The sequence below is a fragment of the Aythya marila genome (genome assembly GCF_965140915.1).
Source record: "Aythya marila genome assembly, chromosome: 7".
NCBI classification, from domain to species: Eukaryota; Metazoa; Chordata; class Aves; order Anseriformes; family Anatidae; genus Aythya; species Aythya marila.
Window position 1 is genome coordinate 8358179 of NC_139048.1, and position 245225 is coordinate 8603403.

The window sequence follows — 245225 nt, forward strand, 5'->3', positions numbered from 1 at the left end:
AGAGTACGCTGATTCACTCTGAGCCCTGCACAGTACAGCACAGTGCAGGAAATGGGTTTATTCCAGAAGATGCTGCAGTGACAAACAAAATGAACTTAGCAAAAAAAAAAAAAAAAAAAGATTTCAAGATGAAAGGCACGATATAAAATATGACACCATGAAGATTCAATGTTTTCTGTCTTGAGGTCTTCTAACAAAACCCATTATGGATTCTGTAATAATAGAAGCAGTGGCTTCATTGAAATTCATTTATTTGGAGAATATCCCTTTTAATCCTGCATGCATTTTTTAGCACAAAAAGTTGGATTTTCTTGCAACCTCCTTTGTAAAATTTAGTATTGTATGTCTGCTCATCTGGCTGTTTCAGCATTCCTCACCAGAAATCCCACACCTGTGAAACTTTGGCAACACTATCAGTAAGTGACCTACACAAAGTTTAATAGAAAAATTTTACTGAATATCCTCTGTTTAATGTAAACAAGGCAGGAGGCAAAACAAGGAACGTTTATTTTATATAGTTACACTATTTTACAGGGCACAGAAACTACAGAGGATCACGGTTTGAAAACCCTGTAGGATACGCCGTAACGGATATGGATTTTTCATGTAGCACTAAGTCTGCTACATAATCCTTAGATTTTACCTAGCACTTCGGTTTAGTACTGGGACAGTAAGTAATAATAAAATGTCACCTGTGGATTCACACAGCAGGTTAAGGTAGAAATTACCATGCATTTACAAAGCCATTCCATGATTACTTGTGCCCTGTAAAATCACGTGCAACGATCTTTACACTAATCATAGTGTAAGCAAGCTTGGAATTCTGGTTCTCATATATATATATATCTATGTATATATATACATAGGTGATATACAACCAGACTCAAGCTGTGTCAAATCACAGCTTTTATATTGCACAGACAAATACATAGTAAGAACATTACACAGACGAGATCTGAATACCAGGAATATTACAGTCATATGAGAAGACAACTAAGGACAAACTTGTTCTACGGGAGCTTAGCACATGGCTTGTTACAAAATTTGCTATATCAGAGTCTAAATCAAATACATACTTTAAATGGAAAAAACATAAAAACGTGTCTATTTACACACGTGCATCAAGGGTTAAAAAGTAGTTTGCATCTGCTTTTTGAAATCAAAAGTTATTCTAGTACTCCTCTCAAGCATTTCAATCTAATACTAGTGGCCATATTTTCAAAGGTGATAAGCACTTGTATTTTCCACAGACATGTGGAGGACCTCCATATGTTGTGAACTTCAGGCCATACATTTTCTCAGGTGTCCATCTCTGGGTAATAAATACACAAACACAAACAGAGGAACAAGATGGGCACCTCAATGACATGCATAGATTGGAAAGGTGAAAACATGGACCTGAACTAACTTCTAACCTAAGAAGGTTCTTAAAAAAAAAGTGCATGAAAGTATCACAAAACAAAATTAAATGAGTTCCATCTCTTAAGGAAGATTAAATCACTTATACAAAATAAAGGTCATTGTCATCGTGTATTGTAATTAAGGGTTTGTAGGTGGCACTCACAAAATCAGTTCAGGCTAATGCAACTTCAAACATTGCTTCACTTCTTACCAAGATGGATCCATGTCTTACAAATTTATCAGCTGAGTAAGATTTGGTTTGCAAGAACATCTCCAATGCTGCTGAAGACTGAAGAATTTTATCCTGAATTTAAGAGTATTCAGTTATATCTACTTTTTTTTTTTTTTTTTCTTTCCCCATGTACAAGAGTTAAGGAATTGTGTTTGCAGCTTGGTAAACTGTTTTGCATTAAAATGCCACAGACATTGCAGCAGTCCTTCCAGAAACTGACTGATACAATTCCGTACAACACAATGAGCTCAGGTATCAGTAAAAACAACAATACCAGAGGTGATGTTAATGGTTTCATTTAAGATCAGACGTCTCCCGCATGGCTTTACAAATCATTATATAGCTTGGAAAGCTCTTGCAAGTTTTGCTTAGCATTTCTCTCCCTTTCATTCATAGCAGTATTATCACTTCCAGTTTCCACTGAAATTAGGACATCAGAAGTATTCTGGAACATACACTTAAAAAAATAAATAATGAAATATAATTTTTAAAGAAAAAGTAATTAAGCTCAAGAAAAAACAATAAAGACACAAATTCAATGAAGCATCAGCATTTGTGCTCAACAGCTTACTTTATCCACGCAAGAGACTGTGATTTAGGAAAACTACTGAAATTAACCTTATGTTTAACTGTTTTGCTGAATTGTGACCTTAATTATAACAAACATATGTATTAAACATCACTGCATAAACATATGCTCTAAATTATATGTCAAGTAATTAATGAAGCTTCTAATATGGGCTGACTGCAATACATACCACTAAAATTATTTGCTACTTTCAAGGTATATTTCTAAAGAACAAAAATGAGAAAAGTGTTATTATTTAAGCTTTATCCTACTATGCCACTTTGATCTGAAAACACTTCAGGGCTAAATTCAGGGGGAAAAAAGGAAGGTTGGGAAGTAAAATACATTTGCTTTTTTTTTTTTTTTTCCAGATAAATCCAAGAAACAGTACAGATGCCTCCCAGTATAAGGAGCCACTGAATTTGGTTTTACCTGCCAAAGTATTTCCCTGGTTCCAGAACTGCTTTGTTAGCCTTCCTCCCCAGCTGAACCTGTACAGGAAGCCTTTACAGCAAGACCACCTTCACTGTTGTGACAAGAATAAATTTAGCCCGTTATCTGTGACACTTCTAATTAACCTGCTAACTTGAATGACCTCTCAACACGCAGATTCCATAAACATATTAAAAAAAATATCAAAGGCATGGATTCAGAGCAGAATCTGATTCTAGGTATAGTCACGCAAATCCAGGACAATTCCAGTGACTGAGTAAATGAGCCCATATTTGCATTTAAGCAATCACATCCAGAACAGGCATTAGCTGTGCAAATAGGATACTAGGAAAGACAAAGAAAGACAATGTAAACACAAGGAACTAAACTGCGCCTTGCCCGCCTATACTGTTAGGTCTGTAGCAGGGGAAGAGGTACTGTGCACCTGTGCAGCGTGCAGGACAGGTCTCTCACCCAAATCACTGCGTGTGGCTTGAAGGTCAAAGCACAGCCTCCTGGCCCTGCTGGTGCAGGGGTGGCAGTGAGCTGCAAGCCCTGTCTGAAGGGCTCGCTGCCATCACTGTCGAGAAAGAGCAGCAAAGTCCAAGCAGTGAGAACGACTGCCCTGGCTGGCAGCATTCATACTGACAGGCTCACTGAGATACCCTTCCGTACCCCAGCACTATGCAAAGCAGGTACACATTTTGGTCCTACGTAACGCATCAACACTTCACTGAATTGGCATCAGGCAATCTTCTGCTGGGCGCCACTGCTAGGGTTAGATAAACAATAAAAATGCTTCTAAAAATGACAGAACATTTATGCTGCCAATTTTCAAGGCACAGAGGATTGTTAAATAAATTCAAGCTAAATATCAATTTAGAAATTAAAAAAGAAATTAGAAATACTGTTTCAGCAACAACTACTAATGACCTATAATTCATTTCCCTATAAAGGTGAAATGCCAAGCAACTGGAGTTCACATGCAAAAAACTGAAGTAAATCTAGTTACACAGATGACCTGAAGAGCAATCACTTGGAAAGACAGAGACAAATGTGCTATAAACACGTACATTTCTGATATACTTGTTATGGACGTGATCCTGAATCAGGGTTAATTCACTAGTATTGGTTTTATACTAATAAATCTCCTGAAGTAATCCGTTGGGGAATCAAGCTCAGAGTTGTTTTTAAGAGTCACAAAACTAAAAAAAAAAAAAAAAAAAAAAAAAAAAAAAATCTCATGAATATATTCCACTGTATACGAATTAGTGGATTTTTTGAACCTCTCTTCATTTCTAACAACATTAATTTCAACTCTAGTTGTAATTTCTTTTCACATGAGAAGAAACGAATTAGGACATAAAAATGTTATAAAATTAATTTGCTACTTAAAAGTAATATGGTCACAAAAAGCGAACTGGAGCACGTGAGCTCCAAAGCATGAAAGACCTAGCTCCCTGAACATCGTCGTTAGAACAGAACAATAACCAAGGTCTGATGTCTGTGGTTCTTCATGCAGCTTCTGCAGATCTTTGCACAGTGGCTAGAAATGCTATGTATTGGTTTCTCCCAAAATGCCTTTAATCACATTCTAGGTCCGTTTGCATCCATCTACCTCGCAACGTGGTGAATCCAACGACTGGTGAAAGTAACCCGTCCTCCAGTCCTGCCAAATGTCAACAGACACTGTGCCAGGAGGTGTCACCTCTTCTAGCTGGGTGTTGTTGGTAGTCCTTCTGACTAAAACAGGCCGGGTGATTTTACAGCCTGGCCACTCGTCAAGGCTGCTTAGGGTGTAGATGAGGCATGATACTTCACAAATGCAATTGCTGCCAGCTCTTTGCAGAATTCTTCCAGCACAATCACACCCTCTAGTAACGTCATGTGGTCAATGCTGAGAGAAGAAAAATAAAAATCAACAGAGAATCAGGACTGGCATGCACGAAAACAGTGAGTTTTAGAAAATATGCAATGAATTTACTCACATGGGCCCTTCAGGCTCCAAGCCCAGCAGGCGTTTTCTGACCAGCAGAAGTTTGGGAGTGAAATCTGGGATGCGCTGGATTCTAACCATGAGGTCCCCAACAACCTGCAAAGCACAGCGCCGTCAGCACACACGCTCACACCTTTGCAGAGTGGCTGGCAGCAAGGACAGATGACAGCCTTCAGTGCCTGGGACACAGAGCCACTTCAAAATCGTCACAGACTCACCAAACAATATGCAGAGCAGCTGCTCTGTGCCAAAAAAGGGTGAGTGGTCATAAGCACTAAAGATATGAGCAGGGCCAAGGGTGTGAGTGAAGAAAGCGAAGAGATAAAACAGGACAGGAGCACTGAAGCCTTCCTAGCTATTGCCATATATTAAATTACTCATTTATTTTAATTACACCAGTGATTAATTCATCCTAGTAAATGTTGACGCAGGCAATTGACCAGTAAATTCACGGGTTTAGGGAAAGCACAAAGGGAGAGAGTGAAGATTATATTTGAAATGGGGAGGGCTGCTGGGAAAAAGGGAGCTAAGCCCTCTGTTAGCACTGGGTAAGCACCATTAATAGGCTCCTGACCAGCTTAATAACAGCTGGTGCGTGGGGTAGCCGAGGGATCTCTGACTGAGACGACTGCGCTGTGACAGGCATCCAGCCAGCACTTGTAGGATGAAGGTCTGGCAGGAAGAGATGAAATCAGAGAGGGAAAGGAAAGGGACTTCCAATAAATCTAGCACTTCATTGCTGACCGGAATCCAGAGAAGGGTCACAGGCTGGACTGTAAAAAACAGCTTTTATCAGAAAAATAAAAAGAAAAAAAGGATGAGCAGAGATATTCACCCAGGCACAGGTATTCAGAAGTGTCCTTTGCTGGAGTGTAGATTAAAGCCCTCTTTTTCCCATCCAGGTGCAAACCTGTACTTTTTCTGTTCTTACTGCATTACCTGATGTTGCCTGCAAGTGACAACAATGTCACCTAGTCCAATTTAAAGCAACATCACTGCCAGAAGCGATATTTTACATCTATGCTATGAAACTAAACAAACAACTTTGAAGACATGCAGAATCAGAATAAACGCTGGAGAATACATTTTCCTATATTTTGGGTAGAAAATCAGTAATTCTGATTTTTAAATCAAGAGCTAAGTATCTATTTTCAGTGAGGAGCCATTTGCCAACTTAAAGTACCCAGCTTTAAATATTCATTACGAAGTTACTAAATATATCACTGCTCTATAGCCATATGTAAATATTAACCATGTGTTTACTCACCCTGACAATAACAGAGAAGAGAGACCTGCAGCCAGACGCTAGGTTCACGTAAGGATCCAAAAGGTATTCATGTATATGAGGATGGGGAAACAAGGAGAGTTTGGACAACACTGACGTAACTTGTAAATTTACATCATAGGGCTGCAAAAAAACAAACAAACAAGGAAAATGTAGTGCTTTGTTATTTTCACATTGAGTTCTTTTTATCCAGCAAGTGTTTACTCAACGACTACGACCTCACAGAGAGGCTTATAAATATGTAAAGATAAAAAGCTAGATTAGAAGACAGGCCCCAAACCTGTCCCACAGCAGGATTAAAGAGAATACAACAGTTAGGCATCAGATATCATTATCTATGTAACTGCTACAACCACAGGGCACTTCTGCACACTTCCTGTTTATTGTAGGATAAGAAGTCCTCTTCCTATAAAACCGTTCTTCAGCTCACTAGCTAAACAAATAGCACAGAATCAGCCTAGATTAATCATCTGCCTAGATGCAACATCTTCCTGCTTCTCCTGGATAACTGCAAACTATATGAGCTTAGGAAATTGACAGTGATAAATCCATGTTTAAAGCTAATAATGCATTTCTCTTCTTTTATTTTTTCCTGGAAAGAACCACTGCGAAAAGCCAGGTTGTCTTGTGGCAGCATGCTACTGGAGATGAGGCAATCCTGGGCTGGGAATGCGGCATGAAATTCTGAGCTTCTTCTGTGCTGCCTTTCCCCAAATCAACCACATGGAAGAGGCAACACTGTCAGAAGCTGCAAGACGCTGATCAGCCATAAGGGTTTTCTAGGAACAAAACAGTACCTAGCTTAAAGGTTTTTACCAGCCCACAAAGAAACTCATTTCCATAAAAGAGAGTACTTTCATCACACCGTCTTCATGTTCCAAGAACTTTTTTTTTTTTTGTCTTCAATTTCCTCGTTGCAAGGAAAACAATCTGATGTTTTAATGCAGGCCAAAATTTCTAAACTAGTGGAATTTCCTTCCCTTTACTGAGTGGTGGAACAGACAATGATGGCAAGAGTTGGACAGACGTTCCCTTGTTACACGCCTGTGCCAGTCTGAAGATGTTACCAATGCACAGATGGTTTCACTTAATCTGCCTGATTCCACCTGAAATGGATTACTGGGCCCTCATTCAATCCCTTTGCCTGCCAGAAGCACGTTGGCAGCAACATCTTCATGGCATAATCACACCTAGGAGACCATGTGTACTCATGGGCTCAAATTATCACCTTGATGCTCTCAAGTTAGCATCTTACTGAAGAACAGGAGAACAGATTCTTCCCTTTTCCAGAGTAAGATTCAGAAGACTTCAGCTTCAGATTTAGATATATTTAGGTGTGCCTCCATGTCTAAGCTCTCATTAGCCTACTCAACAGAGATTTGACACTTGATACAATTGCTTATAAACATCTCATGCTGCCTCAGATGCTCCAAGTATCCTGATTGTCTCTTGACAGTTCCACAGAGGGTGGATCCTGCAAGATCTGTGTGGTAACTGCCAGCTTGTGGGAACGTCTCGTGCATCACAAAAACAGCAACAGTTACCTCAGTTCAGGCAACTGAGTCGACCTGACAGGCATTACAGTCAAGGAAGCTGAGATGGTGATTCATTAGGTTTAAAAGACACCTACTGGTTTCTCAGTCTAACAGCTCCCGAGACTACAGGGGCTGTTCTGACAAAATTTCCAGTGACTGGATGTGGACACCCAACTAACATTTAGGTATCGTAATCCTGAGATCGTTACTAGTCACCATGGCATGCCAGAGGGAGTTGTCTCACAGTTCTTGTGAAGTGAAGGCACTTATTTCTCCCAGTCAGAGGCAGTTATTTCTGTACTTGATATATTCTAGCGAGAGATTCATCCCAATCTTCTAACAAATGAATGAAGCTTTCAGATTCTGGGCCAGAGATGTTATAGGTGACAGGGATTACTACCTTTTGAGTTAGTGTGGAAGAGAAAAGTTACTGTGCAGACAGAGACACAAATTCCTCCCATAAATCTATTCCACTGTCTGTCTAACTGAACCACTGGAGAAGGGCTTTAGAGTTGTGTGAGTCAGTCAATTCATTAGGAGGCTTTGAAGCCATGAGATTTATCTGGTGTGCACAAGAAGGGAAGGAAACAAAGTAGTAACACGTGCTGCATTGTTCAGACAGATTGCTGTTGTGATTTGAACTCATTGAGAGCACTAAGGAAAGCTGAGCTTTTATTTATGTCCATATGTTCTCTCGTTTGAGAAAACCAGTGAAACTTGGAGTTTAGAAAGTTCTTAGGAAACAGTTATTTCCATAGAAATTTAATGGGTAATATTAACAGCAGGAAGGAGGTACGGTCTAATAATTAAGGTACTAGATCTGAACAGCCTTGAAACAAGTTACTTCACTTCTGTGCCTCAGCTGTCTTCTGTCAGAAACTAGGTGAATGATACTGACCAGCTCTGTGAAGTTTTCTGATATCCACTGATGAAAACTGATAAATACACATGAAATACCTAAGACAAAGCAAAAACGACACTGAACACAATCCATAAGTAGTACCGTAGCCTTACTACAGGCTTTTCTGATTTTATTTTTTATTTTTTTACTTTATCTGGACATCAGCATATATTGTGTCAAATGTGCCCTTGGTCGGACTTTGGTTTTTCTATGCATTTCACCATGAGTGTTGTTTGCGTGTTTCACCATGTTGTTTGTATGTTTCACCATGAATAACCCCTAGCAATTTCTATTTTTAATTATTTTCTTTTATTTTTTAAGGCAGGCCTTAGGTACGATATAGTATGGATTTACCCCTGCTGTTTGATTTGGGCAGTTTATTTTAATTTCGGAGTCAAGTATTTTTGACACCACAGATTGTAACACCTTGCTTGACTAACTCAAATGTGTGTCATGCCGACCGGTAGTATGTCAATATGGGCACTGTGCTGCCATGCCAGATGCTATTTTTGCTGTAATCATATGTATCTGATACTTAGGTGTTTCTCGGGGGATGTAATTTGGTTTCTTTTTATAATTTGTGTGTCATTGCTCAGACAAGGTTTTCATATCCACAAGGATTGTTTTTCCTAAAAAAAGAAAACCAGGTTTCCTTGTAACTCCAATCTGTACTCATTTAAACTAGGGAAGAGCGCAGTACATGTTTACTGGAACCAAAACACTGAAAACACACAATACAGCAGCAGACGTATTTGGCTTTCTTTTCCAGCTTCTGAATTATAAAAGTCAGTAATCTCAAACATCCTCCTCCTCTAAACACTCACAGAGCTGACCTAGAAACAACTGCTGGTTTCCTGTCATGTTGCCTGTGCATTTGTATGTCCAAATGACTCTTGTCCCGTTTACAAGCAGGAAGTCTGGCACTACCACAGCTAACTAATCATTCTGTAGATATCTGCACATCTAAAACTGAACAGAATTGTGGAAACTTCTGAAAAACTAGCAATGCTGCATCTGTAGCAACTCCAGCTGGTGTTATAGGGAGTGTAATCTAGACTTTCAGCACTCGTTTTTACCAAGAAGGAAAGGTATCTTCCTCATCAAAAATAGCACCATTGACTTGACTAACTTAAGTCCAGAATTTCAAAAGGACAAAGAAACAAGAAATTTTTGTACAGGGTGACCTCCTTTTCATCTCCCTGAGCCTTCATGTTGCTTCTCCTCAGAAAGACGAGGTCATGTGGACAGGCTAGATACAGAAAGAAACACAGAGCAGGAAAAATCACTTTCTTTTAACTCCTTTATACTAATCTGAGTCTGACATGTCCTTTTCAGGACAAGGAGCCTGTCAGATCATATCTCACTTGTTTGCCCTTGGCAGCTATACTTTCATTATTTGAATATAATGAAATGGGAAAAAAGAAAAACACCTTTACATTGCAGATGGGAAAGGATACCTTCTAGAAATTTTCTCTGCAATCTAGTTTTCTTTCTAACTGTGAAAAAACATGGGGAGAATGTTACCAGCGATACAATAAGTTCTTCTCATCTCACGATGGTGTAAACTGTGTCCTAAACAAGACTCCAGATTGAAATTCAGAGAAATGTGGCAGAAAGGAAATGTAAAGAACTTTATTTACTGACAAATGTACATGCTTTCTAAGTGTAAATGCTAGAAAATGAAAACAGAACCAGTGATGCTAGTCCCAAAGAGTACTTAAGAATACTATCTTACACTCATCCTTTACCACATGGATATTCTTGTATTACTCATCAATTTAAATGACATTTCAATCACAACAATGGTCAAGAAATAATTCTGTACACAGAAAGATGGCTAACCAAGAATATAACATGCTTAATGTACATGAAGGTTTTGTTCTGTTTTTGTTGAGAGAATACCAATCACTGTAACATCCTGCCATCTACAGAGACCTGCAACAAGGACTTGGGATTTTACACAATAACATGATGCTGTAACAGACATCTGAATGATGGAATCCACAAGGCCTGATGGACACTAGCCACTTAGTAGTGATGAAAGCATTAGAAATTGAATTTATAACTTGCTTTTTCTTACCTGATCAAGAATCCTGCCCATTCTTTCAAAGAGGACTTTCAAGAAGTGTCCTTCAAAAAATGACGCTTCTAAATTGCACTTTTCCAAAGACCTAGGAGATCCAGGCCACTCCCACCGTAAGCAGATGACACAATAATCACGGAACTAGAAAAAAAGTAGTGAGGAAAACATATTCAAACCTCCATGGAAATCATTTTGTTTCCTGTTAATAGTGTCTAGGCCTTAAAAGCACAATCTGTAGCTATATGAGAAATCTAAGTCCCAAAAGAACAGCCATTCTACAATAAACATAACCAGTTTCTATACAGGCACTTCATTTTCTTCTCAACGTTCATGCTACTAAGGTAGTTTTAGAAACACAACACATGGAGAACTGAGCTACCCAAAACTGGCAGACACCAAAACAAAAAGCAAAGCTAACAATACACATCTGGATCTAGGTTCTTCTAAAGCAGAAGTTACATTCATATACATTACTCTTGTCAGTAAATTACCACCCTGTCACTGCATCATGGGCAGCTTATCCCAACATCCAACCCATATTGCTCCCATATTCCCCAGGGAGGGAAGGCATGGGTATGTGCAGGTGATAGAAACAAAATGAACTTCAGGGTTTTCTCTTCCCTCTCTCTGTTTCCTATCTTCCACAGCAGTCTTCCTTAACACCCCATCATCTTGTGCCTCTGATTTGCTGCGGGCTGCCTGCTGTCTCACTTTCAAGGAATCGTACCTTGAAAGGAGCACCAATAATACACATGAAAATAACGAATGCAGGAATAAACAGTAGCAAAAGTGAGACAAAACAGATTCGGGAATCATTCAGTGCATGTAGCTTACCTACTGGTACAAGCTTCCAGGAATAGAAATAGGGTAGCAGAACAGCTATTTGGTTGTAATAACAGCAATACGCAGTGCTATTCTTAGGGGGGAAATATTTTAAGAGTAGCCGTATCATTGTCAGGAAGTGACAGAAACCAATTCTGTTCTCTAATAACTCCCAGAATACTCTTTTTCCCAAGGCATGAAAGAAATACAAAGATGATATGTATTTTCTAGCATCCAAGAATAGAACATGGGGGCATTTTACGTCTACCTTTATTTTCTTATTCACTATTTTCTATTCCTTTTCTTTTCAGAAGACTGTAGATAAAACAATACAATAAATACAGAAATCCAAGCTTCTCACCCTAAATTGCTGCTGTCATAACTCAGAGATCATGGAATTTTTGAAGTACCTACTAAATATAGCTCTCTTGGTTACATCTTTGCATAATTGTTTCTATAATAGAAGACTCACAGGGCTTCAATAAGAAAGCCACAAATAAATAGTGATTGTCCTCTGACCAAGGAGACTTTAGATTACATGTGTAAAAACAAAAGCTGCATTTATTTCAAAATAGTAAATCATAAAGGTTTCCCTTCCTACCAGAACCCTCTACTTCAAACCTGAACGCCTTAGGCTATGCATTCCCTGTGATGAGCCTTTATTTTTGAAGTCCCAGATTGCATAACTCCTATGCAGCATTTTAATTTCCCTTTAGTCCTTTCAAACAGCTTGGCAGGCAATTCTCCAAGAGAATGCAGATAAATGCAAAAGCAAATTAAGAACCTATCAGCAGTTCAGATTTCCTCTCAGTGTATTTGTTATATGAATATTAATGCATTTAATGTCATCGATTATTCCCATTAGAGTAATACAAGGTGGATTCATCACCAAAAAAAAATCTCCTAAGCTAAGTTTTCATTAGAAAATAAAAATTTAATTTTCCCATCTTCCATTACTAAAAGATGCATACATTAGGACTATTTATAGAAGCATTTGTATATCCGCATAATCACTGCAAATTCTCCAGGAATAACGAAGACTTCACTGACTTACTTGTCTGTGGGCATCTCTGAGGTAAGTGTCATAACCTGTACCCTCCACGTGGTATGACGACTTGGCTTCATCAGGTACAAGGCAGAGAAAACTACAGAGATAAAAGTGTGTTAATGAATACCCATAATCCATAGAGCAGCAGATCGATACTTTTGCATTATCTGCAATAACGTTCACAATACTGAATTGTCTGTGCATTCTAACTATTGCTTGTAAAAAGACTTACACTTCAGAACTGTTCTATCTAGCACCGGAGGCAAAAACCTCAGTGGAAGGCTAGCACTTTCTGAAAATGAGCAGACAGAATGGAGATAAAAAGGAATAGTCAAAACCAGCTCAAGTGTTTGCTAAAGGTCAGACTCCATCTTACCAGAGCACATGGAAAATTCACTGGGGAATAAATGAGCCAAAAGAGAATTACAGTCAAAATTCTTCTTAACCTACTGCACAGGCAGTTTTATTTCCCAGTTTGTTGAGGTAATAAATATCTAATATCTAGTTCAGGAATATCTGCATACAAATGCCCTTGCCAGGTATGTAGTGCATACACGTTATGTGCTTATTACTTCACCAATATCTGGCCTAAATAACATCAGAGAATTCTGAATCTTATCAGAGAGGGAATTTCATTAAAAAATTATTTTAAAAGACGATTAAAATTTCTGGACAGCAAAATAAAACTGCTTTTGGACCCTTTTCCCAAAGTTTAGCTTTCTCCACACTGAACTCCTGAAGGCTCCTCAAAGATCTGTATGTAGAAATACGTAGTAGATGAGTTTTCATATGGAGTTCATCTTATCTGAAAAAATAAATCTGCAAAACACTGCAAATCCTGAAAACATTTCTAGTCAATGATGGAGATTACACAGGGTGAATTTAGGAGATCGTTCTTTTTATCTTTCCTCCAAACCATGCCCACTGTAAACTATATATAGTAGTACTGGGGGAAAGAAGGCAAGAAGCCGCTCCAATCTGTGCTGACTGTCCTTGGGCTGTTTGCTGCCTTTGGCTAACACCTTTGATTATCTCTGGATAAGCAAATAGGGCAGCATTGAAATACCAGTGCTGCTTTGCTAAAGTGTATTAACAGAGCAAACAGCATTTGTCCTAATATTAGTTGCTAATAGAATTACCATCACTAAGACGCTTAGAGCAGAACCTGTCCTCTTCATGATATCCTATTTGCAGTATGTCTAGCACACAGAAAGGTATGCTGCAGGTGACAGAGATAACCTTCTGTTCCCTGAAAACCAAGACGTGTCTCTGGTTTGGCAATTATTTCCTTCTACGTAAGTGTTTAAGGAATTTCGTGAAGGTGGAGGTTGTTTTGTTTTTTTTTTTAATTACTTTTTTGGAAAAAAGAAAGTTTTATACTAATGAGGCTTTCATTCAGAATTGTGAGTATTTGGCTGGATTGTTAGCTGTAGTTTATTGAGTCTTTTGGTCTATGCCGAATTATTTTTACTTATAGAAAGCTCTAATCTTTCAGGAGTAGCTTTCTGATAAAATGCCACATAATTTTCTTCTGTGGATTCATTTTACCAGCTGGCACAGAATAACATCCATTACAGAGTACATTTGGTTTGCAACAGCGTGCACAGACACCCACACATTCAGAGATTTCTTTAAGTGTTTATTTCAACTTACCTATTTACAATTTTATGAACTTCAGTCTTCCCATCATTTTTTGGATGTTCTGGACTGACAGGTGGAGAAGCACTGAGCCACTCCTGAGCTGACAATGTGTTATCTGGAGACAGATCAGTAAATAGAGGATCTTCCTCCAGGTCTCTGTGAGATTATATTAGACAAAGTCATTCACAGAATGTTACGGAAGGCAGGAAACTGGATCAAAAGGCATGTTTTCTGTTTTTCTTCTCTGAACAACTAAGATGTTTTCCAGAATGCTACCATATGTACAGCTTTTTACCAAATTAATAAGCAGAAATGCCAACCTCTCCACATAACCAGCAAAACTTCTTGTCTTTTAAAGAACAATCATAACCTGCTGATCTGAATAACAGAGCCAAAATTTTTGACGGGTACAAAATCACTGCATTACATCACATAAATCCTTTAGACACATTTTTCACAAGAGATATACTCTGGGAAATCACCAGGTTATTTTAGATGACTCAGACACCTTATTTTAGATAATTTCTAAAATAGCTGGTGTGATTAGTCCTTCCTCCTCTCCATCAGTTAAAAAAAAAAAAAAAAAAAAAAAAAGTTACAGTAGTTACATAGGTATTTCAAAGAATTTTATGTGAAGTGACCCAGAAAAGTTTTTCCACCAAAAAATGATTAAAGAACATAAATGTAAACAAGACACCTAAGTGACTGACTTCAGGAACAATCTCACTGAATACAGTACAAATGTGCATGGGTTTAAGCTAGGTCGACATGTAAGTACAATGCTAAATGACAATCTTTGAGTGCCCAGCATTCAGAAAAGAGGCTTTTGAGAATTTCAGCTTTTCTGTTACTGATCCAACAACTGGTAATGTAATAATTTGTGCATCGCTTTCGATATGCTTATTATGGATACAGCTTAATACGCAGAGCACTATGTGCTATCTGTGCTCACTTGTCCTTCGATTACTAAAACACCCTGATTTTAAAAATAAATATTCAAGTTAGCTGTTGTGAAAATTTTCCTTAAAAAAGAAACTTACATTGCACCTGCAATCTGTCCATTCTCTACCACATCTTTATCTTCTTGACACAGTGGCTTATATTCTATATAATTCCTTTCTTCTAAATTTCTCAGAACCAAATTATAAAGAATGTGCTCGTTGGGTTTTTGCAAAAGGTGCTCAAACATTCGTAGAGTCATTATGCTGATCTGCAACATAAAAAGCAAAAATTACATGAACAATGTACCATTGCCTTATGCTGCTTATCTTACATCTGAATTTCCATATCTTAGAACACCGCAATTACTTGTTTACATCATGGAAGGAAGCAAAAATCCCAAGAAAAATTAGTAAATTATTACACTGAATTATTATATGGTATAAAAAACGGACAGAGAGTCTACAAATATCTGAAAACTATTATGTGCATGTATTTATTCCTATAAAACAAAAACTCTCCTAAAACCTGCCAAAATAATGATACAAACAACATCAGAAAGAACTTACAACTTTGTTTTCTATGTATTACAATCAGTTCCATGCTGGAAGATAGATATCAGTGTTCAAGTGAGACACAGAACAGGACTGACTTAAAGACAGTAACAAATATCCAGAATAAAACAAAATAATATTGGGATATTGAGGCTAGAATTACAGACTAAGATTTTTACATGAAGATATGCAGGCTTTTAAAAGGAGACTGACTTTAAGCAATAAAGAAACGGTTTTTAGAGACAGCTTTAGAGTGCTTCATTTTGCAAAAGCTAGATAACCAATTTTGACAAGGTGAGCAGGTGAGCATACTGAAAAAAATGGGTATGTGAAGGCATAGGTCAGTCTTTCAATCAAACTTGTGTTAGGTGTTTTTTGTTATTGTTTTTGTTTTTTAAAGTAGAGGGTGGAGAACGGAAAAATGAAACAAGCAGGTCCTGAGGGAGGATTTTTCTGAAGTGAAGTATTCTAATGATGTTTGCTGTCTGTGAAGTACTTAAAGTTATTACATCGTATTTTCATTGTCATTGTGTATATTCTCTGACCACATGTAATTTGTATTAAAAAAATATACATTTTTTTTTTTTTTACTATATCTTATGTGATAACATGACAGAATCTACACAATGTGGAAAATAACAGTGATGCAACATATAACAAACCACAAATTAAAATGCAATTACAGAAACTGATTTTGCCCAATCTTACAGATAAGCAAGCCCAAACTGATACACATACGGGGCAAGCAAATTTAGCAAATAATCTTTATTAATTGCTGCAATGTGCTAGCTAGAAAAAACAGATTGAGTTTCACTTTCTAAAGGGAGTTTGTAGAGCTGGCAGTCAGAACTGTTTTCCTTGGCAAAAAGCAGTGAGCTGACAGAAATATGAAAAAATCTCACGATGACATCTCTAGAAGTTCTATGCAAGACAAAACTGGCCAGCAGACATTATTACGTGATTAGCACTTCTCACCTCATCAGAGATGTGATCACAGTGTTCAATTAACCTGTGTCGCAATGGATGTCTGTTGATGTCTGTCGAAGTTTCTGGCTCTCTGTGTTCTCCTAGTATAAAATAAACTACTTCCTGCAGCAGGACATCCGAAGTTACTTGACGAACAATGCGGTGCAATAGTGCAGTTGATGTGAGGATTCCGATCTCTGAGCTGAACAGTAAAATTAATGTCAGATATGTACTGGATTTGAAAAGAAAACTCAGCTTGATTCAGACTTTGCTCTGCTGTGTTTTATAGGATGCTACTCACGTTTGCATCAGCTGGGGTTCCATAACATCAACGAAAAATCGTTCCCGCACAGCTTTTGCCATAGCAACAGCAGCAGTCTGAAACAAAAATACAGGATGGTGTGCCTCAAACTCAAAAGCTAAGAAACAACTAGAAGTCTTTATTTGCTGAATATATTTGTATCATCTGTAAACATTTCAAACCTTTTGTGCTTCTTTGATGAGTTGATCACAGTAGTCAAACCATGAAAGAAATGAAATCAACGCTCTTTTCCCTGGAAAAGCAGATGCATCTTCTTTGTGGCTATAGGAATCCAAGCTAGAGAATGCATGGAAAAATACTTATTTAGTCTACGAGTACTTGAAGAACATTGAGCTCTATTCTTATTGAACTTAACAGCATAATTAATGATCTACTGACAACAAAGTGAACATTAGAACAGTTCTTCTGCCTGTCTCTACCAATCTGGAAATGCTATCATTACATAGAAAGGTTTTCAATGGCATGCTAAAGGATATATGGTATGTCCAGCAGAAGAACTCTGAGTGGAAATACTGAGGTTAAGTATTTCTTAAGTCAGAAAGCAATACAGATCACCTAGTCTGTTCTCCCAGGAAACACAGGCCGCAGAAACTGCATCTGCAACTCCTGTAGTCAGAGACCATAAAATGAAGGCAATGATCTCTGCTCTGTAAGCAACCTCAATCAAGCCCACCAAAACTACACAGTGTATACCTGAACTAGATGGTATCCTTCAGAAGAAAAAACATGTATCTCAATTTAAAGGCTCCATGGAATAACAAATGCACCATGTTCTTTGGTAAAGCAGTCCAAAAATGATTTATTCCACTATTCTGTTGCCTTTTTTTTCTTGTAACTTCAAACTCCATCCACCAGACGCTAAAATATTCTTTTGCAAATAGCTTTGTTTTGTGTGTGTACTAGCAGATCAAGATCAATTCATAAGAAAAAAGGCAGAGTGGGAAGGAGCACTTAAATGTATTGAGAATATGACAAACAAGCAGTTAGGATAACAGGCACGTATCTTTTGCTTCATGCTGTTATGCAGTAACTCTTTCCTTCTTCATTTTTACTGCAAAAATTTTGCAACAACAGCCTGCTGTCAGATACACTCTTCCTGCCCTCTGCAGCACCTTGTGGGGCTTACTGTGTACAGTGAAAAGTTTGTGACTATGCTTCTTAAATCCTTGACACCCGAACAGGAAAATAATCTACACATGATGCTACAGCTGCAACACCATAAATTGCTGATGTAATTCAGTGGAAAACCTCACCCCCTGAGGAACCTCTGCAATGGACTAGCAGTCAAACCTGGCCCTGTGGCAGAAATAAGCAGTACGTTGTACAACTCAAGTCTGACCTCTATACTGCAGACGGTAACTAAACTCTGCCCTTGAGATGAGCATGGGGGGTGTAAATGTTTCTGTACGTCTCATCTAACTACAGAAAACGAGTGTCAGGGAGGGATGTGAAGTCACCACAGGTATTAAACACAAAGATAAAATTCTTACCCCCAGTTAATTGCCTCCACTGTTTCAATGTCTAAGGGATCCAGCGACTGAGGCAGGGCTTTGTAGAGGGTGGCCAGCCTGTCTGTCAACAGTTCACATAAAGAAGTGCTTTGAGTCAGGCACTTGGCAGCTGCTGGTTCTGGCAAACTCACCAAAAGCATGAGCCCTTCACAGGCCTTCACGGCTATCCGGCCATCCTGGCAGAAAGACATGGAAGAATTAATCAGAGGGTGAACGAAGCTCACTTGAAATCAAGAAGCAAACATCTCCCAGACAATACCTCTCCATTCCCTCACAGTGAACGAATCCATTTCTTTTTGTTTCTTTTTCAGTCACTGAGATTTATTTCTAGTGAATTTGGATGGTGCAAAATAACCTCAGTTGAATCCAGGTCAAATACTAAGAACACAACTGCAACCTTATGGTTGACAAAGAGAGTGCTGTAGGTCAGACTAAGACCAAGATACTAGACAATATGAACTATGATTTAACAATAATGAGCTACATAGACAGATACGGGACTTTGAGCAAGCTGGTCAAGTGGAAGGTGTCCCTGCCCATGGTGGGAGGTTGGAACTGGGCTATAAAGGTCCCTTCCAACTCAAACCCTTCAGGGATCCATGATACACTTTCCTGTTCTCATCACTACTGGCCCAATTACAGACTTATCCAACCCTACTCTACGTTTTCAGAAAGAATCCTTCTAAGGATGAATTCCAGGATATACTGGGTAAGACATATGTCAACTTTTTTTTAAAAGAAACCAAACCCCTAAACATAGTCTAGCGCCTTTGCAAGAAAAATGGGTTTGGTTAACTCAAAATAATCAGAAGTTGTTTATTTGTTTGTTTGTTTTTGTTTTTTAAATCCTCATGATATATTTAATTTAATGATTATCCTACATAGCTGGTGTTTGAGCAATTTGTAAAGGACACTGCTCAAAACTTACATTACCATCAACAAACTTAATATACATTTTCTAAAATATTTTTATTTTAGAAAAATCTAAATTTGCAAAGTAAATAAGCATTTGACAAAAAACACACAAAAAACTTCAGTTTACTTTTAAAATATAAAGTACAAGCTGTAAAGACATGTGTTCACTCCCTCTGCCTAATCCACACTGCATCCAAACTAATCCTTCATTTTATCACATCAAACAAAACATAAAGCAAAAAAGCAAATAATCAAACAAAAAAACCCACATACCGGACTTTTAGTGAGATTTAGTAGAGAATTCACTAAATTATAGTCTTGATTTGGACCGACAGTGGAGGACTCGGGTGATGATGCGACATTTAGTTCATCCAGACTGAAAGACAGATCATCTCCCTGGTGGGGGAGGTCATCTTCCTTCTCCATTTGCTCTGCTCCAGCAGCACCAGGTATTTCTTCAGGCTGAATGGGCTGTCCTGTGTCTGTCGCCAAAGACTCTTGGCCTTTTAGCATGTCTTCTGTGATTATGTTTGTTGATTCTTTGGAAGCCATTGCTTTTAACTTATTCTGCAAAGCATTTGGTTGCAATTACAAAGCTGAAATTGCTGTTCATTCTAAATCACAAATCTACTAAAAAGGAAATTTGTACACCTGCATTTGAAGCAGTTCTCTACAAGGCTAGACACAGTAACCATGTAGATTGTAATGGGTTGCAAGAATATGTGAGTTTTTTAATCCAGCACATTTTTTAATTTGCTTAAATTTGTTTTAAGACCCATAAGGTTGAATCCTGTATGGTTTCAAGGTTGAACCTGCCTTTTAGGAGATAGCATCTTTTTCCTTCCACCAATGCAGGCACACATTCATTTGATTTGCTCCCTATTTGAAGTGTTTCATTTACCTCACAAGGGCACCTTTTGACCTTAGTACACACTATAAAACGTCCTTTTCTAGGTCAAGGCCTCAAATTCATTTAATGTCTGAAATACTATTTCCAGTTAGAGTCATACAAAATGGAACTCACTCTAAACTTCTTGAGAGTTTATCTTCAGTGAGATAGGTTTAAAAAGAAGTGCACACATTTACAATAGTAGAATACCTTTGAGTTGAAGAAAAAGTTCAATAGATTCAATGGACAGAAGATACTCTAAGTTAGCATTGGGCACCAGGTACTATAACAGATCACAGAGAACCTTCTCAGATGCTACACAGCACCTCTACTTATGAAAGAAAGCAACCCATCTCTCTTTCTATAAATCCGTCTCCAGCACTTAAAGAGGCATTTAAATCTATGCTCTGAGGGACCAGGAAGAAACTCACACAGTGGCAAAAATTCTGTGTTCTTCTGGCATAAGCACAGGTGAATAATATTTTAGTAGAACCATAAATTAGACTTCAGCACAGGACAGTCAGTCTTTCAAAGCAGTAGCAAGATTATTAATCTAAACAGTTTATCTGCACTATAATAATGGCTAAATTATTACAAATGTATCTTAAACATTAACAATTTAAAAGATTAACCATATTAATGACATTAATGGTGTTTAGTGCATAGAAACCAGCAGGGACAGGCAGCAAACAACAGAACTGTCGTGAACATTTGCTTGCTTGGCGTGCATTCTATGTGGGGAATTTGTTCTGGATGATACCATACACTCATATCTGTCCCTGGAGAGGCAACCCAGTGGTAAAAGCACCATACTGCATGCTGTAACAGAAGTAGGATTTTTGACTACCGTAGAAAAATGACTCTAGATCTTCTAAACTCCTCCTGACATCCTTATAAGTTATCAATACATGGGAATAACTGGTTTAGAACTATGACCCTTGCACAGAAAGCACAGCAGGAGCCCAGAACTGCATTTTCCATCTTGGATTAAGCACTGCTGCTGGCACTACTCAAGTAGCCTCAAGCAGGGCTGTTAAAGAGAAAAGCTACTTTTTTCCAAAGATTTGATAATGCTTTCGTAAAACATTTATTTTTTCTTACCTATTATCTCATGCCTGGACTCTTTTATCACTTGAAAGGCTGTAGTTTACTCTTTAGCCAAGGCATTGATGAGACCTAACATACATAGAAGCATAAATGCCCCTGGAAATTTCTTCATAGCTCGTTATTTTAACATAGGCAGGTAACACAAAGCAGTCTGTACATCCAACAACACACAAGCAGAGCTTATGGATGTATTTAAGCTTCCTGTTGTCTAATCATGCAATTGTGCAGCTTAGCTGCTCACCTGCCTCCTGTAAAGGTGCAAAACAGGATCCTGAATGACCTAATAGGAAAGGTTACATAAAACATATTCAGTGTTTTCTAGATAAAGAACTCCTCCAAGTGAACTCAGTATCAGCAAAGAGCAGACAATATAAAAATACAGTTCTGTATTTGCATAAGATTCAAAATCTGTGGTGGGTAATAAATACCATGTTGTTTTTCTAGTTCAGAGAGATTTAAAAAGAATTCTGTGAAAAATCAAATATCATAGCTAATACAAATGCCTATGTTGAAAAATATAAATCTGGCAATTTGTACGAATGAAAGAAGTCAACAGTGAAACTATTTTTCATTTTATAAAATGAATGTACAACTTTTTAATACATACTATATTAGAACTTGTTTAAAGTCTCATTTGAACATGGAGATGCAAGTATCCCTTTGCACGGAACAATCAGTTGCAAGTTAACACCTCTCAGGAGATGAGATAGGCCAACTAAGGTGGAAACGGATAAGGAAATAGCATAAAATAATGATTAAGACAGAGGTGATAAACATCCCTATATATGTTCTTTCTCTCTACACAAGAACGAAGAAAATTCAGTTCAAAGAATGGAATACAGAAAAGCCAAAATAAAATTAGCATATGGATTTTAAAGGCTTTATAAGAAGAACGCAGTTCTAATTTCCACAACAGAAGTAACTTTTCCAAGAGATAGTTATGATGCCAGATAGTCTTATCAGTTAAGTAATATAGGAAAGATCATACTAAAATATAAACAGCTTTCCAATAACAAAATATTTGATATGGAATCATAAAAGGGAATTCCAGTGTTTGTAGATACTCATTCTGTTAAGTTCATGAAATACTGTGGAAGCTCATCAGGAAAATTCAAAGAAGGATTGCAAAACTTACTGACAGACAAGCAGACTGCTTTGGAGAGATGTATCTGCATTTCAGTTTAAAAGTGTTAGAGATTTAAGAGTTAAATGCCATACAAAATTCTGTAACTTTCCCCCTTTCATGAATTTGAAGGTCAGAAACAGTATCAAGTCACAATAGCACCTCTAAGAGGCACAGATGTGAACAACCAGAATATTCTGTTCTAACAGGGGACTATTCTGCACCCCAAATATCAGTTTGCCTGGCAGGAACTATCAGAACTTGTAAAGATATCTGCCTTAGGCTACAACATTTAGAATAACATTGTGAAGGAAACAGGATTGACAAGGAATGCCCTTCAGCTTGCCTGAACTTTATAGCCAGGATTTTGTGAAACTAGAGCATCTCTCTGAAATTTGGAATCATCTCTTTTTCCATGTCTGATTTCTAATATTGTAAACTTGCTATATTCAAAAAGAACACTAACGAATGTCTTGCGAAATACTTGTGCTTCTTGTGATGGGGACTCTCAGGGTTGACTTTATTATTTGAGTATAGGACTTATTCAGAGGGTCGTATTTATTCTTTTTGACTATACAATTACCCAAATCACATTAAAAATTATCCTCGTTTGGACTTCTACTACATTCTGCACATAATATATCTAGTAGCTTGCTTCTGAATACCTCTAATATTTAAACACAAACTCTTCAATCGTTATATCACTTCTATCATTTCTACAACCACACTGGATACAATGGCAATCAGGGCAGTGTTTAATTAAGGTAAAAATAAACTCAAGATGGATTCTTTACTAACTGACTTATAAGTGAGGTATTCACATACTCAGTGGAAAAGAACATATCTTTGCTGCTTATCAGCCTGTACCATTACAGATAGTTATTTGGGGAAACCTTGGAAAATATTCCTGAAGTACTACAGATCTACATATTTTCAGCTATGTATCACACACTTCATAGTTACTGTGCCATGATAGGAAACACTTAAGTGGGTACAGGAAGAATTTCTAAATGGACTTTTATAAATTAAACTTTTATATGTTCCTTCTAAATGGGAATAGAAAGTCAGCCTAGGAATTCTTTGTACTCCCACTCTGGTTTCATCAATGCCACATGTAAGTTCCAAGAAGGGAGTAAAGATATTTGGCTTTCTTACAGATAGAAAATAATGCCATATTGTAGATTGGGAGTTGGCACTGCAGCTAGACCATATGCGCCACTACCAAATAAGGGCCCAAGCCCACAGAAAACTTAGCATTTTGCAAGGTTTCAGTGCCCCGTGCAATCTGTCCCTTAGTCTTCATCGGGCTGAAGACAAAATAACAAGAAAGCCCAACATCTCACTCACACAATGTTCTACTTTACAATCCCTACTCTTTCCCTGGGCTGAAAAAAAAATTATTTTCTAACTTGGAGAGTGCCCTCTAAAGGTTAAAAGGGTAAGTACCTTAAGAAGGTGTATTTGTGTGCCCCGAATGAAAAGTGAGTAACATTTATCAGATGTATAAAGTCTCTAGAAGTAAAATACTTCATATTGCAGGGAAAAAAATCACATAGTGAATGAAAACTAAACTATGAAGCACAATGTGCTATCTCCAGTTCTCTATTAGATTTCGTCTGTGACACAGTGCTTTAAAAATACACATGGAAAAACGCAGATTTGATTTACTCACCTCAAGGAAAAAGTTGACCAGGTATGGATCCTGTTTCAGCTTTGCACATACTATACAGAGAAACTGAATTTCTTCATTTTCTGTTGGTGTTGCCAGAACTTCGCCACACAGCCTGATTAATTTCTGTCACACACAGAAAAATACACAATTAAGGCAGGAAGGAAGTTATTGCTTTACCTAGGAAAGGCGGGCTGAAAGATGGCAGCTCAAGGATCTAATTGGCAATACACTAAAACCAATATTTTTCTTACACTGCCTCAAAAATAGAAAAATTAAAATATACCATTAGCTGCAGCAGAGTAAGAAAAACTTGTCATACAAAAGTATAGTTTAGTTAAAAATTTGAACAGTACCTGCACTGGCCTATGCACATTTATGTGGGGAAGAAGAGGTTGTTGTATTCTTCCAAGCAGTTTTGTATAAAAAGCCAAAACTTGCTGTTTCATTCCTGGAGGACACTGAAACAAAAACAGATGAACACTAAAGAAAATGTAACAAACGTGGAGAGAAACATAGAAACAAACTTGTCATTCAAAATGGCTATAATTAAACAGAAATAATTTATCCAAAACTATTTTTAAAAATTGCATCATCTGTTAACACACTTTTTATTAACAGAGATCAACAAAAAATGTTGCATCTCGTTATCCATTTTCTTTTTCAAATTATCCATACCTTCAATTAATTGTTTTATAGAGACTTCCACCATCTTTCCAGGAGATATTCCCTAATACAGAGGGAAATTAACTCTGAATGAATTGGCTACAGGTCAGCAGCCTTGTAGGATACTGTACCACAAAATGCAGCAAATTAGTGTGATTTTAGTACATACAAATATAAGACAATCATAGAATCATTTAGGTTGGAAAAAAACTAGAAACTATAAGCATCTGAAATAAACAAACAAACAAAAATTTTTGTAGATGTTTGTTTTTTTAAATTAATGAGCCATTAGCCTCAGGCAGATAAAGCGTTTATAAAAGCACAGACGTTCCAGGACAAGAGAAAGCTGTTGTTATCCCTGAGATTCAGCAGAATATAAATTGCAAATGCCTATGGAACACCCGGGCCCATGTTCTACTGTCTCTCATGCATTTATCACATGAAAATACTTTCCTACCTCCATGAGATCTAATGGCATGTGGTCCTGTACATACCTCTGCTTCTGGCTAAATCCCCCCAACCCTAACGTGACCTAACATGTTAAAATATAATAAAAGCTGTTACTCCACGGGTCAATTTTACCCCACGCTATTTCCCAGATCCAGTTCACTGCACACCTTTAACAACAGTTCTACTAACAAAAATAAGTGAATGGACCATGGGAGGCAACAGTCAGGAATCACAACTGCCTAACCTGCCTCTCCTGCCAAGGTAATTACCCTCAGATTATTAATCCCTAATTATCACTCCGTTGTCAAGTGAACTGCGACAATGAATGACAGAACTTGAACCATCAGGGTACAACAACAATAAGTGTAAGTGACTGCTGTGAATGGATATTACCTTTTTTTTGCAACAGATCTTTGAAACATCTTGCAAGCACCAAACTGTGTGTTTGCTTCAGATGTATCAACGCACAAGTGGTGAAGTATAAAGACAGGCTGTACAAGAATTGCTTGTACAGGCGTATTTGCCTGAGTGCAAAATGACTCCTCTCAACTCTTAGAAACATGCTACTAATTACTTGCTTCACATATGTCTCCATTTCATCTTGGTTTCTTGACAAGAACTAAAATATTTCTCAACAAGTATTTTCAACACATCTGTATTAGGTATCCTTGACTGATTATAGGTGGTACAGTAACAGTAACTGCAGAGCTCTGGTCCTTCCAGAGCAAGGAACGTCCTAGGCTCAGACAGCTAGTACCCAACATTGTCTATGTGTCAAATCAAGCAGATTAAAAACTACTGACTACATGTAAAAGGTTCACTGAAAAGGAAATCCTGGAGAGCCCCATTTATCCTTAGAACAGGGCACACCATACTTTTCTAACTGCACCTGCACCATGATACAAAAAGCTCTAGAATTAAGGCTGCCAAGTTAATTCACATCATGTTCCGTCCAATCCCAACTATTTCAGTTGATTAATCTGCCAAGAAAGATATCAATGAGAATGCACGAAGACCATGAAGTTAATTTCACATGCCACAAAGCAGATGGGAGAAGAACCAGACAACACTGCCTTGGGCTGGATTCATATTAAAGTCTTAGATGTAAAAGCTGTCTCGGAATCAGCTTAAGTAAATGTTTTCTATCATGGAGTCTTTATGAGCAGTACTTCCTCATATTAAGAAAAACAAAATAAAATTTGTATTTAATACAGCACTTTTCACCCAAGAATCTCCCAACACTTACTAAGCAGCAAGAGGGATAATACTGTCTTGTGGATGCCATAAAACCTTTAGACTGAACAAAAGTTCTTCCTACTTCCAGCCTCACAGTCAGCACCAGAGTGCTGAGTAACAAATCACAGTGTTCTGCTTACTCAGCACCTCACTGCTTGTCTCACTTTGATCACAATTATTTAAGATTATTATTAATGATATGCTGGTAAGATAAGCAAACAGCTATTGCTTTGTCCCTCAGTGTCCCACACTAACACCTACTTCCCTATTACAATTAGGAACCCATCCAAAATCTAATCTGCTCTGCAGTGAAGTACGTACATCAGCTTTTCCCAATGTGTAGAGTGTCTCCAGAATCTTGTGATGTAGCAAATACTCCATACACGGCCCCGTTTCACCCGATTCCCTCTCATTTTCTTCTTGAACTAGAATATCCAACATCTGATCCAGATGAGAAGGAATGTTGGTATCAGTCACAGGAGCTTTGTCATCTAAATAGAAGAGATATACAATTAAGAATGACTAAAGTATCATCTTTAATTAAGTCGAGTCCCAAATTTAAAATTTAAACACAAGACCACTCATTTAAAGTGGTCATACAAAAGTCACAAAATAACCATTAGGAAGCTATCAGACAGTTAATATACACATACATATACATATAGAATCTGAAAGATTATCTATATCTTTAAAATATATGTGAATATATAGTGGCCCCAATTTTGAAAAGATAGAGGTTTTAGATGTTCAGTTTTAAGACACCTTTCCTAACTAGCCAAAATTGCAGAGTCCTGAAAAGCAAGTCAGAAAGGAAAACTCTTGCAGCCAGAAGCCAAATTTAATGACAGAAAGGCTCAAGCCTCAATCTTTTGGTTAGCATCCATCCCATCTCAATAAGCTGCCTCATATTCTGAAATCTATAAACAGCCTCTAAGATTAAATCAATTCACAGCTGATCAGTTCCTTTATCAACTAGATAAGTAAAATGGCTTTTCTAACAATGACAACAACAAAGCAAACTCAGACTCTATGCTGTTTATGAGATTTTAGGTTTGGCTTTTATACATTCTGCATTAAGATAGCACTCTCTCAAATTTTTTGAACGAAAGGGTTAAACACTGATCTATGACTGAAGTCATGAAACTGTTTTGGATTTATGTCACTGGCAGCGGGAGCTGGCATTAACATCTTGTAAAGCATGTCTGCACGTGAAGAGATTTTGCTTTTTTTTTTTTAAAAAAAATCTCTTCAGCTGTATTCTTGAACAAATATCCCTCTAGGGAAATAGCTACTACTTTTTATGTGATGCTCTAAAAATAGCTGTCACTTGCATGCAAATGGCAACAAGGAAAACTGTCGTATCAGAGTGATTTTGGTCTCTACCACAACCTCTAATTATCGTAGAGCATTTTGGTGGAGTTTCTTAGGCATAGTTCTGCTTCCACTGAAGAGGGCAGAAATCTATCCACTGAGTGAAAACATATTTTTTATGCAACTTTTGAAAGTCTGGGGGATAGGTCAGATTTTATTCTGTTCCACATAATCACAGGTATCAGTTTTCCACTACCACCCTGTCATTTCCACCTTAGGAAACATCACATAGTGTTCCCGAAGATGAGTAGAACAAGGCGTCAAGTTTCAGCTTTTGAGTGTAAATATTGATATAAACAAGATCACCAGTCCCAGACAGAAACACAGATTGAATAGCTACTCTAACAAAAATGCAGAATTAATAAACTTGTGGTAAGCATGGTAACATTCTCTTTTAAAACTATTAAACTAGAACCACAAATTGAAAAGATATGTGCTGCATAACTGCTGTAGGAAACCAGGAAAATGATTAAGAACAAGCAAATATAGCCAAAATTTCATCAGAATATCTATTTTTTACTATTTTCTACAGGTATCTATTCTGATGAAATATATTTCTATTGTTTTCTACCTATTTTACTTTGGCAAAGGATTTTGTTGAAATCTTGGAAGGAAAAAGAAAATCCTTCATGCAAAACAATAAAAAGGTTAACAGCAGGTACCACATCTCTGTAGCTGTCTGTTTACATCAAACAGAATACATCAAGACAGAAATTGGATCAGACATGAAAAGGGGCACTTCTCCACATGGCAGTCAGCAAACAAGACCTTCTATTTTTGTTCATGACACAATTTTGGGGATGAATGTACACTATTTTTTTTTTTTTTTTTTTAATTAATTATTACTCATGTTAGTATTTTGGTAAAAGACATGACTCATTTTAGTATTTCTTCATCTTCACTTTTTAACAAAACTGAAACCAGGAATTTGAGATTTCACAACCAAGAGACCAGAACAGAGCATTTCTTTCTTTTACCTGACGTCTCTATGTAGTAATGGGTGATTGCCTTCCAGTGGTAAACAAAATCTTCTTGTAATGGAAGGGATGGTGCAAGCTATGGGGGAAATAAAAGAAAAAAAAAGTTAGTAATAAGTAAACTTATTTCCTCAGAGATTAAAGTGAATTTTGGGAATAAGCTGCCAGTAGACCAATGCTACAATTTTTACACTGTGCTTTTACCTTTAACAAGGACTCCTCCATACATTATTTGTGGAAGGAGCCCCACATCACACTGACTAGATGAGAACACCACCAGCAATCTCAGTGATGTCTTTAAGACCAGACAATCTACTTGACACAACAAAAGCAATCGCTCATAGAGCAAAGCACAACAAGAAACGTGGGTTTGAATTGTTTAGATATCAGATAATCAGAGTTTTATCCTTTAGGAAAAAAATCACATTCTTTTACATCTGCTTTTGATGACATCTATCTCTTTCTATAAGCTCTGTTTTCCCCCCTCTGCTCCCTTAAAAACACTGATTTGCCATAACCTCTAAAAAAATTTCTTTTTTTTTTTTCCACATCAGACCCATCCCTAGAGTTTGACAGGTTGCTCTTTCTTTTAGCAAAACACATTTATTTCATTTCTGAAATGCAAAGTTCCTTTTTTTTTTTTTTTTCTGAAGGCATTTGGGATGGCCCGTTGAGTGTGGCTGGCGTGCAGGAATAAATAACATGCTGCAAGAATGAAACGCAGCCTCCCTCGTGCTCGGTCAGCTACCAGCACTGCTCCTTCCTTGCCAACTGCGAGAGCTTGGTGGCCAGCCTCTGGGGCCCCTTACACCACAGGCACAAACAACTTTTTTACCCCACAGGCCATGTGTGGAGAAAGAGATGACCACAACCACTTCACCACTCGGCTCTCCAAAGAGCCTTATAAAAGTTGAGGCAAATAGTGAATTTGTGACCAGAGCACAAAATGGTCAGAGTTGGTAAAATCAGGAATCTTACAGTAAAAACTGATACAACCCCACTGATCAAACTGACCTGCTGTTACTGAGGCAGGCCTAATCCTATGTTGGATGCTTTTCTGGATGAATCAAATCCCCATGTCATTCTTTTATACACAATCCTGCATAGACAAACTTGACACGACAGTAGCAATGTGAACTCAGGGCATCTCCACTCCAGAAGCTACGGAGAGCGCATTAAGATTAATAAACCTGAATTCCTCTCATGTCTCCTCCTAGGGCCTAAAAACTGCTAAGTTAGTTCAGGTCCTGGACAAACAGAAGCACAGGGCTGTACACTCTTCATTGCGTAGGGTTGGTCTCTTTGAAAAGGCCTTTTAAGTTTGCTGTGTCAGTCTTTTCCTTGAATTTAACGGCATTTAAATTTATGGTGGTGAAGACATGAAGCTGAGTCTATGAGCAGCATGCCACGTGTTGATAAAGAAGGGAAATGCCAATTGTTACTGGCCCTTTGCACACAGGACTTTGAAATTCAAGACTTTAAAAAAAGTAATGGTGCTTGGTAACTATCTACACCTGTACCTTGTGTCGAAACGTGTCCTCACAAATGGCAGCCAGGCGATCAAACTTACATTGCTTATCCATTCCCTGATAGTCTGTGGCCTGATTAAGCCTTCTGTATTGCCATGGCTGGGCACTGAGAGCAGCACTTCAGCACACCAGCTAGCTTGAGGAGACCTCAGAGTGCACAAAACTAGTTAGTTCCACTGTGAAGTCTACTAGGTTATTGAAATTCAGAAGGGTGACTGAGCAAACTGAAGCCTGAGCACAAGGTATTTTGTCTCATGCTCCGTATGTCACGCTTGCTGTGGAGCTGTGTATTTCAGGCAATGCAATGATTGTTTTGTGTAACAAAACTATACTGAAAACTCAGCTCAGGCTGACAAATGGCACAGAGACCACTTTTGAGGAATATCAGGCTTTTCCAACCATGCTATTATCAAAGTAACACACAATAGATAACATTAAAAATTTATCCTTGACCGATGTGATTTTCCTCTCCACTTCTTCCAGCCTCATCTGTTTTGAGATGAACGTAGTGCCTCTGAGCAATGCCAGGAACAGGATTTCGCTTCTCAACACTGTCAATAATTTATCCACAGAGAGAGCTGTGGGTACCGACATCCTCCCTCCCTCCCAACAAACGCCTCAAGGGACTGCTCTCAGAGATGAAGAGGTAATTCGGGGACAGGTCCTGCCCTTTTTAATTGAAATATCTGGTGATTTCACAGTCTTGTCAGACCAAGGTGTGTGTGCACACGCCAACCACTGCACAGACTGCATGTGCAGCACCAGCTAATGGAGGGACCCCCTTTGCACACACACATACATTAGCTACTAACGAGTTTCCACTCTGATCAGCCAAGGAAGGGAACAGAATCAGGTCATTTGCACTGCTTGTGTTTGCATAAGTCTCGCATCACTGTCTGTCTGTGTGGCCAGCCATCTATACATGCGTTGTGTATGTCTGTATGCGTACCTGTTGGGAATATAGAAATCAACCTTGCCGCCAACTGGACCTAGGGATGCAGAGCTATGGCATCCTCGCCTGCACTGGGCTACTTGACTCAGCAACCCCTAACAATAAATAAATAATTTTAAAAAATATTTACTTGTTTGGTTAAAGTATTTTAACCCTCCTACCCCCAAATTGGTCTTCCCACTGAAGATGGACCTAGTATAAACATGCTTATTTCTGCACAGCTGCTCCAGGGAACATTTAAGAGAGATGTTACTCCAGCAATGCTACATATTATTCTGAGGTAAGTGTTTTACTGCCAAAAAAAGAAAAAAAAAATCTTATCTCAGTTATTCAGACACAAAACCAAGGTAACAACAAAAACTAAGATCTCAACTTACACACAGACAAAGCCCAACACTGGGAAGCACTGCAAAACTGTAAGCTCCCTAACACTTGGTTGGCATGCTTTACCCTTACTAAGTCAGGTAATTCCAGTATGAAGTTGTAGTTTCTGCTCCAGGAGGAATTATTCGCTACCAGCCGAGATGGAATATGTTACAGTTGCTAATCTGAGTAATCCTAAAAGTATGCTTATTTGTATGCCAGTTTCTGAAGCAAAACAAAATTGATTATGAAGGCCTCCGATTACCACTATTTGTCTAATTTGAAAGAATTACTTTAAAAGTGCAGTTCCTTCTTGCAGTTATATTAGTTCACTTTGATGTAGATACTGATGTCCTCACTAATTATGAGCTCTTGATTCCTTTCCTAATCTCAATTTAAAGCCCTCCTCCTCTGTGGAAGAAACTTCTTAAAGACTGCAGTGTGGGTGTTGGTATATCAAAATCGCCAAAACTCACTGAACACCACTAAAAAGCAGCCCATTAGAGCAGACAGCGATTAGCTGTTCCATCTGGTCCCCAGCTCCAGCAGTCGAGCTTCCTGGGAGTGAGTGAGTGAGTGTTCTCATTTAGCAGCTAAACTTAGCACAGGCTGCCCTATCGTTCTGGTGACACTACATTAGTAAAGATCAAACCCCACTCTTTCCAGAGAAAGTGCTGCTCCCAGAAGATCTATAGATCTTTGACCAGAGCTTCAGTCTTGCAGTTATAAAATCTGTCCAAAGCACAACTCCACGTAGCTTTCAAAACTATACAGAATTAGTGTCTAGGCAGGAAAAAAAAAATACATATATAAAAAAATAAAATCAAGAACAATTAAACCTATAAATATTCAGTTTTAATAGCAACTCCTTTGGGCATTTAAAAATCATTGCCATATTTGCATGTATGCTTTTCAAAAGTGTAATTCAATAATGAAAGGGTGGGAAGAAGTGAAGTTGGTGATATCCCTCAATATTTTTTTGGACAAGTCCACCCAGCAAAGCAAACAGTGTATAAAAGAGCAGCAGCTTCTGGCTGGTCAGATGGGAGGGTAAAGGGAAAGCGGAAGCTGGGTCAAAGAGAAGCGAAGGGGAAATGCGTACAAGTGCATGCACACTCCCCTGACTGAAACACGGAAAAGTACAGCAGCCACTCGATGTTTTTCTTCAATCTCACTAATCTGAATGCTTGCCCTTAGGGAAAGTCCAAAAAAAAAAGATTAACGCTTGAAGGTTTACTTTATTTTCTCAGCTGATGAAAGCCCAGAGTTTATAATGGCTGCTGCTTTCAAGTTCAAAATTAAGACTGCACATGCCTGCAAGTGCATTAATTTTTGTCATTATAATTTGTTACCAGCAGCACAATGTTAAAACAATCAGTAATTTGAGCTCATTATATCAAATAAAGTGGGTTCAAGAAGAATAAAGAAGAATAAATTTTGTTCTGAGTAGCTGGACAGCTAATGATTTTGGAGTAATCTGTAGCAAGTGACCAACAGAGTGAAACAAACAATGTTGTTTGACAGAAAGATGCGAAATTCAAAACAGCCCAAATCATAGTTTTCCTGCTCAAGATACAGAGCTCAAACACATCCTTTCAAGTTCACTATTAAGACAAAACATCTCATGAAAGACCAAATCCAACACAAACAAAAGTCCTTTGAAAACCGAGTGACCCCTTTACAGACAAGCTGTTTGCTCTACGGAAACAAAAGTGAAGAACACGAGATAAGAGGAAAAAAAAAAAAAAGAAGAAGAAGCCTAACTTGCAGCTTTATTTACACTGTATTTTGTTTCTTACTGAGAATTTAAAACTCCTGGAATACTTTGGGGATAGAAGCGTACCAGTAATAAACAGCAAAAAAGAAAACATCTCGCTGAGAAGGCATAGAGAAACCGTCACAGATTCATTAATAGTAGCCCCACTAAGTAGCAACACTTCTATTCTGCCCTGATGAAAGGTAGCAGAACAGAGACCTCAGTGCCCTCCACCGTTCTTACCAACCCACCTATCCCAATTTATTGTCAGGACAATACCACAATGGTGCTTACTCATCCAGATGCTGCACAGAAGTCCAAAAAAAGGAAAAATACCTAAGATAGTGTCAGGACTGAGATGTGATAAAAGGTGGCAACAATTAGGATTCAGCAGTGATGAAAAACAGGAATAAAGAACTACCCCACACTTGGACAATTCAGGGAGAAAAGACTGAAAGTTTTGAGATAAAAAAGTCTTAATAAAAAGCAACCGCTCCCTGACTTATGCCTCATCAACAGTCCTGTCACAAAGGGAGTCAATTAAAGAGCAGAACACTCACAAGCAAAAAGTTAATGCTCGATGCACATTACACTGCCAACCTTCAGAATGCCTTGTCATAGTGTGGAGAGACAGATAACAATTATTATCTAATAAAAATCAACTCTTACTCAACTCTTAAATACGTGTCTAACAGTAGGCCTCTAGACCCTGAGTGAGGCAGGAGAGCAGCAGTGAGTGATTTGCAGGAGGAATGACTGTTAGCTTCTTAGTTCACAGTTTTGTTGCTGATATTCAGAGCTGAAGCAGAGTCAGCCCCAACACTGGTTAAAGTTTCTATTTCTTTGCCCTGTGTTTGAATTGCTGGGTCAAACTTCCTAACTAAAGCAAAAAAGCATTCTTACTGTCTTCTTGCTTTTGTGGTCCCATCTTTCATTCGTAACACACGGTGCTCGATATTTGTCACAACCCCACTAACACAATTCAGCACGGTGTCTGCTATTAGGAGGTCCACCACAGTGGTGTGAGCAGGGTGATCCAGTTCTAAAAGGGACAACACCATTGAGCAACGACACGCAGAAAGTTGCTTCACAGAGGCCACTCACAAAGTGACGTTTACCAGCCTGTGTGTTTTCTTCCGTAAATTAGAAAAGACAGTCTAGTCCCTACTATTTTTCCATTCAGCTCCCTGATTTTTCCTAGTATTGCATGGATCTCATATAAACGCAGTTCTCTTTGTTTATTTTGATGTTATTTTGGTGCACCACCAATGATGTAAAGATTCTTCTAGGAATAACTTTGATGAGTTGAATCATTACGCCTGAAAAAATAACTTTTCCTCCAGTCTAGCCTCACTTAGTCACCCTTTCCTATTCAAAAAGCGGCACAGCTCACCATAACAGGATTTCTTTAGTTAGGCAACCACTAATTTCTGTATGCCTTCCAATGAAAGCACTGTCTGTTGAAGGTGACCATTATGTGATCATACAGAGTTTTCAAGTAAGTACTTTCATCATTACCTTTCTTTCCAGCTGCCCTCCGCCACCAACAGGGCAAACTAGGATGGAGACCCTATTAATCAATGCAATTAATGCAGTATTTGCAGCATGAAAAATGCATTCACGCACAAAGGTGCTCCCCACACGAGACACAATTTCCCATGGCGGCTCTTCTTTCCCCAACCACTCTGAATTCCCCTTCGGCACTTTCTGCGTTTGCCCCAGCAGCATTTCACCTCCAGCGTTTGACACCTGACCCAAGACGCCTCTCTTCAAACCCAGCCTTGCAGACACCTTGGCCCGCTGCAGAAGCCGGTGCTGATCGCCAAAGGCAGCCGAACGTGGCCTACCCCGGCAGCAGCCCCACCAAGGGACTCTCTCCTCCCCAGCCCAGGACATTTTGGGCTCCACGATGAGGTTTAACCAAGCGCACCCCAATGCCGGGCACCTCACCCTGCTCCCCCGTCCTACCCCGTTAATAAACCCACCAGCGACGAGCAGCCGCTTTCCCGGAGCAACTACACAGCACAAAAGCACCGGAGCTGGTTCACAGGCCACAACACCACCACCACCAATAACACAATCCCGAGGAGTTTCCTGAATTTTCCTCCTTTTATTTTGCTCCGTTAAAAAACACGATTACAACCCAGGGCCTGCCTGGTTATCACCGGGACACAAGGGCCCGGCAGGACGCACCCCGATGCCCCCCAAAGACCCCCCGGGGACCCCCCGGGAACCCTCCGGGAACCCCCCGGGGCTCCGAGCCTTGGGCAGGGGCCGGCTCTGCCCCGCCGTGCCCGGGCAGCTCGGCCTCCGCTTCCCTTCCCTGCGGCAGGGGCGAGCCGGGAGCAGCGGGGCCACGGCAGGGAAGGAGGGAGGGAGCCCAGCCGGGCTGAGCCGGGCTGGGCTGAACCGAGCCCGGTTGAACCGAGCCGGGTCCCCCCGCCCCGGCCGTCCCCGTCTCGGCCCAGCCGGCCGCTAGGCCCCGCTCGGATCCCCGGCGTTGCGTGGCAGGGCTCGCCGGCGGCCTTACCGCCTCCACGGCGTGCTGCAGGATGGAGGTGAACTTGGAGAACATCCTGTCCCGCGACTGCAGCAGCCGCTGCCGGGACGCCCGCGACAGCTCCTCGATCCGCCGCCGCCGCTCCAGGGTGAGGGCTGCATGCGGCGGCCCGGCCGCGGGGACGGGGCCAGGCTCCTCGCTGCCTTCCTCGCTCGGCGGCCGCCGACACCGTGGCACTGACACCGCCGGGGCTCCGACTCCGCCGCCGCCTGCAGGGGCCGCCACCCGCTCCGCCGCCCTCCCTGCCCGCGGGCCCCAAAAGCTGCCACTGGGTTGTGGTGGTTGCAGGGGTGCTTGGGGGCCGGCACCTGAAATACGCTGCAGCAGAGAAAGGCAGAGAGGGTGAGAGGCTGGGCTGGGCTGGGCTGGGCTGGCGGTGTGGTCTTAGCCAGCTGGGGTGCTTGTAGAGCTAATATGAAAGCGCTTAAGGCACCGTGTATCTTACCTGTTTCACTGCTGATTTTTTTCCCCAGAATACCGATGGTACGCATCCCTCTCCCTTTGAACAAGACCAAGGGGGGTTTACTTCACTTCCAAGCCCAATACTTTGAGAAAAAAGACCACTCTTCCCATTTTCCCTTGCTGCAGGAAAAGCAGAGGTAAGGTAGACGGGCAGAGGTTACAGGAGCAGCTGGTGGGCAGTGTGATGGTTTGGGAACAGCTACAGCTCACAGCATAGTGTTTGGGCACTGGGCAAATGGCAGTGGGGGAACAGCACTGATTTGGCACTGGGGGAGCAGAATGAAATGTTGGGAAGGTGACAGGGCTGGCACCTGTCATTCAAATGGGGCAAAACTTTCCCGTTAATTGCTGGAGGCTAATGAACACCAATTTTCATATGCCAGGAATAAGTAAAGAGAGGTGAATCAAAAGACAACACAAAGCTACTATGTAACTGCTGCATTTTATATTGTGTCATTTGTGAAATTTGTCTATGACTGATTGTGTGATGAAGTTTTACTAATGATTCTGCTGGACTAATTGTTGTTACTACTTTGCAGGCCCGGAGAGATGCAGTCCGAGTACTGTATAAATAGCAGTTGTACAGTTGTACATGGACACCTTTGCTGAAGTGGCTAAGGACCAGAGCTAGCTGTTTCCTTCTCAAAACCTATATATATCACATAGTGTAATTTTAGAAGGTAATTATGTTTTTTAAACAATTTTGCTTATTGTGGGCTTGTCAAGTTATATTCTGTAGATACTCTTAGGAAATGAAAGTTTTTCTATGTGAGTAGTCATATGATGAAACGTCTGTCCTCTCTCTGTGTTTAGGTAATTAGCAAATAGATGGGTATTGCATTTAGAAGGTTTTTATACTGTACGATATAAAAAAAAAATTTAAGATTTTTTAAGAATACTGTAGGAGGCAAAGCTAGATGCATTCAGATGCATTTAAGTGGTATTTGCTATGGTTTTGCAATACACACAGATTACGCCTAATATTATTATTAATTTGATTATATATATATATATTAGCATTTTAATCCTGTAACTACAGTTCAGAGGATACATCCACCCTGCTTATGTGGTTTATATTGCGGGATTAAGCTCTGCTTTCATTAAAGCAAATAAAATAAATGATAAGTTGTAGGTTTGAATGCAAATATGTTGTCAGAAAGTGGACTGAGTAGTGGTATAGCTGTTCTTCCGCATATGTGGGGATGTTTACCATGTTAATGAGGACCCTCCTGTTCTCTCATTATAGATTCCCTATTTGGAGCCTGCATAGTTTGTGAAGAAAATGTGGATTTAAGGCACGTATGCTTGATTAAGATGTCTAAGAGAACATGGTAATTTCAAATGCTCTTTGCAATCCATTTGTTTTTGCAAAAATGTTTTTTGGGTGTGTCTGGGCAGCAAAATGAATAAAGAAACAGTAAAGTATCATGAAGATATAAAAGCTGACAGTTTTATAACTGAGAGCATTGCTAAGTGTAGTTCACAATTTATGAAATCACAAGTCACCTCTTCGCAGATGGTGAGGCAATGGTTTTTTAATGCTTGAGGGCCTCTTATTATTCTAAGAGTGCCAGATGTACATAAAAACAGGGTTGGGTTTTTGTTTGTTTTGCTTTAAACAAAACATTTCAGTGTGCTTGGCATTCAGTTTTTGGTTGTAAAGGTGACTTCTTATTAGGACTCCTCAATATAAAATGCCTTGCAGTAAGGAAAACAAAGAAAACACCACAATTGCATGATTATCCCAAGGCCTATTAAACATAAATTGAATCACTGCAAATAACCCTGCATTTACTTTACTAATATATTGAGCTTCAATTTATAGTGCAGAATCCAGTCAATGGTGCATATATATGTTGCAAATTGTAAGTATGATGGGGTTTTTTATGCTTTTCTCACAACCTCACCTGCTTATGCCTGATGCTGTTTCCACTGAAATAAACACAAGTATTACTACCTATTTTAATACTCCTTAAGTGTAGAGCTCTGCTGTTGTTTGTTTATTTTTAAAGTAGGATTTGTTTTGTGGGTGCCGCATGCAGTAGGTTAGTGTTTTGCTTGAATGTCAGTTAATACGCTTCTTGGAAGTGAGGCTATTTTAACTGATGAAGCTTTTGGGAACTAACTTCTCCCTCTTGCAAATTAATGAAATTGTCAAGATTAAATCAATTTAAGTGGAGTGAGACAGCGAGATAATGTGCTAGCCTTTCTATCTGGAAATCTCTGTGCCCTTTAGATTGATGGCATCAGGCAGCCTCTAATGGATATATTTGTCTACGTTACAAAAGAACTTCCTGCAGTCTGGACTTCTGCGTCAGAGAGGTTCAGGATTTGGAAGTTTTGCAGCCCAGAATGAAAACATACTGGTAGAGCAGTGCAGAATATGTTTGCATTCTATTGTGTTTATAATAACCAGAGTGACATCTGTGTTTTCATGTACTGCTTGAATGAAATAAAGAATGAAAAGGTGGAGGCTTGGTATGATCTCTGCTGCTGGGGAAGGCTAAAGAGAAATTTGAATCATCTCTGTACCCTTTTGATATCAGGCTTTATGATAGAAAACAAGCATTTTTTTGTGTGTTGGATACCAAACAGCATGCACTGGGATTGAAGTCCAAACCATGTTTCTTCCAAGTTTAATCTGTTTTGTATATGTAGTACTGTACACGCTCCCATTAATTGTCATTTTCCATCATGAATTTTCTGGTTGTTGATGCTTCAAGATGCATGTAACACCTCCCTCCTTGCTGCTTCACTAATAGCACCATGTAATCAGCTCACGCACTGTTTCTTCAAATCCCATTTCAGATATTCCCTGGCCTGCACATCCTGTTGCAGTTCTGCACATCTGTTTCTCCTGTAGAGGCATCCACTTGTCTTCTGATGGGCTACAAACCTCCTAGTCATTAGTCTATTGTCTTATCAATTACCAGTCACATCTGCTAGTCTCTTTACGCCATCCCTCATTGCAGCTGTTGAAGACAGGATACTGGGCTGGATGGACAAATATGCATGCCCAGCAGGGTATTTCTTATGTTTGTGCCTCAGTTACACTGTTTATACAACACAGCTCTAGCTTGCATAACGGGTTATAAAGGAGACCACAGGGAGGTCAGAAGTACACATTGCTGATGAAATGAGACATGAATTTTCCAAACACATCATGTTTTCCTCAAATAAGTTTCTATTCCACTGCAAACCTCTTTATAATCTGAGTTTTCCCCTATAAGTAAATGTATGAATGTTCTGCCATATGGTGTCTGCAAGCATTAGCATGTAATAAATTACTGAAACCAGATAAAATGCTCTAAAATGTGATCAGTTAGAGTTTAGCCAATTTCACTGAATTCTACAGGTTAACAGGACCGAGAGTTTACTTGTTCATATGGTACTGGAAGCTGGAGCAGAGGGATTAAAAATAAATTTCCAGATTTGTTCTGTATTGCAACTGTAATGACTGCAAGAGTCTGAATGTGATAGAAACAAAATGAAAGTGGAATTTGCCCCAAAATATTGGGAAGAAAAAAAAAATAATTGAGTGGCCCAGCTGCAATATGTTGGCTCTCTCAATCATTTGCCTGTGTACTTGCAGAAAGGAAAGTCTAGACACTAGAATCTGCATGTACTTCAGGGGACAATTTAGGTGCTTAGTCCTGGCTTGGCTAAGAGGTTTCGTAGTAGTTTTTAGATCAGCTCTGACTGCATGTGTTTGTTTTCTAATGCATAATAAGATTTCACTGTTAGTTATATCTTTGGATTTAGGGTTATAATCTGTTAATCCGTAAAATTTTATCAAGATAATCTGTTTGATCGTATGCAAAAGCTCATCTAGGTAGTAAATAGGAGCTATGCAAAATAGTTCAGGCACACTACTATGCATATTCATAAACTTTCAACAGATCTCTCTTTTACATTAGTCTACAATTAAGAGTTAAGTTTTTGTTGGAGTATCAGTTCAGATATCTTTGTCCTGAGGCATAACTGAAATCTTCCACGGAGTTTGATATTAAATGTTGGCATTGTAAAATGTCTTAATTTTGAAGCAACTGTCTAGCATTTATTATGTGAGGCACTCTCTAGTGGCTTCATAATTAGTTTTAAATCATTATTGATAGAACAATTATCTAGAAAGACCCAATTATTTGTGTCACAAAGCTCTCTAGTGTTCGCTATCCATGGAGAAAATCCCTGGACATTTGTCACTTACCTATTTTGTTACAGCCAGGGAAATGGCCAGTAACTCCCATGGGTTTATTTCATGACTTGATAGGAAGCTGTGTCCAGTAGCAGAGGGCACGAGTGACCTGGTTTTATCTGTTTTGCACGTTTCTGTCAGAAACATAGCAACAAGGTTTAGAGAGAATCTTTGTATATTTTTTGAGAAAAAATATCCCTGTGTACCCTCTGTAGAATGAATTAATACAGCAACCAGAAACATTATTTCTGGGCTTAGCTACTTTACTTTCCTTTACTTGGATTTTAGCAGTTCATTTGTCCAGTTTGGTTCTCAAATAATGTTTGAAGCTACAGGACTAGTCTGAGTTTACTCAGACATTGATTTATCCCTGCAGCCATCACATCCCACATGATCTTTGCACTTCTCCATCAACTAAACCCCAATGAATTTGGGGAGAGGCCTGTGTTAAAAGACAGGCCCTTCCTGAGAACCCCAGCTGGATTCTTGCAGCGTTCCTGTGTAACTCCCAAGAGTTGACTGTGTACATCACCATTGCGTTATTTTATTTGTAGGTGAGAGTAGATAAATTCATCTGAACACTTACAGTTAGAATTTCATGCTCAGAAGCTGTCCTCTGTGCCAAACTACATTTCCAGAGCAAGCACGTTCAGCTTGATTGTTTGTAATTCTTTCTGAGTCATTAGCCCTGTAGGAATGAGCATCTGCACTTGGATGAGGCCTTTAAGGAACTGAGCTGGAGGCACTACTGACAACAAGCAAAGAAAATGAAGTCTGTAGTAGACCTAAGGTCATTCAGAAATGTTTCGGTTGCTCATCCACCTTCGTTTGCCTCAGGCTGTTTGGATTAGTTTGACATTCAGTCCTCAAGCTGCGAAATGCTGAAGTAAGCAGACCTGTGTCTGTAATGTGCCTGATATAAAGGAACCTGCTCCTGATTAGATCCTTGAGCACTGCCGGAGCACTTGATTCCTGCCTGGCAGCTCCTGTGTCAAGAGAAGCATTTCCATCCATTTCGTTTCTCTGGTTCTGTGTTCAGAAGCTGTTATCTCCAGTCTCTGGGTCCCCTGGAAATTTGCGGTTGGTGTCCAACTGAGCTAATACTTCTACCTGGGGTGCTTGGCTGCTGCCATCAGACCAGTGCTGTCTACATTTCCTTCTGCCTCTCCAGCAGTTACAGCCAGCAACAGGAAGCCAATTGCTATTACATTCACCACCGCATCTACAGCATACGTGGAAATTCTCTGGTCAGACATAAAAATCTTCTGTAGCATTAACCAATTCCGTGAGCTGTTTCAGAGCAATTCATCCTGCTGCTGGATCACTGCCTGCAGAGGGCAGCCTGACCCAGGATTTCACTCCAGCAATGTGCTCAGGTGGAGAATTCCATCATCTGCTGGCGTCTCTGTCCATCAGCATCACTGTCTGTGGAATAAACAAGTGAGAGCTGCGGAGGATTACCATCAGCCCGAAATTCAAACGGACTCAAAAGTGGGGAACACCCTCCCACACACATGCTTGACTGAATTAAACCTTGTTTGTTTGTTTGTTTAAAAGCACCCCAAAAGAATACAGTAACATCAGAAAACTCAACTAGGCCTGAGATCATATCTCACAGGTCAACCAGATACATTTATTGGTAGATATCAAGGGGTAAGAGAAAGAAAATATACAGAATACATGCACCAGGGTGCACTGGCCGATGCTAACAGTAGAAAAGTGTTTTTCTTTTATTCCAAATCTCTTCAGGAAGACTGTGAGATTCATTCAAGCTCCTGTTAAGATGAGCGAGACTGTGCCTTTGGCTGATTTTGCTCTGTGTTCTCTCTCAAGTGTGTCCCGAGTCCCTGTGAAACAGCCGTCACAATTTCAGTGACACTTTGTCAAAGAGCATGTGTCTACACACAGGTATGTGCTTTTGCTGTAGGACTGATCAGTGCCAGGTTTGAGACTAGGGGTTGCTATCTTGATATAGATTGACAAGGGACAAGGCATTCAGTTCCTGAAAAAGAGTCAGTACTTTGTGTGTCTCAAATCAAATTGTGTCCAACAGCTGATTAAGGAATGATCTTGATGTGTGCTGAAGGGAGTCCTGTCTGCTTCTATACTCCTCAGCCAGAGGGCCCTGCTACACAGTGGTCAGAGTAGAAAGTGAGGATAAAGAAAATAGCATTTCAGGAATCAAGAGAGCATCAGCAATGTCTGAATTCCAGGAGCACAGGAAGAAACCTGTGTGTCTTATGGTCAGTTATCACATTACTCACTGATGTACTTTCACATTGATTTAGATAATGAATTTATTTGAGTACAGACTTTCTGTCCCACATAAACCGGGCTGTTCACAGCAGAATGTATACACTTCTCAGAGTCTGGCTCATTGTCATTGCAATTATCAGTGAATTTTTGCTGACGATTCCTAAAATTTTGTGTAGAGGAGTGCCAAGAAATTTTGATTCTGGTTTATTCGTAATATTCTTTCCTATTCTTGCTATGTTACTCATCTTCGCTAATGTGAACTTTGGCCAAGGAAATATCTGTCACAATTTACATTGATAGCATAATGTAAAAGATGCTCTATGTAAAAATGCTTACACATTTAATCAGCTCTGATTGCGTAATCTAATTCTGTTTGGCCACAGCAAATTCTTTAGGATAAAGGGCAAAGTAGGGCACACACTGAGATAACACCCTTGCTTGACACATATCTAAAAACTCTCATTTATAATTAATAACAAAGGCAGTTTATGTAATTGTCTCTCTATCTCCTGAAGGCATACACTGAATACAAAATCAGAAGAAAAATGATTTAGGAGTCAAGATTCACAGCTGTTATTTGTGGTTCATACCTCGTATGTGAGCCCGTGAGAACCTGATGAAAGCTGAGTAAGTTTTTGACTTCGAGCTCTTTGCGGGGATCTTTCCAATAAGGATGCACACATAGGTGATACTGAAATTCTTCTGCAGTAAATCCTAGTCAACGTTTATCTGATCTTTCCAAACCTGATCCTCAGAAATGAATTTCTCATTCTGGCCCATGTGCACTAGGTTCCTCCAGGGTACTTAGCCATTTTGGTGCAAAGGCAATATAGATTAGCTATTAATGGGATTATTTAGAGCCTTTTTTTTAGCTGCCAAGATCTCCAATACTCTAGGTTATATCAGTAAAAGTGATTAATGTTTTCACAATTCAGATGTATAAATCCAGCCTTTGCTGTCTTAGCTGGACATCATCATTCTTTTAAGAGTTTTCTGTTTGTCTAAAACCTTTTTACTTAATGGATAGAAAAACAGAATCTTTTATGTATTCACACAGGTGAATATATTCACAAGTGACAGCAAGGTATGTTGTACAGAGAATACAGTCCAATATTTAGAGGGCTTTTCTGGAAAGATGCAGGTTCTGTTCTTTACTCTGACATAATTTTCTCTGTGACCTTAAACAACATAGCTCTTCAAGGGCATTTAAGCATCTGAATATACCAATAGGGGATTTGAAAACACCTGGCTGCTAAAATTGGTCGGTGAAGTACTTTGAAAAAATCTCTAAAAAATCCCCAGATGCCTGTTTGCATATCTGAAAGCCCAAATACCTTTAAAAAACACTGGCATTAGTGTGTGTGTGTTTGTGTTTGTTTGTTTTTTCTGTCTAATTTGAGTTAGAAGCTTAAGCTGTCTGTATAGTCAATACAAAAAAGTAGCAGGTAGGATCCTGCTTCTCAGCTGGCTAATTCAGAAACCTCAGGTAGGTGCCTGAAATAAAGCGATGTCAATCACTGCTCCTAATGGACTTCTTAAGTGATCAGGAAATGGCTCAGTCAACTGAACAGCTCAACAGCTTGCTGCTGCTCAAAAAGACAATCTCTTTTCCCTCTAATGCTCACCTGTTCTTCTTTACCTCTTGCTGGCCATGCAGTTCCGCACTTGTCTTCTGTAAGCTCCAGCGTTTACCTGAGCCTTAGGTTTTTGGTTTTGTCTATCTTTCTGTTTCCTTTTCCTGGCAGAAAACTCACCAGCACAAGGAAGTGAGCAATTCCTTGGTGATTAATGAGCTGAAGTGGTTTGATAGGGGTGAGACCAGCAATGGCAACAGGAGCACATGTGTTGGGGTGAGTAGGAAAAAGGCAGTGCACAGGAGAGTACGTGACAACAGCTTGCAGAAGCAGCAGCAGCAAACTCTTGGATTGGCTTGCCCATCTTGTCTGGATCAATAGCTCTTATTTGAGGTCTCCCTTCCTCTCTGTACCGCCCTTTCCCACCCTTTCCTTTCTCTTCAGCTCCCTTCCACATTCCCTAAATATTGGCAGGACAGGAGACAGCCAGTGCAGAAGCTGATTCAGCTGCACACATGCAGATTGCCTGGCTGGTACTTGTGGCTAATGAAGGCATGGCTTCCAGAACTGATAACTCTTGAGTTCCCACTGCAGCTTTTCTTCATTTTAATTTCTCTTTGCAAGTCCTAATTACTACAAAACTTGTAAGGTTGTTGAACTCTTTCTGAGTTCTACCTTTTAGTCAGCTTTAATAGAAATTTTCCATATCCGGGTCTTGAAGTTCTTGAAGGGGATTTGCTGGACAGACAGAAAAATGAAACTCTATCACCCTCAATTACTTAGGAAACCCAACTAAATAGCTAATTTTAATAGATGGATTCTGTATCTGATCCATTCTAACTTTCTCTGATCAACATGTCTGTTGAACTGCTCAGCCTTAGAGGTGCTGCACACTAAGTGGAATAAATTCTTTGTGTTCTATAGAAAGCCAAGGTACAAATGCCTTTCTCCTTTTACTTCCTAGCAGCATAAAGAAAGGAAATTCTTCATTAAAAAGCTAATTTCTGCATGTTCCTGAACCTTTTTTTTTTTTTTTTTAAAGCCATCTATTAAGCATCACACAGGAGAACCCTTGATAATGCTAGTCAGAAACTCGTTGAAGGAAGTGCATAGGAAATGACTCAATTAAAACCACAAAATGCTGTTATATTACTGAGGAAAACCTTGGCTCTTTTGGTACAAGAAAGAAAACCTGAGTTGTTTCCAAGTGGAAAACATTACTCATTTCAGAAAAGAAGATGGGGAAGGGAACTTTTTTTGAGTGAACGTTCGCTGAGCAACTACAGGAGCTGGGAAAGAGGCGAACCTGCGATTTATTTCATTGCTGCCGCAGGATTCAGAAACAAGGGGCAAGAAGACAGAACGACCTGATGAGCATGAGCTGCGGGTGACAGTGGGGCGATGCATGGCAAACAGAGGTGTGTATGACCATGGGTCATTGCTGGCTGAGCGCGATATGGGAGGAACAGCTGTGCCGGCTCATTGTCTGCGCCTACATCACCTGATGAGAGGACGCGTGTGTGCTCGCCCTTGTGCTGCTGCTCTGCTCCCTCACACATACGTGTACACACACACATTTACATGCACATATATACATCGCTGCCCGGCTGGCAGCGGGGCGAGCACAGCAGGGCTCTGCCAAGCAGCCACCAGCCGGCTGCGCCCCGGCACTGCGGTGGGGACCGCGCCACGCAGCCGCGGGCAGGGATGCGAGCACCGCCACCTCTCCTGGATCTCCGGCTGCATTTCTTTCGTAGGAAAACCGTGTGGGCTTGCTGCTGGGAGGCAGCTGCGCTGCGTGTGGCACAGCAGAGCAGGAGGAGCGTGACTCAGCCCCCGTGCCACCGCCGTGCCGGCTGCCGCAGCACCCCGGGTCCTGCTTGCTGGCCGTGCCGACCCTGAGCGGAGCCACCTCTCGCGGCTCAATTCGGCCGCAGCCCTGCGGTTCCCGTCGCCTGCCCTTCCCCGCAGCCTCCCGGTGCGCTGAGGTCGGGTTGGCCGTGTCGGGGAGCTCCCGGTCCCCGCCGGGGGGGCGCCCGCTGCCCCTCCGGGCCCGCAGCGCTGCGCCCGCCCCGCTCCGCCCCGCAGCCGCCGCCCTGCCCTCGGCAGCCCGATCCCAGGCGATCCCACTCGATCCAATCCGATCCAAGGCGAGCCGAGCCCAGCCGAGCCGCACAGGCGCACGCAGCGCGGAGAGCGCCGCGGCCCCGCCCGGCTCGGCACGGCCCGGCACGGCCCGGCCATGTCCGCCAGAGGTGGGTCTGCGGGGGGCGAGGGGGGACCGGGGGGTTTGGGGGGCCACCGAGGAGCCCTGCGGCGAAGGGGCTCGGGGAGGGGGCGCTGAGTGCCGGGGTGGGGGGCCCGAGGGTGCCGAGCCCCCCTGCGGGCGCTGGGGCTGGGACCGGGGCTGCAGGTGCGGGGCGCGGGGCGCTGCCTTCGGAGGAACCGGAGGCGTAAAGTTAAACATGTTCTGAACGCTGTCATAACAAAGCTGAAATACCGGTAAGCATCTCTCTCTTTTTTATATATTTTTTTTTAATTTTTTCCCCTTAAAGAAAATTATCTGCGCGGTAATAACCAGTAAAACCACTCCCCGCTTGTCTCTGCATTGAAAAAAACACTTTGTGAAAATTACATATCGCGTGTGAACAAGCCCCTGGATGCAGGGATACGCCCTGCTTGTGCATCCCCTTATTTCTCTGCGTCTTCACGCACTACACACCGCCCGGCGTGCAACAGCGCTTTGGTTTGCCTGGATTCCTCCCGCTGTCCGAATGAGCATCGCGCACATGGACGGCAGCGTGCGACTGCTGTAGGGTTGTCAGCGCAATGTGCCCGGCTCCATGTTCCCACAGCGTCGCACCCATCCCAGGTATAAATAATAAATGGTGGTGGGTCAGCGCAATTCCTTGTGGCACTGTGGAGTTCTTGCTGTAGGAAGCCATGGTCTGCATCTGTCTCTGAAGGATCCATTTCTGGAAGAGTGCTAATTGTGTTAGCATCAGTGCTGTGCTAAGGCTGCTTTAGTACCTGGGGGGGAAAGCCCTGGTCTCAGCAAAGCTTTATGACATGCGTTAGATTGCCGTCTTCACAGGGCTACCTGGAGTTGAGGAAGGGATGGAAATACCTTGCAATTTCAGCTCTGTAGATGTTTTGCTCCACCAAACCTGAAACGTACAGAAAGGGTAGCCAGGGAACATTTCCACTGGCCCTATTCCCATTTTCTCCCCCCGCCATCCCTCTTTCATATTTTATCGGCACGGCACGGATGTTTGATGCCTGCCTGGTTCTGCTGGAGAGCTGCCTGGAGATGAAGGGGGAATTCTTTCTCAGCCTTTCCCATGCCATCCAGGTTTTTTCAGAGCAATTAATTGGAGGGACAGGGACCTCACAGGAGTTTAGAGATGCAACAAATAATATTCATAAAAGAGATTAAGACATTAATTTCTATCGATTTCTGCTTTTCATTGTTAACAGATGGACTTAGTTGGAAAATAAACATGTCTGTAGGAGTATGTAGTAGAGTTGCTTGGTGCTGACCAAAGGCTGTTTGTGTGTGAGGCGGTACAGAACATTTTTATTGTCAACTGTTCTAAACGCTACTACTGATAAAATGTTATGTATGAGCTTACTTTTAGACACTTAGCGTGGCATGATGGATCTTAATGAGGTTACTCCTGAGCATGTAGCTCAGATAAGAAATATGTCCTTATGGGATCAGGGCTTTGTTTGAGTGTTGGATCAGGACCCTTTGCTTCATGCTGGCAGATTACCTCATGCATAAGGAGTCTCATTAAAACCTCGGTATCATTAGGGTCTGCGTGTTCAGCGAATGTTGACTGTTAATATTTTATGTAGTGTTAGCTGTCCAAAAGGTGATCATTATCATTCTGAATGCATCAGGTCTGGAGCTGTCTACTTGCTGTTTGTACACCAGGCATACCAAGAATAGCCAAAGAGGTAAAGATTTACCTGTGCCATTTTTATTACTAAACTGCAGAAGATACTCAAGGCATAGTAAAACACATCACAATATCATCAGTGTTCAATTTGTGCAGCTCTCTTTATTCGTCTCTTTTGCTCCAGGAGGCAGCATGGTCTAGTGAACTGACTGCAACAGATGACGGAAGAAACTCCTGAAATCCATCAGGACCTCTGTGTTTTGAACCATCCCTTTGAACTCTTCTGCTCTAGTTCCTTGTTGTTATTTAAGCAGAAGTACTGTATAGCCTGATAGTAGATTGTGAATCAATACATAAAGTATAGCAAATAATACAAAATAATGTAATTTTGCTGTAAATGGAACTCTGGGTGAAGAGTTTTATACTTCCCTACTTGTACAATGGAAATAATGGGAGATATTTTTTTCAGGGGGATTGTTGTGAGGACTAATGGCTGACCTGTGCTTTACGATGAATTTTCTGAAATTCTCTTTTATTTTCTACCAACCCTTACAGACTATGTTGTTGATGTTCTTTGCAATGTCCCTCACCTCTCCCAGTTACCAAAGCATAAGGTCTCTAAACTTCCTTTGCAGCTTTCCTCATAGTACAGCTCTAGCTGACGTTCTGACCAAATGCCAGATGAAGTAGCATAGATGAGTATTCCCAGAAGCGTGAACGAATAATCATTTTGGAAATCTGGCGATTGAACTGGGAGCTAAACTAAAGCGAACTTTGAAAATCCTTTTCCATGTCCCTGTCAAGTTGGAGCCCTTCCCAGGGCACTCTCATGACCTGTTCTGCAGCCTGTTGGGATCACTGCCGTTGACGTCAGTCATGCTTTCTATTGTGCAGTTTGCAAAGGTCTTCATATTATACTTTCAGCTGTTGTTAAGTAGCTGCTATTAGGGTTCATACATGACTGAATTTGGGTGTTGGAGTAAGCCTTATAGGTTGTTGCTTACCTAAGGGCTTGTTTGTAAAGAGCTGTAAATTCGCTGGATGAAAGACATTTTTCTAAAGCCAAGTATAACTGTGACCTACTTGTGCATGTTATCTCAAACTGCTTAAAAACTGTCAAAACTACTTGTTATCATGAAGGTCTAAGTTAATGGAAAATGGCTATTTTTAACTTTAGTAATCTGCAGTTACACTGAAGCAAGCAGGCACAAATGGTAGTGTTTGGTGTGGACAAATAATATCTTTGCTGTTTGTTTATTTGTTTCTAAATATTGAAAGAATTAGCACGAGCTATATTTAGTCTAGCAGGCAAATTCAGGCAAAATGAAGGCACATAAAATAGGTTTATCAATAGTGGTGTCTTTCCTGCCTTTTTTTATGCCATAACAAAAATCACTACGTTTTGACAGAAGCCAGAGTTAAAGAAATATTATTGCTGTCTAGTATTAACAGGTTGTGCCGTGCCGCTCTGATACTGTAAGTGTGGGAGTTGTAGAGAAAGTACTTCCATTTTTTAGCCTACTCAACAGTCAGCGTAGTAGGGTTGTTTGGAATTTATTTCATACTACAATCCTTGTCTTTCCAGAATTGATTTTGCAACAAATGTAGATCAAACAGACAGATCCATCACCGACACACTGGTGTTAGGGAGGTTTTGTCCTTGTTTTACAGGTGAGGCAACTGAGGTGATGTTTTTCTCTGCACTTAGTCTCAGATCCAGGGTCAGGAGGGGAATTCCAACCTCCAGGTCCTGTTCTCAGACTACTAGTTTGTACTTACACCAGCTGGCAATAGATTTTGATGGGAAGAGGACAAACTTCACCTCATTACGTTTTGCTCTGGTAACTTCTTTCCTCATACACACTGTGCAGATCACTTGGTTGATGTCTCACAGGTTTGTCAGTGAGAAATTAACATAATAAATATTGAGCTCCTATATATTCCACTAGTACCTTTTATTTTTCTTTCCCTAATCTTCTAATGCTCCTTAAATAGCTGTAGCCATGGCTGCTGTTGCTGGCAGTGGTGGTTTTGATCGAGGTCCATGCTGACAGGGTTAAAAACTAGCTGCTGTGAGCTGCAAATCAGCCATTTATTGTGGTCTGTGATGAGCACAGCAATATTGCTCCATCTAAAGGCACCAGCCTTTTAAGAGGTGGCAACGTTGTCTGCCGTGTCCTTGTTGAAATCTATTGCTCTGTTCTAATGCTTGTTGTCACAGGCGTTTCTTTCAGGCACGTGCCGACCATCCTGGCTGCTCTTTGCAACCTGCCGGCTGCATGTCCGCCTGAGAGGCCTGGAGAGCGGGGCGGTGTAAACCGGCTGAGCGTTTCCTTAATTGCAGAAATAGCGAAGTTTAGCGTGTTGAGCAGTTAATTATAGCAGCAGTGGACACTCCCAGTCATAGTGATTTCCAGCATGTTCCTTGGTGCGATGCTCCAGAGCCTGCAGGAGCGCTCTTGGCAGGGCTGGGTGCGCTGCAGCGGTGCCTGAGGCATGGAGTCCTGCCTGCCAGGCCTCTGCTCTGCAGGCTGCCAGCCTGCAGCCAAGGCTGCTTCTCTCCCCAGCTTTCATCCTGAATTCCTTTTGTACCCATTTCATACCGTTATTTAATCCTATCTATACATTTACTTTATTTCTTCCAAATTCGTCTAATGACTTACGTGTTGTTTTTTTTCTCTAGGTACTCATTTCAGGGCTTGAACCTCAATGTAGTGGCTTAAAGAGGTCAGGATCAGCACCTGGAATGTCGCTGTAAGCTATACTTTGTGGATGACAATCACTATCTGCAGCCTAATCTTTAGACCTAGTAGAAGTTTTGTTTTGATGGGGAAGAAGAGCGTTTTAATGAGGTATCTGTCTGAAAGGATAGCATTTCTTTCGAGCTGGTCCTTACTAAGCTTCTCCTCTTCTTCCCATCTTTCTTTTCCCCTCAACAAAGATTAGCCTGTGCTGTTTAACTTCTGAGATTAATGAAAATTAGTCCTGAATACATGGAAAAAGTTACATAGACTAATGGCAACAACAAAAGGAAACTGGGACAATGAGGTAGAATCTATTTTAGATGCACAGCTTTGAAAGGAATTGCACACAAGGAAAATGAACATCAGCTTATGGATGGAAAAGCCAGCAAAATTGCTTTTAGTGAAGAACAGCGGAACCTCATGTGCTTTGCAGTTTCTGAAAATAATCTTTTGGAGATTCTTTTTCCTTCTTTTTAATATAATGGGTTTGAATTGAATATTTTGAATTATTTTTAACCTAATCTGTAAGTAATTGGAAATGAAACCACATGTGGTTAGTTCATGTGCTTGATGTAGTTTTTCTTAGTTCTGCAGTGTAAAGGGGGAAACATAGTGCAAAGCAGACACAGTGCAAAACAGTCTGTAAGTTCTGAGACCAGCAAGTAGCCCCTCATTTTTTTATTGCATATTGTTTAGGCTATGATGTCTTTATAAGTAAGTGGTCTCAGTTACAACCCAAAGAAAACTCTTAGGTATTATATAGTAATAGCAGAAAAAAACTTCGGAGACTCTTCTTTTAAATCCTCAGCCCTTATTGTTGCATGTTTTCAGAAAGAAGTTCATTTTTAGAAAATCCAGCCCCAGTCACAGTCTCAGTCCTGTAAACATTACTGAGCATTGCATTCAGTGTGTTTACCAGCCCCATACGTAATGTAAGGAAATCCTTAATTTGTAAACAAGGCTGGACCAGATGGGCTTTAGTAAGGTACGCCCATAGCGGAGGAGCCTTAGGTTCTCCTTTCCCCATTTGTAAGCTAGAATTAGTGCTTCGGTGAGTCAGTGTGTTTCGTGTGAATCACAAACCGTGGCCACATCCAGTGCAGCGCCTGCTGTTTCTGCGCCCACGTCTGAGCTGGGCTCACACTCAGAGCGGTGCTGATCTCCTGGCTGTGCCCAGGCTCTGCAGCCCGTGCCGATTCCTCTGCTGTTGGTTGTGGTTGTTGTGGTTGTGGCTATGGTGTAATTATGTGGCCTTGCAGTTTCTGCCTCATGGCTAGAAAAGTTTGTGTGTGCTTCACATCTGAAGAAGATGAACATGTTCATGTAAGCTCTGTATTTTGAAGTGCAAAGAGGATCTGTGTTTGTCTCGGTAAAAAAGGCTGATGTCCAAAAAGGTATGATACGCCAGCATGTGTTGTGGCCCTGGGATGCTCTCTGCCTTCAGAGGGGAGACACTGGAGCTTTGCTGGTATCACTGGGAGGTGCTGGGGAGACACAGGCTCTGTGCCGCTGTGGCTGGGAGGTGCTGTGGAGGGAAGCATGGAACAGGAACATCCAGGAGACGGCATGCTCAAAGGTAGGGCAAAGGGTACTTTTTTCTCCTTGTGGTATATCTGCAGTTTCAACTTAAGGGGGTTGGAGGAAAACCAGACCAGGCTGGTCAGCAGACTGTGAGGTTCTGCCTCCCTGAAGCCCTAGGGCCAGTGCTTAGGTCTTTTTGGAGCATGCTGAGAAATGGTGCTCTTCATTGACCATATCAGTGGCTTTGTCGTGCTTAGATGTGATCCTTCTGGAAATACACCTGAGAAGCGAGTGGCCTTATCACATTGCACATTTGGAGGATAACATAAGTTTTGGTTCACTGCTTCCTTACGAATAAAGATGCTTTATGCTGCTTGTGGAACTGCAGACAGGCCATGTATTGTCATATTTTATTCCAAAGTACCAAACTGAAACAGTTTCTGTAACTTTTTAATACTTGTCATTCCCTTTGCTATATCTGGGACCCTAACTTAGTCATTTTTAATGTGCTCTCATTTTAACTACAGTTTCCTCCAGTGTAAATCTTGTACAAAGGACTGTGGGATTTCACTCAATGAAAGGATCCTGCTCTAATTATTGTTATTATAGAGCTGATTCCGTTTCTATTGCACCAGGCTTGTGTGAGGCATCTTTGATCAACAGAGCAGTCAGCAAAAACACTTTTCAAATTACAGTTTCCTTTTAACTAGTGATAAAAGGTTTCAGTTTGGTTTTGGCATTAGGAACTTCGGGAGAAGACAAGGTTAGATAAGAACTGAAAATTAGTTAACAGTAAAGTATCAGAGTTAAGGTAATACAGTCCTGAGAGGGGTGTTTCAGCTCTAACTCAGAGCCTGCACAAGTGGTAGATGAGAAGTCCTGGCTCTCTCCCCTGTCCTGGGTTTGTGGTTTTGTGAGTCAGCATTTGTGGGAGAGCAAGCTCCAATAAATGCTATGTAAGGTGCATGAACTTGATAGAATTAGGGTGTAAAAGAGATGGATTTGGGATTTGTTGTTTTTCTGAAGATGCAGGAATGTAGGTGGGCTTGTGGTCAGTAGGCAAGGTGGAAATTAACATTTTTCTCAGAATGAAAACAGAAAGAAGGAAAAACTTTTTTTTTTTTTTTTTTTTTTTGAGTGAAAACACATCTTAGTGACCTTAGCACAAATCTAAGCACCACCCATGTCACCTTTAAAATTAGATTTCATTGCAAAAGGAATTGTGCTGAGTATTACCTGTGAAGTAGTATTTTATGCCTATTTATGAAAGTAGTAACGAAAGTATGCTATTTTTTGCCAAGGACTTTCTGTATTCCAGTGCTATGGGTGTGTGCATGCATGAGCAGGCTGTGCCGAGGTGTGGGTGAGTGTCTGTGTTCCCCAGCAGGAAACCTGCACATGTCTTGAGGGGTTTAAAATGAGCAGAGCTGTAAAACCGATTGGCTTTCACTGGAGTTGTGCCCAGTTTTGTGTTTTAATCTTAGTCTCACCCGTGCTTGTAAATATTATCTCCCTACAAATGCAGACACTCAGGACAGGATTTAATGTTTCTACAGCCTTTGCTACTGTTTTATGGTTTTGCTACTGTTGTATGGTTTTCTCTTGTCATAGTAAAACAAAAGATAATCAGACAATTCATTTATAAACCTGTGGAATAAAACTCCCTGCAAGAAGACAGTATTGTTATATAATAATGTGGTTATCCAGGACTGTTTATTCTGCTTTATGAGCTGGAGATAATCCCAAAATGCTGGACTTTGATCTAAGGAAGAATAATAAAACTTTGATCATCCTTGAATTGACAGCTGCTATAAAAAGCCTATGTCTTATTTCTCTTTTAGTAACACTGGCTAAATCCAGAGCAACTGATAAAAGAATTTGATGATTGCGGCTTAGGGATTCTTTCTGACTTGACCTGAAGTGATCTCTGTCCAAAAATGTCTATAAATATTTTTGCTATTTTCTGTTGACAGATGTTTTGATATTTGAGATGAATGGTAAAAATGTTTTGTGTACTTAGATGTGCCATGCACATTTGCTGGAGTCTAGTGTTTCAGAGAGGCAGGCTCTGGTGTTAACTCTTTATGTTTATGCAAAATAAAAGGTTGATTTATAATAAAATTCTTGTGCCATGATTGAGATGCTGTTATCTTGCTTTCCATATTTCTGAGAATATCATTTAAAATTTAAAAAATTGTAAATGGCTAATATCTAGGAATATATTTCAATTACCGCAGTGGTACCATATTTCTTTATGTGCTTGAGACATGGTAAATATTTTCCTACACAACTTTGTAGTCCACTTGTGTTGTCCTTCCTTCAGAGTTGCAGCTGGACAGTGGCAATTTCTTCTAGGTTTAGTATTTTAAAGCTTACAAGAGAATGTGGAGGAAAGAAATCTAACTTTTTATTCATCATAAAATGAGTTTTTTGAATATTCCAGAATTGTATGGGTCAGCAAAGCTCACAGACTTGGAAAGTTTCTTTGGTACTTTAGAAGTTCTCCCTGTGTGGGGCTCCTGTAGTGGGGTTTCAAGAGTGAAGTGCCATAAGAGGGCCAGGGACTGTTCCTCCTTCCATCTGGCTGGTGCTGTGCTTTGTGATTTGCTCCTTTTGCCATGCATTGTGGTTCATCAGTGAAGCAGGGCAAGATGCTAGAATCATTAAGGTTGGAAAAGAGCTTCGGGATCACCTTCCGATCATCCCCCAACCACCAATATCATCCAATAAACCATGACCCTAAAGATGCAGCTTTCCCCTTGTGCTTTGGGTTTTCCTCCTGTGTGGCTCACTGCTTGGTGCACAGCTGAGGTTTTCTTAAGTAATACCAGTCTTGTGTTTTTGGACACTACATCCTCATAATTTAAATGTGTTCTAAAACTCAGTTTGGGAGATTTTGAGGCTTTTCACAATCGCAATTTCCCCCTTTTTCTCTTGCTCCCTGGTGCCAGCTTCAGCAGATAGTGGAAGTTGTCATTTTTCCTTTCTGCAAGGCAAACAGGCCAAGCAGACCGGTGCAGTAAGATGCACTTTATTCTGTGTACATAATTGCCACTCTGTATTTATCAAAAGCAAAGAGACTGTGTGCCTCCGGGGGGATTGCGAATTCTACCATCTTGCTATTTATGATGCTCAGGAGGTATTTTTAGTGCAGGTCGTTGGCGGTGGTGCCAAAGGGCATGGCTGGGGCTGGCTGGTGCAGGAGGGATCTGCAGGCGGGCGGCTGAAGCTAGCAAGCGCTGGGGGGAACGGTGGGGAGTGGGAGCCCCAGCAAAGCACCCTTGGGTGTGTGCCAGCGTGCTCCTGTGCACGCTGGTGTGTTTTGGGCCTGTGCAGCGACACCCACCGAGGAAGCTGAAAGCACCTGTGCTCACTGAGGCCACTTGGAAGAGGGGAGGGGATCCATTTGTGCCCCCATCCACGCAATTCCTGTTGCTGAATGACTGTCAGAGTTGCATAGGATGGTTTTACAGCATATTTAGTTTTTATACCTGAACCCTCCCACCCGAAGCAGAGGTCCAGCAGCGTCTGCTAATGCAGGCTGTGACTCAGTTTTCTCCGGAAGGCAAGGTCCAGCCTGAGCCTTGCTCTCCCCTGTTAAATGAGCTGCCTGCACTTTTCTTCCACAGGCTGAGAAGGAATGAGAGCAGTGGGTAAAGGAGATGGTGAGTGAGAGCCAGAGAGGGCGGAAGGGGAGTGGAAGGCGCCTAGGAATGGTGAGCAAGAGAAATCTGTAAAGTGGAGCAAGGCGGGAGAGTGTGCGTGGAAATGCTCCTTGGAGCTGGGAGAGGCCCAGCTGGCACAGCCCAGAACTGGCCTTGAGTATAAGAATGAGGTGGGAACAGAGGATGTTTGGAGAGTTACAGATAGCTCTCTGGTGGAAGGACTTGGAAGTGCCCTGATGCCAGAAAGCTTGTTTTTCTTGCTTTGGTTTTTGGACACCCCAGGCAGCATAGCAGCCAGCCTAGGCGAGCGCCTTCTGCAGTGACTCTCCTCAGAACTGCTGACAATATTTCTGTGATTTTTCAGGAGAGAGCAGAAGGACTACTGGTTTATAATTGTCTGAGGAAAAAATCACAGCTTCCTGAAACCTCTGAGTGCTTCTCTCTGCTGGCTTCTGTATTTAAGCAGTCAGGTTTCTTTCAGACCCAGCGGAAGCGAGACCTCTCCTGCCATCCCGCACAGGAGCAGGGCCTGGAGGGGGTCTGTGTGCAAACAGGTGGCTTCTGAGGGGAAACATCAAAACCCAAGTTTGGTGCCGTGTTTGTGTTTGCATAGCAAAGAGCTGATCTTTTGCGGGGCTGAGCAGCCCCAGCGCCAGTGCGTATCTCTCCTGCTGAGGTACGCCGTCCGTGGTGCTGCTTAAAAGTAAAATCTGCTGGTTTCCTTGAATAAATAGTTAATTCCTCGCTACCCACATTTTCTTTGCACTGCAAGTTGAAGTTTCAAACAGATTTATTAAGTGATTTCCTAGGGCAATTAGGAAACAACATCTGTTGGCACGTGTAAAGTAACTGGGAAGCTTGATGCCAGCGGAGGTCCTGTCTTAACTCCCTGTTAAATCTCCCATCGACTGGTAGGCCACCCAGGACGTCTTTGTGACTTGTGGCGTGTCTAAAGAGCCCAGAGATGCAGCCAGAACTGGGCAAAGCTGTTCTTATAAACACAACAAGCAGTTTTCTATTTGTAAAATGAAATGAAATGAAACGGAGATGACAGAAGGTACAATTGGAAGAGAAGCTGAAGCCCACAGGAATTGCAGTTTTGCCTAAACACAAGTAATGCTATTAACAGTTCCCAGCTTAACAGCTTTTGTCAAAATATATTTTCCTTCCTTCCAGAAGGACAGCTCAGTTTACTTATTGTACTTTTTTGATTTCCAGTAATCAATGTTACATCAGTAGCATGGCCAATGGGCCGTGTGAGAGCTAGTGTGAGATTATTCCAAGTTCTAGGACTGAAAGTGATGCCTTGACACAAGGGTGGGAGGTGGTTGGTGCATTCAAAGTGTGTGCTAGTGTGTCTGCTCAGAATTTCTATCAAGTGCAGATATTCTTACTGAAGAATTCATTGATGTTTTCCACGGCCTGTATTCCAGAAACAACATACATCACGGACTGATATAGTTCTTGGCTTCTAGAATCTATTTTAATTTTCTACCTCCCTGCTTGATCTCTGCAGTGCAAGAGTTTTCCCAATTGGAAAACTTGAATTCAGCTTTGACTCTGTCCAGCATTAGTTACTACTAATATTTATGGTTTCCATAAGCATGTTACTCTTGATTCTCAGCGTTGGTACTCCCATGATGAAGTATGAGGACATTTCAGATATTTTCCTGTTTCATATGTGTTGAAAATGTCAGACAATACTGTTGGTAACACTTGAGCACAGTATTCTGCAGTATCAGAAGGTGAAACAGATACAGCAATTTGATCTTTCCTTTCCTAAGCGCTTCAAAAATAATTAGCATGCCTTTTATTTCTGATCTATTTCTTGCTTGAATGACTGTTTAGAAACTGCAGTGCTTATTTTATGCATTGCACTTTGAATATATTGACAAAAAGTCTTTCTTCAGAGCTCTTTGAAGACGAGCTATATACTCTATTGTGTTCTGCAAATCTGGAATTACTGTGGAGGCTGGCAGAGTAATTCCAGATTTGTGCTAGTCAGAGAAATGAATTGGTCAGATTTTTTTTTTCAGTAACATTTGACACAGTGGAAGACATTGAGCAGGGGAATGTTTTAGGAACAGTTCATCCTACTGTAAGCGAGGAGGGGGCATACAAGATTTTTGAGTCCCTTTCACCATTAGTATTTTAGAATTTCTAGGGTTCTGTGCTATGGGATGAAAGGGCTTATCCACCTGTATTTGGTCTGAACTCATATTTTGGAAACTTTCTTGATAGAAAAGTTATTTTTGCACGTTCATTAGTGTGTGAGAGCAGCACAGGGAGCATCAACAGTATGTTGTTTTTTAGAAGTTTAGTTGATAATGAGGATAGAGTTACACTTTGGAGTGTTAAAACAAATGTTAATTGTATATGGTTGATTTTTAGAAAGTATTCCCCTGATCAGAAGGTGCAAAAGTGGGCATTGTGATCTTTGGAGAACCATTCCTTCTACCGGTTACAATATTCTAGGTAAAAATCTGTATTTCATCCTCAATCTGCTTTATCTGATCTAGGACATGCTAGATAAGATGTTATTCTAGAAGAAAGGTGTGAAAATTACTTTTAGCTGTTCCTGAAGCATTATGACTGATGTCAGATGTAGGTTAGTGCAGGGAAGAGAAGTTGTGTAAAGTGATCCTACTCTTAAGGAGCCCCAGTTCTGTATGTTAATCAAGATATTTCTGTCCCTTCCTCCTCCTCTTCCTCTCTTCTTCTGGTCTAAACCCTGCTCTGAACTGAGTAGTTTTTCTTTTGCCATCCCAGCAGCCATGTTGGTAAACTGCTGGAAACATCAACTCTACAAATCACACGTGCATTTATGCTTTTATTCAGTTTTTGTGTGGTTGATCAGCTACTGCCAATTGTGATTTTTGACTTAGCTGAACCATAGGCAAGTACCCTCCCCCCCATTTTTTTTTTTATTTTTTGCCATAGTTTGCTTTCTAGTTATGCTTCAATCTTTTCTAAAGAATCTGCAGTATGTGGATGTTGTTGTTATTTATTTTTAATACCTCTTTGGAATAGCTTGTGTGCCAATAGTGGTGTTGAGGATTTACTCCTAATCCAGAGCATGGTGGCTTTCTGTCTTGGAGGACATAAATGCTGTCAGCAGGATGAAGATAGCTGCGAGGCTGTTCAGTAGCTAGGGGCAGAGCTTTATTGCATGTTTTCATTACCTTTACATCTTTTCATTACCTTGTACGAGGTAGATATCTTGTAAAAGGGACCTGCAAAAGGAAAGTCAGCATGTTGCATTATGTTTTCTAATGCTGAATTCACATTCCCTCTTTGATTTCTTCTGTATTTTTTTTTTAAGCAGAGATTTGGCAGTGGCTGTTTTTTAATTTATTTGACATTTGGCCATCTGGAGCTGAGCTGAGCTCTAGTCACACACGTTAGCTGTGTTAAGTGGAGCGATGCAGGGTCTAGGGGCCAGTGTAAGCACAGTGGAATGAGCAAAGTTCTGACAGGGTTGGACTGGGCCTTTCAGGGGTCATTTGTTGGGCAGATCGCTGAGAAATTTCATCTTGTTTTCTCAGCTCTGACGGAACTTGGTGTAAAGATGCTTGGGATAAATTGATGGAGAAATAAATGGAAAACAGGATATCATTTCCACTACTTTGTTTCTGAGTTATAAGCAGTTCTTTCTGGGTAGTGCTCTGTAGGGCACCTGGGACCTGCTAATGGCCCAGAGCAAATGCTTACAGAGCCTATTAAATATATATATATATATATATATATATGTACGTTTATACTGCATGCAGGGTGTATCTCATTCCCTAGATATCTCCCTGAGCCCTGTGTTGCAGTAGCTCTCTACCCAAGGTTTTCCAGAAGGGATGGCTCTGAATGCAGAAGAGAGTGAATACGGCCTTAAGGAGTGCTTGAGAGATTTACTGATGGTTTTGCACTGATTTTAATTATGTGCTGGGTACATGGGATGGTGTTGTGTTCAGTGGACAAGCTCCCTTATATAATGGTATCTCTGCTTCCTTGAAAATGATGCTGTCAACAGCCTTCTGGGCGAAGGGCGTTGACAGCAATTCCACAAACAACATTGGTGTCGTTTCCTCTTTCCATAATTGTGATGTCCAGCTTCTTTCTGGGTCACATTAGCAGCCCATAACTGACTTCTGTATCTCCCCAAGCCAGTGATGGGCCTATGTCTCCAGTTCGCTGACTTGGAAGACCCTTGAAGTTATGAACCTAAATCCTTTGATACCAATTGTATCTCCATGTGGGGCACGATATTTATTGTGTTCATGACATTTTCCCTCTACTTACCAGTTGGCTTCCTGAGTGATTTGTTAGGACCAGAGATTGTAATGGCTTCCTTTACATAGATATTTAGGGTAGGTAAGGGTGGCTATGTCTGCTCTCATTTAGAAGAAGAATAGCCTTATTCTGCTATAAGTTAATTTCTCTGAGTTTAGTATGTAGCTTCAGATGCTGCCTTTATTTTGTCAACAGGCACTCTGTGTAACACCTACTGATTTCCTTTCCCCTTGGACTTTGGTTTCCCTGCCGAAGACAGCTGCTCACAAACAGCTGTGTTTGTCCATTTTACAAAGCTTCGAGGATTAATGATTTTAATGCACACTGCAGTAGAGAGACTTTGTTAGATCAATGCTCCCTCGTTTGGTGACCAAGCTCTTTAATACTTAAAGCGATTGCCCACGGTGGTTTTCTGCCTTTCCTGATGTCCAGAAGAGCAGTTCTGGACGTGGCACAAGTGCTCCTGTTGCTGTGTGGATGAGCTGAGGGCCAAGCCAGCTGCCGTGCTGTGGGGTGAGGAGCTGCAGCACAGCTTCCCTGAGAAGCTTTGAGATCTGCAAAATCACCTCACCTCTATTTACAGCATTTTCAGATTTGGTAGAAGAGTAGTGGCAGGAAGTGCAAATTATGGAAGATGAAGCATCGCTTAGCCCACATAAAGAATCACACAGTGAGAAAACACGCTTACACTTGTGCTCGTGTGAGAGAAGTGCACTGTGAAGTATCCAGCAGCAGGCGTGTCCTGAGAGCTGCATGCTCCTTCTTAAATGTTATATCTGGAAGTCAGTCTGGGTTATCACATATGCCTTAAAATCAGTGAATAGTGGAATGAAAATATTTTGAGGCAGCAGTCACAGAACACGTTTTGAGCTTGGCTTTTCACCGTCATGGCTATTGGTTGCCACCTGTGAGTTGTCTTTTTCTTTGAGTACAAAGATTGGCAGTGGTGGGCAGAGCTGCCTGCTGGGGACATGGGACAAATGAGGGGACACAAGGCCTCGTCCAACAGCATTTTCTTGTGGTTCTTGCTCAGACTGGAGTTTGGGGCAAAATAGCCTGCATCCCTAGATTTTGGGGGGTTATTTCAGAAGCGTTTATTACTGGGCTCTGTTCCCTTCCCAAGTGAGCCTGGAGATGTGACTTCCTGAGCAAGGCTGTGGTTTAACATAGCTGGGGCTTTATGGCAAGCTGTTGTTAGTGTGTTTAACAAGACTGGGAACACTGCAATTAGGAAGTAGGTGCCTGTAAGTGTCACCACTGATGTTACACAGGGCCGGTCCCAGCTCTGCGATGCTCCACTGCTGAGTACAGACCAACTCAGTGCTGTGGCTTTCCCCGCTGTGTTTTCATGCACTGGGTGTCAGCAGTTAGCATGATCTGTGCTGGCAGGTGCAGGATGTGATATAGGATAGTATATATAAGATGAAGCTGTTATATCCAAGGGGGCTAGAGAGCACATATGATAGCATAACCTAGTAATGCTGTGTTGTTCCTTCCCTGTCATCTAGCCCAGCATGCTGAGCGTGTCTCCCGTTACCTAATCCATGGCGGTGCTGTCTCATTTGTGCCAGAAGCACGTTAATGATATTTGGAATAGGCTTAAGTAGGATTGAAGTGTCATGCAGATGTGGGCTAATCCTTCGCATGGGGTAGTAGTCAGCCTCTATGCAAACCTGTAGTTAGCCTTTTTGCTCAAATGTGGATGGGTACAAAAATTAACAGCTTTGAATTACAAATACAAGTTCTTTTAAATGTACTGGATAGTCAGCAGAGTGTCACAGTATCTCCAACATGCACACTGTCCTGAACAGGTGAAACAGACATTTACCAGGGCATTTCACAGTGGGAATTGATTTCTAGTTAAGTGTCGTGTGATCATAGGGAAAAAGAAAGAAGGTTTTTTTCTTTGTAACAGAGTAAGTTAAAAGATAAAATCAAGTTTTCCAGCTTTACTGCTTTAAAAGAAAGCACCATTAGGAACATCTGTATGCACGTTAGGAACATTTTTTGCTTTTTCCCGCCCAGTCATAAATTGATAGACCAGATGATGAACTTAGAGGAAAAAAAGTACGGGATAGCTTACAACCAGAGGCTTGTACTGAGGCTACGTTAGGGAACAAAATAGAGCGGGTTTAAAGCTGTGTTTGGATGACCTTCAAATCCCATCTGTGGAATTCTTTTTAGCTTCAAGTTTCAAATGTCAGCTGCAAGTAGATCATTGCACCAGAAGCACTTAAGCAATAAAAGATCAAGGATGTCCTCCTCTCTTTGCATTTGTTTTAGAGAGAGAGCCGTGTTGCCTCATTAGGAACTGCTGCCCCTGGGTAGGCTGATGGCCCTGAGAGGGATCAGGAAACCTTGTGCAAAGGGTTGATGCATTAATCAAGGGTGAGAACGGCAATGTCTCCACTAGGTGAAACAAAAACATTAAAAAATCCACTCTGATAACATATTGTTCCCGTCTGGTGTTTGGGTTTTCTGCCACGAGGCACAAAACCCCATGTGCGTGACACATGGTTAAGAGCTATAAAGAGTTTGGGAGTGTGGATGTTGGGAGAAGAAAACCGAAACAAAACTAGAGTATAGTTAAGTATATGTAGCCAGCACTGGGATCTCTGGCCTTCTTGAACTACACAACATACAAAAAATCCCAAAGGATGACTGAAGGGAGAAATCTCTCCCCCCACGCACTGTTTTGGTTGTGGACTTCCCTCTTGCGCTTCCATTGCTTACATGAAAGAAACAGAAACATGCAAAAGGGAAAGTAGATGTAAGCACTCTTATTTTAGAAGCAAAACCTTAGGCCAGAGGTTTCTGGATGATCCCTGAGTCCGGTAAAACTATACGGAGCCTTAGCTGCCTCTCAGAGGCATTTGGCAGGACTGAGAGAACGAGGAGTGTTCGGAGGGCTAACAAGGCTGCTCCGAAGTGCTGTGAGAGCGTCGGGAGCTTTAATTGTTACCGCCGATGTCATTCAAGCCTGATTCCCACTGGAAGTTCCTCTCTGTTAATTATGGTCCCGAGGATGACAACTTGGCAAACGCAGCTGCAGCAATGATGGTGTATCAGTTAATTAATCATCTGGGCCAGACTGGAGGGAAGATGTTTCTTTACTCCCATTATAAACAGCTGTAGAGAGATGGAAAGGTTTTGAGGACAAAAAGTCCATTTTCAACTTGTACAGTGTGAGGGCTGTGGGATCCTGATACTGCTGTGCAGTTTTCATATGTTCTGTGTTTGTGTTTTTGAAGGCATGGTGGTGCTTTTTCACACAAAAGTCTACAAAAGCAGTCAATTTGTGGCTACTCAGTACAGCTCTTAAAAAACAAAAACAAACAAACAAAAAACTTCATGGCTGAATTTAATAATAACTTTTTTATAGTTTCACAGGTGAAGGAGAGAGATCATATTAAGACTAAATTAGAGGTACCCAGAGTGGTTTTCTTAGACAGATGTAGAGTAAGCATTTCTGAGATGGCTTTGGGAATAGCTTGTTCTGGTGATGTTGATTTCACTGTAGGATTTTCAGGGTCTTTTTAGTGCTGCTTGAAGCAATGCAAACACCTGAAGTATATAGCTTGTAGGATTCCGGAGCAAAGCCTCAGCTGTAGGAATGTGGCTTTTTAAGCGACCTCTGCCAGTTCACCCCACAACGATCTGACCTTCTCTTTATCTGTTCCTGTTACTTGTAAGGAATATTTAATGTGATTTATTGTCCGAAGTGCAAGCTGTAGCATCTGAACATTATTTCAGCTAAACTTTGGAGCTAGAGAGATGAAATGTATTTACGTTGCTGAACTGGGTCACTCTTTTTCATTGTGAAATCTGATTCTGAACCTGCTCAGGAGCAGAGGTAATGCTTTTCTAAAACCATTATTTTGTTGTTAAGGCAGACAAAAGCCTCAAGCTGCTTTCTGTAATGTACCTCACAGATCCTCAGGTTGTCTTTTTCTATGGCAAAAATAACAGAAATGTCAGTAGAGGTGAGAAGTCATTATTTTAGAGCTAGTCAATTAAACTAACTGCAATGAAAACATGTTCTTTGTATGTGATGACAGAAAACAGTGATAAATGTGATGACGTGTTCATGCTGGTAAAGATATCCTACAATCTGTAATTATGTTCTTCCTAGCTTATTAATTAACTGATTTCCATGGTGTTTTTATGGGGAGGGAAGGGCTGTGTTTATTAGTAGGGCATTGCAGAATTTGGGTTGTGTCCAGTGATTTTCAGGACAGGCTTGTGGCTAAAACAATGATCTACATTGTCTGTCCTTAGGAGCACACCTGAGACTGACTCCTGATATTACCAGGGAAAACTTCCTTGCTGTGCCTTTCGCTTGGCATATTCCCCAAGGTGTACTTTATCATGCTACAGGTGACCTGCCTTTGTGGCAGCAAATTAGAACTGAAAATGATCACAGGGTGCTGAGGTAGCTGCTAGCAGAGCCTGGTATCTGCTGTTACAAACACCAGTAAGATTTGTAGGAGGTTTGTATCAACTTCAGGCTTCCAAAAAGATTCCATGGACAGCTGGTGTTGTATTTTGGAAGCCCTTTGAAATCCAGAGCTAACATGGGAATAATCTTTTTTTTGCAGCTGTATTGTTTTAGACGTGCCTTTCCTTGGAAACACTAAGCGTAATTTCAGTGTTTTAAGATGGACATAATCAAGGTCAAGGTATTAAAAATAAATACTGATTTCCAAACCATTGTCTCTCCCTTGATGCTAATCAGATCAGATCTATGAAGGCTGTGGTTTCCTCGGTGCCATCTAGTTTTGTTGTTGTTTGCATCTAATTTAGGTCACATGCAGTGAAATTGTTCTCTGACTGAAGTAAACCTGCCTGCTCTTGGCTGCAGTTTTTGGGGTCAGAGGGATTTTGTCTGTGATATGTGAGAGAACTTCCCCAGCAGATGAAGAGGCTGAAGATACAGCGTGCAGTTGCTGCACAGATTTGCTTTCTTTGGGGTGCTGAGGGCACCTCAGGGGCCTGTGGCTGGGATCCTCTGTGCTGGTCCTTTGCCAGAGCCTGTTTGGAGCCATTGGTCCAAAGTGTTGCTGCTGATTGTGTCTTTATTCCTGCAGTTGTTTTTATTTTCACATTCCTTTCTTCCCTTTGCTTTCCTTTCCTTCTCTCCTCTCTTCTCTCTTATTTTTCCTTTCATTTTTTTTTTCCTCTTTTCCTTCTTACATTCTTTCACTCTTTTTTTTCTTTCACTTTTTTTTTTGTTTCTTTCACTTTTTTTTTTTCTTTCACTTTCTCTCTTTCTTTCTTTCCTCCCTCCCTCCCTCCCTTCCTCCCTTCCTCCCTTCCTCCCTTCCTCCCTTCCTTCCTTCCTTCCTTCCCTGTTTGTAGTAAACATTGACTATATAATCTTTTCCTTTTACTCCTGAGCCTTCTGTCTTAAAGTGTTTGTTTTTCCATTTCACTGTAGGCTATTTTACGGTGTGGTGTGTTCCCCTGCATTAAAAATGAAGTCTGAAAATGTCTGTTGTTGAATGGACAAATATATCTAGTCATGAAATTAAAAATTAATGTTTTTCTTTTAAAGATTCTGATTTTTAGTATCAGAAATATGAATAGTTTGCTTCATGCATTTAAGAATTCTTTACAAAAAGAAATGCTGAGGAACAATATCACTTTGCCAGTGTCATAAGGTTTTATTTTTGAGGAGGAACAAACTTTTTGGGAACATGATGTAAGTCTGTTACAATTATTTTTTTTTCCCTGTTTTTAAAACCGTGGAGATTTTCTTGGAATACTAGTTGTGCTGACTTGACCTGTCTAAGGGAAGCATTTCATCTGTGGCCTGCTCTTTTTCCTTGAGGAAAGTGACACTAATAAACAAGGTAGCATTTACTGTGTCTAGTCTGAACGGTTGCTAAAGAATAAAAAGTAGCATTTGTCTTGAAACATGTAAGACAGGGTGATAAATTACCCTTTATATGTACTTTTTAATGTTGACTGTAGAGATGACTTTCGTGATTTGGCATGGAGGAGATGCTTATCTTTTGGACAACTACAGATAGATCAGGTGAATCCTGCTCTAAAATGCTTTGTATTACTGGCATTAGATTAGCAGTGGGAAGCCCAGCAAGGCTGGGGTAGGCGATGGGCATTGAGCCAAGCCGCGTTTACACTTCATGAAAGACCAGTGCCTGAGGACTTTCTAATCTAAATGGACAGCAGAAACAGAGAAACAGTTTATAACCTGAATTTATTTATTTATTAATAAAGAAAGCTATTTCCAGTTATTTAAAATGATTTTGACTCTGATAAGTTACTGTAAAGGAGCTAAACTGGCATGCAAATTGCAGAGTCCATCAAAAAAGCACAAATAAACACAGTTCATCAAACGGATTAACCATGACATGTATATATAGGTGCATGTAAGATGTTGATAAATGAGTGACAGAGCCTGAATCAAGTTAATAAAATTCACTTTGCATGGCAGAGTCACGGATCCTTTCCTCTAGATGAGGGGAGACGTGTCGTTGTTCAGGGAGTGCTTTTAACCAGAGGTAGGTGCCGGCATTTCCCTCTTTTGTGAGGATGGTGAAACAGAGGTCGATAAACATCCGACACCTCGTCAACTTCGCTCATTACAGTCTGGTACACAGAGAATCCGTGTAAGATCTCTCTGCAGGGCCCAGCACGGGCTGTTTGGGGCGGATGGGAGAAACCCCGGGCTGAGGGCCCGCAGGAGGCCGCGGACACCGGCGGCGCCTGGAGGGGCTGAGGCGGCGCGGCGGGGCCCCCTGGCGGCGGGAGGCGGGAGGCTGTGGGGCCGCCGCTGTGGGGCCGGGTCAGGGTGCCCTGTACCACGCTTCTCCTTCTGCCCCTGTACTCGGTTCCGTAATCACCTGCCATTTTCCCCCTTCTCCGGCTGCACTCAGCATCCCCACTGTAGCAGTGGGTTAAATGCTGTCGCTGAACCACGTGTCCTCGCCTAAAAGTCATCCTGAAAAAAAGGGGTTGGAACACAGCGTGGTTTTGATGAATTTTCATCAAAAAGACTATATATTTAAATCAGAAAGACAGATTTACCATCATTGGGATCACCTTTTTGTTTCTTTACAACAGCTATGATATTTGTTCATGAATATTCTCACAATATCCCTCTGATTTAGCAGAATCACAGAACTGTCTAGGTTGGAAGAGACCTCAAGATCATCGAGTCCAACCTCTGACCTAACACTATCAAGTCCTCCACTAAACCATATCACTAAGTTCAACATCTAAACGTCTTTTAAAATTGGACTTAGCTAAATAGTTGTAGTCCTATAGCTGTATTTCCACTGAATTTAATCACCTTGCTTTCATACTGTTGTTGTGTGCAGTCAGCTTACCCCTTGGGGCCAACGAACACCTTTGCTGGTGGTTTGTCTGTCGGTACTGATGTGATTGCCATTAGCCATCCCAGAACTCCTGAGAGACAAAGCTTTGCTTTTCTAGCTATAAAGTGGGTTTCAATGAGAGAAAGGTGAAATGACTTTTAGCCACTGTTACACATTCTCGTGTCCAAAGGAAATTGCTTCCTGAAATTTGGCTTCTGACGCCTTTTGTAGTTGCATCAGTAGCACTTTAAACAGTGGCCTAGCCCTGGAGCAGGTAAGCTTTGGTCTTTTTTGGGCTTCAGATATCACAGAGTTGTAATTGCACTGTGTGGCCTCCCTGGAGCACCTTCATCCTTCCAGGCGATGGCTCTGGAATTACAGGTTTCACCCACAGACGAGTCAGTTCTTCAGGAACAGGCTGATTTAATTTCACAGCGTAGTAGGTATGTGAAACTTAAGGCTCTGCAGGTCTTTGCATAGGGCCTTACAAGTTCAATTTGGTCACACAGTGAGGAGTCCCCATCCCAGATATTTTTGCCAGAGGCACGCTCTTCACTTAATCTCCCAGCTCCTTTAATCACTTTTCATTTCCCTTGGCAAAAGGGTCAGCGTCCAGTCATTTTCTACAGTATCTCTGTTTCTTCCCGGTGAGCACTGAAGTGTCAGGAGCGTCCAGTCTGCCTGTCCAGGCTAGGCTGGTGTCCTTAACCTTTTCCTCAGTGGTGAAATTGCACATGCTTCCAGGGGAGAGAGTAAGGAAATTGCAGTGAACCTGAAATGAAACACCAACATACTTTTCTGTCTGCACCAACCACCCTCAAGGCAGCCATACAGATGTGTGTATGAGGGACCTCTGCTTTCTCTGTCTCATCTGTGCTTTTTATTAAAGGTATCCATCATACTGAACTGCAGTGTTTCCATGTTTCCCCATCATTGGGGAGGATGTAGATCTTGGTAAGTGGAGTACATATATTACGCTAGTAGGAGGTGAAAATCTGTGTATTTTTTAGTATGGTGAATTATGTTAGCTTTGGCACATTCTGTTATACTATAAACTTACTGAGTCTTGAGTAAAGGAAATGAAAGTCAAACAGCTGCCTTTCTTCTGCCCTTGTGAAGCCTGGCTGCTTATTAGCAGGGCAGCTTTGCAGCTTTTTTCCACCCTGAGTCACCATGTGCTATAGTTGATCAGCGTGGCCTGCGGTTTGTCAGCCACTCATCCCCTGTGTGTGGGGTCCCAGAGCAGCAGCTAGGCTGTGGAGGTGGCTTATCCATTCTCCTCCACTCACTGAATATCCCCCTCCTTTACCTCTTGAATTGGGCTTTCATGCGCAGAAATGGATTGACATGCCAGATAATGTCATGCTGAAACAAAAGGTGGGGCAGGAATAAAGGTACCTGCATCTCTGTTGCTGTAGTGGGGTTATTTTTTCCTTGTTATTTCCTTTTTCCTGTTACTATTCTTAGGAGTAATAAAAGCTGCTGGTCGCCAAGCAGAAGAGAAAAATTCACAGAATTTTAATGATGTACAACAATTACCGATTCTGTCTGGCTCTATGTACATCCTTCCTCTACTGCCTGTGGTGGAGAATAGTGTGAGAGGGACTGTTAAAATCACTTATACTAACCACAAAAAAAGCACCATAAGCTGGAGGCCTGCTGGCATCCTTTCTGCTTCTGCACCCTCAGCTCTGCATTATGGGAGAGAAGTAAGCAGTATCCTGTTGGATCCCTCATTAAGTCCAAACACTCTCGACAGTCTCTCTTCCCCCTGTCTTGCAGCCACTGAACAGGAACTTGTTCTTCCATTCCTCTCAGCAGTGCAGTCTGGAGATCTCCAACCATTTTGTTCTGTTTTCCTGCCAGTGTGCAACCGCAGTGGCAGTAAGGGAGCAGGTCCCTCGCTGTTTTGGGTAGGGGAACTTAAACTGCAAGACGGTTTCACAGCAATCTGTTACATAATACTGCGCAAAGCGAACAGTAATTAACGTGGAGGTGGAAAAGATACCCTTACTACTCAGTGCAAAGCCGGCTTGTCTTTCTGACAGAGATAGTTACCTCCTACCTCTTCATTTCCATGAGAGGCTCTCTCAGAATCCTAAAGATGAGAGAAAATAATTGGAAAATTGTCTTTAATCTTTCACAGAATCTGGCAATACAATCAAAAGGTAGAGGCAATGTTATTCTGTCTTCTCAACTGCTTAATATTTGGAAACGGTGAGCAAAGAAACAAGCAAGTGGAAAACGACCCCATGTCCGCTCCCCCAGGCTGCAGAATTCTACATTTTTCATCAGACCAGCCAGACTCTCATTTTGTGCTGCACTGGTGAAAAAACGAAGTAACCTCGTGAAAGAAATGTATTTTCCCTGCACATCTGAAATCACAGTGTTGTGCTGTGTGGAACTTAGGAGACTTAGGAACCCTTTGGACTGCCTAGCTCCAGTTACTGGAGAGTTACTGCTATTATTGCAGAATGTAATGAGATGAAACTCCCCTGAAGATATTCCCTGCCCAGGAATTGATGGGACTGCTCATTTTGCTTTGTTACACCCTTTTTTAAATGGCTCTTCATAAAGATTTGTTTTGCAGCAGTTTCAAGTTACATGAGAGTATGATAACAAGAACAGTCTGGCTAAACCTCCTAGCTGATGCTCATCTGACTTAGACAATGTATAATCATAGATAAAAATACCCTGAGCTTGGTTACATCCTAAAAATACTCTTCAAAATTCTTAGCAGCTGTTACTAGAAATAGTTTACTATTGGCTAGGAGGTACAGCAGAAGCTGAAAAAAAACAAACTAGGTGTATATTTTTTTCTCTCATATACTTATCTTGACTTAAATCCTCCACATTCAGATTAAAATATTTCAAGCACTTGCTCATCTTAGGCTGCTTATAAGGACTGAAGGGGGCAATTGGATTATTTTCTTAGGTTCCTTTCTTCTTACCCTTTCTGTTTTATTATCAGTAGCTGAAATTATAAATGGTATAGGAGAGGTAGATCAGGACCATATATTTTCTTATTACAAAAATATCGGGGCACTTGGTGAAATACAAGTGATCAAAAACCTATGGGAGAAAAATGAGTGTTTGACTAGACTTTGAAACTTATGGCAACAGGCTTTTGTTGGAATCAAGAAATTAATGAAATGAAGAAAGAAATCGAGCCACTGAAACTATCCAAATGGCTGGTTGTACTGAAATGAGGAAATTATTGGTTCTGAAGTCCTGGGATTAAGGTGAGGGAGTTAGACTTACCCACCATCCTAAGAGCATTGTAGGACTGAAGAAAGTAAGGAAAAGACCCATAGCTGTATTTGGTTATGCGTTTATTTCTTTTTCAGTCAAGAACATGTGCTAGCAATCGATTTTTAGTTGCCCAGGTGGTGACCAGCCTAGGCATGGCACCTGTGCTTCTGGGACTGTCCAAGCCTAAGCTGCTTTTCTGAAATAAATCCCCTGAGATGCCATTGTGCAGGCCAGTACTTTTCTGCAGAGTGCCAGCCCAGCTTGTTCCCTTCAATAGTCTTTGTATTAGCTTTCTTCGGGGGACCCTAAAAACTGCCTGCATCACAAGAAACGCAGTCACAGGAGTGTGTTTATTTGCAGAAACATTTTCTGTGTCCTTTCAAAAATCCAAAGAATTGTCACTAGAGTATTACTGTCAGTGTGGTATTTTTTGCTTGAAAAATTCTGAACATCCTTTGATTTTCTTTAAGTTTGAGGTTTTGCTTTTCACTGTAAGAACTAACTTTAAAATCCACAAAAGCTATAGATCATATATTTAAATCTTATTTACTGCTTTTGAAATAATTTGTTATTGTTTCCCCCAAGACCACATTACTGTATATGTTTTGGAAGTGTCACTCTTACACAAATGTTGCCTTATGACACCTTTTAAAATGTGGTATGTGCTTAACACGCGTGTGTGTTCTGAATGTGAACCCAGTTCACTGGTAAACTTCCTATAATCCTCTCCATTGTCAACCCCCTACAATCACTGAAGTAGACTGTGTGTTTTGTGGAAGTCTTGGCAGAAAGTGCCTTTTGTATGCAGTGAAAGCAGACGATGGCAGGCGTGCTAATCACCTTACCTTCGGGGTCTTCTGAAGCCATAGCAGCATTAATCGTGTTACCAGCTGCACACTGAGCTCTGACCTTCTGCCTGTGGAAAAGATGCTTCTGTTTGCAGAGCACAGACATGGTGTGGACATGAGTGTGACATACATTGCATCATGATCTAAGTGCCTGAATCTTGTTGCTGGATGCTGCTCAGTGGCTGCTGTACAGCACCCTACAGGCAGGTGCATCTGCCCACTGGTTCCTTTTTGTGCAGGAGCTGTAAGAATGATGGCACTGCGTGGAAACGGGATGTACAGGAGCTTAGAGCTTATCAGCTGAGGGTTTGGATGCTGCTTGGCACCTGCTGACACTCTGAAGTGCATCTTTTTGGTAAATTCCTTGTCCCCTCCGATGTCTCTGTTTTTCAGTGCAGATGGGAAGGTGGACTCCAAGCCATGTGAGACCTTCAACTTGGATGTCCTAGGTTGGCAAGCCCTCTTTGGATAATTGCTAGTAAACAGATGCTACTGAAACAGATGTTGTGGGAAGACTGGAAGAATAGGCATTTTCCTGCATTAGTGCTGCTTCTGATTCCAGAACTAATCTGGAAAGCACAGAAGACAAGACACTTTTTTTTTTTTTTAATTAAAAAAAATAAATGAAAACTAATGGAACCATTCATGTTTTTAATCCTTTCTCTAAAACATTCCTTATCCTTAGATATTTTTCTCTAAATTATTCTGTGTCTTTTTATAGAAGAAAAATACACTTCAGAAAATAAATTCTATTGGCCTTTGTGTTGTGTGCTGCCTGAACAGCAGGTACTTCAATGAAAATCAGCATCTCAATGCCTTCAATCAGTTCAGTAGCATTTAAGAGTTTCCATGTAGGGACTGTAAACTTCTGCAGGCCATCAAGTGCAAACCAACTGTGAGCTTAGAAAAATAAAATACAGAGTCTATTTCAGTGGGTATATATTCTTCTAGAGGATAAATATCGATGGAATTTTGTTGTGTGAATCTTAGGTGGTGTTTTCTTTTTTTTTCCTTTAGTTGCCCACCTGTGCACATGAAGTAGCGTGCATCCTATGTCAAAGAATTGATGTTGCTACAGGTGAAACAAACAGTCCTGGAAATGTAGACTTACCTTTTAGAAGTAGTGTTTATGAATCTTAGGGGCCTAGTATTACAGACTAGTCAGACACGGCTAGCAAAATATTTGCAAGATTTGGGTCATTGTTCAAATAATTAGGTAAGTTTGTAATGCTCTCTGGGATTAATTTGACTGAAAAAAAGTATAAACATTGCATCTTCTGTTTGTGTCTATTTTCATTGCACTTTATTTTGAACTTTGCAGCAGAGCAGAAGCTTCATGAGTGCTGGTACTGTGGAGGACACCTAACTACAAGTAGCTGCAGTATCAAACTGGATGTCCAGAACAGTTGTTATATAATCTACATGTATATTACATTAGATAATCAGTAATGTCTTATCTGTTCCTATTTTTAAGGTATTGAGATTCTTTTTTTTTTTTTTTCCATACTATTGTGTTTTATTTTGTATTCAAATGAGAATGAGATTTCTTTCTTTATTTTCGCAGCTGCATGTAAATTAATAGCATTTCCTTTACCAATTATAAAAGGGATTTGGTGAAAGGCAGATTGTACAGTAGCTGCCTGCTTAGCTGACAGGTGAAACATTTATTATGGGGCTGTATTGTGTTTGTTTGTTTATTATTAAAAATCCCTCGTATCACATGTTCGCTTCTATATTTTTGGCTTCTGAGTAATGAAAGTCATAAATGAAACAGGTGTAAACTTTCCTGGTCTCTTTACAGTGTAGACGCTATACCTGTAGGAAACTTATGACAAAATAAATAAATAAATCTCTTTTAATATTCTCCCAGTATTTTTTTTACTGTAACTGCAATATTTTTTTCCGTTTTGTAAAGTCAAAAGCATGAGAGCTGTTAAAATTGTGGAGTTAGTAATTGTCTTTTTGTTTTGATAGCTGTACAGTGTTACTGCAGAGTAAAAATCAAGCAGAACAGTCAGCAATGTTAATATACAGTTAAATTTTAAAACGTCACGGGAGAAGACAAGGGGAGACCTTACAATTCATATCAGAGAAGCAGGCAAATAGGTGGGGTCTGTTAAGGAACTGAAAAACCGGAAAGACTTACGAATATTCCCCGGCCCCTTGGCTGTCTGGTTAAATTAGGTGAATATTGCTTATGTGGCTTTGTGTCTGTAATGCCTAATGCTATTTTATCTTGTCTAGAAAAATCACCTGATGGGTGAAGATGTATAGGTTTAATGCCAGATTTATGAGACTTCTCTCTCTGACGTTACAATTCCCTTGCTGTAGCCCCACGTTCCCAGAATGCCTGTAACAGGGAGGGGGATTAGGCAGCTGTCAGCATCGCTTCCCGTCATTTCAGAAGAACTGACTTGCCATTGTGGATGACTCTGACTTCTCCCTCTCATTTTAAAAATTTAAATAATTGGTGGCTTTTAATTAAAAGACTTGCTTTAATCCATTGCTAGCGAAGCAGAGAGCTGCTCTCAAGTGTCTAGCACTAATGTACGTATAATAATGTAGCATGGGGTCTAGAGAATATTTATGAGCGGCTGTGCATTTTCTCAGAAGATTCTACGGCATTTTGCAGGATTTAGACTTTAATATTCAAAGCTGCTGTGAACAAATTTGGGTACCCCGGTTGTTGGATACCGCAGTGACAATGCTGTATGAAGTTGTTAAGGGAGTAGGGAAGGAAGCATTTTACAATGAAAAAGCTGTACTGCTAAAGAGTTTAAGTCACTACATGCAAATAAATTTCTGTCCGTTTTTTGACTTGAATTTTGACTTAACTGAAATGGAGTGGTGGAGATGGATCTTCTCTGTCCCGTAAAAATAAATAAATAACCTTAGAAAAAGGTTACTTACTAATTTTAATAAAAATTATGGTCTATGTTTCTGGAACTGTTAACCTTTTTTCTTTTTCTTTTTGTTTCTGAATAAACACTTACTATTTGGCTGAAACTGTCTCTCAGAAACATCCTAAGATGAATCTGTACCTGTGGGCAGGGTTGCTTGCCAGCTTTGCCTGAAGACTTGCTGAATAAGGTAGAAGGAAGAACATCACATATGTTTTCCTTATGCAGATACACCTGACACAGTTTCTGTTTTTGCCTGTGAAGGTGTAAGTACAAATGTCAGCAATGCTTAGAATAGTTTTTAGAACTTGAGACTTATTAGCAAGTTACTGATGCAACGGAGTAGAGAAAATAAAATCTACCATTCCTCCTGAGGCCTCATCATGACAAATAATTTCCCCAGGCTTGCTTCTTTCCTTCCTTGTTTAATCTTTTCAAGAGCAGAAAGGTACTACAGAGCACTAGAGTACCAAAGGCAGTCAGCCTGTCTGGGAGCAGTACTCTTAACAAGTGTTTGCTGCCCATTGACAAGGCTGGAAATACAATAGAATAATAAACAGACGTGTGATGGGGAAGGAAGACATAAAATTCACTCCACTCCACAGGACACATTACTTGGGCTTTTTGTTTCTAACTTTCACCAAGAAACTGCTGTAAGGAACGTGGCAGATGTTTGGCCTAGTAATGATATCAATGTTGGGTATTTTGGGGGTAAATTATACTTCAAAAATCTTAAAGATGTTTGTCTTCTGTTCTCTGTGGATCTCTGCTATCATGCCTCTCATCACCACATAGCTTCTTAGGCAATGTTTGTAATTTAAAGTAGTGTCAGGCTTGACTCATCCTCGAGTGAGCTTGGGCAAAGGAGACAGGGGATGGCTGCCCGCACTTGTGCGGGGCTGTGGTCATCTGCCTGTGTTGGGGCTGAGCTGGCATTGTGGCACAGCGCTGGGCTCCCTGCGAAGGTGCTGCTGGATACCTTGTGAAATGTGACTGTGCTGAGGCTCCTGAAACCGTATCATCAAGAAACAAAAATGAATTCCAGATCCAAGTCACCTGAGGTAGTTATAGTTTGTTTCCCTAATCCGTGTGTAACTGCTTGATGTATTTTTAGATGCATCACTCAGTAGCTCTCCTTAAAGATATGATAGGTTCCAGTTACTTGATTATAGTACTTTTCGCTTCTTGTCTCAGTGTGGCATAAAATTGTTGCAGTCCACGTAAGAGAGAGCTTCTAGTCTTAAGCATTATAGTTTGATTATACAGCTAATACCCACTCCAGTTAGTCTCCTGATGTTTTGGTAAAGTCATCCCCCGCAAGGCTCTCTTCCTTGAGTATATCTTCTTTAAGCTGTGTATTTGAATGCATGCAGGCAGAATACTCAGCTAAGTAACAGGTCACCTTTGCTCTTACCTCTTTCCATCTCTGTTTTGTCTTAAAGGGAGTAGGGCAACCTGTGTGTATCTGAGAATTCAGATTTGACCATTTTTCACTCTATGCAAAATAACGGCAGTGAAACAAAGACCATCGAGCAGTTCAGTAGCAAAGAGAAAAACTTGTTCATGGCTGAAAGTAATCCTTCCAGTTTCAATACCAGGAAATTCTCAGGCTTAAGACAATCTGCAGTGCTCTGGGTGTATAGATTTACCCTGAAACAGTACTCTCCTGCTGCTGTGCTCGGCATCAGTTTGCAAATGTTATTCTCTGAATGTGAAACTCCTACCTGCTTACTGCAGTGGGACTTGTGCTTGTCAGCGCTTTTATCAGCCTGCTTCATAGTCCAGTAAGGGCTGTAAAGTTCCCTGGAGTCTCTGGGACAAGTGGTGCTACCTATGTAATGTAGAGCACAGTGGGGATAGCTGGCACACGTTCTGTAATGCAGCACAAAGTTTGGTCTGTTCCTACTCCCTCTTCTGGGTGAGGGTTACATAAGAGCTTGCAGGAAACATACAATTTAAAGAAGCCAAAGCACTCTTCAGGATTTACAGGTTTTTGCCAGTATCACTGTTAGACCTACGACAAGTATAAACAACCTTTGTTTTCTCTTGTACATTCATTTTAACCCGTGAGAGAGAAGTGATGTGTCCAAGATTCCTCAGAAAGTCTGTGGTGAAGGTAAGGCTTAACCTCAGACATCCTGGGTGCCACTGCAGGCTGTTAGTTACCCTTCTTCATGCTCTTTTGTGCTCCACTCTTTCCCCTCAGAGCTATGTAGTGATAGTACAGACACTTCCACAATGAGGCGTAGTGAAATAATGCTAGAGAGAGAATCACCATCACCCTGTCATGCCTAAATAAGCGTGCACTCAGGCATGCAGGCACACTTGCAATCCCATAGCCATTTAAATAGGTGACAGCATAAGGACAAATTCTCCTGCGTTTATACCATTTCAAGTTCCCTTGAGTGTACAGCTCGGTCTCTGGAGCTGCAAAGGTTTGCACTCATCTGAATTTCAAAGTAGCTGCTGAAGCCTTCAGTTACGTGTGACCGCTGTGTTGGTTTTCTCTAGGAAGTCGGTATCACGCCGGTCTGATCAGTGGAATGCTGCTCGACTTCTCCAGAGCTCGCTGCTTTGCAGATATGTAGGGCATAAACACAGCTTAACTCTCACCCTGCGCCAGCTTGGCACGAACAAGAAAGCTGCTCTCCCAGTTAGCTACAGGCAAAAAGCTTGTCTGGCTAATGCTGGTCTTTTAGGAACGCTGTACGAGAGTGGAAGGTGACTTAAAAGTTGTAATCCTTGGGAAGATGTGGTGTTGGACAAAGCAGGGAGTGCTGCCTGCAGCTTTTTGTGGAAAATATCGGGAAGATGCTTTGGCAAGCAGAGGGAGTTGCTCCTCGGCTTGTGTTGCCTCCCATGTGCCTGCTTGACTTTGTTCCTCTCCGCAAGTGTAACTTCCTTGCATTGTCGACTGCTGCAAGGGTGTTGTTTGAAGGAAATGGGTCATAAAAACTTCGTTAAAGGCTTAGTGGGAAATGGTAAGAGCAATAAATCTATCAGAACAGGTTATTCCTGTCCCCAAGTGAGTCAGCAGCCAACCCTGGTTGTAAGGAAAGTCTCGGTGTTCAGTGACTTCTGCCTGAACCTTTGGCCTACATCCAGCTCAGAAGACTTCTGTAAAATTCAGGCGGTTTTGGTTCCTTTGCTGTTCTTTCTGTAGTCTCTGCGTAAAGTCTGTGGTTGAGGAGAAGCTGAAGGCTGTCAAGTACAGCTCAAGTGACAGCTGGCATCATCTGTGGCATTCAGCTGCCATCGTCTTTGGAGCAGAGCCTGACAGGGGCATCGTGTGCTGTTCCTGCGGTCTGTGACAGGATGGCAGGGACCTGTCACTGCTGCCACCCCCTGCTGGTTGTCCCTCACTGACCTTCAGCTGGAACCCAACTTCTTGTTGAGGGAACTCAAGGTGGGGGAAAGGCTGCACCCCGCTGTTACTGGGGTTGCTCTTCCAGAGTACACGAGGCTTTTTCTGCCAGGTATTCAAGGAAAATGCTAAAAAATCCCCCTGCTTTGGTTACTTGGGTATCAGAAACAAAGAAGTAATGGCCTTGTGGAAGAGCACCTTGAGTTACAGGTGTCTCACACTGCCATCACCAGGAAGATGATGCAGGGGTGTTTGTTTCTGTTTGCTCTCCAGCCTTCTGTGGCAGCTGACACAGTCCAATGGAGGGACATAGGAACGATTCCTCCAGATTAAACAAGGATGCGAATTCAGACTGGAAGGTGCTCTGATTGATCTTAATTTATTCTTGTAATGAGCTAACTGAAATTAAGGTCACTCTTAGTTATGAACAAGAGTGTCCACAAAAAGCTTTAAAGTACTTTATGTAATTCATTTCAGAAGTTAATTTGAATTAATTTTCTGAAATGTCTGCAGGCAGAAAACCCATTATAGTCCGTCTTTGAAGACTGCAAGCTCTCCAAAGTAATTCTGCCTGCGCCATAACAAGTAATTATAACAGAGCAACACGGCAGTGTCCCAGTGGGCTGCAGGCAGCCCTGTGTCACACCACCTTGCCATGTCCCCCGTGCCCAGGTCTCCTCCGTGCACAGCTATTGCCTCAAGCCCGCACCAGGGACTAAGGGCTCCTGCTGAGCAGGATGCTTTTTACCTACCTCCTGCTCGTAATTTCCATTTGCTTTCCCCTGGCTCTGATGTATGACACCTTCACCCACAGCTGAGCGAGTGAGTCTTTAGACACGTTTTCCAGCGTTTCAGCCAGAATTTCTGCAGGGGTCCAGCTGCTGGGAGTGAGGAATGGCAGGCTCCTCAGGGAACATGGCTCCTGGCCTGGCTCCGTGCCCTGAAGGCTTCCTGTGTGCCACGTCCCGCCAGTTAGTCCCAGCCTGCAACTTTGGTGGCTGCTGTTCTCACTGGTGACTCAGACAAATGTGTTTTGAAAAAGCTGAATCCCGCTTGTACATTCAGGAAGGCTGGGAGACTGGAGGAAAGACTGGGTGCATGGGGACTGCTCTGAGCTGTGATTCCAGCTGGATGGCACTGCTGCTGTGCCTGTGCCACTCTGCCACATGGAAAAATTGTGCTTGAGAGTGTTCTGACAGACGCCTTCTTCTGCTCAAGAAACCGTCTCTGTTTGAGCTTCTCTTCTGGTTCAGGTCCTCTCTTATGCTACTATATTAAAGGATTGTGCTGGTCCCAGGCACTAATTCAGCAGCCCAGGAGATCCCTTTCATACTCAGAGCTGCTCAGAAAAGGCCTCCACTTTTATGGAGTAATTCTAAGGGATATGCAGAGGGGTTTATTATATTATTATGATGATGATTTTTTATCATCTAGCCCCTCAAATGCCAAGTGCATTGACTTCCCAAGAGCTGCAGTCCCTTGCTACAGAATCGGTTGTTTCCACGGTAGTGCTGCTGAGGCATATGGCAGTAATGAGATGCTGCACTGGGACCACAACCGAAGAGCCGGTCCCCACTGTGATGGACACTACCCAGTCAGAAAACACTCTGCTACCTTAAAGCCTTGCTTGTGAAGCTGTAGCTACACTGGGCTAAAGACAGGCAGCGGGCTGTGTGTGGAAATCATCCAGGAGCTGAAGTCAGCGCAGACCGTGGCTGCCCGCTAATGAAGTTGTTTTTGTTGCTGCAGTTCGGGCCGGGTGCTGGCAGCCTGTCAGCAGCTGCTGCTGCCAGCCGTGCTCCATCCAGGCTGCTGGATGCCTCCTAGCGTGCTCCCAGCGCCTGTGTAGGTGATGCTCGTGCTATTCTGGGGACAGCCAAACCTTATCTCACATATTTCGAGGGTGGAGGCGTTGGCCCTCGCTTCTGGAATAAATACTGTCATCTCAGAGCACAGGGATATATTCCTGGCCCTTTGGTGGGGCAACCAAGGACATAACTTGGTGGTCACTTGGGCTGGCAACAACGTCAGCTTGTTTGTCCAGCCTTGCTTCGGAGGCTGTGAGCTTGCAGGGCCCTTACCTCTCCCATGCCTAATGGGGCTTACACAGGGAATAAAGTTTACGTGGGAATGCCTTTAAGGAAAGATTTGGAACTGTTTTCTCCAAGAATAGTTTTTCCTTAAATAGAAATTTGTTTTTCCTGAGCCGTAAACAAGAGTTGTCACTACAGGCAGGTCTGGAACATGTATTTCACCAACTTTTAAATAAGCGTTTGTATTATTTAGTGCTAGCAGCGACTGGTTTGTCACCTCTCCAAGGCACTGGAGCCGTTAAAATATTTCCAAGGTATTTCTAACCCACCTCCTGTCAGATTGCCTTATGATAGCTTTACTCACAATGTGCATTGAAATTTATTTGCGAATTCCTTTAGATTTGGGTGTGTTTGTGTTTTGTTGGAAAGGAGTGAATTTGAGTAGGAAGCAGTGCCTTTAGAGAAGCCAGGATTTTTCATCTGCTTTAGCTATACTATAAGCTAGCAAGTTTTTTTATTTCTTAAGCTGCCTCCACGAGATAGAAAAGCTCTTAGTTTTTCTCTGTTTTTAATGTGGTTTTATGCGGAAGGAGTGCTATTGGCACAGAAGAGCAATGCTTTGATTTCTGACTGTGTGAGTAATACGCATATCAGGACATAGGTGTCATTAATTATTCCCAGGATTAGATTTTTGTTTTTATTTTTTTCATGTGGTTATAATTGAAGAACAATAGGCATGGCTATGATGGCCCAGCTCATTTGTTTAGTTTGGAAGCTGCTTTGTACACTTGGATTTGCTGAAACTGACTTTTGGAAAATGGGACTCTTGTTGCAGAGGTCCTGAAACGACAGCTTTGCAAATTAATTGGCGGTAATAGTGAAAGGGTATGACCAAGTCTGCTGAGACAGATGACTCGGAGGTGAGGGAAGGATTGGCACGGTCAGGCCAGCTAGAGATTTTAGAAGACAGTTGTTAGAAGTACTCTGGTGCCTCTGGGAATAGGGTATAGGTAGCAGGGAGATGAGACGAATCAAGTCTAAAATCTTTTGACAGAAACTGATTTGTTTTGAATTTGAAGTCTAAACTCGATACAGTATTTAAGAATTTTTAAAAATTGATGGGTAACACCATGCTTTATTATTATTTTAGTATTTTAGATTGATAAAAGAACGATCATTGTGAATTTAATCTAGAGATCATTGGTAGAATTTTCTTGGCATTGCAAAAGTATGAGAAGAATCCAAAATGAATCTTGAAGTACACAATGAATTTAAGCCTAGCAATGAGACAGAATTTAAGATTAAAAATAGCATTTAGTCTATAGCTGGAAATAGTTCTGAGATTGAAAAATTAGTGACACAACAATAAAGCTATCTGGAAACTGAGCTTCCAAGAATATGTGATCCCTGTAAAGGTGTCTGTGCGAAATGGACAAACGCTCACAGAGGATGGAACAAAGGATTTGTATTTCCAGTGTAGGTGTCTGTAAGGTATGTGCTATCCAGCCTTACAAATCTGGGATCAGAGACACACTCTGGGTGGAATTTGTTTTGAACCGCCTTCTTTGGCAACGCAGTTGACCTTGAGCTAGGCTTTTGATTCCCTTTAGCATACATAAACAGCCTGCTAAAAGGCCAAACAATTTGTTGGCTCTTTTCTTTTTTCTTTTTTTTTTTTTTTTTTTTTTTTTTTTTAATAAACTCTTAATTTGTCATGGAACAACTGTGACACTCATGATAGAAATTAGTAGAATAAGTGTGTAGGTGTCATCAGTGTGCACAGACTGCTGACTAAGTGTTCAGTCAAATGCCAGCTAAATCTCACTGGCTTGCATTAATTTTTGCCCATTAAATTGTTCCATGTGCTCTCAGATGCTGAAGGGTGTGGAATTATTTTCTGGTTGATCTGAGATGGATGGGTAACTATGACAGCTCGTTCTTTAAATAGAAGAAACAGACCACATCTTAGCTGCTTTCTGTTCATTGCAGGAGGGCAGGTTAATTAATAAGAAGAGAATGAGGTGTTAAAATGCCTTGCTAGTTTCCCTTCTGTGAATGTAATAGGAAGAAAATGGACAGAAGAGAAAGCTGTTGCGAGTAATACAGGTGAAAGGGAGGAATTCTCAGGTGGTGACCAAAGTGTTGTCTGTTTCCATATGGGATGCGTGCCTATGAACATCTTTGGCTTCTGAAATGGCACAACAGCTCTTTGTAGTGCTATCTGCCAAGTTTCACTCGGGGTGGTCATCCTTCAACCCATTTTGTCCAGGCTTTGGTGTGTAGTAGTGGTGCAGCTTTGCACTGAGTGTGCTTGCTGTTCTTCAAGCCGACACAACATCTGCTAGAGACTATCTGCAGTCAGACTGGGGGTCGTGGACTCACTGGGTAGGCTAGATTTTTGGAGAACTGGCTAGATCATTAGGCTGAAGGAGCATCTAGCAGCCTGTCCCAAGCAGGGTACCTCGGGGGTTGATACTGGAGTTACTGCTGTTCAACATCTTCCTCAGTGACCCAAATGGAGGGGCAGAATGCCCTGTTAGAAAGTTCACGGGTGGCATCGAACTGGGAGAGCGGCCAGTAGCTGGAGGGAGAACAGGGTTCCCACTCAGAGGCACGTGAGCCACCTGGAAGGATGGGCCAGTGGGGGACTTGGGGTGTTCTGCAAGGACCAATGGAGTCTGGCACGTCGGATGAAAGAACCAGGCAGGCTGGGAGCATCCACGAGCAGAGAAGGACTAGTGGGACCTGATGGACAGGTAAAATGAGAGTCAGCACTGTGCCCAGACAAGCCTGCTTGTGACACTGAGAGCTCACTCTGCAGTGGAATAAAATTTACAAGATTTTCAAGAATGTAGCTTTCAGATCAAGGGGAGTGATGGCTCCCCTCTGTTCAGCACTGAGAGCTTCCTCTGGAACAGCATCACAGTACTCAGTTCTACACACACCTCCTGCTTGTAGAGGTGCCAGCCATCAGATAGCAGCTGACCCTGTAGGAGTTCCAGAATTCACACAACCAGGGATCTCCTTCTCCATCCCCTGTGCATTCATTGCTCTTGCTTGAAAGGGCTCTTCCTTTTAAACCTTTTCAAATGACCTGCTGAATGTTGGCCAATAGGAGTTTCTGTATTTTTGGTCTCTTGTCCCACATACAAGTCCTGGACAGAGTTCACTTACCTTAGCAGAAAATTTGGGGCAGAAAGAAGAAAGGACTTGCTCCCTGTGCATGGGGTGCTGAGTGATAGAAGCAGCAATGCTGAGCTACCGGTTAGGGGTGGCAGGTAGCGCTGAGCCTGGTTCTTGGCTTCTGCCCTTGAACCACAGATAATAAATAAATAACAGAACCGCTGATTCTGCAAGGCAGCCCCGATGCATTTGAAATAACTAGAAGCAAATGTCATTGCCCTACTTCTAAATACAACTCTCAGGTATAAAAGCATGGGAATGTGAGTTAAAAGAAGAATAAATCTCCCTATCTTCCTCTCTTTTGACCTAACAATTTTTGTAAATTTTAATCCTGTATTTCTCTATTGAGCTTTTTTTTTTTTTTTTTTTTTTTTTTTACTGCTCATTTGTTAGATAAACAGAGTGCATATAATCCTGAGGTCTGTTATGCTACCACTTTCAGTTTTCCCTGCTTAACATAACAAAAAAACAACAACAAAACCTTATTTATTCAGATTCACTAGTGCTTGACATCCTGAAATTCGCTGTGTGGCTATTGACTAGACAGGTGTTGAAAACAGAAGTTAAAAAACAAACAAACAAACAAAAACCCCTCTTACTTAGGTTTCCGAATTACCTTGCTTTAATCACTGTGGTAAGAAAATTTTCTTGGTCTGAAGTCACATCTCATACTTAGTATTGTCAGTGGTAATAAAATTTTAATGAAAGGATTTTTAATATAATTCAGTAGGCTGTGATAAAAATTGCCTTGAAGCAAAAAAGAGCTATAAGGCATCATTTGAATTCTCCCAGTATTTTTCCTTATCAACTGTGCTTTATACTTAAAGCACACGAAGTGCTGTAAAAGCCATTAACTGCTTCAGGTTTTCCCTTTCTAGCAAATTTTGGAGCCTTGGTCCTCAGATACTGGTGATTGGTCTAAGCAACAGTTAACAAAAAGAGAGAGACAGCTGATTTTTCAGTTATATAAAATTGCTCATGTGTTGTCATTTTTACTACTCCTATTGGCTGTGTCAGTACTTGCACATGAAAACAGAACTGAAAAGCTGTCTTGTGGGGTCCTGCCTGGAGTGGTGTAACACCTAGCTTCTTGCTCTGGCTTTGCCCCTGATCTGTGGCATGCAAAGTTAGACTTAGGCGTTCCTTTCTCTTTATATTTTAATTTGCCCCCATCTGGTGGCTATCCCACCTGATCAGGTTTGAATTGATGCAGGAATGTTGCTACCTCCAGTGGTGTCTCAGTGTTACTGAAGTACGAATGGCTGAACTTCTCATTAACCCCCGAAACAATGCTCTGGTTATTCTGAAAATGTAGAGCAGGTCAGCTGAACTGAAGACTCATTTGAGCAGTCTTAATGACAGAACTTAACCATTGTTGCTGATTTTTATCTCTGGGGTACAGAATTCCTTTGACCTGATTTGAGCCAGCTCAGCAGCCTGCTGCAAGAGTGTCTGAGGAGGAGTCTTTTTTCACATACTCATGTAAAACATGACAGATGAAATATGGACACATTTGTAAACTTCAATATTTGTTTTTGAGAAATTACTGATTAAGGTGGAAGAGATTATGGGTCATACAGATGGAAAACATAGGTGTCTGCTAACCAAGTGTACTGATGGCAAATTTGGGTGGCATATTCAGTGCCAAGTAGGGATTAGCATGTTGTAGGAGTTGGGGCAAATCATAGAAACAGGTTAAAATTAAGTTTTAGTAAGTAAGTGATATTTGTGTAGTTGGGGACTAAGGACTTTTGCTGCCCATTAGGAATTAACCATTGGGGGAATGACTGTCGAGAATGCTCACCCCTTGTTGGATGGCAGGCTGATGGTGGGTGGGTAAACCCCAGCTTTTCTAAACTGGTGTGTGTTGGTGGAGCCTAACAGAACAGATGCTGAGAGAACATGTACCTGTCAGGGCACGCATCCAGGAGTACGTGGCAATAGTGAAGGAAAAGGAGCTGTTTTAATTGATGGATGAAGCTGTCACAGGAAAAAAAGTTCATAAACATCCTGTTAACAAATTTAGTATAGGAGACAGAAGGAACTGAATCCTGACACCTGGCTTCCCGTGGGACTTGTAGATGTTTATTTTTTAGGTTGGAACTTGGTCAGGTTAGGTGAAGAGTTGTGTGATGTTACAGCCTGTAATTGCTGACCGCTGAACTTGATACACTGGGAAGTGTATCACAGAGACTGGTAAATTAAACTTCTGTTTTAAAGATTCACACCAGGTGATGTGTGAAGCCTGATGCCAAGGACAGGTGTGCTCTCAGGGTCCTGTGATGCTGAGTCTGGTTCACTCCCTTACATCATGCCTCACACTGAGGAATTTCTGTGCTGACAGTCAGCCTTGGTGTATTATATTAAAACTCCTGACACAGATAAAGCCACGTGTGTTCGGGTTGAAGGAGAACATCAGCACAACTGATGCCTGCCTGTCACTTTTTTGCTTTTGGAAATCTGATTTTGTATCTTTACAGCTGTTACTCATTATGAATTAATTCTTCAACCAGGCTTTTCGTTTGGGTATTAGCTGACTTTGAGGGTTGTGTTTTTCTTGAGAAAAGCGAGGATGTAAGTTTTCTTGTCACGGACAGAGTGAAATATTTTTCTTTTCCTTGAGAGTTGTTCAGCAAGCAGATCACAATTGCAACCAAATTGTGTCAAAATTAAAAAGAAAAAAAAAAAAAAGAAAAAAAAAAGGTTATTTGTAAGCAAAAAACAGAGCAAGAGCAACCATAACCAGCTGAGGATCTCACTCAAAGTTATTTATTGTGAAGATTTGGTAAATGCCAGCCTCTGGTGGGAATAAAAGTCACTCCTTCTGCTAATACATTTTCGCTCTGAAAGAAAAAGCATTTACTTAATGAACAAGATGCCAATAAAAACAGGAACATAGAAAAGTTCATTAATGAGATGATTTTAATAGGTCCTCTTTTGTTTCTTGGCAACAGAAAGCATATGACAGTCAAGTGTTTGCCAAACATTTTATCTTCATGCTATCCCTTTGTGATCCATTGCTTGGCGCCTGCATTAAGAGCCAAGTCAGGGGAACGCAATCAGTATCAGCAAGTTCCCAAGCTACAATTCGGGGTGGAAAAGCACAGAGGGAGGTTGCACATTGTTGTAGCTCAGCAAATGCTTAGCATAAAAAAAGACAAAATTGTTCAGTAAATCTTTATTTAAAGTGTAATGGGAGACTGCCATTTTAGTCTGAGAAGCTATTTAAAGCTCAGTGTATCACAAGTGATACACTCACATTTCTTGCAAGCATACGCTGAAATCCCAATACTGCTGACTCAGCATCCATCCTTCCTGCCTGTGTATGTTGGGGAGCATGCAATTTAGAATCAGAGAATCAATTTACTCCCTCTTCTTGCCTTCTAGTAATGACTGTAAGGACAAGGACGCCTGGGCTCTTTCATCAGGGCTGTCACTACCTCAGCGTGTGAACTCAGAAAGTGACTTGTCTATATGGGTGGAAATTTTAAACACAATACTTAAAATTAGACACATATAAACAGCTTGTATTCATGCAGGTGTAAGGTCTTGTAGGAAACAAGAAAAAAAAAAAAAAAAAAAAAAGGCTTCTGTGCTTGTTTACCTGTAAAACCGAGTGGTGTTGAAAGAGGATAAAAATTTCTAAAATCTATGGGCAGAGAAAGCATGTAGAGAATGATTCTTCAATTTGTTTATTTATTTCCCCCCAAAGACTTTTGAGACTTTTGGCCTCAGCCTCATTGAATTAGTAAGTGATAAGCTTAAAAGCTAAGAGCTGTTGGGGAAGTGCTTCTTCATTCCTCTTTGGAGTGCAAGATGGAGCTCACCACTTCGGGGTGTAGAGCAGTGAAAAGGAGGAGAGAGGTGTTCCGGGAGGAATTAGAAGAATTTAGAGAGAATGGGTGCCTTGATTGCTGGCAAACACTGCTCTGGAGGCAGTCCCCAGCCTAACCACCTCTTGCCGCAACATGAGAGAGAATCTAGAGCGCTCTCTCAGTATTTGCCCTGGCTCATATGGTTTTTCCCTTAAGCAGTTGCTCTTGACTGCTAGCAGAGGCATTGCAGGTTTTATATCTTCATTTATGCCTTAGCTAATTAGAATACTGTACAAGTTAATTAATGTTTTTAAAACCTAGAGATCATCAAATGGAATGGATATGCAAGAATTTCAAATGATGTCTGAAGGGGGAGGGCAGGTCTTTATCTAACTGAAGGGGTTCAGTGTTGTGCCTTTGGCCCAAACATCCCTCATAACACATGCTATGTGGGCTGCTGTGCTGGGCTCTGGGGCTGTCTGGGCGCTAGGAGTTCTGCCTTAATATAGGCCTGCTTTTAAAACCGTGTGACATTTTGTAAAATGCCCTGGGATGCAGCAGGATGAAAGGTGCGTAAATACATGTAAAACGTTATAATTAGGATGCAATTAGCAATGCACAGGGAAGGAGTGTTTGCCTGGCTTCGCTTTGTATGTCTATAAAGTTTCATTATTCTGGAGCACAGAGAGCATGGCATAACGCTTGTTCCAAGCAGTTACACTTGAAAATAATTGCTACGCACAAGCATTAAGGAAGTTACTGTAAATTAGTTTCTGCTGGGAGACAGAGACATTGCTGGTGATGCAATAATTTCACTGGATGGAGAAAAAAATCTGGAATAGTCACCACTCAAAGCAGTAAATGAGAAGGAGAGTAACTAGCGATCAGGAGCCTCAGCCTAAACTGGGAGGTGAGGGAAGTTGTTGGCTGAAGTAACGAGGAAGAGTCTGCTGGTGATTTCCATCCTGTGAGCTGCTGGTTCTGCTGCTGGCCCTTACGAACCAGCTCCAGTGAAAGGCTGCATCATCGCAGGAGCTGTGTGCATGCATATTCTGTTATGTGGGGCTGGGAGTGAGAAGAAACAAGGAGAAAAGCTATGAAGGAACAGGGTAAGTTAATTTCCTCATGATAAGAGCATACTCATCCTTAAAAACCTCAGCCCTGTTCCTGCTCCCCTTCCTCCCTTTTTTTCTTTCTTTCTTAATAATTTTCTCCAAACACGAGGTTGAATGCCTAGGGTTGGGATTCCAGGTACAGACTCACAAAGCTGAGCATAGAGTTTTGTGGTCCTGGGCAGGTTGCTTAAGTGTTTTCTTAATCTGTAGAAGGGAAATAATATCTCAACAAGGATAAGATCTTCCAGGGACCAGGCTGAGCTATTATGGTCTAATGTTGTCTAGGAAGAAATGCTTTGGAAACTTGAAGGAGAGGCTGAGATGCCTGCTGTGTCTCCCAGCAGACACAACAGGAATTTGCTGCTTCGTGAATCTGTGGCTGTCTGAAGTGGCCGATAAAGTCCCTGATTAAGGCGTTCCCTGATAGTTGGCAGTTTGTGGCTCTGGGAGCTTCTGTTTGGATTACGTGAAGTCCAGAGCAGGGAAAAATGGTATTAAATGTAAATGCAAGCTTCACAAACACACTCTTCAGTTTAAGAGCCATCAGATTGTTAGTCTGTGTGCTGGCGTCACCGAGGATGTTGTTGCTTCTCTGTGCTGCTGGCACCAGTGTAAATTCTGCAAGGCCCTTGCACCATGGGGCTGGTTATGCTCAGACAATGCAGGAATTACAACAGGCCTGAGAACTGCATAGGATGAAGTAAGCTAAATCCAGTGAGATTGCTGTAGATCTAATAGCTAATGAGTCTCTGCTGAGCTTTAATGGCCAACAAAAACACCTCTCTGCTGAGCATAACAGACTGCAGTATTTCAGAGTCTTGTCACTTGGCGAGATTTGAATGTTGTTTTTTTTTTTTCATGGGAACAACACACAGTGTTCATGGCAGCACACCCATGGATTTCAAATCCCCCAGGGTTTCTGGAGGCTAGAGCCTCAGCATAAGAGAAGTGAACAGAGATTGCTGAGATGAGACTGGGGACTGGTAAAGTGCATGAGAATTGATCACTTCTCACTAAATTACCAGAAATGGTCAGTTAATTTAACATAGGTGAAAGTCAATGTACAATCAAGCTGTGTTATAGAGGGGTGTGTATGTACATACGCAGCCACACAGAAGCGTTAATACATGGCTCTAGCATAGTGTCCAGTACTATGGCTACTAATAATATAGAGCTGGTGTGAGCACGGTGAGTTGTACAATACGTAGATGTCTATTGCATCATTCTCAACTTCTCCTTTCATCTCTTCACCTGAGCAAAAAAGATCAAGATGTGGTTAGCTGCCGAAGTCACAGCGCCCTACTCCAGGAACTTGCCTCTGAACGAGGCCGGAGACCCAGACCGTGCCTCTTTGCAATTGTGTCTGAGACATACACACTCCACAGTTGGATCTAGGAGAAGAATCAACAAAAATAAGTGCTAATGGTCAACACTTCCTGGGAATGCAGTGCTCTAATTCTTTTTGTCTGTAGAACAGGCCTAATTGTATTTGCCTACCACATAAGAGTGTCAGTGAAGGTAATTAAAGCGCAGAGTGCCTTGATTATTAGAAAGGAGGATGGGGGTGGAGAGAAAGCAGCATTTCTGTTGAGCTAATCACTTTCTGTCAGGCACGTTGAAGTCCAAGCGGAGTGAACGCCCTGTCCTGTACTACACGTAATTTGGCAGCAAATGAAAAGCGTAAAGGTGAAGGAGGAGAACAGCAGCCTGCGACTAAAGGAAGGGAGGCCAGGTTCCGGGCCTGCATTTACAGCTGTCTGAGCGTCTGGATGAGTGTAATTTTAACGAGCTGGCTGAGAAGATGACAGTTCAGTGTGGGGAAAATGAAGTCAAGAGTTCAGGAAATTCAGGATTTACTATTTGAAGCTGGGAATGAAAAGTAGTTGGCCAAAATTTGGATGTAGGAGTTCTTACCCAGGAACCCAGCAGATCTTGTATGTTTCTGACATCTTTACATAAGAGTTCAGACAAGAGAAAATGTGCCCTTTTTGGGGGGTTATTAAAAGTGAAACTTTAGGGGAAAAATGTGATTCCTTCTTCTATTCTTTCAGGGAATAGAACTGAAAGGTACTAACCAGTTGTTGGGGCCCAGGGAAAAGAAGAGAGCAAGAGAAGCGAGTGTGCAGTTCAGGTGGTACAGGTGGAAATTGAAGGTATTGAAGCAGTTAAGGAAGACAGCCTTAGGCTTTGCTGGATGGTCTAAAGGACATGGAGAGGAACTTGGAAAGCAGACAAGTGGAAAGGAACTGAAAGCTTTTCTGGGAATCTTGTTGCCAAGAGGATGTTACGTGGAGGTAATGTAGACCTGGTGGGTATTGAGGATGTTGAACACAAATCTGTCAGACCAGAAGATTCATTAATTCAGCTGCTCGTGGAACAGTTTGTCTCTTGTGCAACTGCGTAGAAGGAAGTGCCTGGAAGTTTACACTTGTAGCCAGCCTAATTGCCTCTGTCCGAGTGGGATGTTCTGGGAACCTGAGGAAGATGCATGGGACTTTGGCTTTCCCTGCTCTAAGTGTGTACGGAAAGTGATAAAACCGTGTTTCTTTGATCCCTGGCTTACACGGGCTCTTACTCTTTTGTTTAGGTGCGATATATCCAAAAAAGAAGAGCAGTGGAGTGGAGATGAGGCACAGAGTAAAACAGAAGTACAGCAGTTGTAGGACAAAATTAAGTCTGCTTGCAGTCAGCCTTTGAAGCAGGCTAGGGAAAAGAAAGTTGTCAGTGGTATCAGTTGCTTTGAGGTGCTTGATACATTGGAACATATCACTGTTTGAAGGGCAATATACCATGGTCCTGATGATGAATGGAATATCTAGAGGAAAATACTCACTCTTCCTTTAAACTGGGAACATAGACACACCTATTTTGCTAGGGCCACTCCCTTTAGTACTGCTAACCCAGGAAATATTGGGAGTAAAGCCATAAAGTGAGCTACCTCTGAAGGATCTCTGCCGTTTTCTCTGGCTTTACATCTCTGCTCTGGAAGGCTGTAGCTTCTGAGGTCCGGAAACGTTTCTGCTTGAGAACACGAATGGAACTAGAAATACATCCAAGCTCTGAAAACGGCAAAGGTTTGTCCTGGGCTATAGCTCTACTGATAAATTACATAGGTTAAAACATGCACAGGACATTGGGTGTTGGGTTTACAGAGGGAAAACGGTCTGAAGAAGTTCTGTTGGACTGAATATTGCATGTTTGCTAGTAGAGCAATTTCTTTAGTTTCGCTTTTACTGATTAAGCAGTTAAACCCTTTCCCAGTTTGGTGTATTTTATGTAACAAAGTCCATGGACTTTGCTACATGGCTGAGCAGTGAGTGTGTGCATCCATGTGCTTCTCCTCTGAAGTGAATTTTGCAATGTGAGGAGTGGAGCACAACCAGGTGGAATTAAACAGCCTCGTTGTCCACCTCTGACTGTGTGCTTGTGGGAAGCTCTTCCCTGCTCTGTTTTCGTGGTTCTTCTGTTTTATAGGTGAAGATGATGACAGCATGCTATTGCTGTGGGGTAAATTCTGTATAAAGAGATTTTAGTTCTTTTTTGTGATGGAAGGTGGCATAAAAGTTCCAAGTATTGTTAATTAATGCTTTGAATGAAAAGCTGATAACTTGATCTGTGCGATTGAGGGCAGCTTTCTTTGGAATTTGTCCTGAGGAAACATTGCTGTACAATCTGTGACTTACTGACTAAGCACACCTACGAGTTCTTGGCTGTCCCGCAACTGTCTGTCACTCCTGTTTGCTTTTGCACAGAAGGCAGGCAGCAGGATGTTGGGCAGCTGCTGCTGCCAAGCCCTGCTTTTTCCTTGTTACAAGGTGCTGCAGGTATGACTGAGCAGCACTGACTGCCAACGTGTAGCAGCCTGCAAGGAGGCACTGGAAGCACTTTGCTTCCGAACACCAAAAGACCATTCACCAGTTTTGGAGGTAAGGTACCAGCGAGTGATACAACATGACTGATGCGCATGCAAGTGGCCTGCAAATCTTAATTAATTTATCAAGCATTTCTTTTTTTTATATATACCACAATCTTAAAAAACACAAGGGAAGACGCATGCTTATAAAAAGACATTTAGCTTTCTTAGTAACCCAAGTGTGGGTAGTTGCTTACTCTCTCTAAGTAGTTGCTTGCACAGATAAAACAAACCTCCCAGGACCCCATTTGACTTCAGGGGTTACAGCTGGCAAAAGTAAAATCATATTTTCTTTTTGCATTGCGTAATCCAACATTTGTCACTTAAAAATAATGTCTCACACAGACATCATCTATCTTTATGGAGCTTAAAAAATGTACAGGTATGCATATTAGAGAACTCTATATATCTCTTTATGAAAAGTATCACTTTACCTTCAAAAAAAAATCTACCTGTTTATAACAGCAACAACAAAACAAATTCCTTTGCTAATTATTCCTTGTAGGCCAAACACTTCACCTAATGTGGGACTAGATAGAACAGTTCTATTTCTGTTGCATCTCCCAGTGTGTGGTGAATGAGGTGTGCAAAATTAATTTTTTCCCCTCCTTATTTCTTTACTATTTTATTTTTAAATTCTGTTTTGGCTGATTGCAAGAACATAAATTAATCTTCACAGAAGTGCAAGTTTAAAATCAGCTATTTCTGTGTTGCTATGATGTGGGAAACTGCCATATCATTACATGAATGTGCTGATGAAAAGAGCATCTGTCCAAATCCGGTGGGGATTCATTCTAGTGAGGTTAGACTGAATATCTGCTTCTGCCCTTCCTGAACAGATACACAGAGAGTAGGGGAAGTCTTGCTTATATCTCTGCCTGCTTTGACTGGTGCAGACGACCTCTTGTGTGGGTTTGGAAATTTGTTCTCACGGTTGAGGTCCTAGCAGATAAACTTCTGACTGCTGCACTGATAAAGCACAGGAGGGAAGAATTGATGGCTTCTCTTTCATACTCTAGGAATTTGTACTTTCTCTTCTCTAGCATTAGGAGGAAGCTGGGAGTCTAGCCCTTTTGAGATCTTATAAACAGAGAGACAGTTTTTGAGATATGTGTTTGTCATTTCAGTAAAATGAGTAATGAAGACACTGTTTTGTTTTACCCGTTTTTAATCAGTTTCATGTGCTAGCTTTCCCATTCTAGAAAGCTGACCCACCAATTCTTTGTCAGATGTCTCTCTTTATTTGCAAGGCCTGACCTGATTCTCCAGCAAGCAGCTGGAGAACTGAAATTTATGACTTCTTCATAATCAATTAACTGAATCTAGGAAAAGTACTGGGAAGGTTTGGATTCCAAAGAAAGCATAAATGTGGAGGGAAAAAAAACAACACACAAACAATATAAAAGAAAACCACTACAAAATAATGGTTTATCTTGTAATTCATTCATAGTTAAAAAGGAAATAACTGGAAGGTGCCAACTAGTTTCAGTCAGAAAACATATGTTATAAACATATGTTTATAGCATAAGGTCTCTATTGCTAAATCCTATGGTGGTCAGCACCTGTTTTAACTGATTCATCTGAAAATATTGCTCAGTGCTGCTAGAAGTAGTTCATCAATCAGTTTTCATTAGCACAGCCTGGCAGGTTGGCTGGCATGCCCGCTTTCTTTAGTTGTTGTTGTTTTCTTGTTATTCTCAGTTGCAGAACTATTCCTAAAAGATACCAGGGCAAAACTCCTACCAAATGATTGAATATGTAGACTTTAAATACCAGAAGGAATGATGAAGCTGAACTTGAAGAGTTGGTATGTGGAAAATGGATTTTTTTGTCATAGATCTGTGTCAGTGTTAAATCTGTGCATTAAACAAGTTTCAGAGTGATAATATCAACATTAATTAATCTGCGTGATACACTAAGGGAGTGTCTACACTTAAAACAAAACAAAAACACCCACCAAAACAAACAGAAAAAAATTACTATGCCCTTGTATAGTTGGTTGCACTCTGCATGAACTGAAGAATTGAACCTCCCATCATGGAGTAACTGTCTTGATGCAGTGTTTCGCATATTGTAAGTACCAGGAAGGACAGAAAATCTGTGATGACGACTAAGAATGCAGCAACAGGTTGTTCCCAAAGATGGGAAGGGACATCTTGACATTAAATTGTGTTTTAGTTTAAGTTTATTTTAAAAAACAAATGAACAACAACAAAAAAGCCACAAACATTTGGTTAAACGTCATCTGCTGGAACAGTGACATTCTTCTAGTAGCCCAAGACATACACGACCTTGACTAGCAAAAACAAATGCCCTCAGTAGACAGCTTATGGTCAAGGAATGGCAGGATAAAGTCAAGAACTTACTGCTGAAGAAACACTGCTCTAAATTATTGTTGTGAATATAGTATGGTAAATATCAATCAATTTATCAACACCGTGATCTCAGAGTCTTTGTAGCTGTTCCAACTGACTCATTCACAATTCCTGTAGTTCATACTACCACTAGTATGGTTTTCCCAATATCGTAAGACCTTCTTTCCTATCTCCTATTCCAAAATTTTAGGCTGGCTAGATGTCAAATGCCCTGCACTTCCACTACAGGATCAAGACTCCTGATGCAGTACTATCTTTGAATAACTCTCGTAGCATTTAATGGGAAGAGCTGTACCACATTGTACATGTCAGGCAAATATAACAAGGCCTGTTCTGTGCTGAGTGGCACAGTTTGCCAAATATGAGTAGTTACATTTTATGTTACACGTCATTTCATGTCATGATTGAATTGAACTAAATCCCAAGCCTTTTGTCAGCCCCATCAGGGTGTTTTGTCTGTAGTGGTGCAGAACACAGTCCCTGTGAGAAGCGAGTGGCCGGCAGAGCATCATTTTGCTTAACTGACATGTCTTAGGTTTTAACGGGGCTCTTGATCACTTGTGCGTGTGTGCACAGCTGATTCGTCAACCAGACGATAGTGCTGACCATGAGAGGAAGGGTTCAGTGGTGCTGTAGGATTTATTTAATTACAAAGCAAAGATTAGCCAACACAGCATATTTAAAGCTGCTTTTAGCAGAAATGTTGGCAGTGGATGAACGGATCTGATGTCATTTCTGGCATCCTCCATCAGTGCCATTCTTTCCACTGTATTGAAAGGTAGCCCCCTATTCTTAGTTTTGTTTTTGACAGATGTTACAAAAAAATTTACCAGCTTCTGTTAGGTACCTAAATTAGGCCTTCTAGCAGGAAGATGGAGTCTCTTCTAGTGCTTCGCTGGAGCTGAGGGCAGGAGGACTGCAGTTACCCTGCAGTTAGGCTCCGAGAACGGCCATGGTGCTGGGGAGCCCGAGGGTTTGATGCAGCGACAGAAATGCTTCATGCTTTGTGCCATCACATGTGCTGGTTCTGCATCTGCAATGGAAGATCCACCGTTGGGAGAGAAAAGGAAATTTTCAGCTAAGATATTCAGGAGGTTTTACAGTGACCTAGAGGACTTTTTCTTCTAATATAGTTTCTCTGTTCAGCATTTGAGTGAAGTTGCTGTGTATCTTCTTGTAATCGTGTGACTTGTCAGAAGAGACACTACAATAATATCCAGTTTATTTTAGTACATAACAAGAGGAGTGCTGCTTTCTTTGATGTCATGCTTATAGCACATCACACCTTAAAAAGGTACAAGAAATAAATACGAGGACTGAAAGAAAACCAAGCTTTCAACTTTGATCTCTTTCCTTCCCAATTTATTTCTGTCTCAGTTACTATGAAGTCTACATTGTGAAGAGAGTGTTACAGAGTTTCTCCTCTCAGCTGGAAAAATTATCAAAGTTCAAGAAAGGCAAAGTGAAGAAAAAATGTCTGATTAACAGATTTCTATTTTTCTTGCATGTCTTGGCTCATTTGATGCTACCTTTGTGGTTGTCTGAAAAAGCAAAATGAATATGAAACACAATGGGGTGCTATTTTAATGAACCATCTCTAGCTCTTGGGGCCTCTAGCTAATATAATAAAGCTTTACTTTTTTTATTTATTTTGATTGTGGTTCTTTAAGTGGTTCTTTACAGGCTACTACAGGCTGAACTGTTACAAAGTAATGACCACAAGTAAGTAGAAGAAAATCAAAAATTTTTGTTTTTCCACACTGCTTATTTGCATCTCAAGTATCTGTTTAAATAAAAAAATACCTAACACTGTTGAGAACTAGAAAAAAAATAATTCCTGTTAAACATCTGAAGGTGTGCCAGCTTCTGCCAGGATGATCCTTTTTGCTAATTATTCCCTAGAGTGGCTTAGGCGTCTCTTTAACTTCAAGCGTACTGCATGGCCCCAGGAAAGCTGAGGGATTATTTATAAGGTTGCAGATAGGCAAGCACTTGAATTGTGTTGCTGAGTCAGTTGTTCAATTATATAGAGTCTTGAGGGTGCAGTAGTTTTTATATTTGTATTTCATATACCTCTGACCATATCCTGCCTACAAAATGGCATCAGTTGTCAGCAATTACAGCTGTTGTTTTCTTCCACCTTTAAGTAAAAAGTATAGCTTTTTCTATACGAATATATGTTGCAGTGTTCTTGGCATTATAGATCAATAGATTACTCTTTAATTGTGCTGCCAGGAAATATAATGCTGAGCCACCTCATCTTGAAATAATACAATAGACTGATCCATTAATGCACACACTGACATTTTATGTCTGAAAATAGTCAAGGATTATTTTTTTTCCCCATGACTAGTCTGAAATGCACATTTGAATTGATAAAGTAAGGTAAATAGCTTTTGGTTGAACAATGCTTTTGGTCTTAAACCGATTATCAGTGCACTCCTCTAGCAAGCAGCGTGCCAGTGATTTTGTATCACAGATTGGGAATTTAGTTGCCTGCTTCTGCATTAGATTTGAACCTAGGAGGAGATATCATTTTTGTAATGAAAGTGGTAACCCCACAAGCACTAGCTTTTTGCAGAAGGTGGAAAAAATGTTTGACAAACCTTTTAGTGGACTTCTAAAGTGTTTTAAGTGGTGAATTGATGAATTACAAGGAAAGTTTTGTATTTTTTTGTTTTGTTTTTACCTAGAACTGCAATGTAGAAAGACTAGGTAGTTTGCTTTAAATTAGTGAATTAGGAAGTTTTACAAAGAGATTTCTTTCTTACTTTTAGATAAGCTTAGAGATGCTTTTTAAGAACAAATTATGTTTACTTATTTGCAGTGTTCTTAATGAAAATGGATCATCCAATGTAGAAATCAGGTAGTTAAGAAATTGATTTGAACCATTGTTTCATTTCCAGTGGACGTGTATCCAATCCCTGACAGTGACCGATACCTGATACTTGAAAGGGATGTTTTAAAGCTGCCATAGGTAGTAGACAGTGCTTTGATAACTGATGTTATTTTTGCCCTTAACATCATGTAAATATTTCATTTGGTGATTGATTTTTTGTGTGTGTACTATTTCAGCCCATCTAATTGCACGATAGAGAATGGCTGTTGTCGCTCTCCTTTGTTGTCCAAGAAAGAGAGTGATTGGATTTAATCTCAAGCATATTGTTTTGATATTTTTGTGTGTGTTATCTTAACATGCATTGCTTCACTGGTGGATAAACTTGATGGACTCTGGAGTTTAGGGAAGTGAGTCAGATTCAGTTTCTGAATGTACAGCAAAGGGGAAAGCTTTCCCAAGAGCTTGTTATGCTGCCTGTCCAGCTTTACAATGCACTGCAAAGCTGTTCTTTTGTTATTTAAGGCTCATGTGCCATGAAAGTTATCATACATAGTTGATAACAGGAAGCTGAGCACAATGCTTTAATTCAGCTGAAAGATTTTGCAAATGTCATCAGTTGGGAAAGGAAATTGTCACCATGTGGTCTTAGTTAACTCCGAGGCAGAACTGTAGTAGTGTTTTCTTTTATACTTTTTTTTTTGTGCTTGCAAATTGCACAGAAGAAATACAGGGCAAAGCAACACTTTATATTTGTTTTGCAATGAACACCAAAAATAAATCAGTAAATTACATTGCTTTCTTATTTCTCAGTTAAACAAAATACTTTGTGCATGCAAGTTTTGCTGTTACTACATAGACCTGCGATCCAGTTTGCAGTGCAACACCTCGGAGATCCTCAGATGGGCTTTCAAGAAGTCCATGTTTGGTGCAGTGGAAGATGGTACAACCATAGCTTCATCCTATTCAGTCCTCAGACTCGCTTCTCTCTTGTGACAAAGACATTCATAGACTTCATAACAGTTCTTTGGTACTGTATTTTGCATGTGTGTGTACAACAAAACCAGCTGTTTGGGATAAAACTTGCCAAATTATTTCATTAAATGTCAGTTATAATAATGGTGAAGATCAAATCCTGAATTATCAGCTTGATAAGCCTCTATGGGAGACTAGGGCTTAACTGGGTTGCTCAGTTGAGTTATAATACAAATCATTTTATCTTTGATGTCACTTTAACCTGAGAGAGCTCTTTTCAGTCAGCCACTCTGCTCTTTTTGCCAGTATGGAGCTGCCCTGCGTCCCTGTGATTGTTATGTTCCTTCTGTTGTAGATGGTGGCGTAGCTTATTTGACTCTTTCAGTTGAAACCAAGGAATTAACTTGGTAGGGACCTATGGACTTTAAAAGTTATATTTGTATGGATTCTTCATAGCCTGTACCACAGTGAAAAATAGCAATGCTTCTCAGTTCTTTATGCTTTTATAGACAGGAAATTGCTGTAGTAATATTGAGTAACTAGGCTTTTTGATCAGTTGTAAAATTTGCATCCAGATATGCTAGCACAGATCTCTTTTTAAACTGTCTTATTAAGTAAAGTAGTAGCAGTGCTTAATATGAACATCAGCAGTCATTATATGATCTCTTCGAAATATGTTTTCATGAGTGGATGTGATCTTGGTGAAGAGTCTGTAACAGAGAGGAGACAAGTGTGAGGTACAAGGAGCAGAGTTGTTGGAGGCCCACCTGTTCTTCACTTGTAATCATCGCCTGAGTACAGAGGGAATAGCAAAAGCCATTCTGCAAATATTTAGCTCAGTCAGTATCATTAATTAGGTGATCTGTAGTATATGTTTTCATGCTCTTTCTCTTCTAGTTAGTCTCATTTTACTGTGCTGTGGTGTCTGAAGAGCAAAGCAGAGACAGGTACGTGAGGCCTGCCACTGCAGTGGGCCCAGGGGACTGCTGAGTCAGTTCGGTTTGATTTTCTTACCAGGTTTTGACCATTTGCTTTACTGTTGAGTTGAACCCGCTTCCCCATACTTGCTGGTGGAAACAACAAGGATCGTGAACTTGTTCTTTACAAATTTACGTGGTGGATTGCTTTTTGGTTTCTCCTTTGCTTGCTCATGTCAGGCAAGCAAAGGTAGCGGTAAGGTTAGACTGGCTTCGTGCTTTGGCGGCTGAGCTGGCAAAGTGCCCTGCTGCTCCTGACCATGGTGCCTTACTTCTTTTGCAATACATGGTGCTAGAAAGTGCCAGAAAATGAGGTGGTGCTAATACCTGGGCTCTTTTTATCATATTTAGTCCCTAGAAAATATATAGCATTGAGGAGGGGGTGCGTGACACGAAAAATGCTCTTACAACAGTGTCCATGTCTGCTTGCTGGAGTGTGTCAGTACCGGGGGTAATTCTGTTTCTGGGTCTGAGCTGGGGAGATGTTTTATGTGTCTTACTGACCAGAACACAATCCCAACAATATTTTCCACTGTGCAGCAAGAGCATGGATTTTGTTCCAAATTAAAATAATGGCTGTAAACTATTGGACTATAATAACCTGAGATACTTTTTAAGGACATGATTACTTCAAAAGCCACAAAGTAGCTCTGCGCTGCTGGTTTTTAGAGCTCAGCAAATTGTATATAGGGCCTGAATTATTAATGGAGATAAACTGGAGGAAGCTCTGTAGTCTTATCAGTCTCAAGCAAGCAGTAGTTGCTTGACTTTGTCGAGAAAGGCAGCTCCTTCAGAAGCAATGAGTGAACAGGTCCTTGGTGAGGAGTCCTACAGCGAGAATGGCTTGTGTCAGTATGCCCAGAAGATGACTGCCTGTTTTGGACATTTAGGTAAAGAAACTAAAGATGTGCATGTGGATTTTTTGCTCTCCATTATATCAATGAACTCTTTCATCAAGATTGCAGTAAGTAGCTGAGTGTTTTGTATGTCACCCTGCAGTCTTCAGTAAGTAAATGGTGTGTGTCAGAAGTGAAAAGCTGCGTGCATGGAGTCATTTTACAGTAATTAGTAAGCTTTTGATTCCCTATTTGTGGGAACTTGAATTTTAGAATGACTTTTTTTGCTCTCTCTTGCTGTTTTAGCTTTCTTTTTTTTTTTTTTTAATTGCTTGGATAATTATATTTCTTGGTATAAATGGATGTAGTCCTTGCTCATTTTTCATCTGTGTGAAGGCTTTTTTCTTTCTCTTTTTCTTTTCTTTCTTTTTTTTTTTTCTTTTACTTTCTTTCTTTTATTCTCTGTCTGTATGAGAATTCTGATGGCAGAGAAGATAGTCCTGTTGTCTTGGTCAGCTGGACGAAACAATAGTTGGGGCTATCTACCTACATGATAAATGTGTTACACTCTGAAGTGGCATGAGGAGGGAAAAGGAAAATTTGTTTTTGTTTTGTCTGTTTGTTTGTTTTCCTTTGGAGGTAGGTTTTTCTGAATTTAGGATGATTGACTATTTTTTTCAAAAACAAGAATAACGTCACACTGAAATGTATCTGCAGGAAGTTTAAGTCTGTTGACAGAAGCAATTACAGCTGTTGTCTACTTTTTGCTGTTATTCAGCAAAATAACATAGCAGATGCCTGCTACTCTGTTGTGGAATTTATTTATTGATTGCAGTCAAATTTTGTTGTTCTGTTTGAGTAGCGTTAATAGAGTGATCTATTCCTAGTTGTACATGAGACATACTTAGTTATATGTTTATTTATATAATCTGGGACTGCTTGTTCGGGAAATTCAGACAGGATTGAATAGGAAATGGCCTTGAGATGGATGGAAATGCTATAATTAGAATATTTATCTAGTAGTGAGATCAGACATTTAAAGTAACTAGTTTGCCTAACTTCTGTCTCGTATTCAGTCCCTGGTGAACTCCATCAGTCTGAAAAGCGACTGCACCTGCAGCTGTGCTCTGTAATGCCTGGGCAGACTCGAGCCCCCAGCGCTGAATGCTCAGAGGAGGCACGGCTTCAGATTGGCAGTGGTTGAAAAACATTTTGATACTTGGCAGATGCTGAGGAAATTTCCTCAGTGCTGTTTCTGGGTTGGGTTCCTGAGAACAGGTTTCAAGAAACATACGGATGGGGTTGTGCCCTTGTGCTTCCTGCCTCTTTTGTTTCTCTTCAGCAAGGGTATTAGAAATCAATCTCCTCCATCTAATCGAGTGCTTAACCCCTCCAGTGGTAGGAGATTGGCACTGTCTTTTTGATTCTGGCTGAAGCTAAGCCTGTTACCAATAATGCTGAGTTACAGGGGTGGTGTAGGAGGTTTTCTCAGACCTGGGGCACGGGGACCTCATCCGCTGAGCCAGCTCTCAGGAAGCCACTCTGATACTTCTTAGACTTGTTTTGCTCATTTCTACTTGTTGTCCCCTTTTATTATGTATTAGCAGCGTGGAGGTTCTTAAAGGTATACCCTTTGTGTAAAAAACACTGACAAAAAGTCATATTGCTTTGCATTAGCAGCAGCAGCTACTGTGTGGTCTTTGAGATTTGCAGTCATCAGTCACAGACACCAATAGCCATGTCTGGAAAGGGGCATTGTTAGAGTAGCCCCTCGGAGAAAGGTAACCTTAATTAGCAAAAATTACGAAGCTGGGTGTTTCTATGGTGACACACTAAGGTCACAAAATGCTTACTGAACTGTACTCATGGCCTTTCTGCTAATCCTTTGAGTCTCAGCATCAGAAGGAGACAAGGTTGTGACTCCCTGTTCAAACTAGCACTGGAGACTTCTACAGTAGGCACAGGCTGACTGCTTCTGGGGTGGAGATGCTACAGAAAAAGGACACTGGTCTCTCTGCCTCTGAAGCTGACCCTGGAGTTGCTCTGCCTGCGGAAGTCATGCTACCAAGTGCAGGAACAGATCCCTGCATGGGTAACAGAGGATTCAGCCTCTTCTGCCTTCATCCTGCCCCTGCCCTGTGTACCCTGCTTGCAGCTCTTCTGTAGCCATGTAAGAGGTAAACATGCAGGGACCAATCTCAAGTGGTTAAAGGAGTCAGAGGAGGCTTCGTATAGCTTTTATGTCATGTGATTATGTGAGAGAAAAAAAAGACTGCAGTTTCTTCTGATCACCACTACACAGCAGATTGTACCAGTACATCATGCATTAGCAGGTGTAACGCCTGTGTAGGGACATACAGCTGGGAAGCTGGAGAGCTCACTGCGGAGCTGACCTTGTGAGGATTGACTTGGGTAGCTGAGTTGACGTGTGTGCTCTTGGCTCATCTACCTGAAGGGCGGAGCCCACCTGGAAGTGTTGGTGAAGCTGGGTAATGGGCACCACTGTTGTTGGATTTCTGTGGCCTGTCTACATCTTTCTCAGATTATTCAGCAATAACCGATATCTGAGCTGAGAGATGCACGTGTTAGAGAGTGCCCAGCCGTCTCCTCTGAGTCATCCTGCTGCATGAGCACAGAGCGGCGATCCACCTTCAGCTTGAGCGATGGAAGCTGTTGTTATTTCGGGAGATCTGCCTTTTCCCCTGACTGGCCCGTGGTGTGCAGGCCAGTAAATTGTGAAATCTGGGAGAGACTGCAAAACAGCTGACAAGCTTCATTTCCTGGGGGTAATACTTGAAAATAGTGTTTGCTGAGATCTCTGATCTGATGGGAGATACTGTAAGACAGAACTCTAATTGCTGTATTTATTGAGCCCCGTCCTCCTCAAATACACATTAGTATGACCCCATAAAAAGGAATGCAGCGATGTTGATTTGTGCTGGCTCTGTCCATGGTTGGTTGTAAAACCCCAGGGAATGGCTGCTTAAAGGGAGCTGTGATTTCGGGCTTGTTTTCAAGATAACATAAAAGTCCTGCTATGTAAAAATAAAAAGCAAATGACCTCACAGGAAAGGAAAACTGTAATAATAGATGATCAAAGGCTGGGTTTGTGACATGGCATGTTCTCTTTAAAACGGTAAATAAAGGAGTCTTCTCTTCAAAGCCTGTCCCCATCAGATAGTACTTGAACTGTTTGGGTTTTGAGGGAAGAGTTAAACGACAATTTCTCGCCATGCTCAGTAAGCTTATTGTTTTAATGTTTTTATTTCACCTTATAATTTAGCAAAAGCCATACTGGAAGCAGTGTGCTTATTGCACCAGGCCATTTTGCAGCTATATACAGCTTCTGAGTGTTAAGGGGAGCTGAAGGCCTGGGCTGAACACTGCTGTTGTCTCAGGGAGTTTGGTGGGAGAAGGAGCTGAGGTTGTCTCTGAGCAGGGGACTTGTCTTGGGGTCTACCTGTAACTCCCCGTTTCAGACTATGAATGCTGTTCCAGTTCTTTTTTCTATTTTGCTTTGGGATTTCCTGTGACTTTCCAGTGCCCAGTTGATGATTAACTCTGCCTTTACCCAGGGAGAAATATTCATTAGATGATTAGATTAGCAAGTCACTGGAATTGGATTAATGTAAATACTTCTTGTAAGCGAAGCAGGAGGAGTTGGCACCGTGTCTGCAAAGCTTCTCCTGTCGGCCAGACAGGAAAGGGGAGAGGAAGAGAGCCCCAGCTAACCAGTCTTCAGTAGTTAGGGGTAAGCTTAAGTGCTTTTGTTTGTAATAGGCAGTGAAAGCTGCAGAAAGGATTTCTCCAAGGAAATCTACTTACGAAGTAAAGTTAGCCAGCCTTTGTATATTCCTGAAGGAGGAGGGCAAGCATGCTTTACTCTAACCTGTTCTCCGTGGCACACGCACAGGCCTGGCATGGAACAGAGGCTTGGTAGATTAAATGCACAGATGTGCATTTGTAGCTTACGATGATGATTCCTCCATAATAAGATTTCTAACAGAGCAAATTTTTTTTTGTTTTGTTTTCAAACTAATCCTCTTACATACCTCGGATAAATTCTTTCTCTTGTCCTGAATATTAATCTGATTTTCAAATACTCTTTATGGTTTTGCTGCAGCTTTTTGCATTCTCTGGAATGAGTTGCAATTGATTGCAATAGTTTTAGATGGTAGTCACCTGATCAAGCATACTGTCATAATCTCTTGAAGATAATCACTAAAAATATATCTTCCTTAATCTCCTTTGCTGGATAAGAGAAAAAGAGAAGGATCGGTAAGGGCAGTAGTAGACAGAGTACACGCACTACAGGTTACTTTCTATAGCTCCTTCAGCATAGAAATGCCATCCTTCCCCATCTTAAACAGCTTTGGGAAGCTGTGTGGATCGAGTAACAGTAAAGAACTGGTGCTGGAAAAGGTGAAATTCAGAAATTCAGTCAAAAGAATGTCCATTATTGAGGATGGGGATATTGCAGAGGTCTTGTATCTCATTCCGAAGCAGAGCATACTGAAACAACTGCCCTACTTGAATCCAGATGACTACTACTTATGTGAGCGGTTATTTGACGATCCTGAGGATCTGGGTAAGTGAGGGCTGGCATCAGATATGGGGTTTTTGTTCACCGTATAGACTGAATACAGCTAGCTTATTATTTTGTGTAACAGCAAGATGCTTTATGACAGCAGGTGAACAGAAATATTTTTAGTGAGGAGGGAAAAAGAATTAAAAAAAAATAGAATCTGAATAGTCTAAAGGTGGATGTAAGTGCATCTCTATCTCCGATCATCTTGGGAAAAAAAGAAAGCTTTAATTTGCAGAGGTACTCAAGCGATAAAAATACCTTGCAAAACCACAGCATCCTGTGGTGGTGTGTTCCACAGCTTTCCGAAGGGTTTTATGGAACTATATTTGGTTTTGTTTTAAAACCTATTGCTGAATAGATTCATTTGGAGCTGCCTAATTTTTGAATTGGAAAAGATTATTAGAAGTCTTTCCCTGTTCACCTTGTCACTTGTGAGTTTTAGACCTCTGTATCTCTTATCCAGGTATCTATTTTCCAGGACAAATAGTCATAATTTATTTAGATGCTCTTTGTGCAGGAGCCTATCCATGCATTTTATTATCCTTCTTCCCCTTTATTTTTCTAGTTCTATTATAACAGTTGAAAACATGGGGCATAGAACTACACACAGTATTCAAGATGCAGCGTAATGTGGATGTATGTACAGAGTCATAAAAATGCTGTCTGTTCCTCTCAGCAGTCCTTAATTTTTATTTATTTATTTATCTATTTCATTGATATTGAACACTGGTTTATTCCTTGATGGAACTATTCATTGTGGCAAAGCGGGAGGAGGCATTATGTTTTGAATTCATGAGCTTAACTCATTTGTTACAGTCCATCAAGAACTAAAAAAAAATATTTTTTTTTTTCTGGAAATGCTGATCTATGAAACTGGCTATAAAATTGTTAATCTGAAGCTTGCAGACAAATACAAAATTTCTCTTCTATGACTTGTGTTATGGACCTTGGTTTTGATACCCCAGACTTCTTATGTGCTGAAATTCTGCCTGTCCTTAACAGATCAAGAGAACTACTACATACTTGTCACTCTATTTAGATCCTAAAAGTGTTAATATTGAGTTACTGTATATGGTAGGTGGGTATTTTTTCAATATTTGCTTTCGGGTTTGATATTTCATCAGTGCCAGATAATTTTCTGTTCTGTGAAAGCAGTTTTTTAGCTAGTTAGCTCTGTACTCAATGAACTTCACAGTGCAATAGTAATATAGCAAAAAAAAATAATATATATATATATTTATTTTTTTTTTGTGTGTGTGTGTAGTTACTGCTTCTGAGTGACCAATTCTGTTAAAACTAAAATTCTAACTAAGATAATGCTAGAACGTGCGGTAAATATTGTAATATGGCTGTGACCCTGAAAAAGCAGGTATAATTCTGCCTTGCCACCCCTGCATTTCCCTCTGGTATTCTAGAGAGAACTTTGACGGATATTTTCTGCATTTGTATAAAGCACAATTTAAAGTAGAAAACTGAATGAACAATGACTGGCTATATGATCAATCCATGTGGGACTCCAAAGAAATGTTTTGCATTTGTAGCAGACTGGCAGCCACCTTTTTGCAATTTTATTCTGATTCGCATGGGACTTGAATCTGTCTAGAAATTTGCATTTATGCAGTTCTTCACTCAGTTATCAGCAATCACAAAGAATTATTAAGCACTAATAATAAGCAGTCCCTTAATAATCATTAAGCAAATGATTAGCATTATTTTATCATCCTGCAATTTGGGTGCTGGTATTCAGTAGGATGGGTGTTCTGGTCCTGGTTTCCAGTTGGGTGGATAACGCCAGCTGAAAAGCTGAAAGGTGTCTTAGCTCTGCTTAAATTGTGGTACTGTAACTGGAGTCAGAATTCCAGCTCTTTAGAAGAAAAGTAGTGACGTGGTTTCTGAAAAAGGCCTGTTGGTAGAAGCTGTAAGTGAGTTTAAGATAGAAAATGCATGTGTCCATCCCTTAGGCCATGTGCCTGCTTGGGGATTATGGTGCCTCAAGTACTACAAGATTTAGCAGCTTATGTACGCTCCTGAAAGACAGGTTGTTGTCTGTATTTGGCTTTACAAACAGAGATTATAAATTTCCCCATCCAAGACATTTGGAGATTCATCTCATGTTTTTTTTTGCTGCTCATGAGTGGAATTATAGCCTTCTGGAAATGCCCTGTTCTTAGGTTTTTGGAGGGCCAGGAATCTTCTCAACAAGTGCAGAGCTATTTAGTATCCAGGAAGTGGGTCTTTGGAGTCTCAGGGATTTAACCTGTGCCATGCTTTTACTTAGCTCTCAGCATGAAAGTCCATTGGCTTCCCAAGGGGAAGGTTGGAGCATCTCATCTCATGTTAGAGAGCGGTGTGATGTAGACAGTTAACTGTATTCTAAAAATTGAAGATTATTTTTTTTTTTTTTTAGAAGAAAAAGAAAAAGACTTCAAAAGACATTTTGAATCACTGCAAGGTGACTGCAGGATGGGGATTCTTGGCTTCATTTGGCTCGCAAAGCCTGCTGAGCAGCCTTCACTCCCGATTCCAGGGAAGGTGGTAAGGGACTGCTTCCCACGGGAGGAATTGCCAGGTGGGTGGTTTGCTGCCACCAAACCTGTGTTAACCCAGCCTGTTTAAGCACATGGCTAGTTGTCTCTGGAGGCCAGACTCCCATACAAAGGAGGCTGTGGAAAAATGTTTGATATTAAGGACTAGCAAAAGTTGACAGCTCGTTGCAAAAGAGAAGAGGAATCTGAAAGAGAAAATTGGCTCGGAGCTGTGTGATATTCCTTCTTGCCTGAGATTCTGTCATCTGTCACATGGATGTGATTCCCTGTGCAGCCCTCCTCTCTTCCTCCAACCTGAATGCTGTTTGATGCAGCGGTGGTGTACACCTGAGGGAAAGGAGATATGTACCACATTATCTAACCGACCTCCTGCATGAGTTCAGTACCTGTTTATGTAACAGTCTTAATTCAAAGCAGAGCTTGTGAGAATGGCTGCTTGTGTTGGACCAGTTAGATGGCAAGGAAGACAGAAGGAATTTGAGAGGATGAAAAGGGCATGGGGGAAGTCCAGAGCGCATGAAGACAGCTCAGTGGTTGGACAGATGAAGGAAAATTTTATAAAGCGTTAGATCCTGTGAAAAATTAGGGTCTAGAGAAAAGGTCCATTTGTAATGTGTGGGTGGTGCTCATAGAAGCTCCTCACACTGTGCGTACTTAATGTGACCTATGGCCATAGGATTTTAATGCTGCTGGATGATCTTGTAAGGTGTCCAAAGCTAAGCAATGTTGAGAGTGGCAAGCGGTGATTAGAGAGAGAAAAATCCAGGTTCTGTTGGCAATGTAGCTGGTACCCTTTCTTTAGATGCTGAGATGTCCTGTACAGACAGGTTGTGTGCCTCAGATAAGGTGGTTCTGCTTTTTCATAGCTTTTTGGATAGATTCCTTCAAGTGAACAACCTCTCCTGGCTTTGCTCCCTGTTTATAAAAGCTCCCTGGTTTATAAAACTGACTTACATGATGGAATATAGAGCAAGCCTTAAAAGTTTCTGTGGTAATCCAAGTTTATGAGCATTGTGTCCTTCTCCTGCAGAATATCTGAATTCAGAATGGTCCTGGGAAGTCAGCTAGGTGGTTTGAAGTCATGCAGTTGATCTTCAGTGAATACAAGTCTAAGGTGTTGGACTTGCATAGGTAAAATATGGAAAATAACTAACACTACTACAGAAAAGCATATGGAGGATAACTATATTTATCACAATATAAATCAACTAAATGATACTACTGACAAAAAAAATCTATTATTCTGGGATGTGTTAGCAGATGTGTACAGCAAGGGAGATAATTGCTCTCTGTTCTGCTACAGAAGAGGCCACTGCTGGACACTGCCTGTGTTTGAACATCTTATTTTGGCAAAGATACAGATAAACTGGAGGAAAACTAGTAGAAGGCAGTGAGAATAATAAATTTAGGTAAGAAGACTTGCATGGAAAGATTAATAGAATTAGGTTGGCTCAATCTAGAAGAGTGGAGATAAGTGAGGGATTTAGTCAGTCTTCATGTATGGAAAGGGTTGTCAAATGGAGATGTTCTGCGTTGTACTGAGAAGCACAGAATGAGATTAGCTGCGTTTGCAGCAGAGAAGACCTACTTTGCATAACTGTATAACTAACTTTCTAGATGCAAAGGCAGAGAAGTGGAGGAACAGTGCCAAAGCATGTTGTGCAAACGGTTTGCGGATTTTTATGAGTGTCACAAAGGATCAAGGTGCTTGAGCCTACCTAGCACATGGCTATGTAATCTCTTGAGTCTCTTCTGAGTCTGTTTCTGTGATTACAGATCACTGTCAGTTAAGGACCTGGCTAAGTGCATTGATGTGTTGTTTTTTTTCTCTTTGTTGTTTTTAAGAACCATATGGTCCTAATGTCTTGATTCAATTCAGGTTTGTGGGAAGCTGTGTTTCTTCCTCCTTGAATCCCTGTTTTTCTGTGGATAGCTTTGCAGTGTTATAGTAGAGATTCATAGGCATATTGCAGTGTTCTTCATGGACCAAGCATGCCATCAAGGTTGGGCTCTCGTCCTGGGAGCAGCATCTCTCTTCCAGGTGTTTTTCAGCACCTCTGGAAGTTGGTTGTAAACCCCTTGTGCTACCAGTGCACAGCTGGGGGTAGGCGTGAAGGATCAAGTGTGTCTGGTGAAGCTCAGCCAAGCACAGCTAAGCTGCTGTCCCCTGGGCATCTGCAGTGGCAGAGCCATTCTAACAGTTGCCACCACTGAGTGAGAATCTTGCTTTTGTCCTCGCTGCACAATGCCTGATGTTAAATAGCAAAGGCTTGTGCACAGCATTCACAGGTGAAAGTACTCTCTTGCTCACTCCCATTACAGAAGCTGCTTCCTACTCTGCCCTTTGCCACAGTAATAGTGTTACTGGCTTTTAATCCTGCAATGGTTGCAGGTGTTGAAAATATGGTTGCTTAGTTCATCAGCTTTACCAGCATGGGGTTGCTTTTCATCGCTCATCTGCTAAACGCGGGCAGATGTTGTCACCTGTGGTACTCCCAGAGTCACAGTGAGGGGCAGCAGCAGGCTAAGTTTACCTGAGGCAGTTGCTACAGTACTTATCCTACTAGGGATAAATTTGCTTGTGAAAATACCTGAGTACTGGTTTCATGTTGGAGTAAGAAGTATAGGCAAAACTCCCTGTGACAGGCCCTAGAAGTCTTTGGTTATGTAAATGTGCACAGTTAGCTTCATTTAAAAAAATAAAAAAAAATAAAAAAAATAAAAGGTAATTAATTAAAACAAGTTCTTTGTCCTCTGTCTATATGCTGTATCTACTCCTATTTAATTGCTGTGCCATTTTTATTTAAAGTATTTGAACATTTAATGTCTTCTTAACCCTTGGCTCTCAGTTTCAGCTTTCCATTTGCTGTGGGCCAAGTCACTGCCAGTGTCCAAGATCAACCTAACTTAATTTGCTTAGTGGTACATTGGTGGTTTAGCATTAATCTGCATTAATGCAGCATGGTTTAGGGCAACTGCATTCACCTCTCTAGGGCTTGCTGCTCTCTGTCTACATTCTTTGTTATCTGTTATCCAATAAATAACAACAAAATCGCAGTTCCTACTGTTACTAGATACTAGCAAGAAAAATTAGCTAAATAGCTTTGAGTAGAAAGAAATAATGAAAAATTTGGGGTTTTTGCTTCCTGTGTCACTATTAAAAAAAAAAAAAAAAAAAAAGGTAATATTAGTGTAAAGATTATTGAGGGAAATTTAAGTAGGGATCTCTTTTGCTCTGTAACTCCATTACACTGATGGGTGCAGGCAGCTGTGGTGGGAAGGAGCACGTTGTGGCCACACATCTCCCACTGTTTACAGGGAGCCCTGCTTTTGTTCCATATCTGATCAAAACTTCCTCTCCCGTGTCCGTCCCTTGCAGTTGTATAATCTCATTATATTAACCAAACAGCTGAGGGAGAAGTGCAGTTCCCTTCCTTGGCAGGGCAGAAACAGGATGGCTGCTGAGGCCTACCTGAGGCGGGCGAGCTGCCCACTGCCCTGCTCCAAGGGGCTTGGGGCTGCCACAGCCTTGTGCCAGTGACCCAGGCCAGCTTTGCTGGTGGATACAATGCTGGTGGCACTGGGATGGGGAAGAGAGGTGTAGGAAGTGCTGCTTCTTTTCCTCTGAGAGTCAGGGTCTGAGCTCCTTTTCCAAAAGGAATAGTGGGAAAGACTGCAGAGCCGAGAGAGGAGAATCGGAAATGGCTGTCTTCGTTCCCTTTGATTTTTGACATTGGGGCGTGGAGGGAGTAGAAGAGGAGAGAGGAGCTTGGCCTTGTCCACTCCGTATGTCCCTGGCTGAGAAGAGGATGAATGCCACCTGCTGTTGGTTCCTTCTCCTCCATTATGTGCAGAGGTGGGGGTATCACTGAGCAGGCTGTTGTACACCGGGACCTTGGAAGTATCTTTAGTTTGGGACAACAGTAGATGTTTGGTAGACCTCTGTGGGCTTTTTTCAGTGAAAGGGGAAACGGGTAATGGAACAACAAGGGCAGGAGGGAAGCAGCAGGAGTGTTCTTCACCCCAGTGTTTTCCATGGATGAGGGCCCTGCCATACTGAGCATGTTGCTTATACATAGTAAAGGTCCTGTTAGTCTCAAATGTATTCACAATCCTGCATGCAGACAAGGTAAAGCTGAGAGGGAAATCAGAAGACAATGTTAGAATGGGAGCTTGTGATTATAGGTTTTGCATCATCCTGCTTTTCAATTTTATTTTCAATTATTTTCCTTTAGGGAGCAAGTCTTTATGGTAGAGTATCACAGAAGCACTGCAGTACCAGGGAATGTTTGTCGCTGGTTTGCTGCTGTGCATGAATTAGATATGAAACTGTCTGTGCAGTTGTCAATGTAGATCATAGAAATTGCAAAAATATAAAAACAATTAGCTTATCAGTATTCATCAGTACTTGGGAGATTAAATACTGTTTGTATATATGAGATTAAATACTGTTTTTTAAGATGGCAAGCTCTCCTTCAAAATATGTGACTCTCCTTTGGAGTGGAGGCCATGAGCCATCCAGTTTGATGTAAACTAACAGCGAGCAGACCTTCTTACACAGCAGCAAAATCAAAATAGCTTTTGTAGTTCTGTTTAAAAATTCCAGTCGGTGCAGATATTGGAATCAATTTTGCCTACTCTATTTTGAATATCAGTTTGATCTGTGTCTCCTAAATACTGTTGAAATGGCAACAAATAATTCGAAGGAAAGTTTCGAATCTGTAAGTTTCTGCGTAACTGAAGCAAGTGACTTCCCTAGCTAGGAGATAAAATGGAGAGCCACTAGTGGAGAAGTGCCAGAAGCTGGAGCAAGGCGATGAAAGATCTGTTCATTGTAAAAGTTTGTTTGAATATATTAATATTACACTATGTAGCCAAGTTGCATCTGTTCAGAAAGCATATTTTTATCTTTCCTTTGAGGGCCTCTGTGGTTCATTTGAAAGGACACAGGACTGGGAAATAACCGTTGGGAGTGAAGTATATTTGCAGGACAGATCAGATGCCTTTTTTAGAGTCCTATTTATAGTTTATGTGAAATCAGAACAGAAGAAATTTGTCATCTGGCACAGTAAAAAACAATGAATCCAGTTGAAATGTAAGGGTGGTGTATATCCAGTGTCTGTGATGAGTTGCCTCATCCTCAGGGACTATGGACTTGCACTGTTGGCTGCGTTGCTGTGTGTTGTATCTTTGAGGCATGCACCAAAGGTTAATGCTCAGTGAGATGCTCTGTCACATCTCTCGCGATTGCAAAACAAAGAACTTGCTGCTTTGCTCTGCAAATTAACTGATTGGTGGAAAGCTGCTTCAATCTGTTGTTTCATAGGCCTCTTGTGGAGAAATTCTTTAGACTAGAGAGTCTTTATTGCCTTCCTGCTGGTTTCACTGAGCCCCAAACTCCCAAGACAGGCTGTAGAGGTTATTCTGTGTAGTTAATCCAATTCTGAAGTGGATTATCAATATCAAATCTCCTTAACCTTAGGCATGTACAGTAAAGCATGACACTTGTATATACTCTTCCCTGTCAGGGATTCCTGCCTTCATGCAAGTTATATGCAGTGTTTGTCAGTAATCGTCAAATGGTTACTGATAGCATGTGCGTATTTTTATCTGCAGCACTACTGGTTGTGATTGTGAATTGGCTAGGCTAATTCAGTTTGTAGTAGTTGAAATGCAATGATTTTGTAAGGTAAGTTTATAATAAAAATACTGAGTGTAAACCACTGTCACTAGGCATTTTTACGTAATGTATCTCAGTTGAGTGTCAAATTTGTGCGTAGAGGATAAGTTCACACAGGTGTTCATAAAGCATGATCTCCTTTCTAAGGATTAACAGTAACATAAGCAGTTTGGAGGCTGCTTGTTATATCAATAATGTAATTGCTGTTCAGAGGTAAATGTTTATATGTACCTACAGTGAGAAGATTACCCAACAGTGAGCTTTGTATATTTTTGGAGCCACTCCAAAGAAGTGTAATGTAACCATCTTTTCTTATCTGTTTCTAAAGATAAGATGACCTGGAGGTTTCAGGTGCTTTTTACATAAGCTTGTGTGTTAGAGGTTTCTGAACATTTAGAGTGAAGATGAGCATCCCTGTTTGCTTGTTTTGTTTTGCAGTAAATTAAGCATTACCATTTTACTGTTTTATCTGTATTTTTTGTAGGCTGCTATTACTGTTATGCAGAATAACAACCTGCTAAGAAAATCTTGCTTGGAAGTACCTCATAAAATCAAATTCTGTTTTAAGAAAACCAGACTACTTAATAGATCAAAATCTGTCAGTTCATTCCTGAGGAATCTGGCTTTTAGGAATATGAAATGTTTCTATTTAAAAAGCAGTAAGCCCTCACATCCTGGCAGATCAGAATAAACTACACTATGTATTTTGCTGAATCAGATGATGCATTTGGTAAATTTTAATTTCATAATTTCATTTTCTGCAAAAGAATGATTGCATGATACTATAAAGAGCAGTATGACAGGGTGCTTGTAGTCAAAGTAGCACGACATAAGTGGCAGAGGAAAGCACAGCATAGAAGAAAACTCACAAATAGGACCAAGGCCATCGTGCATTATTCGCCTGCAGATCAGTCTGATAAGAGTAAGGCTACTGTGATTATCCTAGCATGTAGGGTCACAGGACTGCAATATGTCCTTAGGAAGCACATTCCTCTCTAGTGAGTGCTCCCCTCCACTCTGTAAAGTTGTGTTAGGGAGCCCCGAGGGGATGTCATTCTGTGGGGCCTTCAAAGCTCTTCAGCATCCTGCCGAGGAGATGGGTGAGGAGAGGCTGGCAGCCTAAGGTCATTGCACGGGCTGCTGTGTGAACTCATGGAGGCAACACTGTGTGGGGAGTATGGAAAGGCTACAGAATGAATAACTGCCATGAAGAGACTTCTGCAACTCACCTGCTGGCTTCAGAAGATAGGTAGGTTGGCTGAGGGTACTGTAAGAACCTGGAGAGGTAAAAGAGCAATGCATGCAAGAGCAGTCAAGCACCTGTGAGCGAACACCCAGCTATTCAGACCCATGGTGTAGGAGACAGCTTTTTCAGGTACAGGCTGAGTTCTGCCCAGTGGCATGTCTGAAAAAAAACTGAAATCATCAGCTTTGCATGAGTCAGTTGTCTGTCGTCTTTTGTGCTCGAGTCCATAATAAGCATCACTGCTTGTGCTGTTTTCAAAGGATGGAAAATGTGTCAGTTGTCCAAGTGGCTGAGGACAACACATCAGAGGAATAGACTGCTGGACTGGGGTACGTTCAAGAGGAGCAGAAGCCAGGAAATACTTAACTGTACAGCTGGAGAATGCTGAAACTGAAAACCGTGTGCTTCAGCATCAGGGCACTGGGACCACTGCAGAGTTGCAACAAATCCCCTGTTGACATCATTAGTTTTTCTTCAGAACAGGCGTGGTTAAGTTAGGATAACAACCAGAGCAGGCCTCCTTTTCCTTAAGAGCATGAGGGAGGGGGATTTCCTTCTTGGAGAAATCAGCATTTTGCAAAATTCCCTGATCAACACTTTACAGAAGTGGTGACTCTTAAAACTGACTGAGGTTGTGCAGCAGCTAAGCTGTGGAAGCTTGTGGCAGGCTTTCTTGTCAAAACTGTTTGTGCTAGGCTTTTTGCTGGAAGCAAAAGGACATTAAATAGAGGATATTTTCTTGGATGTTATTTATTAGTACAACTTCTCCCCTTTCCCCTTGTGTTTTCTAGCAGGCAGTTTCCATCACTATTAGATGAACAAGAAATTTCAGTCAGTCTTTAAAGAGTTTTATATAAACTATGTACTGATACTCACAATCCGTGGTCTCATCTGTGAAGAATGAGAGCAAGATAAAAATCTGAAAGCCAACTTTTAAAATGAGAATAACAAATCTTAAGTCATGGCTAAACTGCTTAGTATCTTAACATGGATTTTTCAACATTATCGCCGTACAAGAAAAAGCAAACCAAGCTGGTTAACTCTTTACCTTCGTGGTCTCTGCATGACTCCCATGCCTTTTGCTGGCTGCACAGGGTATTTTTCACCCTGAAGTAACAGTAACATAATTACACTGTGTAGTTATAGTGTGCTCTTTGGGAATCTTACATCCTGGTTGTGTTCAAGTGAGACTCGCTATTAAAGTTGTACAGTACAAAAGGTTATGCAAAGGAATTTTTTCTTTCTTTTAGAATATGCACCCTTCAATAAGTACCAAGCAATAAGTACCAAGGTTTTCTTTCTAGACTTGCTAACTATTTGTCTTTCCTCCCAGTTTAGCATATATGAGTAGATTCTGAATTATACAGCAAGGTAAATTTTTGTCTTGAGGCTTGAAACAATGAGATTAAAACAAAAAATGACCCCAGTTTAAAAAGATTTTATTTACAATACCAACAGCTGATCTCTATGTCTTCTTATGCTGGAGTAAATTACATTTGACTCCTAAAATCCCCAGTCTAATACACTGCAGTCTGTATTTTCAAATTTATTTCTGTGTGCATGCTGCAGTCTAACCCTGCAGCTTTCTATGGTTGAGACATGCGAGGAAAGGCTTCCATTCAGCCACGGGCGAGATGAGATATGGCAGTGCTAATCTCTAGCATATGTGAAAAATGGATGTAATGAACTCAGAGAACAGAAAGTTCAGATACCAGCAGTCAGCTTCTGTGTCAGCAGCTGCTGGAACAAAAAAAAAAAAGAACGATAATCATCGCACGCCTTTGCAGGGTGTCAGAAGGAAAGAGTTAACGGTACCCATGCGTGCAGAGCACGGGCTGCTCGCACATCAGATCCAACAGTTATGAATGAAGGTCAGCCGTGCCCCTTGCAGGCTGCTGGCCCCGAACTGTTTACAAAATACGGCTTGGGAAAGAACACAGCCAGGCTGAGTTACAACCTGAGCGTCTCCAGGGTGTCAGCGGCGTGACACAGCGTGCTGCGCCCCAGGTTGGTGGGGCTGGGGCTGAGCTGCTATTAATAGCAGCACACTGAGTCACAGAAGCAAGAATGTCAGACTGCCGGGGCTGCGCTGCTCTTACACATCAGGCTGCTAACAATAGAAAGCCAGCCAGGTTTGCTAGAGATTTTTTTTTTTTCCATGCACATGCGTGAATCTCTGTCAGTCTCTCTTCCTAATTTATATAGTTATTTATTAAAGAATGTCACTGAATAAGAGATATTTTGGGTGAAGTGGACTGGTTTATTTCATTTCTTTCTGTTCTTCTGGGTGGCATTTATGCAAAACACTGAGAATTTATTTACTGCAAATATTTTTAATGATGGATGTATGCTCTGATTTTCCAGCATGTATCAGCCATCTGGTGCTCTGTCTGGCTGATGCCTACAGTTTGTTTCCTTATATTAATTTTTCCCTCCCTACATATAGTGGCACTGAGAAGGGATTCCCTTGTGGAGGTGTGAGCTCCAGTGCCTAAAATACAGAGGTGCCTCTGGCTCTGGGCTGAACACAGAGCTTGCTTTAGGCTGCTTCGTGAACATAATTGCACCTCCGTCATGTAACCTAGCTCAGGTACGGCACTGAGCTGAGGCCAGTGAAGCTGAAGCCCAGTGAATCTGCCCAGCCTCTAGCCCAGAATAGCTTTGTATTCAGTCCAGCTCTCTTCTGCTGAGGTCACCTCTGTCCTTGGCAAGTCAGTTCATTTTCCTTTGTCAGTTTCTCCACCTCTAAAACACAGATACTAAAATTTACTGCCCAGTCAAAGGCATGAGGGGGTAGGTTTGTATTGGCAAAATCACTGGTAGCTGGCTACAATGAGGAATAAAGTTATTTATAAACAAGGAAAAAGTAGCCTATAAATACGGGAGTATTGCTACTTGATACTGGCAGTATATATATGGATTGAAAACACCACATTAAATTATTTTAATGAGCATTCAGGGTTTCGAATAATCCTATTTCTAAGCTTTTTTCCATAACTGGGAATTGTGCTTATGAAAGTCAGGCTTTGTTTCTCACCTGACTCTGAGGTGGTATCTTCTAAAAGAAAACAGAAACATTCTGAATCTTGCTGTAAGACATTGAGACCTGGCAATATTGTAAAGGCTTTGTGTTTTTTTTTCTTTCTTTCTTTTTTGCGGCTCTCTCGCTGCTCCGTTCCCTGACAGCCTGTGGCCAGCATTTCAAACAGAATTGTGTAAGAGGGATGGAGCTCCCAGCCCTGGGTATCTGAGTGCATTGCCTACCTGACTCACGCTGTGAATTCTGTCTGGGGCACTCCCTGGCTGTGCTTCTAAACCCAGCTGCCTACTGAGTGGCTGCAGATCTGATTTTTATTATTTTTATTGTTATTTCAGGCATTGAATAGAGTCAGCATTCCAAGTTTGCAGAGATTATACATGCTGCTCTGTTCTGTACTGTGGTCAGATGACCAGAGAGGCTGTGTCTGATGTTCGGTAACAGTTTTAAAGCAAAACCAGGGGTGGATAAAGAGTGCTCAGCAGAGAAAAGACACCGTGCTGCAGCCTTCCTCAGCATTTGTATGTGTTTATCTTGTGTTTCCCCATCTCATCCTGGCTCAGTTTGAGTAAATAAAATAAGGAACTCATAAATACCCAGTGTCGTGTGTGTTTGAACATTGCTCCTCTTTTCTCCCACATCTTCCCACTCGCAGTCTTTTGCCAGTCATTCAGGAGCAGACTGCGTTGCCAGCTCTGTCTGTGAGGGCAGAGGAATGCAAGGTGGTGTCAGTGACTGGGAGCCGGGGCCAGGGAATTCGGCATTTGTTACGCGGCAGCAGCTGTAGCTGGGTGCTTCGGCACAAGGGGCAGAGTCTGCACGCAGGGTACGAGCCAGAGGAAGAGACCACAGTGCAAGAAAAGGCACAAGAAGAAAGGAGACACGACGAACAATAGGACTTTATCAGATTTTGTGGGAGATCTGGCTGAGGAAGATAACTGCCTGGAATAAGCTGCCTTTTTATTATTATTATTATTATTTTTTATTTATTCCACTTCAGCCAAACACTGCTGGAAAAGAGATTGTGTTTAAATTCCTTCAGCTAATTCTTGCTGCTTCCACTACGAAGAAAATTTGTTTGCCATGGTGAAAGAAAAAGGTAATTATGTTTATTGGTAGACTGGAACTGAAAAGACCTAATTACCTGAGGTCTAAACTTTCACATTTAAAATTAAGTGTGTCTTCACTGACAGCTGCTTTTTGCCTTTCTGTAGATGTGATGTGCCAAAAGCTGCATGCAGTGGATTGCTTTGATGATATTTGTACCTGTTTTAGTAAGGGCAGCATCTTGAGCACACCTAACATAAGGTGTTTGCTCAGCTGAGTTCCTTCTGAGTGTGCATGTAGCTGTTGTTTCCAATTTTACTTCAAGTTTGATTAAATTCATGATTTAATTCAAGTTTGCTGTTGATTTTTTTATTTTTTATTTTTTATTTTTTAACCTGTGTTAGCTACAGTTCAGGGAGCTTTGACCACCAAAGCAGTAGCTTACTTAAGATAAACACATCCAGCAAGCCTGGACTTGACAAGGTCACGTTTTTCCTTTTAATGAAGAAGTGGCTTATATGGGAGTTCTGTATAATGTTGGAATTTTGCAGCAGTAAATGAGATGCATTTCAATTGCCTATAAGTAACGTGTTAAGCCTCCTGCTGAAGGATTTACTAGTCAAAGAATTCAGGAATGGTTGTGGAGTCTTTCTTCACAGTAGTAGCACTCTGCATCATTTATTGCATTATAAAGATGCAAACTACGTTTGAATTGTATTTGAGCAGTGGGATGGATGTGGTTTTGGAGCATTACATTACCACAGATACAGACTTTAGTCCCTGTATTTTGAGGAGGAAGATCTGTTCTCTTTACTTTCCAGAGGGCTCTGTAAAAGCTAATGTAGGATAAATTCAAACCAGGTAAGCAGAAATAAAAAGCAGTCGTGTTGAGCGAGAGTGAATAGTTTTTCAACTCTGAACACCCACACAGTGATTTAATGCTATAAATGAAACAAATTGAGTGAATTTCCTCTCATTGGGATTTACGCTGGAGTGAGCAGGACGAACTCTCAATAGTGTGCTCTAGTGTATCTGATACTTGCAGAGATTTGTGGCCCTAAACTATCTCCTGATAACTTTTGTTGATGAAATGTACTGGTCCAGCATAAATAGTATGGGATATTTAGCTAATTTGAGACCCATTACTTAAGATTTACAGGATCATTTTTATAATGTCCTGGCTGTGAACTGTTGACCTGCTACCAGTATCGGTAAGCCATACCAGGGATGGTTTAAGAAGCAGTTTCATCCCAAATCCTTGCATCTGTAAGTTTCAGGGATCCTGTATCATTTGCCTCCCATCTTTACAGAAAAGCATATTGTCATTCAGCTTATAATTGTCGCTTGTTTTCTAAGATGCATTTTGAACTTAGGCTGTGGATTTTCTTGAAATGCATGTTAAATATGTGTAGCAGTTTTGGCAGTGCAGTTTTCATCCTTTGCTATGTTTCTGCTCCCCACCCAGCTGATGCACAGTTGGTTGGGCTTCCCATGCTGCACGGGGCTGTACCTTAGGAGTACTCTGCATGAAATTTGCAGAGTAATTTTTTCATGAATTTGCAGCATGAAAGTTGTTACTAACCTGTAAGGAAGTTAAAACAAGCCAATAATTTTCATTAAAAAAACAAAAAAGCAAGGGAGATGATTTGCTAGAATAATGGGAAAAGTTGAAAATAAACAGTTGAAAATAGGAAAAGGACTTGTATTTAAATTGCTTCCTTTTCCCCTGCCTACCAAGTGTGATGAATTATTTACAATAGCTATTAATATTGATGTTGGATATAAAATTTGGCTTCTGTTCACACAGATCATAGACAAAAGAGCTAAATGCTGCCTTTAACTTTGTGATGCCTTTACTAATGTTTCATACATCATGGCTGCAGAATGAGAAAGGATAATACTGTTCAGTATTTTTTTTCTTTAATCTTTTCTGCCTTACTCTTTTCAAATAATTTCTCCAACAGAAGTTTGTAGGTCACCTTTTTGTTTTGTTTATTTTCTGTGTTCTCTCCTTGCACTTTATTCTGCTTTCCCCAGAATTTCAGGCTTTGTTTCAGGCCTGTATAATACAGCTGGTCCCCTCCCTCCCAGCCACTGCCGGAATTGTTTTTAACAAGCTGAAAATGCCTTCAGCCTGGTGCCAGTTGGTAAACATGTTAACTAAGCGCAGGAGAGGCTGGTTTCCACTAGAAAAAATGTGATTCCAATTCACCGAAGTGCAAAATGATTAGTAACAGTTTTTAGCAAATTAGCATGCTTCATTATGTTCAGATTGTGGAGTGATTTCAGTGTCTGCCTGGTCAATTCATGTACAAACAAAATAAAATCCTGAGGCCAGGGTGTTCTCTGCTGACACCAAATGGCTCTTCCTAAATTGTGTTTGACTGATTCCATGTTTTTGTGACTCTCGTTGTATACCTGTCTCTTTCCAATTATGAGCCCTTATTACCTAGTTGCTCAGATAAGATTATTGTCACAGTGTTGTGTCTAAAGATGACTTGCTACCTATATATCCTGCAGAAGAAAGTTTACATATGTGTTCTGTGTTTCTTGTTAATAGCTGTCTTCTGCAAAGCCCATACTAATATCTTCATTTTCATTTTTTCTGTGTTGACATGGTTGTCTGAATTTTGAGCCTGCATGCCACATTGCTGGATAATGTACATTGTTAGAGCTTCATTTTTCCCTCCATTAGTTCACCACAACTGAGGATTTAGCCCTGGTCCTTGATTTCTGACCTACTGCTGATGGCCTGGCATTCATCTGCCAGTCTGTGACAATGTGGTGGGAATCGGCCCTTTGTCTGATGAATTCTTGGACTGGGTTGTACATGGCCAAACCCATGGAAGTGGAGTAGTAGCTATTTGTGCCAGGCTTCTCTGTGCTTGGAAGGATAAGAGGAGAAAAGAGGAAGGGCTGAAGACTTTTAGGGCTGGGAAGCAGGTGCAGAGATTTCATGATTTGTGTTCTTCACACACTGCTTCTCTTGCACCTTTGGTGCTGGCACCTGCTGGGTGCCAAGCTGCAGTAAGCCTCATCGTGTTTCCATGTTCTCGCAGGTGCCTCTGTGGATATTCAGTTGGTAATGGTTTTCCAAGTAAACAAGACAGAAAATACCGTTCAGCAAAACGTTAGTGTTTCCTGGATAATTTGGCTTCCTGTATAGTTAAGCCTTGCGGAGAGATTTAGTCCTGTGTTGCTTTTTTCATACTGTTGATAAAGCATGATGCTGATAACCCTTAAGGTTATGATCAAGAAGATGTTTTTGTGCTTGTGGTGGCTCCAGTCTTGCCTCCTTTTCCATTCCCATGTCCCCAAATGCTGCGAGTCTCCAGAGCAGCTTTTGTTCTGCCCTTTTCCCTTGAAGTAAATTGGCCTGCTTTAGCTGGGGCTGGACTTGAAGAGCATAAAAAATGTTACCCGCATGTTAATGTCAAGGTGTTCTTGGTGTGGAACTCTCTCACCAGTGCTCTGCTTATTTGCAGTCTCACCATTTATTGCCAGTGTGAAGGAATAAAACATTGAACAGTGGGATCTGGATTCTGACACTTTCTCTGTGTTGTGGATGTTCATGATAAACAGTCTTGATATAACTCATGGCTTGGGAACTTTTATCCCCAGGTGACCTGGGGAAGTCTCCAGGTTTGTTGCTGTTGAATCACTTGACAAAATTATGCATTCACACTTCGTTGGGGGAAGATTGGGGAGTTTCCTTTTCTCTTTGCTTTGGTTGACTTTGTTAAATTTACTTGTGCCTGACAGTTTGCTTTTGGGGTTCGGCATTTGGGGTTTTGTTTTGATGAAGTCAATGTGCTGACTTTTGTACAAGCCACAAAAAAGGCATTTTATAAATACGTGTGGCATTAGGAATTAAAAAAGAGATACTTGTGTGGTTAAGGTACTAAACTACAGAACGGTTCTGTGTTAGACTCTTAAGGTGACCCCGGGGGAAGTAACTTGATCTCCCGCTTTGTTAGTTGATCTGTAAAATAAGGATAAGAACATTCCTCTTGTCTGCCTTGATTATTTGTATTAGGGGCCTTTGGAGCAGAGAGTTTCTTTTACTTTTCACAGCTATCACAAAGAAATATTAGTCTTGGATTTCAACTACTACCACTTGAAACAAAAATCCAGTGGTATGTGAAATATCTTATAAACATCTTATTGCTTTTTAGGACAAAATGATTGTAAAAGAACTATGTTTTTATTGGCAAACTTATGGTGTTGCTTGTTCTCTATTTTCTCTTTCCAAATTTATTTCTAATACTTGATTTCAAGTTGCAGCTCTGGTGTGCAGCGCCAGAGAAACTGAGAGAAACAAAAATAACCAAAGAGATGCCAGTTCAGGCACTGCGTGTTTGCTGCACTTTTTGCGTATTTTTTAATAGCACTTAGTTCACACCGGGGCATGAGCATTCAAGTCCCGAGCCAGGCCATGCAGGCCCACCAGGCCCCATGGCCGCAGCACCATTCCATGCATTCCTCGCATCCCAGCTGCCTGCAGCAGGCAGTCCCCGAAGATCTGGTGGCAGCTATTTCGTGCCGAGAAGCGGGAGAACTTCTGCCATTGATGCTGGTGGAGGGGAGGGCCTCGTGGCTTTATTCATTAACTCTGAGACCAGAGAGTTCATGGTTCAGGTAGTGATGGAGGCAGTTAAGCTATTCCTCCTTCCAGAAGAGATAAAGGGAGAGCCCCAAGCCCACAAAACTGTTTTGAGTTGGTGGCGGGTTTTGATCAATTTAATTTGTCGCCAATTAACAAACTTCCGATTCTGCTGTTGAAAAATAAGAGCAAACAAACTCATACTTAAACAAACACACCTTGGCTTTTCTCCTTCCCCCTTCCTGGCCTCCTGGCCCCAGGCCCCACGCAGTGCCTTTGGTGAGGCAAGGGTGCCCAGAGCTGATCAGCGCGCTCAGCTCCTGGCCTTTGGGCGTCCCTTTGGTCGTACCCTGGCACTCCACCGGGGCTTGACCACAGCCCGTGGGCCTCCCCATGAGTGTCCTCATGTAATAGGACAGTCCTTGTAGGTTGGGATAGGGTGATAATTGGGCCTGCCACCGTAGCAGAATCGGTCCTTTTTGTGTCAAATGAATGCATAGTGGGGAAAAAGACCAAGTTCCACTAATCAAAACGTGGTGTATCCTTTGTGTGGGAGAAACAAGAGAACAGGATTTTGTTGTTTCTGGGGGCAATCCATAACTAATTTAAAAAAGGATTATTTGTAACAAACATGGGTTTCCACCTAGAGAACAGTCAGTATCCCCAAAAGGATGATTAATCCTTGCCTTCGCCGAGCCTGGATAGCTTTCGGGCTCACTGGGGATCTGTCTGAGAAGAACACTTAGGCTTTGTCTTAAGCTTATTCTGTTCAGCAGAGTATCTCTGTGAGTCTAATTGAATCACTGGGATTTAAAGCCAAGTAAGTGCTTCAGTGTTGTCTCAAAGTTGGACTCCATTTGCAGCAAAGTCATATATTTCATTAATGGCAATGATTTTTGTGGTATAAGTTAGCTGCACTGTTGTGTAGGAGGTGACAGTGAGAGAAATAATGCTAGCTTTCATATGGGCTAATCATAAAGTATTATACACCCAGAAATGATATATGCCTTGTATAGCTCGGGGACATATGTTATTTGCTGTTTTAAATTACATATTGACAGGAAAACAGAAGCTGGAAAGCAGAGGAATCTCCTCAAAGCTGCAAAGCGAGGAGCAAGCGCTAGCATAAGGGTCAGACAAAGTAATGCCTGTTCAGAAGTGAAAATGTTGTTGGATTTCTACTGTACAAAAGCCTAATAGGCATGGTTCTGTAAACAGTGTCACCAGGGTAGCTCGCTAATTTATTCCCTAATTCCCAGCGCTGTTAGCACCAGGTTGATGTCACAGATGTTAATATAATCTGCATGGCAGAATTGTGGAACTTGGTGTTAGTTTAGGATCTTAAAATGATACTACATTAAAGAAGTGATTCAAGTAGAAACACAGCCTTGCAGAACAATGAGGGTTATCTTTTATTACTGCTACATCAAACAAGAGTCAATAAATGTTTAGGTTATTCTAAGAAGTCTGTGTTTGTTTTTCTCTGAATACACTTTGAAGCAGCATTGATAGATTTGAGAACCTGTTTGCTACCCACCACCTCAAGTGCTAGCTAGAGGAACGATGGCTGAGCACAGGTCTCTGCAAAGGGCCTCGAAGGAAACTCGTGATGGGAAGACTTTTGGTGGTAACTGAGGGACATTTTATTATAGATTCTGTTTTGAAAGGTCTTTGTGACAGCCCTATTTCTGTGCACGCTTTTCCCCATTTTTCATTCACACATCAGACTGCAGTAACGGCAGGTCCCGATGCAGGGGTCCCCTAAAATCCATAAGTGGATTGCGCTAAGCTAGCTCAGAGCCCTGTTTGATGTTTGAGTGCTGTTACAGGTCAATGCTGTTCATCAGTAAGATGGAATTTCTGTGCTGTTTGGAAAAAGCCATTGCTTTTTCTGCTATCTTCAGCAATTTGCTTTGTGCAGCCTTGAGGATCTTTGAGGACTTGCAGTGAATGATTTGACACTTCTGTTTATTAATTGTTTTGAGTAAAATTTTGGTTCAGACGTCAAATGATGTGTATGAAATAGTTGCTCAGAGTACTCTGAGGAGCTCTTGAATTTCCAATTACCCCCATCCTATGCTAGAGGAGAAAAAAAAAAAAAAAAAGACACTTCTGAGATATCTTGATCTTTTTGTGTACAATGTGTTGAAGGCATATACAGAACAAAATAATCTTACTACTTTCCAGGCAGATACAGTTGCTGTGTTACGGACTTGCAGATGTTAGATGTGAGAAACATATGCTAACTGTGATCCTCCATCCCTTTGGTAAGGAGATTTGAAGGGTGAATAGATTATCTTGAAATTCTGTCCTTTAGTAAGTTGGTTGAGCAAATGCAGAGAACTTTTTGCTGAAGTGAGGAAGATAAAAAATAAAGGTATTCTCAGAATATTAGATTAGGCAGTCTGAATTCCCTATCTTTTTATCACCCAATTTGTATCTAAATCTATTTTTGTGAAAAATTACTCTACTAATATAGAAATATGGCAGACTAAAATCACTGGTTTGCTAACTACCTATGCAGTAACCCATCTGTTAACAATCATGTTGAATAATGTAATTTTTAATTCAAAGACTAGCTTAGCTTAGTCAACATTTGTTTCAACATCGTGTTTCACAGCAAGTCTTAGCTTGCTGCATTCTTCATTGTAAGTTTAGTGCTTTTTCATTACTGAAAATAGGCTTAAAACTGCCTACTGCTTTTTCTTGTTTGAACTTAAAACAGCACTTGATCATAAATAACAAGCTGTTCATTAACTCCTCTGAGAAAGGATTATTTTTTCTTAAACACAGGTTGTCATATATGCTATAATGTAACAAATACAAGCAGAATAATTTTGTCAAGTCTTTTTGTCTCTGCAGTATAGGCAATGCTAAAAAACATGCTCTGTGTTCACTGTTAGGAACTTGTGGCAAGTGAGCAAGGCAAGCACGTGTGGACAGAGGAGGTGAAATTTGGTGTTGGCCAGCAAATGAAGGCAATGCTACATGTACCTGGCTTAGTGTAGACAGGCTCTGATGCTTTTGTATAGAGAACAGCATCAGTGATACTTCCACAGTTTTTATACGTATGCATGTTTGTGGCATGAACTTTCAATTTTTTGTATTTAAATAACAGTGGACTCTTCTCTCTTTGATTCCAAATTGCAGTTGTTAATGTTTTAGATCATTACTTGGCATTTGTCTGTAAACCTTCTATTTCATTCTTTGGGTGGCATCAGCTCTACCTATGCAGTTTGCATACTTATGAATATTTAGGGAAGTACCTAAATACCAACTTTTTTTTTTTTTTTAATGGTATGTTTTGTCTTTTTAAAAATGGCTTCTGGTAAGAAGATCTTCACATGCTATTTTCATGTAAATTACGAGTTTGATATTTTTCCTTAGAATGTTTTCTCAACTGTTCTTGTGAACTCTCCCAGCCTCTCATCCTAGTTAACTAGTTCCACTCATTAATGCCATTATAACTTATTTTTGCTTTTAAAGGATCTCTGAAGATAGCAATGCAACCTATTTCTAGGCTGGATAAGTGCTGCGATTTGATGTCTTATTTTCTTCATAGTGTGTTGTGAAAAAGCTTTAGTAGTTACCTGCCAAGCTGAGGGGCACAGGGGGTGAAGAGAGAGTCATCTGTTTATTAATGTGTTGTAATCCAGCCCATGGCTGGCCATGAGATGCTATTTTGAGGATAGATACCTTTGGTGTATTTTGTTTATTCTAGCTGAAAAGCTGAGGCTGAGGAAGCAAATGTTATGGTGATAACTTGATAGGATACAGAGGTAAAGTGTCAGTTGTTCTTAGGTCTTCTCTGTTTTCAGTAGCAGGCTAATTGGAATAACAAAATAACAATACTTCTGTGAAAAATGCCAGAAAGCATCTAAAAAATATAGCAAATAGGAGCTTAAGATTTTTCCCCCTTTAAAGATGGCTTCTCTGGTTATATGTAGACTGTTAGAAAAGCTTTAAGACAAATTTCCAGGAAGCGAGTTTTAAAATGTGATTCTCCAGGTACAGCTTGAATGGCAACAGCATAAGCAAGCTGCAGTCTAGGATTTTGCCTTAGGCATTTTCCTACGTGTGTAGGCACGCAGCTCGCTGCTGTCTCTGCAGGGAATGTCTCCTGCCAGGGTGTCCCACAGTTCCCCATGATCCCTGTCCCATGCCTGCAGGTAGCAACCACAGAGCCTGCTCTGTCTGCTCCTGGCAGCTGGGGGTTGATTTCAGTCTTGGTCATTATTTGGTCTCCTCAGCCGATGGGGTTCTCAGACATGAGATTCAAGACTTGGATCTGCAGAGAAGCAAAACGACGCTGTATTTGTCACCCTTCTTTTTAACAGGTATCTCAGTAGCACCTCAAGGCTCCTCTGTGCTGGCCTTCTGTCTTCACTATGAGAGCACAGGGCAGTGATGGGGCAGGCCTGCCCCTTGAGCATGTTTCTCTGGTGCCTTTCATCCCAGAGCAGCTTTTGCCACAGTTCGCATTTCTGAGCTTGCTGTCTGTATTAAGCCACCCGTAAGATGTGAAGGGCACAGCTGTGAAATCCTGAAGGTCCCCTCACCTGCGCTGCTCTGGGTGCAGGATGTTCTCAGTGTGCAAAAACCCTCCAGAGGCTGCGGAGATAGAAATCATAAAAATTGTATATCCTAGCAGGAAGTGAAGAGTCCCAGCTGCTACAACACGGTCAGAATGACTGAGCGTAACCCCACGTTTATCTGCAAAGGTAGGCATGCAAATATGAAAACTAAAAAATGGACCTTTTAGACAGCACTAGCCTATATCCTCCTCATGTTTAAATTTAGACGAAGCTGCTTTTTACTTCAATTAAGAGCAGAATTGAAGCCAGCATATTTTGCTGTAACCTCTGCTTTGCAGCATGCTCATAGCAAGGCGTTTCCCAGAAGCTTCTTTCTGACTTCCAATAAAAAGCCGAAGTATTTTGTGGCTTGCAGCAGAGCCGTGGAGTCTTGCCAGGACAATCTGCAGCTCAGAGTCACTTAGCTCGTCTGGTTTCCCAACAGCTCTGTGCTCAGGTCAAGCTCAGGGAGAGAATCATCAGGAAGGGAGGCTGCAGTATTTTTTTTTCTTGTTTTCTTTAATTCAACAATTGTTACTCTTCAGGTAATACCTGTAATTTCCATTTCAGAAGGACTCGGTGCTGAGGTTCTTTTTCTGGCTGAGGCAGCAAGATGTGTAATTGCTATTAAACCTTCGCACAATGATCTGTTCTACATAAAGCAGCACTGACAGGGCAGATTTAAACTTTGCACAGCAAATTAATTCCTTAATTTTGTTCAGAAACTACTTCAGGCTTGTCATGAACATGGGGTTGTTAAAGTTTTGTTCTCCTTTTTTTAATTGTTGCTTTTTCTTTGGAAATCTGTGATTATTTGGAGATGTTTTGGTAAAATGCAGAAACGAGCACTCCCAGGCTGGTGAAATTGAATTTACATCAATGTAGTGAAGTTGCTAAATGCAATGAAATCAACATGGCATGATTCACAAGGGGATGTAAAGAATGACACAAATTATGCTGATATGTCTGTGGAGTGAGATTAGCACAAAGCAAGATTAGTGACAGACTATTCCTCAGAAAAATGAGGTTTTGTTGTTTTTCTCTTTCTTTGATTAAAAAGAAAAAGTAGTCCAGACTTTGCAGTTGTCCATACTTGTTACTTTGGGTAAATGGAATGTTTAATAGTCCATTGATCTGTCTTATTGGAAACCCAAGTGAGCTGAAGAAAGCATTAATTATCTATTAATTATTCATTTAAACTGGTCCTGTAAGCAAGAGTAGAAGTCTCGGCCTAGCTCATCTTGAAGAGTTCTGTGTACATCTCTGCCCAGAGATTTTTTTTTTTTTTCATCAGTAAAGGTAAAAATAAAAAGTCCAAGCAGGATACAGCAGCATTGCAAGTGAAAATTGCTATAAAGCAACTTGAAATGTAGGGAAAGTCTTATTGGTGATCTCGTGTGATTAGTCTGTGCAAAATTAGAGTGTTACAGCTTAGACTTCTATATGAATTGTAGCTTTTAGAGTTATTCCTGAAAAGTGCTGAAGGAATAAAAACAAAATGAAATATTAAAAGAAATGTTCACACCCATTTGACGTGTATGTCTGCTTCCAGCACCCCTTGGGGTTTGTTCAGTTGTGGACATTGCAGTAGTTCAGCTAGGGCCAGTTTTAAAAATAAAAACAAAAATGTATTAGTAGCTCGGGTATTTTTGTATTTTTTACAGAAAAACAGATGTTTAAAATGATCCCTTCTATTAGTAGGCTTCTACACATTCCTGATGTAAGGTAGTCAAGTGCATAGTGTTTAATCTTGCATTAACAGATCCCTGTGCCATGCTATGCTGGTTGGGCTAAAGAGACAAAAAAAAAATTGCATCTTGAATTCATCTGACAAGGCTTGTATGTAGACAAGTACCAGTGCACACCAGTATGCTAGAGCTGGTAAATACCTGACTTACATTTCCACACCCTGCAGAAAAGTATGCAGCTTATGATACAAAGACAACTGTGAGCTGCTGTACTGAGCCAAGAATGTGTTGCTCTGGGAGCATTTTGCCTTCAAAATTATTAGTTTTTGTTCTTTTAAATTGGAACAAAATCAATTTTAGAGTAACCTGAGAAAACTGCATAGTGTGCTAAACCAGATCACGCAGGTTTGCTCCTAGCTACTGTAAATGGAAAGAAAATACTTGTTTCCTTCTAGATAAAATTGATTTTCATCTGTTTATACATAAGTATTCACTAAGGTAATTAAGACTTCTGAGCGGCAGACTGTGACTTGCTTCAGATTTGGATGGTCTGGCCTGCCACCATAATCCAAGCTGAAGAATTCTGAGCTCCCATCACCTCTCTTAATTTCTAGCTCTGGGTTTTCAGACCCAAAGCAGCTCACTATTTATATGGCCAGTAAGCTGGTTGGACTTCAGTCAGGAACACTTGAAATAAATTGCTTGTAAAGGTATTAGTCTTTCTTTAACTCCCTGTTCTGATGCTGGTCTCACTCATACATGTAAGCACTGTTCCCTTGCTGATGCCTATAAAGGGTTGACTCTGCCTTCTGTGTGTTGCATATGCCCAGAGAAAAAAAGCTTGCAAGCAATTCCTTGCAAGAGAACAAGTCAATTACTCAAATCTTGACCTACATTTCCAATTTGAGGCCAGTAAGACAAGTGACATAATTAGCTTCACTAAAGAGATCGGTCTGGAAATAGCAACTAACAGCATTTGTATTCATTAAAGGGCTGTAAAGGCAGAACTTGAAGTTGCATCGTCAGACCAGTCTTGAACACATTTACTTACTCCCAATAAAGAGCAAAAACTTGTCTTTCAGATCAATACCAGAAGGTCTGAGTGCTGGCACGCAGGGTGTGCTAGGGTATCCTCCACACAAGTCTGTGAGCAGAACATTGCAGGTACAGATTTCAATCTGCACCATGCAAGTCCTAGATACCACTTGCCCAAATCCTCAGTTCAGATCCTCCTTTGAGCAACTTTAAAAAATCTGCTCTGATACCTTTTCTTCAGTTGGCTCCAGGCCCACCTTGGGCTGTCTGGATCAGAAAGGGAATTTTCCTCATAATAATTTCCTTTGCTAGCCCCCTGCTTGTCTCTCTCTGTTTTTTGGTGTTTTTTTTTTTTTTTTCCTCATATTGCATAAACTGTGTGTTTCCTTGGTTACAAGTTAATCGTTAATAGTCTTGTTTGGAAGAATAATAACTTCTGTTCCAGAAATAGTTTTGTATTGCAGCCTATTAGATGAGGTTCACTCAAGGCAAGGCATTTACTGGGATCTTATTTAGATGGAACTGCTAATTAAAACATTGGTCGGCATTGCCAACTGCACTCTGATTCTGGACTGAATCGAGGGAAATAATTGAAGTGAGGCTACCAGAAGAGGAGGTATTCACAACTTGGTATTTGAGTAGAGGAATTCAGCCATTTGCTTTGAAGGCTTTTAGGAGATTGGGGAGAAAACAAAACAGCAGCTGCCATCTTAGCTTGGCTGAAATTACAGCAGAAATTATTGCTTGAAATATGTGTTATTCTCTATTCTGCATGCTGTTGCTCCCCTTAAGTCCTTTTTTTATTATTGATCTTGTACTTACTATATCTCATACAGTTACAGCAATATATTTCTTAACAAAGGCATTTATAAAGGACAGTAATGTACAAGAACTTGATGAAGTGATAGGTTTCTTTCATAGAGAAAGAAACCATAGTTTCTTTTTCATTGAGAAAGGAGAGGAAACTGGTACAGCAAATATGGGCAAGGTATGTGTTCTCTTGCTGCATAAGCACTAACCTGGAAAAAAAGCATTATCCTGGTTGGGGAGATGTCAGGAGCTGATCAGGAAAGGAAAAGAGAGCTCCAGAAAATGCTGAGCTAAAATAATCAATACGATTGCCAGCGACAGTGAAAATTATATGGGTCTATCAGCAGTCAGTCCAAGAAAAGCAGGGCAGGAATGGCAGGAAGAGAGAGATGGGGTGAAGAGATGCACATTATCTTGGCAATGTTCTGATAAGTATCAATGATAAGTATCAGTACTTTGGGAGCAGCATTAGGACAGCTTACTGCTGCTAAAATGGGATTTAGGAGGAGGATTTGAGGGAACAGAGTTTTGTTTGGGAACATTCTGGGTAACACTTTCCACTTCACACAGTCCAGCTGAGACACATTTTTGTTCTACCTTACACCCGCGCATTGCTGTTGGATCCCCGGGCTGACACAAGGCACATCTGAAGAAAAAGTTAAACATTGCTTTACAGAAGCCAAATGTGGAGCAATAAAACTTTTATTACCGCAATGAAATATACAACAAAGCTGACACAAACCTTTCCTGTTCCTGCCCAAGCTCTGCTAAGGGATTGCTGATTTCCCAGTACCTGGAATTTTGTCACCCTGACTATTGCATATGCTTTGGGCATTTCTGTCTACTCATAATATCTCTAATTTGCATGAGATAGTTGTTTCTGCAGGAAACAAATAAACTTGGCTTCTATTCTCTATAGAAGTGCTTTCCCTGTATGTACTAGAGCAAAGTTGAGAGGGCTGCAGTTTTATTATAGCCATTTGCACGCAAAGTCAAGCCACCTCATTCATCTTTTTTTTTCCCAAAACATGACTTGGAATTGCTTTCCTTTCCTTCTTTTTCTTGGATTGTATTCTTTATTTTTGTATTAAAATAGTCCAGTTCTTCCTGCCTTGTGTGTTTGTTGAATGAATTACATGTGTTCATGTTCTTGGAAAGAAAAGCTTATGGACTCTGAAACATTTTGTGGTGTCAAAACTGCGGAGGGAATTTTTCCTCGTCTTCACATGTCCATGGCAGACTCATTGGAAAGAGGTAGTGGATAAGGGTGGCTTAAACTACTGTTTTATGAAAAGACTATATTTTTTTTAAATGGTTGTGACTTTTTTGATGAGTGTGAAATGTGATGGGATGAACTTGTGATGAGAAGTTACTGGGAATACAGATTTATGTATAGCAGAAATTCTTTAGGTTTAAATCATATTTGTTTGTTTTACAGTGGCCCATCCTCAAGAGCCTCACCACCCATCGGAAAAGCCAGTCATCCACTGCCATAAATGTGGAGAGCCATGTAAAGGTGAAGTACTCCGTGTTCAGGCCAGACACTTTCACATCAAATGCTTCACCTGCAAAGGTAAGACCTTGATGATCACCTGTTAGAAATGAGTCAGTTTATGAAAATATACCTTGAAGCAGTTATGAGACATAAAGCTTCCTGCAATCTGCAGGATATTCCTCTTGCTCAATATGTCAAGGATTTGTGGGTGGGGAAGGTAATGAATGGATAGTAAAAGGGCTGAATCACCCACATACAAGCAGCAAGGTGATCAACGCCACACAGAACAAATTCAATGTGCAAACAGTGTAATTGAAAAGATTATATTGGATATTTGATTCATGAGGAGGGGGGATAAACTTAGCACTGCTCAAGTATGAGAACTCAAAATGTTCTCATACTTGATTTTGGCCCCCCACTAATTCTGTCTCCATTTTTTTTTCCTGGTCTCTCAGTACTGCTAGGCCTCTACTTCTTTTTCCAGGGTCCACTTTTTTTTTTTTTTTTTTTTTTTTTTTTTTTTTTTTTTTTGTGGCCTTGATTTTCATTTTGGTCTCCTACTACCTCTAAGGCTCCCACTAACTCTCATTCAGTCTATGGCTTATTAGTTGGGTTTGCCAGCAAGTGTTGTCTTTTTTGTGTTTGTGTCTTTCACTTAGAAGGAAAAAAAGTGGCATATGGAGGAGGTAGTTCCAAGTTCTGTTTTTACCTGAGCTTCAGAGCTTGTTGTTGACTTCTGATATTTAAGTGAATACATTTTTTTTTGTTTAAACTGTATAGTAATTTACTCATATTGCATATTGGCTGACCATATGGTTCATACAAGTGGGACACAGATGTTAGAGTAAGCATTTTTCCTCTTAGTCTAATGGGTTTTTAATTTAACGTGGCTCCACTACAGAAGGTAAAGTTAGACCCTCTCACTTTAGGCAGTTTGCTTTTAAGCCAGAGGAAACAACAACTCATACTGAGAGCAGAATGCATCAGCTGCATCTATAGGCAGTTTAGTTGTCTTTCTTCTTTGTGCATAGCAATATTTGCTCTTGAGATTTCAGCTCATACATTTACAGTGTGAAAGCCTTGAACAAGCTCGTATGACTGAACAGACAGACACCTGCTGAAAATGTTTAGGCTTTTACTTCTAGACTTATTCTGATAGTCTAGTGAAGATGAGGAAACAAAAAAACAAACAACCAACCAAACAAAAACATTTCCTCATAAAGCTGTCCCAGTAGTCGTACTGTAGCAGGGTTTCAGTGTGACCATTTTTAGTCTGCTGTATATGGGATTCCTTTTTGTCGTTGCTGTCCATGCTCACAATGCTGTTTACAGCCTGCTGTTAAGTGGGTTTGATGTGATTGTAATCCTGCTTCCTAGGTTGTGTCAGAGGCACGTAGGCACACTGTGACTGCTCGCCATGTGTGCCAGCGTTGGGTGCTGCACTGCAGGAAACAGGGGCTTAAACCTCTGTGCTGCGCTGGCCAGCCCAGGACATGCTCCATGTCCCGTAACGTGATCAGGCGGTTCTCATGCCCAGTAGTCTGGTGCTGTGTCCATCTCTGGAATCAGTCTTGGTAAAAAGAGACAGTAAAACTGCTCCTTGACAAAGGCGGCAAGGAAAACCTCTACCAATCAGTGTGTTTACATGCCCCCAAGATAAGGCGTAGCTAGCAGTGATTCCATGCCCACTGAGAACCAAATGCATACCACTTTGTCCTATCTGCCCAGCAAGGCTGGCTGCTTCTATTTGTAGCTCTGCATAAGAGCTGATAAAGGAACAGAGCTGAAAATGGTGTGCCTTGTGCCCCAGAAGGCGAGCTCCTCAGGACTCCTGATAGGCAAGGAATCTCAGGCAGCCAGCAGCTGACTTGGAGCTGGAGTTAACAAGGGCATGATGGACGGGGGATGGTAAGAAACGTTTAGGAGTGTAACTCTAGCAGCAGGATGCAGAGCAGTTGCATTTTGCAGTGTTATAACAAAGTCACTCATCTTGCTAAGGAATTACCATTCTGTGTTACAAATAGAGGCTTAATTGGATTCTGTTTTGCCTTGTGCATTAGCCTCCAATTATAATAAACAGGTTTTAGTTTATATGTTACCAAGAGCACACTGCTCTCTAACCAAAGTGTTAATGGTAACCTGGCAATGGAAGCAGCAGGTGGAAAGGAGGGAGGCTGAGAGGTGAAGGTTGGAGGGAGAGGAGACTGTGCTAGAGACCTCATTTTTATTACTTTTTGTCTTTAATAAGCATGAACAAGATCAAGAATGAATTATTGGCATGTAAAGAAGTAAAAAAAATAAATTATTGTAAACTTCAATGCATGTCAGTAACTTATTTGGAAAACTAAGACTATACACTGCAGTGTCTGTTACTTATGTAAATGTGTGTGGGATCAGGGCATAAATTACGTTGTGCACTAGCAGAGATTTTAGTATCAGTTTAAGTTGTCATCTGATATGAACTGATATTTTTTTTTTGTCATTGGCAGTAGAAGTAGTTCATTTTACCCTACTGCAAGTACCAAGAGAGGAAACTCTGAGGCTAGAAAAATTGCTATAATGAGACTTAATAATAAGCCTGTGATTCATCTTTTGGGTTAGAGGGAAATGCTAGTTTCAATACAGCCAAAATAATAAAACCAGCTTTAAGATTTGCTAGTAACAAGGTAAAAGTTTACAATGCTTGATTTTTGGCTCATGTAGAGAGACAGGCTGTGTTCCCTTAACCAGGTAATGTATTATTAGGGGCATTCAGATAGTGGACAGTGTCCCTATTCTTGATGTTGAATATAAATTGGAAAACAAGCTTCCATTTAGTAGTCTAAACAATAATAAAAAGAAAAAAAAAAAAAAAGAAAAAAAGACAGCCACCTTATAAATGAGTAATCCTGCTGCGTGGATATGGGTAGTGTCCTCAAGTTTTCTAGTTCCTACTAAATGTCATAAATGTCCACAATTTGACTGGGCTGTGCCAGGTGGAAATGTTTCACTGCGTTTGAACGTTCTATGTGAAATGGCAGTGTCAGATATCAAACAGCAATTACCAGCTAGTACTCCTGCTAATTATGAGACAAAGCCAAGTCTTGGCATTCAGGAAGCATTCCACAAGCCCAGGTCTCCCATGGAGAAGCAACTTGTAGCTTCTGTTAAAACATTGCTAGAAATTAGTGTAAAAATGGTTTCTTAATTACAGAACAAACGTGCTAACTCTCTTCTTTTGAGTTAGATGTTTTTGCGGGTTGTTTAGGAAAGCCTACATCAAAACGCACTTGCAGCATCCTTTATGGCATGTTCAGGTTCCAGGCACGCATCTGTTTTGTCTATGGGATGACTTTTACAAGGCTCTGTCATCTGTAGTTCAAAGAGTTTAACGGGGGAGGGCTCCTAAGTTTAGATTTTGGGATGCTCTGTAATCTTTGACTTTGAACTGGATATTCCTCCCTTGAAGGACAGGGAAGCAGTTAGGGTCACGTAAGCAGACACTGTATCAACAGCCTGGAATGTGGTTTAAATCATTAGTTCTTTGACCTTTGATCTGTCATCAGATTCCTTCGGTGGCGGCAGGAGGAGGCTGCAATGTGACTGCGGGGCAGTGGGAACTATTAATAGGTCAGTGTCAGTGCGTGGCAAGTCTAAACATGAGGATCCGCTTGTAGCAGATAGCCAGTGCGCTGTGTGCAGAGATATCTGCATTTCCACAAATGCTGCTCAGGGACTGAGCAGCGGACCAGGTAACGTGGCTGATGGATACAAAGTGCTCCTTCCTGAGCCTCAGGAAATTGCACAAGGTCCCTCAAAGCTATGAATCACTGAACCAGAGACGCCTTTATATAAAAAACTCTGCAGACACTGTGGTTCTGCTTGCCTGCTTGTGAACTCCTCTCTTCAGCTTACTTACAGAAACAGCCTTCAACCTCATTAAGTCATTCTCAGTTTTCGTATTTTAATTTTTTTCCTAAAACCTGAGTGCCTCAGCTTTCGTTTAAACAAAAGGGCATTTCTGGTCATTAAAATAGAAAGCACTGGGAAATATGAACTGGAAATGCTTTTGCAGCAGTATACAAAGAGAACAGAAAGTTTATAACATCCTGGTTTGGATGGTCATGACTTTTTGGACCTGACTTGTTATCTCAAACAGCTGCAGCAACTCTGCGTCATTTATCCACGGTAGAAAGTCCCATGGAAGGGGGGCAAGAAATGTTAATGTCAGTTTAGTTGGGCCCGAGGTCCCTTTGGTCCCCTTCAGTGACCAAACGTTTGACAGGAAATGAAACTAATTGCACTTCTTGGCTGATGTTTATGAAATCTGACAGATGCCATGTCAGATTTTAATAAGCGACTGGATCCCTTTGAAGACAGGAGGCCAGCAGGATGCTTTACAGGTGCTTGGTGAGTGGCACACAGCATCCTTAAGAGAATGGGGAAAGTCACTTGGGTTTGTTGTCAATGTATCCTTTGCAGAATCATAGAATATCCTTAGTTGAAAGGGTCCCACAAGGATTACCAAGTTCATTCGCCTGGCTTCTTCATAACTTTACGGATTTTTTACATTCTTACATCCTTGTTTTGCTCATTTTTTTTAGAAATCTCTCATCCAAATAGGTAGAGCCAGGCAATCTAAGGCTAAACTTTGACATTTTTCCACTGACTGCATTTTCTTCAAGGTTCATTTCCCACAGACCCACACATGACTTTGATCTCCACCTAGTGCTTAGTCTAATGTGAAAGGTGTTTTAAATGGCTGAATGATTTTTGCTGTTGTTTCCATCCTGGTGCACAAAATAGTGATATCTTGGAAAGCTGTCACATTGTCACATATATGGTGGTTGTTTACTTGCTGTTGAGCTTGAGTGCTAGCTATTGCCTGTTAGAGTGCCAGAAAGACTGAAATATACGTGCACGTCAGGCTCAGACAGGAAAGTTTCTCCTGTGTGGGATTGGTGCTTGTATTTTCAGTGTTAAGCAGAAAACCAAAGAATGCTGACTTATTTGCACTTAGGCAGTGCCACAGCTTTGATTGGGAAGTTGATTAAATTAAAACTCAGAGCTCAGTGGTTTCTGCTCAATGAATGCTTGCATTAGATGCTTAGATGTTTCAAGGTACCCCACTGGGAAATATTTGTGTCATAAAGACAGTTGGCACTAAGTAGTTGTATAGGCAGGACATTCAAACCAGAGCGTCAAGGTTTTTCAGGGAAACAGGTGAAAGGCACGGCTGGAGGCTAGTGAATGCTTGTCCCAGACCTAGTTAGGGGAGAAGGGGAGAAATGCATTTCCATCTTTTGCTCAGGAAGTGTTTTAGCTGCTCAACCTTTCTTTCAGCCAAGGTGGTGAACTGCTAATGAAGCAGTTCACCTGTATTTGTTATGTATAGGTAAAGCTCTTCTGACTTCCCAGGGTTGTTTCTAAAATCACTCTGTTGAAAGGAGAAAAGATTCCAGAACCACTGGGAGAACTGGACACAGTTCTGAATAGCTCCGCTCAAAACGTGTCTGACATCAGTGTACGGCAAAGAAAATCTCCAGCAGCAGGAGTGTGACAAAAATTTATCATGTTATCAAGTTATCCTTTACAGCTTTTGCAAAATGCTGTGTGCAGGTTCTTAATAGTGCCTGGGTATCTTTCTGTAATGGTAGTGCCTAAACATGGCTGCTGAGACGTACCAATCTCATCTTCTGTTGATGTGCACTTTGACGTATATTCATTCCTTAAATGGCTCGTGAAACTGAAGGTTATGCCATCAAGAAAAGTGCTGATAAGAGGAATGAAACAAAGTTAGAGAAATACTTCATTTGAAATGTGGAAACTTGAAACTATAACATGAACCTTGTTTTTATCAATATAGGATTTTTTAAGCTCTTAGGCAAAACAAACAAATGAACAAACAAACAAACAACAACAACAATAAAAACAAAACACAAAAAAACACCCCCTACCCTGAAACATATTTTTGTGTATTTGTTTAGATATAAATGATAAACATAAACTGATACTGTCAAATTCCTTTATGCCTTTAAACACAAAATCCATTATGCCTTAAGAAATAGAGATTATATGAATCTTTACCTGTTTGAGAACAGTATCATTATTCTATGAAGATAAGAAATGCAAGAAAGAAAAAACAGAACAGGAAATTGAATTTGCACCTTATTTAATGCACGATGACAAAGCAGATCATTAGACATTCTTAATGAATAGCATTCATTTCATCAAATTGAGCTCATGGAGTCTGCTCTTGTGGTTTTGTTTCTTCAATTTTTAAACAATTTTCACTTAAAATCTATGTGGAGTTATTTTACAAAAGGCCTGCTTTTTTTTAACTGTCTCTGACAATAACTATGAAAATCCTACATAATGCTAGGATCAAATCATGCTTCTGTTCACTTTGAACAACTCTGATCTTCTCATTTTCATCAGCTCTCTTAAAGCTTGGAAGTGATTCAGCTTAGGAATGATCCTGTTCCTTGGAGATCACAGGCAATTGGATTGCTCTTGAGCAACTATATTTTGTCTTAATAGCCTGGGCTTGCACTTGCAGCTCTGAGGCTTTGAGAGCTGACTGCAGCACTGAGGCAGGCTCCAGTCCTGTGATCCACAAATGCGAAGAAGAGGCTCCATTATAGCTGAAGAAAGAAAGAGCAGCCTGTACAGCAGCAGCACAAGGGCATTCCAACTCATTCCTTTCACAAGAGAGGCAGGATCATATCACTGGAATATGAGAGCCTTTGGTACACAGAAAACAGAAACTAAGTCTGGTGTTGTCCAGGAGCTGTTGAAGATAAGTTGTTGATGCTGATTTTTTTTTTTTTTTTTTTTTTTTTTTGTGTGTGTGTGTGTGTGTGTCTGTTTTTGTAATATGTCAGGGAGTAGAAATGCCCCCCTGTGTCTTCATCTTCTGTTTCAGAAGGGAGGCTCTGGTCATGCAAAAAGGAATTCCTTCCATCATCATATCAAGCAGGAAGGGTCTTGGGGAAATGTTTTTCTCATGGAGAACTGTTGGTGGTAGAATATTTCCATGTGGTGGATGCTTACAAAACACTTCTTCTTTTTCACCTTTTCAAGCAGGATTTAATAATCATTACTGGCTACACTAATTAATTCTCTTGAAGTGTTTTCCCTTCAGCACAGGAAAAAAAAAAAAAAAAAGGAAAATACTTTTATGTTTCCTATTAACTGTCATCACTGTGGATTTATTTTTTGTTGTTTTATGACATGATACTTGTATCACAGTTATTGCCTACATCACACCACTGGGATTTATTGTACTTATATATTGAACTCAGTGGGTTTCGCTTCGTTGCCTCTACTGTATGTGGCATGAACAATGTTGGGCAGATTGTGTTCATTTAAAAGAAAGTCTATGACAATCAGTTCATCTTTTCTGTGGTATTTTTACAGTGGTTGTAAATATGCGTGTTAATGCAATGTTTTTAAGCTTGAGGGGATTTGTGGTCAGAAACATTACTTCTGCACAGTTGCAAGAAGAAAAAAGCTGTTAAAGTCCCTTCTTTGTATACAAAGTTGTACACCAAGTGTGGATTCTATCATGTTTATCTCTTCTGATTCCATCTCTGACTACAAGTGAAAGCAGCCTGTTGGAACAGCATTTTTCCAACCAATGGATGTTAACAGTCTGGGTGACCCTTGTTTGGTCCGTGTAGCTTAAAGCTGATTAGTGATAGGAACACGTGCTAAATTGCCTGTGAAAATCCATCATAATATGGGGTTGCCAGAACTTGTCTTTAATTCTTGCAGATTGGTTTGTGCTTCCTGCTGTGAAGAAGCCAAAGATGATGAATCTGCTGGTGGTTCACATACTAAACAGTTCTCCTTGTGTCTGCATTCATGACTTGCCAGTAAGAGAGAATTTAACTTGCTCTCAGTGACTGGCAAAAACAATAAGAGATTGACTGGAAAGGTGATTTTGTAAGGAAAAGGGTAATTGGGGGAACATCTTGTTTAGAACAGTCATTACCTGCCTTTGTAACACTCTCCAAATAATTTTATCCCCCATTTTCATCCTTTTTTCCCCCAAGCAAAAAGGATGAAGCTTAATAATTGAGAGTATGAACTCTTTGATTCAAAGTTTGTAGAGGTTTTTGCAAACAATGATGCATCTGCCACAGCCCTTTGTAGGATGCAGTGAAGATGGATTGTCAGAAGAACACAGGTTGCACGGAAAGTTACTTCATCATCCTACCTTATTATACCAGCCGTGATGACTAAGTGAGTTCTTCAGAAAGTGACTCAGTGGTAGAACTGGGAGCCACAGTGAAGAGCCAGAAAGTTAAATATAAGGCTTCTGAGGCAGTAGTGAGACTGCCTTCAACTTGAGGCCAAAATATATGTAGACTTGGGCTTTAAAGCTACAAGCTAAAATACAAACTAAAGGAGGTTAGGAAGAAACTTTCATGTAGACACATGAGCACTCCATAACTCCTCGTGACATTTAGCACCTTCTGAAGCATCCAGTATGGGGCATTCCATACCAGTACTCCAGTCCATGCAACGTAACCACAGGATCTGGCAGTCTGAATACTGAATTAATCCCTAACAACATCTAGGCATTAAAGCAGAACAAACCTATTGTAAATATGCTTATGCTTTGCTTCTGGATGTCCAGTGGAAAAAGTCTTGGTAGCCCCCAAAACAAGGTAAGTCTTAAGGTCTTACCTTACCTGTGGTGTGGAGATCACATTGTTTTCTGCCTGATATGGTTACATAATGTTGTAATGTTAACTTGGAAAGAGTATTTGAAACAAAATGGAAATCAGGAGAAAAAAAATGCAAGAATTAAAAAGTGTTTTTTTTTTTTTTTTTTTTTTTTTTTTTTTTTTTTCTGGAGGTGTACCTGAAAACCAGTTTAGAACATTTTTTGGAGCATTATAATAGAGCTTTAACCGTAGCTCTTTGTCACTCTCCTCAGTCACTGATAATTGAGTATTAGCTGCTTGTGGGTTTAATGCCACCGTGAAATGGTATTTGTTTGCATATAAATATTAACACTGGTCTATGCAGAAATGGGAAACTGGAAGAATGCTAGTACTGATGCTTCTTAAATTCCAACTTGCATTTTAGCATGTGATATTTATTAGTATTCTATTAATTACTGTTACAATAACATTTAAAAATGCCTGGGAGCTGCCATATGCATGTCCTTTTAAAAAGTTATCTAGCAGCTCGTATTTATGCTTTCCCACAGAGGTCTATAAAGAGGACTTCAAAAAACCAACCAACCAAACAAAAAAAAACACATGAAGTAAACAGTCTAATATTTTCGGTGCTACTTTTGTATTTTAGATTCAGGTTCAAGTCCTTGGTTCAGTCCAAACTAAAGAAGAATTGTAAAATTCAGTCTCCTATCTCTTGTGTTACCTTCCCTTCCTAGGAGTTGGCTGTTTGGGGATGGATTGCTTTCTGCCTCTTAAGTTGACCAAAAATGCCAACGTAGCACTATGAATATTTTCTTACAGCAAAACAGGTTCCTGGTGAATAAGCATTTAATAGTGAAAAACTGCCAGCTCACAGAAATCATCGACTGGTCTCTCACCCTTTAATAAATACACTTATTTTTCCCAGTAAAGTAGTACACAACTAGCATTGTATGTAGCTACAATTTCATATTCAAGTGCAGTGTTATTTAATCCATGAAGTACAGGGAATACAGTGTGTAAAAGACCAACACACAACCAATGCAGATTAGCCACTCAAAGGCAATAACAGTTCTTGGGAAATGACTTTGTGCAAAATACAGATGGTTAACACTCTTTATTCCCATTTGCCATATTCAAGATCCACTATGCTGTCATATGGTTTGGCTGCACGTATCATAAATTATAGATAGTGGAGATGTGGCTAGATTTTTAATGCTTGACCATCTTTACTGCAGCCTTCTCACAGTATTTGTGTGTAACTAAATACTGATGGTTTACCCTGAACATTTCAGATGTACTTTTTAAAGCAATGCAAAAAGTATTGATGCAGTGAAGGTGGGACAGCTCAGTGTTATCTGGGGAATGGAGGAGTTAATCAAAACCACACAACATTCCTGAAATAGTCATTGGTTCAAAAAGAAGCAGCAACATGAAAGCTTCTTATAAGAAAGCACATGCCTGAGGGGAAAAATGTGTGATAGTGTATAAAATAGTAAAATCTGTTGTATTTATGAAATCGTATCTTTTCCTCATCTCCTATACCTGAAGTGAAAGCAGGATTGCATTGGTACAAACTCTATCTTCCTTGGGCAAGTGAATTAGAGACCTGTGGGCAGGTTCCAGGGTTGAACAGCCCTGGAATAGTTTTAGCTGGGAAAATAGATGAAAATCCCAGTTCAGGCTGTGCTGTGGCTTTGCAGACCAGGCCACAGAGTGGGTAGTATCACCCTGTTCATGACTTGGGGTCAAAAAGGTTGTCTGATTTCCAGGCAAAAAGAAGATAATGCAGTCTTACCTTATTCCTTCCTAAGTCTCTTCCATATGCCCTTACAAGAAAGAATTTTTCCTGACTGCTTTCGTGGCCTAAAATCAATGAATGCCTCTGGGGAAATCCCCGCTAGTCCAGGTACTGCATAGAATTTTTCTGTCAGATGTATTATTTTTTCATGACCATCTGATTTATCTTGATTTCTACAGCACTGTATTCCACGAGGAACTAAGCAAGTGACTGCACCCGTTACTTCCTTGCTGTGTAGTTGTGGTCTTTTATGTTGTTGTTGCTGTCAGAATCAATATTGCTATGATCTTCTCTCTAAAACGTTAGGTTAATCTGAAAGACTCATACACCACTGTTAACTGAACCTGTGGAGTAGGGAGGCTGTCTACATAGCATGAAAAAACTGTTCTCCAAGCTAGCTCCAAACAAATAGGTTCATTCACAGATTACAGTGTGGCCCCACACAGAGATTTTGGCAGGGTTAGTGAGATAGCAGTGTGCTGACCCTGAACGAAGACGTAAGACAGCCTTGCCTTTCAGCAAGGAGCATAAATTCAGCTGCAGCCTGATACTGCCACAGTAAAACTGCCTCCATCTGCAAAGCCTGCTTGGTGGTGTTGCAGGGAAATAAGTGATTTGCTTGATGTTGGGCAGAGGCTTAACCTCTTCCTTCCTGTGTTAGAAGCATTCATGCAAGTGCTTCAGGTGATTTGAGGCAAACTCCCACAAGGTCCAGTGGTGTGCCAAAGATGTGCTGAAGTGAGCAGGTTCTTCACACACGTATTGTCATGAAAACAAAAAGTCATGAGCATCCTGTTCCTAGTGAATCTGTAATTTGGTGATAACCAGGAGTAAATACAATGCAAAACCTATCTTAGAAGGTAGGCCCTGTTTAGCAATTTCCCCTAAGAATGTGTCCACATCTACCACTTGTCTAAAATAATTTTAAAAAGTATTTCAGCTGCCTCCAGTGTCTTTCCTAGGTTAAAAAACATGCATCCCCTGTAATTCAGTAGAGTTGGTTTGAGGATTTTGCTTTCCCCAGTCAGTGGCAGTTGTTCAAGATTCAGCTGCTCAGAGAATGAGCTTTTCAGTTTAAGTGATCATCTCAGAATGAGATCAGAAAGGCAAACACAATGCAACAGGCAATAAGAGGGGCACATGAGCCCCAAGTTTTTGTTATGAGACATTTTTCTTTTTAATGTGGTACGCGTTCCAAATAACTCCAGCTTTTAAAGAAACAGCAACAGAAGGAGTTCTGAGTGACTCGAAAAATTTATAAAAGCAGTTACTTGGGAGGTAGTATCTTTCACTATGTCATATTTTATGTTTCATAGCATACCAGTCAATCCTAAATTCCATTTTTTAACTCTTTATTACAAAGTCTCTTGTAGCCAGAGAATGCCAGTCATTTTCTGGGAAGGCCTGCAGTGACAGTAGGAAAAGGCAAGAATCTGACAGAAGGAAGCAAGACCACCAGGGTCCTCTCATTTGTAGGCACCATAGAGTGTTGCTAACATCCTTTGTAGGTATATTTTTCCAATCTGTATGTGTGTTTTTTTGTTTTTTTCTTCCAGTGTGTGGCTGTGACTTGGCACAAGGAGGCTTTTTCATTAAGAATGGGGAATACCTTTGTACTTTGGATTACCAGCGCATGTATGGTACCCGCTGCAATGGCTGTGGGGAGTTCGTTGAAGGAGAAGTAGTGACAGCTCTGGGAAAAACTTACCATCCAACCTGCTTTGCCTGTACTGTTTGCAAGTAAGTCATCCCTTTCAACTAGTGTGGCCTGAACCCAGTACCAGAAAAACAGGGAGAAAGGCATCACCATGAGACACAAGTCTCAAGATGTTCTTCTCTTTAGATAAAGCATGTTGTATAACATTTTGAAACCAAAATACAAGGCAAGTCTAACCTCTGCTCTGCTTGCATCTGTGGATTGGATTTCTTCCAGTGCCTGGCTTTGCCAAGGCCACATTGCAGAAACTCTTTGGCCTGAGTTTCTGTAAAATATTAATTGCACTGGTGGAAGGCAGCAAACTTAAGGCATGGGGAACAGAACAGAATTTCTGGTGTAACCTTTGCTAAAATAGATTTTTCTTTTTAACTCCCCAGGCGCCCATTTCCACCAGGTGATCGAGTTACCTTTAATGGAAGGGATTGTCTCTGTCAGTTGTGTGCTCAGCCAATGTCCTCCAGCCCCAAAGAATTGTCTGCCTCCAGCAGTAAGTATTCCATCTTCTTTCTGAATCCTTTCACTTTCTGAGCTCATCAGCATTTGATTGAAACTGTCTCAATTCAATCTTACTGATTTAATTTTTTTCTCCTCCCTTTAGAAGTGTAGACTGTCTCTGGAAGCCATCCTTTTTTTCCTTCTTTCTTTTTTTTTTTTTAAGTATCTGGTACTACAGGTTGGAAGAGACATTTACACTTAGTTATTTCTGTATGAACAAATGACTTTTACCCAGAAATTGGATATTTTGAAGGGCTCATTTTCTTTTATAGACACTGTAAAAGTGTCCTCTTGATGCAATCAGGGGTTTCAGAGTTCAGAGATTCCAGTTTTTCCATGTATAGTTGCACAAGCTGAAGTATTCAGAAAAGGACAATGTTAGAGGAAATTAATTTTCTTCCACTCTTTAACACTTCAATTTAATTAAATTATCCTTTAAAGTGGGGTATCACCAGGTTTATGCCTCTGATAGTTTGATACTGAAATGGATTTGTGATCAGAAACGGTTTTCAGGAATGGTTCTTAAGAAACTGTTATTATTTAAAGAAAAAAAAAAAAAAAAGAGATAGAGAGAGAAATCAAGTTAAGGGGAAAGAGAGGGTGAAGAAAGTCTCAAAGGGAAATTAACTTGGTTTGCTGTTGAGTTTTAATGCTTATAAGAGAATTTGTAAATTACTGACTCACAGGAAGTATTCAGCTCTGCCTGTGGTAACTTAACCATTAAATCTTTTGGAATTTCTGATTCTTTCTCTGACTTCTGGATTGCACTTAGGAGGTTAATTTGTAATGATTTATCCAGCATAGTTTTATAATTCAAAATGACTGCAGATTTTTTTTTTGTGATACTAGGTAGTTTACCAGCAATTTTGGTTTTGTTGAGGGAGGCTTTCTGTATTTTCTACTGGTACTTGGCTTTGAGATCCTGGGATTATGAAGGGCAATGTAAAGGCATAGTTGGATAAGGTTTATGCTCAGCAGATGAGTGAAGAGAATCTCAGGTTCTGATTTGACTGAGAGCATGTACTCAGACACTTAGGAAAATGAGAAAAGAAAGGCATATTTTGGTGTCATGCCTTTCTGTCTGTTAAGCCATAATATTCCACTCTAACTGTGGCTTTGGAGCTGAAAAAGCCCAGGCCTAATTGGTTAATGAAGAGTTAAGGAAACTCTAAAAATATTTAGAAGAATTATAAACTAACATAAAGTTGTATGCAGACCTGCAGGCACCCAGAGAATCATTCTGAGTTAAAGGAATCATGTGGAAATCATACTTGTTTGAATTTCTGATATCTAGGAGTGATAACCAGCAAGGACTTGGAGGACCTAGCGATGTGGACGGCACTGACGTTCTTTTTCTGTGTCATAGCATTGGTTCCCAAACTAGTGGTGTTCAGTGAGAGGAGTATCTGGATCACAGTAAGACCTGGTTCTCCAAGAGGGGTGTGCTTGTCCAGCACTGGGGCCCCTTCCCCATGATGAGACTCCAGGTGCCAAAATGCTACCTAGCAAACAGTATTTATAGGAATTGTATCACTGATGACAAGTGACAGAGCTGGGGAGTCACTTCTTGATAGCCATAGTCTCTGCTAGAATTGTCTGTTTGGGTTCCAAACTGAAACCATAGGTAGAAGGGATGGTAATACATAATTTTGACTCTCACTTGTGCTGAGATTTTGTTTTTTAAATCAAAATTGGGTCCTGCTGGGCAAACTTACCAGTGCACAGAACAAGAGAGCTCCTGCTCTTACCAATTTAGTATGCACTAGGTAGAGATCTGCAAGTACCTGCCACTGTGTATCATCTGTTGTGGACATATAGTTGTAGAAAATAGTCGTGGGAGATACAGTGTAGAGGTTCTGGTCATTTTAGAGCAAAGCTCTCCAAAACTGACAAATGAAAGCAGGACCAGTATATGCTCATAAGTACAGACAACTTCAATTAAAAGAATACTAATGAAGCATCCTCCTAATAGAGTGTGTTCAGAGATATGCCAGCTGCTGCTTTAGCTTCACACAAAAGTTGACTTAGATACTGAGACGCCTTTCTTGCTGGCACTGAAGAGTAAATTTTAATTAGTGTAAGCTGTTCCAGATTGCTTCCACTTCTCTCCTGCTGGCTCAATGAGACACATCAATCTTTTCTAATACTTCACCCTTCTTTGAAAAGATTTTTTTTTAAACATAAGTTCTTCTAGAAAAGAATCTCATTCATACTGTGCATCTATTTTCCAGCCTATATTGTGTTCTGTTTTGCCTGATCACTTTCACGTAGATTACTGGAGGCAGTTTTCCTTAAAACAAAGAAAGTTGGAGGTGAGGAAATTCCATAGACTGAAAGTGTATCAGGTTTGGTTGGTTTATGTAATGTAAAAAAGGAAGCTTTGTATCCACTGGAATGTCTGCATTAATGTTGACACACAGTTTTCTGATGTCTGTTATTTCACATAAATGAAAGGTTTGTTGATAGCTTTTCTTGGATGCTTTCAAGGAGAATCAAATGCCTTTAAATACAGGTGTTAAGATCTTGAATGTCATGAGCCTGAATATTATTACACTCTTATAGTGCGCACCCACAGCAATCAGAAGGAAAAATACTGAAAAGTTCATTTTCCTTTTTTCTTTAAGACTAGTTGGGTCCGTGGTACTTCTTTACTGTGTTTATATTAATATATATATTTTTTGCTCCACATATATTACTTGGAATAATTATAGCTTTTTTCTTAAAGAACATATCAGTAACTCCTTTTTTTATTCTTTTTTTTTTTTTTTCTAAGACAGTCTTTTTAAGTATACAGATGCTTTAATTCATAATTTAGTCATCTGTGTTCGTTAGACACTGGTGGATGAACAGAGTTCATTAGCTTTGGGATTTTCCTTGAAGTCAGCAGGAAATTTAAGGCCAAATACCTGTATTTAGCCTTGCAGACAAATGAAATGGTTGGTGGTCTTTTTTTCTTCTGGCTTTATTTCATATGACAGCATGACAAATGAGCCATGCTCTATAAAGCAAAGTGATGAGGATCTGTGCAGAGCAACACAGGTGCAGGGGGCAAGAGCCTGGTATTTAAAAATCAAATCCGAGAGCAGAGATGATGCTGAACTGGGTTGTGAAAGACTAGAAGTGTAATGTTGATGGCTTGGATGGTTCATGGTCTTCAAGCTTCTGCCAAAGTCATAAAGTTATTTTGTTTGGGTCTTAGTAACGGCATAATGTAAGTAGTGTATCTGGTCAATTAGTATTTGTATTTTAAACAGTGTCCAAGCTGTTACACAGCATCATGATTGCCTGGTTTGTACTGTCTTAAGCTCTTCCTATTTTCCTTTGTATTCTAGCTACATGCTTACACACCTGTGTTTGTTATGGTTCATGTAGTTCAACATGTAGAGAAGCAGTTGTACAGGCATCTGTTATCTGTAATTACAGAGGAGGCTACAGCTTGTCTGTGGTCTGTTTGGTGGTGATGGGTGCTCTGCTTCCTCTTCTTCTCCCTCCACCTCCCCCTTACAATATAGATGTTAATTAACAGAATGAATCTCTGGTCCATATATGACAGCCTCAAGTCAGACTCCCTCAGCATTTTGGATCACATATTCAATGGACTGTTTTAAAGACCACCGTTAAAATTCTGCAAAATGTATGTTTTTCTAATTTCATGCTGTAATTTAGAGCAAAAAAAGAGCCAAAGCCAAATTCAAACTTTATGTACATAATTTATTGTTACTTATTTATGCAGAGGCAAGTAGATTCAAGAAATTACCAGGCGTACCCTCTTTAATGCTTCTCCATTGGGCATTTAATCACTGAATTCTCACTAGGGCAGCTGGTGAATGAATTGATGTGGGTGTTTCCGAATACAAATTCGGAGTTTATTTAGACTTTGATTTTTATTTTTAAATTTCTAGAAAGTAGTTAAAAGAATACCTGAGAGCAGAGCAGCCACAGAGACATCCCCGTGCTAGGGGCAGGCAGGGGAGGTGGTGCCAGCAGTCTGCCTTGGCACAGCTTGAACCAGCAGTCTGCTTCCATGCTCATCTCTGAAATTCAGAGGAGGCTACGTGGCTTTGAGCACAGTTTAAGAGATTGCCCTTTTCCTTGGACAGAGATTTTCCCCTTAGGCATTACACTTCAGAATTTCCATGATAAAGCACATCACTAATAAGAATATTACATTACTTCCTCTCCCTTTCTGTGTTGGCTCCTTGTCTGGTTACTGGTAAGGAAGTTTTAGTTATTGCTTATTATCTTTTTTTGCTGAAAGGCTGGATCATTTTAGTGATGTATGTTAACTGATTAAGAAATTGCATTTCAAATGAGAAGTAGGCTCCCTAGATGGGTATGACAAAACCTCCTTATCCACAAAAGACTGAAGCAGTACCATCACTGAGCAAGAGCTTTCATTGGGAAAAATGCATCATCTTTCAAAACGATGGAGTCCCATAGTTTACTTTTCTTCAGTGTAATAGATAACTTGTGTCCAATACATGCTGAGATATGCAGTGATACTGTTTGGAAAGCAGCACAAAGAAGATACCTTGACACTCCTTTCTTTGGAGCAGTCTCTGTTGTGAGCTAAGAGCATTGAAGTACAGAGCCAATGTTGGACCAGAGTTTCCAAAATGGCCAGTCATACAGTGCATGAATAAGCTTCGGTGCAGCTGTTCCCTGGCCAGCCAGCTTCCACGTGGAGCTTTCACAATGCTGTTTTGTATGTTTGTCCTTGCCCGCTTTGCACATTTTGTTCTGGTTCAAAGGATGACCCAGGATTCTCTGGGACAAATGCTTTCATGCCTATCTGTACGGAGCCCAACAGAGCCACATCCTGGCTCACAACTGGGGCTCTTAGCTCCATTGTGATATAAATAATAAGCTTAATGCTTAATGAACTTGTGGGAGAAAGATATCTTTGTTAATGATTCAATAGCCTTATCTCTTCAAATAAGATACAGTAAAGCTCCCAGTAAATATCTGAAACTTCCAGCAGGGCTTGTGGCAAAGCTAAAGTAGGGCAGAGCTGGGGTGCTTGATCTGTTGAAGAAAAAGGTGATCAGGAATAAATGGGAATCATCTTTTGTCTCACTGCCTAAAAAAGTGTGGGGAAAGAGCTTGTTTTTTTAAAAAAAAAAAGCATCAGAAATATGCCTGAGCAAATTTATAGGCATCACAAACTTCTCTGTTAGAAGTTAGCTGCATAAATAAAATAGATGTTTGGTTGTGTTTTTTTTTGTTGTTGTTTTTTTTTTTTAATCATATTTGTTGTGAAAGGCCTGCACCTAGCCTTTGTAACTGTTTATCCACATTTGACTGATTTTTCATTATTTTGTTCTTTAGTCTTCTTTCCCGAGCAGTCACAATACTCCTGCAAGTCTGCAGGGAGGACACAAAATCTGAAGGGGAAGACTTGGCTGGCTATTTGGAAGCAAGCTATCTGCAATGATTTTGGGCTTAAAAGGGTATTAAGCAACATCCAGCGCATGATTTTTGAGCTCATTCTTAGGAAATATCTTACAATTCCACATTGTGTGTCAAAGCTGCATAATATATGGAGGAGTTGTCCAACTGCTTGGCACAGATGTAGATAGGCCTTAGTGGAGGACGCAGAGCCCAGTTTTGTCTCAAGGGATGCACGCTCCCAGTACGCATACACGGCAGTCAGAGAGAGCACTGGGGAACAATTCGGTTCCCTAGTGCAACTCAATAATTTTGTTTTTCAACTTGCATTTAAAAATGGGTTTGTAAAAATCTTGTATATAGTTTTGATTCTTAAGGAATTGATATTTTGTGAGTATGCTGTAGCACACAGAATTCTCATTTCATAATTCCTGGCTTACCTGCTAAAGGTAGAGAAGCACTCACTTATCTCTGTGGCATTCAAGCCTGTGTACTGGAGATTGAGCTGAGTTTATTTGGGACTTGACAGAAGGGTCCATGTAGTCATGTAACTTTTGATTTATCATAGAATCAAAACACTACAGATATCATTGTGGATTGATTTCAAACACTGTGATTTAAATCACTGATTTTAATCATAGCTTAACTAAGAACCCAGGAAACCTTGATTAAAAGAATTGATTGGAACCTTGTTTTGCACTTATACTTTTAATTATTCTCCTAAAGAAGAGGGTAACTACTAAGCACTCCGTATGTGTACACATTTACTTAAACTAGTATAGTTCTGTATAAATTAGTCAAATTTTTTGACATCTGTATTTTTACATAATGATTATTTTTGCTCATGACTTACATCTAGATCCATTTGCATGGAAATAATTACAAGGCATAAAAATAGCATTGTGGATTATTTTTTTTTTCATTTCAGAAACTACCTGAAATCTGCTGGACACATGCGGAATGTTAATACATTAAAATGTATTTTAATTTTGTATCTCCTGATTTGTCAAAGGTAGCTTTATAAAGCTACTTACTTTGTATAACTATGTCTGTAAGGGTTTTAAAAGTGATGGACCTTATCATACCTGATTTTGTTTATAGATATGAAAAAGAGAGCAAGTTTCCTTTGTGTTTTCAAATCCTGTTTGGATTTTTTAACTTTAAATGTGTAAAAGTGATTTAAAGTGTACAATTTGGATTTTTAATAACATCCTTGATTTTTAAATATGAGTATTAAATTTCCCCTATCTTAATTTAAATTGTTTTTTAATAATCTTGCAGGGCTACTGGCTTTTTAATACATTGAGAATACTATGGGTCTAAAATTTGCCCTATCCTGCCCTTTTTTGAAGACTAAAATAAGCAAATCAACATTCATGAAAGGGTAGAAAAAAGTGATGCAAACCTCAAGTACAATTCCTGTCTGCCAAAAGCCATTGGTTTATGGCAGAAGAATACTCAGTTCTTCCCTTGTTAAATCCTTTCAGTGACTGTGATGGCCAATTTCTGTGATTACTCCAAAAAGTTTTATTCTTTTGCGGAGTGTTTGCAATTTTTGAGACATTTCCATAATTTGAATTGTTTTCTTAGGTTAATTTTAGTTGTCACTTATGTTTTGTACCAGTGGCTAAATTGCATAAGAAACCTCCATTTGCTCATCTAATTCTTATTTTATGAGGGTTTGTATTTTCACTGCTGCTTTATAAATCAACTTTGCTCCTTCCCTGGAGGTGTATAAAGCATTGTTAGAAGCTAACTTTTTGGGTGATGAGAAACAGAACAGCAACTGCATTGAGAATATAGTGGTGGCAGGGCAGTAAGTTTCTGACTTAGTAATTCTCCATCAGAAAATGTTGGTTCACAAATGTAACCTTTTTTTTTTCTTTTTTTTTTTTTTTTCAGGAATGTGTTTTCAGTCCATTTTGCCTATTTCCTTTGCATTCTTTGGTATTGTGTATAAATTGGGCAAGAACAATTGTGAATGGACCATTACAGATCTGCTACTATTTATATATGTGTAACCCCATCTCAAATTTGGAAAAAAAATAAATCCATCTCACAAGTCTTTACCAACACTAATCAAATATAATTCCAAAGAGAGTTCTGGGAGAAATGCAAGGAATTGCTCAGTAAATGGGTGTTGCATTGGGAGGCATCACTAGTTCGGAAAATACAACTATAGGAGGAAATCCCCAGACACGAGTATTTGGGAATTGCCATATTCAGAGAGGCTACCAGGTAATAGGTCAGGAATCAGAGGTCACTGACTGTTGTTATTTAGAGCTCAGTTTGCCATGGGTTACCAGGACATAAAAACCTTCCTAAAAGTTTCCATATTGGAGATAGTACAGTTTTAATTGTTTTCCAAGAGTAACAATGGAAAATTACCCAAAATAGTCTTCAAATGAAGAGACACAGCATGTACTGTCCATGAGCTGGGCTTTAAGCACTGCAGCTTATTTGCAAACTGAGCAACTCCCTTGGCATACTGTGAGTTAGAGCTGTGAATTTAAATTCAGCTGTAATTATCCAAGTCCTGAATGTGTGGTAAAGGAAATAACGGGTTAGACTAGCTTCAGATAGCCACTGCTGATCTGTATCTGGCTGAGGTTTATCCTCAGAGTAGTTTTACAACTGGGACACTGGGGCTGCTAAGTGTAAAAATAAAAAAATAAAAAAAAAAAAGTACTGTCACCTTTCTTTTACAGGACAATTACAAATTCCTCTCTAAGACAGTTGGAGGAAGAAAGAGACAGAGATGCTACAAGCTATTTTCATCACACTTTGGTTTTCTGTTCAGACGTGTAGGAAAGATTGGGTTGAAAAGGTGGCTGATATCATGGAGAAAGGCCAACTTGGTGGTATGTTGCTTGCAGGAACACTTTCCAGGAGTAAGGGGGTAAAGGCCAATTGGTTCGTCCTCTGTAGAGAAGGAGGTGTAGCAATATAAGGAAGGAAGCGAAATGGTTTCCTGTTCTTGCGTAGACAACTAACACAAATGCTCACATCAATAAAGAGGAGAAGAAGAAAAACTCTAATAATATAACAATGCCATATTAACAGACTAAAGTTAGGGACAAGCTTTCATCCTTTTGAATTACCTTAAATTACATCAAATGGTGAAAGTGTTGTTTCCAGTAATTATATATCAAGATAATCACACAGTGATCTTCATATAAGTGGGTTTAGTTTATATTTCCATGTATATTAGTCAAGTTCTTAAACAGGCAAGTCAATGTTAGGCACTCATAGGTGGTTAACAGGGACTTGTGCTGCAAGCAAATAATGCCATTCTATGCCAGTGTAATTTCTTTCCATATTTAATCACATAAAGCCTTTTATTTTCTTTAAATATTTATTTTGAAAATATCATTTTTTCCAACTTGCCATTTATGATAAATGGTCAAAGCTATGTTCCGCTTCCCATGGGAAATTTTGTTCCCTTCATTGTGTGAGCCCAGCCTCTCATTGTTAGGTTATTCAGGAGTACAAGGATGTTGGAATGAGTTTGTTTTGCCTTTAGCAAAAGGGCAATAACACATTTTGTCCATCTTTACATTGGCAAAGAGGAAGGGTCTGGCAACAGATTTCATTGCAAAATTGAGTAACATACATGGATCTCAATTCTGGAAAAATTTCCAGTATTGTATGGCCTTCTCTTGACTTCAGAACTCATTACTGCCATAACAATCAAATGATTGTGGCTTAAACTTTGAAAGCATTTAATATACTGTAAACAGACAAAGTGAGTTTGTATTTTTAGCTTTCACAGAAGTATCTTGATGAGCTAGAAAAGCCTGTGTGATATCATTGAAAGTTTTAATTTTAAAACAGGGCTTTAAAAAGCATTGCCTGATCTTTGTGGTTAAAGGGTAACTGAGAGAAACTTCTCTGGTCCCCTAACTCTGTGAGAAAGGATAACTTGCTCAATCTCCTGATTTCCACAGAAGAATTACTGGGATGCAAGTGTCTTTTTTCAAGATGGCTAAGAATTATTTACAGTTAGAGATTTCTTTACTTTGACTCCAGTGATAATATTTGCCTCTTTACTTTTTTTTTTTTTTTTTTTTTTTTCCACTTCCAAGCCACTGTCCATTGTAGCTTGCTCCCTTTGTCCAGTTGTGTTTGGCAGTATATTTCTGTGCATGTTGAATGAAAGTTTGTTTTCAAACAAATATCTTTACATAGACATAAATAGATACTAGATTCCCTGTTTTACCTGTTGCAGGTTTGAATGCTGCTGGTGTTGTCTCCGTACAACTGATGCATTGTACTTTATAGGAACCGTAACAGAGTCTCACTCCTGTGATTTGTAGAAGTTCAGCAGCTTCAGGCTTTATCTAGACACGTGCTACCAATGGCTATCAGGATTGACGAGAACTTTTTGGTGGCTTAATTATGCATCGTTAAGCCAGAATACTGTTAGCTCTGTTCAGCCCCCTGCACAGAACAAAGTTGGCTTGCTCACATCAACTCATCCTGCACGTGATTTTGCACAAAGATGTTCTTTAGGACAAAAGCAGGTAGAGACGACTTTCCTCTGATATGTTCTATGCAGCAAGTGGAGAATGTGAGAGAAAGGTACAATTGCCAGTCAATTTTCAAAGCAATACAAATGGGAGTGGGCAAGGCCCTAGGCAGTGTTGTTAGGGTTAATGCATCTGTGTCAGCTCCGAGCCCCCTGCTTGTGCAGGGATCCAGCAGGGGGGAGCTCCCTGCTATTGGCTGAGAGCAGGGGAGGGAGGCAAAGGAAGAAAATCCACCGCTTAATTTAGGCAGTGACGAATGGGTTGCTGTGCAGGATTTTTCACTCCTGGATGGCTGGGGTGATGCAGATGCTAAAAAGGGAAATGTGTTTTCTCTTTGCATCTTCACGAGCAAGATGCCATGGAAGGCAGCGCACCCTGGCCTGCATCTTCTAATGAGGCAGCTTAAGGTGACTGGGGGGTGGAGGTCTTCATCATGCACAGTATTACAGTGTCATGCCACTTCCCATTGCCCTGTCCCCCCACTTTTCCATGCTTTTGGGGTGGCTGACTCAACGTTCAGCTACAGCCCTTTTGTCCTTCTTGTCATTTGCTTTTGTGTTCAGACACATCAAATATGACAGCCTTCTGAGTGATTTTTTTTCCAGAGCTGTAACTTAAATATGTTAGGATGTATCTTCAGATTGTGCAGGCCTAGTCAGGGAACAGGAAAACCACAACAGGTTATGTTAAACCATCTCTGGCAGAGAACCATGCAAGGACTTGCTAAAAATGATGCTGTCAGCTACTGCTGAGAGAGGGCAAATTCACTTCTTCTGTACCACGTCTGAGCTGGTGGAGGCTACAAGGTGGGGAATTGCAGCTATTGGTGTCACAGGCAGCCACAATACACATCAGCATGTGTGTTACTTCACATTTCTTAGGAGAATTAGTGCCATGGACTGTCTCACCTCAAGTCTTCCTTCAGCTCAAATGTAATTCTACATACTGATTTTGTGGTAGGCTTTTCTTTATGTTCTAAGTGTATGCAGGAGCTGTACTGCTCACTCGTGCATTCACACTGCACTTCTCTGCATTATGCCGGCCCAGCTGTGAAATGGATGGGAGTGGGGAGGAATGTGGGTTATCTGACAAAAAGAGAGCACAAGAGAGCTCAAGGTCAAAGGGACACCATCTGTTTGACCCAGGTGTGAAGCCAGAGGGAGAACTGCTGTGGGAACCATTACACAAAATTCTGGGAGAGAGTTTTCAGATTTTTGAGTACAAGTTTGGCCTGGCATGTGGTTGTGAACCACTAGTCTTATCTCACTGCCCTTTTCTTTGCAGCACGAGATGGTTATGGCTTACGCTGATGCAGCCTGTGCTTAGTGTGATACTGAGATCCTGCCTGCATATGCTGTCTGTTGATGACATTCAGCCAAATGCTTTAATATGCTTCATGCATGCCTGCGGTCATAAATGGCTTTTATTTGTAGAATTTGGATGAATAAATGATCTTTTCTTAGCCTAGTCCAGCCTTATTTACTCTCTATTTTAGGAAATAATGATAATTGCTAGCTTCTCATGCATATACACAACTGTTTTGCTAGAATTAAAATCAGGTTTAGTTAAAAGCCATCTCAGCCTAGTAAGACAGTACTTGGGCTATTAGCTTGCTTTGATATTAGATGTTCAGTATGCCTGTGACTGGAAATAATGATTGATATTCATTTACTCTTTAAGGAACACACAAAGAGTGAGTGAATGTCATAGTTGCTATAGAATAATAAATGCATGTCCAACACCGCCACCTTTGACTTACAGGAAGCAAGTACACAGGTGGGCATGCTTCATGGATCCCTATTTCCTCCACGTAACTGCTTTTTGCACCAGGAAAGACAAAGACTGTGGACTGGGTGGGCCCTTTTACATAAGGCAGTTCTTCTATTCTGACTCGGCTTCAGAAATTCAGTTGAAGTGCAACAAAGTGCTTTAAAAAATCTCTTTCTTGGTTCCGTATCTGCAAAATTTCAGCTTCACAAAACTTGCCTGGATAAAGCTGCCAAAAGCATGGAAAATACAGCAGATTTTTGGAGGGATTATTGCAACAGGGAATGTGTCATGGTTTGGCAGGACCGCAGGTCAGGAATGTGGAAGCTGGCACAGCAGGGAGAAGCAGGAGTGCTAGGAAGCTGAGAAATGGGTGCTGATTAAAGCTGCAGCTCAGCACCCACTGAGGTGGGAGGAAAGATCTCATTTCTTGTTACAGTTGGTAGGTGTATTGCATGGCTTCAGGTTGGAAGGAACCTGATATAATGTAGTATCCTCTCCAAACCAAAGGGAAGATCCATGTACCAATGGCATCCTGACAGATGTTCACTTGTCTCCCCCTCAGTCCCATTTCGTAAACTCCAGTGCCTCTCTCAGTGACCTGTTCCAGCCCTTGCTGTCATTGTGGAGTGGCATGAAGCCTTGAAATGGCACAGAAGAGCAGAGGGATCCATTACGTGCTGTCAGTACTTGTCATTTCATAATTTCAATTTGTAACTTTTGTCCTTTAGAGCAAAGCCCTGGGATTAGGACATCTCAGGGTTGCTTTTCAAGACCAAGCTGCATCATTGGTCTGTGACTTGCATTTTATTACAAGATAGTGTGGTGCTTGGGCCTGTTCTCTTGAGGGAGTTGTGAGCATGAAGAATGCTGATAGAGAGGCCTGCTGCAAATAGTGACCTGGTTAGCAGGAATGCACAGCGTCTATTTGGGGCTGTCCTCGCCCATTATCCAGCAAACAAAAGTCAGGCCCTTGGGTGTCAAAAGGAGACACTCCTTTTATTGTCAGTTGTGATAATAAATCTGGAGTCGCCCTTTTGCAGGGTGTGGTGTTACCTGGGCTGTAAAACTGTGAGGAGATGATGGTGTCAGGGCTGTACCTGTTCAGTCAGCTGGCACTGGTCTTGGTTTGAGGCTGTTTGTTGATGTTTCAGACACATGGAGAGGATGTTACATTCATGAAAAGAACACAAAAAGAGTGTTGGGATAATAAAATACAGAAAAACCTTTGTTCTGGGTTGTCACTGGCTTCCAGCATGTCCCAGTTGATGGGCATTCCCTTTCTGTCTCGCTGCTCTGCCAGGCTGTCCTTTCTCTCGATGCTCCAACACAGCACCGGTGGTTCCCTGCTGTGTCCCACATCAGTCTCGTCAAATCTCCCCATGCACTGAACTGCCCCATGCCAGGAAATCTCTTGAATATCTTATATCTGAATGGAGAGGAATGGGAGCTCAGGGCTGAGCCCAAGATTTCTGATGTGACGTGAGATGTTGTGGCATCTTCTGGGACAGAGGGCATTCGGTGGCTCCAGGCTTCAGGTTTGCTGTCTGCCATCAAATTGTCTTTCTGAATCACAGCAAAAATTGAGCGTGGGCTACTGGGTAGTACCAAAATCCCCAAGTGAGAGTGCTTGTGCCTATTAGAGCCCAGCAAAGCTGCTGTTTTCCACACCTGCAGGTGGAACACAATATGTCCCGTCATATAGCATTTAGTGCTGTCACACTGCTGTCACCCTCGCCTCAGGCCCTTGCTAAAAATGCTCTCTCCTCTCTTCCTGGGCTGGGATGTGCCACCGCCCGTGGCTGGGTGGACGTCCTGGGCTTTGCTGCCACCCAATGGGAGACTGCAGCATCCTGGTGGCACTCGCCCAGGCCTCCTTTCTTTGCTTCACTTTGGCACTCCAGATCTTGTAAAAAGCAAAATGAGAAAAATACTGATTCCTTTGGAAGGCTGGTACTTTTCTGGATGATGGTTCATAGCTGCTTCCCAACAAAATCTTAAGTTTGTACAAAGCTTACCTAGCAATCTTTGAATCACAAAGTGTGAAAAACTGGATAGAGATTTCTGTCCTCTGCTGAATATGTCTGTAGTAAAGAAGACTGTATCTTCATAGAGGATCTGTAAGTCTCTGAGGAAAGGAAGATGTGTCTCTGCATAGCTGTGTAATTTTCCTCTTTGATTACCAAGTCTAGCGATTGTTGGGTGGTTAATGAGCATCAATGAACCGGGTAACTGACAGCAATGCATTTGTTTGCTTATTTGCAGATTGTGCTGGCTGTGGAAGAGACATAAAGAATGGACAAGCATTGCTAGCTCTGGATAAGCAGTGGCACCTGGGATGCTTTAAGTGTAAGGCCTGTGGGAAGGTCCTAACTGGGGAATACATCAGCAAGTAAGTAGCCTTTGCAACTCTCCTGCACTCTTGGTGTGAGTTCTTGTTGCCAGAAGGGAAGAGCTGGCAGCAAAGTTCACCTTTTGGTATCCAATTTCTATCACCTCTCAGCATATGCCAAAATTCTTTGCTGTCAGTGAGAGCTGAGCTGGGGAAGGGAGGTAAACTGGACAGAGCAACTGCAATGTGATGTTTAATGATAGCAGTCCCTACTTAATACCAGTACAGAAGAGGTTGTATCTCAATGCTCCCACAAGGGTTTGAGTGAATTCCTATATGTTTTCTGTGTTAGATACAGCTTTGATATGGCTTTGTGCCATTTTGTTTTCCAACATTGATATTGAGGAAAAAAATAGGAACCTGTCCGTTATTTGCCTTTGCTACAGAATAGACTAAACATGATGTGATTGACCTGTCAGTGTTTCTCAACTCCAAATGAGAAACTAATGAAGAGAGTATTGAACATAAGGAGGGGCAGAGGAAGTGAAGGGGGAAAAGTGTTGTAATTATAAAACAGAGGGAATTAAGATACAGTCCTTGTTCTCCTCTTCAAGTATATAATGAGGAGAAAATGTTGGGAAATAAAGTATGTTTCACAAACCCATCAGTAAGTACAGTGGGATGTATAATATTATAAATCAATTAAATGAAATAAATTCTGTAATTTCTTAAAAGAAGGTCAATGCTAGCGCCTGAGAAATAATATTAAGTTCTGATTGGTGCTTCCATTTGTACGATGGATGTACATTGTTCATACCAAAAACATCCATGACCTTACACTTAAAAGCAACTGGTTACGCTCTTCACACACTACGGAAGATTTCTTTGTTGAATGATCTCCACTCATCACCATGGACAGAGTTCCAATAATTTCTCTAGAATTGTACCACCTGTAGTTCTAGAGTCTGTTTTTAAGAATGAGGTTTGCTTCAGTGTTTCAAGGTTGGGTACCTTTCCTTTATGGAAATTTAAAGGAATAATTATAGAATTATGAGAATATGATTTTTTTTTTTTTTCTTCTACTGCAAAATACATCTCTTGGTTTCTCTCCCATTTGCCGATTGCTGTTCATTGGAGTTCCAGAGTGAAAACAAGGGAAGAATGTAAGTCATGCTGTAACCCATTTATTAAAAGGTGGTTTATATTTTGTGGATTTTCTTTTTCAGAGATGGTGCTCCTTATTGTGAAAAGGACTATCAGGTTCTTTTTGGAGTCAAGTGTGAAGCATGTCACCAGTTCATCACTGGGAAAGTCCTAGAGGTACGTGCTTTATAAGATGGAGTTTAAGAATTGGGCCACATCCCATTATGTTCTCAAGGAGCTGCAAAAAAATAAAAAATTCTCATGGGAAAATTTTACTGCTGATTTTAGAGCAAAGGTGCTAATTTTCAGAAATATTTTCAAGTGTTTTACCTTTGGAGCAATCAGGGAAAGTATGTGATAGAGAATTAATTACACTAGTTTCTATGGATTTATGATTTCTATGTTTCTTTTTTAGTGGTGATGTGCAAAGTCTGTTGCATTTCTTATTCTGTGTCAGATTTGATATATTTATAGAGGTAATTTGAGTACTGGAATCATTACCTTTGACAACTGTGAGTATTCTGAGATATATAGTCATGAAGGGGGGTTGTGTACCTGAGATTTTTCTTCTCAAATAAGGCCAGATGATATGAATGATGCTGACAAGGCGAGGGAGAAATGTACTGGAAATAATATGTTAGAAACAAGAAGGCACAAACAGAAAATGTCTGAACAGTCTTTTGTTTACTTTTAGTTGGAATCCTCTGTGTTCTCTTTGCCTCTCTGGCCAAATCATTTTACAGTTGCATATCTTTTGTTGTCAGTACTGTCTCCCATGGCTGTGACTAGTCCCCTGTGAGATGGGATCCTTGAATTATGTATGCATCCCTTTGTGTCATCACAGAAATGTTCAGTGGCTAAAAATGCAGATGACCTTCCTTGTCCTGTTACCATTGAAATATGAGGAACAAACCTGTTGCCTCCCTTCCATATAGGATTCTATGTTCAATGGAAATAACCTGACCTTTGAGCTTAGGCCTAGAACGGGCTGTGTGGCTTGGCTCCAGATTTAGTTATGTTTAATACTCAACCTTCCTGGAGCAAAAACGGGGGAACCAACACAAAATTCCCTTTATATAATAAAGTGGAAGAAATGGGAAAGCCAGGAAGAATTTCAGTTACAGGCATATTTTTTGGAGAGGAAACCAGATGTATTATTTTAATGAGTCCAAGAAATAAACCTGAAAGTATTACCAAAATAAAAACAGATGGAATTTGCTAGTTAAATGTGTATTATAAGTTCTCTTCTTTGTGTTCCATCTACTGTGTCAGCCCTCATCTGATAAGTTTCATATTTGATGTAAAGTGGAAACAGCTCGATTTTCTAGCTCTGGAGGTCTCTGTAGTTCAATATTCGAATATTAGCCAGGACAGTAGCCACCAACTGAGACTCAGAAAGCATGTAGACAGCTGCTGTACCTGTCACTGCTTCTACTGAGAGGAAGTACACTTTTCCAGTTAGCTGTGATCTTAGTCTGCCTCCTTTGCAGTGTGTTTCTAATTCTTTTGGAGTGCCACAAAGATAATCAGTGAGAACAGTCTGACTTTTCCCTTGAGTTAGAAAGGCTGTGTCTCTGGCTTTTATCTAGAGGTCTACTACCATCTGCCTATCTGTTCACATCTACTGATGAGTTTTTCAGTTTAGTACTCTCTGTTGGAGAGTACTCAGCATAGTTGGAGAGAAGTAATTGGATTTGTGAGACTGGGAAGCATAAAATATTCTATAATGACTTCAGATGCTATTTCTGCTGTTACTCTATTACACAGCACATGATAGGTGCTCAAACCTGTGCAATCTATTGCTGAAAGCAATGTGATCTATTCAGAGGCATGGAGATGAAAATAATAAAAGAGGAGGTTCTTTGAGTCTGCGGAGAGCTGGGAAGAAATGAGCTATTTCTGTTTGGAGCCTTCTGTGTAGTGGATGTGAATATAGAAAGGTTGCATTCATGTTGCTCTTTCTAGTATCAATGAGAAATAAAATTAGGTTTCTGAGAGGATCTAGAGCTATACCCTTTCAGAGCTGAATCAGCTGAGGCCAGGAGAAAATGAGTTCAACTCAACTAGAGTTCAGCTCTCTATCACAATCTAAGCTAAAGTTTGGTTTATCAGAGTCTTCGTGTCCCAGACAGAACCTTGTTGCAGTCATTTTGGTGTCAAGGTTGGTTTCTTGCCTTGTAGTTCTTTCTCTTCTTATGGGCATTTATTATCAGAAGAAGAGACAACATATTGCTGAAATAAAAGTAATGGAGCAGGTGTCCAACCTCATGTAAGGGTCAAAGTCAGAGAAAATAGATAAAGATTCCTCATGTGACCTAGCCCCAGCAGGATCCAAATATGCTCATGAAATAGAAACAGACCTTTTGAATGATTTTATGGAAATATTATGCATGTGAAATTATGGGTAAAACTAGAATTTTTGCTTGCATGTTCATGGATCTCATTGATTATCAGAGGCACAACCCTTAATAATACAGTAGAGGGCAGCAATAGTTCTCAATATCTAACCAAGACCAAAAAATAAAGCATGTAGAAATTGAATTACTTGTAACACAGCTCTTTCCTGATTTGTTTTAAATGGCATTTGAAGCTCACTGCTATGTGATAGGTGTAGAGTGGACAAGTCCTTAGAGTCTTTCACCAAAAAAACACAGTATTTTATGGTCAGGGAGACTCAGACATTGCTTTGACTGATTTACAGTACATCTTAGTAGCCTGGATAGTCCATGAATTGAGTTCTTCACGTATCAGTGGGGAATGCAGGTGCTAGAGAGACATACAAGCATTTTCTGTTATTGGGCGGCACTTGAAAAGATGCTTAGAAGGTACAGCTAATATTCAATAATACGAGGAGTTTAGTAGAACCATGGGCTAGTTTCTTGTCTCCTCCTAGAAATCTTGTATGCTGTCAGAGATGCACAGTTCTAAAGGAGCAGTACTAATGTCTCTAAATTAGACTAAAGGCACTAATAAGTGGAAACATGCATGTAAGATGAGAAAATTATGTGTCAGCACGAGTCCCCTTTGAGCAGGAAAAGTAGTTTAAAGGATGGGGCCAAAGCATGACATAAATCCTCTGGTAACAAAGGAGATGAGAGATTGGAAGTAGCCAGAGGGTCATGGAAGATAATTCACAGAACAGGATGCTGCAGTTCATGGAGGGCTGCAGATGCTTTTGAGGCAGGACAAGTAACAACTTCATTAGCCTGTACAGAAAATCACCCACAACCTTTCAGTACACCTGAAGTTTTAATTTAGATGAAGCTCGGGATTCTCACAGACAGATTACTGTTTTCCCTCCTTGTTTTCTTAAGCAGTGTTTCTTTGGCAAAGTTGGGCATTTTTGTCAATTAATATCATATGCGTTGTCTCTTGTCCTGCCACCTCTCTTGGGAATGAAACCATGTTATCAGTGTGAAGTAGCACAGTTATTGGAGGTGGAGATTATGGCATTACTGTGCAGCTCAACTGCTACCTAGCTTTGTATTTTACTTGTATTAATTAGAAATATTAATCTGATCCAGGTCTTTCATTTAATCCAACAATAAAATATTTGTTATGTCAGGACCACTATATATTATTTCATAATATTCATCCAAAGCAATGATGTGAAGATATTAGAGGGGACGTATGTGGCACGTGGTATGCAAACACTTCCCTCTAATGGATCAGAAGAAGTCAACAGAATGCTGTTGTTGTAGGACTGATTTATTTTTTGATCATTCACATTACTTTACTAGATGGAAAGTATAGAAAAGCAGGAAAACTGAAGCGAAATGAAAGTGTGAATCTGTGCTTTGTTTGTGGAGGCAGGTGATACCTGTTTTTCCAGTAAGAGTTTTTTTTTTTTAAATAGAAAATTTAAGATGCTTTGCAGCATCTCAGCTCCTGCTCATTTTTATCCCTTGTTGTTGCTTTGCACCTCTGAAAAATCAGGCCTTAGTCTTCTACATTGAGCAGTCAGCAAGAGAGACAACCACAGCTGAAGCTAATGTTGGCCCAAGAGTCTTCATCTCAGAAGGCAGCTGTGCTATGCCCTGTAGGCACATACAGCAAACTTTGTCAGAAAAGCCAAGGTTTGAGCTCAAACTTTTTAAGATTCAAGCCTTAAGAAAATAGAACTTCACCAGCATTCTGTAGAGATGATTTATTTGCTCAGTTTTTAAATGCATTACTTAAAAAAACAAAAAACAACAACAACAAAAAAAAAAAAAACAGCATATATTTTGTTAATATCCACATCTCATGGAAGAATCTCCTTTTTTTCTATACCATAGATCTGACAACTTTGAATAGCCGTAAAAATAGAAAAAAATGCCATGTGCATTTAAGTCAGCTCAGGTATTTCTCATGTTATTTTGCCCATAGCTTTCTGTGATAAATAGTCACAGATGATAGATAAGTCTGCACGCCAGCACAATGAATGTGATAAGTATCTAACATGAAATAGATACTGCAACTTTCTTGAGCATGCAGGATACTTTAATACTTGAGTATTTGATGATACTGCTCTCAAGACAACAGAGATCAGTGTTCTTCCTTGGGTTTCTCCAGGAGAAAGGAACCTTTATTTATGGCAAATTACTCATTTCCTCTTAACTTCAGTGAAAAACTTTTCTTCTCAGGCAGTAATGCCATAATGAGAGTAAGGACTGTCACACAGTAGAAAGTCTAAGTTGTTGTCTTCATAGCTTCAAGGCTTGCCTATGGAAAGATGTCCATCTGGTCTTAATCCTACAGATCTCTCTGTAGACATGTGTAACTCCACAAATCTGAGTAAACTTCAGCACATATTTAGCTATTTGAAAGATGCTGGCTTAAACCATTTTTGCCTTGTGTTTATCATGCACAATGTAATTATTCCTGTAGGGCTTGATTCAAAATATGTTAAAGTACTGAGAAGCTTTCCATTGACTTCAGAGAATGGTGGATTGTGTCTATGCCCATGCATTCTATCTGTGCTTATCTAAAGTGTTTTACAAAACTCCTAAGTAGTATTCTTTTAGTTCTGTAGAAAGAAGATACCAAGACAGAAACAGACAAATAACATGCATGAAATTAGACAGAAAGCCTGGGAATAAAAAATTCAGGTGCTGAGATTTTCACTTTTATTTTCTATTACTGATTTGATCTAGTGATCTGACTATGTATATATCTATTATATCTACTGTCAAATCCCTCAACCATCTGGCTACTCTACCCGTTTAATTTTTTATTTTTTTTTAATGCTACTTGCTTACTATTCATTATCAAACAAAAGGGCATTGTGTGATTTCTCCTGGCTGTGCATAGCTTGAGTTCCTGTTCTGGTGGGCTGCTGGCTGCCCTGTGTTTGTTTCCTGAGCACTGCTGAAACTCGCATGCCACCTTGTAAGCAGTGGCATAATGCCATTTTAACAGATGGACCCGGAAAGAGAAATGCCAGGAAATCAGAAGCCTCCTTTGACTTCAGCCTGCAAGGTCAAGTTCTAAGCAGTTCTGATATAGTAATTTATGCTGAGCTTCCCCTTATTTTAAAGAGGATGAGTATACTTAAGAGGTTGCATTTCATATGAAGGAAACTTAATACTTCTAGTTGCTGTATTTTAATGTGCCAGAATTTTAAGACGTTTTATCTTTGCTGCACCTAACTCAGATACTAATTCTCTCCTTCACATCTTGACTTCAGAATTTAGAAGTAAATAATAGTAATAATTAGAGAGAGAGAGCTGCCATGGTTGTATAAGGAAACTGTATCTCTGCATTTACCCAGCAAAGAATGTGATCCAGAGTAGCCTGTGAGTTTATTCAAGTGTTGATTTCAGGGCTAGATTTAGAAGCTCACATGAAATCATCACCCTTCGCTGCAGTCCAGGATGTAGTTTAGGTACTGCAGGGTATTCATACACCTGGTCCTGTGTTCTTACACCAGTACATCTTCTAGATCAAAGAACTGTGTAGAGAATCTCTTAAAACAAACATAGATATATTTTACTTCCATTCAGAAGTGTTAAATGAAAGGCAAACATATTCTTCTGCTGAATGAAATATTTCATGGGGTTGTTTTCATAGTGATTATCCTAGAAGTATCACAAAACATGTCACTTACCAGATTCAGATGATGCAGCCTGTACCAGTAGTAAAGGTCAAGGTGATTTAAAATGTTTAGCACTTTTATAAAGGAAGTAGTTTAAACGAAGACTGATGATGTGATGTATGCAAAAGGGTTTGGTTTTGGTGGTGTGTTAAGGAAAATTGCTGAAGGACGTATTACCACTCTGTTTTCATATCACCACACTGGTTTGGACATTTTATAGACTTGGGAGGTAACTCAGCTGCTCTCAACCAGCATCTCCCAGCCAGCACTGTCATCCTCACGCAGCAGAAAAATGCAGCAGCAGAAGGCTACATAACAGATGAGAAGCGATAGCTTTTAGTGCACGCCTTGTTAGTTCTGTGATTTGCTTTGTGTTTAATTTTACTGCTGTTCTAATAAATCGGAAAACACGAACGTGCTGCCTAACCAACCAAGGTAAGTGGTAAGAAAACAGCAGAAGCACATTGCTGTGATCGTTTGCCTTGTTTGCCCTTGCAGCCAGACAGGTACATACAGCAGACCACAGGGTTTCTTTCGATTGTGGTATTTACCTGTGAAGAGATCAAATAGGGTTGCTTTATGGGGCACACTGTGCATTCATCAAAGGCTCACAGGATGTGTGTGGAGCATGGCCTCACCCACAGTGTGCTGGCAGTACACAGGATATTTGTGCCCGTGAGAGAAGCAGCCCCCGTGCTCTTCCTGCCCTCGCCTGAATCAGAGCAGAATACAAGCTCAGCATAACTAAGTGCTTCTGACAAAACTAGACTGACACCCAGGAGGCTGTGTAAATTCTTCAGAAGCCGTGCAAGTAAAATTTAATAACTTCCAGAGCCAGAGAGTGCTGGTTTCATACTCGGTGGACACCTGTCCCTGAGGGAAAAAATGTTCAACATGGAGCAGTGACTCGAGTGATGGATGAGAAGTGGCCCTGCCCCTGCCTGGGCCAGGATCTTCCCTGTTTCCTTTTCTCAGAGCAAGCTGGTCGAGTCAGTGACAGCGTGTGTTCAGCGTGCAGGCTTGGCGGGCGGGAGAGCAAGAGCAGAAGACGAGGAGGAGGAGGAGGAGAAGGAGAAAGAGGAGGGAGGCTGAGGGCTGGGTGCACTCAGGGGCGCCTTGCTCCTGGTCTGCAAGAAGGTGAAGGGATTCTGCCCACCAGCCGAGCACGGATGGAGTTAGACTGAGGAATTCTTACCAGAAGGTAAATGTCTTCCTGTGAAACCAGATCTGAACTAGAAGGGGAGTAGTTTTCTTTTCGGGGAGGGGATACAGCTTTGTGATGTGACTGAATAGCTTGTCAGTAATATCAGAATCGGATATCTGTACTATTATTACTGCTCCGGCAGGATTTTTTAAAGGGGTATGTGTAATCCCATGTCTTAGTTGGAGAGTGTAGCTAACATTTTTAAACTGCCAGAAATAGATGAGAACAGGACAGAGCTTGGCTGTTTCTGATTGCAGCTGATTGCAGATGCACGGAGGAACAATAGACTTCTTTATCTCAAATACTTCTTAGTATAGTATGTTACATCTTGTGATCACTTCTGGAGAATCAATGCATAGCAATAAAGTTAGAACTTTTTTTCCAGTCTCTCTGTCTTTGAGCTCGGAAATGTGTTTTATTAGTTAATGTCAAACATTGTTGGGTTTTGTATTGTTTTTAATGTGGGGTTTGTTTGTGTAGAAATGGGGAAATGAAAAGTATAACAACTCAGGCATATTAGTAAATGTTTCAGCCAGCTTGTCTATGTAGCTGAGTAGCAGCACAGACTTGACTCAAACCATCCTTCCCTGATAAAAATATGCATGTGTAATTGCACAGAACACAGCACCATGCACAGGGTCAAAAAATATAGAATTAATATACTTCCAGAAAAAAAAAAATCCAATAAAATATAATAATAAACTTCAGGAAAAAAAAAAAAGACTTCATGTAAAAATCTTTCTAACAAGGTTTGGGTGACTTTGCTTTTTTAAACTCAAAAGATTGAACTTGGCAAGAGGGATATCTGTATTTAGAAGAGGCTTGACATATAGTAAAAGCAATTAGCTGGAGTTGACAGAGCCCTAACATGAGTTCAGTTGCTATGGCAGCATCATCACAAGGCATTAACTTCTCTGCAGTGGTTTTGAAACCATCCCTTAGTCAATTTGAACATCAATAGAAAAGGGAGGAATGTTAAGAAGATGTACAGGATGGTGAGTAAGGAGAGCAAGTCGTAACAAGTAATTTGAAAAAAATAACCAATTAAAGCTTCCTTATTGCCACAAAGGGACTTGTGAAGTCTTGCAGGTGCTTATAAAATAATGGCTTATCTGTATAAATTGCTTTCTTGTGTACAGTCTTGCTGATGAGGATTTATGTTTCCTAGCACAGCATCTTTAGCTTTTTCCTGTTTGTTTTAATTAAATATTCTGTAGAGTGTTTCTTGCACTAAGTATTAGCGATAAACTTTAGCAGGCTGATAAGAAATACTTTAGAATGACATTTCAGTAGAGGCATTTATATTAGTATAAAGATCACTGCCACCAAATATGCCTGTGTGGTATATAACTATTGCAAGTATTCCAGTAGCACACAACAGGTACTTGAAACAGGTAGTTTTTTACTGTAACAGAGGTGCACATAACATACATATATTTTTTCAGTGGAATGGTAAATTACCTGGACTACTTTATTTTTCTTGTTATGTACCTGTGTTAAGAACTCTGCTGCATGGTTGTCACTGTAGAACGTGTTCTTTTCTTGGCACAATCTGTTTTAGGGAAAACATAATATTGGGTTTTCATTTTATAGTTGCTCTTGTTTCTTCTTTTCATCTTTTAAACTTTTGCATGTATATATTTATTTATTTATTTTTGCATCTTTTAAATGTTTGCACCACAATCAGCCACAAAAGAGGTATAAAACTACGATGATCCCTGCACCAAAGTACTACACTGAAACCACTGTCATGGTCTCACTTTCAATTGGGATGTAGTGATAGGGGAATGTGAGGTAATCTGTGACATCATGACATTATTTCAGGCAGTTTAGTTTTTGATTTTCCTTGACTGAGATCACAATGAAAATGGATTAAGTGGTGGAATATTTTTTGTAAGATTGTGATCTTTCATTTTTAAGTTCTATAAGTGGAGAGTTTGCTCCTCATTTGTAGAAGGGCAGGGTGGGACTTACACTTGTCCCCAGTAAAAAGTAATTGTTGGGAAGAATGCAGCAGAAACCAGTTTGAAACTTGAGAAGTGGAGAAGAGCCTGTTGAGGCAAGTCTATAGATGTCACACGTTTGTAACAGGTTCCAAAACAGGTATTGTGCTTAATATTCTCTGTGTGAGGACTCAGTCTTCTCTTCTCTCTGCTTTGTTAGGGTGCTTTCCCTGACAAAGTTTGGAATCTTGGGAGTTTGATGTCCTCACAATTAACACCCAAGTGTCTCTTTACTGAACTGGGTCCTTTAAAGATGAAGAAATATGATTACCTGAGTATTTTGCAGGTAACTAAATGTTTAAAATGACCATCTGGAGCATAAAGTAGGTAGGTTTTAATTGCATGCTCATGCTACATTAGAAGGTCATATAGGTGTAATTGTCCTTGAGATAGATATCTGGTTTGTTTGACATTTATTACAAGCCATTTTCTTTGGAAGAGGGAAAAACAGCACACAGCAAGAGGTGCACCTGTGCACCACCAGCAACACACATGCTGGCATTCAAACTGTCTGTGAAACTGGCTTGGGATGTTCTGTAGTTCACAAAGGTCTCTGAAATGAGCACCAAGAATCACTTGAGTATGAGTTAGTGTGTTAAGAATTTGCCTTGCACATGTACAACTTGGAGAGAGATTTGTTATGCATACAGATGGATGTTTTTGCTTTGAATTCTGTGAAGTAGTTGCATCTTGGCTGGAAAATGTTGTTTTCATAGGAATGAGGAGAATAAGAACTGAGGCAGTAAAACTTCAAGCAGATTCCTCAGCAGCACCCTTGAAGTACTGTGCTATTGAGGCAACAGTCACAGAGATGCTATATTCAATTGAAACTTTGATGGCAGCAAGTGATGTTAGGTATCCCTTTCTACTTTAGGTTCATTTATCTCTTTTCTGTTCATCACCACAGTAATATGTTCTATCATGGTTATTTTGCTGGAGTCATTTTCCTGCGGTAACTAGAAACCTTGATTTTATGTGGAACTGAAGAAAACAATGTAGCAAGTAAAATGGCTGTGTCTTGGCTCTGAGAAACATACTCTGATGTGATGTTCATGCCAGCTAGGATTCAGAAGTATGCTTGCATAGTTTTGCATCTGTAATTAGAAATCATCTGTACGAGAAGACTGACAAACAATATAAAATGGACTTCTGACAAAAATAAAAGGCTCTGCTTTTAAACCAAGTACCTGTTGGTGGTCTGGCACTTAGATTCTAAGTTACTCTATTTGAAAAAGTGACAACTATTTCTGTGCATTAACTTATTCACTCGGTTAATTTGATGGCATTTTGGCCAGAATCGCAAAGCAAGGATTCCTCAGAAATGCCTTGCTGTAGTCAAATTCAGTCTCATACATGTAATTATGTGTTAGAGACTCTGGAGTTAAGAGTGATGTGTTTGGGAAGGAAAACATTTGAAGAATATCTGTCCCTTTGATAGATGGTCATCTGTTGCTTATTGTGACCTCTTACTGGAAGAATTTTCTAAAGGTAGCAGGTAGCATTGCAGTTAATCAAGGACAGAATACTTTTTATACTTTTTAAAGCATTATAGGACAAGAGTAGCTGGAACAACAGTGACTACTAGGGTGAGTTTGCTACAAGAGCAGATAGCAGTCACCAAAAGGAAAAGAAAATACTCTACTCAGTTCACTCCTGGCATATTTTCCTATTAGAATAACGTGGGGATCTACCAGGTACAAATAAGCATATATTGAGTGCTTTATTTCTACTTTATTTCTTATTGGCTGCTTTTCTTTTATGTCCTCTTGTTATTTTCTGGTGAGGTACTGTGTGATCTCATGCTTAATCTCTTTTCCCACTCCTTTGGCCTTCCCAACTCTTCTTTCTCTGTTCTTGGGACACTCCCTCTGAACTGAATGCAGACATTGGAGTGGAGACCAGGCATTGCTACATTGCATGCCAGAGGTTACACGGTTCCACAAACAGCCTTCTGACAGAAAACTGGAAAGACAATTTTATATTAATTAGGTAGGAAATCAGCTATTGGATCTGGTGGTGTGCTACTCAGAGGCGCTGCCGGACTGGGAGTCTAAGAATTTGAGTTCTCTGCTTGGATCTGCTGCAAGAATTACTTTTGATCCAAGGTGAGTTGCTTAATGCCCCAGACTCTCACATCCTTCATTGATAGGAAGACGCTTGCCTGCTGAGCAGGCTAGCAGGAGTTTTGCTGAGCCCTGCACTGAGCTATCTCAGCTGTGCCTGTTCTGCAGAGCCCCTGGTGCAATCATGGCAGTAGCAGCTCTGGTGCTGATGCGGCACAGCTCGTCCCGATCTGCTCCTGGCGTTGTGCTTGGGCTGTCTCCCTGAGCCGCAAACCGCATCAACAAAAGCTCACTTCCAGCAGCAAAGTTCCTGCTATACCAGGAATTTTGCTGCTTTGCCAAGACAGCTCGAGGAGTAAATTTTTCAGGCTCTGACTCTAATTATTCTGTCCTGTGCTCCCTAGGAGCAGTTTAGAATCACAGAATGGTTTGGGTTGGAAGGGGCTTTAAAAACAACTAACTCCAACTCCCTGCGATGGGCAGGGACACCTCCCACCAGACCAGGCCTGGCCTTGGTGCATGGGTAAATACCTCCGTCTATATCCATTGGAATGGATTTTAAGGTTAGAGAAACTGCTAAAAGTGTCTTGTCTGACCTTCTCTTTTCAAAATCATAGAGCTTTTCCCTACAAATAATGATGATAATGATAAAATAATAAAAATATAAGGTTATCCTTTGTGAAATTATCCTGTCTTGTCATGAAGGCTGCAGAATGATTGTGAAGTCACAGATTTTCCCTTTTGCTGTTTAAGTTACCTCTACTGTAGAAACCTCATCTTATTTTGTGGTTAAATTTGTCTAACTTTAGCTTGTTGATGTCACAGTTGTTTTTGTTTGTTTGTTTGTTTTGGTGGGATTGAAAAGCTCATTCTCTTTCCTATTTCTCTTCTTTGCTTTTAATTACTGTTCCATTGTGCTCCAGTCATCTTTGAAGCCTCTCTCTCAGTAATGATTTGGCTCCAAGTCCTTCAATTTCACAGCCTAAGGCTCACGTTGGTTGGTGGCTCTCCACTGAATTACTCTGCAAATCCATGTGTCCACTTGTCAGTATTATAATAGCGACTGCAGTATATAGTCAGAAGCAAAACCTTGCTTCTGCTATCCCTTTATGTTCTTTGCACACACCAAATGATCAGAAGAACCAGCTGTTTTAGGTACTCTCCGAGCTCTTTCGGGAGGTTTCTAATGATGACCTCCAAGTGCCTCCCTCAGTGGCTGTGGCCTACAACATGGCGCTCAGTCTCCCAGGGCCCTGCTTGTTTGATTTGCAGCCATTCTGCATTAGGATATTAAAATGTACTTGTTAGATTTTAGGTAGCTTAAACAAACATTGTTTTGAGTCATCGGCAAATTTACAAGGAAAGGTTTTTATATTTGTTTTTATTATATTGTTTGGGCCAGTAGCAGAGGTACCTCATGCTGTGGGCAGAAGGAAGTCATCTCTGAGGTGTTTGTCTCCCCCCTGCTAACACATCCATCTGTCAGACAACTGCCTAGCTATAGTTTTTGTTGTTGTTTGTTGTTGGTTTTTTTTTTTTTAAGACTCTTGAATTCAATTTATTCAAGTCTTTTAATTTGTAAAAGTAGACTCATGACAAACACTTGGAAAAAAAATAATTCTTGTCAAACAAACAGTATCTAACATTACCTTTTATATTACCTTTTTAATTATCTCAATTCTTATGCTTTTTCTATATAAAAGAGTACGGAGCATGGTTATTTTCTTGCTTGTCTTTTACAGTACACAATTTAGGACATTCAGTAGGCTGTCTTTAAAATTCCAGGATTTATCTTTTCAGGGTTACTTTAAGATCTAGGTATATGTTCCTTTAAAATACAGTGTTGTTCTTTATCTGTCTACACAATTAAATCATGATCCGAATGGAAGTAATTGCTAATTTTCAGAATTGCAAATAACCTGTTCACATTAGGATGAGGTCTAATATTTGTTGCCAGGTGTCAGGTGCAGTGCCTTCTGATCTATAAAATATCTGTCAGATGCAGGTTTTTGTTTGTTTGTTTGTTTTGGGGAGAGGTTTTTTGTTGTTGTTGTTGTTTGTTTTTGGTTTTTAAGATATGAAAGAGCTTTGTTATTGAAATTTCTAGCTAAATGTCAGCAGGTTGAAGTCAGTTGCCGTTCTGCTGACTGAGAAAGTAGTTTCTACTTAAGTATACCAGTAATATCTGTCACAAAGACAGTGAATTCACAGATTTGTATTGACTCTCAATGAATCAATGTGAGAATTGCTGTTTATGAACCTGGACTTTTCCCTGATCTTTTATTTCTGAACAGAAAACATGCATCTTGGATTACTTTCCTCAGCCATAGTAACACTAGTCATTATTTTAACTCCTACATCTCTGATGTGAATGACATCCTTCTTAGTATCCTTAGTATCCTTCTAGATCCTAGATCCAGTCAGTCCAGATAATAATGAAAGTCCAGATAATAATGAAAGAAGACTTATAAATTGCATGGAGTAGTGAGATGTCTGAGACTGGGTAGAATACCATCAATTTACATATCTATTCACAACAAGACAGAACATGGAGCAAATGTTGCACGCATTCAATGGTTAGTCTTACTTTGCAGGACATACACATACCTTAATACAATCTACTACATATATTTTCTCTGAATTCTCTCTGATTAACTACATGGTCAGTCACTGGGATTAGATTTCTCTGTGCATAAATAGGATTCTAACGGATATGACGTTAGAAATCCTGGCAGTCAGCAATAAAGGTGGGTCTGCTATTGCTTTGCTTCTCTGTACAGACCAGAATACTCTACCTGGCCTCTTGAGGCTTCTGTGGGTGCATGTCTTAGTTGAGTGGAATTATCTTTGAAGTAACAACCTCCTGCTTTTAACTGTGTGGAGAATGTAAGTTCTTAGCTGTGGTACAGTGTGTAATGACAGGTGCATTTGCTCCGTGAAGACAGGATGAGTGGCTGCCATAAGGAATCTATGGTTTAGCATGTTTTGCCTTTGTGTGCAACTCGCTCATCACTGGGTGTTGCAGGGAAATGAGAACTTGAGGCAGAGCTGACAGTGCAGTCACAGGTGGCTGCTAGGGCCCTACTGCACAGTAAGTCTGGTTGATGTTCAGCTCCCAGGAGGGCTGATTCTTCATGCTAGCAGACCAATTGCAACACTGGAGATGTAGCCTGAAGCATTACTCACATCTTTTCTATAAGGAAAAATGATATTCTAAGCAGCTAATAATTTGCATTGCTATTAGCAGCCACTAATGAGTATAATAATACTGTATGCTGATGGAATTAACAGTAATAAGTTCCAAAAGTTTGATACAGTCCATCTGTTAAGGAATGCAATAGCATGACACTGGTAGTCACTGCTGGGATACTGGGAAGTATGTTGTATAACTCAGAAAGCAGGCATGGAAGAACAGTGCAAGTGTTCCTAGCAGCTGCAGTCTGGGCTTGCCCAAGACAGCACAGCAGTCAATGGAAGGCTCTGGGATTATTCCACGTCCCTTGCATGCAGGTTGTCATTCAGATTTAGAGTCACGGCCTCATGCTCCATTTCCCACTTTCCCCCTCACGTGCTTCTCGCAGCCTGGGAACTGCTGGTGTGAGCTCTGCTTCCCGCTGCTCCGGGCGCAGGGCAGGGCTCTGCTGGGAGCTGCTCCTCTCCAGAGGGGGTGGTGACATTAGTACTCCAAACAACATCAGGAGATCCTCGTTTTAAAGATGCACATCAAACAAGGATTTATCAAGCTAGATAGTTTACAAAATTTAAATTGTATTACATTTTCCTTCCTTTGGTAGTAACAGGTAAAGTTATGGGAGATTCAGACGTCCTTTGGAAGCAGAGGAGCTGCACTTTTATTGTTGTATCTCAGCACAGAAGTTTGTAGTGACTTGCTGAACAGATAAGACCCTGGGAAAAATGAGTGGACAGTTTAGGCCAGGATGTTATTAAAAGCAAATTTTGGTCTTCATAGTGTTTGTGCTGTTCCACCCGCCTGTGAGATCACAGAAGCCTGCAGAGAAGGAAACAATGGCATTTGATATTATCCTGAACATCAAACAGGGTGAAAGATTCTGTGACCTCTGCCAGTAATTAAAATAAAGCTTCTCTGGAAAATGGTAGGCTACTGCTACAGTTCCTGTTTTACAATTCATGACATTCCTTAAGGGGTTTAAAGATGAGTCTGAGTTATTCTTTATGCTGCTCCTTAGTCCTTAAGAGATCTGAGAAATCAGGTCAACCTCCTTAGAGTCATGGTAGGAGTAAATATTTGATTAGATTTGTCAATCAAAGAGCTGTGATTGATAGCTCTTCATTAAAAAACAAAACAAACAAACAAAAAAAAACACCTTTTAAAAGCACTCTTAAAACTACAAAACTACATCCTTTTTTTTTTTTTTTTTTTTGCATTTAGGTTGTATTAGGAAAATTGAGCTTTCTATGTGTTTAATAGCTGCTTAGCTATAGCAGCTATTAGCAATAGGTGATTGCTAGGATATCTTTGAATGAAGAGTGAGTGCAGCTGTGCAAATGTAACACAGCAAAAATGCACTTAATTGTGTCTTTTGGCCAACAGAAAATGTCTGTTGGTAATTAGTTCTTCCTCCACCAGACCCACTGGCATGTGAGCACTCCTGGTGGGATTCTTGTTATTGTCCCTTCTGGCTCTTGTTCACCGTTGTGCTGGAAAGAACAGGACTGAAGGCATGAGTAATAGGAAATCTTAAGCTCTCACGTTCACCAAAGAGGAAAACATTTATTTAATCAGACTGGAGCTCTACAAGCACTGAGAAAATAAAAGTTGGTCTTGTGGGAGCTGGGGGGACAGCATGAGGGAGGAGATAGACTCTAAAAGTGCAGTCCTTGGCTTTTGAAGTACTGTGGTCCTAGGATTAGGGCTGGGTGTGCCCAAAGCAGGGACTGAGGCTGGCTTCTGGGGCACGCATGCAGCTCTATTTCTATTTTCTGGGTTGGAGTCATTTGTGTTTAAATTTATTTTTTTGTGCAACCCACAGTTGCCTTTCCCAGACACCTATGAGAAATGGTACAGTTTTGGCTTTAAGTCCCCAAAGACTGAATAGCTATTTTTTTGAGCAAGAAGTGATTTGTTGCTGTCAGCAGGGTGCAAGATGCCAGCTGAGAAGTTTTTGAGTAGCAAACCAACTGTAAGGGATTTCTGGACATGAAGTGAACTTGGGAAGGGGTAAGGAGAGTGAGGCATAGTGGGAAGGCAAGTGTCTTTAACCCTCGTACACTTCGGCTGAAGAACCTTCAGGGCAAACGTGCACTGAGTAATGGTGCTTGGTATTGCCAGCAGGACTGGGATGTAAGCCTTAACAGCCCCCAGTATGGCAGTGTGTGGTTACAAGAAACTTCACACCGATTGTGCTGAATGTGGGTTTAGTAGCCTGAAAGCTAGGAAGAAAACAGATATCTGAAAAGTGTGAATATTTCATTCCCTGTAGATCCTGAAGTTTCTCCTAATACGTTGTAATGACTGATTTTTAGCAACCCACTTTCTCAGATGATGATGGCAAGTCAGGCTTAGCAAGATTAGCCTTGGGTTAGCTGAGCTGCATATTGGTTCCCAGTGGATACCCACTGAAGACAGAGTTCTGCTCCAGAGTCATAGAAACACTGCTGAGGCAGAAAATGGATGAAACTGGATGGGAAGCATTCAGCAACAGCTGCAGCTGCTGTGATATAAAACTCCAGCAAAACCAGCCAGTGCAGGAGGGGTTAGCACTTCCACTTAGCAAGCTTGTGTTAGCAGGGGCGTGGTGTTCCTTCATCACTGCTCACTCTGGGCTAACGTTTGGCCAGTTGTTACAGCCTTAGGGAAAGATCTGATAAACATTTTGGCTGTTTTAGAGATATGTGTACATTGTTTAAATTACATTGGCAGTAGCGTATTGGAGGTTTTTTCCAGGGAGTGGGAAGCTTCAGAGTGGCCACAGGTTTACACACAATGTTGTGATGAATCCTGGATTTGTTTTTCCTGTAAATAATCCGACTTTCTTAAATGTGTAGGCTGCTTATAGAAGTCATAATCTACTGACAGATGTACCAGGTGTCCTTAAGAAAATATTTGTGATGAGGAGAAAAACAAATGGCATGTTTGTCAGATTATCACAGCAAGTGAAAGACTCGCCAATATTAGCGAGATTAGACCACATACACACCCTTTTAGGACAAATGGTGAATGGAGCTAGTAGAAATTACTGACCCAAGTTGTTGTAATTTGACTGCAAAATAAGGAACACAAAAATCAGAATCCTGGGCTAATGCCAGAAAAACTACCCAAAAAAAAAAAAAGATTTCAGCAGTTTTTGCCTAGGACAGTGCAATGCAACGTTTGAGTAATACATCGGGGTCATCTGTCATTCTGTTCCTAAAACACACGTACATCAAAGCTTGGAAGAACAGATGCTGAAACTGTTCGGATGTGAATGCATGATTTCTATCGTCCACAGAGCATGGTGCTTTCACGTTATAGATATTTCTGCTGGATCCATTAAAACTCCATTGCCGTAGTTTACTATTGGCATTCTTGGAAGGGAATTATTTCTTTGTAAAGCCTGATTAATCTGACAATATCAATGTACAGACTTTTTGGCAGTTAACTGAAATTACAAAAACTTTTGACCACAGTGTTGTTTCAGTCTTTTGTGTCTGGGAATTTGGATAACATCTTACGAGACATGGCCCCATCTCAGATGGGATATGTCAGGGGTTAATTCATAATAACATAACAGGCCCTGTACTTTTCCCAATTCAGACTAGATAGCTTCTTAGCTACCGTACTGAATACCTTTTGAGAAGCTATGAATTTATTTCAGAAAAAACATTCATGTGCCTACTGAAAATCTGAGCTCTTATGCAGCAGAGATGTTCTGCAGTTGGATGAGACAGGCGAGCCCAGAAAAGATTCCTCTTCTATGAGTTCATATGTATTTTTGTAATCATTGTCTTCCTGTTTGGAGAAGATGCTTTCCGGCAGTGATTCAGTCTTGTTAGGAATTTTTTATATCTCATTAACTGGGAGCAGTTTCCAGGACATGGGCTTGGCATCATCTTTAAATGAAATATGCCTGAAATTGCTTGTGACAAGCAGCTCTTTGGGCCCTCACTCTGCTGAAGAATTTGAGGAGTGCTCAAAAGTTGGGATTATTTTTTTACCAAATACAGATAAAATTCCTGTTCCTTTGTATGCACAATATTGATTTTGCACAGCAGAAAGTGCAGAGAAGGATACAGGCTCCTGCTGATGAGTGCTGAGCTGTCTGAATGTGAGATCTACCTTGGAAGCCCATTCAGTATTTGCAGTGCTATGCTGCAGACTGGTGTTGTGCACGTAACATTTCAGTTGATAGGGAATATTTTGTGAAAAGCATTTGAAGTTAACATGTTAGGAAATCGGATACATTTATAAAGCCTTTTAGAATCCATTAATTGTCACTACTTGCTTGTTTTAGGATATATATATATATATTTTTTTTTTCCAAAAAGCCTGATGTGGGCTTTGCATGCTTAGTTTCTCAAGGAGAAATCACAATCGTATCTGTGCCTTGATTTTTCCTGTCCTTATAGGCCTGAAACCTGATCAACCAAGTCTTTTATGAATATCACTGTATTGAAGAGATGTGTATTTAAGTGACTCGGTGGATTTGGGTTACAGGATCTAGAGTATTTAGAATCTTTAGGTCAATAGTTCAGGCAGCTCAAGCTGCCTGCACCCATCTAGCTTCTGAAGTCAGGCATTTGTGCTTTAGGTTAATGGTCCCAGAAGTTGCCCATATCAGCAGTGTTGGGAAGGCAGCCAAGGAATGAAATGGCAGGTTGAAAACTGTCATTCATTGTCTAAATTCATCCATAACAACGGAGCAATTGAGAAAATATGTGCTGTCTGCAAAAGGAGGAGGCAGCAGGTTTGCACAGATGTCTAGCTGCAGTGTAACATTCATTGCTTTGGACTGGTAAGTGGAGATTCAAAAAGCTGTCGGGCAAAATCATGGAGAATAGACTGGAGCATAGCCTTTCACCAGGAAGTATTTAAACCACTGATGACTTGAATGGGAAGGTGTGAAGAGGAAAGGCTGTTCTATCTTGTCTTGTTCCTGTAGCTTTTTACCCTGGGTAGTCACTGCTGGCCTCTGTTGAGGACAGGATGCTGGACCTTTGCACCGAGCCAGAATGGCAGGTCTTACATTCCCATAGCTGCTGTCACATCATCAGAGCCATATTATAACAGGCGAACTAGAGGAAAAATGAGAGTGGTCTGTTAGCAGATTAAGTGCTCACAGAGCAGTGTAATTGTGAGCAATGTTTACAGTGCATTGATCCTTCATCTCTCTTTCTTGTTTAGGCCGGTGACAAGCATTATCATCCAAGCTGTGCACGATGCAGCAGGTGCAACCAAATGTTCACGGAAGGAGAAGAAATGTATCTGCAAGGTAAGGACGTCTCTGTTCTAAAACCAGAAAGTCAGGCTTGGTAATTTTTCTGTTACAGACCTCAGCACTTTATTAGCTATCCCTGTGCAGTGTGGACATGGTGGACAGCAGCCATCCTTTCTTCTTTACGGTGCCCTCAAACATTTTTACTGAACTCTTTCACTGTAGTAAATGGCCATGATGATGGCTTTGCAGTGACTCTATACCTGAGTTGAGCCAGATTGTATTTTCAAAAGCTGTGTAACAAGGGTAAAAATTATTAGGCTGCGTCTGAATTTGGCTTCTCACAGATAGCTTAGTGTACAGACTGGTGGATGAGCTATCAGACAATGTGAGAGGATTTCACGTAATTTTCCCCTGAATTCTGTTATTCCGGACCACTCTTCAAACTGTAAAACGCAATGAAAAGCCTTCCAGACACTGCAGTGAGCTTGTTTTGAATCACGTAGATCTCATCCCCCATGCGCATCATTAGATTGTCTCCTCTGCTTCCTAATTATATTTGCTTGCCTTGCCTATTTCCCGTTCATCTGGTCATGTGTCTCCTTTAGTCCCATTTATATTTATTTGTCTCTTTCTGAAGTCACTTCTTTCTCATATATTCATTTCCATTTCCTTTTTATTATTAGCGGTCTTGTACTCACTTCCAGGTGCAAAGCATTTTTTTTTCCCTTAATCTTTTCATGTAAAACAGAATGTGCTTCTTTCTTTGATTGAAAAACATCCTTGAACTGAATTCTGTTGACTTTCCCAGAAGGTAGCACATTAGCTGTTAAGCTACAATTATTTTTTCTGACTTGCTGTAGTATTAATTAATATTGGTAGAAAGACATCTAATATGCATTTGTACATCTAGAAATCAAAGTGAAAAGGTAACTGCGGATCGGGATTTTGTGTATTGTAGTTATGTTAGAAAACTCACTTGATGCACCTGAAAGGCCTGTAAAAGTGTAGGAAAGAAATGATGAAAGTGTGATGGCAGCTATCTCGTGAAAAAATGGAGACAGATTCCTTCTGGAGGAATTCCAAAACAAGATAACATTGTTAAGGAATTCCTTTGAAGCTAATTTGTGTTATTTTACAGTTTGTCCTCCCTTGCAGTCCATTTTTCTAATCTCACTGGCCTTGTAAGGCATCATCTTATTCCAGCTGTGCACAGAATTAGATACACAGTTGTGTAGCGGCACTTCATTGCCAGAGCAAGGAGAGGCTGAAAGAGGGCTGGGTAGGAACTACTGCTTTCTGATGGCAAACTGGAAAGCCTAATTTGAAAGCAGCAGTTACAGCATCTTACAAGTGGTAATCTTAGTTTCTTCACATGATAGTATGATAAAGGACAGGCAGAGTTCAAGGTGAGCAGACTAATTCAGAAATTACTTTAATAGCAGCAAGGGATGAACTGATGCAGTTTGCACCAGTTGAGCACAGAATGGAAGTTCATGTGCAGGCTGCAGTATAAACTTGTGCTGATCCCAGTAAGGCAGGAAGTACTTAAACAAGGCTAGATTTTTGTCCAGGCAAAGTTTAGGTGATATGAGACGGGAAGAGATACCTGGCTCCTTGACCTGCTGTCATTCTCTTCTTAGCTACACACACTTCTGTATCTCCTGTCCCATGATGGTGAATTGATGTCCCCCATGCACACTGTGCTTCAGTGGAGGAGCAGCAGCCCAAGTTGCACTGCTTTATTGTATAAGTCTGTTTTCTGACCAAGTAATGCTATTGCTGAGTGTACTCCAGACTGTCCTGACAAAGCTTTCCTTGCTGAATTCAGCATGCTTTTAAGGCTTTAAGGTGACCTGAAAGCCTTTCCTCTGCAGAGCTCTCAGCTGAAATGGATATCCTGACTCCATCCAAATTGTTCCCCCTAGGGTGCAGAATATTATCCTTCAGAGCATTTCTCTGAAATAAAAACCAGCCAGAACCAATATTACATTACCAATGAAATATATGAAAATAGGAAGCTTCCTTCTCATCTCTAGTTGTTCTCTCTACTAGACATGAAAACTGTGTTGGTACCGCTTTGTATAAGTAGAGGAGCCTGGTAGGTTTCTGTTAGTCACTTGCAATAGGAATGTGCAAAAGCAAATCTGCAAAAAGAAAACACAAAACCAGACCCACCATTCTGGGGCTTCCTATGTTAAGGATGGTTTAGGTAGTGCTAGCAGAAGCACTCTGACTTCACCCTGCTCCCTCACAGGGAAATGACAAGGAAGTAGCATCAGAAACTTTCTCTTTCCCATGGACTTCCTTAGTAGTATTGTATTATAGGGATCATCCCAGAGGGCTGTTGCTGAGCTAGGATGTTGCTTAGCATTCAGAGGGCTGCTGCTGCTCTTGATTCTTACACAGGCTTTCAGCCTTATTCACTGTGTAATTGAGCTGCTGCTTTTTAGAGCACTGTATTCTGAATCAGCGGTACACGCAAAGCAAAAAGCTGAATAAATGAATGTGTTGGTTGATGTTTGCCAAGTGAGCAAACTTACATTAGGAGTGGGATTAGCCACAATTTGCTGAACTGCTTCTGTTAGGGAAAGGAAGGGCAATGCAGCTTGAGAATTTACACAGTTCCAAACATTTCAAAATAGTGAGACACATTTGGGTGAATCAAATCTACAAGCTATAGTTCAGGGTCATGAAAAAATATTTGCATTTTACTTCTTGTGCCAGCTTTACCTGATTTGGGTTTTACAATTTCATATTTTTAAAACTTCTTACCATTTTTTGTGAAAGAAAGCTCACAACTGGTAACTAAGTTCCACCGTGAAAATTATATCCAAACCTTCTTGCATTTCTCATTCCCCTTCAGCAGCTCCAGCATTCTCCTGGGGTGGGTGTTCCTAAAATTGGGCTAGTTTGTGCTAAACGCTGCCTGAAATTTCAGCAATAGCTTTTCCTTTGATGATAGGAATGATTTAATAGAAAAGAAACTGAGGTACAGAGGAGCAGAGAACATTTTTCTTGGGGTCATGCAGGAAGCTTGTAACTGAACTTGCAAATTCTGAAACCTTCTGAGTCTTAACTCATCAGCTTTATGGCACAAACTCTCTTCCTCCTGAGGGCTGGGATCTGCCTGATCTCCTAAGCAAATGCACAGGCCATGCTTCTCTCCTGATCTTGCTGGCGCTGTGGGGTCCTGGCTCGGAAGCTGCTGTTTGTTTACAGAGAAGGCTCTCGGTGCGCTTCTCCCTGTTATCTGATCGTCCCCGCCTGCCAAATGCAGTTTCTTCTTCCTTGTCTTAGACTCGAAGCCAAACATCTCAGGCCCTGATCCAGAATCACAGTGTTCCCTGCAGTCTTCTGATGATGATTATGCTGTGTGCTGCTGGGAAGTGAAATCATTCCTGTTGCTCTTCACTTCTGTACTGAGCCATGTAAGGGCTTGTTAGAATAAAGTGTCCAGGGCCCCTGACCCGTACCTCTCAGTGGCTCTGAGGGTGGGGTGTCCTCTGGCTGCACTTGGGCTAATATTCACCAGCAGGAGACCTGGACTGCCCTTTGGTTTCTGTGTGGACGGAGTGAAGGTGAAGCTCCCTCCTGCAGGCAGACAAGGCTCAGTATTGGCTTTGCAGTGGCTGGACTGAAGTTTAAATTTGACTGCAGCTGCAGTCAGTGTTACAAATCAGCATTAGCTTCTGCTCCATTTCAGTTTGGCTAAAACCTGCCAGCAGCTTCCCAGCAGTGACCACAGTTCGTGCTCTGTTCCTGAGCACTGAAGTGGAATGGAAGTGCCCCTTGCCCTGAGCACTGCTCAGCCCGTGAGCACGGACGGATATTTACATTTTCACAATGTAAGAGAAAATCCCATGTTTTGGAACACAGACAGTGGAGACCTTGATTTTTTTTTAAAGGATGTGAGGCTGGAACGTGCCATGCAGAAATCCAATACAACACATACCACTGACCTCACAGAGCAAGGAGCAGAAGCGATGTGTGTGCCAGTGACAAGTACAGTACACTTGGATCTTGAGAGAGGCTCCTTCACGTACTGCTTCATGCCAATAGTCATACTGACTTCTCCAGCTTGGTGCAGGGCACGATACAGCACTGACTGCTGTTATGATTTTTTTCTAATTTTGCTCCATATATGCTTTTCCTGTTGCATTTTGCATAGTTGCAGGGAAGAGGTGCTATTTTGCAATATTTCAGTAATATTTCACAATAACTGAGCACGGCACCGACTGCTTAAGGTAGTCATCAGACCTTGCTGGTATTGGTGGGCTTGTAACCAGAACTTCCTTTGTATGCATGGTGGGGTACGTAAGGGAAGAGCAGATCAGGTCACTATGGCCCTTACCCTCCATCCTCCCCAGAAGAACCCTTAGTTTTTCAGTTCCTCCAGCTGGTGCTGGCTGCATTTCTTGCTGCTTATGGGGTGTTTGACTTAATTAAGAATGTGTGCTAAGTGCTTTGACAGCTTCCACAAGGGCCTGCTGTAGTTGGGCTGAGGGTTTGGTTTGTTTGTTTCACTTGTGTTCCTCTTTCACAGTCTGACGCAGTGAAGGGGTTCTGTTTTCATGACTAAGTTTTCATGACCAGGAATCATCTGTTTTAATCTGAGTAAGGATTTTTCTTCTTTTTACACCTCCCAAAGGTTCCACTGTCTGGCATCCCGACTGTAAGCAATCCACTAAGACCGAAGAGAAGCTAAGGGTAAGCTGAACTTGTGGCAATAACTCGCTGGATGTTTTGCACACACAGTAACTGGACGTTGTATTTGAAAGAGTTGATTGTCCATGTTTACTTCTTTACTTATTGCATAGCTGTCACCATGCTGGCAGAATAACTGTGACAGCACTTCAGAGGTACTGGTGTGATTTTTAGGCATCTTCACGTATCTGTTTCAGTGTACTGATATAAAGATAGAATCATTTACTGACATACAGATGTGACATTGTCTTTAAGACAGGTAATCATATCAATTATTTTTGGGGAGAGATTTTTAAGAGGAAAATGTGAACAGAGCAAGTACTACAGGGTATCTTAGTATTTTTGCACATCTGTGTAATTTCTCTCAATAGTTATCCCATTCTGTGCAGTTATTTACAGCATTTAGCTCAGATGGACTCTTCATACAAATAAACCCCAGACTAAAAGGATCCTAATTGGAATGCCAAGAAGAGTTGCAGCTATCCTTGGGGTCACTTCAACATATCCCTACTTGGTTTCTGGATTAATCAAATTGATGGGAATAACATTGCACTGATAAACATTATAGCCTGGATTTTTGCATGTAATTTTAATGTTAAGCCTATATTCACTAATTTGCCTCCTGGACAATTTACTGTCTTTGATGTCTCAGTAGTTTCTTTGAACTTGGTTAATTTTTCTGAATATAAATATTAGAGACTTCATGTGAATAAAAGGTCTACCAGACAAGGAAAATGAGAGGCACTGGCATGGAGGTTATCCTGTGGGTTTTGTTCTATGTGTGGGTCATTCACAGGAAACCCAGGCCTTCAGAATTTATTTAGATGCGCTGTTCTGCAAATTTACTATGAACGTAGGTAGCATACTGATAACTTTTTCTTGAGCAGAGTTCACATCTGCATGGGCTGTACTGATAATACAGAAGGAGAATTGGCCATAGATGACCACGTATTTAATATGCCTGTGAAATTTCCTTCATAAAGTTCTCTGGATTTTGTACTCAGTCCTCCCAGCTGCAAGGAGGTGGGCCTGATGCCGCCTTGGAAACTTAGGAAGTCAGTAAGCTCCCTGGCTGTTCTCAGAAGTCTGTCCTGGCCTTTGGTTTCCAGCATGTAGCATTATGTCACTTGCATAAATGTTGTTCTCAGTGACCCTCTTATCATAGCGTAAACCAGCTGTAACTTTACCACGTAAGAGACAGAATTACCTCCAGAGTAGGCGTGGGGCTGTTGCATCACCCAAGGAGCAGACAGATTGTTTATGCCAGCGCTCAGTAATTAGAAGGTAAAGAGAGAACTCCAAAGAATTAGATTGCTCCCTTATTAATGTTAACTAATTACTGCAGTACTTTTTATGCTGCTCTGGATTTTCTTCCTCATTTAACAATTTGAATGTAAGACAGGGCTTTGGACCTGCTTAAGTGTCAGAATGCTTATGCTTAGCAGTGAATGGCTGGGGTACAATACGTCCCTTTCACTTGGACCCAAAAGCCTTATCAAAGCATTCCTGACTACACTGCTGCCCTTATGAACCTTCTCCAAGCTGGCCTTATAACTCTGTTGGTTTATTTCCATTCCCCATGGAAATTGTAAAGTCCTCTTCAAGTATCTTCTCCTTTTTTCCATTACACATTCAAGCATGTGAATCTTCTTCCTCTTCAGCTGATTTTAATTGAAGTGAATGAAGTAAATAAATTCATCCACCTGCAAGACTTTGCATAAGTGAGTGCTTGCAGGAAATTTAAGACAAATGAAGTGAGAGAATGCTTATTAAGGGAACATGAGAAATGTTATGGCAAAGCTATCCAAGGCCACCTTATTCCTGGAGATCTTCCATGCAGAGGTTTCAGATGTCTTAAAAGGGTATCAGGAAATGCAATATACTGAAGATAGCTGGAGAGAGAGAGGATTTTTAGCTTCAGCTTTACATCACAGATAGTCTGTATGCATTCTGCAAATACCAGACACCTTATTTTAAAATCAGTTTGAGTTCACTTGCTCACTTGAGTTCGTTTAGATGACTTTGCCACATGTTTCATTCAGCAGACTCAAATGAAGGCAGTAGCAAAAAGGTAGGTACAGAAACATATTAAACAACTGACAGAACTATGTGCTATTTGAACATGTCACCACTAAATTATGAACTGTGGTTTGATTCACTGTCGATTTCTTGGTTGCATAGACTTCAACCTGATAAGAGAATCAGAATCTGGTTTGTGAGTTGCCAAATATGAGATAAAACCACTTGCAGGGTCGGGCCTGGATTTATTGGTGGTTCTGCAAAAAGTTAGTGACATGGCCTCTCTGCTGAGTTTCCTTTCCCAGTAGAACAAAACAAAACAAAATGCCCTTTTATCGTGGAAGTCACTTCAGAAGTATTCAGCAAGTTCTGAATTGTGATATAAACTAATCAGCACTTTAGCTGCTTGGTATTTCAATTGGAGCTCATGAAAATGGTTAAGGTCTTCCTCCTGTTTTTATTTGTAGAGGATTGTAAAGACAAAACACAGTAAAGCAGTCCTGTGTATGTAACAAGAGTATAAATTGCTTATTTTTGTTGTTGTTGTTTATTTTGTTTTTAACAACTGTCTGGTGGTTTGTGATTCTACAGGAACCAATAAGTAACATAAATCTTACGGGCTGGGGAAACTATTTTCCTTTTCACTCTTCTTTTTCCCTTTTCTGTTTCATGACAGCATTCCTCATCTGAGTTCTTTTATCCAAAGAGTCTGGTTCTGCGCAGACCACGCTCTGCAGAGGTTTGCTGTTGTGTTTTCAGTGTTGATAACAATCTTCTTTACTGAGAAGATTCTTGGTTATTGTCATTTGCTGTGCTTGCTACTACTTCTGTCACATAGCTCTCCTGCTATCACTTGCCACCCTGGGCACTGATTCTGTATTTTGCATCATGTAGTCCAGTGTTTGTTAATTCTCACATTTTCATTTTTTTTAATGAAATGCTTAATTTATTTTTTTTAGATTAACTTGAGCTTTTGGGGGTTGCAGTATTTTTCTTCCAGTGCCATTGAAAGTTTTTCTTCTGAAGGAAAAAATTAAGAGTGCAAATATGAAGCAAATGAAAATGGTAAAAAAGTATCTGACTTTGAAGGGAAGAAGTCAGGTTTCCATGAACAATGGTTTATGTTTTTTAGAGGGAAAAATGCTATCAGTTATATCATTTTTGTTTTTATGATTATTAACCAAATACAGATGAAAACTTCAGTTGAGAAAATATTTACAAAATGCTGGGTTTGGGCATGTCCTGAGCACTGCCCCAGAGGGTTTGGCCTCTCCATAATCAGCAGCACATCCATGTTGGCGTTAGGAGGTTGTCCCTCCTTGATTCTTCTGCTTTCAGACTTCCTTGAGTTTGGTGTGCACCTGAGACCACCACCTACTTCCATTTCTCATTCAGAGCATTGCTTCTTTGTTGGTTGTATCTGCTGTCTAGTTGTATAGCTTTCACCCAATGATGAAGTAAAAATGTGCTGATAAGGACTTAGTACAGGCTAGCAGTAGGCAGACAGGCTGATAGATTCCCTGCCACTGGACTTTCACTGCCTGCTCACACAGCCTTCACATCTCTCATTGCACAGTTGTATCATCAGCCAGGGCAGGATATTTGTGTTAGATGCAGTCTGCAGGGCAGCGTTACGTGGCTGAACACAGCGCTGGGATTCAATAGCAGTCACTGCCAGGCCTGTGCCCTTTGTCCTGCAAAGGACTTCACGTAGTTCACTTGGATGTTGCAATGTATTAACCCCTCTTGAATGTTGCTCTCTCTTATCTACAGAATATATATCAAGAAAATAAAGCTACAAAGTTATGTTATTACTGCTCCTAAGGAGGACATTGTCTCTGCACTTTTAGGCTTTATGGGATCTGATATTGGAGAGTAAGGAAAGCAATCTGGGGGACTGTTTCACTCATCTTTTAGGCCAGTGTAATGGCTTCTTGCAGTCAGTTTAGCATGCAGGAGTCTGAGTTTCCAATGTTGAAACCCAGGAGCCTTAGGATTGAAAAATGAATCCTATCCAGTCTATTAGAAAAACATGCACAGAAAAATAGGAGTGGTCCGTGCCAAAATCAAGGTATGTTCTTGTTGTTGCTTTGCAGACTGTATAGGATACAAGTAGCTTAGGGTCAGATAATATCCTCTTGGGTAAGTTTAGTCAGTATTTAATACTGCTTGGATTTACAGGCTAATTATACAAAGTGTAATTCAAGGCAGACTTTGGCTTTAAGTGCACTTCTGCAGAGTAGACACAAAGATGCTATCACTGCTGTTGCTGTAAAGACAGGCCAAAGTCTTTAATCTACATGAAAATTATAGTTTTTAACTTTACCAGAGCACGCTTGATGCAAACGCCTTTTGCACATAGTAAGCCAGAGCGTGCTTGTTTTGTAAATAATATCTGCAGCTTTTTCCAGACCATGGTGGTTCAGTCTTGTTGATGTTTCTTGTTTCTCTGAAGTATGCACCTGTTGATGGAGGTGCATGCTTCAGAGATCCTGTAGGTCCCTGGATACTGACTTCAGAGGTCTGAGACATTGTGACTCAGCTGAGTACCGAACAGCTAGTGGGAAACGGGTCACAAAAGCTTAGCCAGAAGCAGAAATACCTGACAGTCTCTTAGATCTATGAACAAACTTTGGTACTGAAGTTAGAAGATGTTTTGAGCCTCAGATGAACCTGCTGCCTATGAGTTCCATTTTGTGTGTGTGTTTTGTTGCTAATATGGTGGCAGATTACAGGCAAGACAGAAGGTGCATGCCTACTGCAGCTCTTCATCACGATAACCCTGCTGAAAGCTGTTTGGATGGTGTACATAATTTGGAGAACACAATCCTTGGTGTGTGATTCAAACAGAACTTTACTCCGAGCACTTTAAATGCCACTTTGATGCAATGATCACACATCAGGCTTCAACACCACCATCTACGACATCCCAACAAAAGTACTGAGCTGCCAGACTTGAGTACTGGAGCTTCCACTGAAATCAGTGGAAGTTAGAAGTTAGGCATTTCACTAGGAGCTAGATGTCAAGGGCAGTGCAAGAAAGAAAGCAAAACAGTATAAAGGAACATAAAAGAAATATAAATCACCTCTGAAGTAATTGCTAATCATTTGCCATGGGCAGCTGTCTGTGGACTGAGACCCATGTTTACTGGGGTTAAATGTTTGCTAAATATAAGAAGGAACCCAGCAAGTTGGAATAACTAAATTGTAGGGGAAAATTTCTTAAGTTAAAAGGTGACTGTAGTGTTCTTAAAACGATGCTTGCTACCTACCAGCAAAAAAAAAAAAAAAAAAACAAGTTATTCAAGAATTTTTGAGGAAGTAAACCAAATATTGTGAATTCTGTAAGAACTTGACCATTGAATTCAGTACGTTCTGGACTTTCCACTTCATTTTTTTTTTCTGCTTTCCACTCAGCTTACTGTTGGTGAAGACTACATTTGCATGAGTAGTCTTGTAAAAGATCTTACATATGGTAGCAGCGTGCCTTCAATGACTGTGCTGAAAATTCCTTCTCCTTTCTGGCCTTTTTGTCTAGAAAAGGGAGAAAAAAATGTTGTAACCTATTAATATGTGTCTGTGTGACTTTGAAGTAAACCTTTTCACTAGCTCTGTCCTGATGCACATATATTGTAGATTTTTAAGAAAGAGAAATACTGAAGTACTGCGTGCATTTGAAGGTAACACACTTGTAAAGAGAAGGACACAGTTCAACTGGCAGACAGGCACAATGAATGCTGTAGCACTGAGGTGCGTTATTGGTCTTGTACACTGCCACTGAAAATTACTGAAATCCATGGGAAACCTGTTTCCAGTGAACCCTGGTTCCAAGACCTAAAAAAAAATCTATCCTCTGTAAAGCCTTGCAGTTGCTGAAGCAGGTACTTCCAGTAGCAAGTATTGTACTGGGTCTGCCAAATTCTTTGCTATTGCAAAGTTGTGGCTGCTGAGTAGAATAAATTACACCCTGATCTTCTTTCTAGCTTATTTATAAATACGCTTCACTTACAGTAGCTTCTGAGGTTTAGAGAATTTGCTTAAACTGTCATGTTCAATGTTATTAAGTGAAAACATATTCATTCTTCTGCAGCTATTATCACCGCCTTGCATAATGAACTCTATCAAAAAACTAAGGCAGGTACTGTAAACAACGCTGACGATGCCTTTGTTAAACAATAGTGCATCTGTTTGGCCAGATGTTCTTGGGATCAGTTTTGATCTGGTTGCCTGCACTTGTAAGTTACTGTAGAGCATGTTTTTGAACATCTGCACTTCAAAAAGCCACAGCCACCACATTACAGCAGTATCTGGATGATGTGAATGGCTCTAGTGTGGATGTTTTTCTTAAAAGAAGTTATGTATTTAGATGATGTGCCATGCATGATGACATGACAAGCTGGGGTAAATGCAGATGAACATGTTAAGCTTTGTAATCTAATAATAAAATAATGAGTTAATTAACTTGGGGCATATGCATGGGTAGTATGATAACTGAGCATTAAAATTCACAATGAACCTAACAGGATGAGCATCAAGAGCATGACAGTTGGTATTACCTCTGCCAGTCGGCAAATGAAGTTGGTAAAGAACTTTTGCGTTGAGGACAAATGCATGAAATGAAGATCAAAAACATAAAAATGTCTGTGATAAAGTGGGAAATACGGAAAAGTCTTACATATATTTCAGCTACTTTGTGATTTGGTTCTCTTCCTGACCTGTTTTAATGATATGTATGAGCTTCTATTGTTTGTTTTTTTCATATGCATTCACAAACTTCCTATATGTGGTACAGACATCCCATATTAATATATTTACCAGTGTTATGTCTATTTGGGTGGAGGAGGAAAGAAAAAAGAAACACCTTTTCTACAGTCAAAAAATGTGGAGAATGACCATGCCACAAGAAAAAAATAGTTGTAGTTCTTAACAAAGATTTGATTTAAATTTCTCTGAAAAAAGTGGCATTATGAAAAGCTCTATTTGAATCCTTAAAGAACAAGCATGGTTATGCATAGAATATTCCAGACCCGTTTGCAGAAGTAAGACAGCTTAACTTTGTTGCTGGGAGTATAGAACAAGTGTCACAGGTTTGTTGTGATGGAATGAAATACCACTAGAGGAATGCATTCATATTAAAGGAGGTTTCCTCTCATTTCCTTATCTGTATGTGTTCAAAAATGCTCATGTGATATCTCCAGTGAAGGTCAGGGTTTGCCACTGGTCCAGTTTTAACTTGTGCTCTGATCCAGCTCTTCTCTAGGATGGGATTTACACCGGTTACATCAGAAGAGAATTCATCATCGATTGTTTCTCTTCCCACCTGTTTAAGTAGTAAAGTAGTGCTACAGAGGCAGGGTTTCTCAACTGGTAATGAAAACATAATGTACAATGTAATAGAAGCCATACCCAGTCACAGTTTTTCAATCAGGAGTTAGTATAGGCCTATAGGTTGCTATAGTTGTCTAATAGCCTAAAACTACCCAAGACGAACAGTTTATATGAAGGGATCTTCAGTGTAGGTTTCTTAAGGCAAAGAGCAGAAATGTTCTTAAATGCAGAGCAGTTGTCTTTAGGGGAAGGTGCAAATCTGTGAAGGATTCCAGACCATATGGGAAACAGCAGAGTCTACAGAGAATAGCCATCTGCAATGGAAACAGCCTGTGTAATTCAAAACAAGTAGGGCAAAGTGAGGCAGCAAGAGTGAAAGTAGATGCAGAAGTCCTCTTCCATGCACTCAGTTCAAGGGTATGTTGTAAAATCAGTCCAGATACAGGACTGGGAGCTGATGGAGGAAGCGCAGAGTAGAAGGTCTGCTTGCATTCAGCTGCTCAGCAGATAACCCATGTGTGTTCAGGTAGGGTGGTATCCTGCCTGGGGAACGTGGAATTCCTGAGACACTCCACGTCAAATTGGAGTACACAGGAACTGTCACAGAAAATAAAAAACTGGTTTTAGAGAGTGTCATATCTGGCTCATGGCCATGTTAATGGGATAGTAATGAGGAACTTGGAGCAGAAGCACGGAGAGGAAATGAAGAACAGGTGCTATGGCTTGCCAGTCCATCTGACAACTGCTCCTGTACTCCTGAATTAAGAGCAGATAAGAGAATTGTTAGCAGGGCATTGCTGAAATTGTCATCTTAGGGTATTTGACTGTATTCAATAAACTCACTGAAGTGATAAGCAGAAGGGAATTTTTCTTTGCTGAAGAAGATTTTAGCAGTTACACTAAGAGGTGGGACTTAGAGTTGAAGCAAGGGCTGAAAAAATCTAATTTTCTAAAGAGATTACAAAGAACCAGAGGGAAAAGCAACCCAGAAGACGCGCCAGTTTAGAAGAAGTCATAACTGGCTCTCATGCTTGTTTTCCTGCAAGAGGGAAAATTAATCAGACAAAACTCTTAAAGCATGTCTGCCAAAAGTGAAAGGTAACAGAGACGCCCCTAACAGTACCTCAATTGCTTAATGGTGTTCCCTGTGTTGTAATGAAAACAGTGGTTTTCCATAGCAACTGCAGCAGCACGTTACATGTGTCTTCACTCAGTGGCGTGAAATGGCGAAATGAAAAGGGGATGAAGTGTTTCTCAGCAATAGTCAGCTTTAGCCTTGTAACGTTTCCATCAAACAAGTGTGTGTGTGTGGGGGGGGGGGGGGGGGGGGGGGAGGACTGTTTTGTTTTGTTTTTCCTTCGATTTCATCATGGAAGGAACTAAGAGACAGCTGAGAAATTTCTGTGCTCCCTTTTGGGATATAGGAATTTGCAGCTACAGAGGGAAAAAGAGAGGAACATGGAGAGGTCTGGCTGAGAAGGCATTCTCAGATGTATTCCTAAGGGGATTGGTGACCATGTCATTCCATAGCCACATCTGCTCTGTTTGATCTGGATCTTCACGTTTTTTGGTGGAATGTGTTCAAAGCCCTTTATTCCTTTGACCCTCCCTGCATATGGTGATTTCATTTCCACAGAGGCAGTCAGAGAACTCCTGCTGTATGATCGCCGACTAGTCTTCAGCACTCTTATAAGGATGGTTCCAGTAGCTTTTCTGGCTATGAAATTAAAGGTAGAAAGAGTCTGAGAGTGTTTCAAGGATGAGAAATGTCCAGTAGCCTTGCTCACTCCAAATATTTCCTAAGAAAAATCAGTGAACCAAGCTGTTTAGCCTTGTTTCTCATCGGTATGTGACTGGAAGTTCCCTTAGTACATTTTCACAAACAGACAAGAGATAAGGACTGCTTAAGAAGGCTTAATTTCTGGTGACTTTGAAATAACCTACTGCACTAGTGTTCTCAGAGTCATCTGCTGATGCATTACTTTATGATTGGAGTTAGTTCTTCACAGTCAATTAAGGAACAAAAATGGCTTCTCAAGTGGAAGTGGGATCTCTGATTACCTTTGTCTGCTGCATGTATGCTATATTTAAGTTATTGCCCCAATAACCTGAGTGACTTTCGATTAAATAAATGGTTTTCAAATTTGTCAGGTTTTCAGGATCCCCACATCTCAATGCCAAGTTATTTTGTCTCCTCTCACAAAACTTCCCGTAGGGAATCAGTGTCTGTTCAGTACTAGTGTAGTGTTAGATACTTGCTAGATACTTGCTAGATGTGTGACAGCACTCACTCTGCAGGGGTGCAGCTGTTCTCCTGAATTTTGGTTTGCAGGACATTGTCACTAAACATCAGTTTTGCAGTGTTGGGGAATCATGAAATTTCAACCAACAGTTTAGCTTTCAGGTTGCATCTAAGTTGTGTTGCAGATGCAGGGAACAGCTCCAAGCCAAAGATTTCTGGTCTTTCTACTGAGAAGGGCTGAATTCAATTTCATATTCATAATGGAAATCCAGTGACTGAACATCTGGAAAGCAATGACGTGTGCTGTGCTTCTCTCAACAATTTTGGCTGCTGAACCAATGGCTGCTTATAATCTCCAGCTGTTTGTGAACTAACATTTTGATAAAGTGACCAGCAGGACTATCCTGAACTGTATGTTATATGGCTCGTTGCAGTGTCTCTGGCAGGTGTCGTTTGGTTTTCTTCATTATTGTTGTCGGTATTTTACACTGTATGATTTAGAAAACCTCATTCCTCTCTCACAACACTCCTTCCCCTGAAAAAAAAAAAAAAAGCCCACACCTGCCTCATAAGATTGAAATATGCCAGAATGCTTGCATTTGTCTTGACTTTTTTTTTTTTTTTCCCCAAAAATGCAGTTAATTTCAAGATGTGTGCAGATTTCTTCACTTAAAACCAAAGTTACCAATGTTAATTGCTTCCGTTGCCTCTGAAAAGTTCCTGTTTGTTTTTCAGCCTACGAGAACATCATCAGAAAGTATTTATTCCAGACCAGGTTCCAGTATACCTGGCTCACCAGGCCACACTATCTATGTAAGTATTTCTCCTGATGAATGAGCTGCTTGAATACGAAATACTTCATGCTCAAATAAATCATATCTATACTGATGCTAATGCCTTCATTTCAGTGATTAAATTGTTAAAATTCTCAGCACCATTACAGGGATAGTTTATATCACAACAGGCTTTTTCCAGGCCACATAAAGATTCAGTAAATCTCCTGAAGCCACTTGGTGATGTGAAGATGGACAGAAGGCAGGCAGGTCAGCTGCCTGACCAGATCTTAGAAACTGCAGTTGGAAATACATTCACAGAAAGTTTGCTCAAAATTTTCAAAGGATATTTTTTTTCTCCTCTTCTAATACCAATTTTAGTATTTAGCACAATACTTCAGTATTGTCAGTGCCCTTTTTTTCTTGGCAGAGGAGTTTCCAGGGTCAGAAGAAGTCATATAGTAGTTCGGATCTAAGGAGGCAGAGTATGAAATCAGCTGTGCATGGATGAATAACAGAACAGCTCAACCTTCTCAGACTTGCTGTATTTCAATGCATATAACCTACACTTCCAAGAACTTGCATGCATTCAAGAGTCCGTATAGCCTTTGTCCTCATGTAAAACATGCTTCAGACAACCTGCACAACTCTCCAAGGGAGAACTGGAAGATAACAGCTAAGGAAGAAAATGACAGGAAGGCAAGTTAGTGAGAGAGTCCATTATGAGGGATCAAAGACAAAGGTTATGTTTGGAAGAAGCAGCAGACACAGAGGGCAGACTTTCTTTTCTGTTACCTGCACTTAATACTGAATCACTCATTTTGTAGATAACCTTAAGATTATATAGGTGAAAATGTAAGGCATACAGATTTGTTACATGTATTATAACGCAGAAAAATTACCAAAATTACAGATCTCCAGTCCTAAGCTTGAGATAAGTGCTAGTTCTTCAGTGCATTTCAGCAACAACCTAAAAACAGCTAGTATGTCAGAAGTGTTCACGCTGCAGCTGTCAAACCACAAAGCATGTCCCAGAGAACTGCCATCCTTTCTGGTAACATCACCTGGATAAGTTCATGAAGCTTCACCTACTGCTGAACAACATAGTCTATAGGGCAACATCTGGAGTACATGAAAGTATCTATAGTAATTTACGTGGGATTAAAAATATCCAGACCTATTTGCAGCTCATTAACAAACTGTGGTAAAAACATTACACATTAGTATAATTACCTATTTACCTAGGGTTAAATTGGTTTATGGTACTTCGTTATACCTGGTGAGTGAAAACTGAACAGATTTGAGGCTGTTTTTAGAAAGTGGATTTCCTAACTATTTCAAGCCGTGCTTCTCAATAAGAAGTTATTTTGTATTGTATCTAATTTATGGCATTATTTAAGACTCACCAAGACCAGTGGTTATTAGAAAAGCTCAGGAAGGTAAATTCACTTAAATCTGAAGACATTATGTGCTAGTACTCAAGCAGAACAGAACTGAATGTGAGTAGAAACAGATCAGCCTTGTTTTCATGTGCAGCCTACTATGAATAACTAAAATACCTAGTAGAAAAGGTGAAAAGCAAATTGAATATTCCCTATTAGCTTTAAAAATCAAGTTTACTTCAGTAATGTAGTTAAGAATGTATGATGATCTTTTTTTTAAACAAGTCTTCTCTTAATTAAGAGAAGATATTAGCTCCCTAAACAATACGTAAGACCTCTTTCTAGCTCCTTCTGATGGGTACAACTGTCTTTTTAGAAATTATTTCCTACTCCCAGTTTCCAACTAGTCAAGATCTCCTCCCAGATATAGTGACAAAATAGTCAGTGTTAGTACTACATAGTATCCTGTTAGTAAGCAAAAAATGCTTTAGTTAGAAGTTTGTGCATAGGTTAAGTGATGAATGCAATATAATAATTTCGGTTGGGAGCTTGATGCCTAGTCCTGACAACTAGTCCTGCTTGCCTTTTTATTTCCTTGTAATGAGTTGTATTTCCTCTTGTGTGCAGATTTATAGGTTGGCGTTCTGTCTGTGGTCTCCTGCATGGAATCCTCTCACAATCTCTGTGATCTGCAATCTAAATTGATATTATCACACATTTTACAGATGGGAAAATAAGAGCAGAGGTGAAATGACTTGCCTTAGGCCACAAAATGAGTCTTTTATGGAGCTGAAGTTTCCAGCTCAGTGCTGTTGATAAGCAACTTTTGTATGACATCTGTATATGCAATGTTCTTTCTTTCCTAAGCTCAGAAAACACTGCGTGCTTTTAGTGGGAGGCCCACTTGGAGAAGAAACAGAAGCAGCCACTTTGTGTGTAGAGTGCCAAAAAGGGTTTTCCATAGCAACAGTGTGATAACAAATACACAAAATCATAAATTGTGTAAAATAGAAATTACCAGTGCATTTGTGTAAGTTAATTTATGTTCTGTCTTTGACCTTCAGGCAAAAGTAGACAATGAGATCCTTGATTACAAGGATTTAGCAGCCATTCCCAAAGTCAAGGCCATTTATGACATTGAACGTCCAGACCTAATTACTTATGAGCCATTCTACACTTCCGCCTACGAGGACAGACAGGAGAGACAGAGTCTTGGAGAGGTAATGAACCAACAAGCAACCAATTCTGCTATAAGCTTTACTCAAAGCCTGCTACGCTTCTATCCTCTTTTGAAATAATTTCTAATTGACACTCTTTAGAATTGTTGCTGCTGCTGTTCAAAGTGCTTTTTGTGTTTGATCTGGGCTTAACGGGGACAGTGATGATGATGTGTTATGTGGGGAAGCTGCACAGTTAAACACACAGGTCCACTTCTTGCCTGCATTAACACTAGCTGCTGACAGAGGAACAGGGAGCAGGTTGCAGGCTGTTTGTGTGTGTCTCTGCTCATAATTCACATGCATATTCTAGCTTTTGGGTACAGCAAAATCCAGACCACAAGGCAAAAGCCAGCTTGGTGTTGTGCTCTGTACCAGGCACGCTGCTGTAGAGCACCAGTGCTCACAAGAGAATATGGGGAATACCATAATGTTCTGTGGCAGTAACAGGATTATGAGCAGCAGAATGCTTTCACTCTTGCATGCCAAAGGGAAATATATTTCCAGAGCACTTTGCCAGACATACATACAGGATAAAATTTGAAATAGGTCAGGATGAAGTGCTCTTCCACCTGGAAAAGCAGGTTAGTTGCAGTATGGAAATAGCTGCCTCACATTGTAAACTCCTGACATTTAGTAGATTCTTTTATCCTGCAACAAGAGAAACAATCGTCTCATTTATTTTATTAATTTTGTATTTAAAGGTATCTTTCAGGTTGTATGGTCCCTCAGTTTTCTCAGCTGAACTTCTATAGCTGCCACCACTGTTAACACGGTTTAAATGCAGATCATGAAGCAGGTTTTGTCAGGTATTACCAGTTGACTGTAAACCTAGTTTCCAGAATGCAAATCTAATGGGTGTGGAAATAAACTTCTTCGCAATCTCAGTGAATTTAGCTGACAGTAACTGAATTAAGTATGAAGATATGCTGAGGAAAAAGGAAGTACAGTAGAGCATTCAGGCACAGATGGTATGAAGTGACTAAGATGATCTCTCTTAGCAAAGCATTCTTCTCACGAATAGATTGGTTTTCTCTGCTTTTGTACTTTGTTTATTGATATTTCATAGGGCTAATCTTAAATTATGAGCTATATTATAAGTTAACATGAGGAAATTCAGGAGACTGTTATCTCAGGAATACCATAGGTGATTAATAGGTCAGAATATTACAGAATTTCTGCCCTCAGATTCAGGCTGGCAGCGAATCCAGCTGACGTATGATTCATAACTCCTGTGAGATGCATTGGTGATCTCTGACCAGTTCCAACAGATCTGAGCCATTCCACAGAACCATCTACAAACACAAATCTCTCGTTAGTCACAGAAGAAGAACTGATTTCGCCCAGTTTTGTTAATCCTTAAGGGGATGCTGCTCACTGATAAAGGCATATGTCTGCCATTATGCTTGTTCCGGGAATAAGCAAAAGCCTTTGGGGTTTTCTTACCCTGTGTTATCACCAGCATTAAATCCAATTAATTTCTTGTGACTACAGAAATTTGTTCCCGATACAAAGTGGTTCTCACCATCTTTTCAATAGATCTGGGTTTTCTACCCAATGCTACTGGTGACTACTGTGACCTTGGGCAATTCACCTCGCCTCTCTGTGCCTGTTTCTCCTCCCTTCCCTTTCCCTTATGAAAGCATAAGCCCATCAGGGGTGGAGTGATCTCTTACTTTGTGTTTGTGTTGGTGTATATGAGTGACACTTAATCTTCAAATATCAGTTACCATCATCCTTAAAAAGCAAAGGAGGTGACACATTTAGTCATGGCAGGGATTTACAGACTGAGTAATTTAGCCTGCATTATTTTTGTAAAGTGTTTACATGTGGTGGAGTTAAATAAAAGGTGAGCCTGACCTTAAGCTTGCACCCTAGAGATGCTCTTTACGTAAATTAAAAGAAATATATATATAAAAAAATCAAACTCAGGTAAGAAAGATGTGCGTATGTATACAAGGCAGGTGTCTAAGAGCAACCAAAAGTAACCCAGTAGTGGAGATAATCCTTAAATTACAGGGAATAAACTACAAGAAAATTGTATACTTCAGCTACAGAAAGTGTGAAGAAACAGCAGGAGACATTATTCTTCATTGCAATGGAAGGGAAATGCATTGAAAAGTTTCTCACCGATAATCTGTGGTGTTCAGTTAAATCACAATTTTGTTTTTTTCTATAAACCTGTGACGAAAAACGCTTTCACATAGCACCATCTAGCGGGAACTGGATATTTTAGTTAAAGATACTGGATGCTTGAGTTACAGATCCTCCAGCAGCAAGAAGGCCGTGAAGAGGAGGTTTAGTTTCTCAGACAAAACAGATGAGAAATGAGCCTGCTAGTGCTCTGTGGCTGTCTGAAGATGGTTGCCTGAAATCAGTACTTTTATTTATTTATTTATTGCTACTGAGACTGACCCTTAATGCAATGATAAAATTTCTAGAAAGTCAAAGTTCCTCAGGTTCTTCAGGCCTTTAACTTCTGCCATGCTAGCAGCAACCTGATTCACACAGGAATCAAATCTTTCATCATCTCTGACTTGTGCTGCATAAATATTGAGAGAAGCAATGTTACCCTGCGTGTTCTCTGGTTTTAGTTTTCTGTCAGCTGAGAGCAATGACTCTATGTAGCAGCTTTCAGTAAATAAACTGCTGTAAAATGAGAAAACTGCTTTTTTCTAATGTGATAGATGATTCAAAATGGAGCAGGCATCATACCTGGTAGTTCATTAAAAAGGAAATTAAAATGAGATCAGAACAAAGTGCTGGAAGTTGCATTGTAAAATTACACCTGTAAAGATGGCCAAAATGTTGCACGCCAGAATTTCCCAAAAATCAGTGATCTACATGACTACAGGCATCAGAGCAGCCCTGTAGATCTCAAAGTGACAGAAGACTGAGCCTGCTGTGGGGAGTTTTGCTGTAAACTTGTTCACTACAGCTCTACCAAAGTTTGTTGATGTTGTTTTTAAAATCTGGAAGATATAATTTTGTGTTTCCACTGGCTTACTATTCTGGAACTTTGTCTTCACAGTCTACTGCAGAGCGTATTTTGAACTGACTAGTGTAAAGACTTGTGCAACAGAACAGATTTTAAAAGACTTCATAAGCCCTGAAGAAACATGACTCAGAATTTAAAATACAGCAGTTCACCTATGCGTGATGAAACAGTGAGTTGGCTGCAGAGGGTGGTTCCATTTCCCAAAAAGCAATGAGGTGATGTTAGATAGTGATGAGTGGAAATACCTGAAATGTTGGTCATGGAATCAGCAAGTCACTTTCTGGGTTGCCTTCCCAGTCTTAAATTCCTGTGACAACCATTTACATTGCCTGAGCAAGTAGGCAACCTCAATAGATTATGGAAATTTGGTTATTTGCAATAATCACCAGTATTAACAGCTCTGTGAGAGTTAATGGTCTCACACTGCAAAATGTAGAGGTGAATTTCTGGTTATTACCTGAAATTGAGCATACATTTTACACTAAATATTGTTGTGAATTATTGTAATAATTAAACCAGAATCAGCAGTTTTGGTGCTGAGACATTGTCTTAACGGCTGTGTCATCCTATAACAACTGTGGTCATATTTAAAAGCATAAACTCTTGCCATGTTTGCTATGGCAATTAAGTAATATGGAAACTTAATGCATAAAAGAATAAATATTTTAAATCCTGATCTTCCAGTTTCAAATTGTCTTGTGATAAAAGACACATAACTGGTAATCATAGGTGCCCTTTATTCCTGTTTATACCACCAATTTATGCATGATCTTATGCTTCATTTCTAAAGGTGTCTTGCCTCAGTTTCCCTATCTACGTAATAGAAACTCTTCATAACTATTGTGCATATTTCTTACCACTGGCTTTTGCATACTTCTTTCAATATACATGCTGTAATTCCTGTCTGTGCTCCTTGCATAAAGATGGATGAATACAAAGTTAACTTAGGGAGAGATCATATCAAAGAAATGTTGATGACAACTACGTGCTGCTTTGCATTGGCTGTGAAATGTAAGGCCTTGAGGAAAAGGAGATTTTTGCCAGACTGTGCATGTTGGAGGAACAGCATGCTTCATCCTGGAAGTCATTCTCTATTTCTGACGCCATGCAAAGCTTTGAGTTAAGGTTATTTACTTTGGATTTCCACTTTAAAGATTTCTTCATAACAGGTATGCTTATTAAATTAATAACCCTTTCTGATTCTGATCTCTACAGATATGCTTTAACTACCACAATGATTAGATGGTTGAGAGATGTTGTTTCATGATATTTGACTGAATTAATCACACTTATAAAGATTCTCCCAGAGACTTTAATTGCTTCAATGATTTATGGACCAGTTCCTGAGCAATGTGGAAAAAGCAAGTTACAGTGTTATGATGGCCTCAGTAATGTCTACCTTGCCACTTCATACTGCTGTATATCCGTGTATCTGCAGCAATGTCTGGGTTGCCATTTTCTAGCCCAAAACATGCAGTGATGATTCTGTAACCTTATTTTTATTTTTATTTTTGTATCTTTGCAGTCTCCAAGGACGTTATCACCTACCCCTTCTGCAGAAGTAAGTTTGGTGGAACATAATCTTACTGTGATTACAATTGCTCACTTCAGCAAATGCAGGTGTAGATTTTGTTACCCATCTGATCTCTTTCTGCTACGTAGAAATGTTTTCTGAATATTGAATTTTAAGGAAAATTAACTCTAAAAAGAAAACATTACTCTTTCATTGACAGATTGTATGAGAAATGAAGCTCGTGCCGCTACCCAATTGTTGTCTATAAAGCAGAGCCACTTGTCCACCAGAGGTCACTTGTACATTGATCCTTCTGGTTGCCACAGGCAGGATCTCTGGAGATGGATGATTGACATGAGCTAAAATGCTGCTCTAAGCATTTAAATAAGAAGACATGGCTGCTACTAAAACATTTGTAGTTTTGCCTTGAAGGAAACATAACTATGGTTTGGTTTGGTTTTCCCTGGGGGCTGTTTTGAACACTATGGTAACATTACATATTTGTAAAGTTATTTGTCAGGTTCCTATAGATGCTATTGCATAAGCATTTTCATTTTGGGGGTGGAGAGTATTGTTTGTTTGCCACATAAAAGTCATGGTGATTGCTACGTGGTTAAAAACAACAACAAAAAAAAATGGGACTATAAAATTTGATGTAATTCTTTGTGCATTCAAATTGCTCTCATCCCTTTTCGTCCTGTTTTGCTTTGCTTTGTGTGTGTTTTTTGTTTTGTTGGCTCTGGGTTTGTTTTGGCTTGTTCTGGTTTGTTTTGTTTTCCAGGAAACAGAAAACTGAGTCTTGCTGTAGAAGAAGGCTTCATGTTTTCAGATGGTTGGGTGGGGGTGTCAGATCTAATTTGAGTACTAAAAACCCTGTTTGTAGCTAGCTGAGACACCTGGTAAATTAAGCCACAGAGCTCTGAGCTGCCTCTTTTGAACTCTTGTTGGTCTCCACCTTAGCTAATTGAAGGCTGGCTCAGGAGTATCTTCTGCCATGTGCTGCAGCACAGGCATCCTCTGAACAGGCAACTGACCTTATGGAATCGCAGGAACGTGGGGAAATCTAGGATTACATAACATTTAATAAAAGTTACCCTAAATGACAGGTGCAGTTAGAACCTTCCAAGACTGAACTCTGACACTGACTATAAAAATGGATCAGAGTCTTTGAACAGATTAGCAATCAGTGATAATGAAATGGGTTGAAAGCTTAGGGAATATTGTTTCAGTAGCTTCTGTTGATATCTGCAGATCCACAAAAGTTGAGCATTGCTAAAAGAAATGTGTAACATGCATTTATATTTACTAGTGAATTCTTTTTAATTGCTTCTATTCTGCAGGGTTATCAAGATGTTCGGGACCGCATGATTCACAGGTCTACCAGTCAGGGCTCCATTAATTCTCCAGTGTACAGTCGTCACAGCTACACACCCACCATGTCACGTTCCCCTCAGCATTTCCACAGACCTGGTAAGGGCAACTGCGTTAGAAGGATGTACAAAAGTAGTGTTTATTATGTCACTGAGTGGCACAGAGAAGCATTTGTTTCTCTTAGCAGTCATTTGAAAAATAGCTTCATATTTTAATATCTTCTCTTCTCCCTGTGTTTTTTGTTCATGATTGATGCAGTCTTTTGCCCTAGATTGATGAGTGTCATGAATACTGATCTTCTGATTTTATTTCTGATTAATTATTTTGTAAATGTGTGTATATTTGTAGAAGTGAGCAACAATTTCCAGCAATGAAACACAACCTTCATTCAGGAATTTGTGAAAAGTATCACATCTTAGAAACAAAAGTTATGGCTTGACTATAGAGAAGTCACAAATGTAGGATTCCTCTCTCCTAAAAAAACATTTATATAAAATAAATAATCCAGCATATTCTGAATTGTTAGTTTTTATACATACTCATAGTTTGCAAGATACATATTTTTTTTAATTGAAACCATGGACAATTGCTAGGGGACATTTAAAAACAAACAAACAAACAAACAAAAAAACCCACAAAACCACAACTTTTATTATTGATTTAGAAATGATGCACAAGTTCTATGTATAATACAGAGAACGTACAGTCATTCAGGTTCCAAGAGCATTCAAATTACTGGTTGTGTAATATGAAAGCAATACATGAAAATTAAGTGTTCATCCACACCCAAATTGCATGAAAATGTATCTGTAAATGTAATTCATTGAATACTTTTCAAGATTGATTTATTCTTTATGGTAATGAATTAAATCTTTGTGACCCATTTTTAAAATAAGTGATACAATCGTGCAGTTCCATCTTCCTTGGTGATTGCAGACGAACACTTAGCATGCCAAAGGCCCATCCACAATAGCAGCTGCAATTTTAAAATTAAAGATTTATTGTAGAGCCACCACTGTGGAACTTGAGTGCTGGAGCCATTTCCTAGTAAGGGTGGGCTGAAAGCAGCTAATTGTGTCTGTCAGTGAATGCCTTATTTAATGGGCCCAAGGGAGGTGGGACAGAAGCAAATTGTATCTTATAGTTAGCGCTGACAACATGACTGTGTTTTAAGATGACATTATAATGAAAACTGAAAGAGACTTATAAAGCATGAAAAAGCTGCAAACTTCTGTCTCTTGATTCTGGCAATTTCAAGGGGATTTCTCTATTTGTATTGGTTGTATCAGGGGCATCAACAAATCCAAGACTTATTCCAGACCTTATTGTGATTGATTTTTTTTGTCTGTGTTCAGTCAAGGATGCTCCTCAGAAGTAGGCTCTGTTTGTGTAACTCTTTGATGGGCGGATGGGCTCAAGCCAGAATTTGGGTCCAGATGTAGAATCTTCAAAAGTTCACAGCCCGAGGGATTTTCCGAGAAGATATTTGTTCAAGCTTATCTCTGTTCAGATGATCTCATCTTTGGCTAACCTGTTTTTGTTTCTCATATGACACAGACAGAAATCTGTAGAATTCTGTAGAATTGATCTTTGCTACCCTGCTTTGGGGTGATTGTTAATTTATAATTTTCCTCCAGCATTATTCATATCAAATAATAGCATGTGTATATTTAACATTATTTTCCTAATATCACTTCTTGTAATCATGTTATTTGCAAGAATAACTTCTGTCTGAATAAATGCAGTGGCCCCAGGTAACTCCTCTTTGGCTTCCAGCGAGCCCTTGAGAGAGAAGTGAAGCACTGTGTTGACGTTGTCAGCATCAGGTTCTTCAAAATTTGAGTGCTACAAGTTTTGAAAAAGTTTGCAGCCTTTTCCATAATGCCCTAGCTGACGTTGGCAGCATTTTTGGAATGCTTTAAAACAATAGAGGGCAGCTTGCATGCCTCTTGACTGATGTGGAGTTGGTCAGGCACTTTTCAAAACAGCTGCTCTCTTAACTAATTGAGCGTCAATGTTTGTGATGTTTGCATGATGGCAGCAGGCTATTTTCTGGTAACAAGGCATAGATAAGAAGCTCATTAAGCAAGTAAATATTACGCTGAATTAGTAATGCAGTTCAAATCTGAGCCTCTCTTCAACTACTTGCTGTAACTTTGTCTAATGTTTATGAACCCTTTGGTACGTCTTTTAACCTTTTTTTTTTTTTTCCTTCCTCCTTTTCAGAATCCTAATTGTTTAATGCCTTTTTTTTCTTCCTTTGAAGCCTCCTTCCCTGCCTTTCTCTTATTATTTTTCTTTGTTTTCATTTTGTTCTGCCCCCCGATTCCCTGCTGCCGCAGAGCTGCTCTCTACTGGTGTGCAGCGGTTGTCATACCTGCGCACTAGCAGTCTCAGCTCCGCACACCATGACTCCCGCCCCAACTCCCCCTTCCGACACCACTTCATCCCCCATGTCAAAGGTAAGGAGCCAGGCCTCTCCAAGGAGTACCCTCCGGGCTGGAGATTTATTAGCATTCTGTCAAAGCTAATGAGGTGCATCTTCGTAAGGTTATCATTGGCTGCGTAGCTGAGCATGCCTTGAAATGTGCCGTTACACTTTAAACTCTGGTAGAATAGACATAATGTCCTTTCTTAGAGGAAATATGTCATTTCTAAGGGCCCTAGTTGACAAGTCATCAAGCAATTTCCCTGTTAGAAATACAGAGGGAAGCATTATCATCTACTGCTTAGAGCCTATACGTGCCTAACTTAGCCTCTTCCTAAAGTAATATGTAACAACCCCTACAGCAACTAGCATATGAAATTATTTTCATGTTCTTAAAATGCATATTTAAAAATTAACTACAAATCCTGCCTGAATGAGACCAAGGTGACCCAAAAAATATGAGGGAAAAAAAAAAAAAAACCACACCACAAGTTATATCAAGATCAGTGTCAATAAGGAAATAAATCATTATTAATCGTATTGGCAATAACTAGTGCCCAACAAAATAAAATCCCTAGGCCTCTCCTCAACTAGTGAGAATCAGCAAACTCTGCTGAAGTCAGTAGAGTTGCAAGGATTTACGCTAACTGAGGATTTGGTCATTTCTCATTTTTTAACCTGTAATTTTTTTTTTATTTGATTTGAGGGCAGAGTTTTTTCTGTGTGTCCCTTCAAGGAGCTCATTCAGCTCAACAAGCTTTTAGTTTCTTGCTTTCTCTGGATGTGGTTTTACTTTTATTTCTATTTGAGCATTCTCTGGCTGTGCTGTTTCTTTATGTTGGGGGAGACAGTCATAGCTTATATCACCTACAAAAGCTCAAGAAGAGGCAATTACATATGTTGAGCACAGACTCTATTCTGGCACCACTGATTAACACAGATAATCAGAAATTGGAGTTAAAAACAGTTGTAAGGCAGTTGTTGCCATGCGCTTTCAATAAATGCTAATAGATCTCAATGTTATCTCTCCTGAAACATTCAGATCACCATTACTAATTTTAGTTTAGCTTGTCCTTAGGTGATTTTTGTTAATATGCACTTCAACTTTCCTAATATGTCACTACAAAAACAAAAAACCACACCTCACTTCAAACTTAAAAGATTGGGACCCTTAAAAATAGATACACAGCTTATTTCAGCATGCAGTTAATCCATAACCCTTGCAATTTCAACATTTTTTTTTTTTTTGCTGTTAACCCAAGTTACTACCTACACTCTTTCAACTGGCATTTTCATTCTTTTTCTGTTGAGAAAATAGCTTCTTCAGTAGATAAATCAGAAGAACTATTGAAAAACCATGCCTGTTGTTTTCATGTTTCAAAGATATTCATGTGTAGATTAGCCCTGTATCTCAGCTATTGGTGCAAAAGGCTAATTGGAATTGTAAGTGCTATAGACAAGGGGGTGAGTATGGTTCTTACAAAGTAGATGTACATAGAACATTGTAAGAATCTACCATTTTCTGAAAATTTTACGCAAAGGTCTTAGGCCTGTACAGGGTTCACATGTGGTAACTAAGCAAGGCTCCCAAAGCTGTGGTTCATATCACTGTGACATGTGCACCATCTGAGGATGTGGTGCATTTGAGAGGGGGCAAGCAGCAGGTGCTCACAGTTTGTAATTCACATGGCTCAATTGGAAGAGTAATCTCTTAATTGCCGGTTGAGGAAAAAAAGCACCTTCTTAAGGTGACCTAGAGCACTTCAGTTTGGTGCACAGGTTAGTGTGGTGGGAATGGCCCCATGGTTTTCATTTCCTTTTGTTTTTCTTCTCTGTGGAGGAAAGGGGCCACTCAGTAAAGCAAAAAGTACGCTCTTGGGCTTCAGTTCACCACTGCAAGCTGAGCTCCACCAGAGCATTGAGCCAAACTCAGACTTCTATAAAAACATACATAGATAAAGTAACTTGGGATGTTTTTATTAGTGATCTGAAATAAAGCATGTAGTAAAATTGCAGGCAGAGCTTCCTGATGACATGCAGACTGTGAGAATAGCAGCCAATAAAGAACACGAGCAACAGCTTTTTCAGTGAGCAGTGCAGCCAACTGTAAGCCGTGCTTCTGAATGACGTCCATCCATACCTGCTGGAAAAAGGAGTAACCATGAAGAGAACTTGGCTGTTCTGGTGGATGTTAGGTTGGATAGGACAGAAGAAGGAGATGCTCCAGCTAGAAGAGCTATGTAGAGATGTTACAAGACCTACAGGGAACTGGTAGATTCACAGCAGGATGAGTGACATAAGAAAAGTGGCAGAAGTTTCAGAGAAGGATCATCAAATTATTGCAAATCTCATAGTGAAAAAGTTAATGCTGTTAATTTATTAGTACTATCAGATGGAACAATTTGATAGTGATATTTACCTGTGTAATAGAAATGTGTGGTAACAGTACTTTCTCCTATATAGCATAGATACAAAGATACAGTAAGGTCCTACGGTACACTGAAATTAGGCAAAAATCATGATTTCTCTCATTTGTTTAAGTTGAAGATAAGTAGGTATTGGAATATCTTTGTCTTCTCATTGCTACAAAACATTGAGAGGTACAAAAAGTCAACAGGCCTGAAGACCTTCATAATTTTTCCAGTATGTTAAGTGATCAGTGGAGCACTGACAAAACCCAAACTTTAGATGAACAAATGTTTGTCATGTTCCTGAAGTCACAGCAAGCTCTGGCCTGTCCTTTGAACAGATTATGATGGAAGATAGATTGTAACCAGATGCACTCAGAAAACCCACATGGTGTATATATGTGTGTATGTACTATATGCATACAAGATTATAGGAAGAGAGAATGTTTTTGTTAAATAAGCCCTGTGCCTGTCACAACATGTAGGAGAACATGTTTTCATAGGAGACAGTATAGCTTGCTCTGAATTTAATTAGGGGATTTGGTGTGGTAATTTTTTTAATCATTCAGGTAGTGTTGAGTAAAGTCCAGTTGCACTGTATTATGTGTCCTCTTCACTACTCCATGTTCTAATACAGCTATCATTACCCACTGGTGGGTTCAGCTGGGTTTCCCACATGGTTCTGCGTTTGTTCTCCTTGTATACGAAGTGTCCACATAGCCTCTAGCAGAAAAGAGAGATTGGTCTGGTACTGGCTGCACCTAATGCAACTCCCTAATAATCTTGTCTGTGGTGGTTTGCCTTGGATATCATAACCGTCAGTTTTCAGAGTTTAAAGAACTGCCTTATTTTACCCTTGAGAGTAACACCTCTTTTTATACTAGGGAGTCACCCCTGTGAATACATCTGAGATGAGAACTGGAGCACTGTTTGGAGTTAATTAGATGTGATAGATATGTTTACAATGATTTAACAAATAGGTATCATACATCTTTGTACTTGGCCTTTTTCGAAGCCACTTGTACTTTGAGCAGGAAGGTAGAATTGGTGTAAATTTGCTGGAAATATTTCATAAAGCTGTAGTGTTTTGTTTTGTGTTGATTTTTTTTAGGAGTCAGAGAATATGGGTCAAGCCAAAACTACTATAGTAAAGGGGCGTAATTTCCAAACAGCATAATGATAATGAAGTTGACAGTTGACACATACACCTGTGCTATTTTGTATCATTAAGCCAAAAAAGTTGACATTTACACCGCTTTGCGTGTTTACATACAGCATTATGTTTAAATCAGTGTAATACTCATGCCTTGGAGACAAGGCCAGATTTTAAGGCCTTTAAGAATTGAGGGGGCTAAATATGCCTAAGGAGATCTTAGTTAGAGTTTGTTGATGTAATTTACATGTTGAACAGGCTGAAAGAGGGTATAATATTCATCAACTCAGACTTCATTTAAACTCATTTGGTCTCTCCATTGAATTTGGGCTTGTCTCAATAAAGTACTGTCTTCGCTATGAAAGAATCAAAACAAGTCCATGAATGAAAGAAACCCTGACCCTACTGAAATCAGAGACAAAACTTTCATTGAGACCCAGGATTTCATCTTACATGCCTAGAATTTTTCAGAGGCATTCAAGAAGATTGCAAAGCCCCCATAAGATTTCTGTCTGAAAAGAGCACCAAGTTAAGGGGGGAGGTTTCCTCTACTCCCAGACCTTCCCATAATGAATCTACAGACCTCCATAGTGAATCTGGGCCTTGTTTTTCACAGGTTCCTCCTTTCCTGCCCCAAGACGGGTCTCTGAAATCAAATACTCTGTGCATGTGATAAATTTCCAGGGTTTTGAGGATGTAGCTGAAAGTTCTGCTCTGGAAAACAGTTATGATTTGGCTGCTTCACAACTTTCAGACTTGTTTGGGAAACATGGACTACACATTTGGATAAGCTGATGAATGGCAGCTGGACGAAACATGAAAAGGACTTAGGGCTTAGGTTCTGTTGAGGTGGTTTTTTGTCTGTTCGGAAGTAAAGCAACTAAACTGCAGGTTGACAGAAAGCTCAGTGTTGGTTGCATACTGATTTTTTTTAGTCTGATTCTGTGAATTTAGCTTGTGAATCACACGGTGGGCCCAGTGACTGCTGTGCTCAAGTGACTGATATCTGTTAAAATTACTCTTTTTTTTTTTTTTTAACATCCCCCATCTACACACACACACACATTAAGCTTCATGCCAGGGGAGCAGGAATTAGATTTTCCCACAGGACTGGCAAACTGGAGTGCTCTCATTGCTTTGTGGAGTCAAAACCAGTTACAGCTTATTCTGAGATATGATGACAGGCTTTTGGGTGTAGGCACAGCAAGGAACCCCAGTGCAGTGGGCTCAGCCCCTACTTTTACGTAAAGCTGCTAGCAGGCTGGCCTCGAGGCACTGGGAGGTAAGTACAGGCAGGTTAGCTCTGCTCTCCTGTCTGCATATGCCCACTCTAAAGACATCGATACTGAAGATACACAGGCTTCTTCCAATTTACGTAGTCTGTCACTAAAGAAAACTCATTTTCTGAAGCAGTATTGTCCAGAGCATTGATTCTCCATTTCCTTTCAAGAAGCACCCCCTGAGCCATTTTACATTTTAGGTAGTTGAAGTTAGTTAAGATTTCTTAATAGCCTAGGGTGCTCTGTCTGAGGACTCTGTTCTTGGAAATTTCAGTACAGTTAGCCTCTAAAAGATTTCATGGAGTGCTGCTGAGTTTTTTTGTTTGTTTGTTTGTGTTTCCATTTCATTATAAGCATGTTTCTGTGGTGCATCATTTTCACTTGAACACTAATTTTCTTTGAATTTGGAACTGTTTTTTTCCCTCAGCACCAAACCCAGCAGGACACTTCATATGCTTGAAGTCATAAGAAAAGTGTCGTTATACTGAAAAACTGACCAAAGCATGGCTAGTCATTTGTGCTCACTTCAAAACCCTTTTATGCATTTTCTCTGATCTCCTATATGTGTTAAGATCAGTGCTAGGGTCAGGGACCCAGAACTGCTAGCCTTTCCTAGTCCCTCAGGCACTATCTAGTGTTCAGCAAATGCCTACCAAGCCTGTGTTATTCTAGAAATCATTTTAGACTCCAACAGTGCCATTTTCCTACCAAAACATTAAAATTTTCCAAGCAACTCTAACATGAAGTTCCTAAGGTTTTCTGTTCCTAAGACCCACTGTAGATGGTACCTTAAAGCTGCTCAGGACAGAAGCCTATACAGTTCTTCTGGGCAAAGTTGAAAATAATTTATTTCTATTTACTGAAAAATGGGTATATGGATGAAGTCTTATAACAATTCCACATTGTTTTTGCAGATTTGTTGCAGTATAAGAAAAAAAAATAGAAAAAGATTGGGTCTTTTAGAAACAAAACATTTCAGTTTTTGATGGTTTTAATTTTAATTTCTGAGAAGGCATCAGAGAATGTTGTATTTATTAACCTGTAGTGATTTTTAAGAATGACAAGCAAATAAAAATAATTATGTTCTTGGTTCTCTGCAAACGCAGGTTCCTAAGCATGAACTTTAACACAAAATTCTGCTTTCATAAATGGTGGGTGATTTTATAGCTGCATCTGAAGCATTTAAGCCTTGTTATGAAAGTGGGCTCACCAGGGATGATCTAATGAGAGTCTAAATAGATGTACCATTCCCTCCTGCAGGGGTTGGAGTTAATGAGACTGCAATCCTAGAAACTGTAAAGGAGAGTCATATATCAGTACTAGTAGCAGTCATTAGAAAGAGATGGACCGTGCAGGAACCCCGGGAAATACCAGGCAACAGAGACATCTGCAAAGCAACATGTGCAGGAGGATACCATGCTAACTGTGTGCCTTGTACTATGTGCATGACACAACATCACCAGTTTTCTCTAAAAAAGTTATCTGTGTACCAGCTAGGAGATTAGCCAGCATTCCTTAAGTATGTGAGCATACTTTGTTGGGTCTAGGTGAGACCCAACTGTGTCTCACAGAGACACAACTCTAACTGTGTTAAGAGTGGTTTTTTTTTTTCATTTCTGGTGCCTTTTAGATTGGTAGATGACTACTCAAATTAAAGAGGAATGGTGTAAAAGAAAACTTCCCACCCCCAATGTATAAATAAGAAGAGTGCTTGGTCTGAGGTTTTGGGTAGTCTAATGGAGCATAGGAAACCTGCAGCTGAAAGAAGGCCTGCATTTTTATTTTTTATTTATTTTTTTTTTGATGTTTTATAGCTTCCTTGTACTTGTCTACTAGTTTATTTCTGTGGTGGTGTTTTGTTTTGTTTTGTTTTTCTTGCTTTATTAATCAACTTTGCTAGTTTTTTTTAATCCCTGGTGCATACCTGAAAATTTTAAGAGGTTTGATGCTCCCCTACCTTTTACACACCCATATAAACTGAGCACTCAGGTGGACAGTTTTTGCTTGTATGAGTTTGCATTACTGTGAAGAAAGGCACAAAGCAAAAGGCAGCAATGTTCTTTTATGGAATACACACAGCTGTGTGTTGGGAAATCTGCCTGTTAAGTCTTGGGGTTTAGGAACCAAACTTTATTTCTGCAGCAGCCCTCACGCTGACTGGGGGAGTTTTCAGGGCTGATGGGTTGTTAGGAGGCAAAGATATAGTCCTAGTAAGAATAACCATACAAATGGAACTTAAGTTTTTAGACAATAGATTCAGGTTTGCTAAATCAGCAGTCATGAAGTATTGTCACTGGAGCCAGACATGGCATTGACAGAGACCTGGGGTGGCACCAGTGATGAGGGCTCAGCCATCAGGTGGGCTGCATTGCTCTACAAATTATTTTGCCATATCAAAAACTTCCTATTGGAAGAATAAACCAATGAAAGAGTGTGTAAGGAACAGGTATGCATTTTGATATTGGCCAAGTGACCTAACGGCTATTTTCCATCTCTAGCTTCTCTGCGCTTCTGGTTTAGGGAACTGTAGTAACTGCCAGCATCTGCTTCTCCCTGCTTGGGAGTTGGTTTCATTTTGGGTTTGCGTATCAATTACTGTGCTCTGTGCCTGCAACTTTTAACTCCAAATGTCAATAGCCATGTTAAACCATTGCCAAGTAACCTTCCATTCTTCTTCTCCACATCGCCCATCTAATCACCAGCTGCCAGCACACAGCTCCTGCCTGCATGCCGTCAGAATGAGTGTGAGCTGCTAAAACCTCAACTCCAGCCTCAACACAAATCTTTGTTTCTGCAGGAAAATGAGGAAAAAAAAAGTCACCAGGGCTACCAGACCTTGTTATTGTTTGTGTTTATATTTTTGGTTCAAACATTTCTCCCTGGAGGTTTTGATTCCACCAATTTTGTTTGGGTTTGATTGGGCTTGCTTTTTTTAATTTATTTTATCTTATTTTGTTTGTTGCTCTCCCTCTTCTCATTTTGTTTTCTCCATTCTTTCATTGGAGGCAATGAGCCGTCCAGCGGTCGGAACTCCCCTGTCCCCTATCGGCCAGACAGCCGCCCTCTCACTCCAACTTACGCTCAGGCCCCTAAACATTTCCATGTTCCAGGTAGGAGCTGGCACTGTATGTGTCTCGGTGTCCTGTCACAGTGTAGAATGTAGCCTTTGTAACTCCTGTCTTGTCTCCATTGTTTCACACTGTTTGCCATGGTGTGCACACGCAGGGTTTGGGACTGCCTGCTCCTCGGCTTCCTGGGAGGAGCAGTGCCTTCAGAAACGGGGGGTTTCTGGTGTTTTTTTCTCTCTTCTGTTGGTCAGGTGTTTCACTGTTAGAATACCGTGTTTTTCAGGGTCTGTTAGTGGCCCGTGAGCTGGATGTAAGCTATGTAGTGCTTGATCTTTCAGTTGCACCAGCATCATTCTGCTAAGTTTGGAGGAGTTGGTTGCGGTTCCCAGTGACCAGTGAGCCATTATATGTATAGTCATGGTTGGGACTTGGTTCAGTCTTGAACCAGTTTATTGTTCCTTTTTTTATTATTATTTTATTTTAGCCAAATGATGATATTTCACTTATTTTGTGCAGTGGCATGGTGTCCTCACAGAGCCCTGCAGATCTGCAAGGACATGTGCATCAGGATGCACTCTCCATAAAGGGCAATATCTGTTTAGATGTGAGCTGCAGCCTCTGAGATCACCTGTCTTGCAGTTTGATAGGAAAGGATGTGTGTCCCTAGGATTGTGGACACACGCTGTCTGACTGCATCAGTGCTAGCTGACAGCCTTATATCCAGTTATTCTTCAGGTCCCCTTCCATCTAGTGTCCCTTTGCACTGCAGAGGTTACTGCTGGGACTCCTGGCCTCAGACCAGGCAGATGAACCACTGATGTGAGCTTCCTTTCAGACAGTATGACCTGGCATGGCCCAGGTGGGCTGTTTTTACTGCCTAACCTAACCTGGCTGCTTTTACTTGTGCAAGTTAAAGTGCCTTTGCATGACTTACCCAGCCAAGTAAACAGTCCCCAGTGTGGTGGGAGAGCTGTCCTGCTCACCTGGCACAGAGCAGCCCCCCAGGAGCTGTTTTCACAGCCCCCTTACGACTTTCTAGCTCAGGCTTGCACAAAAGTACTGCGTGACTGCCCTTTAATAGCTATACCCATTTGCTGTTCAAGTAGCCCTAACAGATCATGAACACGAATGAAATACTGCAGTGTCTTTGTGTGCAAGGAATTGGCCTACTTAGCCAAGGAAGGGTTCCGTAGAGTAAGTTTTACCTTAATTTTGGTAGATTTCTACTTGGTTTTCCTTAATGCCAGAGGTTGTCTCCTGTAACACTTTAATGGGATCTGTGTATTTGTAGCACTTTAATGGGATCTTGTATTTGTAATACATGAAGTGTTGGTTTGAGGTGGGTGGGTACTTTAGAACAATGTAGTTTCTGTCTTGGATCACTGTTTGCAACAATATTTTATCTTTAGACATGCAGTAGATTTACTCCATTAGGGTTCCAGGAAGTGCTTTTTCCTGATTTACATTGCAATGTGCAATGTGGTGGTCCTTAAATAAAAAATAAATATATATTTTAAAAAGTCTATCCTTGTGGTTTGAGGATTAGCAGTGTATCCCTTAGCACTGACTCAGTGAAATCTAGCTGTTGACTGTTCAAAAGAGTGTGTAAGGCAGCTATTTTGTTCTCTGGGTTTTAAAGTGAATTGTAGGCTTGCTGCATTATCCTCTTCTCAATCCAGCCAGTCAGCTGGAAAGAAAATTGAGCTGTTATGACAGAAGCACAATTTTCCACAAGAAGTTATTTGGGGTAGTTTCCCCAAATAGCTTGTATCTTCACCATGGAACTCTCTTGCTTGTTTGCATTTCCTAATGTCTGTGACACTGATAATCTTCTGAATATTTGAAGTAAATTGGTCATGATTTGGATGCATCCACATGTTACAGAATCAGCTCCAAAGGACTTCATACCACATGTCTTTGACTTGTCACTTGTTCTTATGTTTTCTTTTCTTCAAATAATCTGATTCTGTGTAATACTGGCTTTTTCTTGTGCTACATCCTTGATTTGGTCTGTCTGCTGTTTTAGTGTTGGGGTTAACTTCAACTATAACTGAAGTAGTTCTCGTATCAACATTTTTCTCTTTCTCAATTTCACAGATCAAGGTGTCAACATTTACAGAAAACCTCCAATCTACAAACAACATGGTAAATGATCTTTCTCTTTTTGTTTCAGATCTCAATTGTCAATTGAAATGCATGCAGGATAGTGAGAAGTATTCAGTGTTTATGCTGCAAGCATAAAAAAATCAGTAGTCCAAGCCTGAAACAGCTTTTATTGCATGTCCTGCTGAGTGATTATGTTTTAACGCATGTTGTTTCATTTGGATCATATGGCTTAAATCTTGGCTACATTGATATTAATGGCAAAATTGCCATTAACTGGGATTTTGCTGTCTTTATAATGTTGCGATGGCTTTCTGTATTTTACTTCTTTAATTTCATATTTTCAGAATACAGGTTTTGGTGGTGGAAAAATGTATTAACAACAGTCTGTTTTCTGACAGGAACTTCATGGATTATGTTTATTTTAAACAGACAAAGTACAATTTATTTCAACAGCAGTGATGGGGATGTTACTATCAGACTGGAACTCCAAATGTACTGTGGCTTCAAACAGGAATCTTTAAATACTGAAAATAATATAGGCAACTTGTCATTGACAGTACTCATTTGATTCTCAAGCCCTAGGAAACAGCTCTGGTAGTGCAGTGTATTTGCTGTTCCAGTGTTTGGATTTTGAATTGGACAACAGCATTAGTACTCTTATCTTTTCAGAGTAGATGTTTTTTTAGCAAGTCTGCAATAACAGTGATGGCAGAAGCCAACTGCCTTGCTGTTCGGTAACATTGCAGAGTGAGAGACCTTGAATGTGTTTTCTATTCCCTTCTGCAGTGAACAGAAAACTTTAAATAGGAGATTTCTATGTGATGTGGTGAAAGACAGATGACTCTACTTTTTAAAGACTCTGCATCCCTTTGCAGACCCTTTGCCCAATGAAACTTATTTAAGTAGCAAATCAGCAGTACTACAGGGTTCAGATGAACAGTTGGCTGAGAGCTGTTGAGCTGAGATGATTAAGAAAGCCCAGGAAATCCATTCTGTAGCCAGGAATGAGCATTGTAAACTGCTGAAGTTTTACATCAGGTTTCTTTCCTCTTTCTTTTTTAAGTTTTCAAATCATGTGCTCATTTTAGAAGTCTTAACATTACTTTTGTTTATTTTTATGGTTTTAATGTATCTCCTCATCTTCCATTAACATGTGAATGTTTAACCACTGACATCACCAATTCTAATACGTAAGTACTGTTTGAAGTCATGCTTTTGTAAACTCTGACCAGATTTCTCCATACCTGTAATTATGCTTAGTTTCCCAATCATAAAATTTTAAGAATTCCCAATGATATCTAATACTGATTTTCCTAAACTACTCTGAGTGGGTTGGGTGAGTAACAACGTGCTTCATTTTTATAACAGATATCTTTCCCTTTAAAAAGAAAAAGGGGGGAAAAAATCCAGAATTATTTCTTCTGATATATTAGCTTCATATAAGAGAAAGGTGATTTGGACTAACAGTTCATGGATAAGAGGTAGTTAAGAATGTTTTAAATGCAAACTAAATCCTATTGATTTTATATATATATATATATATGTATATATATGTGTGTATATATATATATATGTATATATACATTTAACATCAAGAAGTGAAATCCATAATGCACATCCTCACATGCTTTTAAGTGACTTTGGCTTAGGCCGGAATCTTAAATGCATGTGCCACTGCTAAGATATGTTAATGGTGAGGTTCATTTCTTTGCAAGTGCCTTTCCCTGCCAAGTTGATCTAAATGGAGTTTAGTAGTTAATAAATAAATTTGCATCTCTTTTTTACTGCTACTGCATGCTAATAAGCAAGTACATGCAGCAGAAAGGATACAGTGGTTAAATAAACATATTTGTTTCAGATTTTTTTTATGTTTGTTTTGCAGCTTGTCACAGAAACATAGGAAATAATTAGCATCAGTACAATTAAAATAATGCTGTCTTTCTCAACTACTTGTTTTCTTACCCTAGAGGGAAGACAAACCAGTGCATAAATCTGGTTTCATCTTCATTATTAATCAGCTGTCCTTAGGAGATATTGGCAAATACTGTTGGCTTAAATTTTCTCACTCTTGCCTATCATTCTAACGCTCTGAAACCCTATTGAAATCCCAAGCTGACTTGGGGTTATTTGGGGGTAGGGATGCGGGATGAGAAGACTTGATTCCAATCTGTTGGCAAGAGGAAATCATTATGTTGCTTCCAGTTACAATTAGAAAGGCAAAACATGAAAATGCATAGTTTTGAAAATGGCCTTCTTGTAAAGTATAAAATTTTGCCTAAATATGGAAGAGATTTATATTGATAAAGATAACTACATAGCTAAGTTCCCTGATTGCCATCTAGATGCAGCTGCTTTGGCAGCACAGAGCAAGTCCTCCGAGGATATCATCAAGTCCTCCAAGTTCCCAGCAGCTCACGCACCAGCACCCAACGAGATACCAAAGATTGAGACGGACCACTGGCCAGGTCCTCCATCCCTTGCAGCCATAGGTATGCTAAAGAAATGATGTAAGTGATGTAGACTAAGAGGTACTGATAAGTAAAGTAGGTGCAAAAACAGGTAGGGAGGGTTGTTTCCAATCCAGGTGTTCTCCACAAACTGGAGTTCTTCTGGTGAGACCTCCAGATGTCTGGGTATTTATAGCTGTTGAATAGGAGTGAGTAAGGAGGAGTGTCCTTGCAAAAGGACATTTGAACTGATCACACAGATACTAACTGTAGACAACTGATGTGAATTCCCATACAGTAACATAATAACAGTATGATGTATCACACAAGCCTGACTTCTTTCAGTTATTGTCTATTTAAGCTTTTGCCCTAAGCTAATGGCAAATATTCCACACAAAGTGTCATTGCTTCCAACCACATGACTGTTTCCGTGCAAGCACCGCAGTGGAGCAATTAATAGACTAAAACAGTCCTATTTTTTTCAGATTTACTGTTTCTATAGACTGTGTATTTTTCTTCTTTGTTGTCACGTTGCAGGCACCTTATTCACTTTTCTTTAAATCATGCACATGATCATTTTTAAACTTTTTTTTAATGTATTTTTTTCATTTGATTTTGTTGACCCTCATGTAACACAGTACAAAAGTTATCTAGCCTGGCTGATTTATGAAGTCAAGTCAGAAACAGTGAAGGTCTTGCCTATCTCATAACCTCCTTTCTGAGAAGGAAGGTACGGTTATTCTCACAACGGGATTTTCATAGAACTGCTGTGAGAGGTGACATAATGTGGGAGAGCTTGATTACCAGTCAAAGGGGCTGCATATGCAGTGGCAATTGTTTGAAAATGTCCTTTATATAGGATTGTAACTTTACAGCATTACAGTCACAGTGCTAACATCTACATTGAACCTCTCCTGATGGTGCTTGTCATAACTACAGCATTATTATGCTGTGTGTCAGAGGGAGAGGCTTTGTTGGAAATTTTGGCTCTCGGCTCACTCTCCTGGCTGTGGATGATAACTTTAATTACAGTTTTTCCAGTAAAACTGCTTCGTACATTGACTCTCAAGTGACTTTGTTACATCCGAGAAACTAAACATGACTGTTTATACAGATAAAAATGTGCTCATGGATGTATTTTATTCAGAAATAAAAAGACATTAAGCACTGAAAAACAAACTCACAAGCCCTAGTTTTTTAGGCTTGTTACCTGATTTTCTGAGTGTGGTATTTTAGTTACAGAGCTAGACTGAGCTCAGCAGTCAAAAAATAAGTCATGCAGCTATTGTACTGAAGTCTTGCAAAAGTCTGAGACACCAAACAAAATAATAAATAAATTGAATACAAAGATATAATTTTTTGATAACTTTTTGTCTCCATGTTAGCATCAATTTAGTAGTGCTGTACGAAACATTCAATTGATGTAAACCTTCAGAGACTTTAGTAGCAAAATGGAGTCTTCGTTCAAATAAAACACTGAGTCTGTATTGGTGAATAGCTGTATGAGGAAATAGTCTGTGCAGAATAAAATACAGTTGGCTAAATGGATACAGAAGTGTTGTACTCTGTGTATTCATTTTAGTGTCCTAGCATCCAAACTGGAAATTAGACCATTTTTTATGACTATTCAAGACGATAAAGATTAACCAATAAAAATCAAGAAACTAAAATGCAGAAAACCTGTGTAGAAGCGGTCTAAATTCGTTTTAGCTTTATCCAAAGGATTAATTAATTTACTTTATTTTATACTAGAAATTATGTTATAGTCATTCCAACTATGAGAGTTTATTCAGGAGATTTATGAAATTTAATTTTCCACTTGAAATGTTATGTGAAATTCACTTTTCTGAGTCTAGATAAGTATAAATGTAAATCAGACTTTTTTAACTGCTGGTACACTTGCAGGTACACTAAACCCCATGTTTCCAGAACTAGAAATCTGAGCTCCTTTCCTTATTACTTTAATTCTTCAGTTTTTTATTCAGGACCGTTGCTTGGCTGGGAGCCCATATGTAGTTTAACTTCTTGTTAATTTTATGAGAAACTGTTAGCCATAGGACAGGCTATCTGAGTGAGTTTTATGAAGGGCAAATTTTGAATAACTTGAGTCTGCAAGAAAACATTGCTTTGTTTATTCAGTAAATCAAAATGATGAATACATTGAACTAGCACTGAAATTTCAAGCTGCAGTAGAATGGATACACAAAGCTCTCTGTACTGTGGTTTTATGGAAGCAGGAGCTGACATGAGACGCAGGTCAAGTGGAAGAGAGGAAGATGATGAGGAGCTACAGAGACGCCGGCAACTGCAAGAGGAGCAGCTCATGAAGGTTATTATAACCTTGTCTTCATACTGTTTCTGAACACCATACAAAAAATGCTCCTTTTCTTTCCATAAGCAATTTTTTGTACCTCAACTAGCTTTATTTCATTCATTTATTTTTTTAATTGCCATTTTTAGCTTAACTCTGGTCTTGGACAATTGATACTGAAAGAAGAGATGGAAAAGGAGAGGTCATCCCTTTCTGCCAGTCGTTACGATTCTCCAGGTAATTCACATAGGCATTGAAGCTACCAATGAACAGTGAATAATGAACACCCCAAAGGCACATATTCAGTGGTTTCCCAGAAGAGAGACCACTGGAAGACTGCTTGATATGTGGTGTTCTCCCATGAAAAGAGTGGGCTAATACATTAGCTAGTTTTGTTGAAGGCAGTTGGGTGGGGGGTGGGGGGATTGTTCGTGTTTTTTGTTGTTGTTGTGTTCTTTTGACTATTATTTTTTTTAAAACTAGAAGAAATGCAAGCCTGAGAATTCTGAGGCTATTCTGGGGAGAGAAATTTCCTAAAATAGTTAAGGAATGAGCTTCAGTAACTGTTACCTCACACACATGCTGATAACTGGCTTACATGTATTAAATTACAATAACACATTTTACTTAAATTGGTGGTTGCAATCACCTTTTAGTCTCTCCTCAGGGACAGAAAGTCAGCAACATTTACTAGTGGAGCTGCATGTTCTAAACACAGGTAGTATTTCAGCAGTGGCTGACATTTGATTGGGTGTATTGTGTTGCAGAGAAAAAAAAAATGAAATAAACATCAGCTTTTGGCCTTTTTGCACACTTTGATATACATTAGTGGCTACCACAGATGTCCAGAGATGAGCTATTGGGGTTTTATTTCACTCTTCATCCATAGGTTGTTGTAGCACAACAACTAGACTTCAAGCCAAGAAGGGACAAAATGACTGCTGCCAAGCAAACTAAGATTTCTTAGTGCTCCCTGTTGTATACGTGTGTTGCATCTACTTATGGTTTAGGAGAGAAAGTCTGTAGTTCTCCCTCAATACTTTTAATGTTTACAGGTCCAGAGTCTACTTGGTCACTTCAGAGCTTATGATTTTTTTATTAATGATAGCACAGGTTGGAGGACTACTTTATTGGAGATGTGTTCATCTCTCTTCACAGTGATAATCGATGCAGTCATTAGTTGCTTTTTGTGGAGTCGATGGTACTTCTCCCAAAGCTGCTTATTGCTGGCAACAAGAATGCTTCAAGTTCCATGCCCCTGTCCTTCTGTGATAAAAGTAACATTAAAAAAAAAATCATTCTTATATGAAGAATCTTGTCTGAAAGGGCTGCATTAACTAAAGAAATTATTAAAGATACATGTCAATATTTCATCTAAGGTCTAAAAATTTATTTTACTCTCTTCTCTAATCCTTGAGCATTACATTCAGCTCAGTGGAGACCACTTTGATTTTGAGCCTGGCACCATGACATGATAATGCTACGTCTAACTTACTGAATGTATGGAAGGTTGTGATGAGTTTGGGGCTGAGATGTTACCTTCTTAAAGTCAGTATATCTCAGCTGGTTATGTATACATTCAGTGCTTCTGTGTTTTTTTCTGCTAGTGGATTTCTCAAATGTTCATGGTTTTGAGTTTTCATGGGATTTTTTTCAGTAAAATGATTTTTTTCTTCCTCCTTTGACAGCCCATGCTTCAGCCTCCAAAACCTCTTCTCTTCCTGGCTATGGAAAAAATGGACTTCACAGGGTAAGGAGGTGGTGATTCTGAGAAGCAAAAGGTGGCTTTAATAATCTATGGTATTTTCCTATTAAATGTAATGGATTTTCAGTTTGATCAAGCTTTCTTATGAAACATCTTAAGAACATCTTACAAGACGTTCTTATAGTGTTCTTAAAGATGTTCTTGTAGAACATCTGAAGTCAAAATCTAATTTCCCTCCCAACAAACTTCAGTGTTAAAAATGCAAGAAAGCTTATGAAAATTGAGGAACAATAGGCTTTAAACAATTTGTTACTCCCCATACTCCACCCCACTGGTGAGGTCATGAACTGGGAATTTATGTGCATGTCCCTCTTTTCCTGTTACAGCCGGTGTCTACAGATTTTGGTCAGTACAACAGTTACGGGGATGTGAGTGGTGGTGTTAGAGGTAAGACTCAGGGGCCTTTTTACATGCCACTTCATTACAGGGAATGTATTATGATCTTTGATCATTTCTGCTATTTTACATTGTAGATGTGGTAGCATTGTATTTGCTGCATACATTTCTCTGGTAAACTTGACAGTTAGCATGTACTTGCAGAGTTAGAGTTAAAAGTTTTGGGTTTATTTTGCTAAATCTGCTATGTAGATCTGCCCCTTTTTATGCCAAGAGACTGCTTTAGCACTGGTATACATGGAAAGCAGGTAATCTGTAATTAATTGGAATTTGTACTGAGTTCTGCTACCGTGTTCTGTTCTGAAAATTGTCATCCACTGCACAGTCAGAGTGTGCTGCAGTGAAGTAAGGAGGATAATAGCTTCTAATCCCAGTTGCTACTCATGATATTCGTTGAGACTTTAAGATAGATGTAGTATTTATGAAAGTTATGGAACTTTATGAGACAATGTTTTGAAACAGTTTGAGCTTGGGGCTGAGAACCTGATTATGGTTCTGTGTGTCTCAATATTTCCAAAGTGACTTGATTTTACTGACTGAGGATCCCACTGTTTGGAGTGTTTTATTCTTCATTCTTCAAAAGTAGGGAGGTTTTCTGCATCAGGTGGGATTTTGAAAAGATCAGGCAGATCACAAGACACTAGGATTATCTGGTAAATTGTGACTGATTCCTCCTCTTCCACACTCTACAGCAGATGAAATTTCTCTCTTGCTTTTCAGATTTCCAGGTAGAGTATGGATTCTCATCAATCAACTGACAACGGAATTAAAAGAATCTACTTTCTTGTTGAAGTCTGAATTTCTGCTACAGGAAAGGGGTTCTTAAGACATTAGCTTTGATTTACCTGCATGTTTAAGCATAATCACCAATGTAGAGTCTTATCAATAAAAAACAGGCACAACCTCAGGTTCCTCCTTGTACCTCCCCAGAACTGGGTTAAGAAGGCTCTGACCAGTTCTGTGACTTGTTCTGTTAAACCCATTGTCTGTTGAAGTACAAGTTATCTGCAGTAGCTCTCTTTGGATGGCTGAGGGCAGATTTATTTCCAGCCTCTCTAGTATCAGCCCCAGAGACAGAAATTCTCTTCTGGAGGCAATTTTCTTCCATACCAAGAGCCTTGAAATCCTTATTTTTTCCCTGAAATTTACTCTCCAGACAAGATGGATGATCAATAGCTTTCTGCAGTGCTGCTGTCACAGATGAACTAATAAGATATGTACTTACAGGAATCAGCCCTTTTACCCCAAATCCTATCTGCAGGATTTTTTTCCAGAAGTTTGGCTGGCTGGCTCCTCAGCACAATCACAATATGAAGTGACAATTTAAGAAGGGGTTTAATTGTTTGGATATATATTTTTACTACTGTATCAAAACCACAATGATTAGAAAGAAAATAATATTATGGGAAGAGAAGAGAGTTCTCTGTGTATTATGCTCAAAATGTAATTTTATTAGGAACAGTACCTGTGTCAAAATAGCACCCTTTTACCAGAACCCTCTCCCCACTTGTGTTCATAGTCAAAATTTCCCGTTGTAGAGACAAAAAAAAATACCTTGGATGATACAGTAAATGACAGAAAGGACAGTCCAGAAGTGTAAGAGTGCTTATATATGCTGTTGGGTGGGATCTAAATTAATGCTCCTGCGTATTTGTTCCAAAGAGCCTTAACTGATCATTGGGACTGGGAAGGGCCTACCATTCTTTCCGAGACCCAGGTCCACCTGGGCTGGACTGTTTTTAGTGGGCAGCTATCACCAGCCTTAGTGACAGAAAATGTGGTGGCAGAGAGGGTGGAAGGATGCCTCAGAAGAGTGATAAATGGTAGCTGTAGCAATGTCCTGTGTGGTAAGAATCAGCATTAAGACTTAAAGGAAGTCTCAGTGCAAATTCACCTTTGTTTTCACCGCTGCTTGAGTGCCTTTACCCTCTGTGTGTGTAACCTACGTGTCTGATGTATACCTGTATCTGATGCAGTCCCTTCCGGATGGTCATGTCCCTGGAATGAGAATGGACAGAGGAGTATCTATGCCTAACATGTTGGAGCCAAAGGCAAGTGCAGATGTTATTCACTTTCCTTCAGGGCAATGAAGATTTGACTGTGAAATGCAGATAAAATATGGGAAATGTCTTAGTCCTCTTGTTTTTCTTTGCCTCACCTCAGTCCCTTCTCCTTATGTGCTAAACCTCTCCCTTTGTTCTGGACTTTGCCTGTTTTAGGTGTTAGTACTCAGGCTGAGGGCAGCCAAAGTGCCCTTTTTGGATAAAGGAGGCTTTTCCAGAGACAAAATGAAGCTACTGAAAGCGCTCAAAAGCTAGTTCACTGTCAAGCTGTCAGTAGCCAAAATAGTAGCCAAACTTGACTGCAAAGTCTCAGATCTGTTAAGTTTGAAAAGTGACACAATACTGTGGCTCACATGTGGTTGAGGCTGCCTTGGTTTAATAAAAGACATGGATCTCAGTTTGGAATTGGAAGCTAGATATCTATGTGTCTTTTGGGATCTATCTTTAGCTGTCAGCACCATTAGCCTGACACCTTGAATAGTGTTGAATTCCCTATATAATAAATTTATTTTTTGTTGGGAAAAAAGGCAATATCAACTGAATGTGAGTTAAGTTATAAATTAAAGTGCTTTTGCTACTATGTCTAGAGATGTTTGAATCAAAAATGAACATAAACAATGGAGAGGCTTCAACCAGGGCTGTGTTTTAAGTCTTGCAACTTTCTCTGTTGCTGGTGAACCTTCTGAGAAATCATGATTTTGCCAAAGTTACAAGGATCAGCATTTATGCAGTTAAGTGAGGAACTCTTTTTGCAAACCAGATTACTACTTGTGCTTCCAAGTGACCTCCAGACAAATTGTACAAGGCAATAACTTTAGCTTTATAAGCTGAGACCCTAGTGCAATGTACATTAACGAGTGTTTTTATATATTATATAAATAAGACCCTGGGGACATCCCCAACTTCTGAGATACTGCTTTTTATTCCAAATAATTTCTCTTTCAGTGCAATAGCAATTCTTACAGCCACCACTTCTCTTGATGCACCCAATTATTTGGAAAGTTGTTTTGGGTAACAAATTCTGTCATATTACTAGCGATAAAATTTGTGGGAATTTTTGTGAGATAATAGGTCACTTTCTGTTGACATTCGAGAAGGTTATGCCAGACCTGGAGCTAATTGACAGCAATTGTATTCATGTCAATGATTCAATGCTAATTTAAGCTTGATCGGGTGAAAAAAAAAAAAAAAGCCAACTCAAAGTCAGCATGAAACTCCTGGGAAGTGAAAATCAGTAAACTTTAGAAAGACCAAATCTTACCAAGTGATTCACTGGAAAGGACAGAATTTGTACATCCTGACACCCTGGATTGAAACATACCTTGTTGTGAATTCCTAAATATAAAATGTACTTACAACCTTAGACCTTGACTTAAATTCTGTCTGTTTAAACATTTAGAAGAGTTATGTTTTAGTTTCCTTTCATGGTGTATCTGGTAATCATTTCCAGTATCAAACATAAGCAATGTAATTCAAAGTATAGTCTAATTGTACATTTGTGACAATGTCAGAATCTCATAAGAGTCATATCTTACAATTGGTATGTAAGCACACTTTACTTAAATTATTATTACTTACAATAAACTCAGTGGTGTGTTCATCAATGCCTGCATCTTATTTATTATATTTCTGCAAAGTTCATTGGGATAATTGTTTACAATGGAATGAACTTAATTGCTTAATACTGCACAAGAGCTGATTTGGTTGAATTTCTTCTGTTAAAATACTTGAATTAATGGTGTTTAATGATAGCACAGCTGCTTCTCCTAAGAGAGTTTTGGTGGTTTCACTCAGGGAGCATGTATCTGAATCAGTCGAACAAGACCAGCAGTAAAAATAGCAGTAAAAGCCAATTCCCACTGAAGTATGTGGAAGAACTTCACTGGTTTCAGTGGGGATTGGATGAGGACCTCATTGGGAATGCTGTTATCCTTACAGCGATACACAATGAGAAGGGCTATAGGGAGGCTCTGTCAGGCAGAACATGAGCTCTCCAATGTCATTCCAAATGTACGTGGAAGTGTACATGAAAAACTGAAATGAGATGATTCCAGAAACTGATTTTAAGGCACATGGTTTTCTGAAATCCTTTCTAAGGAATGTAGTTTCTATTGGGTCAAACTGATTTGAGACCCACTGACAGTAAACATTTTTACTTTAAACAAAGAACCTACACATGTAAAAGAAAAAATGAATAATCCATGCATTCAGGAATTACTGGGCAGCAACTGCTGTGTGTGAGTTCTGGATATTCTTTGCAATGCAAAGGGAAATCAGGAGAAATGTAATGGGAGATGTGCTGGACACACTCTTCTGAAGGAGATGAAGGTGTGTTAGATAAGTATGTCTACAAAAGCATCTCCTTTAATCCATGCATGTGTGGCACAGACAGCAAGCACAGAGGGCACTTGTTCAATTCTTTAACTATCCAAATAGGCAAAGAAAATCATGATGAATTTTGTTGATTGCAGTGGCCCCCACTAATGAATGTCTTGCTTATTCAGAGTGCTGCTTTTTCAGATGCACTCTCATGTGGTTCATCTTTTAAAAGTTCTCTGTCTGTTTCCTTAGAGCTGTCCACACTTTGGTAACCATCAGCCAGACCAAGGAGTGCCAAATATACTTACCTTAATAAACTCTAAAAATTGTATGTTGCTAGATGAGAAAGTATATTGACTAGAGAGGATTTTGTGTTATGAAAGCCAGCTGAGCTGATGCACCATAAAAATCATTGGTGTGGACAAGTACAGATTGCCTCTATAGTAGGAGGCAATTTGACGTTGATATTAAACAAGTTCTTGCTCTATCCCGACTGGCCTTTCATGCATCTTTAAAAATGAAATGCTGCAATTTCCGTTGAAAAAGAAAAAAAAAAAAATCTTGTGTGGTTATGAAAATAAGACACGTTGTGTTCTTTCTGTTTTTGAATGTAAATACATCTCTTTTTCCCCTTTTTATACGTTAACAGATTTTTCCATATGAAATGCTCATGGTGACCAACAGAGGGCGAAATAAAATACTAAAAGATGTAGACAGAACCAGGCTGGAGGTAAGAGAAGCAAGTTCCTAAATGCTCTTTCCTGCTGAAGTTGTTTATTGTTGCACACTTGAAAGCTCTAACACTGATGTGTGGGTCCTTGTTAGACTGGAAAGATTTTTCAGCACTAAGCAAGGAAGATGCAGTTGGACAGGGAGGATGCAACAGGAGTCCCACATCTCTGACCAGCAATGCCTGTGTCTCCTTGTTCCTGGACAGAGCAGTTCACAACCACCTTACTTTCTCAAGCAATTGTTTTCATACTTACAAATTGGTAAAAAGGCCAACACTGGTTACGCGTTTTGTAGTCACAGAACCCACGCTAGAATGGAGCAATGCTTTGTGTAGGCTTGGATCACTTCCTAGCTAAGAGTCAGTACCAGCCATCCTTGAGGATCCAGAGTCTGACTTGCTCCAATTCGTCAGTAAGTCCTGACAGTTAGACTGGCCAATATGCAAAAATGTGAGGATTTAATCTCTACTAACAAATAGAAGTGGTCAACCAGTTTGTGGATTAGTAAGACTTAAGTAGTTCAGTGGAACTCCTTGCCTGGCAATGTTTAAGTAACTTGTAGTTAATTAATCTTGTGGAGATGAATGAAAGCAGCCACAAAAATTCATGTATGTGCCTGTTTATGTACATTTTTAGACAAGTAGATAATGTGATCGCTAATCAAAATTTAAGGTGACGTTACATTAGTGCTGCAGGGAGGGACTTCCCCTGTCTAGTGCACTCTAGAGCAGCTGAACAAGAGAAGTAACTAATGCACAGGACAGCACCAAAATATGTTTCATTTGCTGCAGAGAAATGTGGTGGAAGGTTAGGCTGGCTTCTTGCTTTTCAAAACTTGCATGTCCCACCTGCAGCCCTTCTGCAAAACTCTCCTGAAACTCAGTGTCTGTTTAAACTTCAGCGTGTGGGTGGGGATGACTACCTAAAGTCCACAACAAGGGCACGCAAGAACTTTTTTCTGTTCTAAGATCTGTCACTACTTGGTGTATGACTGCAGACAAAATCTTTTCCTGTCTTGCTTATTCAGCAACTGAAATAGTTGGCCTGATCTCCTTTGTAGACCTCTCAGAGGTAACAAATGTCAAAATTTTATTGGTGCATTGAGAATGCAGGTTCATAAGGACTTGGACATTGGCAAGGGATTGTTAGTTCATCAAACTTCAATCACTAGATGCTGCAGTGGCTCTTAGAGTGACATGAAATCCTTAAGGCACTCCTATCTCCTATTGCACTTCTTTGGCTTTGACTGACTGACCATTGCCTGTTCTCTCCTTTTTTTTTTTTTCTTTCTTTTTTTAAAGCGTCACTTAGCACCTGAAGTTTTTCAAGAAATATTTGGCATGACGATACAGGAGTTTGACAAGTTACCTCTCTGGAGACGCAACGACATGAAGAAAAAAGCAAAACTCTTTTAATCTCCCTTTAAAGAAACCAACTTAAAATGGTACATAGGATATTGTATCATACAGTCCAAACTATTTGGCAGCGACTACCTACCCACCAAAAAATGAAAATCGCATAGTGGCACCTCTGCACACAGCGATTGAAGACGAACACTTGCCCTCCTGGAACATAGGGAAGGAAATATCTGAGCTCAGAAACAACAAAGATGATTTTCAGAGGTGTTGACCTTTTACATGATCTCATACAAGATAGGAAACTGTTCTTCTCCCTCAGTGATACTCCCTTTACTTCTCTCCATAACATGATGGACTTTATTGCTAGAGCCAGGAAGTGCCCTTAGGACGCCTTGTAGACTAAAGTAGTTGTAACCACTCCAAGAACTGGAAAAGAAATATATATATATATATATATAAAAATATATATATATGTAAGTGTGTTTGCGTGTGTGCGCACATGTATTTATATCTATCCATCTGTGTGTATGTATGTGTATATATGTGTATATATATGGAGAGAAAGATAGATAGATACTCTGTAGTGAAGGAGAAGCCCTTTGTAACACGCCCATATGGTCATGTTGTCTTTCACACAACTGTTTCTTAGTTGGCAGTCTTTTGAAATGACATCTTTGTGTGATACAGTCTGCAAAGGTGGGCGCTCTGCTCCTTTGCAGTGCATCCCGGTTGAATTCTTGGAAAGCGGGCTCCTTGTACCTGTATATATTCGCTAGGATATATAGGAAGTGAATTGCTGTGTCTGTTGCCAGTCTTCCCTCTTCCACACTTTCTGCTTGAATTAATAAGGCTGGAGCTTAACCAGTCAAATAATTTAAGATCACTCAAGTAATGGGAATGATGGAGAAGAGTCAGTTTTCTTGTAATTTAGTCCAGGAGATGGGTGGATGAGGGTGGGAGTGATAGAGTGAGAAAATGCTTTTTTTAAGTGTGCCCTGGTTCACACCCAGAGATTTCGGGACAGACTCCCTGCTAGTCATTACTAGTACAGCCCCTCAGATTGCTTTGGAGCTGTAGGATTTTACATAAGCAGGGAAGACGGTTCTCTGCAAGCCAACACACAGTTTCATCCCTCTTGGGGGAGGAATGTTCATGAACTAAAAGGTACCACCAAGGTGGTACCATGCTCTGCCAATAGAGGCTTTTTGATTAAATTGCAGTTGCTGTTGTCAATATGGCACAGTGCATGGGGCCAAGCACTCTCTTTTTAGTTAGTGTAGTTTTTCACTTGTGCTTGGAAAAGAGGGCACAGGCTTTTTTTTTTTTTTTTTTTTTTTTTTTTCCCTCTTGAAGCTTCAGAGCTCCAGCCTTGGTTATATTTATTTCCCTTTGTGCCTGACTTGGTTTGTGGAGACAGAGAAATCATGCAAGATGGTTTCTGAGCTGCATTGAACTCCTCTTGCTTTCAGTCTTCTTCCACTATGCTGCAGCTTGGGAAAAAAAATAAAAATAACAAAACTGCCTATATATACCTTAACTGCTTCTGGGCAGGTCCTTAAGAGATGGACATGAGCACCAAAGTAATTGAATACATGCATTGTGGCTGCAAGGTCAGCTTTTTTCTTCCTCGGTGCTTAACTGCCAATGCATACTGCACTAATGAGCCCATCTCCTGGTATTGGAGAGGGACGTTCAGGTTCTGTGTCTGTCAAAGAATATCAAGGTTTCATTTCTAATGCAGAAACTTTTGGCACTGGAGACATCAGAACCTTTGTATTTTCTGTTATGAGACATTGGTGTTAAAAGTCTGGAAGTCAGGAAGGGGAAACAGTCCCACATAGTTGTGAGATTCGATATCACTGTGCTGACTTCTGTGTCTCACCACACGGCATTTCACCATGAAACGTGCGGGACAGCCCAAACCCTGCCTCTTCTGTGCTGGTTTAGGAAGTCCTGTTATAGCAGATCACCGCGGTTCCTTTGATCCAACCTGAGCTGAAGATTCAGTGATTGAGAGGCAGATGCAAGGGGTCAGCACCTGCTCCATGCTCTAGGGCTAAGGGAAGGGTGAGCCCAAGGGACAAACTGGAGAACGTGCTCCTGTGCAGAGCTGGCCTCGTAGTCCCTGCTGAACACAAGCCCTTGGTAAATACCATGACACGCAGTTAGCTGCAAGGTAGCTCTCTGGACCTCACTGAGATTGCGGCAAGGCTCAGTTCAACATGTTTTACTTCATTTTTCAGAACAAGCATCTGAAATGGTTTTAGAAGAACGCTGGGAAGCAAATAGGAATGCCAGGGAGGGCACTGGCAGGTTGAGATGCATTTCTGAGTGGCAGCTGAAATCATAGCCATGCAGTGAAAGGACAGCAGTGTCTCACAGTCACGCATTTCGTGAACACTAGTCTCAGAAATTCAGTGTATGATGCCTGCGAAGGTGTGGCTTAACTCTGAGATGAACATTTGGGTTTTAATTATTTAAAGTACTAAATTCTCCACAATTTGTCAGCCCACATGGGTGATGCCCTGTGGCAGATGCAGCAGGCATTACGAGTCTTTTAGCCCAAGTCACCTTGACAACAAACCTTTTTGGTATAAAGTCTGCTCTCAGGGACGTGAGCTGCCAGTCTGCATTTTTCTGTCCCCATCTTTAGATTACTATTGAACTGCTCACAAGGTATGTAAATATACCACCCAGTCAGTTCACAGATGGTTACGCCAGGTTGTCTTGTCTTCTATTCTCTCTTCTCCCTCCCCTCAAAAACAAAAAACAACAACAAAAAAAACAACAACACACTTCCTCAGCCTTTGAGAATGACAAGATAATTTGTGTCTGCCTCATCAACTGAGAATTTAAATCTGCAATTGCACCTTGGGAAGGAATGAGGAGAAGCCAGCTCAGATGCAGCAGACACAATTAATTTCTAACTGGATTTTTGGGCCTGTTCTAGTGTGGAGCATAGTCAGTCAGTTCACTGCTCTCTACACTGGACTTACTACTGCTTTATTTCTGATTAAGGATGTGAAGGGTTAATTCCTCTTAATATCCCACCCATCCAGAAGCAGAACCACCCCAAAATCCCATGGCCCCAAAGAGCAGGCCGCAGCCGGCCGTGGGATGGGTGGGTGGTTTCTGCAGTGGGCTGTTAGCAATTGTCACTGCAATATTTTCTTTCATCTGGTCTTCCCACCTCATAAAAATGGAAAGACAGCTCCAGGGAGAGTTTTCTGTGTAAGAAGTGAATCATTTTCCTAGTATCGATCCAGTAGCATATTGTTTGTTGGGCAGCTCTGTGCTGTTGGGCAGTTCTTTGTAATTCCCCTCTCAATAGTCCCTTGTGGCCAATAAATTTGAATATTGTAATGTAACAGAGAGTCAAAGCTTTGTAATAAGACTCTAAATTATTCAGTAAATACTTAAGTGTGTGAAAGAATATGCCTTAAGTACATGCTCAAGTTCTTCTGTCTCGTGCAAAGCATTTGAGCTTCTGATGAAGCCCCATCAAACTCAGTGCTGTCAACAACGTCACTGCCAAAAGGACTGAAACCTGATTGCTTTTGTCTCATTTTTTTCCCCTTTCTGCTTTAAGAATGATGTAAGAGCAAAGACCTGTCAAAACAGGCACGTGGGGTGGAATTGCAAAACAGCCATACAGGTGTGCAGAACGGGATCATAGACACGTGCAGGTTGTCAAAAACACAGGCACATGAAGCACAAGCTGCCCTTATGGAGTTGAGATGCTCTATGAGCAGTTAACCTGGAATTTCCAAACTCTGCATTGTGTTGAAAAGACAGCAGTAATTATGAAGGACGTCACTTGCATATGTGCTTGTATCTGCAGGGCTCCTGGGTACCTGCTTCTGAGATCCAGCAAGTGTGCAGAACACAAGGTCACTGTCCCACTTTGTGGAAGTGCAAGGTTAGCCACGTGTGGTTATCTTCTAAAAGGCATTCTCAAGCATATGTGAACATTTGCAGTGCCTGTTCCTGGCAATGCTTAAATGGAAGAGTAAGACCTTATGCAGCAGATTAATTGGGAATCCAGAGATTTAACCTGCTGGGTTTTGTGGCTTCTCCAGATCCCAGTCTGATAATTTCCATCATGACCAAGAGGAGAGCTGCTCTGCAGTACAGTGGAAACAGCTGCCCGTACCCTGGATGCCCTCGCCTTCACTTGGTGTAAGCTCCAGCCTGCTGACAGTCAGAAGTGGAAATAAGTGTGGTGAAATAAATATGATAAATATCTTCCCTGAAGGTAGTAAAATGAAGCCAACTTGAAAAATAGGTTTGGAAATTACTAAACTGTCTGCTCTTTCTCAGTGAAGTGATTGATCTATTGTAGCCTCATTTTGGAAGCTGAGTGTAGCATCTCAACTCTGCCAGTGTCCTATCCCGAACTTGACAAACTTTCTGTACAGCTGGAAGAGTAAGTTCTTGTGAAGCTTGCTCTCAGAATTTCATACTTTTTTTTTTTTTCAATCGTTTGTTACCATTTCATGCTGGTGTCATTTAACACAGGTTTTAGTGGTGTGAGTCTCAGAAACATATTCTTTTTTTTTTCCAGTTTGATTAGTAGCCTTTCATTCAGTATGGTTTGTGCACATAGCTGCAGTGTGCTGTGAAAGGTTAGACTAGGAAAACAGTAAGTTTCTTACCACTGCATGTGGGACAAGATAGCTCAGTGGCTCCAGTAATGCTTTCATAGAAATAAAAGTCAAGAAAGTGGTCAACTCATCTTACCAAGCTGAATGGTTCCAAGTCTCTGTGGGGCCAGCACTGCAGTGCTCCCTGCCCTTCCCCTGTTGCAATCTGGAAATCCTTTCTCAGCCATATGGTTCAGACACCCTGCTCTTCAGGGGAGGTTGCTAGGGGTCTCTTTTGTGAAAGTGTTACTCTGAAGTTAGACAAATTTTGAAGTAGAGTCCCTTTCTGTAAGTCATTGCTCCTCCTGGGGTGTTTCTGCTATGTCAGGTAATGTCAACGGATGGAGAAGTGTTAAGTTCTGGGAAGGAGGACAGCTGGCATAAGCTTGCTTTCTCCAGGGTTTGCAAGTGTGATATTTAGCAAATTTATAAGAAAATGCATGCCAGCTTGTGCTACCTCTTTCAAACTTTGGGGAAATCAAGTTTGGAGCAGCTGTAGTTTATGAACATCTATGCCAAAGTTAATGTTCTGAAGCTACAAGTGATGGAAAAAATGGATCCCCAGAACAGTAAGAATATAAGAACATCCTCCAAACTCAGCGTGGAGTGACTTCTTTTGGCTGTTCCTGACTTAGCAGTAGTTAGGAGATCCTGACCCATTTGGGCCATAGCCTTGTAGATACCGACTCAGTGGAAATAAGCCTTTTTTCCACTCCACATTTCATTGCTTTCCTTCTGAATTTACTTGTAGAGGAGGAGGTCTGCATCCTGGAAGTTACCTGTGGTGCTAAAAAACACTCAATGATGATGAATAAAGCATGTACAGGAAGCAATAAAATCAACTGATCTGTCCTGAAATGCCAATCAGTTTTCCATAGCAGAGACACTTAGGGCTTGATCCCGCAGCCCCCTTTCACATTCAGGTCACGGTCCAGGTCTTTGCCAAACATTTTGGCCCTGCCCACACGTCTTCTGGAGTCCATATTCTTCAGGGTAGACATATGGAGGAAGTGATCCCGACAATATGTGGTATGTTTTTACCCCATTGCTATGTAACGAAGAGCTGGAGAGAGTGACTGCACGCTGTGATGGTAGAAATTTCTCATCTAGTGTAGGAACACCCTCATTACTGCAGGTTGCAGGACTGCTCTGGCTGGTGAGTGTTGCCTTCTGATTTCTCCCACACACCTATTTAGTGCTTAGTAAAGGGCAGGACAAAAAATCTATCACTAAAAAAAAGATACTGAACTTTTAGTCAGACGATTCTGCTGGCAGGAGCTGTGTGATGCTGGCATTTGACGTGGAGGGAGTAAGTGTTATTAATTTTAATGTGAGCATCAGTGCAGGAAGTGGGAGTGTAATTGGCCATTAATGTTGTTTGCCTGTATGCAAAATAAATTATCTGTTGCCCAAAGGGCTTTTAACAGGGAAAAAGATTTCTGCTAATGATTTCCTAAAAAAATGCTTGTCCATATGAAGAGGTAATAATTCCATGTGTGCTGTGGTCTTTCTTTTGAGGCAAAAAGAGATGACTGAAGGCAAGCAGCTAACTGCTTGGCCAGAAATCACTACAGTTAATACGGGTGTTGCTCCTAGGACTTGCAAAGCTGAGGCCACCTTGCTCCTAGGCATTAGGAGATGAGGTATTAAAGGCTTGCAGAAGCAGCTGCACGAATCCCAGCAGTGCCTTACCAGGCTGAGTCTGGCTCCCTTGGGCGCTGACAGGTCCCACTGGACACCCTGCAGAAAGCACTACCCCCAGATGCAAAACCACTGACACCAGTGGGGCCTCTCACTGACATCCACACGCTTGGGAGCGGGTTTCTTCTCATCTGGCAGGACCAGGAAAGTGTCTGGCTGCTCTGCACGCCCGCAGCAGCCAGCTCTGTGTGTCCCTGCTGGATCTGTCCTGTCCCAGCAGTGCCACCTGGTCATTGCTGACAGCTCTTCCTGCGAGAGGGGGCCTTACAGCTGGGGACATTTTTTTTAAGCTTTGGAAACTGAAACTAGTTTTTCAAAGGTATATTTTCCTTTTAAGTCGGTAGATTTTGGCAATAGGATTTTTATTATTTTATTTTTCTTTTCTCCTCCCTCCACACATTACAAACCAGCGTTTCGGGGAGGTGTCCCTGTGTTTCCCATTCACCTGTGAGACAGCTCTTGAGTCTCTCTGTAAAAGTGAATCAATTTCTTGTCTGTACAGTAAGTCTGCTTGTATGCATAATGAAAAGTTGAGCTGGGTTGCTGTTCTGTACAATTAGTGTTTCCACTGTCATACTGCAAACAGCACATACTGCACTCCTGTGCCACTGTAATCTGCATCACTGTTGTACTCAAGTCAATGAATAAAGTTTGGAGCTTTATTCTTAATCGCTGGATTCATGTAGCCTCATTTATTTGTTTGGTTGCTTTTTTTTCACCTTGTGGAGTTGTATCAAAGTCTTCTTACAGAACAAGATGCGCAGAGAGAGGCGAGACATCATTGACCAGACCAAGACAGATGAAAAAAGTGCCTGGCTTCAGTAGAATTCTCAGCAGACTTGAGGAAGGACAAAAGGTTTCTTGTCAGTAAAATAGCTACTTATACAAACCACATAGGAGTCTTCATTTTGTGCGGTTAGTTTGTGGTTTAAAAGGACCCAAGATATCAGCAAGGTCAGCTAGGTCACCCTGCTGCATTGGCTTCATGATCTAAATAATTTCCTTTCTCTGTTCTTGTGAGTTCAGCTAAAAACTTCATCCCTGACAGGATATTTCTGTGTCTTAGTATTTTAAATTGAATGTTTGCCCAACTACCTGGAGTTTAACTCTCCCCAGCCTTGGTCTGGGTGCAGAAGATGTGGAAGATGCTGATCTAGGAGATAGGGCTGCAAATTGTCCGTGTGTGCTGAACGCCCAGGTCTCCAGCAGACCACAGCAGCAGCAGGGCTGGACACACCGCACCCCAGAGGGACCTGTAGCAATTCCCATCATTGCCTAAGAAGAAAGAAATGTCGAGGGACTTGGCGTGTAGGTAGCCCCTGGAAAGGGTGCTGTGCATGCACTGTGCTGTAAAAAGATGGCCTCCTGAACGTCACTGAATTAATTTGAGCCTCCTGTAGTTGTACTGGGGCCTCATTAAGACTGGCTTTGAGGCTTAATGTTAAGGGGGGGAGGGGAGGGGGTATGTTAGTCTTTGAAGTAAAGCCACTGGAGATCAATCTTAAAAAAAAAGTTCAGAGGGGGTGTGAAAGGATCCTGCTTCAGGCCATTGATCATCTGAGCTGCAGCTCTCTGTTCAAGGGCAGGAATGGTACAGCACACGTCACAGAATCACAGAATGGCTTGGGTTGGAAGGGGCCTTAAAGATCATTAACTCCTACCCCTGCCATGGGCAAGGACACCTCCCACCACACCAGGTTGCCCAAAGCCCCATCCAGCCTGGGCTTGAACACTTCCAGGGATGGAGCAGCCACAGGTTCTCTGGGCATCCTGTGCCAGGGCCTCACCACCCTCTGAGTGAAGAACTTTGTCCTGCACAGCATCCTTGAGCCTACAGACAGCCCCTGCAGCACCAGGATTTGTGCCCTGCAGGTAATACGTTCCCTGTCTCACAACTGACAACCTGGAGGTGTTTCCCCCACTGCTCTGCAGGGCAGGATCCCATTCCCTGCCTGCTGCCCTGCAGCCCCAGGAACCTAGAAAAGAAAGAAAGAAAGTCTTCCTTTTGATTGTCTCATTTAGTCATGAAAAGTCCACTTCCCAGGTCTCAGCTCCTTCCTTGTAGCAACAGAGCAAGAGTTACTGCCTGGTGCCAACCCTAGAACACCTCTGGCCAGCCCAGGCTCTGGAGGTCCTGAGCAGCAGCCCCCAGTGGGGCCTTGGACCCAGAAGGGTGAGGGAGCAGTTGTTCTGTTTCAATCTGCCTCAGTCCATAGTGGTTGGGAATTTCATCTCCATGAACGTCTCCTGTGCACAGAGTAAGTATACAAGGCTCTGGTCCAGTCACTGGCTCCACAGCGTGACAGTGGCAGCCACCCTAATTGCATTTCTTAATTTCTCTCCAGTTAAACGTACAAGCCCAATGAAATCTAAGTCCTGAGTTTCTCTCTTTCTTTTCATTTTTTCTTTTTTACTTTTTAGGCCATTTTTCTCTGTTCCCTCCTCCCCACAAATAATGTGAGGTTTATGACCCCTGAGTAATGGCTGAGGAATGCGCTGCATCCTACAGCCATCGCAAAGCATCTGGCAATGGGAATCTTCACAGCATGTCAAAAATACACAGATAAAACCACTGTAAATAGCTCAGATCAAAACAAGTCAAATGTCAGTGCTAATTTGCTGTCAAGTATATAGTCCAAGACCACTTCCTCCTGCAAAAAGAGAAACCCAGTTCCCAAGTGTGGCTTGCTCTGCTGTCACAAGAAGCTCGCTCTCTACCAAAAATCTCTACAACTCTGAATGAACAAGAGCATTTTTTTTCCCCTTGCTTTTTTATTCTCTAGCTTTTGTGCTGTCCGCTGCGGAGTCTGAGGCTGGGAAATGAAACTTCAATCTGGCCTGCCATTTTTCTATTGTAAGAAAGGACTCTTGGGAGAGATATTTACTGTTTTCTATGGCTCAGTGAGAGGGCGAGAGAGGGAAGTTGTTCCAGGAGTTCCCATTACAAAGCATTTTTTCACATAGGCTCGCTTGTATTTTTAAGGACTTGGAGATTAAAGAGCCGGCAGCCCTGGAACAGGAAGCTTGCTGTACATCCAAAGGTCAGGTGGGTCTCAGACAGCCACTGCTTCCAGTTCTCTTTTGTATACACACTGCAGATTAAAATGTACGTCCCAGACTGGACGTAGCCATGGTAGTGATGGGGGCCTATGGGCTGGGGGAAAGGACGAATGAGGCAGCAGGAAAGCAGCACAGAGCCGTCCCTCCTCAAGCTGCGGTTTCATGAGACGAAGGACTGGGCTGCTCAGCCAGCTCAAGGTATTCCCACGGCCTCACAGCTCCTTCCTGCCATCAGATATGTCAGCATGACTGCTTGTGGGGTCGCTCTCCCTGACATTCAGGAACTGATCCTGCTTAAGAAAACATTTTTTACTTCTTATTCCATACTTTTCTTTTTTTTTATTTTTTTTTTAATTGGAGTCAGTTCCCTCCTTCGGTGAGTGCAGTGGCCTCACAAAACAGTTGTACTGGCACAAAAGGGTGGGCACAAATGGGTAATGGGGTATGAAGAACATTAGAGCAGAATACTTTGAGTTGCGAGGGATATTGGACATGTTATGTCATGAAATTACAGTCTTGATTTGGTGACAGAGGTGATAACCCTCCCTTTAGCACTGTGGTTCCAGCAGCACATTTACACATTCTGTTATTAAGCAGTCATTAAGAAATGTGTCATCGTTTGGGATATCCCAGCCCCCATAGCACCAGGTTTTGGAAAGAAGAGTTGCTTGTAGAACCAACTCTTTTCAGGATGAGCCCAGTGAGGCTGTCTGAAATAGTGCTGCACGTTGGCTGGCTCTTCTGGACGTGGCTACATACTGCAGAGCAAACAAAACGCAGCTGAGTCCATTCAAGGAATTCATTGACATTGATGCTTTGAGGTCTTTATGTGAACCGAAGTGTTTGCTGTGAAACAGGAGACAAGCTAATAATCAAAACAAGTTTTACAATGAATGAACTGCCGCTGAGAAATGCCTACTTTACAGCTTTGATACCATGCTGGATGTTAAATGACTGCCAGGAGCAAACTCTGTGGTATCTCAGTTAGCTCTTACCCTAATTATCATTTACAGAGGAGTCCCAGCTAGATGAATGATGACTTCAATATAAGGACTTTTAAGTAAGATTTATTGATGTGACTACATTAATAATTCCCTTAGTAATGATGCATTTAAGAGTACAGATACTGTGGGAGGAAGGGGGAAGGAGGCCAGATATTTGGAGTCATGTAGAAGTGTGTGTTTTATTTTCATGTTGTGTCTTTCGCTGTTCCCCCTACCTCCTCACACAGCTGGGGAAAAAAAAAAAAAAAAAAAAAAAAAAAAAAAAAAAAAAAAAAAGTAATGCTCTTACTGGCTAGTTTTGTGGAAAAAAAAAAAAAAAGAGAAAAAAAAAGTAGGTAATTGGCACATCTGTTGAGGACAAGAAATACTGGATCATAAACAAGATCTGCCAATACACACAGGCAGCCCCAAGCACACCACACTGCAACATGCCAACCTTGCTGCCAATGCTTGGCATTCAAGATTTGTTTTTCCCATAGCTGATCAATTGTTCCACTTCTTGAAAAGTGCATTTGTGCTCCTTCTGGCCCCAGAGCGATCCCAGCAGAGGACCACAGGAGAGCTTCCCTGTGTTTTACCAGTCCCAGTGACAACAACACGACTGCTGGGGCAGGCTGAGCAGCCACCCATTCAGATGCACAAACCAGCTCAAAAACTGACCCTGTGAGGAAAAGTGGAGTCAGGTTCAGTTGTACCAGCAAGCTGTCAGGGTCAGTATGGCTGCAACATGGCCCTGGTGCTGACACCAGGGAAGAGGAGCTCTGCCCCAGCAGGATTTACCCCTCTGCAGGCCCCAGGCTGCCACTTGGCCTTCACCTCATGGGGACACCCAGGGAAGATCATCCAAACTTAACTAAAGTTGCTAGTCCATTCCCCTCTGGGCATTTTCAGCCTGAAATGAAATGTCCTTGGTCAGATGATCTCACTGAGGGATTGAAGTAAACCGAAAGAAATTAAAGGCACTTAAAGCATGAAGGTTTGGTAAGATCTTCTGCAGGTCTTGTGGGAGATGCTAAAGCCATTACATCTCACCACCACTCCTCTGCTGGATGTCAGCATCTTCAGCTGCAGCACTGGAGCAGCTGCATGCAAAGCTATTCAGGTTATTTCAAGTGACCTTCCTTGAAGGTTGAGCTGTGGTAGCTAACTTGTCGATGAGAAAGGAAATGCCACAAGAGTAAACAAAAATAGTGTTTGGTGGGCGGCCAGTGAGAAGCTGCAGGACAGAACCTGCAACAGAAAGGCCCTGAGACAAGATCTCTAGCTATAACTTCGGGACCCAGAACTATCGTTTTGCAGAAACCTCATCCTGTACCAGAACCCACATGTCTCCTCAATGTGTCTGCTTGAGGAGAGCTGCAGCCTGAGGTGGACACGCACGCTTGTATGGTCACCTCCCACCCTGCAGTTGCTGGGGCCTAGGGATGGTGGCTGGAGCCCTGTGCTCCTCGGGGAAAGGCAGACCAGGGTTTGGGTGTCCAGGGCCCTCAGGCACCGTGGGACACTCCTGGCTCCTGCCACTTGTGCATGGGGTGACGCACGCCATCTCCCAGCTTCGCCAGTGGCGACCCTCGTGGCCTGTGCCCCTGGGCGGCTCTCCCAGTCCAACCCCCTCCAAAAAAACACACATTTCTGGGCACCTGGCCTGCTGTGTGAAACAGCCTTTGTGCGATATTTTGTCAGCTACAAATAATTGAAAAAGGCCTACATAAAGTCCTAATTGTGTCACAGAACAGGCTCTTCAGTCATCCATCTTCCTATTAAACTTGCGAATTTCAGCTACTCAGCCCTGTTGGAGTTATTTTCCCCTTCCCCTCCTTCTTCTTTTAAGCTTCTATTTATATTCTCTCAGTTGTCTCTGCCAGAAGATCTCATGTGGATACATTAGGCCTTTTCAAAAGGAAAGTTGGATTACAGCGATTTTTCTCCCCGTAGGACACAACAGCTTCATCCTTCATAACAGAGCAATACACTATAACTTCATTATGGATGGCATGAAGCTGGCCTATTTAAACAGAATACTTAATGATAGCTGGGAAGGCAGAAGAAATTCAATTCTGCTGGTCTACGTGGGAAAAGGGAAAGAGCTCTTTTGGTATTTACTGAGGCTGACTTCTTGACTCTTAATTAAAGTCTCTGTTCACAGGACAAAAAATAAAAATAAAAATAAAAATGGGAGATTCGAGTGATACAGATGAGATCTGCTATCGTGTGGTTGCTTCCTTTTTGTCAGGTAGTCTGACATACCCTGAGATCTAGTATTATTAGCAGGCATGAGGGCTCCTCCGTAGTACTTAGCCATGGCTGGTAGAAATTGCAGTTTGTTGGTGCTCTACTGTAGAAATTACAGGTTCTGTGTTTTTTTTTTTGTTTTGTTTGTTTGTTTGTTTTTTAACTTTCCCACTTCAGCAGCGCTGACCTCTGAAACGTGTTCTGCTTATTGACTTTGGCTTGGTGGAAGTGGTTAAGGCCTAAAGAGAAGCTGCGGACTGAAAAAAAAAAAAAAAAAAGCCACTCATTTTTGGGAAAATGCCAGAATGAATAGCCTTCCGTGAGCTCACAGTTGACATCAGACCACAGGTTGTGGTGATGATGGAAGAGGTTTTAAAAGATCCTAATGAAAATGTAGCAAGCTGTAAAAATTAATGTTTTCCCATATTTTGATAAAACAAGTTTTTCCTCTCGCCTGGGTAAGTTTTAGTGGTGCTGAAAGATGCCAAGAGGTCATCTCTGTCAAGGTGAGTCCTCCATTAACAGCATTATAGTCCACAGAGGTTTTTTGTACCGACTTAGGAGAGAGATTACTCCATATTGGTTTACCAATAAAATCCATGTGTGGATGAGATTTGTAATATTTGGTCCACTGAAAGCCCTGATTTCCTATCCCATCCCCTCAAAAACTAGGACCATGACTAATTACATATCAGAAACCTGTATCAGAAACTCTTAGGAAGCTGAAAGACATGTCCCATGGTGGCTGTGAGCATTATATGCTGAAATGCAGCGTATCGATACCCAGTGAGGTCTGCTGGGGGGAACATGCCCACATGGAGTTTGGAGTGGAAAAAAGAATGTTTTTTAGTTCTTTTACTGGTATTGAACACTGCCAAAGGAAAGCTGAGGGGCTCCTCTGGAGGGAAACATAGGTCTTAAGTGGAAAATAAGTGTGATGAAGGAATGGCTCCAGGATGAATAAATGCCCAGGCAGTTAAGAACACTGTCCAGTCAGCATGTCTCATACTTTGGCCAGAGATAGGTATTCTATCTATCAGGGGAGCGAAAGTCATCCATGCTGTTAGAGCTCTCTCTAATTTGTTCTAGGAGCAGTTTGGACTCAATGACTGCAAAGGAAATGTCAAAGAATAGGAAGCCAAGAGAAGCTCATCAAAAAGACATCTGGTCCTGCTGTCCTTAATGGGAAATCCCCCCTCCCTCCAGCCACTCTCTTCCCAGCTATGCTCTTTTGAAACAGTTAATGTCTGAGGGAATCCAAAACATTGCTGGGATGTATCAGCCATGACGTTTTTGTATAGCTGAGCAGCTGAACAGCTTTTTTTTATTATTATTATTATCATTTGTTTGTGTTAGGTCTGATTGTCTTGCCTTTCATTGGAAAAAGTCAGAAATGGCTGGGCAGAAGTCAGTGGAGCAACACCAGTGTTACGCCAGTTGAAGCTGGGGAAGAATTTGGCCACCTCTTTTATGGCCAGAATCATGAGGTGCTTCACAGGGAAATAAGAAGACCTCAAAAGGCATACCCATAGTCAGCATGCTTGGAAATCTCCTGAAGTAAAAGATTCATGTCCTGTTCTCCAGTTGAGTACTCACTCCTCTTCTGCCAAGTAGCTTTGCTTGCATCAGTTACGCTATCCCAGAGAGTGATGGGTCTGTCTCCTGCTGCTTCTGGCCCCTTCTTCACTGACTGAGCCCTATCAGTGCTTTCCTGGAAGCGGGGACAGGTAAGGTCTGCTGTAAAGCACCCACAAATGTTACCTGTGGGGAAAGACGTTGGGTTGAGGCTCATGCTCCTGAGTGGGTTGCTAGGATTTTTCACAGAGCACTGCAGTAAATCACCTGGTGGTGGCATTTAGCACATGAAATATCTCCCCTGCAAAGAGGCAGAAGCCTATTATGGATGTCTGCAATTGCCACTAATAATAAGGAGGAAAAAAGCAAGAAATACATGGATACACGTGTAGACGGATGTTATTTTATTGGCTCCAAGGAGCTCCACCATGAAAACTGGCACACAAGTATTTGCTCTGCCTGGGCAAAGCAGCAAACTCTGATTTCAGCACCAACACTGGGAGTATTAGCTCCTTGCACTAAGCAGGGTCTGCACGTTTCCCAGTTTTATTAAACCCTGGAACACAACAGCCTGTTTGGAAAAAAAAAAATGTTCCAAAGTGTTCTAGGTAGTTTATGCTGCAAGAGGAAGGGGACAAACTTATATCCTCTGCCATTATGTTAGTTGTCACTGCCTCACCAATTGCCATGGGCCTGGCCAGCAGTCCTGAGACACCAGTGTGTCCTTATCACAGCCAGGAGGGGAACGCAAGGGACAAGCAGGGGATATAAAGCCTCTGGGGTCTGAAGACAGGAATCTCAGGTATTTGATGTCTTGGTGTTTCAAATCATCTTTAATTAGCTTGTTTAACTGTTATTATCCTTAATTAGGCTTGCTGAGTTCAGAATGACTACTCACCTGCTTTGAGGCACAGACAAGCTTTAAAAGTTTGCAAAATCAGGGCCACACTGCTAGATTCTGAAAACTGCAGCCAAGAACTTGCTGGAAAGGGCCGTAAGAGAAGTATTTCTAGCGACGGATGTATTTATTTAACCTGTTTTTCCCTCCAGTCATCAGAGGCTGCTGGATCTGATGGCTCAGGCACTTGGCTTGCCTCTCCATTTGTGTGTTGGTTGTGTACTGGCAAGAGACGGGATGTGCTCCACCTTCAGCTTCCTTGAGCAGCAATAGCCCTTTATCAAAATTTGTTCTCACTGGGGAGGTTTCCACGAAGTAAAAGCCGCTTTACAGTTCCACCTGACACAGACGCCCTGTGAGATGTCGTTGCCAGCAATCACAGCCTTGGAGGGTGGGGGCAGGAGGGGCACACAGGGACCCAGGCAGGCTGGGAAATGTGGGTTCTGTGAGCCTCTTGTTGGCCTTTGCCCAACTCACTGCTCTCTGCTTGCTGACTCCACGGCCCAGCAATTGTACAGAAACGATGATGCTCCCCCCTCACCATTTTACTCAGCTGAAGTGGAAATGAACATCTCTGAGCACTCCAGGCTCTTCAGACGTGTGCACCTCAGACATAGGCTTGCAGAGCTGAGCAAAGGTGCAAGGAGCTGTATGGTT

The 245225-nt window shown here is 40.6% G+C and overlaps 2 protein-coding genes and 1 long non-coding RNA gene across 17 annotated transcripts; 2 read left to right on the forward strand and 1 right to left on the reverse strand.

Annotated features, from left to right (window-relative positions):
- Window positions 1-489: 489 nt before the first annotated feature.
- On the reverse strand, window positions 490-36086 carry FHIP2A (FHF complex subunit HOOK interacting protein 2A). Of its 2 annotated transcripts, XM_082764480.1 has the most exons (18): window positions 35770-36086; window positions 28640-28718; window positions 26613-26782; window positions 24296-24400; window positions 23943-24065; window positions 21389-21427; window positions 19425-19718; window positions 18216-18412; window positions 16887-17001; window positions 16705-16781; window positions 16413-16605; window positions 14985-15154; window positions 13957-14100; window positions 12310-12400; window positions 10431-10574; window positions 5897-6037; window positions 4622-4725; window positions 490-4530 (listed from the first exon to the last, which is right to left on the reverse strand). In XM_082764480.1, exons 1-18 carry the CDS (start codon window positions 35812-35814, stop codon window positions 4425-4427), a joined length of 2337 nt encoding a protein of 778 aa, XP_082620606.1. In that variant the 5' UTR covers window positions 35815-36086; the 3' UTR covers window positions 490-4424. The 2 variants fall into 2 exon arrangements, with proteins under 2 accessions (XP_082620606.1, XP_082620605.1); XM_082764479.1 differs by lacking the exon at window positions 21389-21427 and having other exon boundaries at window positions 35770-35951.
- Window positions 36087-36158: 72 nt separating this feature from the next.
- LOC309880047 lies at window positions 36159-39617 on the forward strand. Of its 4 annotated transcripts, XR_014317886.1 has the most exons (5): window positions 36159-36398; window positions 36801-36941; window positions 37508-37556; window positions 38498-38627; window positions 39070-39617. It is a non-coding gene; the product is annotated as an uncharacterized lncRNA (long non-coding RNA). The 4 variants fall into 4 exon arrangements; XR_014317885.1 differs by lacking the exon at window positions 38498-38627 and having other exon boundaries at window positions 37508-37592; XR_014317887.1 differs by lacking the exon at window positions 39070-39617 and having other exon boundaries at window positions 37508-37592; window positions 38498-39060.
- A 6578-nt stretch (window positions 39618-46195) lies between these two features.
- ABLIM1 (actin binding LIM protein 1) lies at window positions 46196-236155 on the forward strand. 11 transcript variants are annotated; one of them, XM_082764168.1, is made up of 25 exons: window positions 109475-111151; window positions 132454-132588; window positions 144519-144702; window positions 145057-145166; window positions 159124-159250; window positions 160417-160510; window positions 180042-180129; window positions 184724-184782; window positions 187475-187537; window positions 190889-190936; window positions 195104-195181; window positions 197588-197743; window positions 202264-202299; window positions 203592-203721; window positions 213897-214001; window positions 216057-216104; window positions 218414-218554; window positions 220750-220841; window positions 220973-221060; window positions 222512-222573; window positions 222915-222975; window positions 223705-223712; window positions 224961-225035; window positions 228016-228096; window positions 229399-236155. In XM_082764168.1, exons 1-25 carry the CDS (start codon window positions 111109-111111, stop codon window positions 229510-229512), a joined length of 2226 nt encoding a protein of 741 aa, XP_082620294.1. In that variant the 5' UTR covers window positions 109475-111108; the 3' UTR covers window positions 229513-236155. The 11 variants fall into 11 exon arrangements, with proteins under 11 accessions (XP_082620297.1, XP_082620295.1, XP_082620299.1 ...); XM_082764171.1 differs by lacking the exons at window positions 109475-111151; window positions 224961-225035; window positions 228016-228096; window positions 229399-236155 and adding an exon at window positions 46196-46541 and having other exon boundaries at window positions 218408-218554; window positions 223705-224938; XM_082764169.1 differs by lacking the exons at window positions 109475-111151; window positions 224961-225035; window positions 228016-228096; window positions 229399-236155 and adding an exon at window positions 90906-91323 and having other exon boundaries at window positions 218408-218554; window positions 223705-224938.
- The last annotated feature ends 9070 nt before the right edge of the window (window positions 236156-245225 follow it).

Bases quoted from the DNA above. Each gene is read 5' to 3' on its own strand.
- FHIP2A (XM_082764480.1), bottom strand. From the start codon at position 35,814: ATGTTCTCCAAGTTCACCTCCATCCTGCAGCACGCCGTGGAGGCG. The intron at 14,101-14,984 runs GTAAGTTTCTTT...ATAATCTCACAG, and splicing joins GGACAGATTGCAGGTGCAAT to AGACCTGGAGGAAGATCCTC. The intron at 4,726-5,896 runs GTGAGTAAACAC...TGTGCTTTGCAG, and splicing joins TCTTCTCTGTTATTGTCAGG to GTTGTTGGGGACCTCATGGT.
- ABLIM1 (XM_082764168.1), top strand. From the start codon at position 111,109: ATGCCACCTGCTGTTGGTTCCTTCTCCTCCATTATGTGCAGAG. The intron at 145,167-159,123 runs GTAAGTATTCCA...GCTTATTTGCAG, and splicing joins AGAATTGTCTGCCTCCAGCA to ATTGTGCTGGCTGTGGAAGA. The intron at 222,574-222,914 runs GTAAGGAGGTGG...TTCCTGTTACAG, and splicing joins GAAAAAATGGACTTCACAGG to CCGGTGTCTACAGATTTTGG.